This window comes from Rhinolophus ferrumequinum, chromosome 4, assembly GCF_004115265.2.
Source record: "Rhinolophus ferrumequinum isolate MPI-CBG mRhiFer1 chromosome 4, mRhiFer1_v1.p, whole genome shotgun sequence".
Taxonomy (NCBI): Eukaryota; Metazoa; Chordata; class Mammalia; order Chiroptera; family Rhinolophidae; genus Rhinolophus; species Rhinolophus ferrumequinum.
The window spans coordinates 99,128,249-99,416,606 of NC_046287.1; the positions used below are offsets into that span (position 1 = coordinate 99,128,249).

At 42.8% G+C, this 288,358-nt stretch overlaps 2 protein-coding genes, 3 long non-coding RNA genes and 2 other non-coding genes across 11 annotated transcripts; 4 read left to right on the forward strand and 3 right to left on the reverse strand.

Annotated features, from left to right (window-relative positions):
* Window positions 1–26,262: 26,262 nt before the first annotated feature.
* On the forward strand, window positions 26,263–30,685 carry LOC117021732 (uncharacterized). The gene is made up of 3 exons (XR_004422906.1): window positions 26,263–26,465; window positions 29,516–29,585; window positions 30,035–30,685. It is a non-coding gene; the product is annotated as an uncharacterized LOC117021732 (long non-coding RNA).
* Window positions 30,686–42,339: 11,654 nt separating this feature from the next.
* Window positions 42,340–44,159, reverse strand: LOC117021123 (uncharacterized). The gene is made up of 3 exons (XR_004422815.1): window positions 44,039–44,159; window positions 42,794–42,920; window positions 42,340–42,528 (listed from the first exon to the last, which is right to left on the reverse strand). It is a non-coding gene; the product is annotated as an uncharacterized LOC117021123 (long non-coding RNA).
* Window positions 44,160–56,533: 12,374 nt separating this feature from the next.
* On the reverse strand, window positions 56,534–196,877 carry USP12 (ubiquitin specific peptidase 12). Of its 4 annotated transcripts, XM_033104435.1 has the most exons (9): window positions 196,572–196,877; window positions 160,748–160,828; window positions 149,869–150,082; window positions 141,442–141,671; window positions 134,592–134,668; window positions 134,391–134,474; window positions 121,881–122,078; window positions 121,304–121,382; window positions 117,136–119,897 (listed from the first exon to the last, which is right to left on the reverse strand). In XM_033104435.1, the coding sequence occupies exons 1-9, from the start codon at window positions 196,617–196,619 to the stop codon at window positions 119,796–119,798; spliced, it is 1,113 nt and encodes a 370-aa protein (XP_032960326.1). In that variant the 5' UTR covers window positions 196,620–196,877; the 3' UTR covers window positions 117,136–119,795. The 4 variants fall into 4 exon arrangements, with proteins under 4 accessions (XP_032960328.1, XP_032960327.1, XP_032960326.1 ...); XM_033104437.1 differs by lacking the exons at window positions 117,136–119,897; window positions 121,304–121,382; window positions 121,881–122,078 and adding exons at window positions 56,534–56,608; window positions 105,045–105,255 and having other exon boundaries at window positions 196,572–196,825; XM_033104436.1 differs by lacking the exons at window positions 117,136–119,897; window positions 121,304–121,382; window positions 121,881–122,078 and adding exons at window positions 104,316–104,556; window positions 105,045–105,255 and having other exon boundaries at window positions 196,572–196,826.
* Window positions 196,878–229,886: 33,009 nt separating this feature from the next.
* LOC117021497 (uncharacterized) lies at window positions 229,887–255,963 on the reverse strand. Of its 2 annotated transcripts, none has more exons than XR_004422872.1 (4): window positions 255,598–255,963; window positions 254,662–254,688; window positions 234,872–235,028; window positions 229,887–233,286 (listed from the first exon to the last, which is right to left on the reverse strand). It is a non-coding gene; the product is annotated as an uncharacterized LOC117021497 (long non-coding RNA). The 2 variants fall into 2 exon arrangements; XR_004422873.1 differs by having other exon boundaries at window positions 255,433–255,656.
* A 3,053-nt stretch (window positions 255,964–259,016) lies between these two features.
* Window positions 259,017–259,087, forward strand: LOC117021858 (small nucleolar RNA SNORD102). Its single transcript, XR_004422943.1, has one exon. It is a non-coding gene; the product is annotated as a small nucleolar RNA SNORD102 (small nucleolar RNA).
* A 270-nt stretch (window positions 259,088–259,357) lies between these two features.
* LOC117021864 (small nucleolar RNA SNORA27) lies at window positions 259,358–259,484 on the forward strand. Its single transcript, XR_004422949.1, has one exon. It is a non-coding gene; the product is annotated as a small nucleolar RNA SNORA27 (small nucleolar RNA).
* Window positions 259,485–266,705: 7,221 nt separating this feature from the next.
* Window positions 266,706–269,497, forward strand: RASL11A (RAS like family 11 member A). The gene is made up of 4 exons (XM_033103863.1): window positions 266,706–267,022; window positions 267,411–267,467; window positions 267,573–267,652; window positions 268,524–269,497. The coding sequence occupies exons 1-4, from the start codon at window positions 266,914–266,916 to the stop codon at window positions 268,989–268,991; spliced, it is 714 nt and encodes a 237-aa protein (XP_032959754.1). The 5' UTR covers window positions 266,706–266,913; the 3' UTR covers window positions 268,992–269,497.
* The last annotated feature ends 18,861 nt before the right edge of the window (window positions 269,498–288,358 follow it).

The window sequence follows — 288,358 nt, forward strand, 5'->3', positions numbered from 1 at the left end:
GATTCTCTAAGTCCATCATCAACACACAGACCATCAAACGGACTGCAGCTGATATGCACGTAGAGGCAAAAGCCAGGAACTGGTCCTCTAAGAAAGACAAAGGGAAGACTTGCCTGCCCACGTCCCTCTCATCCCGCACCTCAGAACATCTGGCTAGAAGCAGCATTCTGACCATACATGTACTTTTCCACCTGAATCCCCCTGCCCAGCAACATGGCAACTTGGGAGGAAAAGCTAGTGAGGAGGAGGGGACCAGCCAAGCCCATCCCTGCCAGGGAACATTAATTGAATTCTCCTGTGTGCACAGTATACAGAGATGTAAGGACTTGGCCCTCCTGGAACTCACAGCCTGGACAGAGAGGCAGGACAGACGCCTCGAGAGGCACGTCACAGACTCCTACTGTCCTTGACTCTCCGGGCACTGGACTGAATTTAGCACCCTTTACGGGGTTGCCAGGCCAGGGCAATGCAGCTGAGGGTCAGTCACATCAGAGTCAAGAGCTGAGCCAAGGCCCCGGCTGGAGGAATTGTCAGAGCCTGGCTTCCCCGATCTCCCCAAAGCCATGACAGAGGACCCAGAGCAGGCACCCAGACCACAGTGCCCAGCCCACTGGGCCCACCAAGCCAGACCAAGGTGCAAGTTCAGCCTCCATCTTTGTCAACCATGTCCATCCATTGTACTCTCCCTAATTTGTTTCTCGTTGTTCTCTCCCTAATGAGTCCATCAAGCCTGTTAAAGGACCTAAATTATTATTTTACTCTTTCAGGAAAATTGTACACAATTTAATGAGTGTACTGGGGCATGTTCAGCGTTTCTTTGTATTCATAGCATCCCCAGGCTGGAATCTGAACCACTCCAGGTTTGTGTCTGAAACACAGTTACCTTTCAGCTGAGTCTTCAGCAAGGAACGGGGCAGCCACCTGGCCCCCTTGAGTTTTCAACAGCTTGGTCACTGTATTGGTCATGATTTATGGTTGCAAACAACTAAACTCACTCTGGTTAGCTTATGCAGGACAGGAACATATAGAAAGAGTATCAGCTAACTCTCAGAATTGAAGGTAAGTCTCAGAGAGAGGAGCCAGAAGCGGGGGTGGGATGGGCGCTATAAGGACAGCTGAATTCACACATCGGGCAACTCTGGCAGGGTTTCTTCAAAAAAACGTCAATGTCATTTTTAAAAGGGAACAGGGAAGTAAATGTGAGAAGAAGTGTTGTAGATTAAAAGAGACCCTACTGCAGTAATGTGTTCTTGTTTGCATATTGGTCTGGAAAACAAAGAAGCATAAAAGACATTTTGGGAACAACTAGGAAATGTGAATATGGATTGGGTATTGGATGATATTAGAGAATCATGGTTAACTTCGTTTGTTATAATAATGGTATTATGATTATATGGCAAATGTCCTTATTTTATATCTACTCAAGTGTTTAGAGGTGAGTAATGATCATACTTTAAAATACTTCAACCAAGGGGCGGCCGGCTGGCTCAGTTGGTTAGAGCGCTATCTCTGAACAGCAGGGTTGCCGGTTCGATTCCCACATGGGCCTGTGGGCTGTGCCCCCCACAACTAGACTGAAGACAATGAGCTGCTGCTGAGCTTCTGGAGGAGCGGTCGATGGCTCAGCTGGTTAGAGCGCGAGCTCTCAACAACAAGGTTGCTGGTTCAATTCCCGCAGGGGATGGTGGGCTGCACCCCCTGCAACTAAAGATTGAAAACGGCAACTGGACTTGGAGCTGAGCTGCGCCCTCCACAGCTAGATTGAGGGACAGCTCCCGGATGAAACACACTGCCCCCGCAATATTTCTCAATAAAATTTATTAAAAATATAAATAAATACTTCAGCCAAAAACAAGGAGATAAAGCAAATATAGAAAAATGTTAGCAATTGTGAAATCTAGGTAATGGCTCTGTGAGGTATTCCTTCGACACTCCACTTCTCTGTGTATTTACAATTTTCATATTAAGAAAACAAAGGAAATAACAAAGGAAAAAGTGCATAACAGCATTCCCCTAACAGGGCAGTTGTGAGAATTAGAAATAATGCATAAAAAGTGCTTATTCCCGTACCTGATTCATGGTAATTAATTATCGGTCATTAATAATTATGTCTCAATCCGTTTCCCAGGAATATTAACAATGAAGGCATGAAAACTAGACCACAGTTACAGACTTTTAGAATGTGCATAACTAGATAAGGATGGAAGGTCATGTACTGGTAGAGATTTACTTTTCTAAGAGAAAGATCTTGAAACCTTGGTCTCTTCCTGGCTAAGTATGAGTGACGTGAAAAAGTGGCTTTCAGGTACCCTCTAGTGGTGACATGTGGTAACTGTTCTGTACTCCCCTGCTGAGGCTTGAGTAGAAAATGAATCTATTCAAGAAATGTTCAAGGATTGAACTTGGCAGTTACCCCTTCCAGTCTCATCAAATGGCCTTGCATTCCACTACTGCATGAAATACATAAGCATTTTCTCCTTTTCCTCATTTCCCATTTACTCCTTAACCTACACTATCTTTACTCCAGCCCCGACTCCACGAGGATGGGAACTGGTTTCACAAAGGCCCCAGATTCCCAATTTCCCATCTTTCGGGCCTCATTTTTCTTGACTCCTCTCTGCACTTGGTGCCGTGGATTCTTCCTGCCTCCTTAAAACTCTTGTGTTTTGATACCACACTCTTCTGGGTTCCCTCCTATCTCTCCATTCCCCGATGAGGAATCGCTTCCTCAGCCACCACTTTAGATGGTGCCAAGGAAAACCCTGTCCCTAGATCCCTAGACGCCACCATTCTAGAGTGAGCTCTTTGATAATAATAGATTATAACACCGAGCAATAGTGAAACGAAGAAGAATGTCTTAGCCAAGATGAGTGGGGTGAAGGGGCAGACCCAGCTTCAGACAGTTGGTCTTCTGAGGACTCTAGTGCCCATTTCTTCCTAACGTCCTCTATGGATCTTTTTGTCTTAGTGTGTCCTCTGCTTGGAAGGCTTGTAGGAATCTGAATTGTGCCAAAGGGAGGTCCAGACCTTTGGAACCAAGAAGCAAGGCGCCTGGGGCTATGGTCTTCAAGAGAGAAAAAATATTTATATTACCGCTAGTTGTTCAGCTCAGCATAGGAAAGAGGCAGAGACAAAGGAAAAATTCTGTGACCAGGAAAAAGCACTGGTCGTGGGGCCAGACCATCCAGTTCAGTCTCCCTTCATATATAGATCCTAGAGACTGTTTTTTATGAGTGTGATGGAGACCTATTGAGGGTATCGATTTTTGTTTATTTCCTCTTTTCAGTATATTTATGCTCCGCTACTCTTTTCATCTCTCTACTGCCTGCTGTGTGTATGCTGTTCATTTATGAAAATAGTATTTATTGAGTAGCATCTACTGCAGCCACCACCAAGCACAGAACACACAGCAGTGAACAGAACTGACATGGTCCTTTCCTCTCTTCCGTCTCCCACCAAGCCCCACTCCTGACTCCATCTGCTTCCATTTCTAGCCCCCAATCACCCCATCACTCTCCATCCCTGTGCCTAACATGTGCTTTCTACTCACTCGCTCAGTAAATATGATCGCCACTTGTGTGGCAAGCACCATTTGTGGTGCTGGAGAAGAGAAGTGAACAAGACAGATGAGTTCCCATCTTTCAGAGGCCTTACATGCTACTGACTCCGAAGGACCCAAGCAGGCCAGGCCAGATCTCGAAACATATCCAGCACCAAACACAGTTCATTCAATATTCTGATTATTTTGAAAAATAGAGTGAACAGACCTTCAGCTGAAACTGGTCCAGATTTGGAGACTAGAGTAAGCAAAAGGGAAGAGAGAGAGAGAGAGAGAGAGAGAGAGAGAGAGAGAGAGAGAGAGTGTGTGTGTGTGTGTGTGTGAATTTTCTTTCTTGAGAGCCTAGCAAGTCACTAGACTAATAGATTAGGACAAATACTGACATAATGTTTGTGATATTTAGGAAGATATTTAACATTTTATGGAGAGTATTCTTGGTCAAGATGAAGGTATATTAGGATAGTGATACGTGCAGGTGTTTCAATAGCTGTTTCTGCCGTACTCAGACTTTTGACTAAAAGATTGATGTATCTTTAATATCAATAAAGAACAATATTTAGCCATTTGGCCATGGGCCCTGTTCTTGATACTGTTCTGATCCACTCGATTCCCAAAGATGTCACATAACAACAGGTGACACAGCTGGATGAAACCACAGTCAGGCCTCAAGAAAGATTACTTGGCTACTTCTATTCGACATTGTACAGAGGTTATAGCAAGGCAGCTAGACAAGACAATGAAAGCAATGTAGATTTGAGAGGAAGAAGTAAAACTACCTCTATGCACAGATGACATGATCTTATATGTAGAAAATCTTAAGGAATCAATTAAAATCTGTTAGAACTAATAAACATAAAAGTTCAGCAAAGTTGCAGGATATAAGATCAATATGCAAAAATCAGTTGTATATCTATCTATTTGCAGTGAACAATTTAAAATAGAATAATGAAATATTTGTAATAGCAACAAGGAGAATAAAATACTTAGGAATAAATGTTAAAAAAGAAGTGCAAAACTTATATTTTGAAAACTATGAAACATTACTGGAAAACATTTAAGATCTAAATGTATAGAAAAACATTCCACATTTATGAATCAGAAGACTTAATATTGTTAAGATGGCAATATTCCTAAAGTGATCTATAAATCAAATGCAACTCTTATCAAAATCTCAGCTGGCTTCTTTACAAAAATTGACAAGCTGATCCAAAAATCTATATAGAAATTCAAGGGACCCAGACTAGCCAAAACAACTTTGAAAAAGAACTAAGTTGTATAACTCGCACAACTTAGGAAACATATATCAAAACTTATTATATAGCTATAGTAACTAAGATAGTGTGGTACTGACATAAGGATAAACATATAGGTCAATGGAAAAGAATGACCTTCCAGAAATAAATTCTCACAATATGAGCAACTGATTGAGATCAATAGTACAAAACAATTCAAAGGGGGAAAAACAGTATTTTCAACAAATGGTATTGGGACAACTGGATATCCACATGACAAAAATGAAGTTGAACCCCTTCTCCATATTAAACACACACAAAATATAGTTCAAAAGGGATCAAAGACCTAAATCTAAGTGAAAATGAATGATATCAGCATCATGGCAGCATAGAGATCTCTCCTTTTTGGCCCCCCTTAAAAACTAAAATTCAGCATCCATCTATGAACGCAAGTGCCTCTGTGGGAGTTGGATCCAGCATCATGTGCCAAGAGTCCTGTGCATCAGATAATAGGCAGACAGACCTCGACATGAGCTATGCCACCGGCAGGAGCCTATAAACTGGCTTCAGCCCCTCTTGGCTCCAGTCTGGGAGCGACTGGAGAACACTGACTTGGGCAACACCCACACACAGAAGAGCCTTGTAGAAGTCCATGTTTTCCAGAGGAGCCATTCCAGCATTCTGTTGGAGCAAAACAATAAAAGAAAAAGAAAAAAATACAAGTTTGGATACAATGAAGTGGGTAAGAGGAACTTTACCAGTATCATGCGACCCCCAAGGCAACACAGCTGAGAGCTATAGGACTCCAGGGATCTCTCCTGTGGGGAGAGCCATGAGTGACCATCCGGCTTCCCAGCTGTGCAGAGCACTGCTAAAGAAACCCATCTCTGTCCCAGAGTATTAAAAGGAAAGCTCCATGACTGAGGGAAGGAAGGAGATCAGGAAAGAGGCAGATCAGAATATCAGAGAGCACTAAAGGAACACAGATCCTGCTGACTGTGTTCTGGACTCCAGCTGCAAGCCCGTCCATAAGCAGCTGGGAAAACCTCACCTAGCAATCCCCCACCTGGCCTGCAGCCACCCCCCAACATCCTAAGTGCCAAACCCACACCTCCCTCCATGCTGCAGCCAGCTCTTTGTGCCTGAAGGGTGGCAGAGAGAGTGAGCTGGAGTAGACAGGAAGTGCACGCAAGAAACAAGCCAGGGTCTGTGAGCAAGGGAAAAACCACAAACTTGAGCTGTAGTGCCACCTTCTGGAAAACAGAAGAGAGGTTTCCAGCAGCCAGCCTAGTACATTGTATGATTGAAAGGTGACATAAGCTTAAGAATTCTGCCACAAGAGGGAGCAAAAAGCATGGAGCAGGTATATTCAAACAAGGTCAGAGAAAGCCCCAGATATAAGCAGGACCAACAAAAATTACCTCTTATCTGAAGTCAGCTAGTAAAAAATAGAGGAGCCTGCTACTTCAAATGTTAAAACAGCAATGCAAAACTCCTAGGAACATGAAGAATCAAGAAAACACGACATCGCGAAAACATCACAATAATCATCCAGTAAGCAAACTCAAAGACATGATGGTTATGATTTACCTGATAAAGAATTCAAAATACCTGCTTTGTGGAAACTCAATGAGCTCCAAGAAAACACAGAAAGACAACTCAACAAAAACCAGAAAAACAATACACAAACAAAACGAGAAATTTAACAAACAGAAATCATAAAAGAGAACTAAAGAGAAATTCTGGAGCTGCAGAATTCAATAAATGAAATGAAAAGCAATAGAGAGCATCAACATTAGAATAGACCAAACAGAAGATAGAATCAGTGACTTAGAGGATAGGAAATTTAAAGCAATTTCCTATCCTCTAACTCAGTCAGAGGAGAACAAAGGGGGAAAAATGAAAAAGAGTGAAAAAAGCCTATGTGATTTATGGGAAACCATCAAAATAATAAATATTAGAATAATTTGAGTTCCAGAAGGAGTAGAGAGGGAGAAGAGACAGAAAGTTTATTTAAAGAAATAATAGTTGAGAACTTTCCAAACCTGGAGAAAGACTTGGACATCAAAGTTCATAAAGCTAAAAGATTACCCCATTATTTCAACTCAAAATGTCATCTCCTAGACATATTATAATGAAACTGTCAAAAATCAAAGACAGAGAGAGAATCCTAAAAGTAACAACAGGAAGAAAAAACATATATATTGTAACCTGGAAAGGAACCCCCATCAGGCTGTCAACAGTTTTCTCAACAAAAACTTTACAGGCCTTTAGAGAGTGGAACTATGTATTCAAAGTGCTGGAAGACTTTGAATCTGGCAACGGTGTCCTTCAGAAAGGAAGGAGAAATAAAGACTTTCCCAGACAAACAAAAGCTGAGGGAGTTCGATATCATTAGACTTGCCTTGTTAAAAGGAATTCTTTAAGTTCAAGTGAAAAGACACTAATTAGTAACATGAAAACATATGAAAATATACAACACACTGGTAAAGGTAAATATACAGTCCAATTTAGAAAATTCTAATTCTGTTATATGATGGTATATTAACTACTTAACTATAGCATAAAGGTTAAAGGAAAAGAGTATGAAAAATAACTATAGCTACATAATTTTTTGAAGAATAACTATAGCTAATATAATTTGTTAACAAATATACAATGTAAAAAGAGGTAAATTGTGACATCAAAAACATAAAACGGTACAGTTTTTATATGTGATCGAAGTTGCTATTAGCATAAAATGGACAGTTATATCTATAAGAACTTTAAGTAAGCCTCATGGTAACCACAAAGCAAAAACATATGATAGATTCACAAAAGATAGAGAGAAGGGAATCAGAGCATATCATCATGGAAAATTACCAGGTCATGAAGATAGGCAGAAAGAGAGGGGGGAAATGAGCAATGGAACTACAAAACAGGTGGAAAGCAATTAATAAGATAGCATTAGTAAATCCTTCCATATCAATAATTACCCTTAAGGTAAATACATTGACTTCTCCAACCAAAAGGCACAGAGTGGCAGGATGGATAAAAAAAAAAATAAGACCCAACTATAGTCTACATGCAGCAGATTCACTTTAGCTTTAAGGGCAAACACAGGCTCAAAGGGAAGGGACAGAAAAAGATATTCCATGCAAGTGGAAACCAAAATAAAGTGGGGGTAGCTATACTTATATCAGACATAAACAGTCACAAGAGGCAAAGAAGGTCATTATATAATGATAAAGGTCAACTCATCAGAAGATATAACAATTATGAATATACACACACCCAACATGAAAGCACATAAATATATTAAGCAAATACTACCATCTGAAGGGAGTAATAGACAACAATACAATAATAGTAGAGGACTTCAATACCCTGTTTCAAGCAGTAATAGATCATCCACACAGAAAATCAATAATGAAACATTGGACTTGAACCATACTTCAGATCAAATGGACCTCAGACATATATATACAACACTCCGAGAGCTGCAGAACACACATTCTTCTCAAACCCACACAGAACATTCTTCAGGGTAGATCATATGATAGGACAAAGAAACAAGCCCTAGAAAATATAAGAAGATTGAAACCATACAAGTATCTTTCTGACCACAATGGTATGAAACTAGAAATCAACAAGAGCAAAGCTGGAGATTTTACAAACATGTGGAAACTAAACAACACCATCCTGAACAACCAATGGGTAAAAGAAATCAAATGGGTAATCAGAAATATTTCAAAACAAGTAAAAATGAAACACAGCACACCAAAACCTATGGGATGCTGCAAAAGCAGTTCTTATAGAGAAGTTTATAGCAACAAATGCATATATTAAGGAAAAAGGCCCCTACTTTATACAATAAAAAAAAAAAACTGAAATAAACAACCCCACTTTACTCCTAGAGGAACTAGAAAAGGAAAACAAACTTAGTTAAAGTTAGCAAAATAAAGAAAATAACAAAGATCAGAATGGAAATAAATAAAATAGAGATGAGATAAACAATAGAAAAGATCAACAAAATTAAGAGCTGGCTTTTTGAAAAGATAATGAAAAGCAACAAACCTTTAGCTGGACTAAGATAAAAGAAGACTCAAATAAATAAAATCAGAAATGAAAAAGGAGACATTGCTACTGATACCACAGAAATACATAGTATTATAATTATGTATAACATTATATATAATTATATGCCAACAAATTTGGTAACCTAGAAAATACTGGATAAATTCCTAGAAACATACAACCTACCAAGACTGCATCATGAAAAAATAGAAAATCAGAACAGACCAATAATGAATAAAAAAAAAAAAAATGAATCAGTAATCAAAAGTCTCCCAAGATAGGAAAGCCCAGTACTAGATGTTTTTCACTGGTGAATTCTACCAAACATTTAAAGAAGAATTAATGTCAAAACTTCTCAAACTTTTCCAAAAAGTGAAAGAGGAGGAAACACTCCCAAATGCATTTTACAAAGCCAGCATTACCCTGATACCAAAGCCAGGAAAGGACACTACAAGAAAGGAATATTACAGACCAATATACCTGATGAAGAAATATGCAAAAATTCTCAAAAAAAAAAAAAAAAGCAAACTAAATTCTACAACACATTAAAGGAATCCTAGACCATAAATAGGTGGTATTTATCACTGAGATGCAAGAATGGTGCAACATACACAAACCAATAAATGTGATACACCATATTAACAAAAGGAAAGATAAAAACCATAGGATCATCTCAATAGATGCAAAAACGGCATTTGACAAAAGTACAGCATCATTTCGTGCTAAACAAAACAAAACAAAACTCAATAAATTGGATATTAAAGGAACATACCTCAACATAATAAAGTCCATAGACGACAAACTCACAGCTAATATCACATTCAATCATGAAAGGCTAAAAGCTTTTCCTATAAGATCAGGACAAGACAAGGTGCCCACTCTCACCAGTTTTATTCAATAAAGTACGGGAAGCTGTAGACAAAGCAATTAGGCAAAATAAAGAAATAAAAGACATTGAAATCAGAAAGGAAGAAGTAAAATTGTCTCTTTTTTTGCCTATGATTTGATCTTATATCTAGAAAATCCTAAATACTAAACCCAAAAAAACTATTGGAACCAATCAAGAAATTCAGTGAAGCTGTGGGATATAAAATCAACATACAGAAATCAGTTACATTTCTCTACACTAACAATGAAATATCTGAGAGAGAAATAAAGATAGCAATCCCATTCATAATATCACCAAAAACAATAAAATACTTAGGAATAAATTTCACCAAGGAAGTGAAAAATCTGTATAATAAAAGTTACAAGATTTTAAGGAAAGAAATTGAAGAAGGTACAAACAAACGGAAAAATATCCTGTGTTCATGGATTGGAAAAATTAATATTTTAATATTATATATTATATATGTCATATACTTTAGCAAATGTCCATACTACCTGAAGCCATCTGTAGATTCAATGCAATCCTTATCAAATTTTAATGCCATTTTTTACAGAAATAGGTAAAAATAATTCTAAAATTATATGGAACCACAAAAGACCTTAAATAGCCAAAGCAATCCTGAGAAAGTAGAACAAAGTTGGAGGCATCACACTGCGTGATTTCAAACCATAAAACAAAGGTATAATAATCAAAACAGTATGGTACTGGAACAAAAACAGACACATAGACAAATGGAACAGGATAGAGAGCCCAGAAATAAACTCTCATATTCATGGTCAAATAATATTTGACAGGCAGTCAAGAATACTCCATGGGGAAAAGTCTCTTCAATAAATGGTATTGGAAAAACTGAATAACCACATGGGTGCAGAAAAATGAAATTGGACCCCTATCTTATACCACTCACAAAAATTAATGACCCAGCAACCCCACTCCTGGGTATGTATATATACAAAGGAAATGAAACAGGATATAGAAAAGATATTTACGCCACCATGCTTATTGAAGCATTATTCACAATAGCCAAGATATGGAAACAACCCAAGAAATAAAAAATAAAAAAATTGGTATACATATACAATGGGATATTATTCATCCATGAGAAAGAAAGAAATTGTACCATTTGGGATAACATGGATGGACCTTGGGGGCATTATGCTAAGTGAGATGAGTCACAGATAGAAAGACAAATACTGTACAATATCACTCATATGTGGAATCTAAAAAAGCTGTACTCATAGAAACAGAGTAGAACGGTGATTACTAGGGCCTGGGGGCGTGAAGTAATTGGGGTGATATTGGTCAAAGGGTACAAATTTGCAATTAGGAGATAAATAAGTTCTGGGATTCTAAAGCACAGCATTTTGACTACAGTCAACAGTACTGTATTACATACTTCAAAGTTGCTAAGAGACTAGATCTTAAATATTCTCACCACAAAACAAAATGATAATTATGTGACATAATGGAGGAGTTAGCTAATGCAACGTGACATTGGTAATAAGATTGCAATATATAAACATTGATTTTTTTTTTTTTTAGCATGAGAGAGAACTGTAAGCTCTTGAAAAAAACATCCAAGTAAATCTTTATGACTTTGGATTTGGCAAACTTTTCTTAAATATGAGACCTAAAGTATAAGCAACAAAAGAAAAATAGTAAGTTGGACTTCATCAAAATTAAACACTTTTGCACTTCAAGGGACACCTCAAGAAAATGAAAAGACAACCCACTAAATGGGAAAAAAATGTTTGCAAATCACATATCTCATAAGGAAATTGTATCTAAAAATATATAAAGAACATTTACAATTCAACATCAAGAAGACAAACCACCTAAGTTTAAAATGGGCAAAGAACTGAAGCAGACATTTCTCCAAAGAAGATACATAAATGGCCAATAATCACATGAAAAGGTGCTTAACATCCTTGGCCATTAAGGAAATGGGAATCAAAGCATCCATTTCATACCCACTAGGATGGCTAGAGTAAAAATAAAAACAGAGAGACATTAACAAATGTTGGTGATGTGGAAAAATTGAAACATGCATACACTGTTGGTGGCAATGTAAAACGGTGCAGCCACTTTGGAAAACAGTCTGACAGCTCTTCGAAACATTAAACATATTTGACCCAGCAATTTCACTCCAAGGTGAAAGAAATGAAAACATACGTTCACACAAAAAACTTATACCTGAGTGTTCACGGCAGCATTATTCAAAATAGCCAAAAAGCGAAGGGAAAAAACCCTAATGGCTATCAACTAATGAGTGGATAAATTAAATATGGCACATGCAACAAATATGGTTCAGCAACAAAAAGGAATGAATATTAATACATGTTAAAATGGATAAACCTTGAAAACATTGTAAGTGAAAAAAGCTAGGCACAAAAGACCATATAATTCTATTTGTATGAAATGTGCAGAATAAATAAATTCATAGAGAAAGAAATCAAAGGTTGGCAGGGCCTCAGAGAGATGAGAGGATTGGGGGATATGACTAAAGGGTATGGAGTTTCTTTTGGGCGCAATAAGAATGGTCTAAAATTGTACACTCTAAATAGATGAATTGTATGGTATATAAATTGTGTCTCAATAAAGTAGTTACGAAGAAGGAGGAGGAGAAGCAGGACAAGGAGGGGACGGAGGGAGGAAAAGAGACTTCCTGCCTGTTCTAAGCTAAAGACAGTCAGGAAATGCATCCTACGCCCAGATTTTCCCTCCTTGTCCCTGTGGGGAGAGTGAGAGTGTGGTTGCTGGGGGAACTAGCCCTCTCACCAACACCCCAGTGGCTCCCGCCTCAGTTTCCCCGCTGGCAGTAGTTTCGGAGTAGCAAAGGGAATAAGGACTGTACCTGCCATTGCCTCCGTCATCGAGGGGCATGATTCTGACTCTGGCCCTCAATAGTATAAATTACTTTGAGAGAACATGATTTTTTAACCTCCTCTTGACCAGAAATAGATCTACACAGTTCTATGTACAGAATTTGCAGAATCCTAGCTTTAGGGGTAAGTGGCTACAGGTATAAACAGCCACCTTGTAATTTCCCACAAGATGGCACTATCGTCATACTGACATTCTCACACATTGGTACGTACAGAGGTACCAATGAAATGGATTCTAGTTTTCTGCTCCTCTGAAAACACGTGGGCTCCAGTTGTATTTGAATTAATGAGCATAAAATAACTACTAAACTATTACTTAAAGAGAAAGACCTATAATGATTTAGAATTAAACAACTCCTCTATGAAACCTCCTTACTTCCTTTCAAGAATGAAAGACTTCATTTTGATATTGTTTTGAAGTTATATTGACCCCAGGTAAGCTCGAGCTACCTCGTGTCCTTTCACTTATTCTTCCTGAGGTGGAAGGATCCCTAAATGAGATCATCCACCCACGGGCTAAACAGCAAAGTGGCCAAAAGGCCAGGGTCCTGGGGCCCACAGATTGGAATTGAATTCTGGTCCCATCACCTACAAGCTGAGTCATCTTCACCTCTGTGTGCTTCATTTTCTCATCTGTGGGAACCAGAATGGCTTCTACCTCACTGACTTGTTGTGGGGGATAAATGAGTACTTAGGACTGCCTGGGAAATCATACATGATCGAAAAATGATAGCCATTAACTCGGCCATTCTCAGCTCGGGTGCTCACTGGCACCTCCAGGGGAGTTTTTTAAATTATCAATTCCCAGTGCAAATCAAAACCATAATGAGATATCGCCTCACACCCATTAGGATGGTTATTATCAAACAAACAGAAAATAACAAGTATTGGTCAGAAAGCTGGAGAATTAGAATTTGTGTGCATTCCTGGTGGGAATGGAAAGTGGTATAGCTGCCACAGAAAACAGTCTGACGGTGTTTTTCTAAATTAAACATAGAATTTCCATAGGATCCAGCAATTCCACTTTGTAGATGTATGTACACACAAGAGTAAAAAGCAGGGACTCAAAGAGATATTTGTACACACGACTTCATAGCAGCATTATTCACAATAGCCAAAAACCGGAAATAGCCCAAATGTCTATCAACAGATAAACAAATGTGACATATACATAATAATGGAATATTATTCAGTCTTAAAAGGAAGGAAATTCTGACACATGTTACAACATGGATGAACCTTGAAGATTTTATGCTGAGTGAAATAAGCCAGACACTAAAGGACAAATACTGGATGATTCCACTTACATGAGGTCTCTAGAGGAGTCAAATCCATAGAGACAGAAGTAGAACGATGGGTGTCAGGAGCTGGGGGTATGAAAGAGGGGGTGTTATTGCTTAATGGATACAGAGTTCCAGTTTTGCTAGATGAGAAGAACTCAAGAAATGGATGGTGGTGATGCTTACACAACTTTGTCAATGTACTTAATGCCACTGAACTATACACATAATATGGTTAAAATGCAAATTTTATGTTATGTATACTTTACCACAATTTTTAAAAAGCTTACTTTTACAAATTTTCAAAAACACTTAAAGCAAAAAAGTACCAGGACGGAAATCCAAATGTCTGGGGCAGAGCCCAGGCATCGCTATCTTATCAAAGCTCCGCCAGGAATTCTGATGCAGAGTCAGTGTTGAGAAGCCCTCGGTGGGATGGGCACTGCCAGAATGAAGCCGAAGGAAAGCAGTGGAGACACAGACTCAGAATGGCCCCTTCCTGTCCCCAGGGGCCACTCAAGCTCCAGACCCTCGGGTCTCACAGTGCTCTCAGCAGCTAGGATTCAGGGTGAGTCCTGGTGTCACCGAAGTTCAAATTTGGTTAGTGGCTTTGTACAAAAGCCTGCACGTTTCCACGGGGTCTGAATCCCAGAAATGAGCCCGTTTGGTAGGCCTTGTTAACCCCACTGCAAGTCGCACCAATGAAAAGCAGCAGTTACCTGCTCAGGTAACTGGGTGGCCTGGGGGGTGGCCTGGAGGGCACGCATGTCCGCTGAGAGCCTTCATTCATCCCGCAGGATGGTCTGAGCGGGCTTGGGCCCCAGATGGACACGAAGCCCTCATAGGAGTGCCCCCTCTAGTGGTCTCCAAGACCCAGAACCACAGGGTGACCCCTCCAGGCCCAGGGGCCTCCTGAGGCTAAGAAGAAGGGAGGGTAGCCTTGGGGTCAGGGTGACATGTCTCTGCTGCGATTGCAATTGCCCCAGAGCGAGGCCCCAAGGAATGCAAAGCTGAGTGAGGAATCCGGCCCTTCCCGCTCCGGGAGGAGGTGGGCTTAACCTTAGAACAGCAGGTGCAGCCTGCAGGAGGGTGAAATGAGTGGACAGATTCAAAGAAATGTCTAATAATTCAGTGCTGACAGGGGCTATGAGAGGGCTATCCTGGGAGCCGGGAAAGGGGCCCAAACCTCTCCGCTGCCACCACTGGTCTGTGCCCCAGCGCCCAGCCTGTCCTTGGCCAACGAGCCAGGTCACAGATGAGGCTAATACACAGTTAAAAGTCTCTCCCGGATCCACTATCACGTACGCATGCACACACGAGCACATACACACACTCGTGCACATGTACATACACAAGCGTATGCTACACGCCTGAGGAGGTGGCTGCAGCCTCCACGAAACTGATCAAAACTAGCTGTGATAAACGGTCATATTTTTCTCTGGGAACAACAATGATGTCACACCTCCCCAGAAACCCCCAAACAGAAGCCAATCGGTGGCCAGGGGACACCTGAACAGAAAATGCTCTTCTCCGCGTATTTCCAGCCCTGGCTATTGCTAATAAGTAAACACCCAGCACTGGGATTACCAGGGCGCATAGGAGCAGAGGACCAGCATGATAACTGTTCGTGCTGACAGCCCCATTAGTTAATTAAATCGTCCCTTTGCTGAGCCCAAAGTGAGCTGTGCAATGAACCCAAGTATTAGCAGCTTTATGGGGTCTGCGGGCTCTTTACAAGCGTCCTCTGCTCACAAGTGTCAAATTAGGGCTGTACTGACAGATCAAAGAGAAACCACGCTGCTGTGATGGCAGCCCTCGCCTCCGATATCTTTATACGGTGCTATAAAAGCCTATTACGCTTAATTTAAAGAGTGAAAATTATTGACATCTCTTTCAATTGCTAATCTTTAGGAAACCGTGCATGAATATTATTTGAAATGAATAACGTGCTCACTTTATTGGAGAGTAGTAAAAATCTAATAGTTGGCAAAACAAGATGGTGTTTACTCTTCAAGATAGTCAGGTTTATTAACTTAAGCACCCAGAGTGTTTTACAGTCAGCCTCAGCCGGGGTCTTCTTAGTGTTTTACCTGGGCTGTAGCGCCTGAGGTTTTGTTTGTTGTTGTTGTTGTTCCTTTTTTGCTTTGTTCTTTCTTTCTCCCCTCCCCCTACTTGGATCAAAGGTGACACTTTTAAGGAACATAATCTCAAACAGTGGCATATACTCATTTAACTGAAAAATATCCCATGGGAGGAAAAAACAAAATGTTTGTCAGATGCTAAATTTTTACAAGTCATACTTTCCCAAAGTGAGAACTTCCAGGTCAGGAGGAGAGTAGGAGCGCAGAGGTATGACCAGGTCTGGGAGCAAAACTGATGGATCTGTGTGTGTCCATGCTGCTCACATGTGCGTACACACACACACACACACACACACACCACAGCAGTCCTGGAAGAAAGGAGGCTGGCTTGGGGCCTGAGCTCTCTGTGCCATCACATTCAGTAGGCGTGTTCACCTCTGTCTCCTCCACTCCCCTCGGAGCTCCGGGGGCGTGCTGGGCACCGAGGAATTTAGTAAGTACTTGTAGAAGGAGGTGCTAAATGAGTAGGTTTGGAATTGGAGAAACCATTTTCATTATAACATTTTGGGAACAGATTTTTGTTGTGCTAATGACACCCAATTCTTTTTTCTTTAGGCCTCAGCTTGGCTCCCCCCACAGAAGTCGCAGGTCACATCTCCCATGGGGAACCTCTGTGAAGCGGTACGCACCTCAGGCTAGTACGGAACTATCTGTACGAAACTATTTTCATTGCCATGTGCTTACGTCAGAGCAAACCCTCAAATGTCCAAAGCAGGGGAGAACGCCGAGGCAGTTCACTCATTAGACGCGGACCGTGCGTGCGTAACTACAAGCATTTGTTTGTTTACAGAAATAAAGCTCCCTTGCCTTCATCAGCTTCTCAGTAAATGGTTAAGTGTGAGTTTTTTCACTTCTGAGACCAGGGCCCCCATTCTTCATTCACACTACAGGGTCAGGTATCCAGACCTTGGCTGAGAGTCCCCCAACTTGAGTGTATCAATGTCCCTGCACAGTAGCCCTGGGGAGGGTCCCCAGGAAGCAACATGTTTAACCAGCGCACCACAAAATTCCAAGTGCTGGAAAGTACTTCATCCTAACTGAGGCCACCTTTCTCCAGCAGCACCATAAACAGAGGCAGGATTGACGAGTGTGCTGTAATCTCCACTTGGGGTTCTGAGCTCCCTGCGGGCGGGCATTAGGCCCTAGGCCGGCTCTGGAGCCTTGAGGCCTGGCACACAACAGGGCCCTAAATATCTGCTGCCATCCTCTCGAGGGGCTTTAGCGAGTCTTGGAATCAGGAAGAAAAATCACACCACCATGGTACGCTGACGAAGGTGGGGCCCAGGTCCAGTGTCTGCCTCCTCTCTGCTCACTCTCTCATGCTCCCTACCTCTAGAGATTATGAAACAGCAAAGGGGCGTCAGGTCCCAAGTTCAAAAGGTGACGAGGCCTCCCAAGCAAGCCCCTCCCGCTGGGCCTGCTGACCCCTTACGCCAAGAGACGCTGCTTATCTCTTGAACTTTCAGCCTGCTGATTCCAACTAAGGTTCATATCGCTTTGCTTTAGGCAATAAAAAGTGGGGGGAAATGTGTTTATCAGCTTTGGCCAAATGCAGTCTCTCCCAGATGACTCTTCTCTGGGACTATTTCCTTGTTCTCCAAGTCCCAGTTTCTGCAGTCAAGGCCAGCCAAAGAGCAAGTCTCGCCCAGTGGCTTAAGAACCAGGCCAGTCAGAAGGCCCTGACCCCAGTCACCCACAGGCAGTGATTCAGGGTCACCGCCAAGGTCAAGAGTAGGTATGCAGAAGAACATTGGCCCCCAGGCTCTCTTTTCCATAAATAATGGAGTGCTGGTCAACTGAGATTCTGAAGGAATTGAAGATATCTAGGTAAATCCCTTCTTTAGGCCAGACTGAGCCTTTGAGAGATCCAGGAAGACTAACACCTAAAGAAGCCACCCACCTGACTCTGGGTGGTACCTGGGGCCCCAAGGGCGGCAGCCAGACCTGAGTCAGAGACATAGAGTCCACTCCTACTGCAACCTACTCCCCCTCACAACATGCATGTGGTTGGCAGCACTACCATGGAAGGGATTGGTGGCAAGTAGCAGATGTCACTTCTTCCCAATGGCCCCAGAGAGCAGGGACCAGGTGGAGGATGAGGTAGACACCTGTACGACGTGTTTGGGATGTGTGCCCCGATCCGAGTGGATCCCAAGCCCACAGACTTGACCCTGACCTTGGCTCTTTGGTTTTGCTGTTGGCCAAGGCTTAGATCAGCTGGTGCACATGTAGGAAGGGTGGGGTGGGAGTGGGAGTGCCCCACTAGTTATTGCTCAGCATGGTAGCTCCAGAGGCACATCTTCAGACAGGGGTGGCCCCTGTGAGTCCTCTCCTCCATGCCCAGCCGTTTTACCACCCCCACCTCCACGGAGGCAGAAAAGGTTTTATGACCCATCTGTGAAGACCTCCTTGCTATGACCGAGCTGCTCGAACACAATTAGCACGGCGCCAGTTAAGAGTTTGCATTTCAGCTCCCTCCACTGAGTCGTGGTTTGGCAGTTTTCTTTTCTCCAGGAGCAGCATTATTTGGCCAAATGTGACACTGTCTCGGTATAAAGCAGAGGCCCCATAGGAGCTTCTAGAAATGTACCGCATCCAAGAGTACCAGCCATTAAAGGCTCCAGGGCCCACCCCTGAAGAGCCAAAGGACCAGGGGCTGGAGGGTGCCCCTGGTTTATTTGGACCTGCCCCTTGGCAACAGGCAGTGCGTCATGGAGACTCCAATCACAGCTGGACTATGTGACCGAGGAGAGAAGAGCCAGTGCAGGATTTTGGGGCCTATCTTATATGCCTTATTGTCTCCTCACTCAACAGGCAGCAACATCCACTCACGGCGCTGATCCTGCCAGAGCATTAATGATGCTGTAAAATAATAAGGCCGAGACCGCCCGCACGAGAGCAGCACTTGATAAAAGGCAGATTTACAGCCACATCCATCAGTTTAATTATCTTTTACTAGGGTTTAAACTTAGTAGTAATACTAATCTCTATTTAGTACAGTTTACGGAATCTGTGGACACTTTACAATCTTCCTCTATTCACAAGTGTCAAATTATGGCAATATTGATAAAACGGTGGAGTAAATGGGAGGTGAGACAACCCCAGAACCAGCTAATGCGCTTTTTACTGCACTGTAAAAGCCTATTATTACTCTCTGATTTCAGGGCAAAATTTGTGGCCAATAATCTGAGTCAATAGTGTTTTAGAAACAATTTCACAGATAATTAAAGTTGCCTCTTCACCTTCCTTAGCACCCCCACCCCAGCCCCAACCCCAACCCCAAGCCCAGCCCCCTCCATGGACTTGACCATAAAAAGCGAGGCCACGAGCCCAGGTGGAGCCCAGACGCCTCATTCGCAGCCGCTGCTGCCTGCTCTGGGCCTGCCTGCCTGGGGCCCAGGGCAGGTCTAGGAGGACTTTGGCAGCCACTAGAGCAAAGGGAATTGTTCTGCCCATGTGCTGTGCTGCGCAGCTCACTCTTCCTGCCACCTGCACGGGCCTCCTACAAGTAGACAATTTCCCAGAAGCCTTTGCAGGAATCTATACTCTACACTTTTCAGGGAAGAGAAGGAAGGAGTGGCACAAACCATGGGCCCCTGGAACTGCCTCCTGGTACATCTCCAGCCAACTGTGTGGCCACATTGATGGGATCTAGGACACGTGTCGTGCTTCTGAGCCCAACACCCCCAGAGGAAACCGTGGCCTTCACAGAAGTACCTCCCGTTGTTTCTAATCCACTCCCTTTTGCTGTCAGGCCTATCAGTCTTCCTTAGTGCTCTTGGAGTGTGATCAGTCTAGGTTTTCTCTATCTAGAACATGGCGTCAAAACCTTTGGAGCTACGTGACCTGACTTGTTTGGATGGAAATCACCTGCGCCCACCTCTCAGCCCCGGGTCCCATGACACTGAGGCTCCCAGGGACTGGCTCGACCCGCCCTGCCTCAAACACATTGCTTCTGTCTCTAGAACACCTTTTTTCCAGGTAAACTTGGCCCAGTACCCCACACAGGCTTTGATCTAGGCCAGAGCTCAGCCCCAGCAGAAGCACTGGCTCCAGACTCCAAACACTATGCTTCTCAGTGCAGAAGGTTTGGCTTGGAGTTTGTATTCCAGACCCCCCATCTTCCCAGGGCACTTGCCTCCTGAATCTACTTATCTGACTACATCATGATCCAAATAGGGGATCGTGGTCTAGAACACAGGGACAGAAGGAGAGAGGAGAGAAGGAGATGTCCCTGCCCCACGGCACATAGCAATCCCACCAGCCAGCCTGCCGAGGACAGCCCGTGCCCAGAGACAGCTTGCAAGATGCCTTGCGCCCACTGTCACCACACCCACTGTCCTACAGATGCTCTTGAGAGCTGCTGTGGGTGCAAACTTCTTTTACAACCACGAACCTCATCCTTGCAAAACAGGCGCCTTTACCACCACAAATAAGACATTATCCTTGTGAATCACAGATGGCCCAGCGCTGAAAAAATTCGCATTGTGACTGTCCCCACTTCTCTGACTCACAATGTTTTGATTTGCACAATGAATTGACTTGCCCCCTCCAAGAGTCTTTATGAAAATCACATGAGTATGTAATATATACGGAAGCTCTTTGTAAACTGTAAAGTGCGGTAACGACAATAATTGTAACTACACCTAACAGTTACCACTGTGTGCCGGCACTGAGCTAAGCATTTCATATATACGAATTCCTTCAAATACCCCCCAAAACCCTATGAGGGAGGTATTATTATTATCCCCATTGTAATGATGCAAAAACTGAGGCTATACGAGGCTAAGGGACTTGCTTAAGGTCCCATGGCTAGTAAATGACAGAAGTGGCCATGCCCTCATCCATACAGTGCTGCTCATGAGTGTGGGGTGAGGGGCTGTACAACTTGGAAAACTGAAATGTGGGCAGCGTGGCCAATGGGTCTTGTGGTTGCAGGAACTCGGGGTCGGGCTGGCGCACGAAGCCATCGGGGAGGGTTAGAGTCATTGCTTTCCCAACATGGTTTTCCTGATCGAAGTAGACAGACACACCACCCTCCAGATTTGACCCAAGCAAATAACGAGATACTAACCCAGACTCTCGGAATTTTGGATGTGGTGTTAGGATTTGAGGCTGTGGAGGCTGGAGGGTCATATAACCCACCAAGTTGAGGTGACTTGTTCAATGTCACGTTGCAGATAAGAGGCAAATAGGGGACTAGACAAATGGCTCTGCCACCTCCCAGCTCAGGGCTTGTTCATCACATCAGATCAGCCTTTGCAAGGTGCAGACCACCTCCTGTGGCAGAAGCATCTAGGCACCCACGTTCAGATGTGGGGTCACCTCAGCGTGCTGCCGCCCGCCCAGAAGTAAGTCTGCACTTTAAACGGATGCATACGTCTCTGACATGCCACCCCTCCCCCTTGTCCCCAAGGAGATGACGTGAACCAAGTGCTGTCCTTGGAGGCCTCTCTTTGCTACATGGACTGGGGGCAGCAGGGCTGCGCTCCATTTTTTGAGGATTAGTTTTAAATGAGGGACTGGAGGAAAGCCCATGACAGTGAATGAAATCTATCTGCCAGGCATGCACTGCTACTTCTGAACTTCCACACAAGGCTTCAAAACCACCTCTCGTTTCCCCGACCCCCAAATATTTTTCCAAGTGTCTTTTCCTCTGTCTTTCCAGGCCTGGTCCAATCCCAGGCGGGTCCTTCATTCCCTGTGACAATCCCACAGCACCCCTGAGAAGTATTTACAGAACATGGTGTGGGCTGTTAGCCTCCTAAGTGCAACTTGGACGGTGGAGTCCTGGCCCCAGCCAGTGCCCAGAGCTGGGGAAGAGGCGTGTTTTTAAGCCAGGAACCATCACTGCATGTGCCCTGTGCCTGGACCCAGGAGCTAGAGTGGATGGGCAAAGAAATGGCTCAGAAGACAATGGGTTTTCATAGAGTAATGGTCGGATTCATGTGCAGGGTTGGGGGCAGGCGGGGTGATCCCCGACTAACGGTGCAAATACCACCACTACCACTCAATACTCTGCAAGTTTGCAAATTTGAGGGAGGGGAGTAGGTATAAAGAAGGAGAGCTATCTGGTATCCATCTCACCTTAATGGGGATTAGTTTATCCAGTTGCTTTCAAAGAGTCCTCAGGATACACAGCAGGTGCATTTGAAAGAGCCGCATGGAGAAGAGAGCCTGCCTCGCTCCCGAGGGCAGGCTTGTGGGCGAGGGGAGCACCTCAGCAGATAAAAACTGGGGAGCTCAGGGGAAAGCTCAGGATGGGGAGAAGGGAGCTTAGACACACAAAATCAAGGTAAGCAGAGCAGCCTTCACAAGTTTCCTGCTCTACAACCTTTCCAGAGCAACGCGGATTATAAAGCAGTCCCTTAACATTTTGCTGAGGACAGACTCCAGCAGCGGTAATGATCAGCTAGGTGGATGTGTACTTACCGTTTCCTGAACACGTTTCATACCCTCAGAATAAATCCAAAATAGTCAGAGGCCTCTGGGTCCATCTGTCTGGCCCAACACTAACAGGACAGCCTGGATCAGAAGGGCCAGGTGAGTCACGGAGAAGATGAATGGAGGGGATAGTTCTGGAAAATCAGAGAAACTTTTTTGACTCAGGAAAGAATTCTTTCCTCTGTCTCCAAAGGTTTGTAGTGATAGAGGGAAGTTTCCAATTTCCAATAAGAACGAGACAGATTTTAAAAGCATTCTGAAAGATATTCAAGGCAACCACAGTAAAGCGTTGGGAATAAAGTCAATACAATTTCTCTACCTGACGATATTAGTGTTCAAGAGATGATTTGCTGGACCGTAGGTGATTTTCATTATGCTCATTTTTTCTATTTTCCATTGTACATTTTTAAAAATTAGTGTCACTTGGCTGAACAGAGCAGGCAGTGAAGTGCTCAGATAATTTAAAACTTTTAAATATATACTTTTTTTAATTCTAAAATTGTTTAGGAGAAAGAGTCGTTGGCTTTCAGGGACAGGAATCGCTTGGGAGGTCCACTTGTTTCTACAAGGGATGCTAGAAACAAAGCCAGAAACAAAGCCGGCAAGGGAAGCAAAAGGCACCAGATCCAGCCATGCTGTTTACCCCTGGGCATGGAAGCCAGAAGTCAGTCAGTTTGGGATTCGCTCTATCTTATCCACCCAATCTTATCAGGTGGTAAATCTGTCCTTTGATCTTGTCAACAATGTGGAAAGTTGGAGACAGCTGCCACCACCCCTAGTCAGCAGGGCCTCACCATTCCCCCATAAAACATTTATGAAACCTGTAATAAACGGGCCTGATAAGGAAGAGGGCTCAAAATTTCCAAAGTCAGCAGCTCCACAGAAAATGCCCTTCTCTGCCTCCAAGGTTCCTTTATTTGAAGAGCAAACACAAACCATCCATTCCCACTGGCCATAAAGTTTCTGAGCAAAGAGTTTCACCTGAGATTAGCAAAACTTGTTTGGAGTGTTACCCACATTCAAAAACCACCTCCCCCTCCTCCCTTCCCGAAATTCTCCACAGTTATGGGTACAGAGGGGCAGGTAAGACAAAGGGCTGGGCTAGAGCGACAATAAAAATTCAGTCCAGGAGAAATAAAGAGTCGTTTAATACCACAAAGTAAACTAATAGTCTATAATTGAGAAAAGAGAAGAAGGGGTAGCATTTTAGTAGCACATCATAAAGTATTACTTTGGAAATGTTTATTTTAACTTCTGTTTAATTTTCTGGGGGAATTAATGGAGCTGTCTGAGCTTAACAGAAGTAGACACGGTCCTAACGATTGCCCCACCCTGGGGAATTTCATTAGTTGACTTTCTTGGGCAAGTGTCAAATGACTTGAGTTGCTTAAACTTGAGATCTTCAAAGAATCAGAAATAAAGAAAGCCTGAGAAAGAGAGGGAAATGCCAGGAAAGATGCTGTCTCTTGGCATACTCCAGTGAATGAAAGAATGAGTGATGCCACAGGCATTGGAGGGAAGAAAAAACAGTAACCAGAGCTGAGAGAGAAAGAGACGGGAGCAAACTTACTTACCTAGTTCCCCTCTTTCAAGATAAAAGGCAACTGAGCCGGAGGATAATTGAATTGATTGGGGGAAAAGCACCCAGGTCTTTCATCTCTTCTGCCCCAATGAAAAGACCAATTAAAGAGAAAGAAACGTAAATAAAAATAAAATAGAGAACGAGGGAAAGCAGGAGGAGGACCCTCAGGGAGGGGGCCTGCGGAATGAAACCCCCCAGGCTGAGCAACTCCCTGCCTAGAAGCCTCTCGCCTCCAGAATCCTAAACTGGGAGAGATACTTCCTCGTACCGGCCTCCTCAGGGCCCCGCTCTTGGGAAGTTCCGCTCAGCTGTCTTCCTTTTCCCCAGTTACCTCATTGTTTAACATAAAGTAAGTCCTTGCACATCCTTACACATGGCCGCTGAGCAACGGGGGTGTTGTGTGTCCACTGTGTGCTTTCCATTCAATGTTTCTGTGATCAGGATGGGGGAGGCCACCTTGATTAACCTGGCAAGCACCTGCCCCAACCCTGGGCACCTGAAGCTGATGCTTGTGGTCCGGGGGCTGGTGCCCAAGGGTAGCTGCCTGGAGGCCCTCCCATCCCCGGGGTCAGCTTCTGCATGTCTGTGGCGCCTATTTAAAGTTATCCAGAGCAATGCCTGGCAGGTGGGCTCCATGGGCAGGTGGGCTCTGGTGGACATTCGCACTGCAATCACTGGCGATAAGGATGCCTAGGCTGGTGGAAGAAGTAAAGATGGGGCTCAGCTGTAACTGGGTACCAAGGATATGCGGCTGGAAGCATCTAAGCTGCCGCAAAGTGCTGGTCGCCAGCATTGGTCAATAGTGGCATGACCAGAACCCATTCAGGTAGGAGATGAACTGATCACCCTGGAATGCGTAGGACCCCGTTAGTGAATAGGTCATGTTATTTAGTTTCATAGCTGGAGTATCCTGAGAAGCTTCTGGACCCAGGAACCAGGACTGGACTTTCATGGAGAATGCAGCCCTAGTGGCCTCCCAGGAAGCCCCACCAGATGTGTCACTTCCTGTGCATTGTCTCCAGGCCACAGGACTCCGGCCTTGGGGAGAGGAGAATCCTGGCCTGTTGGGGAGGACTGTGTGGGAGTCAGTGATGAGGAGAAAGTCTGCAGTGACCACCCGTAAAACAGGTGCACAGGTGTCCGCAGGACAGGGGGCGGTCCCAGCATTTCCCAGAAGTCAAGAGGCCGGGAAGTGCAGTGGTCAGGGCACAAGCTCTCTGTCACCTGCCCAGGTTCCATGCCGGCTCTCACACTTACTGCTCCTGTGACCTTGAGCCCCTTTGGTCAGTGTTCATGACAAATGTCAAGCGGCGGCAGAGGGTCGGTCGGAATTCCAGCCCCCCTTGCCACCCACCCACGCTCCTGCTGGGGCCCTTAGAGGCAGCTGCTCCTCCATTGCTTCTCAACACCGAGTGCAGTAAACTCAGAGGCCCCATCCTGTGGCGATGAAGTGTATTTCTCCTTCCCCGCTGCCCCCACCCCTGCACTGCCTCCTCCCTCTCGCTCTGGGGCCTCCTGGGGCTCTCAGCTCCCGACCAGCCCCGCCTCAGGCGGTTCTATTATCTGCACAGACTGTTCCCAGGCGATAATGCTAAGGCGGCTTAGGTCAGGCGGAGGGGAGCTTTGTGGACCAGAGGTGCACACTTTTTTCTCAGCTCTTCGCTGCTGTTTGCTCACCTGTCATTTCAGCTTTGTGACAAGGCTGACATGAAAAAGGGAAAAGGGCAAATTTTTGGCAGGAGAGGTAATTTATTAGAAGGCTGCTGGCTATAAACATGCCCATTCGGTTTTCGATTGCAGCCCGGGGCCTGCCACGTGGCCGGGCCCCTGTTAATGCATAACCAGTGAGCGCCCCACTTGGGGCAGGTGCAGAAATGTGGTTTCACCTGGGTCTCTCCTTCCCACTCCTCCACCTTGGGCGACCTCAATCTTTGCTTGGGAATAGACCCACTGAAAAGGGAAGGCCAGGACCCCTGCTCTCAGTTCAGCAGTTATAGCCTCTGCCTGTCCCCAAAAGGGCCGGCTCCTCTGGGCCTTGGTTCTCCAACAGTGGGCAGGAGTGGTCACCAGACACAGGTGTGGCTCAGTGTATGGCCTCCAGGCGTGGTGGCTCCATGTTAAAGAAAGTGCAGGGTGAATATGAAGGAGTGATGGCTGAGAGCTGAACTTGGCCAACTTGCCAGTGATTCCACCTTCAACCCCAAACACATTTCCTGGAGGAAGAGAAGCCATGTACCAGTGCAAACTGGACACGACTGAGGCTGGGGGTGATGAAAGACTCACGTTTTTAGAGGAAATCCACCTTTTAGAGTCTATTAGAAGAAATGTGCAAAGAGTGAGGAACCAAGGAAAGTGAAGCCAGACAGATGTCTGTAAGCCATGTCCAAGGTGCTCAGGGTGAGTGGTGGCAGTGAGAGCTGCAGGAAAGGGAAGATGGGTCTTGGACGCAACCCAGGAGCTCCAGTACTAAGAGTTCTTCCTGGAGGCCCCACCACCGGCTTACAGAGTGAGACCGGCAGGGGGCGGTAGAGAGCCCAAAGGCGGTGGGAGCCGGGGGTGGGGGAGGGGGTGGGGAGGAATGCTCTAGGCTTCCGTGGTGGGAACTTGTCTGTCCTTTCCTCCTGGATTTCGTCCTCTCAATGGCCCACTTTCCCCGTCCCTTTCCTCCTCTTTCTCATTCTTCTGGTCTTCCTTAGAGGTTTGCTGTCAGGGTCAAAGCCAGACCCCCTGAAAACCATGTAGTTAGTCATCACGTCTTGGAAAATTCCTGTCTCCCTGGACTCACTTTACAAATGTGGTGTGATGGGCAGTGACATGGGGTCCCTGAGAGCTTTCTGTAAGCCTCGGGCAAGGCCATGACCTCCTAAGCCTCAGTTTGCTCGCTTTGCAGTGACAGTCAGCCATGGGATGACTGGGATGGCACCACTGGCATGACAGAGCCTGACATGTGGCCAGGATGCACCTCTTGCTGTCTACTGCCTGCCCCTCGGCTCCAAACAATAAAAGAAGAAGGCAAAATCAATGCCTTTCTTGTTAAAGATGCCAGTATTGCTGCAAAGTGCTTTGGAGTAGAATTAGATGGCAGGAAGCTATGAAAAATCGTGACACAGGTTGGAAGCCAGCAGTGGCTGTGTGGATGTCACAGAGCAGTCCTCGGGAACAGCTGAAGAAAGAGGTCATTTAGATGACAAGTAACTGGCTGAAATAACAAGTTCCTAAATGACACCAAATCCAGAGTGAAAATGGTGTTTTCCAGAAAACTTTTTCTTGAAATATTACATACATACAGAAAAACATGCAAATCACAAGTAGACAGCTAGATAAACTCGGACCAGATGAACCTGCCTGGGTAGCCTGTGTTCAGATTAAAGAGTGGAGCATGACCAGCACCCAGAAGTCCCTCGTGCCTCCCAAGGGTAACCACCATCCTGACTTCGAACACCACAGGGTTGTGCCTGCTTTTGAATTTGATGTGAAGGGAATCATACAGTAAGCTCTCTTTTGTGTCTGCCCTCTCTGGTTCAACATGACGCATGTGTGGTTCGTCCATGTGGTGGCCTATAGCTGTCATTCATTCATTCTCATTGTCGAATCGTGTTCCATTGTGTGACAATCCACTGTATCACAATCTATTTCGCCGTTCTACTATTAATGGGCACGAGGGCTATTCACAGTGTGGGCCATTATGAGTAAAATACATGTGTTTGTACGGTTAGTGGGCATAGGTACACATTTCTGTTGGGTACACAAGCAGATGGGGCAGGGGGTCTATAAAGTTGAAAGTTAGGCAAGCCGTGAGTGTGGAAAGGGAATGTTTGTATAGTATTGACTTTTAATGTAACCTGGGAGAGAAAGATAACATGCTACTAAAATGCAGGCCAATGGCTCTTACAACTCTCACAGCTCCCAGCAAGTGGGCCATAAATGTGGCTCGCTGGCAGAAACGCAGTGCGAGAGCATCTGGGCTACAGTGCTGGGGGGGCGGGGGGGTGTGAGTCGGTGTTGGGCAGAACTGCCTGGAGAAGGATGGAGGCATTGGTGTTCCTGGGCTGGGATTGGCTCATTCATTCCCCTAGGACTCCAGCCCCATGGAGGGAGCAGGAAGTGCAGGTGGTATGAGAATGACATCACCACCTCCAGCCCCCACTCCTGGGTGTTGGAGGCTGCAGACACTCATCTGAGCCTCTACCTCTCTGTCTCTGACCTCCCTCACTCTCCTGGGCCACAGGCAGGGCGATTTCCCTTGATACTGTGTCTGATGGGCTCTCCCTCTCTGGCATGTGAAGTGGGACCTTCCCACACCATGGAACATCCCACAAAGAACCTCCTCACTCTCTGTGAATGAAAAAGGAGCAAGTTGCCAGTAGGACGGGTGCCTCTTTTTAAAAATATCCCTGTGAATATCTGGAGTTAGCAGGGATTGGAGGAAGGGGGCAGTGGAAGAAAGGAAAAGGAAACAGGCAGCACTTCACAGATGGAGCCCTGCCTGGCCATATTAAAATCCAGCACTAAGAGAAGCAACCAGGTTATGGGGCGTTCCATGGGGACTTCCATCTGAGCCAGTGACAGCTGCCCGCAGGTGAAGTCAAAGCAGTTAAGGCCACTGTAATATGGTTCCGACGCATGAGACCCATATGCAATTCAAACCTGGCAGCTAAGCAGAGGATGGAAAAAGAGAAAACCAGAGCCATGTTGGGACCCCGGCCAGGGGCCAGCTGCTCCCTCTTCTCAGCAGCTACCACTAGTCCAATAAAGACTCTGCTTGGGCTCCAGCTGCTGGGAAGAAAGGCAGCCATGCTCTTTGCTCTCTCTCCTGAAGGGCCACACAGGGTGGCTGATGGGGCCGGAGCAGGAGGACGGGATGCTGAAGAAAAGACCATTCTGTACCCGTGGAAGGAACGTGATGGGTGCAGGTGGGTTCTGAGGAAAACTGGGGCTCCCCAGGGGGAACAGTTAACCTGACAGTGAGGCGCTGTGCCCCCTTCTCAACCGAATGTGTCTGGATCCTCTCTGGAGACACAAAACGTATGGCATCTCAGGGGATGCGTCTTCCCCTTCAGCTGTATTTGTGAAGTTCGTGGGTCACAGAGAGGCCTGCTCCAGACTCTCGCTGCTGTACAGCACTGGGCCAGCCTGTCACAGCGTATGGACCACCATCCTAAATCTCCAAGGCGGTGCTGATGTATTGACGAGCCCCTGCACTTGTAGCCAGCACTCCCCCTTACTGCAGGGAGCAGAGAAACGTTATCTAACATATCGAAATGGGCCTCCCTGCGATAGTTCACTCCGTTATTATTTTATGAGATTTTTATCACTGGCAGCCATAAGATTAATAAAAATTGACGGTAATAAAAGAAATCACAGAGGAAACTAATGCTGTCAACTATGTAATAAAAGGGAGGAAGCAGGCTTTGTTTGTCATGACAAATTCTCCTTGTCTCACAAAGCTCAGTAACAAGGCCCAGGAGGAAGGGACCACGAGGTGCCTTAGAAGAGAAGACGGCCCACTGGTTCCAGGTAACGACCTCTCAGTGGCACTGGAACTGGAGCGCTCTCCTCCAATGCACCCCGGGGGACAGCAGGGGAAGGGGTCTTCTGGCCTAGTCTGTGTCTAACCCTTCTCACAGCCCCCCCGGAGGAAGGTGCTTCCATCAGTGTCCCCACCCTCTACCTGCTTACAGCGGCCAGCCCAGGACCTGGGAGTGCCTGTTGGACGTCACACACCATGGCTGTGGCACTGCAGGAGGCCAGGTCCTGGGTCCACAGCTGCTCCTCTCTGTACTCACAGCCCCCACCCTGTCTCCTCAAAGAACCCCGTGGGGCGCCCTCCACACACAGTCTGCAAAGCCACCTGGGGAGCAACGCCCCAGCAACCTGCCCTGTCCTCTCAGGTTTCCTGAAGCTTCCTGGGGGGACCTCTCCTTCAGCGTCTCCTAATGGCTCCCTTTTGCCCCTCCCTTCACCAGGTCCACACAGCGGGGCCTAAGAAGGCAGCACTCTGACGTTGGTGAGGCGATGGCCGTGGATGAGGTGTGGGTGTGACGAGAGAGAAGGGAGAGGAGGAAACTCATGCCCAATCCAGCTCTGTTCCCGTCTCCTGCCTTCATATAGCCAGTGCCTGAGCTGACGTTTCCTCCAAGAACTTTCTGCTGAAGGACGTGCGGCTGTGGACGGGCTGTGACGCCGACACTCGGTGCAGCCTCCATGTCCCTGTCACTGCACGTGGGGGGATGGCTTGTAAAACGCACACCGGAGGGGAGAGGAAGTAGATTTCGAATCACTCTTGTTCTCTGGTGCTGTACAAATCCTGACCCCCGTCCTAACCTGATTTCCCAGCCACACAGATGTGGCGGTGAGCCACTGCTGAGCTCAGTGTCACCACTCCGATGTCCCTATATTTTAAAGAGCCCTGAGCTCGGAATGGGGTATATAAAGGAAAGGGGAGCCCAGCCCCAGTCTGAGGGAACTAACTTCAAGGACAATACAGAATCATCTCAGATCAAAGAGAATGTAGAGTGTGCCGTGCAGACCCCACTCTGAGGCTGGTGTGCACCCTTAGGGCAGGCGAGGACAGATGCCACTGTCCTAAAACGGAAGCACGTCTTAGGCCAAGAATAAGGAGGATGGCCTCGATCAGGAGACCAGCTGAAGGGCAGGGTCTAGGACGTGGCCAGTTAGGGGAGGAGGTACAAAAGCAGACTGTGGGGGCCAGAGGCCCTGGGGCTAATGGCCGTGAGACGAGATAGACGAGACAGATGGCTGGAGAGGCACACGGGCACGGCACACCGAGGTATATAGAGTGGCTCTTCCATAAAACCCAATTAGCTCGGTGCAGTCATTTGGGCAGATGACCTTGGTACCCTCCCCAACTTTATTTAATTACTAAGAACTTTCTGATGGTTATCAAGAAAGCTAGGAGATGCTGGTGGGGAAAGTCAACTTGCTTTTAAAATATACATCTCAAACACCCCTGGCTTGTGTCAGCTCCTGCGTGGACAAATAGAGGAGGAAGAAGGGGACCCCACGAAGGAGAAGATCTCAGAACGGGATGCACAGGCAGGCCCCAGGTTTTGGACTCTGAGCAGAGGCCCTGAGGATGATGGCCGTGACTCATCGGCCTCTGTCTCTCCGACTCTGAGGATTCCTTCTCTAGGTCTGGGCTTCCTGGGCCCCGACTTCCTTTCAGAGCTTTCTCCAGGAGGAGCTGTGGGGTGCTCAGCGCCAGGGCCTCTCAGCGGCCTGGGGCGGAGGGTGCTGACCCCGTAGATGGTCCAGTTTCCCAAGAAGGTCCTGACTACAGTATCCTGCGAGGGCTGAGCTGCGGCCGCTGGGCCACCTATCAGCGTGCAATCCAAACACCAGCGAAGGCCCCTTGACCAGTAATAAACCCAGCTGGCTGCAAAACAGGCCAGAAAGCCCGAGGAAACAGCCCTGCCCACGTAATGATTAACTGGCAGCGAGGGGGCCCTGGAGGTCACAGTGATAATGAGAAAGTTTCCCTGAGCTATCTCAAGTGCAGAGGGCCCAGGGAGGGGCCCTGGCTGGCGCCCAGCTCTTGGGCAAACGCTTCCTGCCCCCTCCAGGGCGTGCTCTTTTCAAGGACCAAACACTGCGCCTCCCCACAGGAACGGGGGAACTGACATCACAACCCCAGCAACACGGGCCCTGGCAAAGTCCACGGTAAGGACACCAATAGGGGCGTATTCCCAGGAGGTAGCTTTCCCCCAAATCCGAGCCTGATAAGCCCTTCCAAGAAGATGGAGGATTAGTGCTTATCTTTATTGCCTGGCACGTCCTAAGATATTGAGGGGCACTCTGCTTGAGTGAAACTCAAAAAGAATTTTCAGTGGGACGTTCTGCCCTCCGGTTTTCTTACTAGTATTTTCGCATCTGGCAATGGAACTGTCCAGCAACTCACTTCTGAAATTCCTAAACAACTTCAACTGCAGAACTAACGCCGCCATTTAAACTAAGCCCCTGCTATGAGTTGACCTGTGGTGCTTAGCACAGAGCTCAAAAGAATTCTTTTACTGGGGAGGCAAAGCCAAATAAAAATAATAATAATAATAATAATAATAATAATAATAATAATAAAAGACTATAAGGTGAAAAGTGTCAGTGAAGCCTCTCAGGATTCTAGGAAATCGCAGTGTCAGTTGGGGAGCCATGGGGCCTCCTGATTTGCAGATAGAAGTGAAGGCACAAAGGAGTGACTCACTCAAGGGCACGTGGCTGTCAATGACCAAGATGGCGCCATGAGCTGCTGTCCCAGCTCTGGCTCCTGTACCTTCTACAGAAATACTCAACACGTTGGCGGGGAACTCATCCACCGACAGGATCCTACCTCACAGACATTTTCACACAGTCTTTCACTCCTTCTTCAGCTCCACCTCCAAGGTGGAGTGACCACCTCCACATCCAGGTGACGGTTAGAAGCATCATTTCTACCTAATACTGAAGCCAGGAGGCTCTTCCTGCACTTTTTAAATTCTTCACGTAAACAAGGAGCCATGTATCGTTCCTTGAGAAAGCTGGTACCGATTCCCGTGGACACACCCATCCCATGTTACACAAAGCTGACCCAGGACATGCTCAAATATCGACATCCTGTCCTGCGCGAACAGGTAGCCATGCTGAAGTAAGACCAGCATCCAGTTCCGGAATCTTCTTACTTCCGGAGACCAATCACTGAGCAAGGTTCTTCTTTTATTTGTTACCTAATTCATCAAGTAACTTCTATTAAGACACCACCCAGAGTAAACCATTTCTATTTCTAGTCAGTGTCTAGTAAGTAAGCCAGTTTTCACATTTTTCAGATGTGTCTGATAACCCTGAGCTGCTTTTAAATATGTTACACTTTACAATGTCCACAACAGTGTGTGCTCCTGATGAAAATAACACCACCATCCGCACAGCAAGTATTCTTGACCAAAAAGAAAAAAAAAATCAAGTTTTCAGATCTAACTACTAGTTTACAAGAAATACAGAGTGGAGGGGAGGAACATTAAATGACACCCAGGATTGCAGTCGGCAGAATCTGGAATGTGGGAAACTGTACATCAGTTGATCCCTGTTATACCTGGGTGATGGGTACAGGGGTCATGGTATAATTGGCTCTGCTTTTGTGAATGTGAACTTTTTATAGTAAAGGGTTAAAAATATGTACACATGTTCTGCACATACACATGTACACAAATCCAAAATACCATGTTTCCGAAAATAAGACCTAGCCAGACAATCAGCTCTAATGCGTCTTTTGGAGCAAAAATTAATATAAGATCCAGTCTTATTTTACTATAAGACTGGGAATATAATATAATATAATATAATATAATATAATATAATATAATATAATATAATATAATATAATATAATATAATAGTCTTCTATTAAGTTTTGCTCCAAAAGACGCATTAGAGCTGATGGTCTGGTCAGGTTGTATCTCGGGGAAACATGGTAACATTCAATCGGACACCTCTCCATAATCCATTGTAATGGGAGACAGTGATAACGAAAATCTGAAGAAAGGACCAAAAGTCCACCTCACTCTTTCTCACGCCTCACCTTCCCGCTGGTGTCAATGCAAGCCTTCTAATAAGTGCCTGGTGAGCAGCTTAAAGCTCAGTCTCCAAACCCCCTTCCCTGAGGTCCATGAACTAGCCCCGTTCCTGATCACAAGAGATAAGGTGCATCGAAGGCTTGTGACACCCTCGAACATCACTCTCTGAATCAGAATCGTAACATGGTTCCAGGAAACACTGAGCATGGGTGCAGAGGAAGATGCCAGCCTGCATCCTCAGATCTGGGTTTGAGGTCTGACTCTGCCACTCGCCAGCTGAGTGGTTTGGGACAAATCATTTAACCTCTCTGAGCACTGATGTTTTCCTTTATCAGAAAAGAAGAATCATTCGTTCATCAAACACTGGTGGATGGGAAGGTGAAGTACACAACAACCCCTGCATTCTAAGCGCAAGAAATAAGTGCAAGGAATCTGTCACTCAGGCTGAGGGACAATTAAGGGGTTCCGAGCTGAAAGGATCACTGCTCTGCATATCCGGGAAGGCTCCCTGGAGCAGGTGGCCTTTGAGCAGGATCCTGCCACATAGGATTTCAGCAGGCAGATAGGAAGAGAAGCGTGAGCCAGAGAAGGGAGCCTGAGCCCAGGGCATAAGGAGGAAGTAGTATGGGGTATAAGGAGGGGAACGTAGGGCCCAGCTGGGAGGTATGGATGCAGCCTAGTGTTGGAGCCTGTGTGTACAGCAAGGGGGGACATTAGGAGACTGCAGGAGAGGGAAGGTTTATTCAAGATGGTTCTTTAAGAAGATTTTTATAGAGAGGATGCATTAGGGAAGAAAGACTTGGTTCTATTTACGTCTAGAAAGAGAAACGGCCCCGCTCAGCCTCTCTATGAACAATTTCTGTTAGTAAAAAAGACAAAAGTGCCTGACAATGTAGTAGGCTTCCTTCTCTATGAGTTGTGAGTCATGGGGTTTGGGCAGGAGTCCACAAACCATGTGTGAAAGTACAGCTGGAAAAAGGAAATACATCAACCCCCAAGTGCAGACACAGTTCCGAGTGAGAGCTTGAGACCAGCTAGAAAATGCCTCCTTTTTTCTCCCATTCCAGAGATATCTCTTTGCATCTTGCCCTCGTTCGTTCTGGAACCAAGTTCTCCAAGACCCAGAGGACAGGGGGTTGGTCGCCATTTCTGGGTGGCTCAGACTGACCAGAGGGTCACCTGGGCCCTGCAACCAAAGCCTCCATCCCTGAGGGGGTGGTGGGAAGGAGAGGCCACCCCACCCCTGCAGCCCTGCACACGGCTTCTCTCTGTAGCAACTGACATTGCAAAATTAACGTGCACACAAGTAAAAAAAAAGTAAAAGAAGTTTTATAGGGGTGTGTCAGGCCGTTGACTCATAAGCATGTTCATTCTCTGTTTGTGGTATTTGGCAGCCTGGTAAAATTGGTAATTTGATGAGATTTTTCTCCTTTCATTCTAAGAAAAAAATAACTGCAGTTAACTTGGTATTCTTTTTCTTAAACTCCAGGCCCCCCCAAATCCTCAGAGTAGAGAGCACCCCGAATTTGCATTTCCCCTTGTTCCCAGGGCAAGTGAAGGTGTGGAGCCCCCTGCCCCTGAGGCTCACTGCTCCTGTCCCCCAGCCTAGCTTCCTCTGATGCTCAGAGCTGTGTGACGCCAGGAGGGGAGCTGTGGGCAGCTCTGACACACTGCAGCAACTGTGGGCTGCAGGGCCACATGGACTCACGCCAGGAAACTGGGGTCTGATGGGCACACGCAGTGACCGTGCCCCCTGTGTGCCCCTGCATCTCCCTCAGGCTGCAGGGCTGTTATTCCTGACGGGCAGCCCAGTCCTGGCTCTCCTTCCTGGTGAGGAGGGCCTGTGGCGGTTGGAGCAGGTGTGCCTACTGTAGGGGTGCACCTACTGTAGGGCGCGTCCACTGTAGGGGTGCGTCTACTGTAGGGGTGCGTCTACTGTAGGGGTGCACCTACTGTAGGGGTGCGTCTACTGTAGGGGTGAGTCTACTGTAGGGGTGCGTCTACTGTAGGGGTGCACCTACTGTAGGGGTGCACCCACTGTAGGGGTGCACCCACTGTAGGGGTGCACCCACTGTCGGGTGCGTCTACTGTAGGGGTGCACCTACTGTAGGGGTGCACCCACTGTAGGGGTGCACCCACTGTAGGGGTGCGTCTACTGTAGGGGTGCACCCACTGTAGGGGTGCACCCACTGTAGGGGTGCGTCTACTGTCAGGTGCGTCTACTGTAGGGGTGCACCTACTGTAGGGGTGTGTCTACTGTCGGGTGCGTCTACTGTAGGGGTGCACCTACTGTAGGGGTGCGTCTACTGTAGGGTGTGTCTACTGTAGGGGTGCACCTGTAGCCTCCCTGGCCCCCCACTCGCCCATGGGGCCCATAAGCTCCGATCGGTACTATTTCACACATTTAGTGTAGTGATCTTCACCAGATTACCAAAACCCAGATTTTCTAGCAAAGGTGGTCTTCCTATTTCTAAAACAAACAAACAAAATCCTCTTTGTTTAGAGTAACATTCCTCCAAATAGTAGGATACCCATTGTAAGATGTGAAGAATTACAGGAGCTGGGAAAGGCAAAATGCCTTGTCCTTTTTCTTCACAAAGTTCCAGTAGCAGAAAAGGGCCCGTGATCCAGTGCACTGGCTACAGGAATACAGAGCCCAGGGAGAGGTGGGTGCCCGGGGGAGTCACCGTGCAGCCCTGGCCAGTGTCACTGCACAGCTCTTCTGGGGTCCTCTGTGCCAATCGCACAGGCCCCCCGGGGAACAAGAAGTGAGAGAAGGTGGGTACAAAGGAGCCAGTGGTGGAACAGCGGTGGCCAAGGTGGAAGCCAGCATGCTGAGGGGACCCTGCCTGTTCCCATGCTGCCCCCAGGATGGCAGCTGGCCGCCGAGGACCCCGCAGTGGACTCAGCTCCCTCCCGCCCTCCCAGTCCCCACTTCCGCACTCGCCCTCACATTGCTCTCAGGCCACCTCCTCCCTGTGTAGCTCCTGAGAGACAGGACTGCCCCCACCCGAGCAGAGCCCAGCACTGTGCTTTGCGACAGAGGATGCTCAATAAATATGTGCTAAATGTATTAGCCTTACAAACCAATGACCCATTTGCTTCAGAGCCTGCCCTTGCTTGTTGGTCAGGACCACCGGCTTCAAGCCCTCAGGACATACACATTGACTGTCCTCCAGCCCAGGCGTGGCCTGGAATACAGAAATGACCTCTCCCTCCCAGCAGACGCAGACAAGCCTTCCTTTCAGCCACGTCACACTGCACAAGGGCCTGAGCTCAGGCGCTGCATCTGCACATGGGCATTGCCACGTGTTCACAGAACCAAGCCTGTCATGGGCAGGCCCGGGCCCTGGGCCTCCAGAGAGGCCTCCCGGTTTCAAAGCCGGTGTGAGGACACTTGTCAACTGGGTAATCATTCAGCGGGCACAGCAGAAACTGGCCATTTGCTTTTGTTGGGGCTGCCAGGGAGCAGCTGTTCAAACCTACCCTGGTCCCGCCCCTTCCAACACCCCGTTCCTCATCACTGCCACCCTTCTTATCATCCCTCAAACCCTTTCTGAAGTTCGGATGACAAAGCTGCCTCTGTTGGCCTGTGTTCACAATCCCAGATTCCCACTCTTTGTTTTTTTATTAGGTGTGTCCTCAGAGCCCTCAGGGGTGGCCTGGAGGGCCGATGTGGGACACAATTCCTCTTGGAGCCTCTAGAGCCTGTTGTCAGGCAGGAATCAGGTATTATGGGGTCCAGGAGGCAGGATGCCCAGGGGGACAGAAAGGGACAGCAGGGGCAGTGCTGGCACATTCATCAGACGTAAGGAGGATGAAAAATCTTACAACGCAGTTTCCAGTCCCACAGACCCCATGGCAGCAGCCAAGGAGAGTAAGAGAAAGAGGACATGGACGTGGCAGCAAGATGGTCACTAGATGGGTGATCCCAAGCTGGCCATGAACCTCCTTGGGTCTCGGCTCCTCACCTGTAAAATGGGATAACAATAGTTGCTATCTCGGAGGGTTGTCCTGAGAATTAAATAGAAAGCCCTACGACACTGTAAGTAACATATGACCCTTATGTTTATTTAAGAATATTTCCTAAGCACCCCATCCTGCCAAAGGCATGGGAGGTATGGTTAATTACTGATACCCTGGAATATGCAACAAAACTTCAAACTCATTCTTTGGCTTGGAGGCACTGGGAAGGAAGTCAGCAAAGAAACAATCCTGCCACCCTGGGCAAGGTGCTCCGATCCCTTTGTCTTCCTGCACAGTGCTGCTGCTTGCCCGTGGAAGGACGCCCCTGCCACAGCCATTCTCTTTTTTCTAACAAATTTTTTTTAGATTAATTTTTTATATATATATGTTTTTTTTTCTTCCTATCCATCAATAAAGTCTCAAAACCTATTTAACGTCCATGTCATTTTTATTAAGTGTCTTGGTATAACATACTCGGGACAAAGTGTAAAATTCATTGATTATCTAGAAATTTTCCTTTTGTGGGTGGGGGGAGGAGCAGAGGAAATAGCTCCTAAAATGGGTAGGTGTCTGCTTCTCAGTTCCTTTGATAAAAGTGTGGGTTCAGCTTCTGTGACCAGCTAGGCAGGGGACTATGTCCCGGTTACAGATGGAGAGGTTAAGTCCTTTTCCCGCTATCACATCCTGACCACTTGCATGGGCTCTGGGCTCTGGGCCACCACTGCACCCACTGCATCTGCCACCTCTCTTCCTCCAATTAGTCAGGACTCAGGGAACCCAAGAATATGTCTACCACGCGCAGCACCTTCCCTTCTTGGTTTTGACAATAAGCCTGAGCCTTCTGTCTTCTGCACTCAGCCCTGATGGTCCTGAAGACCTGACAGCATTTCCTTAGCTGGAGAACCTTGTACTCACTTGGCCAAGAACTGGCAAAATCGAGTCCTGTCCCCAAGGAAGCAGGAAAGACCCAGACGCAGCGGCGCTTGATCCTGCGGAGATCCTGTACCCAGAGATGCCCAATCACCCACCTCTGCCTGGAGACTCTCTGCTGAGCCCCAGGGACTCTCAGGGAAACAGTAGGGCTGAGGGTCACTGAGGGTGCCATCATTTTGTTAAGAATCAGAGTCGATATATACAAGGCATACTTAAAAATGGCAGCGTCGAGCATTTGGGGATCCCCACCAAGTCCGGTGGTGTCGTGTGGGGTGTCAGGCGGGATCTCAGGTCCCGCTCCCCACATAAGAACGCAGGACATGGTGAGGCCAAAAAGGAACACCCACGGAGCCATAGGTAGGGGAGTCACACCACTATACTCTCGCTGGCGGCTGGGTTGGAGACACAGGAAACAGGAGCCACACAATTCTCAACCCTCCCTGTGCCGCTTGCAGGCTCAGCCACCATCTTCTTGCTAGCTCCCCCTTTTTCTGCTAGCCTAGCCACGGCAGTTATATTAGTGCCCAATGGCTCACTGGTTACAGCTGACGGCCAACTAGCCACAGCTGATGGCCATTTCATCACAGTCGATGGCCATTTACTACCTGAGCCAGCACCTTTCTATGTGAGGCCGAGAGCCTGGAAACTGCTTTCTGGGGCTCTGTCCCCACAGGTGGATACCGAGAAACACTTCTGGGTTTGCTCGTTTTAAAGTCAGTTTCAGGCTTTGGTCTGTGCGAAGCACAGAAGCCCCACCGCAGCTCACACTGTCCGTGAGTCCTGCTGTCTCCTGATTCCTCCAGACAGCTGCTGCTAGAACTACCTCACCACCCCTAGATGTCTGTCCAAAGGCTCCCACCTCTGCCCTGCTTCTGAACTCCCAGACCAGACCTGAGCCCTGTGCCAGCAGGAAAAGACAGTTGGGAGGCCAAGCTAATGGTTGAATCTGGGTGCCATGTGTAAGGGGGTTCCTTGGACTAGTCACCACGTATGTGCATGCTTGCATTTTGTAGCAAAAAAGATTTTAAAATAAAAAGACCATCGGTGGATCTCCAGGGTTATGGAGCACAGCACAAAGCTGTTAAATGGTTAAAATCATGATTCGTGCTTTTTGGCCACATGACACGGGCTAGGCTGATACTGGGCATTCCACGTGCCTTATTGCGTGTCATTAGCACACCAGACTCACGAGGCAGGCCCCCACCATTCCACACTTTGTACATGGGGAACTCATAAGGAAGTGACAAGACCACATGAGATGCCATTGTCACTGAGCCAGGGACTTCACAGTCACTCCCTGAGGACTCACTATGGGCCAAGCCAAGACAGGTGATCACTGACGCACTATATCGCTATCTTGCCACCACCATGGGGAAGGCACAGTGGCTGTCCCCACGTCACACGAAGGAAGGAAGCCGGGCTCGGGGAAGTGGCTGCCCCGAGGTCACAGGGCCAGGAAGAGGCAGTGCAGCATTGTCATGCGGGGTGGACTGCAGGGTCTCTGGTCCCACTCCCCACATAAGAACGCAGGACATGGTGAGGCCAAAAAGGAACACCCACGGAGCCATAGGTAGGGGAGTCACACCACTATACTCTCGCTGGCGGCTGGGTTGGAGACACAGGAACCAGGAGCCACACAATTCTCAACCCTCACTGCGCCGCTTGCAGGCTCAGCCACCATCTTCTTGCTAGCTCCCCCTTTTTTTCTAGTGTAGCCACAGCAGTTATATTCGTGGCCAATGGCTCACTGGTTACAGCTGACGGCCAACTAGCCACAGTTGATGGCCATTTGATCACAGTCGACGGCCATTTACTACCTGAGCCAGCACCTTTCTATGTGAGGCCGAGAGCCTGGAAACTGCTTTTTGGGGCTCTGTCCCCACAAGCATCCACACCCTCTGTGCCCCCTGCCACCCTGGCTGGCTGCCTCTGCAGTTACCCAGGCACCAGCAGGTCATGGCCTCAGGACGCTGAGGCCTGTGAGGCGAGTGCCACTTGGAGGCCGGCTCCCTCAGCACACACGCAATGCCAAACTCCTGGGTTGGGGTCCAGGAAGCTGTTTCACAAGCTCTCTAGGTGATTCTTAGAAGCACTAAAGTTTGTGAGCTGTAGCAGTTTAAGTTGCGTTTCCCTGGCTGTTTGCTGCTTATCAGACATAAAAATGTGCGTGCGTGGGAAGGAGATGGAGGACAGACTCCCAACATATGCACAAGGGTTATCTCTGGGGGCTGAGCTGATACGTGGCTTTCATGTTAATGGCATTATCTGTTTCTTCTAGGATATTGTTTGGCACTCGAATGACTCAAAAAGAGCCTGAGTCGTTATGCCCTCTCGCTTGCAATGGATGAAGGAAAAGCAGGATGATCACATGGATGAGGGAACAGGATGTGACAGCCAGGGGGACAGTCACTGATTATGACTGGGCACTTTCTGGGTTCACAGGGCCCCACGGACGTGCCAGGAAGGGAACTCCAGTCTTGTTTGGGTGCAACCATGAGAAACTGTTTTGTGGGCACAGAACCTGGTGTGAACACATTTGTTCATCTTGGAAATTTCTAACAATGGAGACTGAAAAATAAGAAGACTGTTGGTGGGACCCCTTGCTCCCCACCGAAAGGCTGAGTTTTGATCCTGAGGACTGTACAGACCGTGAGGGACTCTGTTTTCAATCTTGTCCGGTCCCCGTTTTCAGTCTTCAGTTGTAGAGGGCGCAGCCCACCATCCCATGCGGGAATTGAACCGGCAACCTTGTTGTTGAGAGCTCACGCTCTAACCAGCTGAGCCATCCAGCCGCCCATCCAGCTGCCCAGAAACTCCCCGACTGTTATCTGCCGTGGTTTGAGGGCTCTCTCCCTGGGGGCAGGGAATGGGTGAAATGACCCTTTGAGGATTTTTCCCAGCTTCACATCCACTGCGCCTGCGCAGCTCCCCACCCTGGAACCGGAAGCCAATAGCTTTTGTTCATGAATCCGTGTGACAGACCAGCATGGCCGTGACGCACTGACACACCCGCCATCGGAAGCTTTTCCAAGGCTGTCCCATACGCTGGTCACCGTCCACAGCGGCGGTTGGAGCTGTGATAATGAGGTTGACCGATGACCCGACCGCTCGAGTGATGCTGGCTCTTCTGTGAACGGAGAGTCTCAGCCACCACTTGGTCTGCTGACCTGGCGCGGAGGGGACGGACACAACCGGTCACCGAACCACACTAGTCAGAGTACCCCTTTCAGGACCAGTGACAGTGGTTGGCTCAGACTGAAGTAACCGCTTGGTAAAACTTGGGGCGAAGGTCACCCTGACCACCAGCACTGGGGCATTTGCTCACATGGGGTGAGCAGAGTCAGCCCAGACACCCAGGCCCTGGAGGGAAGTGTGGGCTCCAGGCTCCAGGAGGGCCCTCTCCCCAGCTGTGCCCCGGGCAGCACTGCTCACAGTAGGGACTCCATCAGGGAGCCATAATCCATCGTCCACACTCCCTTGGTTTGTCCATTTTTCCTATGGACAGCCATGTTTCAGTTAGGAAGGCAGCTTTCTACAACTTCCCTGCTCAGCTCCTGCTCTCTTTCTCTTCCATTCCTATTCCCCTCCCACATGCCTCACCCCAGGTGCCAGGGAAGGGGGGCAAACACAGGCAAGAGAAGGCACCTCCAGCACCCTAATCAGCCCTCTAAGTCATCATCAGCTATATTGTCTTGTTGAGAAATCAGAAGGGGAACAGTTGATGAATTTAAAGGGGTGACCAGGCGGACTGTGGACCAAGTCCAGCCACTCCCTCTCCAATCAGGATCCAGCCACTCACCTGCTCCAGTGACCGCTGCTGGCCATTCCCAGGGTCCCGGGTGGCGTGTGGCATCCACACAGACTGCCTCTGTAACCAGGACCCACGGCCCTGCAGTATGGTGGTCTGCAATCAATTTATAATGGGCGTTGTTTCCACAGAGATCTCTTTCTCTCCACCCAACTTATATTTAAATTGTATTCAAGGAAGCAGAGCTGTGTGTTCTAAAGCCCAAAGAGAGTAATAAAATCAAGTAAGATAAAAATCTGGAGGAAAACTGGTTCACTCTGATGTGTTTTTCACCTTACAAACTGCTACATAAACAGAGCACACACGGCCCCAGGAAGTTTTATGGCGCCTCCTGTGTGTGCTTCCCAGAGCTGTGTGTCTGCATAGCTCAGCCTCCACAATTTAGCTGAAACTGCAGAGGGAAAAGGCAGCTGGGCCATCTGTCCCCACATCCACCTGGGAGTCGCGTGGCTGCATTACCTGTGCTTCTGGGAATCATAGCTCTTCAGGGACGGCAAGCAGGTGGCCACGTCACAGGCAGCTCCTGTCTCTGGCTGGTGGGACACGTTGGTCCAGCAACTCAGAGTGCACTGTTTCCATTTTACATCTGTTGGTTTTCACGAAACACATTTCATCCAGTCTTTCAATCTAACAATTGGCATTTCATGTTAGTCTATTTGTTCCCCAGCCATTTTTGTAGGAGTGAAATGATTCTGATCAAATCTGAGAACTTGGTAAGCAATGTCAGCTACGCTTTGGACTCAAAGGTGGTTCCCTCCACCATCTTGAATAAAATGGGAGAACCCAAAAGTGTCCAAATACAATGCTTGAAAGATTGTTGTGGAATTTGGTCTTCCAGTAGGTTTTTACGTGGGTTCCCAAAGTGCCAGAAATACTATCAGGAGACGGTCTAGTGCTGGTGGTATAAAGAGAATGAGGAGGTAGGTTTTACCCACCCACCCAAACAGGTGTGCTAGCTGCCCAGACCCTGTACCCACAGTGGTGGGGAAGGAGAGCAGGGTTTTCAGATGAATCCTTCTGGGAGGGCCGAAAAGAAAGGAATACCGACTGCCTGCAGAGTTCTAATTAGTCTTGTTAAAGACTAATTAAAATAAAAAATGTAAGGTTGTCACGACCTTGTCAGCAGCCTTCATTCAAAGTCCTGCCTGAAGCAAGGCTCCACTCTTTACGAAGAACTGAAGGCGAGAGGTGCCTCCCCAACCTCTCACGCTTCCCAACGGCAAAACTTGCCAGGATTGATCATAGAAGCTGACATTGAAATAAAATGGAGGGACTCTGCAGGAAACTGGATTCTTCAGCTCTGCTCCATATACAACTAGGGACCCACAGTTTTCTTACAGAAAGCCCCAACGTCTACCTACAAAATTCCCTTCCAGTTGAGTTCAGTAGTGCTCAAACTTATGTGTGTCTAAGAATTAGTCTGCAGAGTTAGTTAGCCAAAACCATTTCACTGTGCTTTGTGGGGGTTCAAAAGAATTGCACAGGTAATTTTGGTTGGACACAATTTTTTTTTTTAATGGAGGAACAGTGTGATTTTCCAGGACCCATCAGCTCCAAGTCAAGTCATTGTTTTCAATCTAGTTGTGGAGGGTGCAGCTCACTGCCCCGTGTGGGAATCTAACCGGCAACCTGGATGTTCAAAGCACTGCGTTCTAACCAACTGAGCGAACCGGCCCCACTTGGACACGATTTTTTGAACCTGACCTGCATTTAGGTGCCCCCCAGTGGGGCATTTGGGAAATCGAGAAGTGTGAAGTCCCCACTTGCTCTGTTCTCCCAGGATGCATGTCTCCCCAAAACCTGGACTGTCCATCTTGTGTTTTCTGCTACTTCTGTTGTCATATATAAAGAAAAAAAGCAAGGAAAAGATCAATACATCAATAAGAATCTCATGCCTGTCGATTTAGGGGATTTTTTTTCTTTCCATATCTTGCATAAATATTTTCAGGTCAAAAAATAATACATCATCCTACAATTTAAAAAAAGAAAGAAAGAAAGAACGGAAATCCACAATGCACGAAACATGTGTCAGGCGCCGCTTAGTCTGCGGCCGGCCCAAGTTTATCTCTGACGGTCCCCTGGCAGTTTGAAGCATTACAGCGCACTGATAACCAGGAATGAGTAAGCACTCCAGCCGTTCAGTGTCACCCTGAAGCACCAATAAAAAGCTCATAACTTCTGCGCTGCTATGGCATCGTTCTGTGGCCAGCGTGCTGATGAAGGAAAGTTTACACGTCTTCGGGTCACACATGACTGTTTAATCAGCATTCTCCCGGCCTCGGGCAGGTCCAGCTCCAGGGCATCCCACACTAGCTACAGGGCCTCTCAATTCCTGGAAAATGGAACGCAGTGAACTGAAAATTCCTGGAGACAAGTTCCTCTCAAAACTCAGCCCTTCAGCATGAAATCAGAAGCTAAGCTGTTGGTGTCCCAGAGGATCTGAAGTTCTGAGAGGAGCCTTCTCCAGCCGCTCCTGTTGGAAATGAGGACCAAGGGTCCTGCAGGGAACTGAGAGGCCTCGGGAGATTTGGGCCAGTCAGGGCCGAAGCCCCGGAACCAGGAAGGCAGGCACAGCCTGATCGTCCTGGCTGAGGCAGAGGTGGTTGCCGTTTTTAAAAGCAACGTCTGGGGGAGATATTTTCAATTCATTTTAAAATTAAAGGACTAGGGCCAGCCCGGTGGCTCAGGCGGTTGGAGCTCCATGCTCCTAACTCCGAAGGCTGCCAGTTTGATTCCCACATGGGCCAGTGGGCTCTCAACCACAAGGTTGCCAGTTCAATTCCTTGAGTCCCGCAAGGGATGGTGGGCAGCGCTAAGATTGAACACTGCACCTTGAGCTGAGCTGCCTCCCAGATGGCTCAGTTGATTGGAGCACAGGCTCTCAACCACAAGGTTGCCAGTTCAATTCCTCGAGTCCCACAAGGGATGGTGGGCAGCGCCCCCTGCAACTAAGATTGAACACGGCACCTTGAGCTGAGCTGCCACTGAGCTCCCGGATGGCTCAGTTGGTTGGAGCGCGTCCTCTCAACCACAAGGTTGCCGGTTCCACTCCCGCAAGGGATGGTGGGCTGTGCCCCCTGCAACTAGCAACGGCAACTGGACCTGGAGCTGAGCTGCGCCCTCCACAACTAAGATTGAAAGGACAACAACTTGACTTGGAAAAAAAAAAAGTCCTGGAAGTACACACGGTTCCCCAATAAGGTCCTGTTCCCCTTCCCCAACAAAATCTTAAAAAAAAAAAAAAAAAAAAAAATTAAATTAAAGGAATAGAATGAGATCTCTGGAGCACTCCCTCTGCCCACCACGCACACAAACCCCACCCCTTGGTGCTCACACACTCCAGCTCAGGCCCCAGCACTCTGTACACAGGGGCTGCCCCCCCAGGCCCCCGACAGAGTGGGCTTCTGGACAGCGACAGGTTGCCAGGAGGCTTCTCGGTGATAATCCTGACCGCGTGCTTTTCCTTCTTTATTTCTTTATGGATGAAGAAATAGAGCGTTCCCAGTCCCCTCGGGGTCCCCATGTCCCTTCCCCGTGCCAATCACTACACCCTCCGTGCGCCCAGACTGGAAAGAAACTCTACTCGGACTTCCATCACCATAGATTGGGGCTGTCTGGTTTTGAACTTGGTGTAAATGGAATCACACACCACGTACTCTGTGTGTCTGGATTTTCCCCTCAACCTTATGTCTGTGACATTCATCCATTGGTGCTTTTCATGGATGACTGATTTTTTTTTTTTTTTTTTTTTTTTTTTTTTTTTTTAGTAAATGGTCCTTGTATGGCCCTCATTCCTTGGCTCTTCCTGCTCACCCTTCTCCGCCTCTGTTAGATCCGCATGTGAACTTGTCCTCACCAAGGGATTTGGTAAAGATGGGAGTGCTGGTTACATGCATCCATGTTGCTATAGAGAAAACTGATGTCAAGGCGCCCCCTCCCTACACAGACTTGGATCTCCCTCGGCCTCAAAGGCTCTGGTGGGATCCTTTTCAGATAAGGGCTTAGCCACAGCTCCAGGAATGTGACACCGTGCGGTAAGACGCCTCTCTGGAAATGCCTGCCCTGAAGGAATCTCACAATTGGAGAGGAACCAACTTGGTCCTGGGGTCTGTATTCAGATGTTAGGTGACTGGATTACTACACTCTGTTCTTGGGGTGGCAACCGGCAGACAGAAATGCCATAGCTTGCTGTTGGCTGTGAAATGAGTTGGAGCGTGAACAAGAGGTAATTATGAAAGAAAAAAAAAGTGAAAAGATGCTCCCTGTGGCCAACTGCAAAGTAAGGCCAATGGTAAGTCAGGAGAAGAAAGGAAGAGAGGCAAGGCTTACTAGTTTTTAGGATCTGGGGGAAGAGAATGACTAGACATGAAAGTAGGGTGGTACTGGGGAGAAACCAGATTTTTTAAATTAAAAACAATCACAGATATGGTATATATGAGTTAGGAAAAAAAGTTAAAACGTAAATACAAGGTTGACCAGTAGGTGTCAGACTAAGACAACCTATTGTCTGAAGCAAAAGCAACGGACTAATTACCTCTCTGACCAGAAACCTGTCGAGTGACTTACAGAAAGTGTGACCCACTTGTCAAATAACGCAAATCTCTGTCATTACTTCAACAGCCTAATGAGCCAACAGTCCTGTGGGAATTATAGTTTCTTTTCTTAACTTTTTTCTTTTCCTCTCTTGACCTCAGCTACATTTGAATAGATATTGGAAATCAGGAAAGACATACTACCGTGTTTCTCCGAAAATAAGACCTAACTGAAAAATAAGCTCTAGCATAATTTTTCAGGAGGACATCCCCTGAACATAAGCCCTAATGCGTCTTTTGAAGCAAAACTTAATATAAGACCCGGTCTTATTTTCGGGAAGACACAGCATGTTAGAAAAACAGTATAGTTTGAGATGTGGTATTTTTGATCCTTTTCTTAAATAGCTTAGAAAATTAAATTGTGGGAGAAGGTCTTTGTAACAAGAGATCCCCAAACTCGACGAGGCATCAGATTTGCCCTATCATCAGAAAACATTTATTGAGGCCATTCTGTACGCTGGGGACTGACCCCCAGGGTGTCTACCTTCTAGCTATACATCCCTCACTCCTTCCTTTCCTTGAGCACCTAGACCAAGGAAATTCACTATCGGGTCTCTTGCCGCCAGGACTATGCTTGGCATGTAGAAGGATGTCAACAAATGTGTATTGCTTCAGTTACCTTGTGTTTGAAAACAAGCTAACAAGTAGGGGATGTCACCCCAAATCCAAGGTTACATAATTAGCTGCCAAGTTGTGCCATTCAGACACCAAAGCATATCAGCTTTTCTGTCTCCATTTCCCCAGGCTCCTTGTACAGCTGGAACCAAGATCCAGTGATGTCTATACCACTTCCTGAGCAAGTCCTTTCCCCTGGCCCCCTGAGAAATAGTGTGCACTCTCTTATTTTTCACAATTTGATGGAGCAGTTATTATAATTCTCCCCATTATACAGATTGGAAAAACTGAGGCTTGAAGGGGTTCAACTTTCCCATAGTTACAGAACTATTGAGTTTGTCTTTTAAATAAGGTGATGGCAACAGAGAGTGTCTAACGCTGCATATGGCACAGGGGTCAGCCTGGCCGATGGCCAGAACTGCTCACCTGACAGCACAGCCCTTCTGTTTTAGACGGAGATCCCTGTTTGGTTTGGCAAGTGCAGCCGACTGCAAATGACAGACCGCATCGTGTAGTGGCATACCTTAGACATATAACGTTTGCCCAAGAGCCTGATAGGTGGATTCCTGGATGACAGACCTCCTGGGATGCTTGCTGTTGCCATGGCTACGAGAAGCAGAAGCATCCACTCCAGAATGGACTGTGCTCTGGTTTACCTCAAGGATTCCCAGAGGTGGTTAAGAAAAAAGATAGTATTCAACCAAAATCCTCATAAAAGTAAATAATCAGATCTTAAGTGACACACCTAAGATCTCAGCTCAAGGTTGAAATATTTGTCAAAAAAAAAATGATCCTTTGAAATATGGACATTTTCTCATCTTTTCCTACTCACACCTCCCCCGCCAGCCCTCTCCCTGCTCCCAACCTTTTCTTTCTCTTGTTCCACCTCTTCAGAGCAAATTGTCTTAGCAAACCCCTGGATGTCCCTGGCAGCGACCGTAACACAGAGCTCTTTCTCTGCTTTCTAAGAACTCGTGGTGCTCCGTGCCCAGGTGGTGAAAACAGGCCCTGGGGGCCAGCGGATTTACACAGCAGCTCGTCCAAGTCCATGCTGTCGCAGGGTCTACAAGTCCCGGAGGACTGCATGGGGTCCAGTCTTTCCCCCTCCCTGTGTCCCACCTGGTCTTTGAAATGAGCTTGCCGTTAAAAGACTAGCTCTCTATGGGACAGTCCAGACCACTAAGGCATCAAGTTTACATTTTATCATCAGCCACTGTAACACGGAAAACATAGATTCAAGAGAGAGGCTGTCCTTCTGTGTGATCAACTGAAAGATGTTACAAAGTATTGTAGTTCAGAGCAGGAACTAGAGAGTCAGAATATCTGAGCTTCCCTAGTGGTTCTGCCACTTAAATCTGTGTGGTCTTGGACAAGTCACTCAATCTCTCTGTTTACCTCAGCTTTCTCATAGGTAAAATGGAGAGGAGGAGGAGGATTAGCACACCCTTCTTTTAGAACTGTAAGAGGACTAAAGGATGAGCTAATATTTGTAAAGAGCTTAGAATAGCATAAGACACAATCCACTCATGAATTTTCAACCAACATCAAAACTTATTAAAACAACATAATACAAACTGCTCAGATTCTGCTTTGAACTCATGAACTGTGGCTCCCTGTAGAGTAACTGTTAATGGAAATACATATTTCAGAGCACAGATTGAATATTGAGCTGAACACACTACACTAACTCAGAGAAGTCTTTCTTTCCTTTCCCCCTGCGGAAAGCTTCAGCCTTTTGTCCTCTTGGGACCCTGTCACTTCTGTGATCTCTGCTGCTCCTCAGATATAGGGTCACTTGTTTCCTTGGCCCCATTTCTGATGATCTTTGTATTCTAACTGCTCTTAATTTCTCCCAGTAAACATCTGGCCTCCTATTACAACTTCAATTTAGTTCAAGTCAGCAAATATTTATAAGCACTAAGTCCAAAAGCACTAATCCAAAGCACTAAGAGAAATGCAAAGTTATAAATTCTCCCCATTATACAGATTGGGGAGAGCTCATTGAGTGCACAGCTCATTGAGTTACCACATAAAATGGAGCGAGCGCCCTGGCTGAGACCCAAAGTGCTGCAGTCAAAGTCATGCTGGGGACAGAATAGGAGGTGGCGTCCCAGAGAAGGTGAACTTTGATCTCAGTCTTAAGTGGTGAGGTTTCAATAAAGAGAGGCACAGGCTCCAAGCTTAGGAAATACAAGGTGTTTATTCACCCAACAAACATTTATTGAGTGCTGGCCAGGTGCCAGGTACTGGGTTTGAATCCCTGCTCAGCCACCTACTAGCTATCTGACCTTGGATGGTTTTAATCTCTGTGTGCCCCAGTCTTCTCATGTATAAAATGGGGAACATAATAATATCTATCTCATAATAATATCTATCTCTAGACTCAAGTTCTCTTAGAACAGTCCCTGCTACATATTAAGTACTCAGTGAAGGCTTGCTAATATTGTTGTTATTAAAAATTGAACCAATAGCTGCCTTAAATACATTATCTGCCATCAAGAAGCTCACAAATATTGCTAGAGTAGCAGACATACAAACAAATAACTATACTCTCTGTAATCTCCTGGAAGATATGTCCAGTGATTTTCTATGACAACCCCCTCTCAAATGCTCGCAAATGAAAATGTCTTTATATGTTCCTGGCTTTCTCATAAATAATATTAATGACATTATTGAGCCTTCCAGAGGCAGCCAGGTGGCCTGCCTATTGAATTCCCCAGGTCCAAGTACAAGCATAGATGCCACCACATATGTAAAAAACAAAACAAAACAAGGACAGAGGACAGAAGGTAGGAGACAGATCTGAAAAGCAATTATAATAGAGAATGGTAAAAATGGAGGTGAGAACATTTAGTAAAAGATGAAAAAGCAGTGAACTGTTGGCGTGCAGCTCTGCATGGGGAGCGTATTGTGCAGACATCGCTCACGTATTCTAGAAATAAATGTTGGACCCCGCCCTAGACCCTCGTCTCCTGTGTTCTACTGACCTCCATCTGACCTTGTACGTTCCCACATCACTTCAGTGATAATAACTGAAATTTGCATCTCCAGTCCAGACTCATCTGTGAAGGCACCTCCATGGGAATGTTAAGGTCACCTCAAACGCCACATGTCCCAAGTGAACTCATGGTTTTGCCCTCGCCCAAGCCAGAAACCCAAACGTCCTCCTGGCCTCGACCCCCACCGCCCCCAGGGGCCAGCCAGCACCGCCTCCGCTCTGTGCTGCCTCCCCACCATCCCTGAGCTCTTTCCACATCCCCCGGCCCCACTCATAACACCCACATCTCACCTTCTCCACAGAGTCAATCAAATGCCTTTTCCTGCTCCTATTTTCCCTTCACTCCAATTTTCTTATGTATTTATTTTTTTGTCCTGTCGTTATATATTTCTGCCATTCACTTTGGGGGCTCTAAATAAACACATCAGAGTGTACATTTATTATGGACCTTGCTCTTCACAGCCATCCTGTGAGATGATAGGGCAGGTGGTATTAGCATCATTCTACAGATGAGAAAACTGAGGCAGGCAGGTTCCCATCGATGGTTGGGACAGCAACACAGGCTGCCTGGCTTGTCACCTCCCAGGGCCTCCCGGCACCGTATCCCACCACTGTGCCCTGGCCTTCCAGGGACACATTGCCCTGTCCTCAACTTTATAACCTGTGGGGTCAAAAACAACAGAAGTCCACTCCCTTTTCTGGTGATGTAGGCAGGGCCCGAGTGAACGAGGCAAAAATAATAATAATAATAATAATAATAATAATAATAATAATAATAATAATAACAACACATAGAATAAAATTCAAAAGGGCCCCGGCCAGGCAGCCCCCTCTCCTCCCCAGTTCTTCCATAGTGGGGAGTTTATGCGAACAATGACTCTCCCCGACCTTGAGCCTTGATTCTAGTCTAGTTTCAACATTTCCTCTGAAGTCATTCCCCTTTGTGATAGATGAGAAAGTTAGAGTGAGAGGAAAGAAGCCAGGGCCAGTGTTTAACAAGGCCCAGCCCGGGCAGGCAGCCAGACTTCCATAAAGCAAGACCTGAAGCAGACCCGCCAGGGCCTCCTTCTCTGTGCCTTCTGCGAGCAGGTCCACCCCAGGCCCTCTCCTGCCCTGACTCCATCCAGCTGACAAGGGCCATCCCCGATGGCAGGGACTCCTCACTCGGGGAAAGGCCCTGAGGTCTGCGGACAGAGTCAAGACGTCCATGGACTTGGATGGAGGCAAAAATTACATCTTTATTTTCACTCATCTGTAACTGCAACTTAACATTTTCTTAAATTATAAGAGGAACCAATGCCAGACACAAACCACAGCTGTCACAGCAGTGGCTGGGATGCTGTCATCAATAGAAACCAGGTATTTTCATGTCACACAATAATTGTTGCAGACAGCTCCAAACAGCATTCACACTCAGCATTTTTTCAAAACTATGGTCACTCTTAGACCCACTGCTAGAGCATGACATTAAATGCATTAATAAAGAAGCACAATGCATTGCTATTTTATGAATTCATTTAAAACACATTTTTATAACTGCGTTTGAATATAATTAGTTTCCTTGGTAAAGCTGTGCACAAGGAAACACATTATTCCAGAAGGGTCCGTGGGGTGTCACCTGGCTGCCAAACAGGCCGGTGGCACAAGCAGGGACCCCCACCTGGCATCCCACAGCCCTGCTGAAAGAAGCCTTCTTTATGTTCAACTTTATTCCATCCTGCCTTGATCTGTTTGCTCTTAAACTGCCATCGTGGGGGCGATAAATTAACCTTTCAGAAGCCGGGGCTCCTCATTCTGGTGTACAACATGGCCAGGGACCCCTGGGAGAACCCCATTTTTTAATTCTGCATGAGGTGTTTTGGGTGGCATGTTGAAGCTGAGTCCTGGGGAAACTGCCACCTAGTGGAAACTCAGGAACCCTCAGGGAGATTTGGGGTCACACAGGACGCTGAAAGCCTCTGGCATCAGTGAAACTGCAGATGGTGTTAACCGGCTCCTCAGGCCTGTACCAGCCCCACGTGTCGCCCTCATCCTGTAGGACACTGTGCTCCCTGGGGAGGAGGAAGGCATTCATACCTCTAGCTGGTTCGCAGGGGCTGAGGAGTTGGGACAAACAGGCTCCAGTTCCAGCAGGCATGCCTTCCCCTCCCCTGCCCTCGCCATGCAAGCCACATCCAACTATCTGAGACTCCTAGCCAGCAGCAAAGACACTACGCCAGAGTCTCACCCTATGGGCACACCAGAAACAGAGGCCTGGGTGGCCTGGGACTCCCAAAAGGAGTGCCCGACACGTGAGAGGAAGAGCCAGAGGCGGCAGGTGTGTGTGGCCACCCTTCTCTTGGCGGCCTTGGCTGCCTGGCCTTCATCGGACATCCCAAGATGCTACTTCTAGCAGGTCCTCAGGGCCGGGTCTCCACCCAGCTGTGCTTTCCTAACAGACTCAAGTTCAGTTCATAAAAATGATCTAGACAAGCAAAAGGATTCTCAGTATGCTTGGGTATTATTTGTCCGTTCTAACACACGGCCAAGGGTGTGCAGATGGCACAGCTCTTCATCACTCCTTTGACAATCTCACAAGTACCTAGAGCTCTGATTAGATATCTGGGCACACCAAGGCCCAGTCAGGTTGGCACATAAAATTAACCATCACGCCATTAAACACCAGCTCCCCAGCCCCCTGCCCCCAGCCCCTGGCAACCACCATTCTATTTCCCGTCTCTGAATTTGACTACTCTGCGCACCTCATGTAAGTGGAATCATACAGAGTGTGTCCTTCTGTCACTGGCTTAGTTCACGTAGCATAATATCTTTAAGTTTCCTTCAGGTTGTTGGAATCTCCTTCTCTTTTAAGGCTGAGTAGTATTCCATGCTGTGTATATGCCACATTTTACTTACACATTCATTGACACTTGGGTTCCTTCCACCTTTTAACTATTGTGAATAATGCTTCTATAACCATGGGTGTACAAATATCTTTCAAGAACCTGCTCAATTCTTTTTTTTTTTTTTAAGATTTTTATTGGGGAAGGGGAACAGGACTTTTTATTGAGGAACAGTGTGTACTTCCAGGATTTTTTCCAAGTCAAGTTGTTGTCCTTTCAATCTTAGTTGTGGAGGGCGCAGCTCAGCTCCAGGTCCAGTTGCCGTTGCTAGTTGCAGGGGGCACAGCCCACTATCCCTTGGGGGAGTCAAACCAGCAACCTTGTGGTTGAGAGCCTGCGCTCCAACCAGCTGAGCCATCCGGGAGCTCAGCAGCAGCTCAGCTCAAGGTGCCGTGTTCAATCTTAGTTGCAGGGGGCAGAGCCCACCATCCCTTGCGGGAGTCAAGGAATCAAACTGGCAACCTTGTGTTTGAGAGCCCACTGGCCCATGTGGGAATCGAACTAGCAGCCTTCGGAGTTAGGAGCATGGAGCTCCAACCACCTGAGCCACCGGGTTGGCCCCTGCTCAATTCTTTTTGATATATATCCAGGAGTGGAATTGATGAATCTTATGGTAATCCTACATTTAATTTTGAGGAATTACCAAATTGTTTTCCACAGTGGCTGTAATGCATTCCTGCCAACAGGGCACAGGGTTCCAATTTCTCCACATGCTCACCCATACTTGTTATTTCCTGGAGCGGGAGGGGGATTGTTTTGTTTGTGTTGATTGCCATCCTAACAGGTGTGAGGTGGTACCTCACTGTGGTTTTGATTCACATTTCCATCCTAATTCGTGATGTCGAGCATCTTTTCATGTGTTTAACAGCCAACTGTATGTCATCTTTAGAGAAATGTCTGTTCAAGTCCTTTGCCCATTTATGAACCAGGTTGTTCATTTTTTATTGTTGAGTTTTAGGAGTTCTCTGTATATTCAGAGTATTAATCCTTTATCAGCTATATGATTTGCAAATATTTTCTCCCATTCTGTGGGTTACCTTATTACTCTATTGACAGTGTCTTTTGATGCAAGAAAGTTTTTAATTTTCATGTGAATGTTTTTTTATATTGTTGCCTATGCTTTTGGTGTCATATCCAAGAAATCACTGCCAAATCCAAAGCCATGAACCTTTTGTCCTGTGCTTTCTTCTAAGAGTTTTATCGTTTTAGCTTTCACGTTTAGGTCCTTGACCCAGTTTTGTAAATGGCGTTAGGTAAAGGCCCAGCTTCATTCTTTTCCTTGTGGATATCCAGTTTTCCCAGCACCGTTTGTTGAAAAGACTGTTTTCCCCCCATTGAGTGCCTCTGGCATCCTTGTTGAAAATCATTTGGCCATATATGAATGAGTTTATTTCTGGGCTTTCTATTCTATTCCATTGCCCTATTCTATTCCATTGTACGAATTTATCTTTATCCCAGGACCACATTGTTTGGATTATTGGAGCTTTGTAGTAAGTTTTGAAATCAGAAAGTGTGAGTCCTCTGACTTTGTTCTGCTTTTCCAAGACTGTTTTGGCTGTGTAATATCTTAAGACTTAACTTCACCACCTGTAAAATGGGATGATACATGCATCTGCCTCACTGGATCGTGTGTGTGTTTGTGTTTGTGTATATGTGTGCGTTAGATGAGGTAAGGTGTGTAAAGCACTTAGCACGGAATACAGTAAGTTATACATTAAAAATGTCCATTAATACAAAATGATATAAAAATCCTTTAATGAGTTATTGCCTCTTCTAAATTAACAACTATGAAAAGCAAAGCTACATATATAGGAAAGCTACATATCTTTCATGTGTAGCCCACATCTTTATGAAGACTAAGTCAGTCTTCTAGTGTTTACTGGCCCTGTCTCAGCATAAACCACTATAGAGCAAACTGTGTTCAAACTGCAGCTCTGCCACATAATAGCTGTGTGACCTAGGGTGAGACACTCAACTTCTCTGTGCTTTTGGCTTTTTTATATTTGAAGTGGGCATACTAATACCTCCTTCAGAGTCTCTTGGATAGGGGGGATACATTTAAATAATGTGTGTGGAACCCCTAGTTCCATCCACTACACATAGTAAGCACTGAAAAAATTCTTTATTCCTCCCTCCCCATTTCTCCTTCCCCCATTTCATTCCTGCTCTAGACCGCTTGTTTCCTTGCTTTTCTGCTTTTCCTATGAAAAAGATACATGTCATGGTCTCTGACACAAGATAATTAATTATCTCTTTAAAGAAATAAGAAACATTTGTTGGCCCAAGACAGGGTCAAACAATGCACAATCCCACCCTTGAGAAAGCAGTGGGTGCATGAGGGCCTGAGGCACTACCGTTAGTCGGAGGGTCCCCACGGCGTGGCTCTGCCAGTCATGGAGACCACAGGCAGGTACAGCACAAGCCAGGAGTTCACTTATGTGCTTTTGTATTTGTTTGTTCATCCGGATATGTTTATTGAAGGTCTGCCACGCAGGCTTGCACCCGCCAGAACGCCCCATCTCATAGAAAGACCCCATCTCATGACCCCGACTGTGGAGTCAGCCAGGAGATGGGTCAGCAGACGGTTTCCTCCTTCCAGACGTTAGACAAGAAAAATGCCATCATAAAGTGCCAATAAACTTCAAAATCCAGGGTCAAGTTCAAGGTCCTTTGTGTTTCCTCCTCACTTACTCCACTTACGTCTTCATCTCTGTGAAATAATGTGCAATTGTTCTTGGAAATACATCTCCTGATTCTGACATAAAAGGACGTGTTTCGCACTTTGCTTCACTTCAAAGGTGAAGCCAATCAACATGGGTGATGTAGCGATCCTGGGTGCTCCCCCATGTAAGCCCCTTTCTTGTAACTGAGTACATTTTGTGCTGTACCTTGAAAGGTGAACAGAGTTACTCTGTTAAATTCACGAATAAATTGTCCTAAGGATAGATTCAATAGATTATCTTATATAACCCTAATCAATAGATTATCTTATATAACATCCTCTAGTACAAGACAGTAAAATCATTTTATAAAATGACCTCAAAGTGCAGCTTTCCTCTCCACAGGGATTTGTTTTCCTGATGCTGGATGCTGACATCCTTGTTTACCTGCTGTGTACTGAGAGTCATCAGTCCCTGGAAATGTGGCATGAGGTCCTCTCTGCACAAGCCCTCACCCAGACAGGAGGCTGAAAACAGAGCAGCAAAAGGTTCGTGCGGGAAAATCAGTCTTGAAATATTTATTAAAACCTGGAGCTTCATGTTATTCCAAATTTGAGGGGGGAAAGCTATTTGCAGTTTCTACTGGAACCCTGACTGTTCATCAGATACCTCAAAGGATAATTCTGATGTATTAGATGTATTGATGAATCAATATACTTAAAGATACATTTGTTTTTACTCACCAAACAGAAAAAAACAATGTCTAAAAATCATTCAGAAATTTCGAAAACATGTAAAAACTATGGGTTTACAACACAATGTGGAGATGGAAATTTACTAAATTGTTAGTAAAACACACACATATGCAGATACACACACACACACACACACACACACACACACACACACAGCCTACACCCCACACCCCATACCATCACCATGCCACTGAAAAGACATTTAATCTATATTCTTCACCATATGACACAGTTTCACATACTTGGTCACAGCTGAGAATGATGGTGAAATAACTCCACTAGGCTCTGGAAGCTTTAGAGAATTCTGCAATGTGGTGGGATTTTTAACTCCAGGAAGCACAGGACAGCCTTAGTTCTGGTTTTTTTGCTACTTACATAGCATCTTCCACCCACAGAGGATTCCACATATGGTTCAGCCAATCACACCAGCACATATGGTAGTGACGTTGGTGTTCAGGGCCAAGAAAAGCAATGAGCCACAGAGTATGAACCAACCTGGGCATCTGGACCTTGACCTTTCTGCCCTCGGGAAGATGATGGGTCAGCTTCCTGTATCTGGGGTTACTTTCCTCAGGCCCAGTATGAGTCTGAGACCTACCTCGGATTAAAAGAACCAGAGTGGTGCATGAAAACTGACATGAAACAATGACCAAGAAATGTCTTAAAATGAAACGATTTGTACACCATCATGTAGTGTGGGCTCATTTCTGCAAAATGCTTGTGTATATTCATGTATACATATGTGTATATTAAGAGTAAACTGGAAGAACATTACCAAAGTGGAATTAATGGCTATTGTCTTGAAGCAGAAGTTTAGGATACTTTAAGTTTCTATTTTACTTTGATATTTAATTTATTTGACAATGAGCATGTATTAATTCTGAAATCAGAAAAAGAGACGTTTTTTAAAATGTTTAAAGAATATGTAAAATAAATTCAAAACCATTATTTTTACATATTATCAGACATGGTTTTATTAATGGCAGAATGAGTGACAAAGTAAGATTATCTCAGCCCAAAAAGGTACAAACAAGGCCCTATTTATTTCCTCATTTCCTCACTTTTTATGCCCAAAAGAATATAAGATAGAAAAAGAAAACTAATTTTTAAAGGTGCTAATAATTGTTTAGCCTTGACATGAAGGCACTGAATGAATGAATCAGAAGAGTTAAATAAATTCAACGTGGAAAATTATAAACTTGATCAGTTTATAACCGGACTTTCACATATTGTGAGATTCAATGCCGGACTCTACCTCATTTTCCTCTTTTTTTTTCAAATAATAGTTCAAATAAACAGTTATTAGTTTGATGCAAAAGTAATTGTGGTTTAAAAGGTTAAAAATAAATGCAAAACCCGCAATTACTTTTGCATCAACCTAATATATTGTGCCATGTCATTCAGTGACAAACCATAAGCATTTCCCCACATTGTGAAAAATTCTTCAGAAACAGACTTTAATAGTGGAGCAATAAACAAAGTATAATAGCCGTGTAGCAAACAACTGTGTGTTGGTTGATTGGACTACTTGTCTATCATGGGCCTTATAGGTCTTACGTTAGCTATTAGAAATAATCTCTCTTTATTCATCAGTTCATTCATTTACCAGTTGGATGAATCTTTTTTGTGTACTTGCTGTGCACAGAAAGAGCGAGGAGACAGTCTCCCCAAATGGCGGAGCTTACAGTCTGGTGCAAGACAGACATCAACCAGCCAAATGCCCGGGTGGTCACACAGTGTGCTGACCATTTTGACAAAGAAATAGTTTGCTGGCAGGCTATCATTGGAGACCCAAATTCTATGGGCTGAACTGTACCCCCCCCAAAAAAAATGCGTATGTTGAAGCCCCAACTCCAAGTACCTCGGAATGGAATTGAAATTTGGGTATAGGGTCACTGCAGATGTAATTAGTTAAGATGAGGTTATTAGAGCGGGCCCTAATCCAATATGACGCGTTTGCTTATACAAAGGGGACATTTGGACACAGAGCCACCCGCGGGGAGAACACCACCGTGAACATGAAGACGGCCACCTACAAGCCAACAGAGAGAGAATCCTAACACATCCTCCCGCAGTCCTCCGGAGGAGCCAAGGCTCCTGGTTCCTTGATTTTGAACGTCCAGCCTCCAGAACTTGACAGAATAAATTTCTATTGTTTAAGCCCCCGAGGCTGAGGTACTTTGTTACAGTGGTCACAGAGGGGGCTTCTCGGAGGAAGTGACACTGGGTTGCCACCTGACAGATAAGGACTCGTCGGGAGCAGGGAAGAGGACAGCGGAATGTGCCCAAATGAAGATGAGGGGACCACATCATCGGGGCCTTATAAGCATGAGAAGGATGAGGGGTTTAGTCTCTGGTCAGTGGGTGAGATGATCAGGGAAGCCCTTTTGTATTCAGGGCTCAGTAGAAGATGACAGAAACCACTCTCACTTTTTTAAGCAAAAAGAAATCTAACACAGGGAATCACCTATCTACAGATTGGTGGGCAGCAGTCAGGAGGGTGAGGCCCCAGGACACACCATGAAGGCAGCAGGCCTGAGTCCACAGGCCGCAGCCACACTGCACCTGCTGGAGCCACACCTGTAAAGGTGAATGCCCTGGGCCACGCCGCCCCTGTCCCTGCCTCACACTGCACTGGCTCATGTCATCCACAGGCACATCAGACTTACGCAGAGCCTAAACTGCCTCTGGAACCCAAGCTGCATGGAGTCTGGGAAATAGGAGCTTCAGCTTTCCAGCCTCTGCAGGAGACAAAGGTACACTGGGAGGAGGTAGAAGCAGACGTTGGATACGCCAAAGGACTGCATCCTCTTTAAGAGATCACTCGGGTTGTTAAGTGGAACGCGGGTCGGCGAGGCAAAGGTGGAGAGGAAGACCAGGTAGAAGACTATTGCCATAGTCCAGGTGAGACATGGTTGGTCAGATTTAGGGGCAGAGGTGAGATGGAGGCAAGAGGGTTAAGCGTACATTTTGAAGTTAACATTCACAGTCCCTGCTCTGTTCTACTAGGCTCTATGAGACCCTGCTCCTACCTTCTTCTCTGGCCTCATTTCACTCTTGCCCTTGATCTCTCTGCTCCAGCCACCTCCACCCTCTTCCGGTTCCTTGAACAGCACCAGCTTGTTCCTACCTTAAAGCCTTTGCACAGACTGTTTCCCCCACCGGGGCTGCACTGCCTTGAAATTTTGCATGACTGATTCCTTCTTATCAAATCCCAGATAAAATATTACATCCTCAGCAATGCTTCTTCTGATCACCCAATTTAAAGTAAACTCCAGCCAGTCTACACGTCACATCGCCTGGATTTTCAAAGGGCATCAATAGCGAAGTGATATTTTCTTGTTTGTTTGTCCTCTGAGCAGAGACCCCTATGTCTGTTCATCTCCGTGTCGTCTGTGTCTGGAACAGTGGCCAGCACACAGGTGACACTCAGTAAATATTCACAGATGCCTACAGAATATAGGAGGTGAGAGAGTGAAGAGCCAGGGGTGATACATTGCTGGACTGGACAACTGTGTGGGTGATGATACCACAGAGATTTGAAGCCAAATGGGGACAGTGTTTGGGAGAAGAAGAATACAGAATTTAAGTTTTTGACATGTCAAGTTTGAAGTGCACATGAGGCAGACAGAATCGTGGCCCCTCAATGATGTCTACATCCTAATTCTCAGCACCTATAACCATGTGACCTCCTTATATGGCAAAAGAGACTTTTCAGATGCAATTAAGTTCAAGACCTTGGATGGAGATATTATCCTGGATTATTATCCGGGTGGGCCCGATGTCGTCACAAGGGTCTTTATAAGAGGGAGGCAGAGGCAGATTTGGCGAGAGAAGATGTGATGAGTATAGAAGCAAGAGGTTGGAGTGGTGGGAGAAAGGGCAGGAGCCAAGGAACCAGGCAGCCTTTAGAAGCTGGAAAGGCAAGGAGATGGACTCACCCCTGAAGCCCCAGAAGAAACATGCAGCCCTGCTGACACCTTGATTTTAGATTTCTGAGCTCCAGAGCTGGAAGAAAAAAATTTGTGTTATTGCAAGCCACTGTTTGTGATAAGTCATTACAGTAGCACAGATAAATTAATATAGCCCATAAAGCACTATCTATGTGGAGATATCAAGTAGACAGTTAATAAATCTTTGTTTGCATCTCTGATTATATTTAAGGGGAGAATAGTGAATCAAACAGTAAGTACTTTAAAAAAGCAACTCATATATATCATTAAATTGCTTTATAGGTGCATTGTACCAAAAGCTCTCCCACAGGGATGTCCATAAGAAAGTCATCTCACCACATGTACATCATTATGTTTGCAAATTGGATAATCAAATAATGATATCATCGCTCTAGTCTGCATTTCCTTTAACTGCTAGTGAGGCAAAACCTCGCTCGTATCTTTATTACCCGATTATAATTTCCTTCTCTGAAAATTATCTTTTTCATCTTTTATCAGTTAGGATGACTTCATCCCAAGTAACAGAATACCTACCTAAAACTGGTTTAAACAACAGACATTTATGAATAACTCTCACAACCCAGACAGCCCAGAGGTAGGCTGTTGGAGGCTTGGTTCAGAGCACCAAGCAGGTCAAGGCTATAGTCAGATTCTCTGTGATTTTCTTTGTGATACCCTCATGGTCACAGCCTGCTGTGGCTCCCCAAACATCAGACCCCCAACACAGCCCTCTTCACAGGCAGAAGGACAGAGGGCGGGGTTTCCCATTGCACCACTCTCTCCTGTATTTTCCCCAAAGCCTCAGAATCTGTCTCGTCTTATTGGTCAGAGGTGGGTCACGTGTATCGTAGCTGCAAGGGAAGCTGGGAATGTGAGTTCCTGGCATTTCTCAGCCTCTGTTTGGGAATGGGCTTTCCCAGCAGGGAAAAGGCATTCCCACCCATCCTGTGCACATGGGTCTGTGGCAGTCTCATTATTTTTCTTACCCATTTGCATGGAGCTTTATACAGTAAGGACATTAATCCTTCATCTGTCATTGTGTGGCCAGTATTGTTCCATAATTTGCCTTTTCATTTTGTTTACGGTAATTTTTGTCTTTTCTGTTTTTAAGGTAGTAAAAGGACTCAGTGATTCCTCCAGACACTAAAAAGTTTGTGTGCTGCCCTTCTCCTCTCTGAAAGCACTGAGAGGAATACATTTCAACTGGCCATGGTATAGGCGTCTGCAACATAGGTACAATACTCCACGCTACAGGTGCAGGACCTTATAGTAACAGCTGCTACTCTTCAGGCTCCCAAGGGGCCCGAACTCATGGGAGGCAGGAGACCCACCCTCAGCTCTTGAGACCCTACCTGGGGAAGAAAAGGGGTGCTGAAATGGCCAGATTCCCCTCTGAGAAGAATGTGAGAGTACACAAAGAAGATGGCATGCTTCACTTCAAAGTTCACCACTTTCTGTAGTTTCCTCTGGACCATCCGTGGGATCTGCTCCCACTTCACATTGCTTTGGCCCTCACAACTATGGCAGCTCCTTCACACTCGTGGTTATTCTGCCTCAGAAATATCTGAAGGTCCTTCACCTACGTCCGGGCACCTCCACTAACCTGGAAGCACATTGAGTATGAGGAATAGCAGTTACAATAAAATCTCCTTATCGACCCCAACATACACTCACACACATTTTTTTTTAATCTTTCAGGCCAACTGCGGAGCTCCCCCCAAGCTGCCAGGACCTAAAGGTAGACTCCCAGCGTCCCATATCGCACCTAATCCCCATGCCAGAGCCGGAGGATTCCTAAGGCCCTTTCAGATCTGGTCCCCAGCAGGAAGCTGCCATGCGTGTCCGTCATGGCTCCCTCGTGCTCAGCCAGCACACAGATGTTTTCTCCTCTTCGCCAGTCATGTTTGGCCTGTCTGACCTTTGAATGTTTGCGATTCCAGAATATTGGATGCCTGCCCGATCAATCTCAGATTTTAAATTGGAACGCTCTGCCTCGTTGCAGTGGCTCCACTCCTAAACAGACGCTTTCCCAGGTCCTTTGACATGGCTGGTGGTAATTTTTTTAAGGGATGGTGGACAAAGAACATCTTCAACTTCCCTAAGTAGAACAAATAAAGGGGCTTTGTTCTTTATCACCTGGTTTTTGCAGTTCCAGGGAGCAGAGTGTGGGAACACACAAAATTCCTTCAGTTAGGTCTTCTGTTAAACGTTTGTGAGAAATGTTGAACCCCAGCCAATTACAGAAGATAAATGAGTTTAACATTGTTATTTAAAAAAAAAAAAAAAAACAAGCCTCAGATATAACCTTAACCCCCGATTTTAATCGCCTCCCCTGAGCTCTGAATCCAAAGACCCAACAGTTTAAGGCTCCCACCATTGGGTGTTCTGAGGTGGGTCAGAAGGAACTCCTGGCTTGGTATGGAGTCACCACCAATGCATTCACCTGCCAACACCCAGGTCCCCCGTCTTACTCTACCTCCTCATCAAACCAGTCCCCAAACTCTGGCCCCTGCGTCTCCTCCACGGCTCTCAGGTCTCTCCCCTCCACTCCATTCCCACCAATATGGCCCCAGCTAAGTCTCCCTTCTTGTCTCACCAGGATGACTACAAGGAGTCCCCATCTCTCTCTCTTTCTTCTGACCATTCTCTGGCGCCTGACGGAGGGATTGCGATATAGCACATGTCTGTCCCCACCCTCCACAGCACCTTCAGGATGGAAGACTGGCTTCTCAGCACAGCCACAAGCCTTTGCCCATCCTCCCAGGCCCCCATACTCCTGGGCTCCAACCCTGCAAATCGCTCATGGCAGAGAGAGAGGCAACTCTCTCTGCCTGTGTTTTAAATATTGGTCTTATTATTATTCAGGTATGATGAGCCCACAGAGCAGAAGACAACTGTCGTTGATAAAATAGTTTGTTATTCCCAGTTCCCAAGAGGAGGGGCCTGCCATGCCACACAGAGCTAGACAGGGAAGCAGCTGGTCATTCGGGAGGCAGAGGGTGAGGGCAAATGTGGGCAAGAGTCTTTATTGTGGTTTCTGTGGGAAGGAACAGGTGAGCCAGGGCAAACAGGCTTAGGATTGTCTTGTTTGCATAATTTCAGCAGGGTCTGGGGCCTAGGAGCTGTGCCTAGTGGTCTGGTACGTGGCTCTGGGTAATTAGGCGGGGGAATGGTGGCCTGGAGTGAGAGAGCTCCACAGAGAAGGTGGCGGGGATGTGGCCTGTGGACTGGTTAGTTTGCATGTGAAAGGTGAGCTCCTGGGCCAGTTGTTTGCTTTCTCTAGAAGTCAGCTAACCCCAGGAGGAGTGGTCCCTCTCTGGTCAGCAAAACCCCACATGTCAAAACATCAAGTACAGAAACCAGAAAACGTGGTTAATACAGACTGGAATGACCGTCCGTTCATCCCTGCCATGACAGATGGGCAGGCCACATGTCAGGGCACAAGGCCCTAGAGGTTCCCATGTGACCTCGGGTCGGCCAGGGAGCCTCTCTGAGCCTTACTCCCCATCTGGAGGGGTCACGGGACAAGATGTGGCCAGCACCGTGCTGCACGCCATGAGCACTGGGTGGATGTCAGTTTCCTCCTCTTCCTAGTTGTCCTTCCGAGAAACACTCAGGGGTTCCTTCCCTGGGACGTCCTCTAACCCCTTGGTCTGGGTGACTTGTCCCCTCATGCCCTGTGGCTGCCGCTACCTCAGCATCACCACACGAGGTTGGATGTGTCTGCCGGTCTCCCCTGCCGGACAGGGGGCTCTCTGGTGGCAGGCACAGGTCTTCCAGATCTGAGTCCCACGGGCCCACCGCAGACCCTGGCTCCTTGCCACAGGGGCTTGCTCAGCAAACATTTGCAAAGTACCAACTGATTGTGACTTTGCCATTCCCACTGCCTCCCAAAGCAACATTCCATGCGGGTCCCTCGGGACAGACACTCATGCCTCCTCACCTTGAGTCCTCTGTACTTTCCTCTGCTTGAAGTCAGACTAAGCCATTAGCACATCTGCACCTGGGCCCAAACAGGCGTCAGCGGGAGGGTACATCTCAGCTCAGGAGTTGACTACCCAAGCCTGCCCTCACACACGTGCCCGCCAGATATGGCAGGAGTGCTCCCGCTGATGAGGGAAAGGCACCCCGCCTCAGCCCGCGGGACTCGAGCAGCACAGTCTCCCCTCTTCCCAACAGAGTCCCAGGCTCCAGCCTGCACAGCTGGCTCACACGTCCGCCCCTGGGAGCCCTGCTCCTAGCCACAGCCCCACACGTATCCCAGATTAAAGCCACGTTGCTTTTGCCAAAAACGTCAGTGCATAAAAACGGATGGCACTGCATCTAGCAAGGGAGAAATACCACATTTTAAATCATTTCTTAATAAGAAAGTGTCCTGAAACACACTTAGGCTCTCACAGTGTAACTGCTAAAGTGCCGTCATGGCCACGTCCTCGTTAAGTCTTATTGCCACTCCACTTGGCTCCTAAAATGACAGCCAGAGTCTGCGCTGCTTAGTGCCCTTCCCAGACTGGCTCCAGTTCAGGGAGCACGCAGGAGACGCGCTTTCAGATCCAGGAGCTCATATTTGTGGGGTCTTTTCTTTGCCCAAACATTGCTTCCTCAGCTGTCAGTTGCTTTGTGACATTTGTTCCTGGGAAAGAAAGAGAGAGGAGAGAGGTGGAGGGAGAGGTATCCCCCATCCTACATACACACAGACACACAGACACACAGACACACACACGCACGCGCACATGCAGCTGCTTCTGATACAGTGCTCTCTGGAGGGCAAGAGGGCGGGATGGGAGGGAGAGACAGCTGCTGGGCCAGCAGGCTGCCGAATCCCCTAATCCCACCCCTGGCATCCTGCCCCACCAGGGCCTCAGCTCCCGGAGCCCTTGTGGAGTAGGATGTGGCAGCAAAGGGAACGTGGGCAAAGCCCCTTTCATTCCATCTTCTAACAGCCACACGTACTTGGCTGTTAGAATGTGCCAGACGGTGGAGAGCAGGGGAGAGCACAAAGCATAAAAATAGGTTTCTCTCAAGGCACTCGGGTTCCAGCTGAACAACTTAGAAAAGATGCAAATAAAAGGTGACACAGTAAGTGCTATCGGAAGGGTTCCTGATTCAAGCTGGAGGGAGTCAGGTGGGCTTTCTGGTGGAGGTGATGCCTTAGCTGAACCTAGGAAGTGTTAGCCACATGAAAAAGTGGGAGGAAGGGAGAGGGATCAGACTGTAGAAAGGAACAAGCCAGAGAGAAGGGGCACTGCATGGTCAGAAAATCACATAAGCCAAATATTCGCAAACCTGTCTGTAGAGCTAAATGAGGGCACACCAGTTATGTTAGGGTGTGCTCAGATACAAGAGAAATAACACCCAGCCAGAAGTCCTCACGCCAGCACTTTCCAAACTTCAGGCTGCATACAAATCAGCCAGGGATCTAGTTTAAATGAAGTAATTTTTAGTGAGGTAAAAGCTGGCATGGGGCTACATTAAGAAATGAAGTTGGCATGGTTTGCAGGGGCCAGATTATTCACTCACTCAGTCATTCAACAAATATTTATTGAGCACCAACTATACCCCAGGTACTTTGCTGGACACTGGGACTACAGTGAGACAGCCGTACCCCCGACTCTCAGGAAGTTCACAACATAGATCAGAGTTCTCCTAGATACGACTAAGGAATTTGGAGTTACCCACAAGACCACAGGGAACCGAGTGATAGAGGATTTAGTCTGGGAAATGGCATAGCATGACTTGCATCTTTAGAAGTTCCCTCTAGGATGCATGTGGAGAACGACGCAGAAATTTAGTTGAGAAGTTACCAAGGTCTGAGCCACAGAAGCGGTCATGTGGTGGGGGAAGGGATAAGTAGGAAACATAATACAGGAGGCTGAGCAGGATTTCCTGATTTCATGAATGATTTGACATGGGAGTGGTGAAGGAGAAGGGAGAGTCAATGGAGACCCCTCAAGACAGGAATGGCAGGAGAGATACCAGGTTCCAGGAAATACCTGTCACACTTGGTTTTCATCACATTGAATTTAGATCATCTATGGGACATTTAGCCAGGCCCATCCATGATTATATTACAGTCTTACAGTCCAGAAAGAAATTTAGGCTGGACAAACTACAGCATCAGGAGTCATCATCAGATAGTTTAACTTATTTGAGGGATGAGATTCCTAGGGACAGAGAAACAATGTACTTTGAGGACAGAAACCGAGATGCGATTATTTCAGGGCAGGTAGAGAGGAAGGAGTCTGGGAGGGCATAGAAAATCAAGAGACCGTAAGCATATCAAGAAGGAAGTAGGCAGTTCATTCAGCACATGTTTTCTGTGTATCTACGATGGGGCAGGCCCTGGCAGTGAGGGACCAGGCCAACATGCACTGCGCCTCCAGGAAGCTGGCCGTCTAGAGGAGAAGGCAGGCATTCACCAAGAAAGTGGGGCTGCTGGCCCCTTCTCCAAGTGTAACCTTGGAGAGGCCAACGATCTAGAGGAAAACGTATGGATTTAAAGAACTAAAGTAAAGCGTGACAAACCCCTAGGGAAAGGCGGGGGCTGTTGACCTGGTGTGGAGTGCAGGGGGGGTTGGGGGGGGGCCGGGGTGCGGCCATAGCAGCACCACTGGGGAAGAGGCCAATCTGTGCTCGTGTCTCCTCCAGAGGACCTGGGTGGTTGTTGTCTGCCTCATAGCACCTGTGATGGGAAAACACCACAGTGAATTTGTGGCAGTAACAGAGACCAGCGCGATGAAGGGGTGAATAGATGAGACCAGCGCGATGAAGGGGTGAATAGATGAGACCAGCGCGGTGAAGGGGTGAATAGATGAGACCAGCGCGGTGAAGGGGTGAATAGATGAGACCAGCGCGGTGAAGGGGTGAATAGATGAGACCAGCGCGGTGAAGGGGTGAATAGATGAGACCAGCGCGGTGAAGGGGTGAATAGATGAGACCAGCGCGGTGAAGGGGTGAATAGATGAGACCAGCGCGGTGAAGGGGTGAATAGATGAGACCAGCGCGGTGAAGGGGTGAATAGATGAGACCAGCGCGGTGAAGGGGTGAATAGATGAGACCAGCGCGGTGAAGGGGTGAATAGATGAGACCAGCGCGGTGAAGGGGTGAATAGATGAGACCAGCGCGGTGAAGGGGTGAATAGATGAGACCAGCGCGGTGAAGGGGTGAATAGATGAGACCAGCGCGGTGAAGGGGTGAATAGATGAGACCCAGGGAAAACTGATTAGTCCTGACCTTTCCCTCCTCCTCTGCCCTTGATTGCCCCCCACCAACTACACCTCAAAGACTGGTAACTATAACAAGAAAGATAATTGCTCAGAAGGCCAGGGGAGCTGCTTAGAGAAGAATCCCTTTGAGACCAGGCCATCTTGCTAGGGGCACTAAATGGGTGCCCTCCAGAACTGAGCGTGGTCCCACGAGGTCTCTGTCCTAAGGCACACATTACCGCCATAAGCCAGGAGGTTGATCACCAGAAGCACACGAACGGGGGCAGTTCCTAAAACACCAACAACAATCCCCATATTATCTAAAACATTTGGTTTTCAACCAAAAATAATTACATGCAAAGAAACAGGAAATGCAGCCTGTACTCAAAGAAAAAAATTCAGGCAATAGGAATTGAATCTGAGTGGAACCAGATGTTGGATTCAGTAAACAAAAATTTCAAAGTGGCTATTACAGATATGTTCAAAGATGTCAAGAAAATTATGTCAAATAATTAACAGAAAATATTGTCAATGACTATGATGGACTGAATGTTTGTGTTCCCCCTAAAATTCACGTTTGAAGCCCTAACTCCCACTGTGACTGTATTTGGAGACAGTGACTGTGAGAAGGTGCTAAAGGTTAAATAAGGTCATAAGCATGGGGCCCTAAATCCATAGGTCGGTGCTGATAACGGCGTAGCAAGAAAACAGCCGTTTGCAAGCCAGGAAGAGAGTTCTCACCAGGAATCAACCTTGATCCGGGACATGCAGCCTTGGGAACTGTGAAAACGATTTGCTGTTTAAGCCGCCTCGTCTCTGGTATTCAAGTGGGAATTTTATACTTAAAAATACAATCACTGAAATTTAAAATGTGATTCCTCTAGAAGGCTCAGTGGAAGATTAGAGGTGGCCGAACAACCAGTGAAATTGAAGATCGGTCAATAGAAATTATCTAATCTGAGGAACAGAGAGAAAAAAATGGTTGAAGAAAAATGAACAGAGACTCAGAAACCAAGGAAGGACCAAGTAATACCAACATATAGGCAATAGGAGTCTCAGAAAAAGAGGAAAAGAAGAGAAAAGACAGAGAAGCTATTTGAAAAAATCACGCAAGGGCAACTCTGTGGCAAAATGATTCAAAGAAGAAAAAGAGAGTTCTGGTCAAGATGGCGCAGTAGGGAAATGCTGCACTTATCTCCTCTCACGACCACCTCAAAATTACAACTAAACTACAAAATAACTGTCATTGAGAGTCGCCTAAAATCTTGCTGAACTGAAGCCCTACAACTAAGGACTTGCAGAAGAAGCCACCTTGAGAGTGGTAGGAGGGGCAGAGATGCAGAGTGGTTTGGTCCTACACTCACGTGTGACCATTAAAATTCAGGAGGGATATCTCGGCTGTGAAGGTCCTCCCCCACCTCCCAGAGGAGCGAGAGGTCCCAGCCCCACCCCAGGGTTCCAGTAACACAGAGAGAAGTCCCCATAATTTCTGGTTATGAAAACCAGCAGAGATTGTGACTGAGTGAAACAGAGGGCAGCTGGAGTCCCAGCCACTTCTCTTAAAGGGACCACACAAGGACTTACTCTGAGCTCCAGTGCTGGGGCAGCAGCTGGAAAGGCGGCAGGGACATATAGTGGGGAACTGAGTTGTCTGGAGTGGTATGGGCTGGAGAGGCTGCTTTCTCCTGGACGGAGGAGCCGGTGGAGGCCACTGTTTCTTTGTTGAGTCTTCCCTCTTCCCAGTGTGCGGACACAGGTAGCTGCCATATCTTATTCTCCACTTAGTTGGGCCAAACCCAACTTTCAGGCACACCGAAGCCACTTCCACTGGCTTTTTCATACAAACCGCCTGCCTTAGCTCATGCTGCAGATTTTCCTAGGGTCTCGCAACGGTTCGTGGAACCCAGACAAGCAGCATCTGGCTTGAGCATGTCCTGTACCTCTGGCTGAGGAGCCCTAAGCCTGGCACAAGTGGCAGCCAGCCTTGGTTCGCAGTTTGGACTCTTGAAGCACTTCCAAGCAGGGCATGGGTGGCAGCCATCTGTGGATTTCTTTGTGGCTTCTGCCAGGTGGCTCTGGGTGGGGCCTGGGCTGTGTCTGAACTTGACCTGCAATGGAGCCCCTCCAAGGTGGTCCTGGGGCTGGTGTCCCAGCAGCCTGCTTTGAAATGAGCTGGAGCATCACTCAGCCGCCTCCAAGAACGACACACCCAACAGGCAGATTGGGCAGACACCAGAGTCCTGCTGAAGCAGATCCTGCTCCATAGGGTCAGCCCCTGCATCACAACTCCTCCACTGTAGTCATGGCCAGTCCTCACAACCAATGAGCCCGAGGAGCAATCCTTCCCACTGATATGCAAATAGCAACCAAGGCTCAACAATAGGATGGCACATACAACCCACACAAAGGACACACCTGGAGTGAATGGCTCAAGTAACCAAGGAGGCTGCACCACTGAGCCCCACAGCACACCTGCTATATAAGACTGCTCTACTAAGAACAGGAGACATAGCAGCCCTACCTAATACATAGAAACAAACATAGAAAGGCAGCCAAAATAGGGAGACAAAGAAACATGTCCCAAATAAAAGAACGGAACAAAGCTCAAGAAAAAGAACTAAACAAAATGGAGAAAGCAATCTACTCTGATTGGTAAATTATAAGGTTATAAGGATTATCAATGATATCAGGGAGAAGTAAACAAAGAAACAGGAAATATAAAAATGGAGATAGAAAACATGAACTGAACCAGTCAGAAATAATGAACACAATAATGGAAATGAAGAATACATTACAGGGAATCAATAGTAGATTAGATGAAGCAGAGGATCAAACCAGTGATGTAGAAGATAAAGTAGCAGAACAAAGAAAAAAATAGCAAAAAGAAAAAAGAATCCAGAATTTAAGAGGCCTCTGGGACAACATCAAACATACCAACATTTGCATTATAGGGGTACCACAACAAGAAGAAGAGAGAGTAAGGAATCGAAAACCTATTTGAAGAAATAATGACGGAAAACTTCACTAACTTGGCAAAGGAAACAGATACACACGCACAGGAAGTGCAGAGAGTCCCAAACAAGATGAACCAAAGAGGCCAACACCAAGACACGTCATAATTAAAATGCCAAAGGTTAAAGACAAAGAGAGAATCTTAAAAGCAGCAAGAGAAAAGCAGTTAGTTACCTATAAGTGAGCCTCCATAAGACTGTCAGCTGATTTCTCAACAGAAACTTTGCAGGCCAGAAGGGATTGGCAGGAAATAGTGATGAAAAGCAAGGACCTACAACCAAGATTACTCTACCCAGCAAAGCTATCATTTAGAATTGAAGGCCAGATAAAAAGCTTTCCAGACAAGAAAAAGCTGAAGGAGTTCATCACCACCAAACCAGCATTATAAGAAATCTTAGAGGGACTTCTTTAAGGTGAAAAAAAAAAAAATCAAAGATATGAATAATAAAATGGCAATAACTACATACCTATCAACAATTACTTTCAATGTAAATGGATTAAATGCTCCAATCAAAAGACAGGGTGGGCTGCTGAATGGATAAGAAAACAAGACCCTTACATATGCTGCTTACAAGAGACTCACTTTAGATCGAAAGACACACACAGACAAAAAGTAAAGGAATGGAAAAAGACATTTCATGAAAATGGAAACAAACAAACAAAAACCTAGGGTAGCAATACTTATACCAGACAAAATAGACTTTAAAACAAAGAGTGTAACAAGAGACAAAGAAGGACCTCGTAATCTCACTTTTGGGTATTTATCAGAACAAACATAAATGCTACTTCGAGGGGACGTGCTCATCCATATGTTTGTTGCAGCATTATTTACAATAGCCAAGATATGAAGGCAACTTGGGTGTCCCTGAGTGGATGAATGGATAAAGAAGAGGTGGTATATATATGTATACAATGGAATATTACTCAGCCATAAAAAAGAAGGAAACCTTGCCATCTGCAACAACATGGATGGACCTAGAGGATATTGTGCTGAATATAATAAGCCAGACAACAAAAGATAAATGCCATATGATTTCACTTATAAGTGGAATCTAAAGAACAAAATAAACAAACTAAACAAACTCATAGATACAGAGAATATTTTGATGGTTGCCAGATGGGAGTGGGGTTGGGGGTGGGTGAAAAGGGGAAGAGATTAAGAAGTGCAAATTGGTTGTTACACAGTAATCATGTGGATGTAGGGTACAGCATAAGGAATATAGTCAGTAATATTGTAATAACTGTATATGGCGTCAGATGCATACTAGATCTATCGGGGTGATAGATGGGAGATGGATTGGGGGCAGGGTGAAAAAGGTGAAAGGATTAAGAAGTACAAATTGGTAGTTACAAAACAGTCATGGGATGTAAAGTATAGGGAATATAATCAATAACTATATATAGTGCCAGGTGGTACTAGTCAAGGGGATCACTTCCAAAATTAAATAAACACACTTGAAACTGATATAAAACAATATTGAATGTCAACTCTAATTGAAAAATTTTTAAATGGGGGGAAGAACGATAATATTGTGATAGCATGGTACGGTGTCAGATGGTTGCTGGACTTATCATGGTGATCACTTCTTTAGCATAGGGAATAAAATTAATAATGTGGTAATAACTATGTATAGTGCTAGGTGGGTACTGTTGAATAACTATGATGTATACCTGAAACTAATATAATATTGTATATTAGCTATATTTTAATAAAAATCTTTTTAAAAATGCATTCAACTTTGTCAAAACTAAAACCTCTGCTCTTAGAGAAACATTATTAAGAGAACCAAAAAAAACAAGCCACGAAGTAGGAGAAAATATTTGAAAATCATATACCTGATAAAGAATTTGTATCTAGAATATGTATATATTTAATCAGTTTTTTCTTTCAGCTTTATTGAGATAAATAAAACCGAAAAATATAATATTGAGATATTTGAAAATATTATTAAAAAACATTGTGATAAGCACTGCTTAAGTTTAAGGTATACAACCTACATACAACTTACATATATTGTGTAATGATTACTGCAGTAAGTTAAGTTAACATCCATCATCTCATATAGATATACGAGTATGGGAAAAAAATATTTTTTTCCTTATGCTGAGAACTTTTAGGATCTACTATCCTAGCAAATTTCAAATATACCACACAGCAGTGTTAACTATAGTCATCGTGTAGTACATTACATCCCCAGGGCTTATCTTAAAACTGGAAGTTTGTGCATTTTGACCACCTTCATCCAATTTCCCCATCCCTCACCCCTGCCTGTGGGAACCTCAAATATGATCTCTTTTTCTCAGTGTTGTTTTCTTTTCTTTTCTTTTAGATTCCACATGTAAGCGATGTCACTTATTTCACTTAGCATAATGTCCTCAAAGGTCCATCTATCATGTTGCAGTATTTTTTTAAAACCCTCAAAATTCGAGAATAAGAAGACAAACTAATTTTTTAAATGGGCAAAAGATACACAGATAGCAAATAAACACACAAAAAAATGCTCAACATCATTAGTCATTGTGGGAAAACAAGATTAAAACCTCCAGTACAATTATACATCTATTAGAATGGCTAAAATTAAAAAAACTGACCATACCAAGTGCAGCAAAGATATGGAGCAACTGGGACTCTCACTTGGAAAATAGTTTTGGAGTCTCTTAAAAAAATTAAACATATTACATCTGAAATCATTATGAAATAATTTTGAATATCAACTGTAATAGAATAATTAGAAAAAATAATAATAAAGTTAAACATAAACTTATCATCTGCTTCAACAATTCTACTCCTAGGTCTTTACCCAAGAGAAATGAAAGTAGCTGGCCATACAAAGACATGTATGTGAATGTCCAGAGTAACTCTATTTGTAATAGCTACAAACTGGAAACCCAAATGCCTGCCCACCAACATTTGAATGGAAAAACAAACTGTGATATATCCATATTTTTTCATGGAATTAAACGGAGTAAACTTTTTTCCTTTTTTTTTTCAGTTTCACTTGTACAAAAACAATACAATAGGTAGACATTTCAACTCTCACAAAGTGATAAGCCCCTGCCCCAATCTATTGCCCCTCTGACATCTTATATAAAGGGAATAAACTTTTGACTCATGAAACGACATGAATGAATCTCAAAATAATTCTGCTGAGTGTAAGCAGCTAGACAAAAAAGCATAAAAATTTATTTAAATTTCTATAAAATGAAACTACCTTTTCCTTATGCTTTCGAAACAGTGACAGAAAGCACATCAATGAGATGGGGGAGGGGGTGGGAAGGAGAGACTAAAAAGGGGCACAGTGGAACTTCTGTTCATTCTCCTGATAGCGGTGATGGTTTCGGGGTATATTACATACGCGTATGTCAAAACGTATCAAATTGTGTGCTTTAAATATATGCACTGTATTGTCTGTCAACTTGACCTCAACAAAGACATTTAACAATTTTCAAGTTAAACGTGCTTGGCAAGAATATTTCCAAGATGATCCGTGGACTTCACATTGCCTCATGTCAGCAGTACCTAATATCAGATTGTCCCTAAGTGGCGACTGCCCAATCTCTCCATTAGAAAGTACTTTTTTTTTTGCAATTAGTGAGTCATATAAAGAGTGATACATTAGCACCATGCAAATAACCCTCTTCCCCAACTCCCTTTCACCAAATAGTTCATAGTAGCAGGAGTCAGCAAGTATTTTTGTAAATTTCCAGATACTAAATAATTTAGGGGTTGTGGATCATATTGTCTCTCTCTCAATTACTCAAATCTGCCATTGTGGCACAAACACAGTAAAGGCAATATGTGGCTGAATGGCTGTGTTCCAACGAAACCTTATTGATGCACACTGAAATGTGAATTTATATAAATTTCACGTGTCAAGAAATATTGTTCTCTTTTGGATTTTTATTTTTTATCGAAACATATCTAAAATGTTCTTAGATGGTGGGATATTCAAAATCTGGCGGTCGCTTGGACCTGACTGGTGGACTGTAGTGTGCTCAACCCTGGTTTCTAGGATCCATTACTGCCCGAATCAATTATTTCATTGAGGTTTGCAAAATGATAATTTTCTAATTCAGGGGTGTCCAAACTTTTTTCAACATTTTTCACCAAGGGCCATATTCAGTAAAATACACAAACAGTTGGGCCACTCACTCGAGGTGAAATACGTATTGCCTCACCTGGTTTATTTAAGTAAACTAAATATATTTTTGGAATTTGCTGCGGGCCAATAAAAAATGGATTGCGGGCCGCAGTTGGCCTGCGGGCCGCAGTTTGGACACCCCTGTTCTAATTCAATCATTTTTCCCACATATATTAGCTGCCATTCTTCTGTAAAGAACTGCTTCTCATCAATTAGGAATGAAATGCACTTTCTCCTCAACAGGCAGGATAAATGCTTGATTCTTTCCCTTTCAATAGAAATTTTCAAAGAGAAAAATCAGTGCAGCTATCATAACCCTGGTGCCAAATGATTTCCCCTCTCTCTTTCTCTGTAAAACTCTGGAGCCATCAGTGCTTATTTGGTCACTTACTAATAAAAGATTTATTTATTTATTTATAATCAATCTTAGTCCTTTTTACCCTGATGCTCAAATTGTCTCAAATTTGGCCCTTCAGGTATGTTTTTGGGATAACCCGCTCATCTTTGGCAGCTTCCTTACTTTTTGGCACATGACATGCCAGCCTGGCTCACCTTATACTTCTTTTGCCCAGATCTGGAATCCACCAGTTCTCCACATGCGCTAATGATTAATTATACAAAAATGTCAATTTCACAGGTTTCAACCTAATCCCAAGAAACCAAGTTTAGGACCTTAATTGTGCGCATTTCTACTGTGGTGTCACTGTTTCTAGGCCTTTCAGTGGACAGAGCTATGAAATACTTTTTTCTTTTCTTTTTTTTTTTTTTTTAAGATTTTTTTATTGGGGAAGGGGAACAGAACTTTATTGGGGAACAGTGTGTACTTCCAGGACTTTTTTCCAAGTCAAGTTGTTGTCCTTTCTGTCTTAGTTGTGGAGGGCGCAGCTCAGCTCCGGGTCCAGGTGCCGTTGCTAGTTGCAGGGGGCGCAGCCCACCATCCCTTGCGGGAGTCAAACGGACAACCTTGTGGTTGAGAGGATGCGCTCCAACCAACTGAGCCATCCGGGAGCTCAGCAGCAGCTCAGCTCAAAGTGCCGTGTTCAATCTTAGTTGCAGGAGGCGCTGCCCACCATCCCTGCGGGACTCGAGGAATTGAACCGGCAACCTAGTGGTTGAGAGCCCACTGGCCCATGTGGGAATCGAACCGGCAGCCTTCGGAGTTAGGCGCATGGAGCTCCAACCACCTGAGCCACTAGGCCGGCCTACTTTATTTTTTAAATCATGAATTCCTATCAGTGTTACCAATTCAAAATTCACACAGGTTTCTTTCCTTAACTTTAATTTTATATTTCTATTTCTTTTTTCTCACCTTGAAAATCTTGATTCATTACATTAACAAATTTACCTAGTATTTAATCCTAAAATATACATTAGTTTCAAAATTACTATAGCAACATGACTACAGATACTAGAACAATGAAATTTAAGATTTCTCTGGTTTTTTTTAATCTTAGAATATATCCCACAGTCGCAGATATGCCACATTTCTACGGAATCAGACATGCAACGAGGTCTCAGCAATGAAAACCAGTTCTCTGTGGCACAGAACACACAACGGAACAAAAGGAACAAGAGCCGTAAACTCCCAGAAAAAGCATGTGTGTAGGATTATAACCAAAGACCAATTTTATTGTCATGGCGTCCCAGCTGAGGCCCCGTAACTGAGACTAATAGGTGACAAGTACCCACATATTCTAGAGAGGTTGGACCATCTACGTCCCTATTGCTTAGAGGTGTCCCCAGACACATTCTCCATCTGAGAGAGAAGGGGGGTTGGGAAGAGAATGGATGGAGGTCAGTAGTAGGAAGAACTTCTTAGCAGAGACTTCCCAGGGCTGTGGGGTCACGCTCACGGAGGAGAGGTGGTGCTCCCCCCACCACCTCCAAACAAGCAATGGGACTCCAGCCTCAAGACCAGAGAAGGAAGCCATGCCAGAGGCTGAGGTCAGACGCTGAGGGACGGGAGGAGGCTCTGAGTGGCTGAGAAGGGATTATTGCCTTGGCTTCTCCCCAGTCCCCAGCAGCTGAACAGCCAGTGAGCTATGTGAGACCCGAGAGGCTGGGTAGGATCCCATCCGGCCTCTCCAGTGGCCTCCTCTGGGATAAACCCGGGCGGGGGTCAGGTTACCAGGCTCCCATCCACCTCTTTCTGTCCTCCCAGCCTCGCCCAGCCGCTCTCTAATTTTTAATCCTGGGTCCCTAGTGAAATCAGGAGGCTGGTGTCAACCAAGTAAGCCACTACGAAATGAGTCACACTCTCTCTGCTCCTCCCAGTTACGGATTTGGTGGCTTTCATTGGGGCAGTTCTCATAAATGTCAGTGCATTCACTCTGGCTGAACAGACCAAGAGAGAGCAGCCGTGTGCCTGTATACTGCTCACTGACTGTCAGAGGCGGATTGTCAAGAGATGAGAGTACCATGGACACAGCCAAACACTGGATATCAGGAGCCCAGATGAGTTACTGGTCTTATGCAGAAGTGATGTTTGGTCACTTCCTTCTCATGCCCAGGCCTGGCTTGCAACCCACCTCTCACCTTCCTCAGGTCCCCCTTCTCTGATGGAGCCAGCTCAGACATCTAGCTCACATCTCTGACCCTGCTGCCCTTAGCCGAGAGTCCGCCCAAAACACTCTGCGTGTGTTTTTTCGATTGTCAGCAGGTCCCACTTTCCTAGATGGGTTTTTGATGCTTGCTCTGGTGTCTTTTCCTAACTCTGCCAGTTCCAGGGCTCTCTTACATGAGAAGCTCCAGGTAGACGTCTTTCAACATTTAAAAAAGAAGGAACGTTTGTATTTGCTTGGAAAACCACAGAATAACGAGTAAATAAATAAACGTGAGGCTCCTCAGAATATTAACACAGGCTCGAACCCCACTCCCAGCCCTCCCTCATACCTCATGAGTCACACAAGGCCATGTGGCAAGCTTACTAAGCCTGATTAAGTAATGCAGCTAACAAACCATTTCCAAATACACTTCGTTGCACTTTAAGTTGACGCATGTGTTCCTAAAAGAATCACTGCACTATGAAAAATCACTCGATGAACAGCACAGGGTTTAATGGGAGTAAATGGAGTTGAGGAACAACTCTAAATGTCACCAGTGACACAGTCAGAAAACAAGATAGGACCCTATAATGGTTAATAACTTTTAAAATATTACAATGAATATGGCACTTTACGTTGAAAATGACATGAAGCTTGCTTGTGGAGAGGGATGCGAAGGGTCACAGCTTGTGCATTACTGTCCGTGGTGGAGGTCGCACAATTCACGTCACGCTCAAAGTGTTCCATTGTATCAATGGCTTTGGAACAAATTCACAAGAGTTAGAGCAGAACTGGCTGTAAGAGAAAATTGTCGTTTTCACAGGTGTGTCCTTTCTACTGAACAGCCATCTCTTTCTCTGCAACATCTTAATTGATTTTGATGTACTTTATTTCATAAGCTTATCACACTCCCGAGTATAGCAGACGGTGGATGCGGCCAGATTGTGGCCTTTTTCCCATGAGGACCTTTATCCTTTTTCCTCCTGCTGACTCGGTTTCTATAACAAGCCCCATTCATAAGCTGCTTCCGAGCTGTAAATCAAATTAGGCCAGTTCTACACTCTGCCCGTTCAAGGACCGAGAAAAAACACGGCTTAGATGAATTGGTTTCCAGAACCCCCATGATGGTCACGAATCCAGGAGCTGGCGGGACAGCAGCAGGACGGGGTGTGAGACACAAAGAGTAGCCCTGACATCACAAGCGTATCAGAGACAGTGTGGGAGGCAGAGACCCCACGGGGGGTGGGGGCAGTCAGAGGGAAAAGGGACGTCCCCTGAGTGCCTTCTGCACGCAGGCGTGATGGTGAGCATGGACCAGCTGCATCCGCCTCTCACAGGCCCAGCACCCTGGCCTCACCCGGCACCAGGCACACAGAGGAGAGGAAGGGATTCCTGTACCTCAGGTCAGAGCAGCCAAGCAAGAAGTGAGTGGAAAACCCCCTTCCTGCCCTGGCCACCCGCACAGCGAGACTTCTGAGAGGATTTGAAGGTGGGGGCGAGGTGGGCCTCTCCCTGGCTGCTCTGCAACTCTGTCTTTCAATCCCCAGAATTCCCAGAGCTGCCTGCTCCTTGCCAGCTCACAGGGGATCATTTTGTTGGTCACCACAGAGGTCCTGGGTGGTGTGGCAGCCCGAGAACTCCAGGATGGGTGGGAGAGAACCAGGGAGAGGCGATGGGTGAGGCAAAGTGCCTGGGGGATAGATGGGGGCGGGGGGCATTCAACAGTGAGGAATGGTAACAGCCAACCGAGGCCCAGCCACACATTTAAATATTGTGCAGTGGTTTGAAAGAAGATACTTTGAGAGCTTCTATATATCAGGGAAGAATTTTACAATATAGTATTAAGCAAGTCAAAAAAGAAAATGATTAGAGTCACACAAATTTACACATAAATAAGTCAACATAAATATAGGAAAAGTGGTTTTCTTCGTGTGGTGATTTTTTAAAAATTTGTGTGTTCTATAATTAACGTGATCTGTATGATAAATAATTTTAATCTCTAGGTATACATATCAACTATATTAAAATATATACTAGAAAGAAATATATCAAAATGTAAACAGTGGCTGCCTCTGGCTGGTGGACTGAAAGGTATTTTTCATTTTCTTCTTTATAATTTTTCAAATGTTCTAAAATAATAGTAACGGCCACTTCTTACTGAACACTTACTCTGTGCGCTGAGCCCTTGACGTATAATAGCTCATTTTAACCTCAGTCTCTGGGAAAAGTTATGTACAGTTAGTGTCCCCTAATTCCACAATTGAGGAAACAGAGGTCCAGAAAAGTGACGTCACTTGGCAGCCCCACAGACGTGTAAGGGGCTGAACCCATTCCCACAGGGGTGAGGGGCTGGACATTCGATGTGACGCCAGCTCTGGGCCCCCTGGGCTGCTTTGCTCCACACACATTGGATGGGTGGCCTTGGGCAAGTTACCCAACCTGACACCATTCTGTCATCTGTAAAATCACAACACTGATACCACCCCCACCCGGGTTACGCAGATCACATGAGACAGAGGAAGCTCTTCTCCCAGCGCCTGTTCCAAAGTGAATGGCGGGCGGCTATTGGGGGTTCCTGGTGGCACGGTTGTATCACCATTACTTCTGGTAGGTACAACCATAACGGGGGTTCAGGGAGTGTGTGATGTTCACAGTGGCAGATGATCCTGTACAGCTATGGTCCCACAGAGCAGGAGTTGGCCAACTCCTGGGTCAAATCTGTCTGCGGTTTGTTTTTCTGAGTACAATCTGACCAGAGCACAACCACACCCGTTCGTGTGGGCATCTGCTCTGGCTGCATCCAGCAGTGGTGACAGATCATACGGCCACAATGTTTCCTATGAAATGTTTCCTTCCTGGTCCTTTAGAGAAAATATCCTCCAACCCTGCCATAGAGAGCAGGCAGAAACAGGCTTCATCCGAGAGACCAGGGAGGTTAGCATTCCACGGGCCATTCCAAAAAAGGCTGCTTGCCTACATCCAGGAAATGTCCCCCTCCCCCACTCATCCCCTCCATGGCCCTTCTGGCTGCCTGGGGTGCACCGGGACCCTCCTTTCTTCCAGACTCCAGCTCAAGAGTCTTTTCGTTGCCAAGGTTTTCTGAGCACACCCTCAAATTACACAGCCTTCCATCTACCCCACTCCCCAAATTCTCCAGGTACCACTCCTACCCACTTTCCTGACACACACACCCAGTAGCTCACAGACCTGAACAAACAGAAAGGACCCGCCCCCCATGAGCAGCCGTGGTATACCTGTGTACACCTGTTCACACCTGAAGGCCAAGGAGGTGTGAGGACCTCGCCAAGCAGGAAACCAGAAGTGCTACTGGCTGTCCTGGCCAAAGGTTTCTGGCACAGAAGTGACAGGAAAGGAAGGTGGAGAGAAAAGAGAAGAACAGAGTAAGGATCAAACCATGTCAGAGAGAGAGAGAGAGAAAGGGAGCGGCCTGGCAGATGTGACCAAGATGGGAAGGAAGCAAGGAGAGCCAGAGGGGGGGCAGAGAGCAGGACGCTAACAGTGCTGAGAAGGGCCAGTGGGGAAGGGGGTGGGGGGGGGGGGCACTGGTGCAGGGAGATGAAGCCAGGCCAGCCAGGAAGGAGGGCAGCCGGGCCTCCGTGCAGGGCAAACAGGCCGTCGGGAAGAATTTGGAGGAGGATACAGTAGCAGCAGGGTAAAAGGGCTATTTGTACTCTCTTGAATAGCTCAAAGGCTTTGATAAAAACGTTTACTGTCATTTAAAGTAAATTGAGGACACACACTTCCTCTCTCAGGAATACCTCCTCCTTTCCTGGGTCTGCCTGGTGCCGCTGGCTTAAGAGTCCTCTGGGAACCTCACTGACCCTCCCTAGTGGCGTCTCCACACCCCATCCCAGCACTGACCACAGCTGCTCAATGACTTGCTTTGTGTTTTCCTCCCCCAGCGACTAACGGCTACCTCTCAAGGATCCCACATCCTTCTTCTCAGTCAGACTGTGACAGGTGCTTGCCCCGTGAAGAAGCTGAGGCTCAGAGAGGGTGACTGACATACCCATGGTCACCCAGCTAGGAACTACTGGGGTGGGATTAGGGGCCAGGTTTGCTATGATTCCAGACCTGGAGCTTACTGCATTCGTTTGTGCTGCTACCAAAAGATGTTTTTAAAAAGCGCTTAGTAAACGCTGGTGAATAAATAAATGAATGGATGGGTAGGTGGGTGGATGAAGCACATACAAGAATCTTTGTAAAGCTATTCTTTGTTCATTATCAGGAGGCCATGTGGTTAGTGGAAGGGACCCAGCCATCCCATCACTTATTATCCTGCTAAACTTACTATGGCCTCCTGAACTTTCTTCATCTGCAAGAAGAGCAAAAACACCTATCTCACAGGCCTGCGGTGAAGGCCAGGTATGGTAATTTAAGCAACAGTGTTATACAAACCTATAAAATGCAAGATAAACACATGGTTCTATTAAGGCTAATTATGACTGTGACTTCTTTCCTTGACATTTGAATCATTCATTCATTCACTCACTCATTCATTCATTCATTATTGAGCATCTATTAGGTACTAGGTACCAGGGACACAAGAAAAACAGTTTCTGCACTCAAGGAGTTCCCATTCTCATGGGAGAGACAGGAAAGAAAACAGGCAATTATAATACAGCCGGTACACCGCTGACAGGAACAGGAGAAGGATGAGGCCTTAAAATTTTAGATTTATGAAAACATAAGCGCTTCCTTTTGCCAAACTCAAGTCGTCTAGTTTGCACTCGTAGGTGCTCCGCCCAATGCTCACGTCTGACTCTGGTCACCTCAGGCCAGGCCAAAGGTCCTGGGACATTTGGGCATCTGGGAGCTGAGAGGAAGCCCCAGCCGGCTCTGCAAACAGCCTCTGCAGGGGTGAGTCAACCAGCAGCATCTCCTCACAGCTGCTGCGTGGGCAGCCGGCTCTGCCCACGTCACTGGGAAGGCGGGGTGCTGACAGGCTTTATTCTGGCAGCTAGAGCCCCAGCTGGGGAGGGGCCTACACGTGCATGACAATGGGCGTGTCCTCTAACGTCCTGTTTACACTCTCATGCTGTTCTGAACGGGCCCTCCCCAGCTCTCTCAGGAGGAGTTAGTGTGTTTGCATATCCGCAGACATGTTTTCGTTTTAGACGTTTCCCAGCAGAGCCAGTCTCTGTGCTCTGCCGCGTCCCACACGCTGACTGTAACTACATCGATGCTGCTTTCAGAAGGGTGACTATTCCTGGTAATAATAATAATGGCAGCCACCTTGTTTTGAGCACATCCTATGTGTGAGGGTCGGAGATAAAGCTTTGATGTACATTATTGCATTTTATACTTACCAAAACCCTAAGTGCCAATATACTATTATCCCAATTGCACAGACAGTAAACATAGACTCAGAAACATTAAATTACTTGCCCAAAGACACACAGTTAATAGGCAATAGAGCTGGGTTTTAACTTGGGTCTGATTCCATAACTAGTGAGTCTAATCCACCTTCTAGGTCAATGCCAGACCAAGTCCCTTAGGAGCTAAAGAGTCACAAGGACATTCCTACTGCTTGCTGCTCCCTCTGCCTAGAACACCCTCACAACTTCCTCTGCTACCCTGAGACGGCACCTCTTTCTCCATCTTTCCTATTGCTTCCTCTGCTTAGTTTTTGTTCATAGAACTTACCCTTACCTGACATCATATCATACATCTACTATGTTTGTTGTCAGTCCCTCCATTAGACTATAAAGCGCTTTGTTCTGTTCACTGTGCTTAGTCTCCAACACCTAAAGGAGACTCTAGGCCACAGAAGATACTCCAAAAGGATGTGTTGAATGAATGTATTTCATGCTAACTCAAATTATGCAAAGCTGAAATGGTGCCACGCAAAATATTAATGAAGCCTCACTTGGTTTGCAGAATTTGAAGTGATTCAAATGTTTCCAAATTTTAAGACTTCATCATGATTCACACAGTTTCAGAGCTAGGAGAGGGAAATTATAAATTGTTTATGCTGTTAACCATGGTTAAAAGAAAAGCCTCTGCTTCTGTACTACTAACACTTCTGACCAAATGTGTGGGGTTTTTCCACACCAAGCAATTCTCCAGTTCTCGGGGACACCGACTGGTTCTGACACTAACTGCCCGAGTTAGCCCAAATGCCACAGGTCGCGGGCTCAGTCCCACAGACTGGCCCCAGGTTATCCACAACTTCTGTTACACTTGGCTACAAGTCGGAGGTTCCCATGAGCCCCTCCTCAACTTCAATAATTTGCTAGAACAGCCCAGAGAATCCAGGAAAACCGTTTACTTACTATGACCAGTTTATTAGGAAGGATTCAACAGGGGAGCAGCCAAACGTTAGAGACGCACAGGCAAGGTGTGTCGGAAAGGACCCGGGGCTTCCAGGTGTGCCACCTCCAGCACCTCCTCGCATTTACCTACCTGGAAGCTCTCCAAACCCCTTCGGGGAGGGTTTTGATGGAGGCTTCATTACCTGAGCCTGACTGAGTAAATCATCAGCCATTGGTGATTAACACAACCTCCAGCCACTCTCCGCTCCCCAGGGGTCCATGGGTGGAGCTGAAAGTTCCAACCCTTTAGTCACAGGGTTGGTTCCTTTGGCAACCAGCCCCCACCCTCCAAGAGTCACATCTTAGCATAAACCAGGCCTGCTTGAAAGGTGCTTGCTGTGAATAACAAAAGTGCTCCAATCACCTCTGTCACTCAGGAAATCCCAAGTCCCTAGGAGATCTGCGCCAGGAACCAGGGACAAAGACCACACATATATTTTTTATTATATACAGTATCACAATGGTGGCACCATGTTGGCTGGAAACTCTGGATTCAGTACCCCCTGAGCCAGGCTGTTCTTGAGCACTGGAAATCCTATGAGTGATTTTGATGACTAGTGTGCTATTAGTTTGTCATGTGCTACCATTATAAAGTATTTTTGGTGACAAAAAAAAAAAGTCATCCGAGTATTCACCATGTGCATGTGGTGAAAAATTTGGCTGAGATTCATTAACTTTGGAGAAGACGTTAAATGGGACAAAACGTGCTGTAAAGAAGCCCAGACTGCCCCTCACACCCCATCCTGTTAATTTAGAGGAGAGAATTCTGCTAAAGATGGGAGCCAAGCCTGAGAAAATTTAAAGCAACTCTAAGGCAAAATAAATAATAATAGAGACTTGCAATTTAAGACGCTGTCTTGCTACTTTGTGTTGATGTCTGGCAAAGCAGTTCTTGAATTCTTCCAGTCCACAGCCACCCTTTGCCTAAAATGTGCCCCACCCGCCATGACAGGGTCCCTTGTTTGCAGCTCCTGACTCTTCATGAGACGCCCAGAGCTGCATTTCTCCACCTGAAGTGTTTGTTGAAAGAGAGCAAACCTGGCCATCCAGTCACCAGGATGGTTCTCCAAGGCTCAGGCCCTTGGGGGCTGTTCCTCACTGTCCATGGCCAGCCCCTTAGCTTACCTTTCTTTTCACCTTGATTGCAGGGGCCCAAACCAGCTGCCCAGACTAAGCTGTGCAGGCTTCCCGTGCAAAGCCCTTTGCCTGTGCCGATAAATGGCTACCCTATGCAACAAAAGCCTACATCAGGCCCTAACTGATGAATAGGCCATTTCTTCCTCCTTTGTTCTGAAAATGCCTCTCATTGGCTCATGGTACACTTCAGCCACCTCTTTCAAACACAGAATAAACTGTCAACCAATATATAACAGAAGCTAAGGCAAATGCTAACTTGCCATACCGTCTGGGGCCTCGGTACAGGTCTGCATGGGGAAACCAGTTACGTTTGAAACCTGGAGATGGATTAGTTCCTCGGTGCTTTGTGTATCTGCCTTAGGCCTTCCCTGCACCGCCTGGGCTCCCATTCACTGACCCAGACTCCCGCGGCTGTCCCCGACCTGGGCCTGTCCATCGTGCCTCTGACGCTCTCCGTCCATGGGAAGCCCCCTACCCCCTCAGCCTCGTTATTAAAGAAGGCCTCATCGATTTCCTGGACTTTACTTACGTGTTATCTTAGCTTCCAACCCTTTCCCCACCTTTGCTTTTAAAAAGCACTTCTAAACGCCTATCCTCCACCCTTGCTTAGAAAAACAAAAGCCTGCCACGGTGAGGTTCACGTGTTTATGGAAGGCCATGGTTCCCTGAGCCTGTTCTTCCGCCTCCCGCATGTGATCCTGCTGCGATCCTGGCAGGTGGCATCCACCGTCCACTCAAGAGGCAGGGCTCAGAGCACCTAAGCGCCTCTAGGCCACTGGCATCTAGGACCCTGCATTGTCATCCCCACCTTGACACTCTCCCTGGTTACTCAGCAGTTCTGAAACTTTAAACACTGTCATTCCAGCGGCAGCCACCACCCTTGCCCTTTGACAATGAGATGGCCAGTCCTGCAGTCGATCTGTGCTTTTCCCCATGTTCCTTCCTGCCTGGGTAGACTCTCAACTCCCAATCCCCCTGTCCTCCTTGCAAACACACCTTGCAAAATTCCAACTCTGGATAAAGTCAGCTCTCTGCCTTATGTATACACACACATACACACACGCACACACACAGGCTGCTTAAACGATCAGAGAAGGTCAGAGAACATGTCTCTCTAGCATGAATTTGGTGCCACTACAAATCTGCCTGGCAGCTCTTCTCTGTCTCCAGTCACCTCTAACTCTTTCCGAAGTGATTTCATACTGTCTAATCTTCCTGTGAGCCTTTCCCACCACTTCTCCCACCAAATTCCCCGGCCCCCACTTCCTTTACGAACTGTCTGCACTCACAGCCATCCTTGCCTCTTCCTCCTCCCACAGTGAGGGAGCATCTTGCCGCTCCCACCTCAGAGCTCCCACCTGCAGGCTGGACCCCCTCACCCCCTCCCATGCTGCAACAACAGTTATCTGTCTGTCCGCTGGATAACATAGCAAGTCCCAATCCCTGGAGCATGTGAATGTGATCTTATTTGGAAAAGGGTTTTAGCAGATGTGATTAAGTTAAGGACTTTGAGATGAGGAGATTATGCTGAATTATCAGGTGGACCCTAAATGTTGTCGTACATGCCCTTATAAGGGGGAGAATGAAGGACATTTCACAGAGAGAAAAGAGGAGGCGATGTGACCAGAGAGGCAGAGTTTGGAGAGAAGCAGCCACAAGCCAAGGAACAGCTGGAATCCCTAGGAGCTGGAAGAGGCAAAGAACAGATTCCCTTCTAGAGCCGTCGTTGGGAGTGGGCCCTGCCGACACCTTGATTTCAGACTTCAGAGCTCTGAAAGAACACAGTTCTGCTGTTAAAGGCAGAACCGAGTTTGCGAGAATTTGTTCCAGCAGCCCCAGGAGACACAGATAGTAACTTCATTCCTTCTCCCCTGTACGTCACATCTTTTCCCTCTGGGAGGAAAAGGTACCTTCAAAGATCAAAGTATATATGCCAGCCTGAGAGAGTGTGGCATGTTGGAGAAGGCCAGGGAGGTGGCAGTTGGGGACAGTCAGGACACTGGGATGTGGGAAGAAGGGCTAGCAGGACTAGTGGGAAGCGAGGAAGGAGGGAGGCACTGTCCACGATGAACACTCGACGTATTCCAGCTGAGGCTCGGCCTTGGAATGCAAGGATGCGTAAGACACAGGCTGCCGGCCTGCAGCCCACAGCCTGAGGCGTGCGCTTACGCGCAGAAGGAGTCGAGAACGATCAGAAGCCCCCAAGGCCTCTCCGAGTGCCAGGGCACTTGGCAGGTGTTCGGGCTTTCCAGGACTGTCTGAGTGTCCCTTTAAGTAAGCAAGAGTCTCTTCTCAGTAGCTGCTCTGGAGAGCCGGAAAAGAGCAAGTGAGTGGAATAGACAAAAGCAGTCATGGAAAAGGTGCTGGGTGGGGGATGGCAGATCACAAGCCATAGGGCCAGAAACACGAGGGTTTAACTCTCAGCTCTGTTGGTAACTAGCTAGGGCTTGTGGCAGAATTCTTCAGGCTCAGATTTTCTTAGCCATGAAAGGATCTGGCTTTGACTAGGAATAAATGTAATGTGCGCAGGGCCTGACCCCGAGGAGAGTCATTGAGAGGCAGCTGTTACTATTACGGAATCACAAAGACCTTCAGCACTGCTGAATACGGGTGTGAACACTCCAAGAGGTCATCAACTTCCAACTTAAAAGTAACTGATTTCAGTGTCGCTTGGAGTTACCCCCAACGACGACAAGCGGAACACGGTCCACCATGTTGGTGAGAACGCAGAAGAAATCCCAGGCACAGTGGTGGGCTCCTTTCGTACCACTGGACTGGGGGCATTTTCACTTTGATCCCTAAAGGTGTCTTCAAAAGTAAGGTAGAATTTCAGTTTTCTACAAGCTCCACGGAGTCATGTTACTGTGATTAACACCAATATTCACCCGTGATTTTCAATATGAAAATTCAGCCATGGTCAGTGCCTCAATAATGTTTGGGAGGAAAGGAAGGTATCCTTCACATGCTATACTTTGGAAACAGATGGATGTTAAAGCCGAATAATGTTTGGGAGGAAAGGAAGGTATCCTTCACATGCTATACTTTGGAAACAGATGGATGTTAAAGCCGGTGCTCCTCCATCTTTTAAAAAGAAGGAGCTGCTGCAGCCCTTTCCCAGATTATGAGGCAGGGTGACCGTCCTGAAGCACTGGCATGTCCTCTCTGTCCCCTCACACTCCACATTGGGTCCCAGGTGAAGCACACGACCGGTGGAAGAGAACGTGGTTCCGTATCACCGGGAAAAACACACAAAGAATGAGATGAAACTTTCTACTTAATTGGCCTACACACTCTCACAACCTGTTTTTCTGCTCTCTTCTGTTTTACAAGCGTCTGTCAAAACTTTCTCCTGCTGTCACCACCAGCAGCCCTCAGGCCTGGACATGCCTGCTAACATGGATACTGCTCTATTCGCACAGGTTCCTGCAGACTGGTCTTGGCTCATCTGAAAAATCGAAAACAGGTTGTTGTTTTATGTCAACCGAGAGGAGTCCAGGTACTTCATCTACAAATGCAAGACAGAGTAAGACGCGGGGCTAAATGTTAACCTGCCAAAAATCTCTCGCTATAGAAAAGCGGCGTGTAGCCTTATTCTCTTCAGTAATTCCACCCCTCATATATCCCTGTGACAGGAAGGGGAGTGATGAGGAGGGAGGGAGGGAACGAGGGGCATGGGGGAGAGAGAGAGAGAAATGTAACACCCCATGCACAGTGAACGAGTATCTGGGTGTCTGGGTGGAGATGTGGTTTTCAAATTGTTTCTGTAAGCTCAGGAAGAAAAATCTCTGTTTACTCCTTTCTTTCCCAAGGATTGTTTACCAAAATTCCGACAAGAATGCCTGGCCATTGAGACCAAAGCACAGAGGGCCTGACTGAAGTAGTGCATTTGGGGGTTTTAGGCTCCATAATAGATTTCGGATCCATGAAGATAAAAACCCTGGCACTTCCCAGTAAGAGTAAGACAGTGTTGGCTGATCCCATAATAAGCAAATGTATTACCTATAGGGGAACAACAATTCAAATGACTGTGGATTTCTCCTAAAAAACGGGAGCAAGAAGAGAAGTGTACATCTTCAAAGTGCTTAAAGAAAAGAACTATCAGTCTAACATTCATATTCAGTGAAGATGAAATTAAGACATTCTCAGATGAAGAAATAAAAGGAGTACTCATTGCCAGCAGACATGTTTTAAAACAATTGCTAACAGGAGTTTATCCAACAGGAGAGAAATGATACCAGGAGGAAACGTGGAATGTCAGGATGAAGGAAGAGCAATAGAAACGGTAAATATCTGGGTAAATAGAATAAACTATTATTTTCCTTTTGAGTTATTTAAGTTATGCTTGACAGGTGAAAGCCAAAATTATAGCATTGTCTCATGGGGTTTTTTAATGTACATATACAAGACAAGAATGATAAGAAGGTAACAATATTGTGGTAAGGATCTATATTCAGTTCAGGTGGTAAAATATTGATTTTAAGTAGACTGTTAAAAATTAAGTATTTATATGATAACCTCTAGAGCAATAAGTAAAAACTATACAAAGAAATATACTCAATAATTAAAAGAGAATGCTGAAAAATAGTCAAATAACCTAAAAAAGGCAGGAAAAGGGAAACATAAGAATGAAAAATGAAACAAACAGAAAACAATAAAATGTTAGGTCTAAATCTAAAAATATCACTAATTACATTAAATAACTGGTCTAAATACACTAATGAAAAGACAGAAATTAGAAAAATGAATTTAAAAAGACTCAACTATATACTGCCACTTAAAATATGATGATATAGATAAAAGTAAAAGAATAGAAAGAGACACGCCACGCAAACATGGATCAAAGAAAGCTAGAGTGTCAACAATAATAACAGACAAACTAGACTTCAGAACAAAGAAAATTACCAGAGATAAAGAAGGACATTATATAATGACAAAAGGATCAATTAACCAAGAAGACGTAATAATCCTAAAAACAGAGCTTCAAAATACAGGGAGCAAAAACTGACAGAACTGAAAGGAGAAATAAACAAGTCCACATATATAGTTGCGGTATTCAATTCCTCTCTCATTAACAAATAGAACTAGTAGAAAATCAGCAATAATATAGATGAACTGAACAATACCAGGTGTATCCAACTGACATTTATAGAACAGTATACAAAATAACAGATTATACATACTTTTTAAGTGCACATGGAACATTCTCCAAGATAGACTATATACTGGGTCATAAAACAAATCTTAGCAAAAGCAAAAGAAATCATATGAAGTATGGACTATAATGGAATTAAGCTCTAAACAAATAACACAAAGTTAACAGGATAATCTATAAACACTTGGAAATGAAGCAACACAGTTCTAAATAATGGGTGAAAGAAGACATCTCAAAGAAATTGGGAAATATTTTTAATTGAACAAATGTGAAAATAGGGTATATCAAAAATTTGTGGGATGTTGCTAAAGTAGCACTAAGAGGGAAATTTTGTATCACTACATGCTTATATTAGGATAAAAGAAAGTTCTCAACTAGAGAGTCTATGCTTTACCCTTAAGAAACTAGAAAAAGAGCAAAATAAATCTAAAGCAAGCAAAAGGGAGGAAATAATAAATATAAGAGCAGAAATCAATAAAATTGAAAATGGGAAAAACAGAGAAAATAAAAATCTAGTTATTTGAAAATAAAATTGATAAACTTCTATCTAGACTGACAAAGAAAAAAAGTAAGAAGACACAAATTACCTATTTCAGGAACAAAGGAGGGCATATCAATTACTACAGGCCCTACAGACACTTAAAGGAAAATAAGGGAATACTGTATATAATGCTCCACGAATAAAATTTAAATTTAGATAAAATGGACAGATTACTCAAAAATCACAAATTAAATAAGTCACTCAGAATGAAGCAGATAATCTGAATATTCTACAACTATAGAAGATATTGAATTAATGATTTAAAACCTTCCTAAAAGACATTTCTAGGACCAGATGGTCTCACTGCTGAATTCCATCTAACATTGAAAGAAGAAATAAAACCAATTCTACACAATCTCTTCCATAAAATAGAAGATGAGGGAATAATTCCCAATTCATTCCATGAATCCAACATGGATTCTGATATAAAACTAGACAAAAACAGTACAACAAAACAAAAAAACTCATGGACGAATATCCCACGTGAACACTGACATAAAAATTCACACCAAACTATTAGCAAATCAAATTCGGCAATATACAGAGGGTGCCAAAAAAATGTATACACATTTTAAGAAAGGAAGAAATTGTATTAATTGTAATACTCAATATATACCAATAACAAAAGACGAACACAAGTCACATTTGACTTTTGCAGTTACAAGAGGTGCTCAAAGTGGTTCCCATCAGCGTCCAGACACTTCTGATTACGGCGAACTACTGCTTCAGCATAGATAACATCTCTTAAAATGTGTATAAATTTTTTTGGCACCTCTTGTATAATAGGAATAATACACTACTACCATGTAGAGTTTATCTTGAGAATGCAAGGCTCACTCAATATCCAAAATTCAATTAATGTAATCTACCATATTAACATCTAATAAGAAAAAATATGATCATAAATGCAGAAAAAACATCTGACAATATTCAACGTCTATTCATGATAACAACTCTCAGCAAAGTAGGAAAACAAGATAACTGCCTCAACCTGTTAAAGAGCACCTACGAAAAACCTACAACTAACCTCTATAATGGTGAAAAACTCTGTGCTCGCCCACTAAGCTGGGAAACAAGGTAAGAATGTTTTTCTCACTACTCCAATTCGACACCATGCTAGAAGTCCTGGTCCAATAACACGCAAAAAAAAAAAAAAAAAAAAAAGGAAGAAATAAAAACTGACCCTATTCACAAACAACATGAAAATCCCAAGTAAAACAAAAATAAGACTCCTGGAACTAATACCATAAGTAAGTTTAGCAAGGTCACGAGATACATGGTGAACACATAAAAATCAAGCATATTTCCACATACTAGCAATGAGCAATTGAAAACCAAATTTTTTAAAAATACCACTTGTCATAGTTTCCCCCCAAAATGAAATAAATAAGTTAAGGTTATCAGATGTAGTAATTTAAAATATGGATTTTTGTTATTTATAGAATAAACTTTTAGTATAAACATGTCCCAAGTGTTGCATGGACATACTTATACTAAAAAGTCATTCCTTCTTTATCTGAAATTCAGATTAACTAGACAACTTGCATTTTATCTGGCAACACTAAATTAGGAATATATCTAACAAAACACATGCAGGACTTAGAATCTAAAAACTATACATCGCTGATGATGAAATCAAACAGGATCTAAAGAAAGGACAGACATGATGTGCTCACAAACTGGACAAAGACACAACATAGTGAAGTTGTCAGTTCTCCCCAAATTGACTTATACAATTCCAATAAAAATTCCAGCAGGATTTTTTTTGTAGATAATAGAGAAGTTAATCTTAAAATTTAATAGAAAATCAAAGGAACTAGAATAGCTACAACAATTTTGAACAAGAATGCCGTTGGAAGAATCACACCGCCTGATATAAAGACTTATTATAAAGCTGCAGTAAGTACGACAGTATGATACCGCTGAAGGGACAGACACATAGATCGATGACAGAACAGAGAGTTCAGAAAAAGATCTCCACAAATATGGCCAACTGACTTTTGACAAAGATGTAAAAGCAATTCAATGGAGAAAGAACAGTTTTTGCAGCAAATGGTGCTGGAAAAATTAGACATTCATATGCAAAATAAGTGAACCTTGACATACCTTATACCGTATACAAAATCATACCGTATACAAAAATCATCTTATATAAAAAATAACTAAAACATGGGAGGTACCATTCTATAAGGGACCATTCTATAAGAACCAATCCATGGAGACCATGGGGATAATTCTATAGGGACCATTCCATGGGGATCATTAGTTTTTACCAATTAGAATAACTTTATATTATCTGGATTTCTTAAATTTAAATTCATATGTGATCTAGGATTCAAGTGTTGATGCAATGGCGGGGTCATATGAATGAAAGTTTGCTATGTGTATGTGACGGCCACATCACGTGGGGCAGAAAGGCATGAAAATCTTTGAACTGCCTGGAAGAGGTTTTACATTACTCCCCTAAAGTGTTATTAGGGACACCTTGCCTCGCTTCTATAAGAAAAAGAAGGGGAGACGGGAAAGAGGAGAATACACTGTCCCTGAAAGGACAGTTTTCCTACAGTCGACTTGCCATGAGGCCCTGCTCACCTAGACTTCTGAGAAGAGAGCACAGAGGGGCTTTGACACCACAGGGTCACCAAGACCTCAGTCAGAGAGCTTAGAGAAATTAGATAGCTCATTCTTATCCAGGGCAGAACATCAAAAACAGTAACAGCAACAAAAGCAAATATTCATGCAACAATACTTATTCAGTAAATATGCATCCAGTGCCTACTGTGGGCCAAGCTGTGTCCTAGGGACATTGGCCGGAGTGAGTAGGACAAAGTGTGGATCTGAAGGAGTTCACCTTCTGGAGTGGAGGCAGCAGAGCAGCCCAGAGACATCAGACAGACAAGTAGGCACATGAATTAATAAAGGAAATAAACAGGTGGTGAGGTGGCAAGGGACCGCGGCAGGAGGCAGGGAGGGGCGACTTCACGTGGTCTTGTCGCGGAAGGCCTCTGGCAGGTAACAGAGGACTCAGGTCCTGAGGCTCTGAGGGCGAAGCCCTGGGCTTGGTGGCTCGAAGCCACAGGAGAATCTCTGCAAGCCTGGGGGTCTGGGACCCGTTGGCCAAAAGGAGAAGAAAGTGCAAAGAAAGAAAAGAAATGCCAGTTTGCGCAGCCTGGCTGGGACAGCGTGGGGGCCTGAGGCCAGCACAGACCCAGATTCCTGCAACGGGGAACTAACAGGTAAGAAAGATTGGGTGCTGGCCTTTCTGAGCAGGGAGCGGAGACTCCACTTCGGCCATGCAATATAACGCAGAGACAACAACGCATTGAAGATTCATGTTTGAAAAAGTAACCCTAGTGGTTAGGGCAAGAAAAGCCTTACTGTTAGGGTCAGAGGGCATCCGAGGAACCCAGGCAACGCCCCCTGTGGCGGGCAGCCCCGAGGATGCGGGCAGAGGACAAGGCGAGGGATCTGCAGCCCCTGGCCTGGGTGACAGTCCCCATTGCTAACATGAGCGCCTGGACGTTAGATGAGCGTCACCTGTGTTTACACATATTGTACTTGGTTTTATGTGTGTCTGAGGTCACAGTTTGTTCATTCATTCAACTAACATTTTCTGAGCGCTTACTATGTGTTAGGTAGATGAGTTAGATGTAACCTGTGTCCTTGAGGAGCTCATTGGGCTACAACAATGTGAAACACATTCTGTTAGTACAGACATAGTGGTACGGGAGCAAGGAGAAGGGCAGAGTGCTCAGGGACACCAGTCCTTTGTTGGGGTGCTCCAGAGAAATAGAACCAATAGGAGATGTAGAAAGGTGGGTGGGTGGGTGGGTGGGTGGGTGGGAGAGTGGGTGGGTGGGTGGATGGGTAGGTGAATGGATGGATGGATGGATGGGTGGGTGGGTGGGTGGGTGGGTGGGTGGATGGGTGGGTAGGTGAATGGAAGGATGGATGGATGGGTGGGAGAGTGGGTGGGTGGGTGGATGGGTAGGTGGATGGATGGATGGATGGGTGGGTGGGTGGGTGGGTAGATGGATAGATAGGGATATTTTTATTATAAGTAATGGGCTCACGTGATTATGGAGGCTGAGAAGTATCAAAATCTGAAGTCGGCAAGCTGAATACTCAGGAGAGCTGATGGTGTAAATTCCAATTTGAGTCCAAGTCTGAAGGCAGGAAAAGACCGACGTCCCAGCTTGAAGACAGTCAGGCAGAGAGAGCAAACTCTGTCTTACTCAGCTTCTTCGTCTATTCAGGCCTTCAGTGGGTTAGACAAGGCCCACCCACACTGGGGAGGCCCATCTGCTTTACTCAGCTTACTGATTCAAATACTCATCTCGTCCAGATATATCCCCACAGAATAACGTTTGACCGAATATCTGGGCGCCCTGTGGCCCAGTCAAGCTGACACATAAAATTAACCATCACAGAAGGGAAGAAAGAGCAGAGGCCACAGAACAGACTGAGAAGGAGTGGCCAGAGGAGTAGGAGGAAATCCAGAGAGGGTGGTATGGGGGACATCTCAGCGAGGGGGCATTTCAACAAGATGGACAGAGATGGACACTGGGCTAGTGACAAGGTTCCTAGCGGGCTTGAAAAGGGGATGGGGCAAAGGCAGCAGGTCTGGAGTGAAAGGGACGGACGTGGGCACAGAGACCCAGGACAAATTCTTTCTGGATGGTTAGTGATGGGAGGAGGAAACAGAGAGAAGGTGGAAGGGAGTGGGCTCAAGGTAGGGGGTTTCGTTTCTGTTTCTTTTTCATGGGGGACTCGGGCACATTGCGTTCTGACGGGAAGGATCCAATAGGGTGGAAGGGAAAAGCTGAAGTCAGAGCTGGGAGACTGGTCCTTCAGGGCGACCAAGCCCTGGGTAGGCAGAGCCACCTCTTCCTTTTTCACTAATGAGAGAGGGGAGAAGCAGAGGGGAAGTCGGGGTCTTTGGTGGTGGGAGCCCAAGGACTTTCCTGTCTGACCCATCATCATTGTCCTTGTGTCCTGCAGGCCATGGAGGCTGTGGTCTCACTGAGGCCACTTCCAGCAGTGGGACATCAGGCAAGCCTCCCTGTGCCTGACTTCCCATCCGAAATGTGGGCCAGTGACCCCAACCACAGCGAGTTATTGTGGTTTCATTGAAACACTGCACGTGAGCATGTTCAGTAAATGTTTGCTGCTGTGCGCTGTAATTATCACTCTCAATTATAAAGTCTATTCCCCGAGGCCTTCCTTTTTCTTTTTTAGAAACAAAAAGGCACATAAAATCTTTTCCTGTTGCCATTCCCAAGGCCCGGCGGCGGGTCAGGTGGCGCCCATTCTTCTCCATAGCCACACCCTTTCCTGCAGACATTTCTCCTCCCAAAGCGGAGGACACTGCATCTCACATCGGGACTGCTTCGGGCAGATTTATCAGTTCGATGGAGAGTCGAGCAGAGCGGAAGGCTTTCAAGTGTGAAGTGTACTCACGTGGTCTATCTCATGGCTTTCAGGCAACGCAAGGCAGACATTAGCAAGGGGGGCGGTGGGGGTCCTAGTCCTGCTTTGGCTTTGGTGCCCACTGTGACACCGCACACACTTGGAAGCTGTGACATGCTGGGCTGTGCCAGCTCCATTCCAGCCCTGCAATTCAGTCCAAATGCCAGAGTCCACCGCCGCCACTCTGGTCTGGCTAGGAGCCTTGGCTGAAGGGCTCACAGTAAACCCCCCCCAAGTCCCACACAGGTCCCGGAATGCCAGCCCATGCCCAGCTACAGAGCACACACAGCCAGTGACAGCTCTGTCACTCTACTGTCACAAATGCTTTCTCATTTTCAAATATCGTCTTCTAAAAATGCTGTCAATAACCACATAACGGCATGGAAACAAGACAGTAGCCTTAGGAACTGAATCTCAGCGCTTGGAACGTCCCCTAAATCATATTTTGGCAAAACAGCTACGAAGCGCAAACACATTCTTGACCTTCTAGGAAAACGGCCGTGTGGACAGGTCTCTGTTTTGACCCCACTGACTAAAAAGGGACGTCCTCCCTCCTTCCTGTATGTCTTCAAACAACCCTTAAGATTCCTCCCTGGGAGCTAGTTCCTCCTGGGAGCTTTGCACGCACCTCTTCAACGTCCTTCTTTGCCCCGAGGTCCAGAGTGCTTTATAAAGTGGCCCGACCCAGCAGTGTTTCAGGATGTTCTCCTGGTTATATGTTCTAGAAAGAGGGGCAGACGTGCCTGGGAAATATTCCTGTTGGTCAGTGTGAGTTCTGGGTCATGTCCCGAGAAGGCAGAGGAGGACCATTTTTCATGGTAGATTATTTCTGGAAAGCTCCACTCTAGAGAGGGTGGCCGTACGTCTCAGGGTGCCCGTACGTATCAGGGTGCCCCAGGCCGCCTTGGTTTAGGGCTATTGTTCTTATGTGTATATTAACAGCACCCCCTTCATGCTAAAAAGCGGCCACAGTCCTCCTTGGCCTACATGACGGCGGCCACACCTTTTGGCTTCTTGAGCTTCCCTGGTGATTGTCTGCCGGGGACATTGGGGTGTGGGAGGAGCCTAATGAAGAGCCTTGTCAGCTTGGGGAGAAAGAATATGGGACACTTGACAGCACACTCCTCATGTATGTCACCCTTGAACTGTAGACCCCGGTCAGTTTCAAGGGCACTTCCCTGTCCCCAGCCTTTCAGTTCTCAGGACCAGAGAACTGCTCCAGAGTGGGAAACGTCCCTATCAGAGGTTTCTGACTGACAAGATCAGGAGTCGAGGGATGGGAAGGCCAAAGCCTTCCCGGTGGTCACAGGACCCCAGAGAGTGCCTCAGGCCTTTCAAGGACTGTGCCCATAAAACAGTGACCAGGAAGCTCAGAGAGAAGAGGCTGAACGGGCCCAGTGCCTGCACGTGGTGGGTGCTCACAGAGTATTTGTTGACTGAGCTCAGTGTTTGTTGACTCAGCTCAGTGTTTGTTGATGGACTAAACACATACTCGAAGAATGGAAGGACAAAGGACAAATACCGGGAGCTCTGCTCTGAGCTGGGGGAAAATGCAGCATCCTCACACAGCACCTGAGAACATTAACCCTGCCCTCCCACTCCGCAGACAGCAATGCAGGACAGGGGGTCACCGGCCGCCGCCCGCCTGCAGCCGTGGGGTGATCACGTGGAGAAGACACTCATGCACACAGCTGAGTCTCCCACGCGCTGAGCCCAGATCCAGCAGGTGTTCTGATAGGAAGCGGCTGCCCCCCAGGCTCTGCTCCTCCTCCCCTGCCTTATCCCAGGCCCCCAGGGGGTGCAAACTGAGACCCCTCTACTTCCCTGAGTGCTGAGAGGCCAGCTTCTCCCTCTCCCACCCTCTCTGGCCCACTCTTAGCAACTGCACTCTCTCTTGGGCTCTTTCTCCAGGGATCCTGGAGGAAACAAGGTCAGAAACACAAAATAGACTGAAGCAAAAAGCATGAGCAGAAATAATGAAGGGTCACTTCACAGTGATAAAATGATAACATTTGGACAGTTTCTCACTTGGGGCTGCTGTTTGGCGGGGTTGGCAGTGCATCCTGCTCTCATAAACAGTTTTGAATATGAGTCAAAATTGTTTTGGATATGATCAATTCCCCAATAAGATATAATAATTTTATATATTTTATAACATAGCCTCAAATATATAAAGAAAAAAAATGATATAAGTAAAATCCACAAACATAACAGGAGTTTTTGACATACTTCTGTCTGTAATTAACAAACAGATAAAAACCAGCAAGGATATAGATTTGGACAACACAGTTCATATCCTTGGAAAACAGTTTGGCATAACCTGTAAAATGATAGCTATGCAAACCCAGAACCTCCAATTCTGGGCACAGACAGCAGAGATGCTTCAGCACGTGTGCGCCATGACTCAGATTCAAAACCATGTGTCACAGTACTGCCGTTGCCAACGGCACTGAACAACGGCCAATTTCCCAGCGACAGTGAGATGAGAGAGTGACTGTGGTACATTCACACGAGAGAATCCCGTAGCACAGAGAAAGTCAGAGAGTGAAGGCTGCATGTAACGTAGCAGCGTGGTGACTCAGGTCTTCAGGGAAAGAAGCGAGATACAACACATGCACTGTGATTCCACTCCTATAGTTTAAAAACAGTCAAAGCTAAAGTTGATTGTTGAAGACACATATGTAAGGAATCACACACTAAATGAAAGAGATTGTTATCACAAAAGTGAGCTTGGTGGTCCCTGGGGGTGGGGGTCACCAGGGAGGCACACACAGGTAAGGAAGGATCTATTCTACTTCCTGTCTAAACAGTGATGACGCAGGTATTCCCTGTATCGTGTTGTACTTAAAACCATACATATAGTTTTATGCAAGTTTATGTATATTGGTTGTATTTACCAATGAAACAAATTATTTTCAAAAACGTAATAAAGGCTGGCCTAGCGCCCCCCGGGAGCTGTCCTGCCCAGAGAAGCTGTCTTCTCTCTTGGCTCCCTCCACACCTGTCTTCCTCCCACCTCTCCACCCGCCCCCGCCCCGAGCTGGACTACAGGCTACAGGTCCCGGGGTGAAAGCTCCTGGCTCTGGCCTCCCCCTAGTGCAGTGTCACACAGGAAGGCCTGTTTCCTCACAGGGGAAAATCCCGGTTGGGCTCGGAGGACACGCGCACTCAGTCTGCTTGGGTTCTGGGCCCCGGACCTGCCCCCAGACCTGCAGGAAGGAGGGCCTCTCCACAGGGTCCACACTAGTTTGTTAGGATCCACATGGGGCTTTGTTGTCCTGAAAAGCATACGTTTGTCTCCTTCACCTTCCTGTCTTGGGCACATCCAGGAGGAGGGAGCACTGCATTGGGACAGAATTCAAAGATTTAGGGGCTTCAACCCTTTGGCATCGTCTGTTCCCAAAGGTCATTCGTGAGAGGTGGAGGAGGAAATCGTGGAAACTTAAAGCTGGGCCTTTGCGGTAGAATCTCTGAATAATGCTCCTTCCATTCCTCAGCCAGAAATATCTCATACCCCCAAGTGACCTGATGCCAGGATATGTCCCATCCACGCTAGGGTCCCAGCCAGGTCCCTAGGCTTCCAGGAACCAGTTTTTTCTCTGGTTAGATGGCTAACACCTATATGTAAAATAGATTCCCATAAACAGACATTTTTCAAAAGCTTTCAACCACAAAGAGTCGACCTGAAGCCTGAGACATTTTAGCCTTGAGCTCAGTTTTCCTCCGACGTGGGAATCCTGCCAACAGCATTCCCCACAGCAGCTGCCCCCAAACAGGCAGGAATCGCCCCAACGGGCACCGGGCCACCTCCCCTGACACTCTGCAGGACCCACCACAGCCGCCAGGGCCCCCCAGGAGGTCTGCTGCAAAGACAAACAAAACGCAAGCTTTCTATCCTCTCCTTGCTCTTTCCTCCTTGCTGGAAGGAAAGAAAGCAGGAAGAGCAGAAGACAATATGGATAGCTCCCAAGTCAGGAGCCTCCACTAGCCAAGGAAATCAAGTTCTCCCTGTTCTCTCACACACAAGGCCACCTCCTCTCTAAGCCACAGGAAATTCCACATCCCTGCAAAAGTCACGGTGGGCCGTAGGGCACCTTTGTCCCTCCTGCCCATTCCATTCCAGCTATTTGAAAGGGGGACAGACCTGTCTCTCTTCCCCTGCTCCCACGTTCTCCCACCCTGTCCCTCTGAGGTAGCTCCCCAGGGGCCTGGCCAGTCCTCCAGGGTACCTTCGTCCTTCCATGGCACTGGATGCTTCTCTCGCTTGGCTTTCTGGGAGCTCCTCTCGCTGGTCCCCCTCGGACATCTCTGCCTGTTCCCTGCCTGTCCCATTTGTGACTTTTTGCTTCCACTCTTGCCCCCTTATAGTCACTTCTCCACACAGCAGCCAGCGAAGCAGAAATCAGACCTGGCCAGTGTCCTTCTCAAAACCCCCCAGTGGCCACCCCTCGCTTAGAGGGTAAGATGCAAAGCCCCTCGCAGGGTCGCCACGCCCTTGATGAGCTGGCCCTGTGTCTCCCCTAACCCCTCAGCTCTCGCCTTCCAACTCGCTCCTCTGGCTGACCAGCCTTCTCACTCCTTACGCACCTCCAGCTCAGGCCCTGCATGGGGACTTGCCTCGGTCCCCCTGCCCCAGATCCTGCTCCCGCAGGTCTTCACGTGGCTGCCCGCTCCCCACGTGATTTCCTTGTCTGTTCTAGCCTTTCCTACCTCTGCCTCTCCACCCGTCACTCCATCTGCTCCCCTCCGCCCGAGTTCACATATGAGCAGGACGTATAATTACACACTTGTTTACTGCGGTCTCCTTCACTATGTCCATTCCAAGGGCAGAGACTTTGTTGTCTTATCATATCTACATTCCCCAAACCAAGCAGACTGACACACCGTAGGCACTCAGCAAAGAGGTGCGAATGGACGAACCAATGATCAAAAATTCTATAAATACTTTAGACACTCCAGCTTAACTTAAAACATATACATGGTCACTCATTTGCCAAGATGTTGACAAAGGGCCAAAGCCTTTTCTTTATTAATATGGTGCCCTCATTGGGGATCCTTGCTGTCTTGTTCTTTCTTTCTTTTTTTTTTTTTTTTTGCATAAATCACACCTATATTATCCACAATTTCAAATTTCAATTTCTTTAAAGCAGCATGAGATCTTAAAAACGCTTGAAAAGCAGTTTCACTACAGAATCCTTCCATAAGTGTATTATTTTCCCCATCTCCCCTACACCTAATTTAAAGCAAATCTTTATGCCACCTTGCCAGTTTTGAGTCTTTCCAAATCATTCAACTTCGTTTTCAAAGAAGTAACTCTTCCTTTTTACATTCATTATTAGTTTACATAATATTTAATTGGTCTACACAGCATGTAATTAAATTACTTACGTACAATGGCAGGTACTGTGGGTATAAACACCACTCAACTCAAGGGTGTGAAGGTGAACTGCAGAGCCACCCACATTCACTGCCACCTGCCAGCGAGCTTGCTCTGGTGAGTCAGCTTAGAGGAAGGCAGAAAATAGAGCTTCTGCAGTACAGTAATTCCCCTTATCTGAGAGGGATATGTGCCAACACCTCCAGTGGATATTACCGAGCCCTCTATATACTATGTTTTTTCCTATGCACACATAACTCCTTACTTATACGAAGCACTTTATGGCTTCTCTTGTCACATCCGAATTGCCAGCATCTCTACTCTTGCCCATGGGGCCATCATTAAGTAAAATAAGGGGGACTTGAACACAAGCACTGCGATACCCAACAGTCGATTTGACCACCCAGGGGGCTACCAGGTGAGTACCGGGCGGAGAGCGGCTGCAGTATGGGGACACTGGACACAGGGAGGATTCACGTCCCAGGCAGGATGAAGCGGGACTGCACAAAATTTCATCAGGCTACTCAGAATGGTGCACAAATTAAAACTTAGGAATGTTTATTTCTGGAATTTTCCATTTAATATTTTCAAACTGTGTCGACTGCCAGTAACTGACACTGTGGAAAGTGAGCCCACAGATAAGCAGGGACCACTATGATGTACACATCCCTGACACAAACACACGCCCGTTCTGGTGGGAACCACACGGACCCCACAGAAGATAACAGAAAAGGCAAAATTAGGTCAGCTAAATGCAACAAGGATCCAAACAGAATCTAGGCCAAAAATGTCCTTCTGCTCCTCCTGGCCAAGGAAATAGCCTCCATAAGAAGGGACTAAAGTTAGTGTAAGAGCCATAAAAAATGTTGGGTTTTGAGAAACAGAATTATCCTACGTCGTTAGTTAGTAAACTAGACTTAGTTCTCATTCTCTAGTAAGAATGACTGAACAGTCATTCTCCATTCTTTCATGGTCCTTTACATCCTAAGTAAATTAATTCCTTCTGATATTTTTAAAGACAGATATCTGAACCCAGAGTGAAACTTTTAACTCTTGCATTCCTCACTTGGTAACATTTGATACCACCCAGATGTCTCAATCACCCTTGTCTTCTGCTCATCTGTCACCTGAGTGCTGATGGAGGGAGACCTTTGGCCTCGGCTATGGGTCTTGTCCCAACAATGCTCTCCATCCTGTCACTGACTGAGACCCTCTTCCGAATGGCCCCAGTGCTGGGTCTTGGCATGAGGGGTGACTCACACACACTGGTCACAGCATATTATCGTCCTCCCTCCTTCTCAGGCGTACGGGCTTCAGAAGCCCAGCCACTTCTCTGCTGAGCTCTGGTCCACCATGCTGCACCTCAGTCTGGACAAGCTAGACAACTGAGGGATGGGTGGCGAGCTCTAAAAGCAAAATTAAATGCTTATGATCTTACAGGGAAGTGTTCATGGCCCTACAGCTTCCAGGCAGCTTTCAAATCCTCCTTTGGAATGAGAAGGATGAAGGTCAAGACTGAGATCCTTTCCTGCTGGGCATCCACAAGGATGTTTATAACACTTGCTTTCATCCAACCAGAGCTAAGGTTCAAACCCTCCCTGTCCTATGCACTGGCGAGTCCTTTTGTTAGATGCAGATGTGAGCTAGTTCTACTGCTTTGACTCACATTATGGAGTCCATTTCTGAATTATCTGACCATGGTGACATGCAAGGGAAACGCTGATACTCACAGGAAGGGTTGCTCTAGTGCGAACCCTAAACATGCCATGGAGACTCTGTTCACAGGTGACCAGGGACTCGGGTAGGAGGATCGGTGCATCCCAGCTACCTGACGGCACATGCCCTTCCTGAGCTCAGACCAGATTTCAAGCGACATCCAAACCATGTAACCACGTCCTCTGTCCTGAGTCGTTGCTCATTATTTAGCTTCCTTTGGACTTTGCTTAACGGGAGACTGTGCCATTCAGGCCAGTGTCCATACTGGGTTGATTCATCAGGTACGTTTTTCATTACAAATTAATGAGATGACACTCAGGCCTCTCCGTTCCTCTCTCAGCATGTAACCGTCTCTCTGAGGTCATTCAAGTCGAGGTTTCTGATGAGATAGTTTTTGAATTTGAGAGGCTAAAGGCCAGACCCCAGACTAAACAGTCTGCAAGTCTTCCCGACATCTGTCCTCCCATCCCAGCTGGGGACACAGAGCAGCGGTTCCCAGCCTGAGCACTGCATGGCATCTGTGTCTAAAAGAACATGGACACCAGCTGAAGCCCAGGTCAGTTAAAAGCAGAATCTTTGGAAGGGAGGCTGGGACGGTGGTTATTCTAAAAAGTTCTCCAGGAGATTCTAATGAGCCACTGGGGCTGAGAACACTGGCATTGTATATCTCTCTTTCCAAGATGAAGACGGAGCCCTCGCATTCTGGAACCCATGTGAATAGTCTTCTGAGTTGTACTGAACTCAGCATTTGTAACAGTACTGGTTACCATATACTGAGGGCCGCATATGCGTCAAGCACTAGATGATATAATTTTACATAGAGTCTGAAAACCTAAAAACAACCCCTGTAACGTAGATATTGCTATTCCCATTTTAAAATGTTTTATTTCATAGCTAAGAAAAAGACTCAGAAAGCTTCAGTAACTAGACCCAAACCCACACAACTGGTTACGTAAAGAAGCCACATCTTGCTCCACATCTATCTGATTCCAAAGTCCAAGCTTTCCCCATGGTGCCACGTTGTCTCTGAGCCATGAATGAATGTAGGAACCAGCATTCGAATGTTCGAGTTAATAATGCTTTTTTCCAAAATTCCGTCCATAGAAAATCCGAGCTGGGAAGACTGCTCCTCCAGATGCTGCTGAAACGAGGGTGACTGTCTGTGTTCAGGAGGCTCAACTCGTTTATTACCATAATCTAATTTTGCAGAACAAACTAGAGGGTAATTTTGAGCTAAACTACATTTGTGTGCTTAATCAAGAGGCCAACATTATTGATTCTGTAATAACCGTCTTCTGTTGATTTTATTTCTTGAGAAAACAATCACTTCCCCCATTAAACTCACTCCGACCCTGATTCTGGAGACTGACTGCAGTGCCTGAATCTGACAAGATTTTTGCGTGGCACGGTGGAATTAGGTGCATAAAATATCCAAGTGGACATTTCCTCTCATTGTAGAAGTCAGTCCTGGGGTATAAAGACCCCAGGGCATTACCCTAAAAGCGCACACCCCAGATGGATGACCCTCTTACTGAGTCATCAGAGGGTCGGCCCACCAGCTCCCGGCTCCATGACAGCTGCTGGGAAACCACAGAGCTGGGCTGAGTTATGCAAACACCGCCATACCCGGGCCTCTGATGAACTCACATGGGGCCTGTGAAGGTAATGCCGTTTTATAAACTGGAGCATGAGGGTCAACACTGAACCCTGCGCTGGCGGATGATATCCGGTGTGGGTGCAGGGAGGATCCTCATACATCACAGACACTTCATTCAGCTCGACACGTTTGTGACGACCTCTCCATCTTGGTGCTCTTGGGGTACTCCCAGCCTGAACCCTGAAATACCATTCCATAGAAACCACTGATACAGACAATGTTTAGCACAGTGCCTTACGTTTCGTGGGCGGTTCATAACTATTTGCTGAGTAAATGAGGGAGGTGGGAGCAGGGGTGGCACGTCCTCAGGACTTTTTATACATTTATTGCATTATAGCAATCTCAAGGGAAGACACTGAGCTCCAGAGAGCACACAGCTAACAAGTGGTGGAACCAATTTTCACGCCCATTCTATCTGCTCTGAAGCCTCATACTCTGTTCTCTGTACCACTTACTAAGAGTCGCTCAAAAGAGGTCCCCGTCTGCCCAGAATGGGGGCTCCTGTCTTTGCCTGACTGTTCTCCCCGCATAAGTTCTTGGGTTTGGCCCCTAGAGAGTCAGCTCAATACATTCAATAAATACCCCCGCTGTCTGCAGGGCACAGGCCCCGTGCTGCCAGGGAGGCGCCAGCTGTGGCCCCGGCCCTGAGGGAGGTTGAAATCTGGTAGGCCGGCTAGGCCAAGTGCACAGCTACCAAGCACAGCAAGGCCAGGGGAGATGAAAGCAAGCGACAGTACACCAACAGCAATCTGTAAGGCTTCCTGCAGTGGCCGGCGTTTCAGGTGGGCCTTGAAGGAGGCAGGAGAAATGAGGGCAGAGGAAAGGCAGAAAATCTCAACACCCAGGGTGTGCCGGATGTGCCGGCTATGACCTTCCAGCCCAGGTTCTCCAGGGTCCAAATTCCAGGCTCGCCACTTTGTTAGCAGTGCGACTTTGCCAGCGAGTGAGTTGACTAACCCTCCCCCTCTCCATTTCCTCCCCTGTAAAGTGAGACTCGATCCGTCCAACTTCAAGCTTCCTACGCTTTTTCCCACAGCACCGAGGAACAAGCTAGAGTTCCCATAGGAGGGAACTGCCCAGTGACGGGAGGGTAGAATGGGACCATGCGTGCCAAGTGCTAAGCCTGGCTGCTGCGCAGAGAAGTGCTCCATAAATATTAGCTGTGCTTTTATTATCTGGGACACGGCAAGCAATCCAATTTGAGTGGAGCAGAGGATTGTGGGCAGAAGTAGCTTCTCATCCTCGGCACAGAGCACGTCGCTTGGTACGTTTTAGACCCTCATTATAACAGTCCCTGAACCTCTCCGACCCAGGAAAACAGAGCTCATAATACCTACTCCAAGAGCAGAGGTGAGGATTAATGAGATGATATATCTAAAAGCATGGGCACACTGCCTGGCACATGGGAGGTGCTCAGTAAACGAGACGGGGGTCTCAGTTCCCCCAGGGTCAACACCAGACCTTCTAGTGCTGCCAGAAGCAACATGGTACAAGTTTACTATTTCTCAAGCTGAAATCTGGGGGCCGCGTGGGTTCCACAGGATGCTAATACTGTTCTGAGAAGGAAAAATCAATGCCTATACACTCCTTTCTGACGTGCATGAGAACAGTCAGACAAGAAAAACGGCAAACACTCCTGTATGGTTGTATTATTTTTCACTTCAGGTGAGGCTACTGCATGGACCACAATGATTAAAACAATAGTCCTGGGCAGGCCGATCAATGAAACCAGAGGCCCCTCAAGAGCGACAGGGTCATATGGGGTGTCAGCACATGGGAGAGACGGCACCTTGAGCTCAACAAGTTCAAAATCAAACATTATCACTCCCCCAAATTAATTCCTCCTCCGTCTTGTAAGTGGGGGTGCCATTAGCCACCTAACTAGCCACCCAAGCCAGATATTAGGAAGGCCATTCATCCACTTAGTCATTCCTTCGCTATTCATTAGGGACCTGTGAAAAAGATGGGACACATCTCCCAGGCGAGGAGGGTGGTGGTGTGGGGGGGGCCGTCAGCTGGTAGACAGGTACACCAGCAGTTACCTTCCAATGTGGACATGCTGTAATGCAGGAAGTTCTGGGGGCTATGGAAACACTTGGGAGGGGAAGGAAACCTGACTTTGGAAGGGCAGGAACGACGTCCTTGAGGTGGTGACGTAAATTGAGACCTGACGGACGGTTGTGAGTTTTCAAGATAAAGTTGGCGAGCGGGGTAGGAGTCTTACAGGCAGGCGAAACAGCACGTGCAAATGCTTGGAGTAGAAAGAGACTCAAAGGGTATGTTCTAGGGAGTAATTTAGATGGGAGGAGCCTAAATTGTGGAGGGGGGTGAGTGTGTGCGTGTGTGTGTGTGTGTGTGTGTGTGTGTGTGTGTGTAGATAGAAGGTGGTGGCAACAATAAGATAAAGGTGTGGTAAGAGCCAAATTATCAGAGACCTTGTTAAAGACATTGGATTTTATCCTGAGGAACACGGACTCATTGAAGTGTTTTAAGCAGGTGAGTTCTTTGGCATTCATTCAATAAATGTGTGCACTTTAGAAAGAGTCTTCAGATTTCATTGTGGAGAATGGACTTCCGCAGGCTAAGACTGGAGGCCGAAAGGCTGACAGGAAGTACCAGGTGACGGCAGCTGACCAGGGCCATGGACTAGATATCAAAAAGGAGACAGGCTCAGGAGAGCGTCAGTCCTAGTACCTGGTGTCTGAATGCACGTGCAGGATGAGGATAAAGGAATGGAGCACTACTGGCAGCTTCCGATTGTGCACACGGGTCAAGGATGGCGTCACGACGGAGTCAGGGAGCACTGCAGGAAGGGCTCAGCAATTTGGTTTAAGGTGTCTGTGTAACCTCTGGGTGGAGCTGCCCAGGAGACACAGCTGGCTATAAGGGACGGGAACTCAAGGCCTCTGGGCTAGAGGTAAAGCCCTGGCAGTCACTGGCATCGGAAGACGGAAGCTGTGGGAGTGGACGTGGTGGTCCCCAGAAGAGTGGAGAGGAGAGTGTACGTGGCCTGGAAGAGAACCCTGAAGAACACCAACATCTGGGGGCAGAGTGGAGTCCTTCCTCCTGCTGACTTCTGTAGCTAATTCTTACATCGAGTCCTGTAGAATCTACCTCAGTATCTTGCATCCCAAGCCCTCCTCCCTCCATCACCTTGTCTGGGCTCTTACACCTTCTCCACTGGATTACCACACTCTTCTCATTGGGCTTCCTCTTCCAGGCAGGAGGAATACACTTCCATACTGCTATCAAGCATCATTCTGAGAAATTAGTCATCCGCTTAAATCCCATCAAAAATTCCCTATGCTCATTCCAGGAAAATCCAAGCTCCTTAGCTTGATCAATTAGTCCTCTTGGAATTAGCTAGCGCCTTACCTACCTTTCTTGCCTCATGTTGCAAATGTACTCTTTGCTCTAGCCACCAACCTGTACACCTCCAAATGTGTAATGCTCTTCTGTGTCACTGCCTTCTCACATACCCTTTATACCTGGAAGGCTCATCTCATCCCTTTCCTTGATCTAAGTAACCCTAACCTCTCCTTGAAAGCTCTGCTCAAATGCTATTTCCTCTGAGGGGCCTTCCCCGCACAGCAACGATTTAGATGCTCTTCCTCTGTTCCCACATTATCTTATTAGTTCCCATCACGGCTCTCAACATTCTGTATCATTGCAACTGATTATTGATTTGTCTGTTTCCTTCACTGAACTGCACATGTGAGGTCTTATTCATTCTTGTGTTCTTGGTAACCAGTACACAGTTGGCACTCATTACCTACGAACTAAATATATAACGGCTAACATCACCTGCGATGGGAAGGTGGTCGGCCTCTAGAGACTGCACTCCTAACACGGGTTCCTCCAAGAACGCCTTCTGAACCCAAAGAACATTATTCACACTTTGCCTTGGTTTTTGTTTTTTAAAAATGAGCATTTCTACATTGTAAGCTCCATGAGAACAGCAATCTCCTTAGTCATCTTTACATCCCCTGCAACAACCGCTATGATGCTGTTCGCTATAATGGCATGCTATCCAACAGGTATCAAATAATACCTATCCAATGAATATCTGGGAAAGGAGCGTTGGGTTTCAGCCTGTTTCGGGACACTATTTGAGGAACTGCTACCACCAACTGACTGTACTAGGCGTATCTTACATGCACCTCAATTCAGCTCCACAACATTCCTACAAGATGGTGCCACTTTTGCCATTTTCTAAATGGGGAACGTGGGCCTTACAGGGACTTACGGGGGCCACGCAACTCGCTCAAGGTCCCGAGGCTGTGAAGGGCCAGCTCACTGTCTACTTACAGTGTGTATGACTAGCTTGACAAAGGAGAAAGCAATAAGCATTATGGTCCCCAAGTGATCCCGTTCTGATCTAGAATGGTGCTGGGAGAGCCGCCTAGAGACCTCTATCAGAAATGCGACATTGCCGAGATCTCCAACAAGGCAACCCCGCTGGAGAGTAACTGATACCCATGAGCCACCACCCACCCGCGGGACTGAAAGGCTGCACTGGAGTGATTGTACCTCCTCTGTGACTGTAACTTCTGCATCTAACAGAAGAGCAGCCTCCAGATTTGGGAACATTTTCATCAGATTTCGTCAGACTGGGCTTTAATCTCTCTAGCAATAAATTTCCTTCACAAAACTTCTCTCCAAAAACTTTCAAGTTGCCAGTCAACTGCAATTCTTTTTAATCTTAAAGCCTCCCAACGTCCTTAAAAGTCATCACTGTTCCATAGATGAAAGGACATTTTGTTTCAAAGCAAACGATGCCGATACAATTCATTTCCAGTAGAAACTTCCAAAAGGTACCCGACATTCTTCAACATGAGGCTGCTAATTTTATCAGTCTGTCCTCAGCTGTTAAATGCCTCCAAGTCACTGCAGACTTTGTTAACACATCTGTGAGTTTGCCACAGTAATTCTCTCAGAAGCACAACAGCCATTTCAACTCTACACAAGCACAAGTACTAAGTCCAAGTTTTGCACTTGGGGCACGTGGGAGAGGCTGATAGGTATACCCCGAGCATGCGCATTCCAATTATTCACGTGCCATCATGGCTAGACCGCCCCAAAAGGCCCGGCAATGTCTGTTTAAATGCAAACGTTTGTAAACCATCTCTGGTACATTAAACCATGGAAGACTATGATCGAACCCCCAAACCTGAATCTCTTCCTGGGTTCTCAGCAAAATGCTTCTCTGCCCCTAACTGTGCAAGCCAGAGAAACCCAGGGACCCTCCTGCACACCCCTTCTCTTGTCCCCCGCAGATAGTCCACTGCCAAGTCTTGTGATCCTGAGGTCTCATCACACCCACTCTGGCCCCTCTAAACCCCACTCCACACCACAGCCCAGGATTAGCTTCTAAAAGTACAAATCTCCACAGCCCTGCCTGCTTCGGCACAGGATCATAAAGCTTATTTCAGTTTGTAACTATATTCAGTAGGATAAATTCATGTAATTCCAAACCAGTTGTAATCAATAGTTTAATATACAGTAAAAAATAGACTACATATAATGTGCAGAAATCCTGACACTACATTGACTTTGTGTCCACGAGAAATTTTTAAAATGCATCTGCTGAACAGAGAGCAACAATTGATATGACTTTTGGAATGACAAATATATGTACTACTGGAGAGATGGGTAAGATGCTTACCTGTAGTTTTATTTTCCAAAGCTTCCATTATTACATCTAATAATCCAATCCACTGACATGCAGTTTTATAAGTCCACCTTCCTCATCATTCTATCACTTTTTTTTTCCCTTAAAATAAGTGCAAAATTCTGGCAGGTTATGAAAAACTAGCCAGTAAGTACAACCAAGAAAACACTCGTTTTTGTAGCCTAAAATGTATAAAATGGTTTCTACCTGAAGGTACTAGCAAACAAGTTTCAACAAATAGGTTGAAAACAAAACGAATCACTGCCTTTATCATCCCCAAAATGTGCAGATCGTATGGCACAACTGTCTTGCTCTGGGCCTTGCAGGGAATGGACAGGCTTCGTAATGACATGGCTGAGCACCGTAAAATCAGAATTGTTTTATTCTTCGCAATCTTACTCATAAATGACTCAACATGCACTTCCCAGGATCCACTGGGAGTGTTACAAACAGCACAAACATGCCAGTTGAGTGGGTTATCTCCTAGTTACTTTTTAATGTTTCCTATTAAGTTTGGCCACAGTTCAGAGGTTCCTAAGTTGAAAGAACCTGAATGTTCTTCAAAGCAAAGTGTTTCTGAACAATGGTGGAAAGTGCTTTATTTACATAGGGTATATTCACCTAAGGCCATCTCGCCTACTCAAATTCAAGGCAATAGAAACTCAATTTCTGCCACTTGCGGGATCTTGACTGGTGTGTTTTGTCAACTCACCTCCAAAGTCAGGGACTGGTGATGACCTAATGACAATTTCAAACCTTCCCATAGTAAACGACAGCACTTTATGCTCAACTATTTTAAAGGACGAAGGGCAGTGGGATGTAGAAGTATGGGTCCTGGAATAGAAAATATGGCTTGACAGATACCAGTTTTGCTGTCTACACTCAGTCTTCACTGCCTCATCTGGGAAAAAGCTCAGGCTTGTCTAGCACACCCTCCTAGCTGGTCTATGCACCCCACCTACAAACGGTCAAATGGCATCGGCTTGACAGTTCATCCTTAGCATGTCAGCCTCTCTCACTGCTGAACCAGAAAGCTTTTCCTCGCACTTACCATGGCCGCTGTGCCCTTTCCCCATCTCCATCCCAATTCAACCCTAGAAGCAAAACATGCTCTAGATGGCAACCCTTCCAATGCTCTATGTAAAGACAAGTTTTCTATCCCCCACCCCCCGCCCTAAGTTTCCCAGGACCATTCCTTAAATAACTTGGTTTTGGGACAACGCTCACATCAGGTCAACTCCACATTAGCAGGGACCTTATAGAAAAACAATACTATAAAACTTCAGGTAAATTTTAACCCAGTGAATCAAAATCTTTGGGGATGAATCTCAGGAATCTGAACATTTGTAGAATCTCCCCTGTGATTTTGCTAATCATCCAGATTGGGGAATGACTCAGCCAATTAGTATAGTGGGACTATATGTCTTGATCTTAAGAGTTTTGCTTCTTTGAAAACAATTAAGAGGTATGAAGTTTTAATTGTTACATCAGACTTTAATTATAGGGCAATGTATTGACAACAGGTGAGGACATTTAAGAAAGGAACCAATTATTAAGGTGAATTATAAGTCATATCTGATGCAGAACGGAGTGAGCTCATCTCCTCAGGAATCAAGGGTTCACAGTGGCTGCTTCAGTGAGAATTCCTGAGAGTAATACAGAGCCTTTCCTTAGGGACACAAGGGGGAAAAATAAATCCTTTGAAGCCAATTTAGAAATTCTATTATCAAACACTATCGTAAGTGAACGTTCTTCAATTCCTATTTTCCTTAGTATTGCCAGTCCCTTTGACTGTTTTTGACTTCTTTGGGCCGAGTAATCTGACTGCATCTCTGTGGATGTCAACAACATATTTCTCTCCCTAATCTGTAGAGTTACGAGTATGTATGTGTTTAAGTATACAGCTGATTTTCCTAGCACCCTGTTTCCTGTAACTCCTCTTAGAAGATAAATCCCTCCGGAACAAAGACTATGCCTTCAACTTCCTTAATAATGACTTACAGTGAGCACGCAAGTATTGATTATTTGTAAAAATCTTTTGATAATCTCAAACTCTTCCAAAAAGTTGCAAAGGAGGGAACACCTCCTAACTCATTCTATAAGGCCAAAGACACTACAACAAAACTACATATCAGTATCTCTTATTAATATTCATGTAAAAAATCAACAAAATACTAACAAATCAAATTCAGCAGCATATTAAAGGATTATACACCATAACCAAATGGGATTGCCAGAATGCAAGGATGGTTCAACATATGAAAAGCAATCATAATATACCCCACTAATAAAATGAAGCAAAAAACTGATTGTTTCAAATATACGGAAAAAACATTTGACAAAATCTAGCACCTTTTCTTGACAAAAACACTCTAACTAGAGGGAAACTTCTACAACATAATAAAGGTCATACACAAAAACCCCACAGCTCCCTGGTGAAAAATTGAAAGCTTTCCCTCTCAGAGAAGAAACAACGCAAGGATACCTGATTTCACCACTTTTATTCAGTGCAGTATTGGAAGTTCTAGCCAGAGCAATGAAGCACGAAAAAGAAATAAAAGTCATCCAAATTTGGAAAAGGTAGAAGTAAAATTAGCTCTCTTTGTAAATGACATACTCTTATGTGTACAAAAATCCTAAGGATTCCACCAAAAACTGCTAGAATAAACAACTTCGGCAAAGATGCAGGATGCAAAATCAATATACAAAAATCAGTTCTGCTTCTATACACTAACAAAGAACAAGCCAAAAAAGAAAATGAAGAAAACAATCCCATTTACAATAGTATTAAAAAAAATAAAATATTTAGGAATAAACTTAACCAAGAAGAAGAAAGATTTGTGTACTGAAAAGTATTAGAACATTGCTGAAATAAATGAAAGATAATACAAACATATGAAAAGACATCCTGTGGTTATGGATCGGAAGACTTAATATTGTTAAGATGGTAATATAACCCAAAGTCATCCACAGATTCAATGCAATCCCTATCAAAATTCCAACAGTAACTTTTGCATAAACTAAAAAACCAATTCTAAAATTCGTATGAAATCTCAAGGGACCATCAATAGCCAAAATAGTCTTGAAATAGAACAAAAATTTGCAGGCTTCACACTTCCTGATTTCAAAATTTATTACAAAGATACAGTCATAAAAACAGTGTGGTACTAGCATAAGGACAGACATATAACCAATGGAACAGAATACAGCCCAGAAATAAAGCCTTCGTACATACGGCCAATTGATTTTTGGTAAGGATGCCACGAATATTCAATGGGGAAAGAACAGTCTTACAAATGACGCTGGGAAAACTGGATACCCACATACAAAATCATGACGTTGGACTCCTACCTACACCACAGACAAAAATTAACTCAAAATGGATCAAAGACCTAAGTGTAAGAGCTAAAACTATAAAATTTAGAAGAACATAGAAGGAAAGCTTCATGATATTGGATTTGATTATTTCTTGGATATGACACCAAAAGCATAGACAACAAAATGAAAAATAGGTAAACTGGACTGCACCAAAATTAAAAACTTTTGTGCATCAAAGGATAATATCCATAAAAGAGTAAAAAGACAACTCCCAGAACGGGAGAAAGTATTTGCAAATCATGTACCTTTCGAAAAGGGATGTATAAAGAACCCCTACAATTCAACAACAAATAAACCCAACTTTTAAAAATGGACGAAGGACTTAAGACAGTTCTCCAAAGAATATATACAAATGGCCAATAAGCACATGAAAGGATGCTCGACAAACTAATCATCAGGAAATGCAAACCAGAACCACAATGAAACACCCTCTTACCAGTCAGGATAGCCACTACCCCCTCCCCCTGCCCACCACCAAAAATCCCCCACCAACAACAAAAACACCCACAGAAAATAAAAAGTGTTGACAAGGACATGCAGAAACTGGAACCCTGGTGCATGGCTGGTGCAAATGTAAAATGGTGCAGCTTTAGTGGAAAACAGTATGGCAGTTCCTCAAAGAGTTAAACAGAATTACCATATGATCTAGCAATTCCTAGTATATACCTAAAAGAATTGAAATCAGGGACTCAAACCGACACTTGCACACCCAAGTTCACCGCAGCATTACTCACAATAGCCAAAAGGTGGAAGCAACCCAAGTGTCCATCAAGAGACGAATGGACAAAATGTGGTCTATACACACAATGGGACATTATCTGTCTTAAGAAGGAAATTCTAACATAGGCTATAACATGGATCCACCTTGAAAACATTAAGTGAAATAAGCCAGACACAAGAGGACACACATTGTATAATTCCATGTATATGAGGTCAAATTCATAAAGATAGCAAGTAGAGGGGCCAACCTGGTGGCTCAGGTGGTTGGAGCTCTGTGCTCCTAACTCCGAAGGCTGCCGGTTAGATTCCCACATGGGCCAGTGGGCTCTGAACCACACGGTTGCAGGTTCGACTCCTTGACTCCAGCAAGGGATGGTGGGCTCCGCCCCCTACAACTAAGATTGAATACGGCATCTTGAACTGAGCTGCAGCAGAGTTCCCGGATGGCTGTTGGTTGGAGCGCATCCACTCAACCACAAGGTTGCCAGTTCGACTCCCGCAAGGGATGGTGGGCTGCGCCCCTTGTAACTAAGAACGGCAACTGGACCTGGAGCTGAGCTGCACCCTCCACAACTAAGATGGAAAGGACAACAACTTGACTTGGAAAAAGACCTGGAACTACACAGTTCCCCAATAAGGTTCTGTTCCCCTTCCCCCCACACAAAATAAAAGATAGCAAGTAGAAAGGGGGTAACTAGAAGATGGGGGAGGGGGAAGAGGGAGGAATGGGATTTATTGTTTGATGGGTATACAGTTTGGGAAGATAATTCAGCATCACTTAATTACACGTTTAAAAATGGTTAAAATGGTACATTTTATGTTATTTTTCACAATAAAAAGAGTCTTTTGATAATGACAGCCATGGTTAGGCACTTGGCAATGAGCTCATATCTATTTTGAAACCTGATCTGCTGCTTTCCAGCTGAGTGACTTTGGGGAAATTACTTAACCTCTGAAGAGCTTTAGTTTCCTCATTTGTAAAATGAGGGTATCACTACCTCATAGAGATGGCTGTCAAAATTAACATTTTTTTAAAAAGTGAAATGCTAAGTATAGGGCCTATTGCACTGTCAACTCAAGAATGATGGGTTATTTTAGCAGCTCTGAGATAAAGGTAGTAGGTTATCTTAAAAAAAAACATAAATGAAGAGCGGTGGAAAAGTTTTAAAATACATACACAGGTATCAGATAACAAGGGAACTTGAAAAAACAAGAGGCCAGCTTTTCAACAGTTCGTGAAAAACTCTCTTGAACATAGAAAATTCCGTTCATAAAAGTTCAGTATGAAGTGTGTAATACAGATGCTTAGAAAAGAAAATGCAATCTTAGGTCCCCACTGACTAGTCCAGTTCACCTGCTACTATGTTGATTCTAAGAACACTCTTTCAAACATATGGATAACCAAGAGTGCTTCCAGAAGAGGGTTCCCAAGAGATGAAGGATGGATTACATAGAATGGTGACACAAATAACCATTCAAGTTCCTCGATAATGGGACAGGTGACAAGTACTCAAGCACAGGTTGAAATAATCATGTTACAGATTTTATAGGATCAATTACTACACTGGAAAGAAGGGGTGCCAGGAATAGTGACTTTTAAGGTATCTCCCCCTTCTATGATTCTAAATTTAAATGTTTAAACTTGGGATCTTTGGAAAGACGATTCTACTCCATAAAAACAAATGCCAGGCATGTCCTGATTAAATACGAGTACATATAAATGCTGTCTTACAGTCATGGAATGCTGTTCTAGGGAAATCCCTCTGGATAACAAAAGTAATGACTTTGGAGCAAAAGCAGTTAGACAATTTCCAAAGTGTGTACTTCTAATTGGCAAATACATTTTAGGCAAAAAGGAAAAAAACACACTTAAAACCCATAGGCACAAATAAACCAACTTTAATAGATATTATTTTGTATTTAGATAGCGCCTTCTTCAAGAATCTTAGATGCTTTACAGACATTATATCTAATTAATCCCCACAACAACCCTGTGAGGTAGGTATTACTCCCATTTTACACGATAGGGAGACTGAAGCACAGAGAGGTTAAGTGACTTGCCCAAGGTCACACAGTTAAATTCACTGAAGAGCCAGGACCTGAGCGCCTTAGCCTCCCAGCTCCCAGTTAAATACCTCATGAGAGAATCTTTAATGAAAAGTATCTCTAAAGAAAGTATCAAGAGTAGTATGTTATGAAAATGAGGTCTTTCTACTGCCATCAAGGAAAGAAAAAACCCTATACTGATGGTTAGAGGCAACAAGACCCATATATTACACATGTCCTTTTTTCCCTTTTCTTGAAGTCGCACGGCTCCTGTCTTAAGAATTCTTCTAAAGGTAAAGTTTCTAAGACAGAAGTCATATGACTCAGAAGTGAGACTTAATTTAGAATATTTACTTTTAGTTATGATAATTTATAGAAATTTTTATTCCAATATACAAAATATGGGACAGCCATCCCAACAAACATGTACATAGATAGCAATCAGCCATCATTTACAACTTAAACCCGCCCCTCATTTCAACCCCAGCCATCCAACAGCCAGCTTCACAATGCTTTCTGCATGGGTCCCTCTTACTATGTCCGCATTCTCCCCCCAAGCCTAACCCGACGTGTTTTTAAAGTAGATTGTTTCTGATAAGCTTCCAAACATTGTACTTAGCTGCAGCTGCACTCAGTACATGTAAATTGAGAACCAGCACCCCCGAGTCCCTCCCCTGACCAACCATACTATTAAACATGGTGTAGATGTGAACAGTGTGTGACTACCATGGAACTCAATAAAAATGCTACAGCTTGCTCTACTATGAAATGTATCCTGGGCTTTTACTGTGGTTTTAAAATGCACAATGTAATAACAAACACAACATAGTATTCCAACGCTGTACCTTTATGCAAATGACTTCATCTATCTTTCTTATACATGCTGTGGCCTGACTCATGTAAAAACTGACTCAGCTTCACTTTTCTCTCCTCTGTACTGAAAGCTACAGAAATACAGCTTTAAATTCCAAGACAATTTGGTTTAAGCCCTCAAAATAAAAAATGTATCCAGGTCCACTGCTATGACCTTCCCACATTCTTGGTTGTGATTCTCTGTGCAATGTTGGTAGATCAGGCAGGCTATGTAATTTGTACAAAACAATTCCAACCAGGTTACCCTGATTTTAGAAACTATACCTTAAAAAGCAATTTGTCAAAATACATCATGATTTTCTCCCAGCACATCTGTTAAACACCCCAGTTAGCTAAATGACCCTGTTAAAGATATGGTCATGGAACGAATAGGTGAAGTCATTTCCTGAGCTAAAAGATACAAATAATAAATGTTAAGAATAGCAGCAGACAAAAACATTCTTTTTTGTTGTTTTCATCTTCAACAGTATTAGTAAAATAAGTTTAGAAAATTACAGCAATTAAAAAAAAGACTACTGCCTGAAAAGACTTTGATAAAGAATATCCACAGCCTGATTGCTATTATTCTGTATATTCAATTATTTTCTGCAAGTGACTTTCGGCCACTGTCAGAGAACTTACTGATACATGGAAAAGTGTCAACTGTGATAATTTACACACATTACATGACATACATTACTTCTTAAAACTCCCAACAGGAGTCTTAACAAACAAAGTTTAATTTCCAAACACTCTTCCAGCAAGATTTGTAAAGGTGGGGGAGGGAGGGAAAAGGACCTGCTTGTATATTCCTGGTCTACTTCATTAAAATTTGATCTTCAAAGGGCTTGTTAGTGAGCTACCCAGGCTGCTGGGGTTACGATGAACGATGACTTCTTTCCAAGGTAAAGAATGACACTTGAAAATAACATAATCGCTATGACATAAATTTTCCAAATATGGCCTCAACTTGAAATATTAGAGTATTTAAGAATTCTAAAGACTGGTATACCAGCACCACACCAGAATTTCTTTGATCATTCCAACAACCATAGGGAATTTTTAATAGTTTCTTATTTTACTGAAATTAAAGCTGAATGAAATAACTGATTTATGAGCTATAACAAAAGGACAAATATTTAGCCAGAGATATCAGTTCCTCCTGAAAAAGAATATTTACCTCCTCTCATAGCAATTTTTCTTAAGGTATCTTACTGATTTAAAATAGTTTAAAATTCACCTTAAAAATAGAAACAAACAAAAGGACTAGTTAAACTGACAAAAAGTGGTAAAAATATGCTCCAATTTACTGACAGAATCATGGGCACTTCATACAATACTTAGACTCGAAAAGTTTTAAGTAAAATAAATAAGGAAAAAAATTATAATTACAAAGCCAGTCTTTCCCCTCGGGGAAACAAAAAGCCACCTTTGACCAATTGTTCCCTACATATACATATACTGTATATTATTATAAGCTTCTTCAGAGAAGCAAAACATATTTGTCTTCCTGGCACTGGATTCTAGCATCTGTTAGTTTTTATTCATCAGGAAGGCAACTGCAAGTGTTGGGCCCAAAAGTATTTCTGGTTTATGCTTGAAAAGACCACCAAATATTCTTTCTATACATAATTCAACCCGGGCAAATTGACGCAGTGTGTTCACTGTCATCTCCTTAAATTATCAACACCACCCAGCACAGATTCCTCTTCTTTCTGCTGCACCCCCAGGAGTTCAAATCATTATTGGTGCCATTAATAAAGAGCAAATGCATGTCAATTACTGGAAGGCTGTTTTACAAGAGGAGCTGCTATCTCTGATTTCACTTCCTTGTTGTGTAGAACTGCACAGACAGCATGATACCTGAGCAAATAAATCAACTACCATGATAGGAAGAGCTTGTTAATCCACAGTCTTTGCTTTATTGTGTGCAAAGTGTGCTACTGCCCCCTGAGCTTCCTGCATTTCTCTTTTCTTGAAAAATCAGTGCTTGATCCTTTCCAAAATAACCAGAGAAGAAATGAGGCAGAAATCTCTTCATCACGGTTCCCCCTCAGTCCCGAGACTGATAGAAAAGGATGTAACCAGACTCAGAGTTCTTTGAGATATCTGATGTCAACCCGTAGAATTCTTCAATAGCTTGTGCATCTATTTTCTGTGAGGCAAAATGTAAACATTAGTACATATATGAGTTCCTTGAACTGCTTAAATCCAGTAAAATCTTCAACTTTTCTTAGAAACATGCCCTTCATTTTCTAATTTATAAAACAGCTCTGCACAACCAGAATGATTTAAATTAAAAAACTGATAATACCAAGTGCTGTTGAGAATATGGAGCTCTCATATGTAGCTGGGGGAATGTAAAAGGGTACAGACACATTGGGAAAACGTTTAGCATTATCTTCTAAAGCTGAGCATACAGCTACCCTTTGATCCAGCAATTCTATTCCTAGGTATCGGCTGAAATATATGAAACCACTAATTGGCAACTACTTGGGATCTACCGTGTTTCCCCAAAAATAAGACCGAGCCGGACAATCAGCTCTAATGCGTCTTTTGGAGCAAAAATTAATATAAGACCCGGTCTTATATTATGTAAGACTCGATCTTATATTATAGTAAAATAAGACTGGGTCTTATGTTAATTTTTGCTCCAAAAGACGCATTAGAGCTGATTGTCCGGCTAGGTCTCATTTTCAGGGAAATATAGTATGAAAATGGCAACTTCATATGGTCCAACCTAATATACACCCAAGAAAATGAGTGCGTATGTCCAGCAAGACTTGTACAAGGATTATCAAGACAGTTTTATTCATAATAGTCAACAAGAGACAAAGAGCCAAGTTTCTAACTTGATATATTCATGCAATGGAAAAATTACACCACAATAAAGACCTACGACTACTACAGGCCACAAGAGCGAATCTCACAGATACAATGATGAGTGAAAAAAGCAGACACAAAAGAAGTCATACTTGATGAGTCCATTTATACTCAAACATAGGCAGTATTAATCATAAGGATAAATACAAGTCAACAGAGTGGGATCCAGGGGATGGTGGGCAGAGGGGAGGAAAGCTGTGGGTTCTGACCAAGGAGAGGAATAAGGTGCTTGCCGGGGTGCTGAAAATGTACTGTATCTGGATCTGAGTGCCGGTGTGCGTGCATGCCTATGTGGGTGCGTGCCTGTGTGCGTGCGTGCCGATGTGTGCATGTGTGCCCATGTAAAGTTCGAGTGCCTGCTTAAGATTCATGTAATTTACTAAAGGTATGTTGTAGCTTGACAAATTACTTCTTCAATAATGAAATATTATTTAAAAACTAGTTGTCATCGAAGCTTTCTCTTGTTTTATTCTAAACATTGTAAACGTTAGTTGACAATTCAAGCACTGGGACTGGATGTTAGGGAGTATGAAGTGGGAATTAGATTCCAATCTGAAGACCTAGACATTTGTGTAATAGTCATCGCCTGTCATCTATGAATGAGAAGCTGGAAGGAAAAAGTGAAGAGTAAAACACACACAACTTTGAAGAAAAATAAGAAATGAAGAAACTACTTACTTCTACAATATCATCATCAAACAACAACCAAAAATCATGACTCTTAACTATTGCAATATAATGGCCTCGATTGGGACCACTGAAACAAAAAGAAAGAAAAGTTAATTTCATAAACTGTTTATTGGTATTACTCTTCTATGCCCTAAATTTCATGTGCTATAAAGTAGAAAAACCAAAACAGATAAAAATACTCCTTATTCTTTACCCCCCAAAATCAAGATACATTGATTTCAACTGGCATTCAATTTTAAAATCAAACAATTAGTACTCTACTTTGAGATACAACCAGTATTCTATTTATATAAAGGTAAGCTATTAAAATTCTTTATTGTCTTTGTAATAATTTTTAATTATTATTTTTTAAAATAATTTTCAAATTTGCTTCTATGAAAGATGTAAATAAAAATTTCTAGCATTTTTGGTAGGGGGCGGGATCACGTATTTTGCAATAAACGGACTTAAGCTCTGGATTCAACCCTCTGAGATCTACATTAGGTTGCACAGGAACACGCCGCATGCGCACTGATCACTAACCCGACTCTCACCACCAGGCCCCCTGGCCCCCGGTGGCCATTACCTTCCACAGTGAACCACAACAGCAACAAGGTCGTACATTCTATCAGGATTGGTTGCATCGCCTGAAGTGTTAAAGAGACGAAGTTCTAAAGGAAAGACTACCCGGTAAGAAAGTTTTGTGTATCGATGAAGTTGATCCATATATTTAAATCTCTTCAGATGTAGAGCTAGAATCATGGGCAGTTTTTTAACTTTCATCCTATTAAAATAAACATGAAAACAAAATTTCATAAAAGACATTCACCGAGTCTTTAAAAAAATGATCAAACTTTATGATTCAATTACCAAGCGGTTAATGGTCAGTTTTAATAGCCCAGCACTACCCACTTTTACATATTTCTTCCAATTATTTTTATACTGGCAAAGCCATATTCTGAATGTCTTAAGACTACCTCACCCCACCCATCATTACCAAACCACATAATTTGACTCAGCATTTGACACGGCTCCAAGACTAACGGAATGAATGGCATTGGTCTTGGTCAAGAAATCTTTAGTTTTGAAATATGACACGGCTAAATGTATGTGATGCCTATGACTGGTGGAGGAAAAACCAGTTCCTTAAAGCTGCCAGTTCCTTTGGATGTAAGTGGAGACGGAAATCATTGGTTCTATCAATCTATGTAATTAATAACAGATTGAGAACAGGAGACAATAAGAAGAGCATTGAAGACCATTCTTCTACTAATGGTGTTTGCCAGAGAAGAAATCACTCCATATGAAGAATAATAACTACATGTATCCTAGAAGGCGAACAAAATAATTGGGAAATTTAGGAGTTAAGTTTTTAATAGTGAAACACAGGCTACGCTTAACATTCTAAATAATGTTTATTATGCCCTTCCATGCTATTTCTCCCTGAGGTTACCTCTGCTCTCCTACTTCACATAACGACTGTCTACTCTGTTAAAGGCTCAGCTCAAATGTTACACCCACTGGTACAAATAACTGCTCTCTTCAATTCTCCATCAGCGCGCTACAGATTCCCCTTATAGAAGTACCGTTTATTACACTATAAAGTATTTAGATGATTATGGGTCTTTCTCTTCTTCTAGGATCTGAACTCTTGGCAGGTCGTAATCATTTTTTCCATTTTTTTATATTTCTCCTCTAGCTAGCAAAATGCTTGGCACACGATAGATACTTGACAAATGTTGCAGAACTGAACTCTGTGTGTGCAGTGAAGCAAAACACTTTTCATAATTAAAAAATGAAATTTATTATGCCATTGCCTCTAATGAAGTGAAGAAAATCATTTTATAGCATTATACTAAATCTGCATTTTACAGATCTTAAATGTGGTGGGAATATTCTGGAAATATTTACTATTCCACTAACCTGGCCTTTGAAAAACATTTGTGAAAATAAATATAAACAATCATTCCTGGAAAGCAATCTAGCAATATGAATTAAGAGCCTTTATGGCCTGTACCTCAAGTAATCTCATTTCTAGAAATTAAATATATCTCAAATACAAGACTTACGAGAAAAATTTCCTTCTCAAGTTATTTTATATCGTGAAACATTGGGAAAATCCCCAGTATTCAACAATAGGAAATGCTGAAATAAATTACAGTGCAAATATAACAGGATATTAAACAACTTCAAACAATGGTGATGGTGAAAGTTTCTAAATGGCATGGGAAAATACTTGTGGAAAGTAAAAAAGTAAAGATATAAAATTATATAACCAATAATCCAATTTTATATACACCAGATAGTTGATTAAACCCACGTAGTTTCCAAAACAAATTCTTTCAAAATAACAAAAACAAAGTATCCTTTGAAAATTTTCAGTGGAGTATATAGATCCAAAAGAATACTCTCAGCATTACACGAGTATTAGTGAACTAGATGGCCGTCAGTTCAAATTAGGAAGAGGAGATAGACGTGGCCTGGTGGTTAGGAAAAATGTGCTTTTAGAAATGAAGCAAGAGCAGAGGGGAAAAAAGTCCAAATGGAGAAAAAACATCTAAAGGCTAGCTTATAAAATATGTTCGATCAGACAACACATGAAGAATGAGTCCTACTGGCAGAGTTTAATCCCAGAGGAAATGTCAGCTACCACAAAGAAACCAAATGCTTGTGGGGGAAAACATGACAAAGTCAAACAAAAACATTGTGGAGCCGTATTTTAAAGATGATGATGAGACTACCTTACAAAATTTTCCTCATATTAAAACGGTTCAGGAAGAAGAAAATTGCTTGGACACCCATGTAAGGAGTAAGAAACTCATTGTGTAGATTTTACAGCAGCAGCAGCAGCAAAAAAAAAAAGTTGATTTCCTACTCAAAACACCAATTACATCAATATACCAAAGAATGTGTAGGATTCTGATTTTTCTTCCATTCACAATTGTGTGGAGAGGTAACATTAGGGAGCTCTTGAGCTCTGTCGTTTTTTAAAGTTGTCTTAAGATGTAATGTTTTTACAAAAAACAAATTATGTTGCAAAAAAAAAGAACAGAGAATATTTTTTCCTTATAAAGTTTGATCTAAACATTGATTTTATCTTCTGTAATCTAACTTATAAATCAATTTTCTATTAAAATTTTTAAATGGCATTTACCCCACTACACAGTGATCAAAATCTGGATGAATCTGTTATACATACATTTTCTTGCTTTTACATCTTTAAAACAATAAGGTGTGTTCATTTTGCACTCTAACTTAAGAAGTGTTTACCTTTCTTGATAATATCTATTGTAATTTAAAATTATTTTAAAAAGTAGGAGGATGGAAAAAGACAAACAGTAAGTCAGCTGGCTTTGGCTGATACTAATTTCAGACGCAACAGACTTCAAGATAAGGAATGTTACTAGCGATAAAGAGGGATAGTTAATCAAGAGGACATAATCTTAAAAGTATAATGCTCCAAATATCAAAGCTTCAAAATTTGACAGAATTAAATAAACAGATGAATGTATAATCAGAGTTGCAGTCTTCTCTCACTAACAAGAAATGAGTAAGCATAAGGAGGATATGAACAACCAAATTATGGATCTAAATGACATTTATGGAACACTCCATCTCAAACCACAGAATATACATTCTTTTCAGGTACAACTGGGACATTCACCAACGTACTAGACAATGGAAGAAGTTTCAATAAATTCCAAAAGACTGAAATCATAAAATATGCTGACAAAAAGCAAAATACCTAGAAAATTCCCAGAGTATGCAAACTAAGCAACAAACTTCTAAATATCCATGGGACAAAGAGAAAATTATAAGGGAAATTAGAATAGATTTTTGAAATGGATGACAATGCAAATACAACATGTCAAAATTTGTGAGAATACAGCCGAAGCAGCATTTAGAGGGAAATTTATAGCTTTAAATATTTACATTAGAAAAGAAAAAGGGTTTAAAACTGAAAATCTAAGTTTCCACCTAAAGGAGCTAGAAAAAATGGCGAATAAAACCCAAAGCAAGCGCAAATAGAAAAGAACAGAAATCAATGAAATAGAAAACAAAACAATAGAGATTCAAATAAGCAGTAAAATTCCAGCAAGGTTAACCACGGGGGAAAAAAAGAAAACAAAATGGCCAATATCAGAAATCACAGGCAGGCTATCACTATAGATTCTAGAGATACTGAGAGCATAAGAAAGTACCATGGAAGACTATTCAGCAATAAAAAGGAATGAACCACTGATACATGTAACCACTTGAGTAAATCTCAGGGAATTATGCTGAGTGAAGAAAGCCAATCTCAAAAGGTCACATACTGCCTGATTCTATTTATATAACATTCTCAAAATGACAAAATTACAGAGATGGAGGCGAGACTAGTGGGCCCAGGAGTTAGGAGTGGGGCCAGCGGGGATGGGGTGGGGGTGTGGTGTGCGACCACAGGTGAGATCAAGCACAGAGGAGACGGGGCAGTTCTGTATCTTGACTGCTGTGGTGATTACATGAATCCACACGTGATACAAGTGCACAGAACTGCACACACACGTAAACAAATGAGCACGTGTAAAGCTAGTCAAATCTCACTAAGGTCAATGCTGACTGTACTACAGTTATGCAACAGGTTCCCCTTACGGGATGCCGAATGGAGGTGGTGCGTGGGGCCTCTCCTTACTATCTCTGTGCTGTGCTTACAATTTCCTGTGAACCTATAATCATTTCAAAATACGAAGTTAAAAAAAAAAGATAAGGGAATAATATTATGGATAACATGATATTAGGTAACTTCAATGAAAAGGACACATTTCTTAAAAAAAAACACAATTTACTAAAACTGAAAATAAGAAATAATAGGAAATCTAAATGGTCCTGTGTTTGGAATCAAAGACTTTCCTCCTTCTTCAAAAGAAACAATAGGACCAATGAGCAGCACTGGTGAATTCTATCCAACATTTAAGGAAGAAATAAAACCTATCTTATACAAACTGTTCCATAAAAGAGGAGGAGGGAATGATGTCCAACTCATTTCTGAGGCCAGTATAAACCCAATGCCAAACCCTGACAAAGGTACTACAAGAAAATAGAATTACACAAATGTGAAGTATTTCACAGAAAGTCATCAACAAAACATTGCAAACTGAATCTAGCAACAAACACATAAACCCCACTTGGTGATGATATAATAGACTAACTGAATTGATGATTTTTTCCTTAAGTTCTTTCTAAAAATCAGTAACTGTAAAAATAAAATACACAGACTCCTTTATATTCCTAAATTAACAAAGTAATAATAAATATGTAAGGAGCATTTAAAAATTAACATAGCATATTTCTCCTCCAAAAGCGAAACATCCTCACCCCAGCCTAAATTGTCCAGAAATTTTAGATCTCTACAGAAAACGTGCTGATCAATAATGTAAATTCTAAAAACAAGCACATCCTCTTCCAACCTAATCAAAGTACTTTCACGTGAGACTGAGAATGAATAGACTACAGTATTACTTTCTTAGCAAAAAAGTTACTGCACATATTACTATCAGGTAGCAAACTCAAATAACGCCAGCAGCCACTGTAACAGGAGGTGGTGGGGCTGTGGTGATGAGAGAGCACGGCCTCCCTATTTGGGGTGCTGTTCCCCAGAAGCAGACTCTGTGACAAGAAGTCATATGCCCAGATTTGTCCAGGGGGAGCTCCTGGGTGGAGTGAGAGAAGCAGGGAGGGAAAGAAGCCAGGTAAGGGGTCCACCGAAGGCCAAAACCCAGGGGCCAGTGTCCCCCGACTCCCCCAGGGAACCCCTGGGCTGTGAATGTCATTGCAGACTGCTCTTGACCCCAGCAAGGGCAGCTGAGCTTTCAGACTCTTGTCCACCTGTCAGTCAGAGGTGAAAGAAATTCCCGGAAGTGTCCTTCTGCGGTAGTCAAGGGGAGCCCTCCAAAGAAGGGCCAGAAGTGAAAGCATTCCACAGGAGTGGGGGCAGGGGGAGGCTGAACTGTCTGCACCCGCGTCCTAACGGGAGCACCCACGACTCCGCTGCAGGACACCATGGAGTGCAGGCCTTCCTGCTGGTCGCTGGTTTTTTTCCCCCAAGAATAGCCAAAAATCATTTTTGAAACGAAAAACTCCCATTTGTATAAACTGTGTGAGCCAAGCAAAGAGGTCTATAGATTGAATTTGGTCCAGGGGCACTAGTTTGCAAACTGAAACTGAATACCCCAGCACAAGCCCATACGAACTTACTGAAGTCTGTGAGAAGTCTTGGCTACACAGAAAAGCTTAATAATTGTACAAACATAAAATTCCACACTCTCACATATTGTAACGTCAATAAGGACTGAGGCAAACCACACTGAGGGATGAGAAGGGAACAGAAAGCTATGACTAGACGTGAGGAGGACACTAGGAGACAGCGACGTATCACTGAGGACAGCTCCACAAGATGACAGAACCTGACTCTGGCACGTGTTACAAACGCAGGCCAGGCCAGTGGATGGGTGAGGCCAGGAATGCCCCAATCACGGATGGAACAGGGCACCGAGCGCCATCAGGAGACACTGCCAGGTATGCAGCATCCACCGGTCAAAAGACAGAAGGACCCAGATAACTGGAAACACAGGTGGATTCCGGAGGATTCTAATAGGTGTGTGTGTGTGTGGTGGGAGGTTGCTATGGTTTGAATGTTTGTACCTGCCCGCCCAATTCACATGTCGAAATCCAAATGCCCAGTGTGATGGTATTAGTGAGTGGGGCTTCTGGGAGGTGCTAGGTCATGAGGGTGGAGCCCTTAGGAAGGGGGTTCATATTAAAAGAAACACCAGAGCTTGCAAGCGCCCTTCCAGCACGTGAGGGCGCAGTGAGAAGGCTCTGGCTAAGAGCCAGGAAGAGGGTCCTCATCAGAACACGACCATGCAGGAGCCTTGGCCTTGGACTTCCCAGCTCCCGAACTGTGAGAAACTTGTCTGTTGTTTATGACCCACCAGTCTTGGGTGGTTTGTTATAGGAGCCGGAGTGGACTGAGATGGGGGTGTGAGCCAGGGTGGTTGGCACGTTGGCCACGGTAAGGCAAATGCTTACTGCTGCAAAGATCCTGACGTGATATGTACCATACAGGTAACCATGACCAGCAGCGGGGTACAGAGGAATAAGATATGGACCCAATTATGAAAATGGATCAAAAGGGAAGGACTTGATCTCAGGAAGACAAAGGATCTCAACTGCGAGATCGAGGGCAGACAGATGGACATGTGGCCATGACAGCTCGACACTGAGTAGCCTGGGCACCACAGGAGTCTCCTTCAAGCCTCATAAGGACAGGTCTAGGCCTAGAAGTGGGCCAAGCCGAATATGGAACAAAGGGAGAGTACAGCAAATAGAGAGGAAGGATGTGTAGGCGAGGAGCCAGTCAGGCTGGCGTGGCTCCCAGTCCATGGTCACTCATCATCGGATCCCACTCTAAGTGAGAAAGGAGTGACAGAAATATTGCTCCTTAAAATCTCGGCACCATTCCCCCCTGAAGGCCCAGAGGACAGGGGAACACCGCCTAAAAGAAAGCTACCAAGTCCTTTCTCATTCCAGTTCCCCAGGGACCTCCCTCCACTTCACCCATTTGCTCTGTCCTCCCGCTGCATACAAGTCTATGGCTGGTATTTTGCCTGGACTGTGCTATACACAGTTTAGTAGCTATGCTGTATTAAAGAAGTCTCTGTGCAAATACTGGGAAAAGCTAGATAAAAGATCAATTTCTTCTATTCCGTAGCTCCTCTCAGAGTCTACAATATGAAGCATGAATAAGTAACTATGAATGAGGAAATATTATTATACAGCAAACCCATTTGATCACAGACTCCTTATCTTATGGCATATTAATAACATTTCCAGAAATCGTTCATCAGTTTTCCAGACTGAAACTTTTTAAAGACGCTGTCTTATAGTAATTCAAACAGATATATCATGAATGAAAGTCAAACTTCACATGTGGTTTTTTTATTATTGTGGTAAAAAACCCGTAACAAACGCGACCACCTTACTCCTTGTAAGCGTGCAGTAGTGTCAGCTCCATGCACGCTGCAAAACACATCTCCACACCTTTTTCTTCTTGCAAACTAAGTGAACAATTCCCCTTTTCCTCTCCCCCAGACCCTGGCAACCACCATTTCACTTCCTGTTTCTAAGAACTTGACTACTTTAGATTCCTCATAAAACTGAAATAATACAGAATTTGTCTTTTTGTGACTTGGCTTATTTCATTTAGCATAATGCACTCGAGGTCCATCCTTTGCCTATTTTTGCTTTGTTGCTTATGCTTTTGGTATCATATTCAAGAAATCACTGTCAAATTCAATGTCACGAAGCTTTTCCCATTTTTTAAAATTTTTTTTCCCTCTAGGAGTTTTATACTTTCTTATGTTTAGGTCTGTAACTCATTTTGACTTAACTTTTGTATATAGTATTAGATAAGGGTCCAGGTTCATTCTTTGCATGTGGATATCCAGTTTTCCCAGCACGATTTGCTGAAGAGACTATCCATTCCCTACTGTGTTGCTTTGGCACATTTGTTGAAGATCATCTGACCAGATAAGTGAGGATGTATTTCGAGGCTCTTCGATTCCATTGGTCTGTATGTCTTGATGTTAGTACCACACTGCTTTGATTACTGTAGCTTTGTAACATGTTTTGAAGTCAGGAGGTATGAGGCCTCCAGCCTTTTTTCTTCCTTACAATTGTTTGGCTATTCTGTGTCCTTTAAGATTCCTCACACGAATTCTGAGGGTTTTTTTTCTGTCTCTTAGAAAAACGCCATTGCGATTTTGATAGGGATGGCACTGAATCTGTTAGATTTGCTTTGGGCAGTATGGCCATTTTAATAATATTACGTCTTTAATATGATTCAGTCTCCCAATCCATGAATACAGGATACCTTTCTGTTTATTTGTATGTATCTTCTTTAATTTCTTGCAACAATATTTTACAGTTCTTAGTGTACAAGGCTTTCGCCTCTGTTTAAATTTATTCCTAAGTATTTTATTCTTTTTGATGCTTTTGTAAATGGGGTTATTTTCTTGATTTCTTTTCAGATTGTTCACTGCTAATGTACAGAACTGCAACTGATTTTTGTGTGTAGATTTTGTATCCTGCATCTTTGTTGAATTTGTTTATTAGTTCTAATGGGGTTTTTTTTGTTTGTTTGTTTAATCTTAGTGTTTAAGACCATGCCATCTATAAACAGAGATAATTTTACTTCTTTTCTGATTTGGAAGCCTTTAATTTCTTTTTCTAGCCTAACTGCTCTGGCTAGGACTTCCAATACTATGCTGAATAAAGATGGCAAGAGTAGATACCCCTATTTTGTTATTGATCTTGGAGGAAAAGCTTTCAGTTTTTCATTGCTGAGTATGATGTTGGTTGTAGGCTTTTCACATATGGCCTTCACGATGTAGAGGTATTCCTTCTACTCCGAGCTTATAGAGTGTTTTTGTCATGAAACGGTGTTGAATTTTGTCAAATGCTTTTTCTGCATCCACTAAGATGATTATACGGTTTTGATCCTTCACCCAGATTGAAACCTTAAGTCAAACTGACTTTTATTTCTTTAATAAGAACTATGATCCGTATATCCAACACAAATCCTATTCCGAGACCAGAAACTACAGACTTTTAGCGATGACAGGGACCTTAGAAGTTGACTAGTCCAAGTGAGACCCCAACATATTACATGGCCCAGTATCACACTGCAAGTTAACAAGAGGGTTGATGCTACATCCTAGTGGAAAATATGTAATTTCTGTATTGGTGTCTTTCCATGACCTTACATAGTTTACCCTACAATAATACTGCAAAGTCTGAAAATATGTGGGTGGGGGGTGTGCATACATACAAAACATGTTCATCAAAGCACCATAACAGTGAAAAAATGGGAACAATCTGAATTGTTGCATTTAGAGAATTGGTAGATTTAGATTGGTATGTCCATACAAAAACAAAAAACAAAAAACAAAACACTATGTAGCACCTCTTGAGACTGACGTAAAAGTGTATTTTCATTGACATGGTTGTAATTCAGTAAGTGGAAAAAGTTACACAACTGTATATAAAGTTTGGTTCCATTTCAAGAATTATGTGTGTACATACACATGTACTTAAAACATCTAGGATTTATATAAAAATGTTAACAGTGCTTTCTTAAGTGATTTATACTTAACATGTATTTTCTAATTTCTGTACAGAGAACATACATTCCTCATGTAATTTAATAAAAGGTCTAATATTAAATAATATATAAAATCTCATGTATATCTTCAAAACAAACAGCTTGACTTTGCAGACAATTCCTAATTACTCATGTATGGTCACCTGTCATCCTCTGTGACCAGCTTATGCTCACAGATGGGCCTTCCTCCATCTAACCAATAAAGTTTCTGTTACATTCCTCTTGCCTACATTTAGTTCTTGACTCTATCTTCCTTACCCAACAGCGTGAGGCACTTTCTACAACATTTTCAGGATTAATCTAGTACATTGGCCCCCATGCCTCTAATCAAACTTATTAGAGGTGCTCCAATCATATGTACTAATGGAAGGGAATCCGGAGTAACCTGTTTTGATTACCTTGTCCATTACCAAAATACCTCCCTTCCCAGTAGATGTGTATGTGGCCAAAACAAAAACAAAAAAACATAATCATTTAAAAATCGAAGTTCTTTCCCTTCCCTTCATGCACATTTCAGTTCAACCATGGGGTCATGCAAAGTAGACACCTGTGTAGGCAGGCGAGAGGGGACGCCCAAGCAGAGTAAGCAACACGTCTGTCTGAGAGAATTGTGTGTGTGTGTACATGAGGCTAAGACTGCTCACCTACCAGGGCACTGACCAAGTAAGTAAATACATCAGGATAATGGGAGCCAACTTTTATTGTCAGAGAAGGGAACCACAAACATTAAAAAGGAGAAAGCTAGGATGAACCCTATGGCGCTGGCTGATATGCGAGATAATCATTGTGAATTCATGGTTTTTCAATATAGACAGACAGACAATAGATAAGTACAGTGCAGGTGTGTATGTGTGTTTGTGCAAACGTAAGTATAAACGTACGCACAGCCACACCCGTTCTCTAACTCTGTTCACTAAGGGGACTCATGAACAGTGACAGCCTCACAGCAACGAGCATACCTGTCCAAGGTCCTGGTTTCTCACCATCACTCCCCTCCCCAGAAGGAATCAGGGCTCCTTGGAGCAATGGCTAGTGTCAGGGTCGGGGAAAGGAAAGTGTAAGATGAGCATGGAAAATCTTACGGTGCCAGAAAGTAAAGAAGTGCTCAAGAATGATGCGTCGTGCCCAAAAGACACAGGAGCCAGCTTCAAGCAGCTCCTGCTAGCCAAACCGGGGATAATTTCAACACAAAAATAAGTTAGAATGGTAATGGATCATAACGCACTGAATGAAACAGGAATCCTTGAATCCACACTGAGATTTTTTTAAATGAAGAAAAATCTGATGAGGAATGGGGATATTTAGAATCTCAAAATACCTCCACACAAAATCCTTATGAATTACAAATGGAGAAAAGCACAGCTTACAGTGGAGAATTCTGGAGACATCCCCTTAATCAAGTGTTCAAAGACGAACAGCATCAGTGATGGGATGTGAAGAAAACAGTTAACGTAGCACGCCTCACACAATCCTTAGAAAGGCCTGCTTGCAAGGATGGTCCCGGGTGACTACTGGGAATCGGATTTAGAGAGCAGTGCCACCATTCCCTGAATGAGAAGGGTGTCTCAAGGTGCCTCACTATTTGACACCCAGTATGCTGTATGCGGAACACCTTTCCTCTGGGAGTCAGGGGTTTGGATATGTGCCAGGGAGAGGGGGCCTACGTGACCAGCCCCTAGTAAAACCCTTGGGCACTGAGTCTCCAGGGAGCTTCCCGGGCAGACACATTTCTCCCCCAGGCTGTCACATTTGATGCTGGCGGAATGAAGTGTGTCCTGTGCGACTCCACTGGGCCAGCACTCCTGGAAGCTCGCCTGGCTTTCCCTTTGCTGACTGTGCCTTCTCCCCGTCCCCGGTAACGAATCTTAGCTGTGCACAGGACTACCTCGCTGAATCCTGCCAGTCCTTCTAGCCAATCACCAAACCTGGCAGCTGCCTTGGGGAACCCCGACACGAGACAAACCACAACCACGTGCCACTGAAGAGGCTACAATAAGATTACAGCCATCACTTTGGTGAGATTCCCATCCAAAATATATAACCTGAATCTAATATGAGAAAACATGAGATGAACCCAAAGAGGGACATTCTACAAAATAACAAATGTAATTTTGAAAGTGTCAAGATTATTAAAGTCAAGCAAAGACTGAGGAACTGTTCCAAATGTAAAAGACTAAACATAATGTGTGATTTTGGACGGGACCCTCTTTTCTAAAAAGGTCATCATTGGGACATCTGGTGACAGATACTAAAGTCAGGTCTGCGATAACAACCCCATGTCAGTGTTACTTTCCTGACTGGGATGGACATGGCACGTAGGAAAACTCCCCTGTGGGGAGGACATAGCTACTAAAGTGTCCAGATCATGGGACATCATACCGGGACCGCACTTTCAAATGGTTTAGGGTAAAGAAGCACTACTGGTGCTGTTCCTGCAACTCTTCTCTGAGTCTGAGACTGTTTCAAAATACAAAGTAAAATAACAAGGATGATGATGACGACGAATGCATTCCTTGGTACCAAACTCGCATCTGTATCTACTAAGAGAAGGCACAAAATCCTGTGTAAGAACAGAAGAAACTCGGGTGGACTCAGAAAAGTCCCTTTTCCCTCACCAAGGAAAAAGTTTACATAATCAAGAAAGCTTCAAAGCCAAATATTTAACCTGTACTGCTTTATGATTATTAAACAATCACTACATGCAGAATATCACCTGAGGGTGCAGAGTTGAATATAGTTTATCTAGTAATTACTTAATAAGCCTTAACTTGTCGGTAATAAAATTAAGAATTTTTACTCAGTGTAAATTTTCACAGATCACTTTCAGCTAGAAAAGCCCGTCTACAACATCCATTGCCAAAGAACCACTAAAAAATTCCAAAGACACTAAATTACCGTTTGTGTGCTTCCTGTTTGCTGCGACATTCTTCACAGTAGTATTTGTATTCACTGCACAGAGTTTCTGTGTTGCTAAAACCCCTGTGTAAAATTCAAAATAAATTTATTTTGTCCACACCAGAAAATCATGTCCTCATTTAGAAATATTCTAAACCAAAGATATTCATTAACTTTCACAATAAATAACTCTACACTTACCTTAAGCAGTGAGTAATTGATGTGTTTTGTTCCACGTCAACAGAAAGGTCTAAAAAATCTTCATCTTTGCTGCTTATCTGTAAAAATAGGGAATTACTTTTGAAATCTTCAAATATCAGTAAACCACTGTTCAAAAATGACAGAATTAAATACACTGTAATATTAGTACTAAGTGTATGAAGAATTCTTTTTCCCCAAGTTCAAAAGAAAATGACTTGATCTGGATTATTCAAAAGAACACTGAATAAGTAACTCTCATAATACGTACAGGCAAAACCCCAAGTACACCTGTGGCAGATTCTCTTACTGGCAAAGGCCAGTACAATGTGAAACTCCATTACTTTGCAAAATCTTGGTGTTACTGTAAAGCAGGAAATAAATGGTACCACATACACCAATTCTTAAAAAACGTACGCCAAGATTAAATGACAATGCTTGGCAAAGGACATGACACCTCTATTGTTTTATCTTTTAAGAAAATAATTTAGACCAAAATGCCAAATCACAACCTTTATTTATGACCTTTTATTTCTCAGGAAAAATCTAATATGAAATTCTGTTTGACTTACGGGCAAATCACCTTATAAAAAATGGTTATTACTGATTCATTTGAATTGGATTAGAACAGAACTTTAGACACCGATTTTCCTTGCTGTTCCCTTCACTGACTGTATGTCCAAGGTGAGCAGAGCGTGCAACAGAAGACAAGTCTGACTCAGCCCCCCTCGCACCCAGTGACAACACAGCCATCAGAGTGAGTGCTTTCCCGTTTCCACACTGCATCAGTCATACACTCCGTTTCACCAGCCTCTGATCGATTATGTGGCTAGACGTACATTAGCTGCTTATGCAAATCTGGGTAAACAGGAGACCGTGCACACAAGGTACAGTGACACTACAAGACAACTCCTCTGGGTCTCCGAACATTCAGTAAGAAACAAGGGCGGAAGACAAGGAACAGGGGAAGGGAACACAATGTGCTTAAGGAAAAACAATTAGGCCGGTGCTTTAAGGAAGTGTGGGGAGTGTGACAAGAGGCAGTGTGGGAGAGGCAGGCTAAAGCCAGCTCAGGCAGTCTTCGTATCAGATCACACAGGATCTGTTTCTCAGCATGAGGTCTGTGATTCTCAGACACTGCCTCGGAGCTCTGCGTTTCAAATTCTCCTTTTTACGGGAACATAAAAAGCTTGATGTAAAGACGTTCTGGATCTTCCGGATGTATCTGAGTTACTACGTTTATGTTCACAACTGTGGTGGTGCCAGGTGATCACCAAGTGGAGCAGTATTTAACTTGCAGAAGTGTTTGTAAACATGTCTGATTGTTATTGGACTGCTGGGTCCCAATGTGAGGTCACACCCAGCACCTGGGAGATAACAGGTCTAAAATTCACGGACAAGTCTCGGCTGGAGAGCTGGACTGGGGAATCAGCAGCCCAGGTGGTAATGAAAATGGCACATGACCCCCCGCTTCCCCCAGGGCAGAGTGAGAGGCAGCCCAAAATGAAACCCTAGAGGGTACCTACCTTTAAAGGACAAATGGAAGAAGAAAAGCCAAGGAATGAGACCCAGAAGGAAGCATCACAGAACAGAGAACACCAGAAGGGGGTGCTGTTACAGAAGCCAGCCTCCTACCAAAAGGGGTAGTAACAACTGCATTACTAACATCTGCCATACAAAGCACTGTCTCCTCCAGGAAGCCCATCCGGAACCTTGGCAAACGCCCACGCCCACCTGGGCTGGGTCTACCGTCCTCAGGCTCCATGGCATCTTGTGCTTGCCTGGACCATACACACTGTACTGGAACCGCCCGACTAGTTGTGGATGGGTCTTTACCTCCCTGTGAGCATCCTGAGATGACAAATGGTATCTATTCATCTTCTATCAACCTCTACTCACCTTCTGCCTGACGTAACTGGTAAACAAATATTTGTACAAAACTAAATGAAGAAATGATACATAACTGACCCTTGTGAAATTCTGAATTTCATCTCTCAAGCTTAGTTTAATAAAGCTAGATCATTAGGTTGGTACAATAATCATCTCCTAAATAAATGGCTGCTTAGATTTTGAGAGAATAGCCTCAATTCACACCCTTAATTCTAGGGAGACTACCTGCAAATATATATTGCAGGCCACAGGAGGACCTAGTGAAGAATGGGTGGACAGATCCCTATTGGTAGGGTTACTACAAATCAAATTAATAAATATTTGAACACTAACAAGGATGGCTGATAGAACTCTCGCCTTCAAAAACATTTAATTCCCAATGATCACACCCCCAGTCTACAAAGTAAACTCCAACAGCACAGCACCCCAAAGACCTCCACACAGGGTCCCAAATCTACCCTGCCAGCTTCACCTATTACTGCATTTCTCACCATGCTCATAAGCAAATCCAACTATTTTCTGTTTCATTGAAAGCTGAATTATACACATCTTCTAACACAGACCAAATTTCATTACCCGAAACAATAAGCAACTGCCAAATTCTCTGATTTACACCTACTATTCCAATAGAAATACTGCTTCAATAATTGGGTAGCGTTTCCTAAAGCTTAGAATTCAGTTATGATAAAAAAGTTTTTTTATAAGACATATCAAAAAACTCATGTTAAAATGACTGAAGCTGATTAGACTGAATAAAGATGAGTATTGAGTTCCCAATATCAAACATTCCCAATATCAAACATTGACCAGTCAAAGCCGTGACAGCAATTAACTGGGGGTTGCAGCAATGAACAAAGCCCACACCAAAGATATCCTCCTGAATCTAACCCCAAACATCTGCACAGGTGGTTAGTGTACTTAAGCTTATACCTCTCACTTGATCTGAAAGAGGCTCACCAATAAAAATTTATTTAGAAAAGAGAATTTTATTTATTTACTACTGTGTCCATTAATTAAAATTACACTATTGACAATGACTGTTCTGCAAATACCAGGTTACAGTTAAAAAGATCAAGCCCTAATCAATAGTCAATAGATCACTCATTGTTGTGGGTTATGGTTTCTATTTAAAGACCCTACTTTTATAATGGGGGGAGGAGGGAGTGAACCAAAAGTATCACCATTTGCTTTAAAAAAAAAAAAAAAAAGGAACAATGCTATTTACATGAACACACACATAAAAAAGAAATACTTAAGTGTAAATCTAACAAAATATGTACAAGATGGATATGAGGAAACCACAAAACTCTAATAAAAGAAACAAAAGATGTAAATAAATATACAGTCCATGTTATGTGGATACAAAGAATACTATCAAGATGCCAGTTCTTCCCAACTTAATCTGTAGATTTGATTCAATCCCTATCAAAATCTCAGCACATTATTTTGTGGATAATAAAACAGTTTCTAAAGTTTACATGGAGAGGCAAAAACCCAGAATACCCAACACAATATTAAAGAAGAACAAAGTCAGAGGACTGATACCCAACTTCAAGACTTACTATAAAACTATGGCAATCAAAACAGTGTGGTATTGGTGAAAGAACAGACAAATAGATCAATGGAATAGAACAGAGAGCCTAGAAATACACCCACACAAATATAGTTATCTTTGACAAAGGAGCAAAGACAATTCAGTGCGAAAGGAATCTTTTTAACAAACGGTGTTAGAACAACTGGACATTCACATAGGGAAAAAAGAAAAAGAATCTAGACATACACCTTACACCTTTCAAAAAATTAACTCAAAATGAATTACAGTCCTAAATATAAAATGCAAACTATAAAACTCCAAGATGATTAACATAGGAGAAAATCTAGATGACCTTGGGTTTGGCGATGACTTTTTAGACACAACACCAAAAGCATTTAAAGAACACCAACAGCATTTCCATGAGGCAAAAAACCGGACTTTACTAAACTTAAATCTCAAAATGAAAACATTAAAAACTTCTGATCTTTCCAAAGACACTATTAAGAAAATGAGAAGTCAGACCACAGGCTGGGAGGAAATATTTGCAAAAGACATGTCTAATAAAGGAGTAGTATCCAAAATACACAAAGAACTCTTAAAACTCAACAACAGGAAAACAACCTGTACAGACACCTCACCAAAGATACACAGACGGCAAATAAGCACATGAAAAGATGCTCCACATACATGTCATTGGGGAACTGCGAGTTAAAACGACATATACTACACCCCTGACGGAATGGCGAAAATCCAAAACACTGACAAAACCAAATGCTGACAAAGACACGGAGCAACAGGAACCTGCATTCATGGCTGGTGGGAATCCAAAGTGACATAGCCACTTTGGGAGACAGTTTGGCGGGTTTCTTACAAAAATAAACATACTCTTACCATATGATCCAGCAATTGCTTTCCTGCGTATTTATTACCCAAAGGAGTTGAAAGTTATGTTTACACAAAAACTTGCACATGGATGTTTACAGCAGCTTTATTCATAATTATCAAAATTTGGAAGCAACCTAGATGTCATTCAACAAGTCAATGGGAAAACTGTGGTGTATCCATACAATGGAATATAATTCAGCCACAGAAAGAAATGAGCTATCAAACTATGAAAAGACATTAAATACCTTAAGTGCATATTGCTAAGTGCAAGACGCCAATCTGAAAAGGCTGAGTATTCTATGACTCCACCTATATGACATTCTGGGAAAGGCAAAACTATGGAGACAGCAAAAAGGCCAGTCAGGGGTTGCCAGAGGGAGCGAGGGATGAGTACTTTTAGGACAGTTAACTACTCTGTATGCTATTATACGTTTGTCAAAACAAATAGAACCATAGCACAGACAGCACCAAGAGTGAACCTTAATGTAAACTATGGATTTTAGTTAATAATAGATCACTATTGGTTCATCAATTGCAACAAGTGTACCTCACTACCGCAGTACATTAACAATACGAGGAAGCAAAGGGGGGATATTTGGGGACTTTCTGTGCGTTCCACTCAATTTTTTTGATGTCCATTTATTAAGAAAAAAAGACAGTAAGTAAAGACAGTTCCTTATTTGTCTCCGCCAGAGTAAGTTTGTCTGATTTAGTCAACCAAGTGGACTGTTATTCTTCCAAACAGCCATAAAACATTTCTTTTGCTTTTCTTGCTTCTGGATTCTCTTTCCCAATGAACCATGGTACTTTCTTTCTTACGCTATTAAAAACTAGTAGTACAACCATCATAGTAAAGATTGCATCGGGCAAAAATCATCAATGGATGCTAAATCTTGGGGAGACTTTGATGAGCAACAAGATATTTGTGTCACCCCAGACTGTCTACTATTTACAAGGGCAATAAAGTAGTGAGAATGAACAACATCTTAAATGTAGATCAAAATTAATAGCACCAGTGAGGGGGACACGAATGCTACGTGCCTAGATGTGACATCCTGAGGACACATTACCTATGAATTATTCCAGACTAAAATGCATAACCTGCATCTAATTAGAAGGAAACACGAGACAAACTAAATATGAGGAAAACTCGATTAAACTGGGTGTGGGGGGGACACTTTCTTTAAAAATGTAAATGTCATAAAAGACAAAAAGACTACAAAAATGTTTCAAATTAAAGAAGGTGAAAGAAAAAACTGTAAATATATGCAATGCCCAACTCTAAACTGGATTCTGCACTGAAGGGGAGGAAATGCTATAAAGGACATTATTGGCTCAACTGGCAAAATTGGAAAACGGAGGCTTAAGTAAGAGTAAGCTTTCATTCACGTGAGAAATTAGGTAACAAGATAACACTACAACCAGGAGCGCTGGTTTATCTGATCCTATGTGTAACCAATTTCTAAGCTTCTTCCCTATTTCCCTCATCTTAACAGTACAGTAGTGCCCTCTTATCCATGGTTTTGCTTTCCATGGTTTCAGTTACCCACAGTCAGTCACGGTCCAGAAATATTAAGTGGAAAATTCCAAAAACAAACAATTCCTAACTTTAAAATTGCGCACCACTCTGAGCAGCGTGATGAAACCTTGCTCTGTCCCGCCCAGGACGTGGACCCTCCCTGTGCCCAGCGTTTCCACTGCACACGCTCCCCGCCCCTCAGTCACTTAGTAGCCGCCTCAGTTATCAGCTCGACTGTCACAGCTCACACTGCTTGTGTGCAAGGGACACTTATTTTACTTAGGAAGGGCCCCAGAGCACAGGAGTAGTGATGCTGGCAATTCGGATACTCCAACAGAAGCCGTGAAGTGCTTCCTTTAAGTGAGAAGGTGAGTACAGTAGAATTAAGATATTTGAGAAACCATACTGACATAATTCTTATTACAGTATATAGTTGTTCTAGTTGATTATTAGTTGTTGTTAATCTCTTACTTTGCTTAATTTAGAAATTGAAGTTCATCATATGTATGTATAGGAAAAAACATAGAATATATAGGGTTTGGTACTTACTATCCGAGGTTTCGGGCACCTACTGGGCATCATGGAGCGTATGCCCCACAGAGAAGGGAGGACACTGCAGCCGGGAAGTGGGCATTTCCCCCCCTTTGAGTGTACACAGTATGCTGTAGTTTGTATTCTAACCATAAACAATAAACATAATTGTAGGAAAGTAAAAACAAATTAATGTACCTCCCTGACCTGTAAGTTTCTTAGGAGCTTAACTGAGACACACTTTCTAGAACAGGGCTCTATCGGCTCCTAGGTTGAAACAAAATCAAATAGCTCAAACTGCAGTAAGTATTTCTGTCACCTCAGGCAGTCACATCAGCAGCATTATGAAAATGTAGAGAGACTTTCAACAGACGAGTACATCTTTAACTACACCTAAGAATTACAACTTTCAAGTTTATCTCACACTTATCCTCCAAGAACTTTTACAATAATGAATTAAGTTTCTTATATACAAAATGTTATGATATACTTACAGTTTCACAAGTAAGACATCTGGTTTCATTAGTTAATGTTCCCTGAAAAATCTCATGAACCCAAGTTGGGTCTGGTGTGCTGTTGTTATTTTCACTGTCAATGTTACCATTAGGTAAACGGCCATTTTGTTTTTCCTGCTTTCTCTCTTCTTGTAAAATATCAGCAATTGTATTTAGTAGGTAATTTAAGAATTCATGGGCATCTTGCTGCATGTAGTTGTCAAAAAGCTCTAAAAATAAAAATATATTAGAGATTTCAGAATTAATAACTTCATTAAAAAACTTAATTAAAAAAAGAGTATCTCCTATTTCATCAGAACTAAGTACGAATGTTTGGCGGTGTTAGTAATATACAAGAAATAAATACCTTTCACATCTAAAAATTATAATACTAATTGATCCATGAGGAAAGGGCCAAACCTATCCTCATATACAGTATATGTCTATATACTGTACTGGGAAGACAAGCAATTGCTTTTTATTAGCTCATCTAATCTATTATTCCACAAATATTACAACATGGCTACTTTTTAAGCAGAAGCTGGACAACCCCTGTCAAACCAAATACTTAAGAACCACACAGAAAGTCTGTCAAAATTACAAATGACAAGGCCACATAGCTCAGGGATTCCGATTTGGTAAGTCAGAGGTGAGGTCTGCAACCTTGGGCTTTTCCAAGCTCCTCCAGGGGACTCTGATGTGTAGTCAGGTCTAAGAAATAATAGTATCAGAAATTATCTACTGAATCTAGATAATCTCTAAAGCCCCCTCCAAATGTGAGATTTTGTAACTCCAGGAAATAGCCCCTGCAGTTATACAAATGAATTATTATCATGGAAATACTGACAGTTGTTAACAATAAGTGTTTTACTCTGTGCCTGGCATTATAAACCCTAAAATTAAAGAACAACGACTTCAGAGGCAGACTCTCATTTGATCCTAACAACGCTTTGCTATTGTTTTCGAATGTTATTTTACAAATAAGGAAATGGGATCAGAGGGGGTAAAGTGACACTGCCGGAAACGGCAGAGCCAGGACCCAGCCCAGGCGGTCCGAGTCCACCAAGCAGGCACTGTGGCCGGGCGCACACCACCACCTACGGCTCGGTCAACACAAAGCACCGAGAAGTTTCCTAGTTAGGAAATTCCTCCATTGGATCCTCGATGAACATTTAATAAATTCCAGAAAGATTACAGTTTACATTTTTTAAGTGAAAGAATACAAATTTGGAAGAAAATTTAGGGCAAGTCTAAGATGAAAGGAATAAAAAATGACATTTCAGAACAGCTACAGATAGCTATGACTGCATAAAATTAAGTTCTATGCATTAGAAATCATTTAAAAGTTAAAAAAACCAGTGAAACCTAAAAATTATTAACATTTTCAACATATAAAGAGCTTATACAAAAGAAAAGTCAAATGGGCAAAGGACTTGAAATCAACAATTTATAGAAACAAACTTCAAAGGATTTAGAAACATGAGAAAACGTTCAACCGCACAGTAATCAAAAGTCTTGATTTTCCTATCGGAAAAATGAAATACCATCTTCCTTTCACAAGGTTATTGTAAAATAAAAATGGAAACAAGTGAAAATATTTCTTCAGGAAGTGTATTAAGAGAAACTAAAGCACGAGTTTAATTTAAGTTGGTATCAAAAAGACCTTTAAAAAATTTAAGGTGCAGCTGCTAGAGCAAGACTGTCTGGATTCCTATCATGGGTCTACCTCTAATCATACACATCATAGGCAATTTACTTATTAACCTCTCTGTTAGATCGCAAATCAAACACGGTAATATTAAGAACGCAGTTGCAGCCATACTTGATTTCTCTGCTATAAATTTGTCCTGAGGGATTTGATTAGCCGTAAACAAACTCCCTATGTTATTTTTAAGAACAATAAAAGCCCCGAGTTCTATGAGTTACTGCTTGAGCTTCCACGGACTTAACATCTGTCTGACCTTTAATTTGGCATACGGTGTATCCACTGGTTTTGCCCATGAACGACAATAACCCAAAAGCACTGTGGCACCCTCCCCCACCCCCTGCTCACCGCAGAGGTCACTGCACTACCCCCGACCCCGAGACAGCTTGCACCTCTGCAAACATCCTGGCCACCCACACCCTCTCTCTGAGACCCAGCCAAGTCGTGCCTGGAACCCTCCAAGGGTTCCGCCACTGGATCAGCCAAGGCCAAGGCTGAGATAACAGACGGCAGTCACCTGTAACCTTGTCTCTCAATCTGCACCCCTGACATTCTACCCCACCCCTCAACCCCAGGCTCCTGGCCTCTACTCCTCTCGCTCGGTCACTGTACCTCCTCTCCCCTCATCCTGGGGACTTTCTTCTTGCCTCATCCTTTCTGTTGTTCCTTCTAGGAACCGCCTCTGTTCAAAACTGCCTTATCTCTTCAACCTTTGCCATTTTCTAGCTCCCTCCTGCCACTTCTAAACCATCACACTTCCACTCACATATAAAACCTCGCCCTCAATCAAAACTGCTCTGAAGATCTGGCCAGGCTACCCTTCAGCCTACCTTGTAGTCACCTGCCATCCTACCCCACTCACCCACTCGTAGTTCCTCTGTCCACCCCAACTCCTGCAGCTTCCTTATGTGCACATGAACCCCTTAAAAATCAAGAGCTTTCCTCCGTCACTCATTTTTCCACCCCAGGTCACATATCTGGAATCAGCCACCTTAAGAGGTCCATTAAGACAAGGATTGGAAGGAAGTCATGGTAGAGCTGATTCGGGGGTTTAAGAAAAGTGGGAACCAATGAAGAAAAGTCACAGAGAATCTAAAAAGAAGGATTATGGGCGCGGACCAGTAAAAGATGTTTATAAACACTGCCTAGTCAAGGGGGCCTAATTCACTATGCTGGGTATTTCTCTACCTACATGAGGGCTCAATGCCACTGTCTAAAGTGTCTCATTTTACCTTGGTTTCAGCATATATGCGTGTTTTTCAAAATAATTACTTTTTATGTAAAGCAAAACTGTGCAAATGTTTTTGTGTCTTAAAAACTTGAATCACCTTTTTTTGGATGTTCTTTTAATAGAGAACAACGACTTCATATTCACAGAAATACCTCAACTGACTTGAAAGTACCAGAAATGAGATGCAAAGGAAACCAGAAATTACTCTTTAAGTATTTTGTTGAAATATTTAAAATAATATATAGTGTATTTTCTATAAATATAGTACCATGTTTCCTGGAAAATAAGACCTAGCCAGACAATCAGCTCTAATGCATCTTTTGGAGCAAAAATTAATACAGTTATTAATTTTGGGGTGTGTTTGTTGAGTTGTATTATACTGTATTATATTATTCCCGGTCTTACTGGGTCTTACATTAATTTTTGCTCCAAAAGATACACTAGAGCTGATTGTCCGGCTAGGTCTTATTTTCGGGGAAACATGGTATACTGAATGTGCCAGAATCTTGCACTGCCAGAGAACAGCTACTACAGCTTTAAAAACAACAACCAGGACTGCATAAACACCAAAACTACATCAACTAAATGGCCTTAGGACAATCCCTGTAAACTGTATTACATTTAGTTTTTAAAATCTTGGTTTTCTTATGGTTTGCTTTTTCTGCTATAAGTAGCATAATGGAAAACGTGGACTTCAAACTTGCTTTGGAAAATTAAATAAATAAATAAATAAAAAAATAAATAAAGTCACTCATTCGTCAAATAGTTAGTAAGCACCTACTATGTGCCAGGAACTGGATTATGTGCTGGGAATACAATGGTAAGCAAAAACAAATGGGTTCCCTCCATCATGGAACCGACAGTCTAATGGGAGAGACAGACAATTTCATTGTTAAATAAATGTATATGAAATGTAGAAACTATTATAGTCCTGACATAGATGCAACATTAATGCAAAGAAATATGAAAACCAAATCATTGTGTAAAAATAAGTTATATTTTCTTCATAATTTGGAAACAGCTATAGCTTTCATGACACAAAATATCTCTCAGACTCTTTTGGAGGAAAAAGACTGAAATAAATATGGGAAATTACTCCAATCTGTTTAATAAGTATTATTTGTGAACAACTAACATTTGCTCACTTGAGGAAGACCAACACCTACATATATATTTACATTTACTTCTCTCCACTGCACCTGAAACACTGCTATGTACATATAGGCTCCTGCAGAACAAGGACCCTTTCTATGCCACTCAGGTTGCTTCCCCGCACTCAGAACAGTGCCTGCCACACAGTAGGTGGACTTGACATATTTTGAATGAATGAACGAACAAACTAACGAACAGAGGAAAATAGAGGTTGAAACAGCTAAGAGCACACAAGAAGAGTAAATATGGCCCAAAGCAACAACTTGAATTATGTATCACCCATTGCTAAGATTCCAGGAGTCGGGGCACAGAGCTCAGAGGCCAGCTGATCTGATGCTCCAGCCCACCTTCAATGATCCCAAGCTCTGCAGCTGAGTGAACTCCAGCTAACATAAGCAGATCACCGACCAACCTGTGTACTTCTTCCAAAGGAACAGAGAGCCTCGAGGAAGTTAGTCATTGTAAGCACATGACTTCATTTCTTCTTACCTAGATCACTGCAACAGTCTCCTGGCTGGTCTCCCTGCTTCTATTCTCGCGGCCCATCCCTCCCACCCATGGTCTGCCACCCAGCAGCCCAGGGGGTCTTTCCTTACTGCAGATCAGAACACCTCACCGGCCTATCTGCTCACAGCCCTACAATGGCTTCCGAAAGCTTTCACAACAAAATCCAAGCTCCAAACCCCGCCTTTCTCCTTTTTATTTTCCTCGGACTCCACTCTTGCCACACTAACTTTCTTGCTGCCTTCAAACACTCAGGGCAACTGCAATTTCTGCTCCCTCCTTCTCTAGCCACCTTTTCCTGATTTACTTTTCATCACAGCTATGACACATTATGTTACATAATTGTTTGTTTTCCTCCCTAGAATGTCAGCCCCCTGAAGGCAGAGTCTGTCTTATTTCTATACCCCTAGTTCTGCACAGTGCCTGGCACACAGGAGGAACTAAATATACACTAATTAACTCATTCAAACATTCAGCTAGTGGCCCACCATCCAAGGTAACATGTATGGAGCATGTGATCACTGCATGTAGGGGCACTTTACCACAGCCCTCTTACACTGTGACTGGTAACACAAGTTAAAAATTTAAAAACAATAATTCATTACTGAAATTAAAATAGATTCTTTCCAAGGGATACCAAAATGATTAGTTATATAAAGCAACAGTAGTTAAAAATATGGAGCTGATAGCTACTGAGAATATAAAACATGAAGATTTTAACATAACATGGAAGGAAACTGATTTAAGAACAGTCCAACAGCGAAAGTTAGTGAAATACTGCAACGGGCAAAATATTTTCCAGAGATTTAAAAGAAACCAACAAACAAAATCTCAGGAGAGTTATGCAATAGATCACCTCTTAAATCCTCCTTGATTTGTATGCTTTTCTAATTATTGGGGAGAAATTCAAAAGCCAAAAATATATTTCAAAACATACTCAAAATGCCAACATCAGCAAAATAATTAAAATGCCTTCTATTAAATACTGTTTCTGAAGTATAGAAAAATGAAACAAAACTTAGGCGAAGATGGGTCTGGAACATTCATTCTGGAATCAGTTTCACTCAACAAAGTATTTGTCTATTATGCATCAGTTTGCTCTGCCTACACACACACACACACACACACACACACATACACACACAAAATATTAAACAAAAATTATAAACACTGTTATTTATCCCAGTTTTTGACAAGCAAACATACAAAGTCATAGGTATTTAACCACACAGAACTTTCCAAACACAGTAACTTGAACTCTGTGTTCAAAGTGAGAGTCCATCTACATTTTGAAAACGTCACTGTCCACTGGAAGGGCGTGTGCTGGAGCACGCACGTGCCACGCTCCATTCGTAAACTGAAATCCTAATCCCTGGCACGATACTATTTGGAAATGGGGCTTTTGGGAGGTCATTTGGTCTTCAGAGTTGAGATTAGTGCTTTTAGAAGGAGAGACACGAGAGCTTGCTTCTCTTTCTCTACCATGTGACAATACAGCAAGGTGACCAGTTAGTTGTCTGCAAACCAGGAAGAGTGGGCCCTCATCAGACACTGAATCTGCCGGCACCTTAATCCTGGACTGTGGTCACACAGCAGCCTAGCCGTTTGTCCCCCCCAACCTTTCCCTAAGGAAAGAAGAATCTGTGGGGCTGGGCCTCTCTGGGATGGAGTTTGTAATATCCTGAGTCTCTCCATCTGGTCTTTAAGAGAAGGGTCTGCGGTCAACGACGAGTAAGATTCCTCACGGGAGGGACAACTCAAGCCAGACGGGACCCCGTTGGGACCCCGATGAGCTGTTATAAGAAATAATAGGGGGCAGCCTTGCCCCTCCTTCCTCTTGTGCTTGTGGGAAGCTGCGGCTTGCCGCTGCGGCTCCCTCTCACCTTATTGTGAGACAGGCCCATTAGAACGATAAGATCAAGCTCTTTCTGCTCAGCTCATGGGACAGTTTCACCCCGAGAGACTCTCTCCCCCAGGGTGGTGCATACCGCACCTTAGTCATCTTGGGACGATATGCTTCGGCTGCTTTGGGACAAATAATTGGGTATTGAAATCATTTTTCTGAAATGGTGTAAGAGTTTCACAGACCCTGCCTCTAATCATGTGATGTTCATTGTTTGTAATCAATAAATACTGTCAGTGACCCGATTCGGGGCTCCAGTCTCTTGAGGCTGCGAGTCCCTTTCTTTTCCTCTGTGATGTAACTGTATATGAGTCTCTGTCTCTTTATTATAGTTCAACCCTCGTCGCCTCCCTCGCCTTCCCACGGCTTGTGTTGTGCAGGTCGCAACACTGGACTCCCAAGCCTCCAGAACTGTGAGAAGTAACTGTTCTATTGTTTAAGCCACCTAGAGTATTTTTGTTATAGCAGCTCAGACTAAGACAGAGCACGTGCAATACATTAAACAATAAGGTCAAGAAAAATGTACTATAAAATGAAAGGGAAAATAATGTGTGCTCTGTGTGAGTTTCACGTTTCTCATGTTGAACCTCTCTAAAATACTAACAAACTCACTGAGATTTTGGATGGCATGTTCAATTATCACGTGCATGAATTTTCTACCAGGACGAAACTCTTCAAGTTGTACACTGATCCAGACAAAAAGTCTGCAAAGACTGGAATCTCTCAGTCCACATTCTAACAGTTATATTGGCTTTCTTAAAAACAGAAGACACTCTACTGATCTGTAATCTAAGAAAGTAACCATGTTTAGCTTTCAGCAGGGAAACACAAAAGAGATGAATTTTTGTGAGCAATAAATCAACTGCTCTATATTTGCATCTGGAGAAAATGAACAAAATTTCTAACATGCGTATCATATGCCATCACCTACAGCCATAGTATTTCAGAACCTGCTTCTGCTTTAGAAAACTAGATATGACCCAGGCTTTTCTCAATTCATGTGATAATGAACTGTCACCTGAGTCAAGGGCAGGACTGAATAACCAACCTTCAAGATTTCTCAAATCTTATTTCTGTGGGGAGCTTTCTCTTTGATAGGTAACAAATCAAACTAAAAATACCACTCAATTTTATTTCTACAATGATGGAAATGCCTAGAACTCTACATGTTATTTAAATCCCATTTGAATTTTTTGAGGCAGCATACTATACTACATAGAACACTGGGCTTCAATGTCAGGGAGAAGTGTGGGACCCGGACAAGTTACCTTAACTTCGCTGAGGTTCAGTTCTCTCACGAAAAATAAAATAATGTCTAACTTATGGACTTGCTGTAAAAAATTAAGAATATTTTAAGAGAGAAAAGCGAAGTGGGCTTTAATCAGTAACATTTTTAAAAGGGGTGGGGAGACTAAAACTACCTACCCTAAGCCAGAAAGTTTGATTTATTTTTCTAGCTCTTTCCTTTCCCTGGCATGTGACTCCTGGTAAGGCTTTTTAGCCTGTTTCTTTCATGGTTAAAATAGATACATAACATGCTCTCAACATCAAGTTATTGGAAGGCTCAAATGAGTTAAATACATATCAATATTATGAAAACAACAAATGAATGATCATGAAAAAAACTTCATTCTGGATAGAACAGCTACGCACGCAAAAAAGAGAAATTATGGTTTCTCGTGTCCTCGCATGGAGAATTTGATTTTGTATGACACATTTCAAACATCAATCACTGCTCATCTTAATTACTGTCTGACTACCTCCTCACTCAACTAGCCCTTCCTCCACGATGGGAACATCATCTTTGGTTTGGCGATGGCGAACCTATCACCAGGCATAAGGGAGACGTTCAGGTAATGCTGGCTGAACTGTAGTATGCTATATTTAACCTTCCTGGTAGGTAAGCAACACATTAAAAAGCAGAAGGATTACCATTTTCTTTCCGTAATCTTGTTATGAACTTCTTGGGAGGTATTACTCCAACCTTTTTCTTCTGAGTGGCTATGCTATGGAACAGATCTGCTAAGCATGTAAGAAGGTTCTCCTTCTTCCTAGGTTGACTCTTGTATGCTAGAACTTTTTCCCGAAATGGACGACAAAAATAAAGTGCTTGAAGAACTGAATTGCAGTAGCAGGTATTCCCAAACTAGAATAGAAAAAAAAAAAAAAATGGGGGGTTAAATTTAGGGCAACACATTTTCAAAACAGAATTTCCATGTGTATAGTTGAGAAAACAGAAAGAAAAGACAGGGAATTTATGATCGTCATAACTGAATGGTACATGAGAGTAGAAATAATTATTCTGACTGCAAATTAGCTATTTTAACATGAAATAGATACTGTAGGAATCTGTCTCAAGTTCAAATTGAAGGAAAACATATGCAATAAATTTGGCTTTTCTGAAAACTGATTTAAAGAACTACACAGTTTGAATAGCAAGATTAGTTAAGGTTTCAGATGCTGGATAATTTTTTTCTTTTTAAATTCCCCTCGTTATTATACTATTGGTTGTACACTAAGCATTTTATATATTGTGCATTTAAAAATATAACTCAAAAATTCTTTAAAAAAAACATAAAAGTGAGGTTATCTATCAGGTTCTTCAGTACCATCCAAAAAGGAAACAAAAAACAAGGAAAAACAAGATCCTTTGAAATGGCAGATTAAAAATCAATGTGACAGCCTAACAACCACTGAAATGCTAGGTCACTTATTCTTGCTCGTCAAAGAAACGTGAACTTGAGCTCCAGTGTTACAATCTAAACGATGGACCCCTCTCTTACTGGCCACGTGAGCATCACACCTCAGTGAACTTCAATTTCCTCCTCTTTAATAACGGGGAAACATAATCCTGCCCTACAGAGAAAATGAGACATAGTTTGACAAATATTTATTGCCTTCTTTTTCCCTTCCCACTAATAGACACTGGCTCCCAAAGTCAGCTGATGAAACACCCAAAAGTGAATGAACGAGGATTTGGGGAGTACTCCGTCTGCAAAAAAGGAATGAGGCCAATTCCCGTAGTAGTGCTCGGGGTGACATCACACATATGTTAACTTAAAAGGCGAGGCAAAGAAGAGTGTTTCAGAATGGACAATTTCAAATGTATGTCCACGGACGCATACATTTCCTTATATTTAAAAAGTAAGGGGGATAAATGAAAAGCTAATCAAAATATTTATAGAAAAAGATGGAAGAGTGGAGAGAAATGAAAGTGAGATTCCTGTGAATGTACGTTGTTATAAAAAGTTTGTACCCAATTTTTAAAAACTAAAGAAAAAAAGAAATTCCTAAAATTGAAAATAGAAATAAATGAAACCTAAATGTAAATCCAGTTGGTGGTAAAACTACAAACAGAAAAGAATTACTTGAAGCGACTTTGAAACACAGAATTCTCACTATACATGCCTACTGAAATACAATCTAAGAATAAAAAGAACAACAAAAAAATCTTAAACAGCATTTTGGTATTGTTATTTTGAAACTAGTACAGATATAGTATAGGACAAAGCAAGCAAGGAATTATGTTAATATCCTTAGAAATCAATTTTTTTAATGTAAAGGAAAAAAGACAGTAATACAAACCGAAGAGTAAAAACCCTGTAAACTTAAATTAGAATTCGAAATATCAGTATAAACTTATGCCTCTTTGTAAATGTACGTGTGTGTGTTCAAGTTCTGTCTACAGAAAAGGTCTAGCAGCAAATAAGCTTCCCATACACCAACTGTGCCCTCTAAAAACCTTTTTCCCACAGAGGAACTAGACACTGCAGACAGGGCTATGCGAGGTCTGGGACAGGAAATGTGCAATGTACAAGGTTAGCCTCGAGTATCTTTCAGTGGGGATACAAAAGCCAACTTTCATCGAAAAGAATTACTACAATGAATAAAAAGCACATCAGCTACATAAAAAGCTATGAATTAATAATAACATTTAAAAAACACCTTCATTAGTCTCCAGTGGAGGTTGTAAACTGTATCATAAAAGGAAAGCAAGTTCTATCTTGCCTTTCTTATGAGAACCTTATTTCAGGGACACCAAACAGCTGATGGAGGAGTTCCTGTTTACAGAATAACTCCAGCTAATAAATTCAGAGGAAATGGTTGTAAATATTGGATTGGCACAAATTACCAATGGATGTTAAAAGTTGATAAGGAACGTTACAGTGGAGGGCTCAGCCCTGAACCTCCAATGCATTCCAGCATCATTAAAAATGAACCACTACACTTTTATGTCTCGTGATGTCACGCACCAAGAAATATACAGCACTTCCTGTAAAGTATTCTTGTCTGAAAAAACAAAACAAAACCACTAAGCTTTCCTCAAGTGTCTAGATCTAATTACCAATTTACAAGATATTCAGGGAACAGAGGAACAAATTAAACAATACCACAAAAAAGGGGTGGGCAGGAGGCCCAGGATGTATGACCTCTCCATTCATATTGCTAATCAGAGCCAAGAACTGATTTCATAAAGAAAGATGCTTTAAAGGCTTTCCAGAGAAATGCTGAAAGAAGTACACGGTAATGATGCATTAATATTATTGACCATAAATATATAACTATGGATATACTTCAATAAAGCCTATCCAGGGGTTAAGGGAACCTGCAGTAGAATCTACACTATTACTAAAATTAGCTTACTGATTCTTCAGTATTAATTAGTCTAAAAATACTAGTATTTGTACCAGTCTAGTGACTCTAATGACCAACAAACTACGGCTCTGTCAATTGAAGAGAAGGTGTGATCTTCACAATTTGGACATTTTTATTAAAGAATAAGCAACAGGGGACTCGAACAACTTCCACACAGTAGGTAGATAAAAACAAGACAGCATCTCACAGTGTATTAGAAACATTTATGATAATTATAAAAAATACAAGCAGCAAATGGGACAGGCCAAGGAACTAGAGGGAGTCTACATTTTGTACAGAATGCTGGAAGTCAGCCTCTTGCTCATCTTCTGAATATAAAGCAACAGGTAACATTATAATCAATTCTTTGAGGTCTTCTGTTATGGTCTTCTTTTACTTACGTTCATCAACCCCATTAAAGAAACCCTGAAGGTTGAAACTACTACTATTTCTCCAGAATAAGCTAATTTTCAATCTCATTCATAAGTTTGCAACTTTTCCTTCGTTTTTACTGATTTTTAATAGTAACTTTCATTAAGTTAATAGTAACTTCATTAGGTTTTTTGCTAAAACCTAAAATCATATCCTTCAAGCATATATATTTCCTGCAAAAAAGTATCTGGGATGAAATCATCCAGATACTTTCCTCCGTACTCTTGTATGCTCATTTTCTTAAAAAGACATTCTTTAGGATAGAAACCTATCCTGTGTTTTTTTCAGCTGGTTCTCAAGATCAAAGGTATAACTAGGTTTAAAATTAGGGGAAACCAATTTTCACAGTTGCCACGCTCCTGAAGGCCAGACCACTGATTTTTCAACTGCTTACTGAGCACAATGACCTATCCTTGCTTTCTCTGATGGCTTTTTCTCTACATCTTTAAAAATGTCCCCTCCACAAACATTTATCATATCCCTATCAATAAGATCATTTAGGCATATGCATATATATCCCTAATATATGCGTATTTTAAAATTATATGTATTACATTGTGTACGTTAAAAATATAACAAATGTGACTAAGACGAAGTGAACGTTTAACATTTGTCTTAAATAACCAAGGCGATAGAAACCTAAGGGATATGTAAACTCAGTATGAAATAAAACAATTTGATCAATTAGTGATTTATTATAGTAAGATTTACAGTTAACTTTTATCTAGTTCATGGTAAATTCTTCCTGAGTCCCTAATAAATGTTTTTGGCATTTCTCGAAAAAAAAAAAATTGTCTTAAATACTAATTTTTTTGTTTTCCCTAAAAATTCTAGTATTTCAATGAGACTTGAGCATGCTTTTTTTGGTAAACTGTGGGTTATAGATCTTAATACAGTGAATTGGTAGTCTGGGCTTTTGTGTCGTTATTTGGATACGCAGTTTGAATGGCTATCAAAGTTGAAAAACGTTATCTTACAAAGATATATACATAAATAGGATCCAGTGGAAAAGAGTTTCCCTGATGGCCTTCACTTTCTAAATTATGGTATTAGATTTCCAACCCTTATCTACCAAATTTATTTGAGTTCATTCAGTAACTATCTGCCTGGAGAGCAGCACAGCCTGGTGGTAACCAAGCACACAGGATCCGAAGCCAAACTGTAGAGGTTTGAGTTTGGTTCTGCTACCTGACTTTGGGAAATTACTGAATCGCTCCGTTCTTCAGTTTCCTCATCTGTAAAATGGGGCTTATGACAGCACCTATCTCTTAGAATCTTGTAAAGAATTCAATGAACAGTCTGCACAAAGCACTCAGAACAATTCCTGGCACCTCATCACTACACAGTTATTTTTGAAACAACCTTTTAAAACCATTTGTCCATTCGAAGAATTAGATGAACTGAAATTAAATCACATAATCGCTAAATCTACATTTAAATTATAATAGATCGCAACTGAATAAATGAGTAAGAAAGGATGATACTGCCATCTCCTTGGTACTATGGGACTTAAAGTAACACAGGGCCATCTCACACAGGGATAGAGTATGGCTGCTAGCATCATCCATTTACTAAGAATGAGTAAAGCTTAATCTACCTTTCATTTTTAGATAAAAACCAACAATAGAAATCCTGATATTTCCTTCCCATACCCCAATGGATCATCATACATATTACATTTGCAAACTACTGGTTTTTACCAGCATTACGTCAACAGTATTACCTTTAAGAAATGTTTTTGAATGTTTAAATGCTGCACTGTCCCTCATGCTGGAGGCTGGCGATGGTGTTTGGCCTGCGAACATCCCCTGTAAGAAAAGGCCCTCTGCCCTCAGCTACAGTTCCGTTTCGGTGGCCCTGTCTAAACTCTGTACCTCTCGGTCCCCCAACCCATCACCCTCACTACAGCCAAGTGTGGACATCTGCTCTGTACCCCACACATGTTCTTACTCCCCTGCCCCACGCTTCCTTCCAGGACTGACTGCTCTGTGCGATTTCTGTAGGGTTCTCAATCACAAGTCCTTCCATAGGTGGGCACTTAGCAGGCGTGGGCAGTTGACCAATCTAGCCAGAGTCCCACAGTTTTTTGTCAGGTTTGAAATGGACGTTCCATGTAAACCTCAAGCAGGCCATCAGGTGGACAAAAACTAAACGAGAATGAAACGGATGTAAAAGAAAACAGAACAAAAAGACATCTGCCTAATCAACTTTGTAACCCACAGATGGAAAGAAAGTTTCATTTTATTTCTCTCTCTCCTCCATAATGGCCCCTGTTCCTTGAATCCAGAATTCCACTTTAATGACTATTAGCAATTAGCCTTTTATAAGATGGTCTAGGAACATACTTTTAAATTTATAACAAAGATTTTGGGGAAAAGCACATTCCACGGTAGCATCACAAATAGATTTATTGAGCCCAACCTACTTGTGTGTTAGGGCCTACTGCATTAGAAAATTAATATAGAACCATACAAAACAATGAAAACAGGCTATTAAAAATGTATCAGGGGCGGCCGGATGGCTCAGCTGGTTAGAGCACGAGGTCTGAACAACAGGGTTGCCGGTTCGATTCCCACATGGGCCAGTGAGCTGCGCCCTCCACAACTAGATTGAAGGACAACGACTTGGAGCTGTTGGGCCCTGGAGAAACACACTGTTCCCCAGTAAAATTTTAAAAATACTTAAAAAATAAAATAAAAAATGTATCAATTCACAAAAAGTGGGAAAGAGACACTACTAGTTTAAATCACTCTCCATTACTATCAACTTTACCAAAATAAGTACTCATCAGCCACAAGATATAAGGGGAGAAAAGTCAATCTGGTTTATTAGAGTAAAACAATCTGTTTTCAAAGAATTTAGCTGGCTATATAAAGAGCTGACAAATAAGTGGGATGTTTTACAGCAAGAGAAAGCTTCCAGGACTGCTCTGCCTTCTCAGGATGGTTTCTGACCTCTAGGCCACACCAGTATTTCTCCTCACTGACTTCTAATAGTCAGGAATATTAATTTTAATGTATCCACAGGAGATAAAGCAACAGAAAACCCCAATTCTATGAATCATGCAAATAAATTATAGTGACAGACATCAGAATTTCATTAAGAGTAAACAGACATAAAAGCTATCATTTGTAAAAACAGTTCTCCAAAATAAAAGTATGTGTAACTGAAAATAATGGAAAACAGGTTGGCATGAACTATGTTAAAGTAACCACACTGTTCAATTTCCTGCTAGGTTAAACTATGGTTATTTTTCTGCTCTCCATTTAAAAAAAAAAAAAAAAGTCTACTTTTCTAACTGCCCAAATACATGTATACTATTTCCCAAAGGCAAGTACGTACTAATGGGTGATTCTACTACTATTCACTGGCTGCAAAAACAGCTCCAGTCACGCATGTCAAACAGGAACTCTTTTCAGTATATGCTTTTTGTAAAAGCAATTAAGACAAACCTGTAAATACACATTTAACTGAGAACAGACTGCTGAAATTATATGTGTGCCTCTTTTTAACAAAATCCAACTGTTAGAAAAGAGTAACTACAAAGTTTCTGAAAGCAACTACATTCCAGTGTTGTTTGCAACACTAACTACTTGGCAGACAAGTTGAGGGGCAGGAAAAAAAAAAAAGTTGAAATGCTGATCTCTGAATTAACTAAGCCACCCTTCCCTAACCCCCAAAACCCTAATCTTAATTTTTAAGGGACTCCTATAATGTGATAACTACAAATAAAAAAGGGGGAAGGGGAACAACAGAGAAACAAAAGTGATGATAATTTCAGGCCTGAAAAATAGGACGTATACAAGTGCCAAAGAGCCTGGAAAAGTTATCACTATACTAGCTCTGCTGCGTCTACTCTGACCACCAACTTATTTCTGAGTCTAATTCAAGGTGTTCATCCACCTTTCATAGTTGGAGCCCTAGCGACCTAGAGATCTCAATTCTTCATCATCATCACCAGGCACAGAGATCAGGAACTGTATTTCTACTCATGAATGAATCTCTAGAGGGAGTAAGACAAAGCTTTCTCTGATGGTCTCTTACTAACTTCATTCCCCTCTGCTTCTCTCAATTTCATTGAACTGCAATTACTCAGCTTTAGGGAAAAGCACCTTCTGAATTTAGACTGATCCACAGGGAGTGATAAAAATGACACCTTCTTAGAAACCCCTTTTTACACAATCAACACTGGAATTTTGATACTGATATATTAAATTAAAAACAATGTAACAGAAGAAACAGTATTATAGAGCTTCAGAATTCATTTTGTGATTTTTATCTAAAATATTGTTTCACTTGCTCCGAGACTATTTGCAAAAAAAAGTCAGACACAAGGTGGAGAGGTTGAAATACATATACTGGTGAAGGCTAAAGGTAAAACAACTTTCAATATATAAAATACTAGTGTTCTAAAGCAAATGGTTGTTCTAGGACACTGTCAATGTGACAACTTCATTACAATTCAAGACACATATTAGCATTGGAGTCTGAACCAAGTAAGGGTGATAGTCACAGAAAAGTAGGAATGAGATTGAAGAAAGCGGGGTTTTGCCATCCCGGATTTAAATACTGAGGCTTTTGTTTACTAGACAACTCAGTAGGTAAGCATGATTTGGGTACTAGAAGTGGAGGCCAGACTTCTCGTGAAACAAGGGAAATTAAATATTTTCCTTTAACTCTATTCCCCATGAAACCCTAATAAAATGACAATAAAATAGATTAGGGAAAAACTGAAAAGGCCCAAGAAGACAACCATAGAGTAGAGATGTCAGAAAATTTATAGAAGAGAGAAGGCAGATGGAGAAAACGTCGGAGCCCAAGTGCCTGTAAGGGACAGAGAAATGAAAAACAAACTGATTCAAACTTCAAGGCTCAGGGATTTTTATCTTTATTTTTTTAGAGGGTGGGGGGGTGTCTAAAACACAAGTCTGGTTATAAGTCCGTAAAAGGGCCATTTCGACTGCCGGGTACATAACCTTTCTTTCAACTGCAGGTTTAGGCTCCAAAGAAATAGACCAGGAGACTCTGGGTTCAAGAACCTTGACGATATCAGTGAGACACTGAACAGAAGACAGTTTTAAATAAAGGCCACTCCTGGGCAGAAACTGGCGTCCTCCAGCGGAAAATAAATGGCCTGAGAGAAAAGGCTCTAGCCACTGAACGGGGGGTGGGAGGGGTGGGGGGGTGGGGGGGGTGGGGGTGGGAAGCAGAAGGCATGGACAGGGAGCTATTTTTTTTAAAGCCTGCTTGACAGGGGGTCACTCTAGAGTGAAACCCAGGGTAGACAAGCTCCATCCATGATACACAAAGCCCCGAACAGCTTTTTGGAATTTCACTTTTGTATATTAATGAAATTTAAGGAATGCTTTTAATAGGAAAAACAGAGGTTAAAACGGGGGGAGGAGGTGATGAATTCAGGTCTCAGAAACAACCTGGTAAGCATAAGAAAACCTCAACAACAACAACAAACACTATAAATACTATCCTGAGAAAAATAACAGAAAGTATTGCCTCCATGAAACAAGACCAAACAATGAAAGTAACATTCTAAGAAATAAAAAGTGTAATGAACTAGACAAAAAAAGTCAAAGAAATAGTCTAAAATGTAGAATAAAAAATGATCAAAAATGGGAAAAAAAAAGAAATACAGTCAGTCTAAGAGTTTCAATATGCAACTAACAGTGTATCAAAAAAGGCAGAACAGAGAATTACACTGATAGGAAAGGAATTATCCAAATAACAGTATCAGAACTGATGGAATGTTCTAGAACTGAGGAAAATGAGTCAGCAGTCTGCACAGGTGCAGAAATACCGGACGCCGTGAAGGGGGAGGAGACCGAGCCACACGAAACCTCAGAACGCTGTGGACAGTGGATAGAGAACATCCTAAAAGCCACCCCCTCATTTGTTCTTAAACGAAAGAAAAGCGACGTACAGAAGCAGTCAAGAATCAGAACGGCATCAGCCCTCTTCACAGCACCAACAGAAGCCAGAACAGAATAATCCCTTAAATATCCCGAAGGAAGGTTATCACCTAGGAGATGGATGTAGCTATTACAACAACCAAAACTTTTAAAATACACAAGATCTCAAAGTTTATCTCCCATGTATGCTTCCTAAAGAGCTACTACAGAAAGTGTTCCACAAAGCAAGGGAGAAAACCAGGAAAGACGCTAGGATCTAGAGAAGGCGAGCCAAGAACGCAACGCCCAGGTGACAAGGTGATGGGAAAGGAAAGGAAAGGCTGGCACAGGCCAGCAGCAGGGCGGACGGCTCCAGGGGGCCCTCACCGGGCAGTTTACCTGAAGGGGAGGACTCAGTGGAAACCATACTGAGAAGTTCTTTTTGTTTGTTTTTAGTTCTGATAAAGACTTTGGGAAGAATACATGGAAATTAAGGACATGGAAAAATAAAGCAATGGTTAATTGCACATTGGGAGCATGGGAAAAAGTGACAATGGGCAAGGATGGTGACAGAAGTAGAGAGCTAAATTTCTCATCTACCATAGAGGAAGTCAATAGATTTTTTAAAATAGGATTTTAAAAATAGCAGGATAAGCCCTTTATTTAGAATCTAAGCATAAATTCCAGAAATAGCAGTAGGAGTAATAAGCAGCTTCCTCTGGGGAGGAGCAGGGGGCTGGGGACTTCTGGTTTTTTGTTATAAGCTTTACACTTACGGACATGATTCCCAAAGCAGGTGAAACATACATGTCACCAACTGCTTTCCACAAATCACACAAGAAATCTATCTCATACATCACAATTACATACTAGTATTCAGTGACATACCAATTTGTTCGATTTAATTTACTTTGTTACCTGTATTATCATACATACACACATACCCCTGGGGTCGGGGGGGGGGGTGCCAAAAAAATGTATACAAATGGACACTTTGGTCAGCGTTGCTCAAGCAGTAGTTCACCGTAATCAGAAGTGTCTGGACGCTGATGGGAACCACTTTGAGCACCTCTTGTCATTGCAGAAGTCAAACGTTACTTGTATTCATCTTTTGTTATCAGTGTACATTGAGTATTACAGTTTTAAGACAGTTTTTTGCTTTCTTAAAACGTGTATACATTTTCTGGCACCTCTGTGTATATATTAGCACTCACCATGGATCCACCCAGCAGTATAATAAAACAGCATAAACTACCACAACAATTACATAACACAGGTTTGTGGTGTTTTCTGATGATTCAGAAAAGAGTTAAAAATTCTAAAGAAGGTTCTTCCCAAGTTTTAATAATGCATAATTACTAGAAGTCCCCTGCACAAGGACGGGGATGCATTTTTTCCATGCCACGTACCTTTGTAGCTACATTACTAGAAAAATGCCAGAAGTACATTGACCAAGACCCTATAGATACATGGATGCATTTATAAAACTGTATTAATGTCTGTATAATTGAACCACTTACATGTAGATATTTAAAAAATTCTCAAAGAATCAAGAGATCACTTGGTCTAAGCCACATGAAATTTTGGTTATGAGAAAAATTTTGACACAGAATAGGAAAAATCAGGCTGACCAGTTAGAAACTATGCTACTCTGAGACTATGAAGACATCAAGCAACTTTGTTGCCTTAAAGATAATTTTAAAATTCCAAATCAAGTTTCTTGGCATTAAGTCTACAGATACAAATGAACAAGTTTTCTTTAATAAAGTATGAAATGCATTCATCCTTTGTAAAACGACTTCCTGCCGTAAGCTGCAGGCTAAGTACCAATGGATACTTACGTTGACTAATCCAAAATAGTGCTCATTGACTGGAAACTGTTCTGGACCAATCTCTTTCTCTAATGCCGAGGCATTGGCGCCCTGCAAAATGGAAAACACACAACTCAGTATTTAGAGTATTTCATAACATTCCCACAATCATTTAGGCATTATGGAGACAGCCTTTAAAAAACTATGTTCCCTATAACTACCTGACATTATTGAAAGAAAATAAAGGAGAATAGTGAAGAATAAAGGCTTTCAATAACACGACTAAAAATTAGTCTGCAGAAACTTCGTCATGGAACCAACAACTGGATTAAGGAGTTATATTCCTCATTTGTTCCTTGCTTCTAAATAATGAATCCCTGTAATATCATGTATTCTACCAGGAGTGTAAGCTGACAGCAGTCAGATGACTGAGATCAGAGAGCTGAAATTTTGTGAAATTAAATATGCATTTTTCGGGGTCTAAAAATTCTTCAGAAGTGTGTACAGCTGAGCAGGTCTCACACAGAACTAAAGGTGACAAGACTGTTTACTAAAGCATCACTGATGATTGCACAGCTGACAGCAATCTAGATGGTCTATAAAATATGAGAGCGTACTATGTAGAGTCAGAATAAACTACATTTACAAACAAAAATACGATACTTCTCAAAACCATAATGTTAAATTTAAAAAACAGCACAACCACTGATGGCTCAGGTGGTTGGAGCTCTGTGCTCCTAACATCGAAGGCTGCTGGTTCGATTCCCACATGGCCAGTGCCAGATGGCTCAGTTGGTTGGAGTGCATCCTCTCAACCACAAGGTTGCCGGTTCAACGCCCGCAAGGGATGGTGGGCTGCGCCCCCTGCAACTAAAAACGGCATCTGGACCTGGAGCTGAGCTGCGCCCTCCACAACTAAGACAGAAAGGACAACAACTTGACTTGGAAAAAATCCTGGAAGGACACACTGTTCTCCAATAAAGTCCTGTTCCCCATCCCCAACAAAATTAAAAAAAAAAAAAAAAAAAAAACCAGCAAAACTGAGATGAACACGTAACAAAAACACAATACTTCTCAAAACCATAACGTTAAAGAAAATCAAAACAGATTAACACGCAACTCCACGATACACACATATACACGCAACAGCACACACACTGTCTCGTCAAGGACACGGGCACGTGGTTACCAGCACGTCAGTGAGCAAAGCCCACCCGTCCTGTGCCGACAGGTCCTTTCCTGAACCTGGGGAGCCCAGACCTTTGTGAAACCACGTCTTCAACTCCCTGATGGGTCATGCGTGAAAGTAAGTACGGACAGCTTACAGGGACCCACTGAGTCAGTGGTTAGTTCTCCCAAAACAAGATTACCACTTCCTCTAGTATCTTCCAGCCATCCAGGGTGTGTGTGTGTTACTTTTAGGCTTTATATAAAATTGTGACACAATTACTTGTTTAGATCACTTATTTCTGAATTTGACTATCAATTAACTGTTTATAACAACATCAAATTCAATTATTACAGCAACGTCAAGACCCAATGACAAAAATGGTCTTGGTGGGAATGCTGCAAGCCCCACTCTCCTTCCCTGGCAGCTCAAGTCATCGTCACAGAATTTCCTCACCTCTGTTAAAAACTATCATTAAGCTCAGATGTTTACCACCTACTGTAAAAATTCAAACAGAAATTGTTTTTGTTTTTTGTTTTCAAATGAGTATAACCTTTTCCCCACAAAAAAAGAAGGCAAGGTGCTATTATCCAAAATACAACCTCATCATCTATCTATGGGGAATGATAAATGTCCGTATGCACTTTTTGATAATCATGATGTTAATGTAGGTTCATCAACTGTCATAAATGTACCACCCTGGTTCGGGATGTTGATAATGGGGGAGGCTGTGCCTTCCCTCAATTTTGATGTGAACTTAAAACGGCTCTAAAAATAGAAAAGCCTTGATAAAATAAATAAAATCAGGGAGGATACAGAGAAACACAATGGTTGTGATTAAGTAACAAGGTTAATATTGGGTAATATCTTTTAGCCAATATTTCTGACAGTACAATGCTACTAATTGAAACTAAAGTTTTATTAAAAATAGGAAATCTTGTGGGTTTCTAATTTTATTGAGATATAATTCACATACATGTATAACATTACATTAGTTTCAGTTGTATAACATGATGACTTGATATATGTATATTGCAAAATGATCACCACAATAAATCTGGTTAATATTCATTACCACACAGTTACAAATTTTTTTCCTTGAGATGAGAACTTCTAAGATATACTCTCTTAGCAACTTCCAACCATACAGTACAGTATGATTAACTATAGTCGGTATGCCGTACATTGTATCACCCGGGCCTACTGTTTTTATAACTGGAAGTTTGCACACCTTTTGGCCAACATGAAATGTTTAAAGCTGTAAATAGACCACAGTGTACTAAAAAACAGCACTGACCTAGCAAAGCTCAGACTTGAGTCTAGTCCTGGCCATGCTAGTAACTATTTGTATAACAGGAGACAAAATGCTTCCCAAATTTGATGAAAGACCTGAACCTGCACATTTAAGAAGTTCAGTAACAACCAAACAGGAAAACCTAAATGCGATCCACACATTAGTCATATTATCAAAGACAAAGAGAGAATTGAAATCTTAAAAGAAGCGACTCATCACATGTAAGGGATCTGCAGCAAGATTAAGAGCTGATTTTTCATCAGAAACCACAGATGCCAGAAGGCAAAGGATGACATATTTAAAGTGCTGGGAGAAAAGAATTGTCAGCCAATTCTATAAATGGCAAAACTATCCTTCACGAGTGAAAGAGAAATTAAGATATTCCAAGATAAACCTAAAGGGATTCATTACTACATCTGCCCTACAAGAAATACTAAAGGGAGTATTTCCAGCTAAACTGAAAAGACACTGGGCAGTAACTCAAAGCCATGTAAAGAAACAAAGAACACAGGTAAATGTAACAGCCAGTATGGTTGTACTTTTGGGGATTTTTTCCCCCCGTTTTCTTCAGAAATAATTGATAGTATCACTGTATAAGTTTAAGGTGTACAGCAAGATTTGATTTACATATATTGTGAAATGAGTACCATAGTAGGTTCACCTGACATCCATCTTCTCATTACATCCTTGGGACTTATTTATCTTACAACTGTACTTCTGTTTTATAACACCCCCTTTCTTCATATATGATTTAAGAGGAAAACACATTAAACAATAATTATAAATCTGTGTTAATGGGTACACAATGTATATACCAGGGGAGCCAAAAAAATGCATACAAGTGGACACTTTGGTCAACGTTGTCCAAGCAGTAGTTCACCGTAATCAGAAGTGTCTGGACGCTGATGGTAACCACTTTGAGTACCTCTTGTAATTGCACAAGTCAAACGTGACTTGCATTCATCTTTTGTTATCGGTATATATTATTAGAATTTTAATAGTTTTCCTTTCTTAAAATGTGTATATATATTTTTTGGCAACCTCTGTATATAATCAGTGACAATATACAAAGTGCAAGGATTGAGATGTTATAGAAGCAGTGTGTTTGTATACTACTAGAACTGAGTTGGTAATTAATTCAAAATAGGTTATAATTTAAGATGCTAATTGTAATCCCCAAGAAACACCACTAAGAAAACTAAAAAATATACAGAAAAGGAAAGAGGGCAATCAAAGTGGTATATTACAAAAAATCAAGTAAATAGAAAAAAGGTACTAATGGAGGAATTAAGGAACAAAAAATATGTAAGACACACAGAAAAGAGCTAGATACAGAAGTCTTTCCTTAGAAATTACTTGAAAGTAAATGAATTCAGCTCTCCAATTAAAAGGTAGAGACTGGCAGAATGGACAATAAAACATGACCCAACTACATAATGTCTACAATAGATTCATTTTCGATACAGAGGCACAAAGAGGTCTAAAGTAAAAGGATGTAAAAAGATATTCCAAGCAAAGAGTGACTAAAAGAGAGCTGGAGAGTAAGGAGCTATATTATCATCAGACAAGATATATTATTAAGTCAAAAGTTCTATCAATACAGTATTATATACTTGAAAGTTGTTGAGAGTAGATTTTAAATGTTAACACACACACACACACACACACACACACACACACACCACATGTAATATTGTGAGGAGATGAAGGTATTAACAACCTTATGGTGGAAATCATTTTGCAACAGATACATGTATGAAATCATCACATTGTATATCCTAAACTTGTGTATGTCATATGTCAATAATACCTCAGTAAGTTATGAGACAAAGAAGAATATCTTATACTAATAAAAGGTTTACTCCATCAAGATGACATAACAATTATAAACATACATGCACCAACCAACAGAACCTCAAAATGTATCAGTCAAAAACTGACAAAACTGAAGAGACAAAGGGACACTTCTACAACAGTTGGGAACTGTAATCTCCACTTTTGATAATGGGCAAATCAACCAGACAGAAGCTCGAAAAAGAAGGAGAGGTCTTAACAACACTGTAAACCAGACAGATGTAACAGACCAACAGAACACTCCTCCCAACAACAGAATACATATTCTTCCCAAATGCAAGTGGAACATTCTCCGGGGTAGATCACGTTAGAGCACAAAACAAGTCTGAATGAATGTTAAAAGGATGAAACAAGCTATCTTTTGTGACCACACTATAATGAAACTACAAATTGATTTTTTTTAAAAAAGGAAAACTGGAAAACTCACATATATGTGTAAATTAAACAATGTTAACAACCAATAAAACTACAAGGAAAATTAGAAAATACAGTACCTTAAGATGCATGCAAACAAAACCATAACATCAAAATATATGGGACACAGCGAAGGCAATGGTCAGAGGGAACTTTATAACTGCAGACACCTACGCTAAAAGTGAAGATCTCAAACCAATAATCTAACTGGACACCTTAAGGAATCAGAAAAAGAACAATCTAATCCAAAGCTAGCAGAAAAAACGAAATAATAAAGATTCGAGTGGAGATAAATGTAACAGAGGTTAGGGAAATAGAGGAAATAAAAAAAAACCCAAAATGTTTCTTTTGAAAGACAACAAATTTGACAACTCTTTAGCTAGATTAATGAAAAAGAAGAGAGAGAAAAATGCAAATAAAATCAGAAAAGGAGGTTACATTACTACCAAGTTTACAGAAGTAAAAAGGATTATGAGACTACTACAAACAACTCTGTCAACAAGCTGGAAATCTACATAAAATGGACAAATTCTTATAAACACAAACCATAAACTGACTCATGAAGAAAAAGAAAATCTGTAGATGTAAAATAAGGAGATTAAATTAATAACTGAAAACCTCCCAACAAAGAAAAGGCCTAGGACCAGATAGTTTCACTGGAGAATTCTATCATTTAAAGAATTAACATTTAAAGAATTAACACCAATCTGTCTCAAACTCTTCCAAACAACTGGAGAGGAATGAACACTTCTTAACCCGTTTTATGAGGCCAGCGTTAGCCTGATACTGAAGCCAGACTATGATATCTCCATAAGAAACCTGTAGACTGATATTCCTATGACTATAGTTGCAAAAATTCTCAACAAAATACTAGCAAACCAAATTCAGAAACATATTAAAAGGATTATTGACCAGGACCAATATTCTGGATTAATATCCGAATATATGAAGAACTCCTACAACTCAAAAACAAAAAGACAATCCAATTAAAAAACAAGAAAAAACTGGGAAAAATGACTCCAAAGAAGATATACATATGGAAAATTACATGAAAAAATACTCAGTATCATTACCCATTAGGGAAATACAGATAAAAATTGCAAGGTAACACTTCACAACCATCAGGATGGCTTGAATCAAAAAAAAAAGGGGGTAAGGATAACAAGTGCTGGTAAGGATGTGAAGAAATTTAGTGGTTCCTCAGAAAGTTAACCATGACTTACCATATAGCTCAACAATTTCACTCCTAGGAATATATCCAAAAGACTTAAAAACAGGAAGTCAATCGGATACTTGTATGTCAATGTTCATAGCAGCATTATTCATTGTAGCCAAAGGTGGAAACAGTCCAAATTTCTATCAAGAGATGAATGGATAAACAAAATGTGGAGTAACATTCATCCATAAAAAGGAATGAAGTGCTTATTCATGCCACAACATGGATAAATCTTGAAAACACTATTAGAAGCATCAGTCACTTAAATATATCTAAGTGACCATTTTACCAAACTAAGTGACAATGGAAAATTCCAGAAGACAGTCAAAGTACTTTAAGTGTACTTTGTTTTGAAAGATACTGTGTAGGCAGAAGAAAAATATGGCAGTCTTTAATCTATTCAAAAGTCTGAAGTTACCTCCTTACGTACAGCTGTTGGAAATACTAGAGAAAGCATCAAATCCTTTTGTATGTCTTTGTATAAAACTTTATTTAATAAATATTTAATATCCATAATCTAAAAATAAGGCAAACGGTAAAAGTATTTATCACTCCCTTCCTTTAGGTGCCTTTCCCTGGAGGCAACCAAGGCTAACAGTTTGGTTTGGGGTCATTGTTATCATACCTTTAAATACTATAAGCTTCAGTCAACAGCTTTTAAATCTGTGCTATGCAAGATGAGAAACTGGCACACACACTACCCCCCAAGTCTCCTTCCCCAGGTCACCTCCTAGCTTTCATCACGTATTGTTGGATATAATATTGTTTCAGGGCTTCTAACGGTTCTACATTTCAATCTCTCGCTAGGTTTACTCTTTAATAAATTATCTGCTATGAAACAAAAGGAAACAAGCATTTTCCTTTCCTTCCATCTCTCCTCCACCTCCCAATTCCTTCTTTATATATTTAGGAATCATAACACTTACTTTTGCTTCTAAATCTGCCATACTTTAGTAAAAACAATGACTGGAAGGAGAGGTTATGAAGGGTAGCTAATACCCGAAGGAGCTTGACTTGTGCAGGAGAGAGGGGAGGACAGAGAAACCGGTAACTTCAGATGTAAGAAAATTTTAGCTCTACATGCTACAAAGTTTATAGGCAACTAGTAAAAAATAAAAAATTTAAAAAATCACCCCAACAAGAAGAAATATAGGAAAGCAGAAAAAGAAAGAAGCAAAGGAACAGAAATGGGGGCTTTCGTCACTAGTTACCTACTGCCACTCAAAGGAGAAACTTTCAAGTTTCTGGTTCTCATTCCCGCTCTTGGTTTTCCTCACATGACTGGAAACTCCTGGTTGCTTGTTCAGATTTGTGATGCAAGACCACGAGCATGGGCTTCCCCTGGTTTGTCCCGAAAGGGTCCCAAGTTCCACAGAAGGGGCGAGTGAGGAACAGGCAGGCAGGTCAATCAGGGGAGCAGTGCTGCAGGGTGGGGCTGCAGCCCGGGCCAGCTCCGCGGGAAACCAGCTACCACAGCCCCGCTCCGCTCCGCGCTCCAGCCCCAATGGCCTGCCTGCCTTCCTCGGGTAAAAGCTCACTCACTTTCCGCAAAGACCACGTCTCTGGCTTTATCCAGAAGGTAAAACCCAGGCAGGCCTGCGACTCTGTTTAAACAGGACAAGAAAGAAGGCTCCACTGAGCCAGCTACTCCAAAGGAACTACTCTAATTAATTACCATGGTAACTCGCACAGTCACACTCCAGCTACCAACTGCAGAATCCAAACTCAAGCTTCCATGGCCAGTTGTTCTGTTTAGTGGTTCTTCTCCTTCCTGCGGCAACTTTTCCTACTCGCTGCTGTCTCCTTAATCCTACCTCCTTCCAATCCCCAGGAATTCCTCAGAACTACCTGGTCCGTTGGTAGCACCATGTACGCTGAACACCACACACTCACCACACTCACGCAGACAACACATCTTTCTATTATTTCCATAGAAACTTTAGAAGTAGATGGACATGCATTCAGACTGGCCTGAGGTTCCTTTATAACGTATTTCTTATAAGAGTTTTTATTTTAACAAGTATATTACTTCCAAGTAATCTATTCTCCCCAGAATATAAATAAGTCTAAATCACAGAAAAAACTTTGCTAATAAACATCTACAATACTGGAAGGACTATCTCTGATGCTAAATCATTCTCATCAGAAACTGTCAGCCCAAACCAAAGCCGGCTTCATTCAGACCACTGTCCTACCGTGTTTCCCCGAAAATAAGACCTAGCCGGACGATCAGCTCTAATGCGTCTTTTGGAGCAAAAATTAATAGAAGACCCAGTCTTATTATATTAATATAATATAATATTAATATAATATAAAACAATACAATATAATACCGGGTCTTCTATTAATTTTTGCTCCAAAAGACGCAGTAGAGCTGATGGTCTGGCTAGGTCTTATTTTCGGGGAAACAGGGTCAGCAATAATCTCCAACAATGTTTTCTTCAACAGTACATGTAGAAATGTGAATACAATTTATAGATCAATTATCTATTTTGGAAAATAGGTATCTTTTCCAAATTGTATTCTAATTACAAAAATCATGTATTAGTCATACGTTATGACTGAAAGGTGTCACCGCACTCTCTTCAGGATTACTAACGGCCACAGGACACAGCAGAGAGCAGCAAGCACTCAGGGAAGTGCTTCCAGCAAAAGCAACTCCATTTCTAAAATGCATCACATCTGGCTTGCCATCTAGGCTCATCCGGTTCTATTCTGAAAACTGACAAAAACAAGGGGGGAGACTAAATCCCGCCCAGTCAATCAGGGGGGGAGTAAGAGTTCGATGAGTTCAAGGTGAGTATACATATAACGCACAAATAGGGTGAAATCTCTTCCACATCTCTCAGAAAAGAGGGAGTTACTTTCTATCTAGGTCCCCCAAAGGCTCTCAGATTACAAAAACATACTCTCCCCATTACCTCCTTTTGCACAACAAAGGGTTATCTGAGGAAGTATCTAGACCTGAAACAACCTCAATAATGGTAGTTGTAGGTGCCCGTAGAGAAGAACTTCAGCACATTTATAATTCTGCCTGGAGATATGATCTCATTATTGTACACTACGGATGTGAAATAAAAGGCCTTTTAAACCACTTTTACGAAGGACAGAATAGGTCAGCAATTAGTGACATATTATATGGGGATATCAGCAAGCAAGCAAACAAAAATCCAACTGTCAATATTATATATATAGAACTATTATTCCAAGCCACAATATCCACTGATGCCATCAAAAATGAATGTACACGTGCTGTGTACATGAAAATAAAAGATGGTATGCTCTGACAAACTAGCCAGATGTCACAAAAAATAACTCGAGATGAACGTTGATGTTAATGAAACTTATAAACAATCAGAATATGAATAAAATAGTATCATAAAATGAATGAAAACATTTTCAATTTTTTAATTTCAAATCTCTGTAACCACGTGAATCCCTAACCATTCAGAATTCAAATATTTAAATATTAAGGTCTATGAAATATATAAATCATTAGATACCCGCTGTTATATATACAGGCATATAACCATATGTAAACATTTCCTGCCAGAAGCAAACATGAGAAGGGGTAGGGTGTCACAAAGGAAAACATGCTTTGCTCCACTTCCCAAGCTGGGTAAGAATATCCCATCTGAACACATATGAACTTTGCTTTCATAAGGCTCATTTAGTCTAGAATTTAGGCAGCAACAGCCCCTTTCACCGCCCACTCTTCCCGCTGGCACCTGAGTTACTGCCAAGTTAGGTTATCCAAGGACTGTTTCCCCAACACAGGTCAACTGTGAAAAGTAACTAGGAAGAGGGGTCAAGCCCCCAGTGCTGCAGGGTTCTAGAATGATTCCTGCCCTGAGATGAGAATATTATTCATGCAGAACCTTAATTTTCTGTCATTCTGCCGAGGGTGGGAGAGTTAGGGTGGCTATAATAAAACATATTGTTTTCCATGTTCTATCTGACCTATTGCCTTCATTTGAAGAAACTATGATTTATTTGCTTGAGAAGCACCAAAAAGTTCAAGGCTCCAAAGTCCAAGTCTTAGGAATAACTGGAACAAAACACTTAATAAAGACCCTCTGGGTAGTTTTATAAGGTGAAATTCTTCTTCAAGGAAGAGAATAAAGTAGGTAACTTATCCTAGGTTACTTCAATTTAAATTAATTAGAGAACACAGAACTCCCTGATTTCTGTGTGTGTGTGTATGTGCGTGTGTGTATGCGTAGCTTTTCAAATATGTACTGACTACCCACAATGCACCACTACGACAAAAATATACGGAATATATGGTCCATATCCTCAGGGAACATACAATATACAAGAGGAGAACCTAGATCAAACACATAAAAAGTTGTATCACACAATATTTACGTAATAAAATGGGATTTGCCTCAAAACAATCCGGGAAGGTTTAAAGTAGGTGGGAACAAAAAAGACACAAGGCAGGCTGGTCAGGAGATGCTTTTGCTGTAGCTGTGGACAGGTAAGTGGTGGTACATAAGACTACCTTGTCTATCTTAATACACATTTACGTTTTTCTATAATAAAAAAGATTAGGCTTGGTTAAAGCAAAATGCAATACATGATTAATAAGTGACACAGAGAGTACCTGCATGAGTTCGGAGAGACATTCCCTCACATAAAATAGTCACCAGTACGGTATTTACCACCCAAGGTGGGAATTAAACCTCAGTCAGACTGGGACTTCTCACTGACAAGCTACTGTGAACACATCAATGTGGTGGAAATTAAAGGGCTCTCCTCGAATGTGGGCGGGACCGGAGACGTGCTTCTAACCAATGGAAATGACAGAGGGGATGGGCCGTCACTTCTGTGATCGTGACATTACAGAAAACTCTGTCCTGCTCCAGGGCGGCTCCAGGGCGGCTTTGAGGAAGCAAACTGCCACGCTGTGAAGAGCCTGCTTTCAATACTGGGAGATTCAAAACACTGCTGTGTGAATAAGTACAGGCAGGTCTCTGTGCAGTAGATGATAATAATTTCCTAATAATTTATAATAAACTATTTATTTATTTTATGGTCCTAAAATAGAAGATACAGCTTATGGAGAGGGCCACATGGCCATATGCAGCAGTCCCTCCGAGCTGAAGGCGGAGCCTCCAACCCTCACTCAGTCTGACGACAAATTCTACAACATGCTGAAGGAGCTTGGAAACAGCTCCATGGCTAGACGAGCCTCTAGATGACAGCTGAGCTCTGGCTAACACACCTGGGCTACAGCTTGCAGAGGGCACAGCAAACACACAGAAGCTATTATGTAATAAATGTGTTGGCTTAAGCTGCTAAATATGTGACAATCTGTTGTATGGCATAGAAAATAATACAACTTTTCCCTCCCATTCTCAAAATTCGAAAGCTCCACGTTTGCCATGTTTTGTATAGTTTGCCCCTTTAGTTATGCTATTACTTCTTTTTGAGTTTAAAGAAATATTAATCCTAGAACTGTACGGTATGACAGAGAATCCATGTTCACCCTGTAACAGGAGACCCAATGCCCCAGTTTGCCTAGTAAGTGTGCCAGTTGTCATGACACAATTAACAGCAGCACACCTTTTCACGTCCAAAGTGCCCCACTTTAGACGATAAGTGACCATTCAGGCTTATAATCACCTTCTATATATTAATCATTATGTTTCCAGGCAAGATAGCTTATTCTTTTCAATTTGCTCCGACTGCATACATTTCATCTCTAATTGTTACAATGAACATTTTTGTTGGACTTTTCCTGGATTGGTGGTTTCTATGGCAAAGACATTCAGCAAACAGATCCAAATACAATACTTACGATGCAGACACTTCCTAGGGCTTGCTTCACCCTACACCTGAAGGGAGCATTAGTAGTTCCTACAACGTAGACATACTCTATATTCCTACAACTATGGTCACTTTCCTACAGCTTATGCTACATCCTTGTATAAAATTACTTCAAAAAGTCATTAACATAAACTGGCAATACCTGAAATTTCTCTAGAAAGAGAGCTCTCCTACTGCAATTTCTTACATGTAAATCCCACCTTAAGTATTTTATGTAGGCAGAATACAAATAAACGTAGGGGAAGCCATATGTAAGTACTAACCTATATTAATTCATATGTTTATTTTAAAGACATTTTCTTCTGCGGCTTATGTGTACTAGGTACCATGCTAAGATAGAGGGTACAAAGTCAGCTTACCTCTCCAGAAAAGGAAACTGAGGCTCCACCTTTGTTGTTCACAGACTATTAACAAGTGATAGTGAGAAAGACATTCTAACATTCCTGTCCCTCAAAAAGGTTCTACAGCTTACCCTGTAATAAGGTAAAAAAACAAATTAAAAGCTTACTTCCTTCCTACTTGCAAATTACTAGTGTGCGTGCATTAAAAATTGCAATATGCAATATAAAATGCTACTTACAAAGCCCACTTAAAGTTTCTCATCTAATACAATTCTAATCTCAAAAACTGAGTTCTTTTAATACATACATTGTTTTGGGTGGGGCAGAACAGAGGAAAAAGAGCAAAATTCACGAACTGCCCCTTAAGAGAAGACGGTGGGTTGTGACTGAGAAGGAATACGATGGTGGCTTCAGAAGCGCTGACAGTATTGTTTCTCAATGGAAGCTGGTTATGTAGGCGTATTTAGTCTGAAAATTTACTGACGTTTACACTTATGTGTTCAGCAAAACAGTATAGTTGTAAACACACACAGAAAGTAAAAAGTTTTGTAATATGAAATCTTAGATCTACATAAACAAGCACTATTAGTCAAATAATTTGTTAATGCTTATTATGTCCCTATAGGCAAAACAGGGCACAATAACACTGATATAATAATAGGTACCACTTAGTATCATTTAGAATAGATACCATTTTATAAATAGGCACCATTTAGAATAGATACATTCAGTATCAATATAGGCCCAGGACAAGACTAGGTACTTTACATACATGATCTAGTTTATCTTCAGAACAACCCTTTTAGATAGATATCCTACTTTTACAGATAACAATATTAGCACTTTGAATCCTTAAAAGACTGGAAATTTGATTAATGCTATTCTTTCTTCATATGTAAATAAAGCAATATCTATATCTAATAAAGTCATTTTAAAAGATCTTAACTTGAAATCAAAATTTTTTTAATTGCACAATGTTCACTTGTTCTAACAAGGTATCAGTAGATGTCAAAATCATTTCCAAGTCAGCTGATGGGGAATATTCGGCCAAAACAACGCACTAAAACTGCAGATTACTACAGAACTTCAGAAACACCACACAAGATTTTCTCTAAAGCCTTCTGTAGCTATTTGAATTAAAAAGGAAGAACTTAAGATTCAAAGAAGAAAAGAAAAACTGTTACATTTGATTTGAAAATACCAATGTGAAGCCATTTTTTAACAATTTCCTTGCTATGTCCACTAGGACGGCCTCCAACCATGACACCCCAGTAGCAATGAGCACACCTAGAGCCCGTATGGTGGTTTTTAAATACCATTCTTCAATAAAAGCAACCAAAACACTTTAGAGAAATGGCTGGTTGCAGGGTTGTGGAAAGGAAAGTACAATATGAATCGAGAATATCTTATGCCAAAAAGTTAGAAAGTGTTCAAAGAATGATGAAGCCATGACAAGGGAAAGAGGAGCCAGCTTGAAATCCACTGGCCATGTAAGGGACAATTTGAGCATCAAAATCAATGATAATGGGTCATAATCTTAAAGTCCATACTGCTATTAACAAATAAACAGAAGGGAGGGAAACCTCTTTGTTGCAGCAGAATGCCAACAAATACATATACTAGGACTGACAGTCCTAAAACTAGTGCAATTTCGTGCGGAGCACTATATTTACTCAGTATGAAAAGTACCTCCCCAAAATTAATTACAAAGTAAAGCACAGTTAAATTGACAGTGGAGAAACTTGGTGGAAAACCATAACCAAATAATCAAAGCTAACACCACCAATATTTGAACAAGCAGTATCATCATATGCCTCCTGAATAGGACACATCACTTCTGTGATACTCCTGCTAAAAAATGTGTAACTTAAATCCAATCATGAAGAAATATCAGCCAAACCCAAATTGAGAGACAGTATACAAAATAATTGGCTAGTACTCCTCAAAAATATCAACTTCAATAAAGACAAAGAAAGGCTGAGAAACCATTATTAAACAATAAAAAATGACAAATACACCATATGATAATTTTATTTTGGACATTATTGAGACAGTTGACTAAATTTTAAAAATGGACTATGGATTAGAAATAGCACTGATTTTTTAAAATTATGCTGTGTTTATAAAAGAAAATATCTTTGTTCTTGGAAAATGCACGTTGAAGTATTCCAGAGTGAAGTGGCCCAATTCTCTGACTTATCCTCAGACGGTTCAGATGAAATCGTGTGTGAGAGTGTGTGTGACTGAACATTTGCCTAGCAAATTTAACAACATGTAAATAATTGGTGAACTTGAGTAAAAGCTATTCGGGAGTTCCTTGTACTATCCTTGCAACTTTTCTGTAAATTCAAAAATATATCAAGGAGTCATAATAGAAGCCCGTGACGGGCTCTCATTGGCAAAATCTAGAATAATTTGAGCATTAAAAAGAATGACTGTCGCTTCTCGGCCTTTTGGCTAAGATCAAGTGTAAAAAGAATGACTGTAATTATCAAGCCAACTGTAACTGATTATAAAACACTCAATAAATAAAAATCCACCGTGATATTCAAAAAAGGAAAGAGTAAAGGAATGATAAGGGAGGAAAAACTCATTCACAGCATTGGTGGAGAGTGTCACGCTGAATCCCTATTCAAACAACTGATTATGGGAGACTTTAGTATTTACTCTGCCTTTTTCTTCACCTACTGAGAGAAACTCTTCATAGAGGAATGCCTGCTAATAAATAAACATGGAAGGAATAACAGAATTAGAAAAATACTATTTTGCAAAACCCCAAGCAGTAATTCAAACCACCCTCATCCCCAGTAGGTGCACTGGGGAAGAGGAGATGGCAAAGCACCCTTACCTCAGATGACCTGGTGACTGCAAAGGAAAACGTTTCACTTAAAATGAAGAGACCTGGTGGCCTCCACTTTATTGGGTCATCAAACTCAGTATTACCAACAGTGGCACAACTGCCACCACGTTTCACAGGACACGCTGTAGTATGAAATACATGACATCGCTTATGAAGTACTCCTGTCAAAAACTGTTGAACCTCGCTCTAACCAAGGCGTACGACCTAATTTCTGCTTTCTAGGAAACACAAGGGCCAGAGAAGCAAATTAAGAGATACCACAAAGAAATGGTCAGGCAAATCCAAAAAGGGTCATTACATGAGACAACCTGTCTTGTCTGTTCAAAACATCAGTGTCACAGAGAAAAAAAACGAACCTCGGAGACTGTTCTAGATTTTAAGAGACTATACAGACATAATATCAATGTAAAGTATGAACCTTGATTGGACTGTTGTTCAAATAAAACAAAACAAAAAATCAGAGAAGACATTTTTAAAACAACTGGGGAACTGGAATATGGTCTAAACATTAGAAAATATTAGCAAATTACCAATACTTTTCTCAGGTGAGAAAATGGAGTTGTTAGGCAGAAGTATGCCCTTATTTTTCAATGATCCATCAGGGTCTGCCTATTTAATCATTCCTTGAAATTCAATTCCTTCCTCAAATATGCCTATAACTTTTAACCTAAAGGTTAAATTTTCACTAGAACCTATATCGAGGAAGAGATAAGTATAATTCAGGACAAAGAAAAGACTGTCAGTCCCCAGGGAGAGAAGCGCTCCGACATGTCGGGGTTTCCCGTCCGATTACCCCTGACACCGAGTGACCCCACCACTGTGCTGCCCAGACCTTTCCCAGTGAGTGTTCCGTCCCCCTCCACTCACTCTGAAACAGCCCTCAAGTGTGACTGGGGATTTTCTCCTGCAGTAAGGAGGGAACATGTATAGAGGTGCCAGGTCACTGAAACTTACTTGGCTGGTACAGGGAATTCACACTTTGTGATTATGAGTTCACTTCACGAAAACACAGGGCTCCTGGCAGACACTTAAAGAGCTGAAGAAGGGAACTAACATTTACTGAACTGGACACCTGACTCTCTTCTTTACGCCTCCCAATAACCCTTAAAGCAGTATTTTTGGACAAGCAGCTGAGTATGACACACTCTGAACAAACACTCTGAATCCAGATTTCAGGGACCTGAATTCCAGCTCTACCCATATAATTACCATGAGACATGAGGAAAATTCCTTCAGCTATTAATATTTGTGCCTCAATTTTCTTATCCATAAAAGATAACAACAGCTCCAACCTCACAGAGTTGTTATAGAAACTAAGTTAATCGAGTTAATAGTGTATAGAGCTTACAATGTCAGGCACACAGCTAAGTATAACCGATTGTGACATGTATTATTTTTGGCCTGTATTATAGACAGAAGGAACTCAAGAGTTTAAAGTAATTTGCCTACAGTTGTAACTAATAAATGGCAGTGGGGAAACGTGAACACAGGTCTGTGTCAAATGCAGAACTCCCACTCTTCACTTCTCCCTTCCTCCCCAAATGTCAAGTTCTCCTCAAATAACTGTAAAAGGGTAAGATATTCCCAGTGAGTTGCCTTCTTGAAGAATGAAAATTCCAAGCGTCGCTTTTCTCCACGTAGCAACAGGAGCCCCTATAAATGAACTATTTGCCATAATGTTGCTGAATTACAATCAGTGCTAAAATACACCTTGTCCACTTGGCCAAGGAACGAATTTATGGGAAAATGAATAACGAGCTCCAATCAACTGGCTTAAAAAAAAAAATCTCTGGAAATTAATCTGTTAGTTGATGTCTTCCTGCACAACCATTTTCTTCCAATGCTTGTTATTCCAGTTTGGTAGGTTTTCCAGAAGGAAAGACAAATTAATACTAACGTAAACTAGCTCCCACATAACTTCAATCTAAATTACTATGTTGAAGGAGTTCATTTGGAATCTGCTCATCACTGTGAAATATCACAATTTCAGATTAGTTCCCCTGCAGCACCTGTCACTATAAAGGGCTAGTTATCTTAAGGTCCCTTGTAACTCCTAAATGATAAATCTGTACCACCACACTTTGGTTGTCAACAGAGAAAATGAGAAACAATGAAAATAAATGTGTTGGCCTCTAAGAGGTTACAGAATAGCAGATGGGAGGGGAAAAAAATCTGATTTGAGAGCCCTAGCATTCATAATTATTTCTATTACTCACAGGACAGTTAAAAAGATATTTAATAATCCAAATTGTGTTTTAAAAATCAAGCTTGCATGTATTTTAAAGACCAGGATAACACACATAATGTAATTGATTGCTGCATTATAAGTGACTTTTAGCTTCTTCTTTATACATTTCTGTCCATCACATTTATTCCTTTTATAATCAGTACAACAACAAAATTTCTTAAGCATTCATGTACTAAGAAAAATTTTGCATAGCTGTGAAAGGCTGGAGGATGGAAAGGAGGGGACAGAGCAGTTACAGGGGGTGGGGGTCGGGGGAAGAGCAATTAGTTAACTACATCCACTTCCAGAAAACGTCAGCCATTTGCAAACCAATGCAAAATTAAGCATCAATTCCACAACTGTGGAGCCCCATTGCTGGCCTATAAGTGAGATTAGAGGTATTTAAACTCGTTAGTTTAAAATATACCTAAACTAACCAATTGCTACTCCTCTGAAAAAAAAAATACAGTACCCACGAGTCACACAGACATAGCAATCCGTATGTTTTAGTAGGAAAGTATCACTGCATGCCCCCACGAACAGACTGTCCCTGCATCCATGCCTACGAGGGGACAGGTGCTTCCCTTCCAAAACACCCTCCAAAAGTACAGTAGTACGTTAAGTCCCTAGTAAAGTAAGACTGGGTCTTATATTAATTTTTGCTCCAAAAGACACATTAGAGCTGATGGTCGGGCTAGGTCTTATTTTCGGGGAAACACGGTAATTTAGACCCAGAGGGAAATGTGAACAGACACAGACCGGCCAGCCATCTACAAGCCAGGAGTGCCTGAGGCTATCAGAGCTAGGAGAGGCCTGGGGCAGATCTTTCTCTAGCACCCTCCAAGGAGGCGTAACCCTACCAACGCCTTGAATGAGGACTTCTGGCCTCCAGAACGGTAGGACAGTAAGTTTCCCTTGTTCGAAGCCACGCAGTTTGTAGTACTTCTTCCAGGTGCCGTAGGAAATGAAAACACTAGCCTACAACCTCCATGCAGCTAAGCACCCTCATCCACTGCTGTTTTCAAGAGCTACCTCGCAGTGAACAATTTCGTTTGTAGAATAAATATACAGTTGACCCCAGAATAATGTGGGGGTTGGGGCACTGAATGCCCCCCTCACACAGTCAAAAATCCACTATATCTTCTGAGTCCCCAAAAACTTAACCTACAGTCGCCGCTCAGCGTCTGCGGGGGATCGATTCCAGGATACCCCTCGGATACCAACATCCACGGATGCTCACGTCCCCTATAAAATACAGAAAGCATACAGCTGGCCCTCCACATCGCAGATTCCCAACCACGAACCGAGAATACTGTTTTTGATCCGCAGTTGGTTGAATTTGCAGATGCAAAACCCAGGGATACGGAGGGCTGCTGGTATATTTACTGAAAAAAAAATCTGCGTCTCAGTGGGACCACAAACCCCTGTCGTTCAAGGGAGACGTGTACAGTGACATTCATCTATGGGCACAGCAGTATACAACTCAGGAAAGGAATTCAGGCTGTTATTTCATTTTAGTTTGCTTCCAATTTTCTTAGGAATGGCTTCTATGAGAATGTTTGTAACATTTAACTATAGTAATATATTCTCAGTTGAAACAAATCTGAATTCATGTAATCATTCTAACCAAGTTGATATATTATAACTGCACTATCAAAATAAAATAAAATAAAATAAACAGTACTTCCAACTGAAAGGTACAGGCATCTAACATAAACCAGAATTTAAGTATACGTCAAAAACAAAGAGACCCACAAAGAGACACATGATAATAAAAACGTTGAAAGTCAAAAACAAAGATAAAACCTTGAAAGTAACAGGAGAAAAGGGACAAGTCACTTACTTACTGGAACAACAAAAAGACAATTGACTTCTCGGCAGAGACAATGGCAGTGAGAGGCAGTGGGGTAACATATTCAAAGTGCTCAAAGAAAAAACTGTCAACCAAGAATCCTAAATCCGTCAAAGCTTTCAAACTGTATGAAACACTTTCCCAGACCAAACCCCCTTCCCCACCCCCGCAAAAAAAAAAAAAAAAAAACCCACAATTTTTTGCTAGCAGACCTACCTTACAAGAAATACTAAAGGAGGTTGTTCAGGCTGCAAGCAAGTGACCTCAGACAGTAATTCAAGTCCACATGAACCATAAAGAGGACCTTATTATTTCACTACAAACAACACTATCAATACTTTTTCCCCTCTTTTCTTAACCGATTTAAAAGGCAACTGTATAACATAATAGGGATGTATATATAAAGTATTGCTTTATATACAAATGTAACATACATATAATATATTTACCAGTAAAAGGAAGGACAAAAGAGGTGGGTGGGAGCAAAGCTGTAAGGGGCTTATTATAAAAAACAGATGGTCAAGTACTAATTATAACAATGTATTGCTGAGTTTATAACATTAACAGATGTAATATGTATAAAATGCCACAAAAAGGAGAAAAAGCTTATAGCATGCAAAACTCAAATTCACTTTTACAGTCTCCAATATAAATGTACAGTTGTTTAGCTTAAATGGATATAGATGCATGTAAATATGTATCAAGTGAAAGAATATAAGTATCTTCTCGTTTCAAATAGTAAGTTCTATAAAAATCTAGTAACAATAAACTACTCCAAAAAATGGAAAGGGCAAGAATGAATATTTCACTTCTAAAACAGCAAAAAGTGGTGCTACAATCTTTTCATTGCTACATGAGTTACAGATCTTGTTAATGTTTGAGAATCCAACGTTCAACACATCCCCTTCCAGACCACTCTCGCAGATTTCATATGCCCGCTTTTCTGATATTTTTCTCTAATATGTGAATTTAAGTCTCATCTCCCCAAGAAGACCGTATCTCTCTCAAGAAAGTACTCGTGTCCCCACCCATTCACCTAGCACAGCACTGGACATATTGACTGGTTCTTTGTTTTTCTCATCTTGAACACGTCTCAATCTTTCCCGCTCTCTTGATTTTCCTCTCAACTCATGAGCAAAATGTGAAAAATAAAGTCCCTAAATGTTCAGGTTTTCTGTTTCAATCTATTTCTCTTAAGTTTACTGAGATATCGAATCTAATCATGACAGTTGTTTAATAACTGCAAAACAAAAATCTTTTGAGATCCGGCAATCTTCAACTTAAGAGTTTATTCTAATATTATTTTTAAGTGTGAAAAATCTATCTCACATATATTACAAGAATCGCCATCTTTTTCCAGCTTACGTGAGAAAAATTCCCACATACCCTTCCCCATCCTTTCTTCCTGAGGAGGCACACAGCCTGTTCTAAAAGTCTTCTCTCTAAAGCCCAAAGATTATCTTTTAATCAAACCCGACCATCATTTGAATTATTATAAATGTAAAAGGTTTTGATCTGTTCTTAAAGTCTACACACCCCGTGTTGAGCAATGCCACACAGTACATAGGTTTCATCCACTGTATCCATTTCCGTGATCTCTCACGCTACAAGGCGGTATTTACTAACTTACCAAAAGCTGTAAAGGTATTGCTAGCTAATTTTCCTTGATGCCCTGTTGTGTCTTTAAGTCTCTCCTGCGGAGACTGCTGGTGTGCTGTGCTAACAGCTCTTGAAGTGAAAAAAGCACGTTTTGCTACTCCTACGCTTAAAAAAGACAATAACCACCTCTTAACATCCACTTAGCACAAAAGGCATGTTTACCAATCCACTGAAACTTCTTTCCAATACTTCACCCAGCCCAAAATTCATTACAAGCCTCTTAGGAACCAATTTTCTGCATTTAATAGAAGGCTGGCTGGTTTTTTGTTAAAAATGTCTACGTACTGTGGTAGCAGACTAGTACTAGCCTACACCCAAAAATGTCTACATCCTGATCCTGGGAACCTGAGAACATGTTAGGTTCCACGACGGACAGGTAGCTAAGGTTGTTCATCAACGGCCCTTGAGCAGGGAGCTTGTCCTGGATCGTCGGGAGGGGCCCGGGGTAACACTGACAGACGAGGCCGGACAGGCAGTGTCAGAGGGATGCGACGCGAGGAAGACTGACAGCCCCTTCCTCCCCTCCCCCCCTCCACTGTGTAAAACAGAGGCGGGGCCACCGGCCCGTCCAGGAGCAGGAACAGCTAGGAAACAGACTCGCTCCTAGAGCTTCCAGAAAGGAACGCAGCTCTACAGACACCTTGATCTTAGCCCACTTCAAACTTCTCACCTCCAGGATAATAAACTTAGGTCGCTTAAAGCCACTGCATTTGTGGTAACTTGTTATTAGCATCCACAGGAAATTAATACACACACATAAATTTTCAGGTGATTTTAAACACTACAAATAGAAATAAATGCACTCTAACAGCCCTAAACTTTGCAAGGTAAAGTCACTCTATCTGGCAACTTCATGTTGTTTCCGAATCATATGCTTAAGAACTGGAAGTCGCTTTAATTGTAAGAGTAGTAAATACGTGACTTCAAAGCGGAAAAGAAAAGCTCACCTGGCCCGTGGAGCCTCAGCGCACTACCACCAGGCAAGGCTCACTCCAGGGCAGAGGCCAGAGTGCTCCGGGGGCCCGTGTGCTTCTGCGCTCGTAACACCACAAAACTACGTGTAGGTATAAAAAGTTACACTTTATGTGAAAGCTTAGCCTGACTAAATGTCTTATTTTGGGAGTACACTTAGGAAAATATTCTGCATATTCCATCTATCTGGCCTTAAATACGCTATAAAGACTAGATCTACATTCTAAATGTTTTTTGGAGTATTTCTTTAAAATAAAATAAAAACCGTATAGAAGCAGTTACAACCATTCTGCAACCCTGACCCGATGCTGGATCTACGCAATGATGATCAACAGCTGCTCAAAACCATTAGGTGGAAAGCTGCAGGGGAACTGCAGCATGGAAGACTCGCTGACCACTGGGTACCAGCACCTTATGTCACGCAGACAAGGCCCCGGTGCCTCCTCACGTGAGGGGACAGGAAACACGCATCACCTAGGGCACCTTTTCTTCCCCACCACCCACTGCCCACCGTTCTGGGCCTGCAAAAACGAAAGAAAACAAGGAATGTGGACCGACCGAGCCTCTCCATTACCAGCACACAAGTGCACAGGAGGGACATATGCTAACACCACGAAGGCGCGCAATCAGCAAACGCAGAAAACGGGAAAAGCTAAGGGGCAACCTCACTTCAACAAGACACGCACGGGTACGAGACCCTTACTTCAAAGACAGAACAACCAAATGCAATGTGTGAACCCAACTGTATAAAACCATGAGACAACTGGGCAACTCGACAATGATTAGATTGAGGGTTTAAGAAATTGGGGGTAGGGGTGGTGCACAGAGTAAAGGATATTGTGCTTGTATGGCAGGCGGTGGGGGGTTTGGGGGGACGACGACACTACATTTACATCAGCAGCAGTACGGTCCAGTGGCCAAGCGCTAGATGGAACATAGCGCGATCTTAGGCAGAATCCTCATCTCAAATCACTGACTGCACAACTGCAGGCGGAAGCAATCTATCTATCCATTCGTCCATTTCCTGATCTGTGAAACAATACTACTGCCTGGTGGCCCATTTCATAAATTTTACAGCTGTTCAGAAAAAAATCAATAATAAAGTGGTCTGAAATGTAAATAATATTGGTGAGGTTTCTTTACAGCAGGAATTGCCACAAAAATATGTTCTGCATAACTTATTTTTACTACTGACCCACAGTAATCCTGTTTTGTTGACTTTTTTCCAAGAAATTTTCTATGAAACCACTTCCTCTGATCCCTTGTCATTTGATAAGCTTCACACACAATAAGCTAAAAACCAGTAGAAGTGCCATAGTTGAAATGGGCCTAAGATTTTACAGACTTTTTTTCTGTCACTACTATGGGAACAAAAAAAGTGCATTCTATTTCTGATCTGTCTCACTTCCTTCACCTACTGGATCAAAAGCACGTCTTTTCATTAATTCATTTGGGTTCACAAATGAGATCGACAGGCTACAGTGTGATTATGAACACACATTCCTTTTTTCAAACTACCAGACCGCCTTCACACATGTTCGCCTAACCCAGTACAAACCTCAATGCATTTAACAAGTTTGAGGACAAGAATCCTGAAACATCAAACTACTTAAGCAATTTTAACCACTAAACTCGTTTGTTAGCTGTTTCATTCATTCTCATCTTCTCTCTACGCCCTTTTCCCTTCCTCATTTTTCTTCAAATTCCTGTTCAGAGCTCACCCCGCTCCCCTCTGCACCGCTCCCGCTCCCCAAACCTCCTCCAGGGGTCCAGGCTCCAGTCCAACACCAGGGCACTTCCACTGAAGCAGCACTAGCCCTTCGCTGTCAAGTCCATGCCACTAGTCAGTCACCTTGAGTCCGGTCTGCACAACTAGAGACTGTAAGCCCTGTGAGGACACACACCCAAACAGCCTGCGTATCTTGTGTCTAGTACATGACTCTACTTACGGAGCATCCATTGATATTGATTGTGACAATGGACCTGATTTGATTGCTCGAATGATGTTATGGGATGAATTGTGGCCCCTAATGAAGACATTTGAAGTCCTAAACCCCAGAACCTCAGAACATGACCTGTGTGGAAAGTCTTTACAGGGGTAGTCGCAGAGGTTAAAAGGCCATGGTGGGCCCTAAACCAATGTGACTGGTGCCCCTATAATAAGGGGGAAATTGGGCACGGAGACAGACATGCACAGAGGAAGACAGTGAGAACAGAGACGCACAGAAGCAGAGGATGGAGCGACACAGCTAACCGCCTAAGACGGCCAGCAAACCACCAGAAGCCAGGAACAGAGAACAGACTCTCCTCACAACCCTCAAAGGGACAAACTCAGCGGACTCCTTGATTTTGGACTTCCGGCCTCTCAAACTGTGAGACAATAAACTTCTGTTATTTTAAACCACAGTTTTCAGTGCTTTGTTTTGGCAGCCCTAGAAAACTAATACAATTGATATTTAAGAAAATGAAAACAGTATTATATAACCAAACCTTTCTAATACAACAGGACATTGAAGATAATGGAGAAAACGAGCATAGTTTTGACCCAGAATGAAGAAACATAAGGGCAAAGGAAAATGTCCATTACACATTAGGCGAAAAGAGTAAGTTGCAAATAAATCTCCAGATTTATTTGGAGGGAGGGAAATGACACAAAAACACAATACCATGTTTGTATACGCACAGAAGATGGCTAATCACACAAATGCACACAAACTCTTACATGCAATTCATTCTTGAAAATTCTTTGTAGGAGAATTCTTTTTTTTAACTTCACACAATTTTGTACTTTTTAAAGTAATAAATGTTTTTTAACTTTTTTACAATGTAGAAAAGAAACTACTGTTTCTAAAAGGTCATATTGTTCTTTAACAATGCAGTTAAACTTGAGTGATTCAATTCACTTTTAAATTTCTCGTTTTGATAGGTCAAAACAATTCATTAATAATTGGACTACGGAGGCGTATCTACCACTCCATTTCTAACAGTGACCATGTCATGTTATATTTCAGAGGCAGTATTAAACATAGATTGCAAAAATGACAGAAGGAAAAGAAGATAACATTTACTACTGACTATTTCATGTCTACCAGGCATCTACGTGTGGAAGTTTTACAAATGTTCTATCATCAAACTCCATTTCTCCACTGGGCCACACCTATTCAGTCCAGCCTCCTCCGTTACAGGACCAAGTAACATACTACAGAGCACCTTGTTAACGTCCATGTCAACCAAAAATGTACTTGGATATCCTAACTCTTTTTAAGAATCCACTTCAGATTTAGCACCTATAAATTTTCCTAAATCCAAACCCTTCTCCACCTTTGAGATTTCAATTTGTGAAATACCTACTAGTAACAGCACCACAAAGCAGCCACTCAGTAAACATCAGATCTCTATATAAGTTCCTCGGGAAAGGTGAAAAGTTATAGAAGTCATATTCAACTGTGCAAAGTCTGCTAAGACGGCCCGAGTCATGGTTAACAGAAAAGGGCAAGAACATGACAAGAAAGCCAGGCTCTTAGCCCTGAAATGGTATAACCTACCACCCAGTTAGTTCCAGGAGTGGTGGGGAATTCAAGCAACTAACGTCAGGGGTGAAAAAGTACAACACAGGAAGGCTTTAAGGACACAAAGAAGTGAACAACACTCAGACGGCACGGCCACGCAGAGCTTGGAAGGAGCGTAACCTGAGCAAAGGCAACCAGCAGTCTTCAAAGAACCAATGCGATAAACTACAGCCAACAAAAAAGGTGACAGATCACACTCGTGTCATTTTAGTTAAAAAGAGCAACCCATGACGTCTTCAAATAAGAAGACAATTGTGCAAACATGCAAGTGTGGTTATCGGCTAAGGCTTGATTTTTTATAGGAAAAAAACACAATCAGAAGTTGAAAGTTACTTCCTCTCAGCTTTCTATTTACAAAGCGGATTGTCAAAGTCAAGGCACCTGCTTCAATCAGGCACAGGAACACATCAGGTCTTTGTTAAGCTGGGTTCACTAGGAGGCAGATGTAAACCTCCTCAAATTAAAAATAAGCACAAATGAAACAAGTTGCCAAAGAAACTAATAAAAAAAAGTGAACTGTCTTTTTAAAGAAACATGCAAATAATGACAACAAAAGTAATTAACAAATCTGCCAAGCAGAATCAAAGCGCAGTATATTTTGGGGTTTGTTTTTGATCAATTATATCTAATTCTGAGGCTCTGACATTTCAAAATTGTTCCAACTTTGGTTCACTTTTAAATAAATAACTCTGATTACCATCAGTCTGCGGAAACCATCAGTGTTACACCCTTAAGTCCATCAAATAATGAATGATGAAAACACTTATTTCCGTTCCTCATCTATTCCTAAATGAACCAAGGCTCCCTCATTCAAAGTCTGAAACCCTCTAAACATTATATCCTGTTTTGTAGAAAGAACGCCCTTCCTCTGTTATTTCAAAACGCATCTTCCTCACACAATCTTCAAAGGACCAACTGGTACCCCCAGGGTACCACCTTAATCATCCAGTATATGAGTATCTTTTTTTTTTTTTTAATTCATTGGGGTGACAATTGTTAGTAAAATTACATAGATTTCAGGTGTACAATTCTGTATTACATCATCCATAAATCGCATTGTGTGTTCACCACCCGGAGTCAGTTCTCCTTCCATCACCATATATTTGACCCCCTTACCCTCATCTCCCACCCATGAGTATCTTTATAAAGCAAATTAAACACCAGGGAAATCTTTCTGACATCAGGAAAAAAAAAAAGGAACAAAATTCTAGAGAAAAAAAAAATTTCTTCAAAGATATAATGGCTAGATTTTTTAGACACAAATCATCACAAAGCAGAAGAAATGTTTTTATCTACAGCATTTCCCATTATAAACACATTTTGCATTCCAAAGAACAGATGCCTTTTATTTATTCTCTCCTTGCCCCTAGGACTGACTCAATGTGAACTTGTGGCCAGATGAGCTCTTTCTATGATCCTATTTTGAAAGATTACAAAGGTTCTCTTTTCAGGGATCCCTGGAAAACCAGATAGACCAATATTGTAGAAATGAACACAATCTACTCACTATAATTTTAGACCGTTAAAAAACATATTATTGAAAGGGAATTACAGGAAGTTTGCTGACATCAGAAGTCAACTGCTGCCTCATGGCCAAATAATTTGGCCAAGAATTGTATGTCAGTAAGAGAACCAAACCCACAGATACATTAGGAAAAAAGTAAAAGTTCGATGAACCATAAATTCCTAACACATTAGAATAAGCCAAAACTTGGCTTCGTCAATTTCCTGAGCATCCTAAGACCAGGATCATTAAAATACTCATTTTCAAACTTTGAAATGATTCCACTCTGTCAAAGGTGACTTGTGAGCCCTGTTGTAGCCCCCACGGTCCGGGGTGTCTCAAGGCGCCATCTGTCCTTCCCAATGAGGACAGGAGTCCTACCAACAGTGATCACGTAAGAATGATTACAATTTATATTTACAGTACAAAGGACGTCACATGTATCCTCTCATTTCATCTAATGGGGAAATTATTATTCCATTTCACAGTAGAAATCAGGGACATGGCCTATCGAAGCACAAATAATTCAGTAAGTAAAGTGGGACTCAAGGCCACACACACAGAGAAAGCTTAGAAGTTAGGGACAAAACATCCAAAATTCTTGTTTAAAAACGAAGGGAAAATAATTTTGTCTCAACCATAAAATCTGCTACCTATTGGCTTGTAGATACGGTCATGGATTGGGGAGCCATGCAATCTGGACCTCATCCCTAGTGGATGTGGGGTGACTTGGAGTTTGTTTTTCTGATCTGTGGAAGTGGGGCTAACATCAACCGAGCTCTCCTAGCTCTAAATGGATCTTCAAGATAACAGAAATGAGAAAAAGAGTATGAGACTAACAAAAACAGGACTGCATGAGTTTGAAACACCTCAAAAATCTCTACGTGTACAGTACTGTTCGTTTTCTTAGGTGTGAAAACAGTATTGTGCTGTTGTTACATACAGTGTCCTTCTGTTTTTGGCAGGTGTCTCATGAAGGAATTTTTTTTTAATGCAATCTGATAGTTCCACAAATATAACAGAGATAAATTTGATCCATTTAGATTTATTATAATTAATGAAACAGAGTTTATTTCTTCCATTTTATTTTGGTTTTCTATTTATCATTCTTTTTTTAATCTTGTTTCTCCTATTTTCCTGCCCTCAGAGTTTGAATGATAACATTTAAGTTTCTGCGGGTTTGCAAGCAAGGAAATTCATTTCTTGTGTGGTTGTGTACTTATCCTCAGTTTTTAACATGCATGTATAATTTTAAATTTTCTCAATTGGGGTTTCTTGGGAACAAGACTTTTAACAGGTTTCAAATACTCTATGAATAGTCCTCTACCCGACCCCATCTCGTTATTGTCATCATTTTAGCTTTAAAAACCAAATACAAGTAACTTTGACAATCAATAGAATGAAATTTACCAACATATTTTTATCAAGTCCATTGTTTCTTTATCCCACAACTTTCCTCTGAACTTAAATTTCCTACAGCTAAATACATATTTTATTGGTATTTTTATGACAGTTAATAGTTGGTAAATTTTCTTGGTACTTCTTGATCTGGCCCCTTCGTCCTCTCCAGCCTTATTTCTCCCAAGCCCCCTTCCATGCCAAACCTACAGAACCTAAAAGTAGCACCTTCTCCCATGACTCTACACCTTCGCTCACATCTGGAATGCCACCTCTGCCTATCCATAAAATAGATGACTTCATTTCACGGTTTAAATCTCATCTATGAAGTTTCTTCCCTGGAAGCCCTCTTCGCTCTCCCAGAGAGAAATAACCACTTTCTATTCCACACACTCGTACTACGTACACTAACAGGAAAAGCGTCTCATCATACTCACTTGTTTTACATGTCTATCCTTTCCCCACCTCTTTCTCATCATGGCACACACAGAAAATAGTATGTGTAGAGCCCACAAAACTTTACAGATAAGACTCTTCTCACCTAGATGTGACCGGTCAGGGGTGTCTGGTCCATCCAGACAGCTCCTGGCTGCCCAGGGGGCAAAAGGCTGCATTCTCTGCACAACTGGAATCCACGCGGGACACACGAGATAGGAAGCCTGTAAGACCAGGGCTGATCATAGTCGCCTCTGTATTCTCAGCACCCACACACACCCTAATATAAAGCAGGGCTCCACTAACACTTCCTGAAAGTACTTAACTGAAGAAAAGGCGTTCGTTACTGTCCCCGTCCCCCCACCCCCAAAAGCATCAGTATCAGCTTAAGAAAAAAATCCTCCCCTCCTCCAACGAAAAACACTTATTCACTATCAGGCAGAAGGTTCATTAGGTCACTAAAACAAAAAGCACAAAAAAATAAAATCAAAGGCTACAATACTCAGGCAGACTTCACTGAAAAATACTATAACTTAAACCACTATTCACAGGTAGGAAATGCATGGATGGTTCCTGGACCTATGAAACATTTCTGTAAGAACAGCTGTCAGTTATCACTGAAATAAACATAACTTCTTGTTTTAAGCTGGAATACATTTTTATCACCATGCAGCTTTAGACATGTGCATTACTACAGATGGCGATCCCAAGCAAGCTTATACATCACTCTGTAGACACTACACAATTTTTAGAAAAAGCTAATGGTCTTTCTTACAGAGAAGCAACAGAAAAGCATAAGCCAGTGAACACATAGGATTATGATGCGTTACAGAATCTCACTCAATCACGTTCTACATTAAATACCTCGTACTTCACACTATCACAGAATTCTTGAGTACTTCTGTGAAAGTCGTCAAAGACTTAATAGTTTTTTCTCCAAAATAAATGTATACAAATTGTCTCTCATCTCTTTCTAATACAAATTTTGTGCATAAGATTTTAAATGATCAAGATTATATATAGGTATTTTCAACAACACTGGGTCTAACTGCGTTTTCAACTCAGCAATCCATAACTCTTCATAATATCTAGCATTTACCCTTTTCTTCCAACACCTCGAAGGACTTCAGATGGGGAGAGAACAGGTTTTAGACATGATGTCTCAAGCAGGTTGGGGAACCGCACTGCAGGCCAACAAGAGTAACAGGACAGAGGCAAAAGGGAATGAAGTGCAATAATAGGGCCCCAGTAAACAATAGGAAATTCTGAAAGGAAATATGCTTAAAGCTGACTTTACCACACACACCTCGCCCTAACGACAAAAAGTTATCATGCGTTTTTTTGCTTAGTATAAAAAATACGGTAAGATTTTCTTCTAAAAGTAGCACTCCCAAGTTATCTAAAGTTGTAAAACATGCTTGAGAATGTCACAAATTAGACCATTTTTATTCCTAGACAAAAGGAATGACATCTCTTCCTACAAACTATTCAAAACAGAGAAGACAATCTACATTCTTAGTTGGTATATCACAATCTAATTCACTTAACTTCAAAATCAATGTGTGTTTTCTCTGAGGCATATACTAATAAAACCAGTATTTCTTATGATGAAAATGAACGGAAATAACTGTATTTCATAAAACAAATTTCAGTGTTGTTATAGTGTTTGTTGAGCTAACATGAATGAGTACAGGTGAGCCCTTCTTACGCTGAGGGTAGCACATCACTTCAGAAGGGTAACAACAGCCATAACAGCCCGTTACAGAGTGATTCCCACGGGCCAGGCAGGGATCACTCGACAACCCTACGAACGAGATATTATTTTATCCCCATTTTACAGATAAGAAATCGTGGCACAGAGAAGTTGTCCAAGGGCATACTCACAGCTAGAGAAATGTGGCATGTCAAACAAGGGAACCAATTCAAATCTTTTTTAAATGGCATTGAAAAAGCAAAAAAAAAAAAAAATGTCAACAATAAGTCAACAGCTATGTGAATTAGCTTATTAATGAATAAAACGGTGATATCACTAACCTTCACTAAATGCTTTTAAAGGAAAAAATATACATTCACTTTGGACTGTAACTTTCCATAAATTCAGTAACACTAAAAAGAAAAACTGGGAAATTGCGCATGATTCATATTTAACTATGTCTAATTCCGTGCTCTTCATATTATCTAAAACATGATTAGCACTCGCAAAATGATGATATCAATAATCACTTGTAAACTCTCAGAGGATCAGAGAGCACTGAGTTTTAGATCTAGATGGAAACACATAAGGAATAATTATCCAATCCCTTTATTTTTTTACATATGAGAAAAATCAACTCAGAAAGTTTTACGAGACTTCCTCATATAGATCTAAACGTCAAAATCTGCACTAGAATTTACTTTCTGATCCAACTGTCCTTTTTAGTGCATCATGCTGGAGGATACATAACAAAATACTATATAAAATTTCTGAAATTGACCTACTGAAAAAGAAACCAAAACAAAATTAGATTATTTAAATCTGAAAAATGAAGGTTTCTGGAAAGGAATTAATGCTAAGTAAACAAATGCTTAAATAATCTGAGACAGTAAAAGTTTCAGGAGAGCCACAATAAATATGACTTTTATGGAAGAAAGAACTTGTAAGTGACAAAAAGGGGGTGGACTCAATGCCTATGGGGCTTGGTCAAAAGCCTAGAATCGAACAAGACAAGAAGACGTGATAAAGTCTTGCTGACACTGGCCTCATCGCATGGTGGTTCATGGTAGGGTAGATAATTAACCTATTTTGAGATCTATTATAAAACGATTAGCCATAGGTAGGTGGAGAAAACCACCAGAAGGTAAGCAAAGCCATATGATATAAAATAAGACCAGAGTATTTATACACATTGCAGCACATAAGTGATTATGGTATTTAAAACTAAGCTTTTTAAGTATATTTAAGTTTCAAATCCCAATGGTCTTACCTTTATTTGCAATAACTAATAAGTGCCTACGATTAGAATAGCCCATCGTCCCTTATAACTACATAACTTTATCCTCTAATAATCATTATAACCTGCCAAGGACTCAGTAGCTTATCACTGTGCCTTACTGGGTTCAAGTCTTGCTATTATCATCATTTTAAAGCATTCAACTCTCCATGCTTCTCTGAAATAGTACAAATTTTAAACCTAACAAAACAATCCATCATTCATGGGGCAAATTAAATGTAAAATTTTATCTAGGGTATAAGCTCAATTAAGGGTTTTTTTAAAAAGACAAAATATGCTCTGGAAGTTCAAAATATTTTCTTTTTGCTTTCTTAAGAGGTTCCAAACTCTGTTTTATACAGTATTTTCCAAATTTTCTATAATAAGAACGTGTAATTTTTAATGTCCAAAACGTATTCTAACCAAATTCAAAAGATCAGCAGGCTTAAATAAAAATTCATAACACTTATGCTCAATGTTCTCTACTAAGCCTCCTCAAATACGTGCTACACATTCCTTGTCAGCATTTAACCAACATTTATCCCTGATAGAAGACTCCTTATTTCTGAAGTTTTCATCCCTCTTAAATTAACACTCTCAGTAAAAACAGCAAAAATTAATAAAACAATGGCAGCTCACTTTGAATGTGCCTATCATAGAGACACTATTTGACTAATAAAGTATCAGTAAGAATCAATTACATATTTTACTTACACAAAAATTTCATCCCCCGTATTTCTTGAGATAGAACCAGGAATTTTATTACTTAACACAATATTCTGACTACTTGAAGAGGAGACTATCAAACCACCCCCCTCAACAAGGCAAGGGCTTTGAGCTGTTTGCTCCCTTACCTTTCTTTCTGGAGTGCTTTGACAGACCCACATCTAACTGGTAGTGAGTGACTGATGCCAGTGAAAAAGAAGACAAATAGCCAGCTTCACCTGTGACTTTCCTCCCATAAGTAGATGCAAGTTTACCAGGCACAGGGTGCTGTGCTAGGTACAGGCTTGTTCAGGCAAACCTGTCAGATGTCAGACCCCCCTGGCAGCTAACTTGTGGCCTTGGCCGCACTGCCACCTTGTTCTATCTCACCCTGTGACTGGGGATGGGCAAGTAGCAGCCAGGCCAGTGCCACCTATCCCTGCAACAACCTCTGCTCTGTCCTATCCCCTCCCCAAGCCACACAGTAAGAGAGTGTAATTATCACAGTGGGAGCTAGCTGACAATTAAGGAGCCCTCCTGCCGGGAGTACCGACCTCCATGCAACAGCCATGGCCCGTGTCACTGTCCGGTCCCAGACCACCAAAAACTGCTCCATAACTTCCACCTCAGTTTCAAAACATAGGCCTCTCTATACGAGTATGTTTTCGGCCACTTTTCCCATTATTTCACAATTATTAAGCATAATATTAAATATTAGGTAACTACTCTGTGCCAGGCCCTGAAGTTCGAAGCCACTTCAGAGGCAAAACAAACACTGTGCAATACTGACAATGTATTTTTTCACGGACAAATAAGAGGCATTTTTAGAGATACCTTTGCAAATGAATTCATTGCAATCTAAACAATCACTCGTTTGGGTCAGGCTAATTTAGGAAAAACAAACTTTACTAATATTCACATGTAGCAGAACAAGAGTGATCTAGAGTAACACATATCTGAAGATTTGCTGTTAACAGAAAAAGTTACCCAACCCTGGTAGTGCCACTTTGCCCAGGTACCTTACATTGCCTAATGAAAACTTTATAAACTTTATTATTTACGGAATAAAATCTCAATTCATCATAAATGTTTTCACAGCTACTGATTCTGAGAACTATCTTTAGGTGCAGCCCCTCCACCACTCCACACACATCCCAATCTCGTCCTCACTTACTGGTAGGAAAAGAGGGAGTGGGGAAACTGTTTTATTGTATGCAGAAGTTAGTGCTCCACCAAAGGGCAGAAATAAATGGTAGTCCTTCCCCTTGAGGCTTTCACAATCCAAAAAGCAAAGGAGAGAAAAATTTACAACATAGTACATACGAGGCTATTGAGATTACAAAAAGCAGTGAAATTACAAAAGGAAGACAGGACAGGGATTGCCAGGGGAAGGATTATTCAAGTAATGTCAACTGCCTGACAGTCAGGTATGAACTCACTGACAAAGGGGGAAGGGGGAAGTGTTCAAAGCCTAGCAAAATAGCATCTACAAAGGCAGAGAGCCAAATATCTTTGCTTTTCTTGATTGTCAATTTTGTAATTCTCAGGAGGTGGGTTACAGTTTTCTTTAAAGAATAACATTGCAGATTACTTTCAGATATTTGCATTACTTTAGAAACACATCAGAATTTATTCAAATATAAATATAGATGCAATTTTAACACTACTTTTGGAACAATCTCATTTGGCCAGGCACTGGTTGGTGTTTCTGTATTCGCCAACCATACACACCCACCACATGCAATGCCCCAGAGCGGAAACCCTAAAAAGAGCTTTGGAGTCTGACATTGAGATCAGAATCCCACTTACTCATGTTTCCTAATCTGATTATAGCATGCGTTATTAATCTGTTCATTTGAATACTGTCCGCCTCAACTAGAATGTAAACACCATGAAAGCAGGGACTGTCTTGATCACCGCTGCATCCCCAGCACTCAGCACTGAGTCTCTACCACTAAGTAGGTGCCAAATGTGTACCTGATATACTGTGTGAATGAATGGTTAGGAAAGAGTAGTAACACATCATTCCAGAAGTACTAGACTTTGACAATGAACTATGACCTGACAATCCGTGTAGCTCAGCAATCTGGCAAGATTATCACTTTCAAAGACTTAATTATCACATTCCTTTTGAAATATGGTAAGATAATCACCAGCATATCTAAAAATAATTAATCCAAATGACCCTCAGAAATCCTTTCAATACAGTTCCTTTAATATCAGTGCTTCCTAAAATATAAATTGTGAAGGGAAAAAAATCTATTTCAGAAAACGCATTCTCCAATGATTCATGCAATGTGATTTCTTTAATCCTGCAGATTTTAACCCCACCTGATTTCGGCCATTTTTTACACTGTTCATCAACATCTAAAGCAGTGTAGAATCTGCTTCTAGAGTACCTTTTGGATCTGACTCACCACTCCTTTAAAAAAGATACATAAAAATGCCTCACCCTTCAATGGAAGACTGTTTGGGGACCTCCTATAGACAGAAGGAAAGATTTCAGAAGTCTTCAGTAACATGATCACCAGGCCCACGTTGCAAAGAATAACTTTTTCTGCAACGGCTCCTAATTATGATCCCTAGATGTAGCCTCACAGAACTAATGAAACGAATTTGCCCCATCGTGTGGAAAATTGTGCTTCTGCCTAAGCACAAAAACACCGAGATTTACACGCACCCACGTTTTGCTTCATTCGGGACTTTTCCACAGGCATTAGCACTTCGCTGTCAGAGTCTATTTAAAAACTCCGATAAAACACACACAATAACGCTCGCAGTCAGTCCCTGCACAGAACTACTTCGAGCCACACACAGATGTGCCCGGTGTATCAAGTAAACAAATGACAGGAAAGCTTAAGCTGTTTTCAATATTATCGTGGATTCCCAAAGACAAGACTGCCACCTGGACACACGGTTGGAAAAAGGAGAGCTCGTCGCTCTCAGAGTAGAAATGGGGAAATTTTCCACAGCACTTATTTAAAGTTTCCACCTTCATACACACCCCCTTCTCCAGAGCACCGGGTGGGGGACTCGGCCTCGCCCGCGCCGCGGGAAGGAAATCTGCACTTGACTTCCGTCCTTTCTCCCGCAGGAACGAGACCCTGCCTTCCTGCCGGCGGACCCCCACCCGCGCCCAGGGCCACCTCCCCGCTCCGCGCACCGCCAGACGGAAACGGCGCGCGCCGCTCCGCGTCCTTCCACCTCCGACCCCAGCCGGGACCGCGCTCCAGCTCGCGCGCCCACAGCCCGGCGCTCCCCGCCGCTCGGCCCCGGCGCCGCGGGAAGACTTCAGCAGTTGAGCGCCGGGGCGCTGGAGACCAGTGCCCGCTCCCCGCTACGTCCAGCACCGGTGTCCCCTCGCTGGTCACCCTCGAGCCGCCCAGGCTCGCCCGCCGCCTCCCCCTCCCGGGGGGCCGCTAATACCCGCGCCCCCTGCCCGCCGGAGTCCAACCGCCCCCGCCCGCCTGCCGCCTCACGACCCGGCTCCGCGGACCACCCGGGTGAGTGGCGGGGACCAGGGCCGCACCGCCCGCCCGCCCCAGGGATCCCGGGTCGCCCCGGCTGCCCTCCCGCCGCACCTACCATGGTACAGATGGAGGCGAATTTGGAGACTGTCATTAGGATTTCCATCCGCCCAGCGCCATCTTCCACCCAATCACAGTGGCGGCGGCGGCGGCAGCGGGCGGGGGAGGAAGGGAGCCCGGCCGCCCGCTCACACTACGGCCCGCGGGCGGACCCCGAGCCGCCGCGGACCCACGCACGGAGCCTGCTCTGCCGCCGCTGCCGTCGTCGCCGCGGGCGCTCCGGCACTCCCCGCCTCGGGCCCCAGCCCCCGCCTGCCGGCCGCCCGCCCCCGGCTCCTCCCCGGCGCAGGGCGCAGCCGCTGCCTCCGGGCCCGCGCCTGCCAGCGAAGCCACCCGCCGCACACCCCGCCCAGCGCGCTGAGGAGCGGGCTCCGCTGAGGCCCTAATGCCCGGTCTGCCCCGCAGCTGCGCTGCCCAGCGGCGCGCCCCCCCCACCCGCCGCGTACGGGGACCGCCCCACGCGGAACCCCGCCCACTCCGCGCGCCAGGACCGCCCTGCGCGCGGCCCCGCCCACTCCCCCGGCGCACGACTCTCCCGCCTGAGGTGCGCCTGCGGGGGACTCTGGAGCCGGCCCCGCCCGGCTCTCGGCCAGGCACCGCCTCCTGCCCGCGTCGCGGTCCTAGAGCCTGCGCGGCAGCCCTAACCCTGGCTGGGAGGAGCTACCCGGGGAGGTGCGGGTCGCCTCGGAGGCCACCTGTGTAAATCCTGGAAGGGGCTGATCGCAGGCTCCAACAAGGGCGACCCGACAGGTATTCCGCACTGCTGAAACAAATAACGGGGGCGGTGATCTGGTAATTCTGAGTGGGATGGGAGGAAACTTGCTTCTGCACAGTTAAAATAACCCAGGAAACCCAACGTCCCAAGCACTTACCAGTGGTTTGTATCTTTTTATATTAATATATAGTAGGTGAATTACCGGGGTCAAAATCCCCTAACTTATGGGTCAAAAATCCCTAACTTAGCAAGACTAAATAGAAAATGAAAGAGGCAAGCAAAGAAGAAACTATGTTTAGCTCTTTGAATGAAGAAGAAAGGTAAGTAATGGGAGGGGGGGTGGAGGGTGGAGGGCAAAGCTGCCTCTTTGCCTGCCTGTTGGCCATAAATTTAGAGTATGTTTATAAATATAGTTTCTAAATATATTCATTCAGAAAATTGAGTTGCAAAATAGGGAAGATCTCAACCCAGCAGTGATAATGATGTTACCGAGACATGAAGTCTAGCAAGTGAGAAAAATGCCCGGTGAGAAATATTTAAGTAGCGTTAGCTAGTGGTATAGTTCCTCTTTTCTACTTTCATAAAATTGATCATTGCACCCTTTTCTTCGTATCAAGCAACTCAGCTTTATTTCTTCCTATTTGAGAAAGTAGTTCAAGTTAATAGAATAACTTTATAAATTAGAAAGCTTGTGATATTTTTCGATTGGTGAAATACAGTGATGGGGTGCTTTTCTGGGTTCCCCCATTTCAGTGGGGCTGAGCTTCTGATAGAATTGAATTCAGACAAACTTCTAAAATCAGATATGCTTTACCTCATTCAAAAAAGCATTCAAAGAACAAAACAAAACATTCGAACAAAAATCTAGGTGAAAAATAGATTTCTGATGCATGAATAGTGTTTCCATAGTGATTTCCATTATAAGCTTGCTTGGGGGGAAAATGCAAATAGAACATAGCTCAATCCCATAGTAGCTGGCCTGGTTCTCCAGGCACCTGCCTCCATGGACGCTGGGGCACTCCCTCTTTGCCTGATACCCAAAGCCAGTGACGAGGACCTTGTTTGTCACTCCAGGCATTCAGGTATGCGGCTGTTTCCTGCCTAGACTTGGAAGTCTGTCTTGTGTTCCATCCTGCTTAGGCCTCCAGGACCTGCCTGGGCCTCCCCCCAGTGTCACCATGCCCTGGGACCCTGTCTCGCCTATTTGGATAAATGTCTATTGTCCTCCCTACTTGTTCCAGCAAACAGGTCTAAAGTGCCAGAATTTGAGCCCCCGCCTCCCTCTACGCTGCCCACTACCATGCCTCCATGTTCGTGAATCCTAAAATGTCACAGGAACAGAGGCCACCAGCTTTATACATAAGCTTCTGATAGAATTATCTGGAGTGGTGCTTAGTTGATGTTACAGCCATCTATATTTGCAGGAGATACCATAACACCTAACTGCAGAACCTCACAGTGCCTTGTCTCTCCAGCCTAAGGTTAATGGGAGAGGCACAAACAGAGAGTCTTTTGTGTGCTGGGCTTTCCTTGGGTGTTTTCACCATTACATTACCATATGTAATGCAGTTGAAGGTAAGATTTGGCTGAAACGCCACACTTTGGCACCCAGAGCTTGGAGACGGTCATCTGGGCTTAGAACACAGGTTTTACCTGCAGCTATATAAGTTTTACAGAGAGCTTCATTGTGTCTAGAGAAAGATGAGCTTGTATACAAACGATTTCTTTTGGTCCTTCCTGAGAGTGTAAGCTACAAAATAGACCCAGATAACCTCAGGGATCAAGCAAGTAAACAAACTAGAGACCAGCTTAATCCATTTGGTCAGCACATTTTTAAAAATTGTTTCATTTGAATACTTTTACACAACCCTCTGCTGTCCAGTTCCTTGCAAACCACCAAATATTTCTGTTACTCATCCTGTCTCCCCGCTAACCACATGTCGCTTCATATATTTCGCCATCTCTCTTCTGCCTGACGGTGCTAACATACATGACATGCTGCCTGTGATGGAGTGGGGAAGGAAGTGGTGGGAGAGGGTAGAGAGAGTGTGTAAGGCACCCATAATGACAGGCAGTGCTTATCTTTACACCTAGCATTTTATCAAATCTTCATAACAACACAGGGAAGTAGATGCTGTTATTATCGTCATCCCCATTTTCTAGATAAGGAAACTAAGGCACAGAGATACCTTTCCCAAGTGAGTGGGAGCACAATATGCCATCCCCAAATATACCACTTTGGCATATTGATTATTTTGAATTAAAGTTACTTGCAGCCAGTCCAAGAAAGATACCCTGAGCCCCCTGAGTCCTTGAAAGCAGGAGATACATCTCCCATGTGCAAGGTCTCCCGGTACCAGGACGTAGAGAGACACCCTTATCACCAGACATGGGAACTCAAGGCCAGAATGCTACATAAACAAAACTTGGTACTTCTCCACTCAACAGCTACCCCAAGCCCAAACCCGTTTGTTTTGTCAATTCTTCACACGTATTTTTCTTTGTCTAAAAAAGGTGTATAAACTGCCTGCTTTGGTCACTTCTTTGAGTCTCATATTTCTATGAGCTCCTCTACGTACAAATTAAATTGTTTTTCCTCCTGTTAATCTGGCTTATGTCAATTTATTAGACCAGCCAAAGAACCTAGAAGGGAAGAAGGGAAAAGTTTTCTTCTCCTGCACAAGATGACACAACTCGTGGGAGAACTGAACCTGGCTCCAGAGGCCACACTTGTATCAGCTCTGCTACGCCAGCTCATGTGATGCTAGTAGAATAAGCGTGAGAGACACTGACTCCTTTGGGACTGGTGTGAAGGTTTTAGCTACAAAATATACTCAAATAGATATTTCTTTGTCTCGCTTTCCTCATCTAGAAAATAAGAGTAACGATTATGGCCACCTCCGAGGATAAAGCATGGAGCATGTTTAGAATAGGGCCTGGCCCGCAGCACAAACTGGAGAGCTCTGAATGGCCATTCAGAGTCAACATTTTAAAAGTCAAGGGGGGCAAATACAGCCCCTCAGGCTGCCAGATTACTCCCTCAGACGTAATGAGGCTCTGCTATATGCCAGGCACCTAATTAGTACTTAAGATGCATTTTCTAATGTAACCCCTCCAACGCCCTTGAGCTCAATCACTTCCTGCTCCTTTTAGCACAGTCACCACGGTGCAGCCCAGCCAGGGCAGAACGGGGGTCCACTCCCAGACACTCTGACTTGAAAATGCCGGATCTCTCCCCTGCTCTACCCTCCCCATTCACAGTTGAATGAATCAGCTTTCTAGGTGACATACATGAACATCATCCAGCTGTCCAAAGGTAGATGTTAATCAAAACAGTGATGTTCTTTTGTTGTTTGAATCAACAAACCAGCCACTTACTTTTCAAAGCTGACTTCTAATCAGATGAGCAAAGCTGAGTCATCTGCATAATGGATATGTGACTGATTTGCTGGGCAGGATGGCATATAGCGGATATACCCCAAAACTGTCATTACTGAAATCTAGGCTTAAAAGAAAAGGGCCGAAGACACAGCCCTGTTAAACTCTATTTAAAACTGAAATGTGAATTCATTCATTAAAACAAATACGTGTTGATCATCTTCTGATGAATAAGAGAAATTTTCACCCTCAAGAAGCGCACAGCCCATTGTGGTGAACAGATAATTTTTATGGAAAAGGAGCTGAGAAAATGAACCAAGTGCTGTCAGCTCCCAGGGGGGTGGGATTAGCTCAGTCTACAGGAGGGATAAACTGAGGTCAACTTCGAATCAGGAAGAATGGGATGAACAGTGTGTGGGGGTTGGGGCGGGTAGGCAGTGGTCTTCCAAGCAGAGGACAAGTTGTGTGCAGGGACCTTGAAAGAGTGTGGGATGTGCCTCAGGCTGTGACATGGGGTGTGTTGCAGGGGGTTTGTAGACATGGGTGGAATGTTAAGGGGACGAGCTGACCCACAGTGCCACCAGCAAAGCTTATGGTCTCTGGGATCTCTACTGTCATATCCATCGACAATAACTGGTACAATCAGCCTACTTTAAACCCTCTTCCTGCTTCATAATATCAGTTTAGATTCCCAGTCCTGCAATTTGTTGCCACTAAACATGGCAGAGAATTTCAAGAAGACATAAAACAAACAGGTCTGTAACTGGGGAGAAAACCTTGACTTCTGGTGAGTACAGAAGTAAACCAGAGTATCTTCTTTGTGTACTTAGCTCCTCATTAAGCAGGGCCTGACTGGAGGCGACTACCCAGACGCTGGGAAGGATGATGCAAGCTTTCTAGCTGTTTAGAGAAAGTTCAGAAGTTCCTGAGCTTAATTTGAGGAGACACCGTTCCCAATGCTTTCATGATCCACCCCTTTTGTCTGTGAAAAGAGGACAGAGAGATACAGCCACAAAGTGTAGAACACACGCTGACAACCTCGCATACACACATGATCCATTCTGGTCACGCAATCATTCAGAAATGTATATGTGGCTTGCATGTTTTGAGTCAATACATACCTGTTGAGTACCTCCTACTGGTGAAGGATTATGGTAGACACGTAAGGAGCAAGAGTCCTGCCTTCAGAAAGTCTGCCCTCTGATTGAGAAGATGTGTACACAGACAACTTTAAATTAGACAAGTGCCCATTATGTGATTTACACGATTATAAGGGTTCAGAGGAAAGAGTGATTGTTTCTTCGTTAGGTATCAAATATGCTACCACATACTAGAAGGTCACCTGACCCAAAGGGAAAGCTGGAAAGTCTTAAAGAGTAACAGAATTATATCTTTTAAGAACAGATATATCTGTTGTCTCCTCTCCCTCCTCTTCCTCCTTCCTGTCTTTTCTGCTTCATCACGTCCTCTTCCCCCTTCATCGATTATGTTCCTATCACACTTGCCTCCACTTTGTTTCTTAAACACCAACGAGTTCCATGCCCCCTCTGAGCGTTTGCACTGGCCATTCCTCTCCCTGGAACAAATGGTAAGCCTCGGCTACATGTCACCTCCCCAAGGAGGCCTGCCCTGATTTCTGAGCCCCTCTTCTCAGTGTAAGCTCTGTGAGAACTGGAGCCCTGTCTATTTGTAGAGCTCCATCCCCAACAACTGAGAGAGAATAGTAAGTGCTCAATAAATACTTGTTACTGAATAAACTCAAACTGATAAACATCAACACTTTAAGTATGTCCAACTCCAGAGCAAATAAAAAGAATTCTGGTACATAGAAGTGTTTTACCTTGACTACATCAACACAATAAATTTGAAGGTTCCTAAAGCACTAACAAATACTCTGCTGCTTCTCAGACCGTTCTCACCTCAGCGTTTGATCAGCTCTTGAGAAAGTTCATCAGGGGAAAAAAAAAAAGTATTATAACACCCTCTGGATTCCAAAAAGTCTCCAGCACCTATGTCTAACTTCCACAAAGATAACTCCGATTTTCTTCATTGTGTTTTTAGGTTTTTTCCACTGTAGAGACAACTTCTTCCTTCATCCTTCCCTCTCCGTATTACCTACTCCTAAAATGTTTCAGGATGGGTTTTCTATATGCGTCACAAGAATTTAACCACGTTTGGGTTAAATTTGACTCTCACTTGTGATTTTACTGTCAAATTTGCATCTTAGCACCCATCAGGCTTCCTGGCCACTTGACCTTAATTTGCCTACCTTGGGCACACAGTGATGGGCAGCGTACCACCTGGGGCTTTCCTGAAACATTCAAGTGTGTCATCAGTTACGGGGAAAGGGCCTGGCTTCCACTTCTTCATTTAAAACAATACTCTATTAAAATAGCGAAGCACAGTGATGTTAAACAAAAGCAAAAATTCCAAACTATATTTCGCATAAACTCCTGTCAGATATACAAGAAACTGTGAATGGTGATTTCCTGGGGTTAAGGAAATGGGAATGAGTAAATTGGGGAAAAGATGAAAGAGAGAAATTTTTACTGTATACTTTTTGAGTTTTGAACCGTGCAAATGTTTAACTATTTGAAAAATTAAGTAAATTGAATATTTTTAAACCTGAAATAAAAGACATTTAAGTGACAATACTTTTAAATTCCTAGGCACATTCTAAAGTGTTTTCTTTTTAAAAGTAACTTCTCAGTGTGAGCCTAGTTTAATTCTGGTCTCTCTCTCCCTAAGTAGAACATGTACTTGAACTCTGACACTTCCTTAGGACTCTCTTAGAGCTCTTATCTTCTGCCTTCATTGACTCAGACTCTCCTAGTAAAGAAAGCCAACAGTCTCTTTACACATGAATTAAAGGGCAAGCTTTTATTTGCCTGTTTCAAGAGGGCTCTCCATGGGTTGTTTTTCCTGCTTAGTCAAAAGGAAGAAGCTGTGGGGGAAGTGAGAAATAAGAAAGGAAATAAGAACAAGAAATTCCTGTCTGTTCTCACGTTCCTGGCTCGTCCCTGGCACTCCATCCACCAGGCCCAAACAGAAAAGAGGTGCGGTGCTCACACTCCATCACGTGATCAGATGAGCACATGATCAGATGCTCAACACCTGTTCTCAGAGCTGCCCTGTCGCTGGCTTTTCCCCAGCATAGAAGAGCCCTCATCTTCCTAGGCATTTCTGCATCTTAACCTTTCTGGGGTTTTTGGTAGAGTTTGTGTCTTGTTTTACGGGGTTTTTGTTTTTTGTCTTTGCTTTAGCCTGTCCCAATTCCCTCTAGTCAATTCTACCAGGCATGGTGTGCAATGAAATTTACTTTTTTTTTTTTTAACAATTATGCACAGGAGTAGATATGTCTGCTTTCTGGCACAAACCTTGAGGATACACAAATGACAGATTATACCAGAATTTCTTTTAAAGGTCTTCCAAATAACGGAAATGCACACCTGTCTCTCCATAGCTCAAGCCCTGGGCTGCTTCCCCTGACAACCTGGCACACAAGGTCCCCGAAGCCCCTTCCCCCTCTCCTTCACTGCCTGTAAGCAGCAAAGAGTTGTTTTATTTTATTTTAAGGAGTTTATTGTTAATCATTGCATGGCAAATAGAAAATAGACAAAAATAATGAATACGGGAAAGTCAAATTTTATAAAGCTCTATAGTAGTGGTTGGCCCCTGAAATATTTGAGGGTCTCAAGTGAAGAATTAGGGCGTCAGAAGGTTTGTGTCATGCAGGGTGTCATGCGGGGTCTCTGGTCCCACTCTCCACATAAGAATGCACGACATGGTGAGGCCAAAAAGGAGCACCCACGGAGCCATAGATGGGGGAATCATACCACTATATTCTCGTTGGGTTGGAGACACAGGAAGCAAATATCCGCCAGTCCCCCAACAAGGGGTCTTCCTGCACCCCAGTCTCTCTGGAGGCCAGGCGAGACACAGAATGTAGGATCCACACGATCCGCAATCCGCCGTCCACTTTTCTGCCTGCCAACTAACCTTACTTGCTAACTGCAATCCGCTCTTGCTAGCTCAGCCACGACAGTTATGGCTAATGGCTAACTGGTTAGAGCTGACGGCCAACTAGCCACAGCTGACGGCCATCTACTACCCGAACCAGCACCTTTCCACGGGAGGCCAAGAGCCTGGAAACTGCTTTCTGGGACTCTGTCCCCACAGCTTGGTTGAATGCCCCTCCTACCCTCCCCCACTCCCCACCCCCACCCCCAGGATGTCCAATGTGTGATCCTGAACAGCTCTTAACCCTCTAAGGTTCAGTTTCCTCATTATACAAAGGCAAACACCAGGGCTGTTGTGGGGAGGATTAAATGAGAGACTGTGGGTAAGTACTCAGAACCTCAGTGGGCCCACAGAATGAATGAGTAAGAGGGATGCAGGGTTTTTCACCTGGGATCTTTCATCTCCTCAACAGGATAATCCAGTCCAAACAGTGTGTGCTTGCCTGATTCAAAAAGTGATGAATTCACAGTAGTCAAATGTGGAAGCAACCCAAGTGTCCATCAACAGATGAATGGACAGACAAAATAAGGTAAACACACACAGTGGAATATTATACAGCCTGAAAAAGGAAGGAAATTCTGACACGGGCCACAGCGTGGATGAAACTTGAACACATTACGCTCAGTGACACAAGATAGTCACAAAGGGTCTACGCGACAAGCGTCTTCCGCGAGGGGCCCTGTGCGAGGAGCCTCGAGGTGAATGCTATTTCCTGGATACAGCCAAGCTCTCTGGTCACAGCCAGGGTTTCTCAGAGCACCACCAGTACTTCTGGGCACAGCCAGACTTCCTGGGCTTCTTAGGGTACCACTAGTCTCCCCGGGCACAGCTAGGGCCTCTCAGGGCATTGCCACTCTCTCTGGGCACAGCCAGACTTCCTGGACTCAGCCAGGGCTCTCAGGGCACTGCCACTCTCTCTGGGCACAGCCAGACCTCCTGGACTCAGCCAGGGCTCTCAGGGCACTGCCACTCTCTCTGGACACAGCCAGACTTCCTGGACACAGCCAGAGCTCTCAGGGCACTGCCACTCTCTCTGGACACAGCCAGACTTCCTGGACACAGCCAGGGCTCTCAGGGCACTGCCACTCTCTCTGGGCCTCTCAGGGTACCGTGCTGGAACAACAGCGGCTCACAGTCAAGGTGCTTACATATTCTCGATGGCGGCCGGTCAAGACACAAAAGCAAACATCCACCAGTTCCACTACATTGTGGTATGTTCCCAAACAGTCAAGCGGTCCATTAAATTAGGGATGGAAGGCAATTCCCCATAGTCCATAGTCATTCGCCAGGGCTGTCCTGGGGGTGAGGGAGGACTCAGCAAGCCTTTCGTCCTGGGACTACAAGTCCCGCATCTGGGCTGTCTCAGCAAGCACTTCCTAGCCCACAGGGCCGCAAGGAGCTTCACTTTCTCCGGCCTCTGCTGGTTGGGGAACCGTCCGCATCTTCCCACCTCTCCACGGGGGTCCAGCTCTCAGGCAGCTGCTCCTCCTGGTCTTCCTGAGACTGAGTGTTCGTACGCACAAACTGCTCCACCGCCCTTCGGAGAGCTTTGGCCGACACCGTACCCTGCTCGCTGCGTCATTTGTCATGCAGGAGACCCTGCTCGCTGGACCAGTTGTCACGCGGGGTGGCCTGAGGGTCTCTGGTCCCACTCCCCACACAAGAACGCAGGACATGGTGAGGCCAAAAAGGAACACCCACGGCATAGGTGCCATAGGTAGGGGAGTCACACCACTATACTCTCACTGGCGGCTAGGTTGGAGACACAGGAACCAGGAGCCACACAATTCTCAACCCTCACTGCTCCACTTGCAGGCTCAGCCACCATCGTCTTGCTAGCTCCCCCTTTTTTTCTAGTGTAGCCACGGCAGTTATATTAGTGGCCAATGGCTCACTGGTTACAGCTGACGGCCAACTAGCCACAGCTGATGGCCATTTGATCACAGTCGACGGCCATTTACTACCTGAGCCAGCACCTTTCTATGTGAGGCCGAGAGCCTGGAAACTGCTTTTTGGGGCTCTGTCCCCACAAAGGGCAAATACTGTATGATTTCATTTATATGAGATACTTAGAGCAGTGAAATTCATAGAGACATGAAGTAGAATAGTGATTGCCAGGGGCTGGGGGGAGGGGACGGGGGAGTTAGTTTAACGGGGACAGAGTTTCTGTTGAGGGTCATCAAAAAGTTTGGGGTACACATGGTGATGATGGTTGTACAACAATGTGAATGTACTTAATGCCATTGAACTGTACCTTTAAACGTGGTGCAAATGGTCAATTTTGTTATGTCTATGTTACAATTAAAAAAATAATGTTTTAAAAAACTTACCATGGACTTGTCGGCAAAACGGACTGCCAGTTTATTCATTGATGCTGAGCTTCTCCCTCCGCAGGGGTCCCAGAGCACCAATCACTTCCGTACATTGACTTGCCTCGTTCTGTCACCTCGTTCACCTCGTCTGTCACCCAGTCTACTCCATCCTTAGGGGACGTGTCCTACTTGGGCTTCCATGGGTCGGCCCGGGGGTCTCTGCTGCAGTCTAACCGTGACCAGGGAGGGCAGAGGATACACACGCACAGGGCACGCCTGTGGCACAACCAAACCCAGGCCTCAGGTCCCTGCTTCGATGCTTTTGCTTCATGGGTGTCCCTGATCCCCAGGAGACACTCCGACTCCTTCTTTACCATCTTCTTCGGCCCCTTTGGATTTAATGACTCAGCTTTTGGACTGGCCCCTTGGCTCTGCACTTGACAAGAGTCAGCTTCTTGTATCTGCTCCCTGTCAGCTCTCAGAGTCTGCCAAGCAGCTGAGGTCATTCTCTGCTTGTCGCCACCGTACGGAAAGAGAGCAGAAGCCACCATCACCCATTTTCTGGAAACTAGCATCATCCATTTCTTGTTTTCCCTCATCTCCTGCCCCCCTCTGCAGCCCAGTCAATTCCACATCAAGCTGCCTGGTGTATGCATTGCCTTCTGAACCCACCCTTACATACTGCTTAAGATTAGGGGCCCATCATCCCCTAAGGAGCTGCGGCACCAGCCTCCTGTCTGGTCTCTCTCCTCTAGTCTCTGCCCCTCCAGTCCTTTCTCTACGTGCCACGCCAAAGCTATTGCCCCCAATGCAAATTCTGCTGAGAACGCTCCACAGGTGCCCAGTGCTGGAGGACCAAGTTGAAGTTCTTTGCTTGCTCACACTCCGACCCCCACGCACTCCACCCCAACCCCTCCTTCAGCTGTGCCTCACGCCTTACTCCAACACACAGAGGTCCTGGCCTTTGCCCACGTGCTGCCACCATCCTCTGTCCTCACCCACACTGCTCCTTCTGACAAGAGTGACCGTGTGGCCTGCTTTGCCCAAACAGTCTCTGTTTACACCTGTTGTTCGGTGTGATTATTAACAACCTCCCTTTCACTCTCCAAAGTGTCCTGGTTTGGGCAATGAGCTATGTGGTCACGTCAGATTTGCCCTAAGGCTGTACCTGGCAAATCTGCTCATCTTCCACGAACTGCTCGGTGTCAGTGTGGGGAGCCCAACCCAAGTCCTGCAGGGAAAATGGGTGGCTCCTTCAGTGCCCCCTGCACCTTTTATGTGTAACTCCATGACAGTGTTTACCATGGTGTGTTGTTAGGAAATTGTTGACATGTCTGTCTTCCCTGCCAGATTTCTTGCGTCCTCTTGCATCTTCATCCCTCAGAAGAGTCCCTGACATGTAGTAGGTGTTCAATTAAAGTTTGCTAAAGAGGAATGAAAAACCGAGTTCATTAAATATCTATTAAGTAAGAACTATGTGCCAGGCACTGTTTTAGGCTCCTGGCAAACAGATGACCATCCACATTCTGATGGACTTTACATTTAAGTGGAGAAAACACACACAAGTGAATTTCTGAACAAATCACTGGTGAAAATATAGGTATGGGATTTCCCTTGACAAGGCAGGCTCACTCCTGGAGCCGGGCCTGGGGGTCAGCTCCCCTGAGGCATGAGGCTGTCTGAGGGATGAGGGCCACCCTGGCCAAAACAAGCATTCTGTCAGAAGGGAAGAAGCAAAATGGGATGAAAGCAGGGTCAGAGAGATGCTACGATGCTGGTTTTGCAGGTGGAGGAGGGTGCCACAGCCAAGGAGTGTGGGTGGCCTCTCGGAGCTGAAAAAGGCCAGGACATGACTCTCTTCCTAGAGTCTCCAGGAAGGAATGCAGCCCTGTCGCTGCCTTGATTTTAGCCTAGCTAATCGCCAGGGCATTGGTAGTGAATGAGGTAAACATAGCTCCCGCCCTCAGGGAGATTATGGCATCCTCCCCTCTATACCTGTTGGAGCCCCCATGCGCTTCATGGTCAAGTCCAAACGTCATTTCTCCTCTGTGAAGTCTGTCCTGATCTCTGCAGGCAGAGATATTCTCTTAATCCTTAAAACTACTGCTTTGCTTCATTTGCACTGCTCCTAGAGTATATACCACATACAGAATGTGAACATAAGACGTGTGGAGATAGTACTTTCAACATCTAATGGGAACACAGTGAATGAATGAATGAATGAATGAATGAATATGTTAAGAGCAGTTATCAAAAAAAAAAAAAGAAAATCACCCACCAATTGCCAAACCTGAACCAACTGTTTAAGAAAGCTATATTTGAGACATTGTCAACTCAGTGGAAGTGATTTCAATGCCTTGAGAAAGAACACTTGGGATTGGGGTTGGGGTGGGGGGGAGTTCATTTATAAAGCAACTGGGAATTGGCCTAGAGATTAAAAGGATAGATCTTGAAGTCTTTTCCATGTTTTAGTTATCTTGTTCCATTATGGTATGTTTCTGAACTTGGCACATGGAATGAAAGCGCTGCTTTTCTACAGTCCCAAATTCTTAAAAGCACTCCTCTGCCATTATAAACATTTGAAAACATACAAAGGCATAAAGATGGAGATTAGATTCGCCCATAATCCGCCACTCAGACAAAAATCACTGTTAACAGTTGGGCATGTTTTCTTCCAGTCCTTTATTTTTTTTTTTCCCCTCTGCAAATACAGCCTGCTCTGGAGTTCTGGGTTTTACAATGGTGCTGGGGATGGATGGACTCACAGAAAGAGAACATTTTGTTTTCCATATTAAAGGAGTGTAATCGTTTGTCTTCTCTCTGGTCTGCCTGACTGATGACATGGTCCTTTTCCTTTTCTTGTATTTTGTCCTCACCCTTCTCCCACTGAACCTTGAGTTCTGGACTTGTGCCCCTAATTTGAGTCTTCACTCTAATCTTTGGTCCCCACATCATGTCCCTAATCAGGATCTCTGAGCAATATCACTTCGAATCCATTCACCGCGCCTCCTAGACTCTGTAACCAACTTTCTGGACCAGAGATCTGATTTCTACTCTACTTTTTTAAAAAATAAGCATTTCCCCATGACAGTAAAAAATGCTTTGTGAATTGAAACTGAATGGTTGTATATTATTCTCTTTTATATTTGAGCATATTTATCTTAACCATTCTCCTAATATTGACCTTGTGTTAGTTTCAATTGGTCATTATTACCAATAACATTTTGATGAATATCTTCATAAATAAATCTTTAACCATATATCAGATTAATTTCTTAAGTCACATACATAGAAATAAACGTATTGGTATAAAATGGTTGACACATATTGCAAACTTCTAGAGAGTGTGCAAATTTACACTATAGTGTCTGTCTTGTTGCATTGTTGCCAACATTGTGCATTATTGTTAAAATAAAGACAAAAGGGAATGTAGGAATAGAAAGGAGCTTGCTCAATGGGATCGAGGGCATCTATGAAAAATGTACAACTAACATCATACTTAATGGCGACAAACTGAATGCTGCCCCCTAAGATCAAGAACAAAGCAAGGATGTCCATTCCCACTGCTTCTTTTCAACGGTGTATTACTTTTAAATATCTGTTAATATGAGATATTTTAAACCACGGTACATTTTAATTTGCATATCTTTGTATTCTTTTCTTATGTTTGTTAGCAATTTGCATTTCCTCTTTGGTGAATTATATATCTGTAGTCTTCACCCATGCTTCTGTTGGTGGCCTGGCACTTTTTAAGTTATTGTTATGAGTCTTCTATATTTATTCCTACAAATTTGTAGTTTGCTGTTTCGTTTTGAATGCCATATTTTTGCCATAGCGTAGTTGACACTGTTTTATTTTTTGTGATCAAAACGATTGAGTTTGTTTCTTTTAAATTGCTTTTATGCCAAACCATTTCTTCGTATAGTTCTGCATGGTACTATAGAAACTATTAATATATTGCTTCTATATTTAAGAACTACTTGAGTAGTTCATGGTCCTATTATTTCCATAACCAATTTCCTATGAAGAGTAGTTCTTATATCCTGCTACTGGTGTTATTTGTGTCATTACAGTGCATCAGCAGGGAAAAAAACGGCTCAGAGAATTAATGTGCAATATTGGTCCAAAGTTATAATGTGTTGAATTGACACTCAGTTCTGAATTTTCATCTATTAAACTCAATTAAAAGGATGGTGAAGTTGATAGTCAAGAATCATATGAGCATAAAAATTCATAACAGAATTTCACAAAGAAGGGTAGTTTACTTTGGACTGAAAGTTCACCTTACTAATTGTTCAAAATGGAAATGGAGAAGTTTCTTCTCAGTTCAAGAGTAGCTAAAGAGTAAGGAGAACAAATGAGAAGAACAGTTATTTTCATGGGCCATTTAACCAATAGTGTTCATTGAGTATTAAATTTTCCATAGGTTGTATAAAAGGGGATGATTTTTAATGTTAGTCTGTTAGTTTACAAAAGTGACACAAAAGAAACTTTTATTTGACTTTATTTGTAGCTTAATCCATGTATAAGTATCTGCAAGTTAATGGCTTTGATAAATTACTACATTTTTATTATACCTAACATTTTTTTTTGTCTCATAATGAGTATGGGTGAGAATCAATAAGACAAGATGTACCTCAGAGTAACTATTTTCCAGAATTATTATAAGCATATGATGAGTCAGATTTTTATGATACCAAAAATTCTCAACATAAAACAAAGCGAAAGTCCAGATGAAGCAATTTAAGAGAATAATTTAGACAAAAGTACAGAAAAAAGAGTCTTGGATTACTGAACTTCAAAAAGAATTCATCCATCAATCACAATTTCAAAATACATCAGTGGAAACAGAAGAAAATTACACTAAACAGCATCGCTGAAAAGTGCTCAGAACATGTGAAGGCCACAGCACAATTTGGGCCCCCAGACCTGGCTTACTCCGCTTCTCCTACGCCCAGTTCAGTCCTTTCTAGAATTTGCTTTCCGAACCAGCACAGTGCCTGCACATAGTAGGGACTCAGTAAATGGTAGCTACTAGAAACACCTTTCTGATAGGTCCTGGGGAAATAGAATCGACATTCAAAAAGTATCAAGAGGGTGGGCTCTGGGGCGAGGCTGTCCCGATGCAAATCCTGCATCCACTATTGACCTAATGCGTGTCCTTGAACGTGGATACTTGACCTCTGAGTGTCCATTTATTCTCATTTAAAAATGGAAATAATAGTAACATCATAAATTTCTATCTGGATTAAATGAGACCAGGCATAAAAACATCCGGTAAATAGTAAGCATTTGGTATACGTGAGCTACCCATGCACAGAGGAAAGCACAACCAGCTGGATATTTCCTCTCTATATCATCCCATGCAAGTAAAACAACATACATATAAACACATCCTGAGGGCCACTGAATCTGTTAGCATTAGGTTTAGATGCATGAAATAAATAAATAACATTCCCCCCCCTCACACACACACACAAAGCAGCACCTTAGAAAAATAGAAACTAATTTTCCTAACACACAAATAAGCCAGAAGGTGGGCAGCGCAGGCTGCTCTAATGGATACATGATTATCTGGGTCTGGTTGGCACTGCTCCACCCTCTTACCGAGCTGTCTCCCAGTCCAGTCCGGGAAGGCTGCCTGACCCCTACCACCTGATCTCCTCTTCCAGGCAGTGGGGAGGAGAAAAGGGGGAAGTGGCCATGCCCTTAGCCTTTAGAAATATTTATCAGTTGTATCCAACACTTCCATTAACATTCCAATGGCCAGAACTTGGTCTCCAAGTCACACAGAGCCACAGAGGAGCCTCGGAAATACATTCTGAGTGGTGCTGTGCCAAGCCAATAATTGGGGGTTCTAGTATGGGCATTGGGGAGGAAAACAGGGTTCCCTGCCACAGCCTACTGGAAAACAAAGTGGCTCTGAGCGAGAAACTGCTAATATTCAAGGGAAATGGGGGCAACCCCCAGGTTTATGTATTGGTTGTTCTGTCGGGGCACAGCTGTCAGTGGTTTACTTTATGGTTCAATTCTAAAAGTCATCAAAAGGATTATATTCTCAGCACCTCTGGAGATGCTTCCCCGAGTATCCTTCCTGTTCTGACACTCCAGGCTTAAAGGAGAGAGAAAGCACTTGGGGAGGATTTCAAAGAAAAGCCACCAGGAGGACTAACAGCTCAAAACAACAAGACCTACCAGGAATGTGCATGAGTCAGCCAGGGAAAGAAATGGCTAGAGGGTGACTAAATAATGACGTCCTGTTACGTAAAGGACGCTGACAGGGAGGAGGAGGAGGAGAGGATGATCAGGAAGATGGCCAGCTGCTCGTCTCCACAAAGGGCTGCAGAGGAGGGAAAAGGGAAGCAGAAGTGACTTAAGATGACCCCTAAGGACGAATGTGCTGACAGGGGACGGCTATTAAAATAACTGCATGTGGCGATGACACATCGACATCTCTGATCGCTGAGATATTTGAATTTGCTCCTCCTGAGGGCAGTGCGTGGGGACAGAAGGGGCAGGTGAAGGACTTGAACATTTACAGTTTCCTGTCCCGTGCCTCAGTTTCCCTCATGGAATAACGATGTTTTGGAGTTCAGAAAAAGGATGCTATGTTGATGTGAAAGTTTGCACGTGTATAAAAAATAGTGACTACACAACATCAGTATATTGCAGACCAGATCCTACAAGAAGAGAGGAATGAATTTTCTGTTTTACGATTTCAGGTTTTAAATTGTGAACGTGGTACTATGGCTGTCCTGTCAAGATGGTACAGTAAGATGCATTTCATCCGCTGCAAACATGAAGCAATGCCAAACAAAATATGCAAGGAGAAAACAAAAAAAGATATAGCATGTCTCAGAAACAAGATAATTACTTACAAGGACCAGAAGCACAGAGAGAGAAAACAGTAAGAGCTAAGGAAGGCGGAATCTGGGACCTGTGGCCATGGGTCTCAAGGTGGCAGTGGCAGCTGAGAATCTGGCTTCTCTAAAGTGCTTTCTTGAGACTAAAGACCAAAACCACCCTCACTGCTGAAGCCAGAGGCGGGGGTATAAGATTTCCTTCCTCTGTTTTCCCTTTTCATTCTCCAAATCCCACTCCCGGGAGTAACAACTTTTCCTTTTGAGCTGTCCTGGTAAGGACATTAAACTATCAGCAGGCCTTTCTGCTTCTCTTCCCCTTTCCTTGTTTCTGTTCACATCTGCCATTGTTCTTACACTTTCATTCTGTTCTAGAGCTATAATGAAGTCTTTTGTGCTGTGTATATAGTTTCACTGCAAAAACAACGTGACTGAACCCATAGAAAAGTATCTTATGTCAGTAAACCTGTGTCATGATCAAATTCTGTATCTAGCTGAGAATCGTGTCATGTTTTAATTAGCTTCCTCTTTGGATCATGACTTCCTAATACAGCATTTGTTTTCCCCAAAGTTTCTAATTTCTCTCTGTGAGTGTGTGTGTGTGTGTGTGTGTATTTATATGTAGCTATTGAAATGTCTTCACTTTACCATTAAGTACTTCCAGGTTCTTAAATACTCAATGTGTATACTGAAATCGATTTTCTTTTTAAAGATATTCTTGGAGCCCTTTCACTTCCTATTTTAATTTGCACTGAGAGCTTTCCAGGACTGTTACACAAATAACTCCCTATGGTTTCTTTTCAGTGTTCTCCTGGGCGAGTCCACTCGGTTCTTGGGGTTCTTGGATTCGTGTATCCCTCTTTCTTGGATTCCTTCTCTGTGTAGGAAGAATACATCCTCAGTTTTATATTTTTGCTTTTTTTTTTTCAGAATGGTATATGGAGAGATAAACTTCATGAGTGCTTAACATTTTTATTTTACCTTCCCTTTATTCATTTGATTGGATATAGGATTCTAGGTTGAAAGAATTTTTCGTGGTAAGTTCTAAGTCATAGCTCCACTGTATTTTAGCTGCCAGTTAGTTGCTCTACATAGATGTGATGCCAATTTATTCCTTATTTCCACATGAGAAACTTCTTTTCTTGCTACAAGATTTCAGGGTTTTTCCTTTTAATAAATTTGGCATCCTGAACTTTCACCAGAATGCGTCTAAGTGTTGATTGAGATATATGTATATACTCGTATGTCACCTTCCATCCACCCTCACGAGAACACGACGTGGGTAAGACGTTTTCATCAATCTGAACATTTGAGTTTTTCTTCAGTTCAGGGAAATTAGCCCCCCCTTATCCTCAAGGGATGTGTGCCAAGACCCCCAGTGGATCTCTGAAACAGGATAGTACTGAACCTTATATAGCGAGGGTGCCAACAAAATGTACACAAGTGGACACTTTGGTCAACGTTGCTCAAGCATTAGTTCGCTGTAATCAGAAGTGTCTGGACACTGATGGTAACCACTTTGAGCACCTCTTGTAATTCCGTGTTTCTCCCCCAAAAATAAGACCTAACCGGAAAATAAGCCCTAGCATGATTTTTTAGGATGACATCCCCTGAACATAAGCCCTAATGCGTCTTTTGGAGCAAAAATTAATATATGACCTCGTCTTATTTTCAGGAAAACATGGTTGCAGAAGTCAAACATGACTTGTATTCATCTTTTGTTATCGGTATATACTGAGTATTACAATTGTAATAGTTTTCTTTTTGTAAAATGTGCATACATTTTTTTTGGCACCCTCACTATACTATGCTTTTCCCTATAGATACATACCTATGATAGAGTTTCATTCATAAATTAGGCACAGTAAGAGATTAACAATAACTAACAAAATAGAAATACTATAACAATATACTGGGGTAAAAGTTAAGGGAATGTGGTCTCTCTTTGATAACTGATTCGATAACCGAGAGGGTCACTAAGTGATTGACATGCAGGGAGCATCTGCAGCGTGGAAGCTCTGGACGAAGGGATGGTTCACATCCTGCGCAGGACAGAGTGACAGTGCGAGATTTCACCACGCCACTCAGAACAATTTCTAAGCATGCAATTTATAATTTACGAATTATTTCTGGAATTTTCCATGTAATATTTTTGGGTTGACTGCAGGTGACTGAAACCCCAGAAGGCGAAAGCATGGATAACGAGGGACTGCTGTATCTTCTGTTATTTCTTTAAATACTTTCTCTTCATTCACTACTCTCTCCTCCTGGAATTCCTAAGAGATAGGTGTCATATCCTCTGTGTTTCTTAACTGCCCCTCACTAGTGCTCCATAGTTTGGAATATCTTTGTCCGTATCTTCCAGATCACTATTTGATCTTTTACTTCATTCAGTTCTTCTATTTTGAGTTTTCATTTTAGCACTCAGGTTTTTAACTTTTGAGAATTTTTCATTTTCTGAGTGCTCTTTTTTCATGGCCATCTGGTTCTATTCCTCCCCCACCCCCGCAATAGATAAATGATACGTCTTTTGGAGCATAGATTAGAAAGGTTTTTTTAAAGTTCTATTTCTTGCGCTATCTGTTCTCCCACTCTCTGAAGTGATGTGTTCTATTTGTTCACACTGGTCTTTCACAGCATTTCTTACTTTTAAATGTCTTACAGTTTTGATGGATGTAGCTTATGAATGATGGGATATATTGATTTTTACAGGTGACTTACCTGAGTTTCCTTTGCAAATGGGTAGGCCTATTCACCCAAAAGTCTTCCTCACCCCACTCTCACCCTCACCCCGCAGAATAGAAGGTGAGAAGTCTCTGTAAATGGGTGTGTCCTCCCCACAGGCAGAATTCTCAGAATTGCCAGAATAAATAAGAATCGCCTCTGAGAATGGATTCTTGGCCTGCGGCTTCTTGAGAGGCCCCGAGCCTCTCAGCACCTGACCCACCTAATCTGTAGCCCCCACACCTTCACCAGGAGATCACCCCAGACATAGCTTTTACTTTGTTGTGGGAAGGGTTCAAAGGATTGCAGCAGGTCTGGCTCCTGCCAAATCTGGCAGCTGATCAACACTAAGACCCTGAAATGGCACTGTTCCCCAAGGGGACCAGCCAGAGACTTGGTTGCGGGTAGATGACACTGGACCCTTTCCATCAGGGAGGGGCAAGAATTAGCCTCAGATTGGTATCTGCTCCAAGAGTGGATCTGCCTTCCCTGCCCGCAGCACTTCAGCCAGCTCCAACATTCACAGACTTACAGAATGTCCTATCTGTCCCTCTGCTGCTACAACTCAACATCTCCTCCCAAAGGAGGTAGCATAATAGAACTGGGGAATGGCTGGTGGAAGACACAGATACAGCGACCGCTGGGAGGCATATCTGGCAAGGTGAGGTCCTTTCCTACAGGATGCAGTAAATTCCTCAAACCAGCAGCCAGCACCTCCCCCAGAGTCAGACTGCATCAGACTGGGAACAAGGGGTGGAGGTAGGAGTGACCCTCTCACTACGACACCAAATAACCACTGAAAGCATTCTTGCTTCCTGTTTGACCTTGGGCTTAATAATGGCCTAGGAGGAACGTTTCTGTCAGGGAACGCGCAGTTCCAATCGGGGGCTTCTCCTGCTACTTAAGTCAGACAAAGAAATCGTGCTGGCTGGTCCCACTTACTAACGGGAAGCTGAGATGCTGTTGCACAAAAGAGGAACCCCAACATTCACTGAGGCACCTCTTGTTCTAGTAGTCAATGGAAAACGGTGGCAATCCAAAAGAGGTTCACCAAGGATCCAGCGCCTAAACAAACGAACGTTTGGGCCACCCTACCAAGTAGCAAACCCCTCTCTGCCGGGCAGAAGGTAAGATGACTGTGGAATGGGTGGTGGAAGGAGGACGCAATGGTTATCAATTTGGGCTTTGTGACTTGCTCCAGGAACAGGTTCATGGCAGTTATGTCTCATGTTGATTACTTTAATTGTTCCCCGTCCTTCCCGCTTTCTCCTACCCTCCTCCATACCTTGTATGGAGGCCACTGGCAATGGCTAACATTTTCCATTGCAGGTCAGACTGTGACTGAATTGAAATCACTGCGCAATGATGGAACAGTTGGTAGAACTTACGAGACAGCCTCTGCTGGGACAGGATAAGAGTGGATGCTGAGGGCTCCTGTACTATGTCTCTTCTATTTGTCCCCCACAGCTCTGTGCAGACTTGGGGGGCTGACCTGTATAGCTTGCAGCAATGGGCTCTTGTGACCTCTAGGTTCTGGTTAGCTTTGGCCAATGGGAGACAGGAAAAGGAGATCAAAGGGTGGGAGAAAAGTGAAGTTGGGCTAGTTATTCTCCTGATTCCCGCCTTGCTGGGTCCCTATGGATTGGCTGTGTCCTTTCATTACAAGCTCCACACAACCCTCTCCCTGAGTTTTGGTAACCAATCCCTCCCTTTGCCCCTTCATCAAGCCCTGTTGTTATTAATTCCGGGATGCTGCACCATTCTTTGTCATTTTCACTAAACCTTGCCTGGACCTTTGTAACAGTCTCTTTGTTAAACTGTCCTCAAGTGCCCGTTTTGAGGGTCCCTCTGTTTCCTGCCACGAACTTGACTAATACTACCAGGCTCTGTGCACAGCACCAACGTTACTAAAATAAAGAACACATAGTTCTTGACCTCAAGGAACTCATGTGTCTTACAGAGGAAAGGATTAGGTAGAAAGACACTTGAAATTATATGTAACGAAAAAGCATAATACAGTGGTACCTCGGTTTTCGAACATCTGCGTTGACGAATATTTTGGTTTACGAATGCCGTAAATTTTATGGATCTATGGTATCATTAGATAGTAAAATTCATGCTAAATTTGCAGTTTTAGGGGTTGATTTTGAAGGACTGGAATGGATTAATCCACTTTGCATTACTTTCTATGGGGAAACCGGGCCTCAGTTTTCAAACATTTCAGAACTCGAACGGTCTTCCGGAACGGATTACATTCGAAAATCGAGGTACCCCTGTAGGGGCATACGTGAGGTACACTGTCGCCACCAAGGAGAGAATGATCGACTATGCTTCCAGATGGGGGTTGGAGTGGGGGAACCTGAAATATTGCTCCCAGATGAAAGATTTCCACTGGGTCTTAAAGGATGAGTGGAACGTTAGGACTATCTCCTTTTTACTCCCGCACAGATTAGGAGGTTCTTTGATTCTCCCAGGTGCCAAAAATGTGTCCAGCAGATGTGACTAAAGAGGAGGGAGTCCGGAGAAGAGAAATGCACCGTGCACTCTAAGAGACGAAGGGGGCATCGGGAATAGAGGTTGTGAGGAGGTGAAGCAAAGAGCAGCTCCCATTCCACGCCGAGAGTTTTCTTCTGCACTGCCCTGCCCCGCAGCAATTAATGCAACCGCACGGTTTAACCTAGTTCTAAGCAGAACTGGGTAACTGCAACAGGTTGACAGAAGCACCACTCTAACTGGTCTACCAAAGAAGTGCAATACAATGGGCTATTAACATTTAATAAGTTTGTTTATTAAATCTTTATCAATCTAACAAGCTACAGGAAATAGGACAGAGGATCATATTAAACAACATCATGAAGTTAACAACCAGCAAAATCCAAACTGTGGAACACTCTATAGGACAAACAGGTTTAGGTCACAAATAAATTGCAAGAGGAGAAAAGGATTTTGAAGAAATTGATAGATTGAAAGAGATCTAATGTGGGATATAAAACTGAAAGCAAAAAATGAACAAGACAAACAAATAAGCAAAAACTTAGACACAGACAACAGCTTAGTGGTTACCAGAGGGTATGGGGGGCGGTCGAGGGGAGTGGCAGACAAGGTTAAAGGGGGTCAGAGGTGACGGAAGGAGATTTGACTTTGGGTGGTAAACACACAACGCAATATATAAATGATGTATTACAGAATTGTACACTTGAAACCTATATAATTTTAGTAACCAATGTCTCACCCCAAAAAATTTAATGAAAAATCTAAATGACATATCAAAACTATCATAAGTGATCCTTACGTGAATCTTCATCCAAACTATTTAAAAATTATGAGACAATTGGGGAAAATGTGATCAGTAACTGGATCCTGATGATATTAAGAGATTGTTAATTATTCAAAGTGTCATAATGGCATTTGGGTTATTTCTTTTAGAGATGCATATTGAAATATTTATAGATGAAATAAGCTGATGACTAAGATTTGCTTCAGAATAATTTAGAAGACAAGGAAGTGGGTTTTGACATGGATAAAAAAAGATTAGCTATGATTTGGTAACTATTGATGCTGGGTCATTTGTACATAATGGGTCATTATACTGGTCTGTTTTCTATGTTTCAGTTTGTATAATAAAATTTGTAAAAGATCTTTAGCAAGCACTGTAAACGTATGAAGCATGAGAGCTTGATGTGGGGTTCAAAGAAGTCTTCTCAGGACGGGTGAGGTTATCTGAGCAGACAGCGGGATGATTGTGACTTCACACTTTTGATCAGGGTTAGATTGGAGATACAGACTTTGCCCATTGGGAGGTGGAATGTCTATCATTTATTTTTTTAAATTGAGATATAATTGACATATAACATTATATTAATTTCAGGTGTACATGATTTGATATATGTATGTATTGTAAAATGATCATCAAAATAAGTCTAGTTAACATCCATCACCACAGTTACACTTTTTTTTTCTTCTGATGCGAACCTTTAAGACTTACTCTTTTATCAAGTTTCAAATATACAACACAGTATTATTACCATAGTCAACATACTGCACATTATGTTCCCATAATTTACTTTTATAACTGAAAGTTTGTACCTGTTGACCCCCTTCATTCATTTTCTCCCACCCCCATCCCTCACCTCTGGTAACCACCAATCTGTTCTATCAACAAGCTTTTCTGTTTTTAGATTCCTCATATGAGTCATATCATGGTATTTGTCTTTCTCTGACTTATTTTAACATAATGCCCTAAAAGTCCATCCACAGTCATAAGTGGCAGCATTTCCTTCTTTCTGTGCCTGAATAATATTCTGCTGTGTATTTCTTTATCCATTAATCCATCGATGGACACTTAGGTTATTTCCATGTCTTGGCTGTTGTGAATAAAGCTGCAATGAACAGGGGGGTGCAGGTATCTTTTTTTAGCATTTTTGTTTCCTTTGGCTAAGTACCCAGAAGTGGAATTGCTGGATTATATAGTAGCTCTATTTTAATTTTTTGAGGAACCTCCATACTGTTTTCCATAGTGGCTGTGCCAATTTACATTCCCACCAAAAGTGCACAAGTGTTCCCTTTTCTTCATGTCCTTCCCAACTTGCTATTTCTTGTCTTTTTTATAAGAGCCATGCTAACTGGTATGCGGTGATATCTCATAGTGGTTTTGATTTGTATTTCCCTGTTGATTAGTGACATTGAGCACCTTTTCATGTACCTGTGCGTTCAACTGTTTCTTTATGATTGGATTTACCAAAATGGTGATCGAGCTGCTTCGAGGTTACAGTGGGAACAAGAATCTTAAAGAGAAAGACCGGTCCCTAATATCCTCATCCAAGATGTAGCAAAATGGTATGGTATGCAGGATGAAAAGTAATTATGACTGCCCAGAGCTTCCCAAACTTCAATTATGTTACACATCATCATCTGGGATCTCTGTTAAACTTCAGTCTCTGATTCAGTAGATCTGGTGGGTGAGATTCTGAATTCTATCAAGATCCCAGGTGATGTTGTTCTTGGACCCCAATTTGAGTACAAGGCATAGCTCTGTGGTTCACCAAATTGTTACAGTTTAGAATCACCTGCGGGCTTTTAAGAACTACTAATGGCTAAGTCCCTCTCCTAGAGATTCTGATTTAATTTAACTGGGGCTTGGTTATCATTTTTTAAAAGTCTTCCATATAATAATAATGATTCCTTAGAGGAATATATTTAGGACAAAATGACAGTCGATTATTTCCAATTCATTAATGATGCATTTTGAATCAACTATTCATTCAATCATTCATTCATTTATTCAATTTCCAAACTCTGATTGAATGTTCTATTTTAAAGAAATTATGTCTGTGAATTTTTCATTTTTCAGAGAGTTTTTAGCATCTTCTAGAAATATCTACATGCTTCCTGCTGCATTTTCACTGGGTTCCTACCTATGAGATTAGACTGAAGAGCATCCTTCCCACAAATTTCACACCAATCTGCTACTTTTGATCTAGACAATAGCAAAGAGAACAAAATTAAGTCGTCTAGACAAAGAAGAAAAACTATTTTCAGTTTATATTTTATTAGCAGTGACTCCCCAGTGAGAGGATATGTTAAAATTATTCAGGGAAAAAAATGAGTTTTATGGAAATCATCTTTGTTCGTTTCCTGAGGAATTATGCACTTAACTAAAATTATAGATAACTTCAGCAGTGGGCCAGAGATGTAGGCCTTTGCATCTGCCGACCCCTAGTAAGAAGATAACTACCAAGAAGTCTCTTGGTGGCTAACCAGGCTCAAATGGGAGCCTCGGCAGCTATTTCTAAATAGGGGCCTCTCATATAAGCCATACTTCGGGGAGAAGCCTGCACTGTGTTCCTACTGTCTGAGCCAACCCATGTAAAGGAGTTCCTGGAATCCTATTTCAACCAATAGGACTGAGACTTTCCACATCCAATCGGAGCTGTGTGGCTATATGCTCATTAGCATCTTCACTGACCAATCAGAGCAGCTCCATTCTGACCAATCAGGACAGTGATTTTTGGACCAATCAAACTGTGGGGATTTGGAGTCCTCATTTGCATGAGGAAGGACCAATTGGGAACCAGGGGCAGAGACTTCTCTCTAAACTAGTCCAGCTCCCCATTCACTGGGAGAGCATACTTTCCCTTTCCACGGAAGATGAAGACTGCATTTCCCTGGCTGGAGCTAAAACACCAAAGATGTCTCACCAGAGCCGAGTGGAGAAAAGCAGGCAAGCAGAGCAGAGAGGAGTGGAGTGGAGCTCTCTATCCAGAGAGGGGCCTCGCCCCAGGGCCATCTTGCAGCCATGCTGTTTCTCAGCCCCATTATCTCATAATTGAGCAATAATGCTACTGAGCGTTTCCACAGCCGTGCTGTATCACAACTGAGCTGTCTGCACTGAATAAATTTTCCTTTTTCACTGCACCCCAAATTGGGGATTCTTGTTGGTGTTGAATTTGCACCAACAAACATCAGCTGACAGGTTTATCCAATGTTTTCAGAAAAGACAGTAGGAATATGAAGTTTCAGTCTTTCTATGAATGTCCTTATAGATGTCTCCTTATGTGCATGTGCAAAAGTTGTTGTAAGGGTATATTCCAGTGGAATTGCTGTGTTATAAGGTGTGTGAATGTTCAACTATTAAGATATTTCCAAGTTGTCTCCAAAGTGCTTCTATATATTTCTCGTCCCAACAGCAGTAAGAGTTTCTATTGATCTTTGAGACTTGTGATTACAAAACTGCTCTATTGCCAAAATGACAGAGCACTTCACAGACAGCAGCCAGGAAAAAAAGTAAAGTACTTTGCACTTTGAGATAAACGAAAAGTAACAGGGGCACCCTAACTGGTTTGGGTCTCCAAGATATTCAAATATCCTATAAGCCAGGATTTCTGAAAACAATTTTATTCTTGATTTTGCTATGTTGATATCTGAAAATATGTCTATTGTCACCATTAACAAACTAACATAAATTTGGGAACCATGATAACTTTGTTGGTTTATTTGATTAAACATTGGTCAGGTTCTCTATTTGGGGAGTGAATCCTTATGAAGTTTGACTTCCTTGTTCTCTTGCAACTACCTTCCCTTTCAAAATCTTCTGTCTCTGAGTCTTTCTTTGCGCAAAGAAGTAAAGAACACCAGTAAAGGTAATAACATTGGTAAAAGTCAGTATTATTGTATTTTTGGTTTTTAACTCCTTGTTTTTTTCCAATATGATTGAAAAGACAAATGTATAAACAAATTATACATCTATGTTAATCAACACAGTGTAAAAATATGTAATTTGTGACAACATAAAAGGGGGGACCATAACATATATGGAATTACATAGGAGCAAAGTTTTGTATGCTACTAAAACTAACTTCAAACTATTAAATTCAAACTATTAATAGATTGTTAAAAATAACAATATTAATTGTAATCCCCAGAACAATCAATGAGAAGAGAATCAAAACAGCACAATGAAAAAAATTAAATACAAAAGAAGGCACGAATGAGGGAGAAATAAAAAGGATGTAAGATACATAAAAAGCAAACAGCTAAATGGCTAGAGTAAGTCCTTCTTTATCAATAATTACATTAAGTGGGGGCCTGCCTGGTGGCTTAGGCGGTTAGAGCTCCATGCTCCTAACTCCGAAGGCTGCCGGTTCGATTCCCACATGGGCCAGTGGGCTCTCAACCACAAGGTTGCCAGTTCAATCCCTCGAGTCTCGCAAGGGATGATGGGCTCTGCCCCCTGCAACTAGCAACAGCAACTGGACCTGGAGCTGAGCTGTGCCCTCCACAACTAAGACTGAAAGGACAACAACTTGAAGCTGAACGGCACCCTCCACAACTAAGATTGAAAGGACAACAACTTGACTTGGAAAAAAATAAAAAGTCCTGGAAGTACACACTGTTCCCCAATAAAGTCTTGTTCCCCTTCCCCAATAAAATCTTTAAAAAATAATAATAATAATTACATTAAGTGAAAATGCATTAAACTCTCCAATGAGAAGGCAGAGACTGCCATAACACATTAAAAAACATCTAACTATATGCCATCTACAGGAGGTTCATTTTAGATCCAAAGACATAAATAGGTTGAAAATGAAAAGATGAAAAAAGATTTTATTGCAAATAATAAATAAAAGAAATCTGGGTGTCTATACTAATATCAGATAAAATAAACTTTAAGAAAAAAATTGTTATAAGACACAAAGACATTATACATTGATAAAAGTGTCAAACCATCAAGAAGTTATAGCAATTACATCTAATAAAGGAACTCCAAATAAAAGAACTTCAAAATATACAAGAAGCTCCAAATATAAAACCTAATAAAATAGTTCCAAAATACACGAAGCACCTAATTAAAACATCTAACAGAAGAGTTCTAAAATATATGAAGCAAAACCAGACAAAATTAAATGGAGAAATAGACAACACTACAATAATAGTTGGAGATTTCAATACACTATTTTCAATAATGGATAGACCAACTAGACAAAAGATCACCAAGGAAACAGAGGACTTGAACAACACTAAACCAACTAGAACTGATATATGCAGAATACTCCATCCAAAATAGCAGAATATACATTCTTCTTAAGCAGAATATACATTCTTCTTAAGCGCACATGGAACATTCTCCAGAACAGACTATATGTTAAGCTACAAAACAAGTCTTAATACATTTTAAAAGACTGAGATTAAACAAAATATCTTATCTGGTCATAATGGAATGAAACTAGAAATCAATAAAAGAAGAAAATCTGGAAATTTTTAAAATGTATGAAAATTAAACAACACATTCTTAAACAACAATTGTTGTCAATGAAGAAATCACAAGATAAATTTTTCCTAATTTGAGGCAAATGAAAGTAAAAATACAACATACCAAAACCTATGGGATGCAGCTAACCAGTGCTCAGAGGGAAATTTATAGTTGTAAATGACTACATTAAAAAAGAAAAAAAAAAAGAAAGAAAAAAAAAGAAATAAATAAAAAAGAAAAAAGACCTATAACCTAATTTTATACCTTAAGAAACTAGACAAATAAGAGCAAACTAAATCCAAAGCAGAAGAAGGAAAAAAAAATGATTAAAGTGGAGATAACCAAAATAGATAATAGAAAACTAATAGGAAAAATCAAGGAAACCAAAAGTTGGTTCTTTGCATAGATTGACAAAATTGACAAACCTTTTGACCAAGAAAAAAAAGGAGCACACTCAGATTACTAAAACCAGAAAACAAACTGGGGACATTACTACTGACATTACAGAAATAAACAGTATTATTTAAAAAAACACTACGAACAATTAAACTCCAACAAAATAGAGAACCTAGAGGAAATGCAGAAGTTTCTTGAAACAACCAAAGTGCCAAAACTGACTCAAGAAAAAAATAGAAAAATCTTAACAAATCTATAACAAGTGAAGAGATTCAATCAGTGTTCAAAAAAGTGCCAACAAAAAAACAGGGACAGATGGTTTCACTGGTGAATTCTATCAAATATTTAAAGAAAAATTGACACCAATCCTTCTGAAAGTCATCCAAACAACAGTACAGAAGGGAACACTTCCTATACCCTTTTATGAAGTTAGCATTACCATAATATTAAACCCAAACAAAGACATCACAAGAAAAGGAAACTTCACACCAGTACCACTTATGAATATAGATACAAAAATCCTTAATAAAACACTAGCAAACAGAACCCTGGATTTCATCCCAGTATCGCAAGGGTGGTTCAACATTCGAAAATCAATAAAAATACAGCACATTAATATAATGAAGGGGGGGACACATGATCATCTCAGATGATGAAGAAAAAGCCTTTAACACAATTCAACACCCTTTCATGATAAAAGCACTCAACAAACTAAGAATAGAAGACAACTTCCTCAATATGGTAAAGGGTATGTTAGAAAACCCGCAGCAAACATTATACTTAATGGCCTGAAAGCTTTTCCCATGTAATGAGGAGAAAGAAAAAAAAAAAAAGCCCATTTTCACTTACCTTCTAGTCAACATTGTACTGAAGGTCCTAGCTAGAGCAATTAGGCAAGGAAAAAAATAAATAAAAAGCATCCAAATAGGAAAAGAGCAAGTAAATTTACTCATAGAGGATATGACCTTACATATAGTATCTCCTAAAGAATCCACAAGAAAAGTTTAGAGCTATTAAATAGCTGCAACAAACTTACGGGATACAATGTCAACATACAAACATTAGATGCATTTCTATACATTAACAATGAACAATCCAAAAAGTAAGGAAACAATACCATTTATTAAAAACCATAAAAAAGAATAAAATCCTTAGGAACAAATTGCACCAAAGAGGTTCAAGACTTGCACACTACAAAACTACAAAAACACTGTTGAAATAAAAGACGAAGTAAATACACAGAAAGAAGTCTTGTGTTCATGGATTGGAAGACTTAATATTAATATGGCAATTATCCCCAAAGTGATAGATTCGGTGCAATCTTTATCAAATTCCAACTGTCTTTTTATTTTCCCAGAAGTGGACAAGCTGATCCTAAAATTTATGTGGAATTTCAAGGAACTCTAAATAACCAAAGAAATCTTGAAAAGGGGTCAAAATTGGAGAACTCACATCTTCCTATTTTAAAACTTACTACAAAGCCACAGTGATCAAAAACAGTGTGGTACTTGTGTAAAGCTAGAGATATACATCAATGGAAAAGAATTGAGGATCCAAAGATAAACCCATAAATCTATAGTCAACTGAACGTTTAAATGAATGCCAAGATCAGTTAGTAGGGAAAAAAATCGTATTTTCAACAAATAGTGCTGGAAAATTGGATATCCATATGTAAAAGAATCAACCTGGACACTTACCTCACACATGTGCGTATACAAAAAACATCCCTAAATACGAGGTGTGATAAAAAAAATATATATATGGTGAATGGTGCTGCCGAGTGCCATCCAACAGAAAGGCAGGAATCTTCAATACGGGCGGCAGTGCATGGAACCTTAGTAACAGTGTGTGACAAATTTCAACTTGTTCGGTGCAGATAGTCAAGTGGGAGCTATGGTTGAGAGGTGTGTTTTAAAGTGTGCCCTAAATCATCCTCCATCATGACAACGCTCTCTGTCACACATTGTTTCTGGTATACAGCAATTTCTGTCAAATAAAAACATTACGGTGTGTCCTCATCCACCTTAATCACCAGATCTGGCACTGTGCAACTTCTGGCCTTTCCCCAAGGTCAAAATGATTCAGGACATCGAGGCAGCCATGACAGCACAACTCACAAAAGAAGACTTCAGAACTGCTTCAGAAAGTAGCAAGAACGATGGGATAAGTGAGTTTGAAGCGAGGGGGAGTATTTTGAGGGGGATTAATGGCAATGTGTCTTTTACTGTAATAATTTTAATTTAAACACTCACTGTATTGTTTGATCACACCTCATATATTAAAGTCCTAAATGTCCTAAATGTAGTTAAAATTATAAAATTCTTAGAAAACATGAGATAAACATTCATGACCTTGGATTTGGCAATGGTTTCTTAGATATGAAACAAAAAGCACAAGCAACGAAAGAATAAACAGATAAATTGGATTTCATCCAAATTAAAACTTTTGAGCCTCTACGGACACCATTAAGAAAGTGAAGAAAACCAATGGAATAGAAGAAAATGTTTGTAAATCATGTATGTGATAAGGATCTAGTATCCAGAGTATATAAAGAACTCTTACCATGCAACAACAAATAGCAACACAAATTAAAAGCGAGCAAAGGACTTGAATAGCTATTTCTCCAAATAAGACAGAAAAAAAGCCAATACAACACATCAACATCATTAGTCTTTGGGGAAATGCAAGCCAAAGTGAAAAATAACAATTGTTGGCAAGGATATAGAAAATTGGAACACTTGTACATTGCTTGTGAGAATGTAAAACAATGCAGCTGCTGTGGAGAACAGTTTGGTGGTTCCTCAAGAAGTTAAACAAAGAATTAACAGATGCCCCAGCAATTCCACTCTTAAGTGGAATTCCCAAAAGATCTGAAAACAGAAACTTGAACAGATACTTGTATGTAAATTTTCATTGCAGCATTATTCAAAATAGCCAAAAGGCGCAAACCCAAATGTCCATCAACTGATGAACAGATAAACAAAAAGTATATCCATACAATGGAATATTTAGCCATAAAAAGAATTGAAATTCTTACTGATAATTCAACATGATATTCATGATTACATTACATGATATTCAACATGGATAGACCTCGAAAAACACTATGCTAAATGAAAGTCCTTAAGTTCTTTAGATGGGAGCTAAAGACAGAATTTTTTGATCACTAAAATAAAATGCCACCCACTCAAAATTCTAGAACAGAAAATTCTTTTCCTTTGAAATGTGGATAAGGGGGAAAAAAGAAATCAAAGAAACAAAGGAATGGGGATAAGATAGACACTGCTAAAAATTCTATGCCTCTTCTAAGCTTTTCATGAGAATTAATTAAAATATTTGAGGGGTGGGGAAAAGGCAATGCTGAAATCCATTATCCTACTATCACAATATTCAATGTGTTTTGTGCCTAGTTTCTTTCATTGAGCATAATGTTTTTGAGGTTCATTCATGTTGTGACATGTATCAGTATTTCATTCCTTTTCCCTGTCAAATAGTATTCTATTATATGGATATACTACATTTTGTTTATCCATTCACCAGTTGATGGACATTTGAGTTGTTTCCACTTTTTGACAATTTTGAGTACTGCTATTCTGAATATTCAACATAAAAATCTTTATGTGAACATGTTTTCATTTCTCTATGGGAGATACCTACGCGTAGAATTGCTGGATCGTGCGGTTCCTCTATACTGAACCTTCTGAGGAACTGCCAAACTATTTTCCAAAGTGGCTGCACTATTTTACATTCTCATCAGCAGTGTATGAGGGTTTTATTTTCTCCACATCCTCGCCACCACTTGTTCATGTCTTTTTTATTATAGCCAGTACAGTGGGTGTAAAGCAGTATCCCACTGTGCTGTTGATTTGCATTTTCTTAGTTACTGCTACTATTAAGCATCTTTTCAGCTATTGACCATTTGTGTATCTACTTTTTACAAATGTCTGTTCAAACCCTTTGCCCATTTGAAATAAACCAGGTCTTTTTGCGTTGTTAGGGTTCTTTATGTTAGAGATAAGTCCCTTATTGAATATATAATTCACGAATATTTCTCCCATTCTGCAGGCCTTTTCACTTTCTGGAAAGTGTTTTTTGAAATGCAAAAGTTTTAATTCCGAAAAGTCTTAATTTATTATATTTTACCACTGTGCTTTCTGATATTTCATTGCCTAACCCAAAGTCACAAAGTCCATGTTTTGTCCTAAAGTTTACAGTTTTAGCTGTTACACTCAGATCTGTGATCCATTTTGAGTGAATTTTAGGGTGTGGTGTGAGGTTGGGGTCTAAATTATTATTATTATTAGTAGTAGTATTATATTATTTTGCATGTGTGCATGTCCAACTGTCCCAGAACTGTTTTTTTTAAAGTTTATTGGGGTAACAATAGTTAGTGAAGTGACACAGGTTTCAAGTGTACAATTCTGTAATACATCATCTATATATCACACTGTGTGTTCACCACCCAGAGTTCCAGAACCATTTTTAAAGACTCCTTTTTCTCCATTGGGTTTTCTTGGTGCCTTTGCCAAAAATCAACTGACCATAAATGTAAGGTTTTGTGGATTTAATTCTATTCCTTTGATCTATAGTCTATCTTTATGACAGTACTACACTGTCTTGATTATTGCAGCTTTGTATTAAATTCTGAAATCAGAAAGTGTAGGTCCTTAAACTTGACTCTTCTTTTTCAAGATTGTTGGGCCTATTCTGGGTCATTTGCGTTTCCATAAAAATTTTAGCTTGTCAATTTCTGCCCTTGTCCCTCCCCCCAAAAAACCCAGAGATTTTAATAGGTTTTGCATTGAATATCCAGACCATGTGGTTTGAGGGGTTTTTGGTTTTGGTTTGTTTGTTTTTGCTATCTAAAAATACTGTCTTTTAATCTATGAAAATAGGATGTTGTTCCATTAATTTAGGTCTTCTTTAATTTCTTTCAGCAATAATTTATAATTTAAATATAGAAGTCTTACACTTTTGCAACATTTATTCCAAAGTATGTCATTCTCTTTTATGCTATTGTGAACAGAATGGCTTTCTTAATGTTATTTTTGGACTATTAATTGCAGTGCATAGAAATACAATTGGTTTTTGTATATTGATTTTGTATCCTGTAATTTGGTTGAACTAGTGTATTATTTCTTGTAGATTATAGTGGGTTCCTCAGGATTTCCTATCTACAAGATTGTGTGTCACCTGGAAATACAGATAGTTTTGCTTCCTTCTTTCCAAGCTGGATGCCTTTGTTTCCTTGCCTAAACACTCAAGCTAGAACCTCCATTGAATAGAAGTGGGGAGAGTGGACATCTTGTCTTGTTTCTGATTTTAAGGGAAAATCTTTTAGTCTTTTGCTATTTATTAATAGTATGATGTTAGCTGTAGAATTTTCACAGATGCTCTTTATCATGTAGAGGAAGTTCCTTTCCAGTCCTAGTTTGTTGAAAGTTTGTATCACCAATAGGTACTGGGTTTTTCAAATGCTTTTCTGTGTCTATTGTAATCATGTGGTTTTTGCCCTTTATATTATTCATATGTTACAGTAATTTATCTTCAGATGTCAAACTAGCCTTGAATTCTTGCGATAAATTTCATTTGGTCAAGATGTATAATCCTTTGTATATGTTGTTGGATTCAGTTTGCTAGTATTTTAAAGACTTTTTTTGTTTGTTTCTTTGCATCTGTATGAATGGAGAATATTGGTTTGTAGTTTTCCCATAATATCTTTGGTCTTGGAATCAGGTGCTACTACCTCATAGAATCAGTTGGAAAGTTTTCTCTCTTCTTCTGTCTTCTGGGAAAGTTTGTGAAGGATTTGTAATTAATTTTTTATTAAATGTTAAGTAGAATTCTTCAGTGAAATCCTCTGGGCCTAGACTTTGTGGGAAAATTTTAAATGATTGATTCAATCACTTTACTTGTAATGAGTCTATTCACATTTTCTATTTTTTGAGTCAGTTTCAGGAGTCTTTCTACCAATTTGTCCATTTAATGTAAGTTGTCTAATTTGTTGACATACAGTTGTTTATGGTGTTCCTTTATAATCCTTGTAATTTCTGTAGTCAGTAGTGATGCCCCTCTTTCATTCCTGGTTTTAATAATTTGAGTTTTCACTTTTTTTTTCTTGGTCAGTGTAGCGAAAATTTGTTAATTTTGTTGATCTTTTCAAAACACCAACTTGTTTTCATTTATTTCCTCTGTTGTTTTTCTGTTTTCTATTGAATTTGTTTCCTCTCTATTCTTTACTATGCTTTGGGTTTTGTTTCTTTTTTACATTCTAAACTTAAGTTACTTATTTGAGATATTTTTCCTAATATAAGATTTACAGGGGGTGGTGGGTGAGCAAAATGGGTAAAAAGGGTGAAAAGGTACAAAATTCCAGTTATAAAACAAATCGTGGAGATGTAATGTACATCATGGTGACTACAGTTAATTATATTGCATTGCATATTTGAAAGCTGCTAACAGAGCACATCTTAAAAGTTGTCATCACAAGAAAAATATTTCATAACTATGTATGGTGACAGACATTAAAGAGACTTATTGTGGTCTATCATTTCACATATACAAATATCGAATCACGTTGTACACCTGAAACTAATATAATGTCAATTATACCTCAATACAAAAATTTACACAATAAATTTCCCTGTAAGCTCTGCTTCACTGCATCCCATGAATTTTGATATGTTTTATATTCATTCATCTCAAAGTATTTTCTAATTTCAATTATGATTTCTTCTTTGGTCCATTGGTAACTTACAGTGTTCCCTGTAATTTCCACAAGGTTGTGATTTCCAAAATTTTCCTTATGTTTCCATTGTGGTGTGACAACATACTCTGAATCAATTCAATTATTTTAAAGTTTTTGAGACTTGTTTTATGGCCTGGATATGTTCCATCCTAGAGAATATTCCATAAGCACTTAAGAAGCTTTCTATTCTGTTATTGTTGTTTGAATGTTCTATGGATGTCAGTTAGTCTAGCTGGTTGATAGCATTGTTTGAGTGTTCTCTATTCTTGCTAACTTTCTGTCTGGTTGTTCTATCCACTATAGAGATGGGGTATGGAAGTCTCCAACCATTATTTTTGAATTTTCTACTTCTCCCTTCAATTAGCTTGTTTAATTGTAAAACTAACCTCAGAGTAATCTTTTATAAAAATAAGTCAGATTATGTCACTCTTTAAAATCCTCTGATGCCACCCCACCGCGCTCAGAATACAAACCAAAGTCCATACAATGCCTGAAGGTCCAACAGATGAGTCCCCCATTAGCTCTTACTGCATCCCACACTATCTCCTCCTTTTTCCTCTTCGATCCAGCCATTGCCAACACCCCACCCCCAAGGCTGCTTAAACATGTCAGGCACTCTTTATCCACAGGGTCTTGGCACTTGCTGTTCTGTTTGCTTGAAATGCTCTTCTCTCAGGTATGTGCATGACTTCCTTCAGATCTTCAAATATCCTTCTCAGTGAGGTCTTCTCTGGTCACTCTATTTTAAATTGTAATGTCTTCTCATTCCCTTTCCTGCTTCATTTTTCTTCTCCATAGCACTGGTCTCCATCTGTCATAATGTATAAATTGTAACATAATAATGCACATAGTATATTATTTATTATCTGTCATTTCCCACTAAAATGTAAACTTCAAGAGCACAGGGATTTCTGTCTGTTTTATTTATTCCCCTGTACCTCCAGCACTAGATCAATGCCTGTTACGTAATAGGTGTTCAATAAACATATGTTCTATGAATGAATGAGTGCTCTGAGCATTGTTTAAGGAAAACAGTCAGCAGGGCAGCAGATTAACTTGGATTCACTGTCAATCTCAAGTGGACCCTAAATACAGACTCGTTCTGTTACCAAAGATTCTGCAACTGTGAACAACCACTTTTTTTAAAATTCTACTAAAAGTACTCAAATTAACACTGATCCAATTGGGCCAGCTCATAGCTCCCTTCCATTTCCATCTTTCCCATCTCTGTTTCCAATTATTTTCTGAGCATTTACTATATGGTAAGCACTGGATATAAAGTAGTATATCTGTAGTGACAAAGTCATTACCTTTAAGAAGCTTACATTATAATTTTCTGAAATGCACTGTGCAAAAGTAATCAGACCACTAGCCCTAGAAGCTCCCTATCCAGTTTACTCTTCAGTTTCAAGTATCTTCTCTGAGATCAACTAAAATTAAGAATTCTAGTAAATGTTTTAAACTGAACTTTACCAATTTCATGCACACAAATCAGCTTTCAAATACTACAGAAACCAAGTTTTAAGCACCACAGATGTTTAAAAACTAGTTTGAAGAAAACAGTTGGCAGTGGAATTGCATCTATACAATTTGAAAGCTTAGTGCAAATTAGCAGTAGTCTGACAAAGGTTCTTCACATAACATTTTATGCTTCAGCTACAAATCCCAGTGCTGAAACTTTTAAAAGCATTTTGTATCAATTATTTTGCAGGAATATATTGATGTCATTGTGGTTCATTATGATGGTTAAAGTTATTGTCAGTTTTCCAAAAAAAAAGTCTATTTTAACAATTCCTGGCATATATGAAATGGTAGCCAGAGTAATTTTTCTAATGGCTAAAAAGGTTTTAGTCTTTTGTCAGCAAGTACTGTAGTTAGAATATTTCAACCACAGATTCTTCTTATTTCATCAGAGTACAGCCAAGTCCTGAATGAGACTCAGAGGCAGACAGGACACGGTGCCAGTCAGCAGAAAATTTTGAATCTACTCATAGCACATTAAGCCTAATTGCTCACCTATTTCATTTGACAACCAGAAAGACTATTCTGAGAAAACTTTGGTGGGTTTATTTTTAAAGCGTCTCCAAGATACATTTTTAACAAGCATAACCAAGAGCTAGTTCCCTATCTGTCCCACAAAATTTGACCTGACTCCTAAGGAGCTTCACCAGAAATCTAAGGACATGATAGAATAACACTGAAGCAAAATCAGCCTAATTACAGGATAAATTAAAAACTGAAAACCTTCAAGTTCAAAGCAATTCAGCAGAGTTGTGTTGAGACTTGTCCAGAATTCACAAAGCAAAATGGAAATAACCCCACGTGTCCACGTTCCTGAATAACTTTGCAGAAGCAAGATCACTATGGAAACATGCATATTTTGACATGGGACTCACCCAAACTGCAGAGTAGTCCAAGTTTGCTACAAATGGAGATTACTTCAGGAACTTGCAGTGACGTCCCCGGCTCTCCTCTGGGAGTCAAAGCACACTCAGCAGAAGTAGGAGACGAGGACAGTGCTCTTAAACTTTTTGGTCTCAGACCCCTTTACTTCTGAAAAATTATTGGAGATTGCTCAGAACTTTTGTTTATGTGGGTTTTATCTATCCTTATTTATATGTTAAAAATGTAAATGAAGAAATTTTAGAAACATTCATTAATTTATATAAAAATAATAAAACCCCCACTATGTTAACATAAATAGCATCTTTTTATAATAACTATATTTCCCGCCCCCTCCCACCCCAAAAAAACAACACAGTGAGAAGTGTGGCATTGTTTTACATTTTTGCAATGTCCTTAAGGTCTAGCTCAATTAAAGACAGCAGGACACTCACATCTGCTTCTGCATTGAATCCACTGCCAAAGGCTATTTGGTTGAAGTACATAAAGAAAACCCAGGCACATGCAAATGAGTTATAAAAGTATTTTAATAACTTTTTTCAGGTAATTGTAGCTATTCTTATTTGATACTAGAACAACACTCAACCAGTGGCAGATTTTTAAAAATAGTTGCAGTGTGAAATCTGAAAGGCTATCAGTGAAGTTTTCATATTGTTACATTAAAACTTATTGGTCTATCTTACACTTCAAATGATCTTTTCCTATTCCTTATTTTGTAACATTATGTGTTGGTCATTTGAAAATATGATTCACTCACACAGATAATCCAAATGTTGACACATTTAATTATACAATATAAAACACTGGTTCGTATCACCAATGATCTCATCAAAAAAATATGTAAACTGTAGGAAGCTGTCAAGCTCATAATGGTGGATACAAGTTTTCCAAAAATCTAATTTTTACTTAAAAGCTCAAATTTTCATTGGCAACAAACATTACCAGTTGTTCTTCTTGAAGTAACAGTAGTCTGGTTTAATTTATTTTTCAGAAAATCTCTGCCAAATACTCAACACTGAATAACCACAATTTGATGTCTGTTGTTCTTTCAAGTAATAGTGTTCAATGGGAAAAAGTCCAGCTTTCACCTCAAACAACAGAATAGATGCTTTTCCTCCAAACAACCATCATACTGATTATGTAGCACAAGTGTCCATTTGTCACACACAATCAATTTAAAAGATGTACACTCAGTAAAATTAATGACTTCTACTGCCCTCATCTAGAATATCTGTAAGTGAACTGGCTGTTTTATAACTGTGAGTACGGTCTGTTGCCACTGCCTTGACTCATGGTAAGGCACTGTGGCGTCCAGCGCAACACAGGCTGTGGGGAGTCGAGAAGAGGCGGCTTTGGGTTTAGCTATGAGAAAGAAGCAAAGACTCAATACAGTTAAATCTCAGAGGGCCAAGGGTCTCGCAGCCTCAAAAGACTGGCGCCCCGAATCGGGCTGACTGACGGTATTTATTGATTACACACTAGGAAGTTACATTGTTTAAGACACGGTCTGTGAAACTCATCTACTACACCAAAAAATGACTTCAAACCAAAATTATTTGTCCCAAAACAGCGGAAGCATATAGTTCCATGATGACTAAGGTGCTGTATGCACCTCCCTGGGGGAGAGAGTCTCTCAAGGTAAAACAATGCCAAGAGCTGAGCAGAAAGAGCTTGATCTTATCACTCTAAAGACTTCTCTCACAATTAGGTGAGAGGGAGCAGCAAGAGTCAGCAGCAGCTTTTCTCAAGCATGGGGGAAGGGCAGGCAAGGCTCCTTCCCAAATCTTCCAAGACAGCTCATCAGGGGTTTGAATGGGGTTCCGTCTGGCTTGAGTTGTTCCCCCCGTGGGGAATCTTACTCGTCTTTGACTGCAAACCCTTCTTTTGAAGACCAGAGAGACACAAGGTATAACAAACTCAGTCCCAGAGAAACACAGCCCCACAGACTCTTCTTTTTGTAAGGAAAGGTGTGGGGGGTCAAACGGCTAGGCTGTTGTGTGACCACAAGGCACGAGGTTGTTTTTCCCATTACTGCTTTTGTACCATCAGAGAAATGTCCACACAGGGAAAAAGGCAAATAATGTCTTGGCATTACTATAAAAATAGTTTTGACCTCACACATCCCTTGCAAAGGTCTCAAGATACCCACAGGTTCTCAAAGCAGACTTTGAGAGCACCCAGACTCTGAGAAGAGAAGCTGTGAAGGAAAGCAGGAGAGACGGCATGCTGCCACCAGTACAGTACAGCTAGCTTTGATTTGGGGACCCCTCTTGGGGAGTACCCACCCCCAGGATAAGCCATAACCCCCATGCTGTCTCCTAGCCTGTTTCTGTACCTTTGCCTCTGTCAGTGAAATCACTTTTCTTACAACCGGTTATCTCAATCAGAGGTGACAAAAATATGGCATGTAGAGGTCTTTTCCCGCCAGTGAGTGCCCACCAGGCAATAATACTCTTTATTTAATTTTCAGTCAGCCTGGAATTGGCCTAAGAAACTACTTAATCCACGTGCAGGTAGCCACAATCAATCAATCCATCCATCAATGCTAACAACAGACATGAAATTTGTCAGGCCTCATTTAAATCATTATGAAGTGTGTGGAATCGAAGGTAAACCTCTTTCTTTCTTCTTGCAAATACAAAAAGTTTGCCAAAAAGAGATGTGGACAGCTCCAAGTGATGGCGTTACCTAGGAAAACTACTGACCTCAACTGACCAACGGGTCTCCTTGAATTTATTACAAGTCCAATAGTCTACTTACATGCTTCCTTACAGACCACAGAACTCTACATTGTACCTGTTTGCACATTTCCAAATTGTGCTTTACTGTCTCAACATAATTAGGCCTCCACAAATCACTACAATGGCTTCCCCAACTCTCACTTCAATACTATCCCCGTCTGGCTCAGCTCCCGGATGGCTCAGTTGGTTGGAGCGCGTCCTCTCAACCACAAGGTTGTCAGTTCGACTCCCGCAAGGGATGGTGGGCTGTGTCCCCTGCAACTGACTACAGCAACTAGACCTGGAGCTGAGCGGCACCCTCCACAGCTAAGATTGAAAGGACAACAACTTGACCTGGAAAAAGTCCTGGAAGTACACATTATTTCCCAATGAGGTCCTGTTCCCCTTCCCCAATAAAATCTTAAAAAAAAATAAAAAAAAAAATACTATTCCCGTCTGAGCACTTCCGATACTTGACCAGGTTCTTCCACATGTTGCACTGACCTTCAAGTCTATGGCAGTTGAAGATATTTTAGTAGGTAGAGCAAAAAGCAGAACTCGGGAAAAGAAAAATCAGGATGCAGACAGTGAAGGGTTAGGGGGTTGAGATTCAATTTGAATGTCCAATCACATGATCACCAGTCTGTTTATTATGCCTCATTGTTTTCAGGTAGAGAATCAAATTCTGGAAGAGTGCAATCTTTGCCTTGCTCATAAAGAAATAGATCTTTTCTTGTTTATTTTTTTTCTACTTTTCAAGGTCTCAAATGAAAATTTTGATGAAAAAATATTATTTTATGTAATTATTCTTCACCATATGTTTTTCAATTATTCATATATTTCTACCCTCTCACTTTAGATAGCATTACAGTGACATTTCCTGGAGACAAGAATTCTCATTATATACTTTCTACACTAGAAACTCCTAATCAGTTTTTATTTAAAATTGTTCTCCTGCCAATCTCCAAAGACAAAGTACAAACCAAATGGAGTTCCCAGCTAGAGCCTCACACGCAGAAGACAGATTCATGTTTCCTCCTGGCTTGGAAAATTTGTCCTGCTGGAGTGAAATGGCCAGTATCTAAAGGCCAAAATAAAACAACAAATATTCTTTGTTAAAATCCCTTCATGGGAGAAAAACACACAAATGGAAATAAAGATGTGACTTTAGCTTAATGCCCAAATATTACGGGTTTCATTTAGTATTTTACTCAAGCCTGGTGCAAAATTATAAATTTGCTTCACTTTGGTAAGTCACATTCCTGTTCATTTGTTGACCTTATTCTCTAAAGCTACGGGATGACTCTCACTTCTCTGAGTTTTTAAAGCTGTTACACATCACTATGCCTTTACCGAAGCTAAAATACTTTCTGCCTGCAATACCCTTCCTACTTGTTCTCTGGTCAAAGTGTGACTTTTTCATTGAGTTCAACTCCTCTGTGACCGTCCTCTGTGCGTTGGTTCTTCTCTCCCCCACCCCCCTGCTCTAATCTACTTGCAGTGCCCTCGTCACCCAGGGAACTCTCATGCTGCTCGTACTCAGTGACTTTAGAACACTGTACTCACCTTTCTCTTCCACCAAACTCTGTGGGGACCTGGAGAGCACGAATCATGTGTCACTCATTTTTATAGTCTCATCACTCAGTGCAGTACCTGATTTAATCTAGACACCAGTGATAAATATTAAATGAATTTTTAGTTTTACTACTTTCTACATTTACTTCACATTTCTTTCTACATTTCAAAGTTTTTCTTATTCTCTTTACATTACTGATCTCGAAGTGGAAACAAAGTGACCATCAGAGACTCGGGAAACCACTTTGGTTTTCAGATCTGTATGACGGAACTAGTGATGCGAATCTATTTTAAAAGCCTGTAGTAAAAATAAATGCCTTACTCTCTTCAGGGGAAAATGCTAAATAAATAAAATAGAGGTTCACTTTGGAAAACTATTTGGGAATTTTTTATGAAGTTAGACATTGTCGACTGCAAACAGAAAAATGGCAGGTATTCCTTCAGCAAAAAGTACTTATCTGGGAAAAAGAAGTGAATGCAATCCTGTGCATGTAGCCATGCTGAGCCACATACAAGAAGAAGGTGAAACAAAGAGGAAAAAGCTGTTTTATAGAAGGGAAGAGAAGTTAGGGGAGGGGCTGTTACAGTGATTCTCATTCTCTCTCTCTCTCCACATACACACACACACACACACACACACACACACACCCCAAACCGGGGTTTAATTTACATTAAGTCAAGAATGATGTACAAAGTTTAAAATGGCGGGCCACAGCAAGAACACATTTAATTTTGGAATTTATATAAGTGTACTATTATTTTTATTTTCTTAATTATGCTTTTCTTAGGATAACAGTATATCATTTTGGTTACACTTAGCCTGGATCAACTGATGAGTGAGGTAAACAACAGAATATGCTAAAAAACAGAAAAATTGACTCAGAATTCAATTTTTCCTATGACGGATTTTTTAAAAGTTAACTAAAATACAAGTAATTGTAAATATTTTGATCACAGTCATTTGGTTTGCTCTATAATTGAAACATCTTACTAAATCCTAGTTATTTGGATGTACACAGCAATACTATCCATATTTAGGAAGCACGATTGAGAAAGGATGATCCATTTGGAAGGCAAAGGGAACAGCATGCATAAAGCCCCCAAGGCTGTAAAGAGCTTGGTACTGGAACTAAAGACTACAGAGGGAGCTACAAGGAACTGAGTGAGGGAGGAACCAAGTGAACCTGGAAAAAAACAAACTGGTTTATGCAGGACCTTGTAAAGAAAAGTAAGGAGCTAGGTTTCATTGAACAGCGATAGGAAGCCTTCCCAGGGCTTTGAGCTAGGACCTGATATAATCAGGTTTACGGTTTTAAAAGAGCACTCTGACTACTCTGTAAAAAGTGGATAAAGCAGAGGTAAAAGAGAAAAAATTGACCTTAATGGGGCCATTACCAGTCCAGGTGACAGATTACAGTAGTAATGGTACAGATGGACAGAGGCAGGCCATCTGGAGATATATTTTGCAAGCGGAATGTGGACAAAATTTGCCAATGGATTGGATACAGAGGAAGGAAGGGAAAATGTAAAGATGAAACCAAGGGCTTTGGCTTATGCCATTTACTGACATGAGAAATACTGGAGCAAAACCAGGCTCAGGAGTGGAAATCAAACGTTTTATTTATTTATGTTTTCCCCCTTCTTCCGGCTCCCCCCAGCCCCACTCTGGTTCAAGCCGTTGTTGCTCAGTCTAGTTGTGTAGGACACAGCTCCCTGGCCCATGCTGGTATTCTGAGCCTTACGCTCCCCACGGCTGAGGCAGCTGGTCGCTAGTCGTCAGTCTCGGCCCCTCACAGTATACGGCACCCGCTGCAGCACTCAGCAGCCCACGGCAGCCCCACTGGTCACAATCTTAGCTGTAGAGGGCGCAGCTCACTGGCCCATGTGGCAATCGTACTGGCGGCCTCAGTGTTAGGAGCACGACGCTCCAACCACCTGAGCTATCCGGGCGGCCCCGAAATCAAATGTTTTATGTTGGACATGTTACCTTTGAGATGCTAGATGGTATCCAAGAATAGATGTCAGACTGAATAGGAGTTTTAAGGAAAGGCCTCAATTAAATAAATCTGGTAGTAGGCAGGATAGAGATGAAATTTAAAATTATGGGTTTAAATGGAATTGCCTAGGAAGAGAGCACAGAAAGAGAAGAGCAGGGGAAGCACAGGCATGCACCACATAAGACGTTTTGGGCAAAGATGGACTGCATATATAACAGCAGTCCCACAGATTATAATGGAGCTGAAATTTCCTGCTGCCTCGTGATGTCATAGCTGTCATAACGTCATAGCATAATGCATTACTCATGTGCCTGTGGTGATGCTGGTGTAAACAGACCTAACTGCGCTGCCCATGGTATAAAAGTACAGCACATACAGTTATGGTGGTGGGCTCTACCATCTAGATCTGTGTAAGTGCACTCTGTGATACTCCCACAACGATGAAATCATTTAACGACATATCTGTCAAAATGTGCCCCATTCCTCAGGCAGCACATGACTGGAATTCCAAGTCCTGAGGAAGTGCATTAGTTAGCGGCCAGGAAGAGAAGGGAAAACCAGCAAAATAGCCTGTGGAGTGTTCAAAAAGGATCGTGTTTCAAGGAGCAAGGAGTAGCCAACAGTCCAAAGCTTCCAAGAGATTAAGAAAGACAAGAACAGGGAATATCTTTTGGTTTGGGCAACACGAAAGCAGTTGATCACTGACAAGAGCAGTTTTAGTGGCATGATTGGGGCAGAAATCAGATTAAACTAACAGAACTGGGGATAAGGAAGAGATAAGTTTCCATGTACGGGGTCTAACAAATAAGTTCGTGAACTTGTTGTAATGTGGTCACACAGCAGCCTAGCCGTTTGTCCCCCCCAACCTTTCCCTAAGGAAAGAAGAATCTGTGGGGCTGGGCCTCTCTGGGATGGAGTTTATAATATCCTGAGTCTCTCCATCTGGTCTTCAAGAGAAGGGTCTGTGGTCAACGATGAGTAAGATTCCTCGCGGGAGGGACAACTCAAGCCAGACGGGACCCCGTTGGGACCCCAGTGAGCTGTTATAAGAAATAACAGGAGGGAGCCTTGCCCCTCCTTCCTCTTGTGCTTGTGGGAAGCTGCGGCTTGCCGCTGCTGCTCCCTCTCACCTTATTGTGAGAGAGGCCCATTAGAGCAATAAGATCGAGCTCTTTCTGCTCAGCTCATGGGACAGTTTCACCCCGAGAGACTCTCTCCCCCAGGGTGGTGCATACCGCACCTTAGTCATCTTGGGACGATATGCTTCGGCTGCTTTGGGACAAATAATTGGGTATTGAAATCATTTTTCTAAAATGGTGTAAGATTTCACAGACCCTGCCTCTAATCATGTGATGTTCATTGTTTGTAATCAATAAATACTGTCAGTGACCCGATTCGGGGCCCCAGTCTCTTGAGGCTGCGAGTCCCTTGGTCCTCTGTGATTTAACTGTGTATGAGTCTCTGTCTCTTTATTACAGTTTAACCCTCGCCGCCTCCCTCGCCTTCCCACGGCTTGTGTTGTGCAGGTCACAACATTGCAACAATGTTTTTTGATATCAGAGGAATTATTCATTATGAATTTGTATCAACTGGACAAACAATTAACCAAGTTTACCTTTTGGAAGTGCTGAAAAGGCTGCGAGAAAAAGTTAAACGAAAACGACCTGAACTGTTCACCAACAATGCATGGCTCTTGCATCACTACAATGCACCAGCTCACACAGCACTGTCTCTGAGGGAGTTTTTAGCCAGTAAACAAATAACCGTTTTGGAACACCCTTCCTACTCACCTGATCTGGCCCCCAATGACTTCTTTCTTTACCCAAAGAGAATATTGAAAGGAAGACATTTTGATGACATTCAGGACACAAGTAATACGACGACAGCTCTGATGGCCATTCCAGAAAAAAATTCCAAAACTGCTTTGAAGGGTGGACTAGGTGCTGGCATCAGCACATAGCTTCCCAAGGGAAGTACTTCGAAGGTGACCGTAGTGATATTCAGCAATGAGGTATGTAGCACTTTTTCTAGGATGAGTTTGCGAACTTAATTGTCCAACCTCATATTCAGTAAAACCACACTGCTAAAATCTGATGGCTTTTGATGTACAAAAACAGTAATTTCATATTTTTTTTAAAAAAAGCTTGATGGAAGAAAATAGGGTGCAGCAGATAAAAGGGAAAATGACGTCAATTAGGGCTGAGAAGGAGAAGGTGGTAGGCTTTAGATGGAAAGAACAGAACATGTTTGCACACTTATAAAAATTAGGCAGTCATCAGCTGAAAGAAAGGAGGACAGAAGGGATTGGAGATTTGATAATCGAAGAAAAAAATGCGAAATAGCTTTTATAGAGAATAAGTAAGCAAACTAACTCTGGAATTGCTGTGGGGATGCTAGCACTACTGAGTACACATTTGAGAACTGTTGATCACAAACTTTTGGCAGAGGCTAAAACTCAAATGCCTATGGGGCAAGGCAGGTAAATGACAAGCAGGCTGAATGGACATGACACTCAAGAATGCATGCCCAAGGCGGCCGGATGGCTCGGTTGGTTAGAGTGCGAGCTCTTAACGACAGGGTTGCCGGTTCGATTACCACATGGGCCAGTGAGCTGCACCCTCCACAACTAGATTGACAATAAGGAGCTGCTTCTGAGCTGCCAGTGGGGAGGCCAGATGGCTCAGATGGTTAGAACATGAGCTCTTAACAACAAGTTTGCCAGTTTGATTCCCACATGGGATGGTGGGCTGTGCCCCCTGCAACTAAGATTGAAAATGACGCCTGGACCTGGAGCTGAACTGCGCCCTCCACAACTAAATTGACTGATGGGTCCTGGAAAAACACACTATTCCCCAGCATTCCCCAATAAAAATTAAAAAAACAAAAAAGAATCCATGTCCAATCTGAAGGAGGTAGCCACTGGATTGCTACCACCAGGTCTGTCAGCCCTATGCTGCTAAATCTTCCGATTTTTCAAAAGAAGCAGAAATCTTGATTTTTATGTAACATATTTTAATTTAAAAAACACTGTATGTGAAAAAATAAAGCCCACAGATGACTGGTTTACAGTCACACCAGTTGGCCTGTTTGGAAGATCTTCCACAATGCTCAGCTGTGAGGACACTCACAGAGAAGGCAGAGGTTGAATTTATCCAAATAGTGACATGAAAGGAAGAATGACTCCAGGTAGTTGAAAGGGTGTGATTGTAATGATGAACTACTGAAAATTAAGTTGGATAAAGAAGAACACAGAAGTTAAAGGGGGCTGATGGGTACAGTGAAGGTGGAAAAGTCAACGTATTAAAGGAATTGGTGAAGACTGAATCCTTATTCTTCCTCAAGTTCTTGAGCAAGTAAACTTAAGGGCTAGAGACTATGGTCAAAGCATGTACAAATTCAAAATTTTGGATCCTACCCAGTTTCTGGAAACTACAAGTCCCAGATGCATTAGGGGAGTAAGTCAAAGAAATGCAAATTTCAAAACCAATAAGAGAACATTATTTAAATTCAAACAAGTTAAGGATTTTGTTGCTTAGCTGATTTTTAGAAAATCCATTATAAAAATAATACATACAGGGAGACTTCCAGTCAAAATTTCAGAGTAAGTAAACTGTGTTCGTGTTCTCCCACAATCACATCAAAATTACAACTAAATTATAAAACAACCACTTTGAGAAGCTGAACAGAACTCCTATAACTAAGGATACAAAGAAAAAGCTACATGGAGACTGGTAGGAGGCATGGAGATGAGAAATGGCCTGTCCCACTGCCATGGTATGGTGATTAAGAATCAGGATAGCTCATGGATGGAAGTACCCCCTGAGGAGTGAGGGGTCCCAGCCCCACACTGGCCTCCCCAGCCAGGGGCACCAGTGCCAGGAAGAGGAGTCCCCATAACATCTGGCTATGAAAACCAGCAGGGATTGCATCTGAGAAAGACAAAGGGCTGCAAGAGACTAAAGCACTGCTCTTAAAGGGCCCGTGCATGGACTTGCTTGTTCACAAACTCATTAACTCTAGGCTCCAGCACAGGAGCAGCAGCTTGAAAAATGTAGGGATATATGGGGAAGAACTAAAATGACTAACTTCAGGGCAAGGGTTGGAGGGGCAGGGGTCAGGACAACTCTCCATGGGGACAGAAGTGCTGGCAGGCGCCAATGTCCCTTTGTTAAGCATTCTTCCCCCCCAGCTGGCCAGGCACAAGCAGGCACCAAATCTGTACTCTCAATTAACCTAGCTAACACCATTCGCCCCACCCTGGTGATTCCCTGAAACTCTGTCCCACCCAATTCGATCGCCCAGGAAGAACTTCTTCCAGTGGCTGCTCTACACAAGCGGCCTGCCTCAGCTCATGCTGCAGACTCACTCAAAGGACTGCAAACCTCACATTAGTAGTGGCTGCCCTAGGATTGCACTGCAGATTTTCTCAAAGGTCAGCAAATACTACACAAGTGGCAGCTTCCCTTAGCTGTCGCTATAGACTCTCTCAAAGGTCCATAAACTACAAACAAGGAGTACCTGGCCTCAGTGTGGATTGTAGCTCCTGCCAAGCGGCCCCAAGCCCTGCACAAGCAGTGACCAATCTCAATTTGCACTGTTAACTCCCCTCAGGTGGCCCCAAGCCTGGAATAAGTGGCTACAATCTTTGCTTGTAATGAAGCTCCAACAAAATGACCACAAGCCCAGCACAAGAGGCAGCGTGCCTCACTTGCATCGTAGTGCCCACTAAAGGGTCCTAAGCCTGACACCAGTGGCAGCCAGCCTCAGTTCATAGTGCAGCCTCTCTGAAGTGCCTCCAAGCCCAGCAAAAGCAGCAACCAACTGCAGAAAATTTGTAATTCCTACCAAGCAGCCACAAACCTGGCAAAAGTGGGAGCTCACTTTGGCCTATACTGGAACCCCTTCAAGAGACTCTAGACCCAACACTCTTAGTGGCCAGCTTCAGACCACACCACAGCCCCACCCAACCAGCTCCACAACCAACAAATCTCAAGGGTGGCCTCAGCTGGCACCGGCTCCACACAACAGCTCATCCACTGTAGTCGTGGCCAGTCCTAACAGCCAGTCAGCATGCTGGTCAACACCACCAACTGAAGTTCCAGCAGCAATGAAGGCCCAATCACAAGGGGGCCCACACAATAGGGGACATTCCCGGAGTAACTGGCTCAGATGACCAGGGAGGCTGTGCCACTGGGACCCACTGGACATCTACTACATAAGGCCACTCTTTCAAGATTGGAAGACACAGCAGAACTACCTACCATATGAAAACAAACAAAGGTAGTCAGCCAAAATGAGGAGACAAAGAAACATGTCCCAAAGGAAAAGAACAGGACAAAACTGCAGAACAAGAACTCAACAAAATGTAAACAAGCAATCTATCAGATACAGAGTTCAAAACACTGGTTATGAAAATACTCAGTGAACAGAGGAGAAGAATAGATGAACTCAGTGAGAACTTCAACAAAGAGATAGGAAACATAAAGAAGGAGACAGAGAACACTTACAAAAATCCAATCAGAACTGAAGAATACAACACCTGAAACGAAGCATACTCTAGAGGAAATCAACAGATTATATGAAGCAGAGGATCAAACCAGCAATCTGGAAGACTAGGTAGTAGAAAACACCTAATCTGAACAGCAAAAAGAAAAAATAATTCTTTAAAAATGAGGATAGTTTAAGGAACCTCTGGGACAACTTCAAGCGTGCAAGCATTCGCATCATAGGGTTCCCAGAAGGAGAGAGAGAAAAATAATGAAAACCTATTTGAAGAAATAATGATTGGGGGGGAGAGGGGTTGAGGGATGTGTGAGAAAGGTGAAGGGATTAGGAAGTACAAATTGGTAGTCACAAAATAGTCATGGGGATGTGAAATACAGTATGGGAAATATAATCAATAATGTTGTAAAGACTATGTAGGGTGTCAAATGGGTACTGGACTTGGGATGGGGGATCACTTCATAGATTGATTATATATAAGTGCATGACCCCTGTGCTATACACCTGAAACTAATGTAAAATAATATTTAATGTCAACTAAATATATGTGTGTGTGTGTGTGTGTGTGTGTATGTACATGTATATATATACACACACATACATATACAGTATGTAGTCACGGGATGTAAAGTACGGCACAGGAAATATAGTTAATGGTATTGGAATAGCTACGTATGATGTCAGATGGGTAGTAGACTTGGTAGGGTTATCACTTTGTGAGGGGTGTAAATGTCTAATCAGTATATTGTTTTATACACCTGAAACTAATGAATGAATGATCGAATGAATGAATGAACGAATGAATAAATAAATAAATGTGGAAAACTTCCCTAACCTTGCAAAGGAAATAGACATACAAGTCCAGGAAGCACAGAAAGATCCAAACAAGACGAACCCAAAGAGGCCAACATCAAGACACATCATAATTAAATGTCAAAAGTTCAAGACAAAGAGAAAACCTTAAAAACAGCAAGAGAGGGGCCGGCCCGGTGGCTCAGGCCGTTGGAGCTCCGTGATCCTAACTCTGAAGGCTGCCAGTTCGATTCCCACATGGGCCAGTGGGTTCTCAACCATATGGTTGTCCGTTCAAACTCCTCGAGTCCTGCAAGGGATGGTGGGCTCCACCCCCTGCAACTAAGATTGAACAGGGCACCTTGAGCTCAGCTGCCTCCCGGGATGGCTCAGTTGGTTGGAGTGCGGGCTCTCAAACACAAGGTTGTCAGTTCGATTCCTTGAGTCCCGCAAGGGATGGTGGGCTGCGCCCCCTGCAACTAGCAATGGCAACTGGACCTGGAGCTGAGCTGCGCCCTCCACAACTAAGACTGAAAGGACAACAACTTGACTTGGGAAAAAGTCCTGGAAGTACACACTGTTCCCCAATAAAGTCCTGTTCCCCTTTCCCAATAAAAATCTTTAAAAAAAAAATACCAAGAGAAAAGTAGTTACTCACATACAAGGGAGCTCCCATAAGTATGAGGAAAAATACTCAGATAATTTTTCAACAGAAACTTTGCAGGCCAGAAAAAAAATGGCAAATAATCCAAAAGGATGAAAGGCAAAAAACTACAATCAAGATCCCTCTACCCAGTAAGGCTACCATTTAGAATCAAAGTTGAGATACAGTTTTCCAGACAAGAAAAACCAAAAGGAGTTTATCTCCTTTAAACCAGTATTACAGAAATGATAATGGAACTTCTTTAAGTGGAAAAGATCAAAAATAAGAAAATATAGGAAAGAAACAAATCTCACTCACAAAAGCAAACAGTAATAGCACTGGATCATCCAATTATAAAGCTAGTACAAAGGTTAAAAGACAAAAAGTAGGAAGATCATGTGTAATTACAATAAAATACAGGAGACACATACACAAAAGAAACAAAACATACTGACAAAAACATAAACGTGGAATAAAAATTGTAGTGACTTTACAATGTGTTCAAACTTAAGTGACCATCAATTTAAAATAGACTACTATTAACGTAGCTTGGTATATATGAACCACAAGGTAACCACAAGCCAAACATCTATAAGAGATATACAAGAAATAGACAGAAAGGAATCCAAACACAACACCATGGGAAGTTGTTAATAAACAAGAGAAGAGAGCAAGAGAATAAGGAACAGAGAACTACAAAAACAATGACAAAGCAATTAATAAAATGGCAATAAGTACATACCTATCAATAATTACTTCAAATGTGAATGGACTAAATGCTCCAACCAAAAGACACAGGGTGGCTCAATGGATAAAAAACAAGACCTGTACATATGCTGCCTACAAGGAATCCACTTCAGATCGAAAGACACACAGACTGAAAGGTACGGAAAAAGATTATTTCATGCAAATGGAAATGAAAACAAACAAACAAACAAACAAAAAACCTGGGATAGTAATACTTATATCAGACGAAACAGACTTTAAAACAAGGGCTGTAATAAGAGACAAAGGAGGATTTTTCATAATGATAAAGGGATCAATCCAACAAGAGGATATAACTCTTGTAAACATTTATACACCCAACGTTGAAGCACCTAAATATATACAGCAAATACTGATGGATATAACGGGAGAGACAGACAGTAATACAGTAATTGTAGAGGACTTTCTACCCCATTGACATCAATGGATAGATCATCCAAATAGAAAATCAACAAGGAAACAGTAACCTTAAACGACACACTAGGACAGATGAAGTTGGTATTTTTAGGGCATTTCACTTAAAAGCAGCAGAATTTGCCTGACCACTGCAGTGTACACCCAAACCTGAACCTGAATAATAATGAACGTCAACTGTAATTTTATATATATGTATGTATATGTGTGTACATATATGTGTATATAATTACAGGAAGCAGAGTACAGCATAAAGAATAGACAGTGGAAATGTTAACAGTTGTGTGCAATGTCAGAGGGATAGAGATTGGGGAGGAGGGTTATCACTTTGTGAGGGGTATAAATGTCTAACTATTACATTGTTTTGTACACCTGAAACTAATAAAAAAATAAAAAAGTAAAAGCAGCAGAATATACATTCTTTCCAAATGCATATGGAACATTTTCCAGAATAGACCACATGTTAGGCTACAAATCAAGTCTCAAAAACTTTAAGAAGACTGAAATCCTATCACGCATGCTCGCTGATCACAATGGTATGAAACTAGAAATCAATTACAAAAAGAAAACTGAATAACACACAAAGACATGGAGGCTAAATAACATGTTACTAAATAATGAACAGGTTAACAATGAGATCAAAGAGGAAATCAAGAGATACCTTAAGACAAGTGAAAATGAAAACACAATGAGCCCAAATGTGTTAGACACAGCCAAAGCAGTTCTAAGAGGGAAATTCAAAGCAATAGAGGCTTACCTCAAGAAAAAAGAAAAATCATACATAAACAATCTAACCTTACACCTAAAGGAACTAGAAAAAGAAGAAAGCCCAAAATGAGTAGAAAGAAGGAAATAATAAAGCTCAGAGTGCAAATAAATGAAACGGAGACTAAAAAAACAAAAGATCAATGAAACCAAGACCTGGTTCTTTGAAAAGATAAATCTTTAGCCAGACTCATCAAGAAAACAAAGAGAGAAGACACAAATAAATAAAACAAAAAATGAGAGAAGTGACAACAGATACCACAGATACAAAGGACTGTAAGAAAATGCTATGAACAATTATATGCCCACAAATTGGACAACCTGGAACAAATGGATAAATTCCTAGAAACATGCTATCTTCTAAGAATGAATCAGGAAGAAACAGAAAATCTGAACAGACCAATAACTGCCAGCGAAATAGAATCAGTAATCAAAAAACTCCCAACAAACAAAAATCCTGGACCAGATGGCTTCACAGGTGAATTCTACCAAACAATCAAAGAAGAATTAATACCTATCCTTCACAAACTGTTCCAAGAAAATGAAGAGGAGGGAAGGTTCCCTAACTCATGTCACGAAGCCAGCATTATCCTGATAACAAAACCAGACAAGGATACTACAAAAAAAAGAAAATTATAGCCCAGTATCCCTGATGAACATAGTTGTAAAAATCCTCAACAAAAGATTAGCAAACTGAATTCTGCAATACATTAAAAAGATCATTCACCATGATCAAGTCGGATTTATTCCTGGATGCAAGGTTGGTTCAATATCCACAAATCAATTAAAATGACACACCACATAAACAAAATAAAAATCATAATTATATCAATAGATGCAGAAGCATTTGACAAAAACCCCACATTCATTTATAACAGAAACCTCTCAGCAAAGTGGGGATGAAGGCAACATACCTGAAAATAATAAAAGCCATATCTGACAAACCCACAGCTAACATCATACCCGATGGTAAAAACTTTCAGCTCTTTCTTTAAGGAACAAGACAAGGATGTCTACTTTCACAATTTTTATTCAACATAGTACTGGAAGTCCTAGTGATATCAATCAGATAAGAAAAAGAAATAAAAGGCATCCAAACTGGAAAGGAAGAAGTCAAACTGTCATTATTTGCAGGTGACATGATACTATATAGAGAAAACACTAAAGATTCCACCAAAAAAACTATTAGAGCTAATAAATGAATTCAGTAAAGTAGCAGAATACAAAATTAATATTCAGAAGTTTGTTGCATTTTTATACACCACTAAATAAACTATCAGAAAGAGAAATTAAGAAAACAATCCTATTTAAATTGAATCAAAAAGAAAAAAATAACTAGGAATAAATTCAACCAAAGAAGTACAAGATCTGTACTCAGAAAACTATAAGACACTGAAGAAAGAAATTGAAGAGGACACAAATAAATGGAAGGATATACCGTGCTCATTGACTAGGTGTAACACTGTTAAAATGACCATACTACCCAAAACAATCTACAGATTCAATGCAATCTCTATCACAATACCAATGGCATTTTTCACAGAACTAGAATAATCCTAAAATGTATATGGAACCACAAAAATACCCCACATAGCCGAAGCAATATTGACAAAGAACAAAGACGGAGGTTATCATGATACCTGATATTAAACTATACTACAAGCCTATAGTAATCAAAACAGCATGGTACTAACTTAAAAACAGACACATATGGGGTCTGACAATTAAGTTTGCGAACTCATCCTAGAAAAATTACTACATACCTCATTGAAGAATATCACTATGGTCACCTTTAAAGTACGGCCCTTGGGAAGCTACGCACTGACGCCAGTGCCTAGTCCACCATTCAAAGCAATTTTGGAACTCTTTTTCTGGAATGGCCATCAGAATGGTCGTCGTATTACGCTTGATGTCCTGAATGTCATCAAAATGTCTTCCTTTCAATATTCTTTATCTTTGGGTAAAGAAAGAAGTCACTGGGGGCCAGATCAGGTGAGTAGGGAGGTTTTTCCAATACAGTTATTTGTTTACTGGCTAAAAACTCCCTCACAGACAGTGCCACGTGAGCTGGTGCATTGTCGTGACGCAAGAGCTATGAATTGTTAGCGAAAAGTTCAGGTCGTTTTCATCTAACTTTTTCATGCAGTCTCTTCAGCACTCCCAAATAGTAAACTTGGTTAACTGTTTGTCCTGTTGGTACAAATTCATCATGAATAATCCCTCTGATATCAAAAAAGGTGAGCAACATCGTTCTGACTCTTGATTTGGACTGACGGAACATTTTTGGTCGTGGAGAACTGGCTGACTTCCATTGTGCACTTTGACACTGTGTTTCAGGGTTGCACTGGTACACCCATGTTTCATCATCACCAGTGATAACACGGCCCAAAACACTATCTTGCCTCTCCAAAAGCTCTTGGCAAACTTTGACTCTCCTTTGCTTTTGTTCATTGGTGAGCTCCTTCAGGACCATTTTTACACACACCTTTCTCATGTCAAAATTCTCAGTTAAGATTTTCCTAACTGTTTCTCTATCGATGTTCACTTGGTCTGTTATGCTTCTCACAGTTAGTCAACAATTTTGACGGACAATTTGACGAATTTTGCTATGTTTATCAGTTCTGCTGGTTACTTGCCGTGCTGACCTCTCTTCATCAGTGACGTATTCTCTCCCCTCAGAAAAACATTTCATCCATTTGTACACTGCGGTTTTCTTCATGGCATTATCCCCATAAACTTGGACTAACATGTCCCTGATTTCACTTCCACTCTTGCCAAGTTTAACAAGAAACTGAATGTTTGTTCGTTGCTCTAATTCAAGCTCAGACACTCTTGCGACGGCACACAAAAACACTCAACAATAATGAATGACATTCAGCAAGACACGACCACATACTGACACGAACACAGCTGTGAGACACTGATATACCAAGATTATGAAACTTTACTGAGCTGTTTGTACACTGCTGCCAATATAAGTGCATGGTGGCAAGTTTGCGAACTTAATTGCCAGACCTCGTAGATCAATAAACAGAATAGATCCCAGAAATAAATCCATGCTTATCTGGTCAATTAACTATGACAAAGGAGTCAAGAATATACAAAGACAGTCTCTCCAGTAAATGGTATTGGGAAAACTGAACAGATGCATGCAAATAAATGAAACTAAATTACTTTCGTACACCATATACAAAAATAAACTCAAAATTGGTTAGAGACTTAAATGTAAGACCTGAAACTATAAAACTCCTAGGAAAAAAAAAGGGCAATAAACTCTGACATTGGTCTCAGCAATGTTTTTTTGGATACGTCTCCTAGGGCAAAGACAACAAAAGCAAAATAAAGAAATGGGACTACATTAAACCAAAAAACTTTTGCACCACAAAGGAAACCATCAACAAAACAAAGCAACCTACTGAATAGGAGAGGTTATCTGCAAGATGTATCTGCTAAGGGATTAACATCCAAAATATATAAAGAACTCATACAACTCAATATCAAAAGAACAAACAATCCAATTTAAAAATGAGCAGAGGACCTGAATAAGCATTTCTCCAAAAAGGACATACAGATGGCCAACAGACATATGACAAGATGCTCAACATCAGGGAAATGCAAATTAAAACCACAATGAGATACTACCTCACACCAGTCAGAAAGGCTATCATCAATAAATCAACAAACAAGTGAAGTGTTGGTGAGGATGTGGAGAAAAGGGAACCCTTGTGCATTGTTGGTGAGATAACAAATTGGTGCAGCCACTATGTTAAATACTATAGAGGTTCCTCAAAAAATTAAAAATGGAACTACCATATGACCTAGCAATTCCACTCCTAGGTATTTACCAAAGAAATCCAAAACATTAATTCAAAAAGATATATGCACCCTTATGTTCATTGCAGTGTTATTTACAATAACTAAGATATGGAAGCAACATAAGTGTCTATCAACAGACAAATGGATAAAGAGGCAAAACATATATACAATGAAATATTACTCAGTTATAAAAAAGAATGAAATGTTGCCATTTGCAACATGGATAGACCTAGAGAGTATTATGCTAAATGAAATAAGTCAGACAGACAAAGACAAATATACGACATCACTTATATGTGGAAACTAAAAAAACAAATGAAGAAATAGAGCAGAAATAAACTCATAGATACGGAGAATAAACTGATGGTTGCCAGATGGTAGGGGGGTTTAAGAGAGATGGATGAAAAAGGTGAAGGGACTAAGACGTGCAAATTGCCAGTTATAAAAATAGTCACGGGGATGTAAAGTACAGCGTTTAAGGAAAATAGTCAATAATACTGTAATAACTATATATGGTGTCAGATGGACACTAGACTTGTGGTGCTCATTTCGTAAGGCATATAAATGTCTAACCACTATGTTGTACACCGGAAACTAATATATTATTGCATGTCAACTGTAATCAAAAAATAAACTTAAAAAATAATACATACAGTTATGAGAAAACCATCATACAAATTCCTTATTATGGCATTCTACAAAATACCTGACCAGTACTCCTCAAAACTGTCAATGTCATCAAAAGCATGGAAAGTTTGAGAAACTGCCACAGCATAAGGAGACATGATAAATACCTGAAATGTGGTATCCTGGATGGGATCCTGGAACAGAAAAAGGATACTATAAAGTTAAGGAAATCTGAATGAACATCGAACTTTAGTTAGCAATAATATACAATACTGGCTCATTAATTTTTACAAATATATCATACTAATTTTAACAGGTTAATAAAAGATTAGGTGTCAAGTATGATACCTCTGTACTACTTTCTCAAATTTTAACAAATAAATCTAAAGCTACTCTTAAAAAAATTCTATTAATACGTATTAAATATTATAACACAATGACCTCTGTATATTCAATATCCAGCTTTAAAATTATCAACAGTTAAAGCCTTTCTTATATGTATACTCTTTTATAGTTCCCTATCAGACATTACCACTTTTCTAAATTTGATTTTTATCCCCTTGTATTTCTTGACTACTTGCACTACATATGCATATATACCTAAACAATATATAATGTTTTAAAATTGTATGCACATAAATTGTCATAAGTGCATATATTCTACACCATCCTCTTTTGCCTCGTCCTCTTTCTAGGTTCAGTCTTAACTTACTGGCATGTAATATTCCATCCTAGATATCCCATAACGTGTTTACTCTCCTATTGATGGATATTTCCAACTGTTTGATGCTACTCACAGTGCCATCATTGTCTATATATCAGTTTCTATAAAATATATACTTTGGACGGAACGCTGGGATTTAATATTTGAACATTTTCAGTTTCACTAGATTTTGCCCAACTGCTTTCCTAAGTGGTTGCAACATTTAGGCACCTACCAGCAGTTGCGTAGTATGTTCTGCCGCATTTGGGGGTGGGGAGGGCTTTTGAAAGACATACAAATTTGATAATATTCTTGCCCTAACTGTAGTTTGAATTTTGTGGCCATGTAGTCATTTCTACCACCAACCAACCAGCAGCTACGAGCACCGTAAAACACTCACACGCTGCAGGACAAACCACTCCTTGGTGCCCAGAGACGCAGACACACGCTCGCTTCCGGCGTAACCTCTAACGCAGGGGCGGACGTCCGCACGCTCAGGACGTAAGCGTTTTGTTGTCGCTTTTGAAAGCCCTTTTCCGGGCTGTCTGGCAAAATCCAAGTATCAGCTTATATTGGTCCATCGCCTATTTTTCGTAAGAAAGGAAAATATTCTGACAGGCTCTCCTTGTTCTCAGGTACATTCCCTCACCCCAGGAGAGACGCTTTCGGTTGGCGTTTCTTTCAGGCACTGCCGCGGGCAGCCCGCAGGCCCTTGTAAGGCGCGCGCCGCGGCCCCACCTCCTCCTTTTCGGCCGGGACCGCCATCTTCCAGGTAGGCCATGCGCGTGGCTCTCCGCAGCTCTCGTTGCACGGCCTTGGGTTCTAACCCTTTGGCCGCTAAGACCATGCACTGGGGCTCTAACGGGAATGTGTAGACTGTCTGGGACCCAGTGGCTTAGGTGGTGGGGTTATGGCCATTCAGACTAGGAGTGGCGTGCTCCGGGCCTGGGCTGTGGCTGTGAACCAGATTCTTATTCCACGGCCCTGCAGGGGCCAGGCTCGAGAAAAACGAGGCCGAATCATCGGGGTGTGGTGACTCGGGTCAGTCGGGACAGGAATTCGTCTTAACTGTGTCTCTGCCCCGCTATCTTGGGTCCTCTCGGAAGGACAGACTCGTCTGATGCCTTTCGAATTCCTTTCAATGTGGCATTTTCACCCGTAACTTAAACCCTACACTTGAAATACTGTCGGTTTGGGACGTCAGGGCAGTGGGAAAGGTTTAAAGTGAGGCGTCGGTTTTAATCTCTGGTGAGGCCTAGTTGTGTATGTGAAAGCCTGGACTCGACGTCGGAAAACGGAATAGGTGCCCACTGTGTGGACCTGGATAATGGGCCCAGACCTCTCGTCGTTGGTGCATGAAATGATTCCCAGTTTTAATTTTGGCCCCGATCTCAATTGGAGAACGGAAAAATACTAGGTTTGCCACACGCAAATACTGTTTTGTGAGTGCTAGCGCAGCTTGTGTTGAATGAATGGATTCCCGAATAGCTTTGAGTCTGATTTAGAAGTTCAGGGGGAAAGTTATTGAGTAACCACTTAATCGTTGTTTCTCTTCTTTTTTGTCGAGTTTGTAGATCGTAGCCACCAGCTACCAGAGTTAAGCAAACTGCAGGTTGTACCCCATAATGGGTCCTACGTTTGGAAATAATCGAATCTAAAGTATCATCGCTTTGCATTGATACTTAAGTACCTTAACTCGATTGAGTTTTACGGGATGTGAAATGAATTTCTTACTCGGGAAGATGGGTCTGGTACAGGAGCTGAGGCCCTGGGGTCAGAAATGACTCCCATTACTGATTCTGCCACTTTCTGACATGAAGTGAGTTGGACCTGCAGAGTATCTCTCCTTGTTCATGAACTTTACACAGTGTATTTGAACTTAATAGAGAATGTGAAGATTGAAATGTTCCTGGCACTTAATAGACCTTAGCTGCCTTTTAAAAGGAAAGGGTGCATTCCTTATGAGAATGGTTTGGCTTTATTGGAGTAGATGGAACATTCTTGTCTCCTCGCCATACTTGTTACATGGAAAGGGTACTTTGGAGTCAGTTTCCTTTAAGGTTAAGGACTGTTAATACATTGATAGTAATTTATGTTACAACACTGTCAGCAGGTTAAGCCTGACTTTAGTATATTGCCTTGTGGTAGGAGTAATTGCCAGCAATGGTAGTTCTGTCCTTGGATGATCCGAAGCAATTGGAACCATTATTTTGACCTTTTGAGAAACCAAGTGAAAGGTTCCATTCTAAATGCCTGTAGGTGAATTCTTAGGCAATGATAAGTTACCATTTACTAGTAGGCACTTTGTGTGAGCATGAGCTGGGAATTGCTGAGTGCTTTGTACACATGACCTCAGTTCATTATAAAAGTATGAATCCCATTTTACAGGTGATGATCAGGAATAAATGTAGGTCTCCCAGCAAGTAAGTGGCAGAACCTATGTCAAAATTAGGTCAGTGGTTATAAAACTTGGTTTTTCCCCCCTCTACACTATACATTACCTAATAAAGAATTGTGTAAACAATTAGAAATATGAAGAGTTGGAGATTTTGACAGTTAATAGATTCTGTATAAGGTATACTGTCATTAACTTTGTAAGAAAGGGAGTTTGTTTAACCCACCACGTCAAAATGCAGTGCTGAGTTTTGTAAGGCTTTCCAACAATGAGTTCCAACGCCAACAATAAAACCCAGTGCCCGTGGCATTCTAGCCTAGGTTCTACAGATAGTGTGGTAGAGGTCCTGTTGTGTTTTTATATTCTAATAGGGAAAGTACTGTTTTGCGTTCTAAACTCCACTTCTGCTACTGAGGAGTTTTAATGTTATAGAACTTAGGCAGTTTTGGCAAAGATTTTGCTGAAATGATGGTTTTCTACCCTTCATAAGAAATACTGGTTGGTGAGCCAGCTTTATGGATTGTTTCCTTATTCTGACATTGCTGCTGGAATGCATCCATTTGAAATTACGGTATTTTTGGTTAAAGAGGTAAATAATCAATTTTGTGGTTGTATTTGATTGTTACACTTTCTGGTTTCAGTAATTCGTCAAAATGACCAACACAAAGGGAAAGAGGAGAGGCACCCGCTATATGTTCTCTAGGCCTTTTAGAAAACATGGTGAGTAGATTTACCCTCTGAGAGAAATCATGGCATATATTTGTGTTTTATTAATAATATTTGTATTGCATTTCATATACTGTGTTCTTAATGATATAAATTAACTAGTACCTATTTTATAATAAGCATGTATTTTATATAGTACTTAAATTGTCAACTAGCAAGATTTTAAAATGTACATAACTGTCAAAGATGGTGTGTGTTGAAAACTAGTAAGGTTGTATATTTTGATTCTTGACTTCTTAATCTTGATACTACTTGTTTGGTTTTTATTTTTTTAGGAGTTGTTCCTTTGGCCACATACATGCGAATCTACAAGAAAGGTGATATTGTAGACATCAAGGTAAATTATAAAACGGGAAGGGAAGTAGCAAGTTAGAAAAGTTAGACTTAATTTAATATTGGAGCTAATATACTAGTGTATATGTCACCTGTTGGCTCCTTTTTATCCACCTAAATGGGAAAAATCCGTTCCCTGACTAAGCTCATGTAAGAGTATTGAATTTAATTTTACTAATTTAAGTTTACTTTCAAAACCAGTTTTAACAGCCAATGGAAAAATTAGGGGAAATAATCATGAGTTTGTTGAGATGAAAAGGAATACTTTAGTGCAAAATTTAATTATTAATAGAGATAACTAATTTAAAAACAGCAAAAGCTATGTTCTCCTGTGACCAATATTTAAATGTGTCCTGGCACTCTAAAGCTTAATGATGATTGTCTTTTTGATTGCATAAAGCAATGTGAAAAATGCATTTCACCGGCTCTGAAAGCTTTTGAGTTGCCATTTAAAAGAGAAAAATCTTAGAGTGTCTTGGATACTTGAATAAAAGTCAGGGTTTAAAAGAAAGGGAAATTGCTGGCATAACATTGATCTCCTTTAAACAGGGAATGGGCACTGTTCAAAAAGGAATGCCCCACAAATGTTACCATGGCAAAACGGGAAGGGTCTACAATGTTACTCAGCATGCAGTTGGCATTGTTGTAAACAAACAAGTCAAGTAAGTAATGTCATTGTTCTTTGTGGCTACTTAGCATTCCCTCATACCCCCTTTTCACTTTGCCAATTGGACTTATGTCTTTATTGGTCATTCAAGTGGGGCAAAGGAAATATCCTTTTAAAACTCAAGCAAACTGGGTGTTTGTCTTGTATCCTGTCAGAGGAAACAAATTGAAATAGGCTTACTGGAGAAAGTCTTAACGGGGTTTGGTATTAGTCCTAGTTTTCAGAGTATAAAAAGTTTAATACGTTGTAAATTTTATTAGTGATCTGGTTTTGGTTAAATTTTCTAGTATTTCAGTGTCTGACGCCTTAACCTATCTGGATAAAATATTCATGGTTTATTTAATAAACGAAAATACCAAAAGAGTTTTGAATTTTGGTTATATTTTGTACAAAGCATTTATAAGAAATTCTGCTTTCACTAGGGGCAAGATTCTTGCCAAGAGAATTAATGTTCGTATTGAGCATATTAAGCACTCTAAGAGCCGAGATAGCTTCCTGAAACGGGTGAAGGAAAATGATCAGAAAAAGAAGGAAGCCAAAGAGAAAGGTACCTGGGTTCAACTGAAACGCCAGGTAAGTACTTGACAAAGGGTTTCCTGGTTGGTCTCGGGAATTTTAAAACTTGCTCAGTGATAAGTTTCTTTTATATGAAAGTTAGTGATGTGAAGGAATTGAATACAAACGTTAATTTCATTTGGTTCTGACAGCACTTTGTAACTGAGTTACAGTACTTTACATAATTATTCCCTTGTCTTTTTAATAGCCTGCCCCACCCAGAGAAGCACACTTTGTGAGAACCAATGGAAAGGAGCCTGAGCTGCTGGAACCCATTCCCTATGAATTCATGGCATAAGTGTAAAAAAATAAAAGACCTCTGTAAAAATATTTCTCTTAATTGAGGAGTGTGGCGGCCCCTCCCCCAAAGAAATATTTAAAGAAAACTTTTGTGTCGTAATTCATTGGGTGATGTCTTTCCTATTCTAATGTAGTGTTCTTGCTGAAAGATGTGAAGTGGTTTATCGTGTGACAAAATATACTCCGTTGGTTAGGAAACTGCATGTGTTGCATTACAGTGAGCTGAGGGAAAGTTGATTACTCATAATTGCATGATAAATAGCTTATTTTAAGGATCAGGAACTTGCCTTTGAAGCCTGTTACTTAAAAATAGATTGTTCAAAGCACCCTGTTCTTTGTGAGTTACATACTAGTTGTCAGTTGCTTCCACCTTTCATGGAACAGGACTCAGAAAATTACAGTGTTTGTAATTTGGAACTAGAATACCTTTTTTATTTTAACCAAGGCTAGACATTTATATAGCAGTTAGTATATTGTGTGGCATTCTAAGCACTTTCCATAATTTACTCAAAAATCTTGTAAGTACTGTTTTGCCCATCTTACGTAAGAGGAAGCTAAGACAGTTAACTTGCCCAAGGTTACAGGTGCAAAGTGTCAGGCAAAGATTCAAACCCAGGTGATCTGGCTCCATAATCAGGTCTCAATCACTAGTGTTGTATTGCCTCATTATTGGGAACACTGTAAGGCTGCTTTGTATAGTTGGATCATATTTAGGTTATTCTGTGTCCCAGATGTCTACTGCGATGTGGCAGACATCTCCAGTTCCACATACCCATCCTGGCTGCTTGCAGCTTTCTCTGATGGCCGTACCAATACAGTCTCTGTTTAAAATGGAAACCTTGCCTTTTCATATTCTCTTCCGCACTAATAGACTCAAGGACAAGAACCTGTTCATTTTTCACAACTTCAGTCAGTGCTGTGAATGGGTAAAAACCTAGTGTTGATGGCCTTCAATTCTCCAGTGAAGTGTGATGGTAATAGGTCTGCTTTGGAATCCAGCAAACCTGGTTGAGAAACTTGGTAAATGCCTAACATAACTCAAATGGTGGTTAACTGCCCTTAAAGGTTCACATCTGGTGGTAGAGTTGTGTTTGAACGTACTTAATATTGGTCAACAGAATCTACCAGTACCACAGAACACAAGGAAATCTTACCCGTTACATCAGGTGGCATTCCTGTTCTGTGTTTATCAGTCTTAGTTGATGACACCACCATGGGTCCTGTTGGAGTCATTTTAAACTCACATGTCCCTCAATTTGCATATTTTAAAATTCTATTTACTGAATATGTTTTGTAGCCATTTCTTCCTAGTCCCATCTCTTTAGTAGGCACTTTCTCCCTTTGTAATATTACAACTTTAGAGCCCTAATGTTTTGTCACCTGAATCTCCTCAAATTTTACTCGAGGCTGTCTCTTAGCATTCTATAAAAATAAGCTTATTCTCTGTCCTTTTTTGTTTATAGTACTTATCACTCACTACCTGGTATGTTTTGTTGGGGGATCTGAATTTATCAACTTGTATCAATAGATTGTTACTAAATTAGGAAATGCTGTTAACCTATTCTGCGAGGGAAAGGAAGTTAAGAAGAAAACCATTAACAAGGTTCCCGTCCAGGAGGAGCAGTAAGATCTCAAGCCCTGTAATAAAACAAGGCATGAGTATAAAAGGACAGCCAAGGGGGCGAGTGTTTGGCAGGGAGGGCTCTTTTTGCACTGATTGTTCTGGGTCTTGTGTTCTTGCCCTTCCCACTTGCTACTTCCTTGACTTCAATTCAGCCTTACTAAAACCAGCAAATTAAATGAGCAACTTTTCAAGTGCCTGCCTTCCTTTCATAGTTTAATTCCCCAGTCTCTGAATACTTGCTAATTAAATTTAAACTTTAATTTTACTTTATCTCCCCAAATAGTTGACAGAACCAGCAATTTATTTCTCTTCCAGAGGCTTGTGCCATCAAACTTGACTCAGTTCTACCTGGCTCCCCTCATTCTAGTTCCACCTTAATGTTCCCCATCTGCCACTGTAAGTTCTTTGTGGGTGATCTAAGTCAGTGGTTCACAAAATGCAGTTTCCCTGTTGGCAGCATCAACATCTGGAAACATTAAACACGAAGACCTACCCAGAACGACTGAATCAAACTTGGGGTGGGGCCCAGCACTGTTTTAACAAGCTCTGGGTGATTAAGATGCATGTTCAAGTTTGAGAACCACCAATTTATGTCTTAGTAATTTCAAAGACGCTTGAGATTCAAATTTCAGAGCCTAGTTTCTCTGAAGCTCTAGGTCTGTATTTCCAGCTCCCTGTTGGGCAACTCCATCTGGATGTCTCGCAGATACAGATTAGCAAGGTTCTGTGAGCGGAAGGATGAACCAATTGAAATCCCTGAGCTCTTGAGTAATGCAAGTGCATATTATGTGCTTGCCTTGAAATGTAGGTCCTTTTAAATGACAGTCACAGATTGTGAATTTATAAATTCCTTGCTATACAATTTTCTTAAACTTGATGAGAACAAAGAAAAGTATTATAACTAGAACTTTTCACCCTGGTCTTAATAAGAGCCATGATCGTAAATGAGGTCATGACCTCTTGGACTGTTAATTCTCTTGATCTAGCCAGGTATGTTTTAAAAGGTCTGTTTTTAGTTGAACCCAATCCCAAGGGTTGAATAAAACTCACACTCTGAAGTTGTCCTCTGAATGTTGCAAAAAAACATCTATGTTCCCACTAATGTGGGTTAGTGTTTCTCTGCTAGCATGAGAAATGCCAAAATGTAGACAATTGCTAAAGTACAAACAAGGTGAGTCTAATTTATTGAGTAAAATAAATAATTGAAAATTGAATTTGGTTTATTGGAGTAAGTGTTTATTGCATACTTCTTCATCCCAGCCCCACTTAAAGGCAAAAAAACGTATTCATGCAAACACCGTCACAACATCTTTTAGACAAGTCACTTGGTTATGAGTAATAACTGAGGGAGCACCTGCAGCTGTTACTGCTGAGGTGGAACGAGTACCACGGAGTGGATAAGCTGCCCGCTCAAGGTTCTGTGTTGTGATTCAAACAATGAAAGTGCCTGGTGAGTGAGTGGCAGGCCATCTCACAAAGCTCCAGATGGAAGTGACACAGAAAATGTTCTCTCACACTTTCCTGGCAAGATGAGAATTGATGGAAGTTTGGATTGGAAGAAATGCAATGGGGGTACCCTACTGTCTAGAAAATGAGGTGATGGCTTAGGTGAAGTGAAGATATGGTTGCATTTTTTTAACTCCTGAGCTAAGAGGTTTCGATGAATTGCTCATGGGAAATAAGTCAACAGTTTGCTTTGTCATTCCGTTGACCTGACCAGTGCTTGCCATCCTGCTTTCCACACCAGCGGACAGCGCCGAGTAACTGCTATGGGGCGAGAAACTGCTATGGGGCACCTGTGAAGGCAGGTGGGAGGGTCTCACATTTTGCCGCCCTCTTAGCAAATGTTTGATACTAGAACGCTGTCCTTTGCGTTCTGTACCAGCACTTGACAGAGCCTTCCAGAGAGAAGATTTGAAGTGATTTTGACTGTTAAAGTACAGGGGGGAGCTGATAGAGGGCAGAAGGGTAATTCCTATTCCAGGGAAAGGACCGAAAAGCCGTTGGAGTCTCCACTAAGAGCGATAGCAAGGATTTAGGACACACAGGAAAGGTAACTGATACTGGGGGATATGGTGATGGGAAGGACGTTGAACTAAAGGACCCTTGGCAAAGTTTTGCTGCAGGGCTAGAAATCACGCTTACCTGGTTGGTAAAGGGTTAATAACTTCCCAAGCCTCATGATGTTTGCATATTATCAAATTGTGTCCTTCACACTCACTCTAAAACACCCACAGATACCCATAACTGTGCCTACGCATTTCCATTATCTTTCTAAAACGACTTGAGTATGCTTGATAGGTTGATGGCACCAGTTTTACATAACTGGACACAAAGAGATGCAAGTAGAAGACAAGCAGCAACAATTTATGCAAGGCTATAATTCCACTGTTTGGTAGTATATTGCCTGCATTAAAAGGTCATGGATTATCTTGTGTATTTGCAAATGCAAAAAGCTTTCCAAGGAGAATGGAATAAAATTTTTGAGCTCTCAGCAAAGGCTCAGTATAAATGCAAGATTCTGCCAAGAAAGGTCTCTCTTCCCTTGAAAATTAGGCATTTAAACCCCAGGGAAGAAGGGTTTTTGTGGCACATCCTATTGACAGCTGCTCAAGAAATCTCTTTTCTAGCCCCTGATTTTTAACGTGGTAACAATGTGTCTGTTCAGGCTAGATTTGCTAATCCCAGTCGTTTTTGCTAGATGCTTGGGTGAACTCTCCAGCTTCTCAGTTCTGGCTGTTGAGATGTAAGAGAAAGTTGGACGGAGTTCTGCTGAGAATTATTTTATTTCATAATAAAAAGGGACAAAGGAAGCAAATCCCTCTCTCCCCTCTTGCTTGGATGAGGATCTGGTATTTGGTGAAGCAGGAACCATTTTGTGTCCAAGGTGAGGCCAGGAGAATGTGAAACAACCCCGACCCCATCACTGAACTGCTCAGGGACCCTGGAAGCTAATCGTTTCAAGGATGTTTCATAAATATTAACTGTCTCTATGGTGCCATCTCCCCGGTCAGGGAAGGCCTTGGTGCTTTGCTTCACATCTTTCAGGTTAACTGAGGAGGCTGCCTTGTGAACAGCTAAAAGTCAGTGTAACTGAAATATGGCGGTTCAGCTCAGGACATGTCCTGGGACACTTGCTCCTGAAAGCAGGTTGCTCTCTAAACCAGAGTATTGGGATACTGGTTACACACGTGATTTCTGTCTTCCATTTCACACAGTGGAGACCCCATTCATTTGTTCATTCAGAAAGGGAACATTTGTTCAGGATCTTGCTAAGTCCCAAGTACCACTATGTGCTGGGTACTAAAGACACATGCTGCCCTCCCGGAGACATGTGAAACAAACGTTCCATCAGAAAGTAGTGACAGGTGAGTGCTGCCAGCGGTGCCCTGAGTGAGTAACTGGGAGAAGGTGTGGATGGCAGCAGTGGTCAGAGGAAGCTTCCAAGGAAGGAACAAGTCAACTAGTCACCATCTATTCCTTCAGGATTATTCAGGATCCTTCCATTGAGAAGTGAACAGTAGGGGTGGAGAGGAGGAGACACGGAGAAACGCAGGCAGTAGAAATGACGGCACTTGGCAGTGCAAGCTTGGAGTCGAGGATGACTGAGCTCGCTGGGGTACTGGGTGGGTGGAGGCACATCAACCCTTGTGGTCAATTTAACAGCGGACCCCATCCTCTACCCCTTTCTGCATCCCAGCCCTCACCATGTCTGCAGCTCCCTCCACCAAGGAGGGAGTGTACTTCCCCACCCCTTGAATTTGGGCTTATGGTGTGATTTGCTTTGGCCCCACTGCCAACAGGGCTAATAGGTTCCACCTCTTAGCCTAAGTCTCAAGAGGCCTTTTCCACTTCCAGTCACTCTCTTGGAACCCTTCTCGGCCCCCAAAGAACAAACGTTGGCCAGCCTGCTGGGTGAATGGACACATATGACTCAGTCACTGTCCCTCCCCCTCACAGCCACCTGCCAGCTCTGCAGGTGCATGACAAAGACCACAGAGCCTGGCCTAGACTAGGAAGACCCCCACTGTCCTTCAGACTTGAAAGCAAATGTGAGGCATCGCTGTTTTAAGCCAATTGGTTCTGTGCAGTTTGTCATGCAGCAAAGCTAACTGATTCAACCGGGACAGAGGAAGGGGTGGGTGAGTAAGGGTGGGGCTGACTGACAGGCGATTGGACAAGAGGCTGGAACGCAGGAAGTCTTCTAACCTGCAAGGATAACATCCCAGTCTGCCTTGCCATGGTGGGCCTTGAAACCCAGACCTAAACTCCACTTGTCACCTGGAAGTCAGTACTTGACTAGTGAAGCACATGCAGGACTCAGGTACACAGGTCAGTACCAGTGATGGAGATTTAGTCCAGAGCCACAGCTCCCAGCCCAGGGAAGGCTTCTTATTGAGTGGCCACTAATGAGTCAACAAGTGCCAGCTGTGCTGCAAACAGCTCCTGCCTGGGGGCCTCCACAGAGCTGGAGGCAGATCTCAGAGACTGCGGTTACCTTATGCTGGTACGAACTCTGGGCTCGTGGGCCCTCCTTCCCTCCCTTTTCCTCTATTAATGTCACCCCTCAGCCCTCTTTGAAAATATAAAGGGCAACATTGGACAGGAATTCTTCCTCCCATTGTTGCAGAACCATCCAACTCATTTCACTTTTTCCTTCCTTTCGTTCCCCAGCTCCTAACTCTGATCTCAGGTTCACCCACTAGTCTAGTGACCCAGGGTCGCCTCTGCGGGTGGAGGGGGTCGCCGGGGCTCTGCAGGCACAGCTCAGCGGGAGGCCTCCCCTGCGCCCTCGGGACGGTGGCCGCATTTCCAGGGCCCGGGAACCCGGAGCCACGCAGATCCCCCGGCAGAGAGCGTCAGGTGGCGAGGTGGTGCACCCGCCCACGGTGACTGTCCCCCGCTTTCCTGCTCCCGCCCCCGCTCGCCGCTGGCGGGAGGGCGGGGAAGAGGAGGAGCCAGAGGCAGTTGCCGAGGCCCGCCCCGCGCGCCGAGCCCTTTAAAAGCCACCAGCGGTGACAGCTCGGCGGTCCGCCGCGTTCCCAGCTCTGCAGCGGCTCCCGCTCGGCCGAGGCCCGGGTGGCTAGGCTTGCACTCTCCGCAGCGGCCGCCCAGCATGTCCGGGCACTTTCTGCTCGCGCCCATCCCCGAGTCCTCCTCCGACTACCTCCTGCCCAGGGACATCAAACTGGCCGTGCTGGGCGCCAGCCGCGTGGGCAAGAGTGGTGAGTGCCTAAGGGACCGCGCGGGGGGCCGCCCACCCCACGCCAGGCCGGGACCCCTGGAAGCTGGGGAAGAGCCGAGCTCGCGGGTTTGGGAGGAGGGCAGGGCACAGGGAGGAGCCCGGAGGACACCACGCGCCCGGTTTCCCGGCCGCTTCCAGAGCATCCACCGTGGGCTGTCGCCGAGGTTGGCACCTGTTGGAGAACGGCGGCCGCTGCGGCAGGTCGAGTACCTGCAGTCTTCCCGGCCACCAAAGGCGCGGAGGCTACGACGGCCGCCCGCTGGGTTTTGCGGAGTCCGCGGCCCATCCCTCCATCCTTGTTCCCAAGAGGGTCCGGGTTTGACGGTCTTGTCCGAGTCCTTCAGCTGATTTTCCTATTTCCTTTTCAGCAATGATCGTGCGCTTCCTGACCAAGAGATTCATTGGCGATTATGAACCGAATACAGGTTAGAATAATTCCGTGTCCCCCGCTTTTGTGGCTGCATGCTCCGATTTCCTTTTTTCCGTCGAGACTGTAAGAATTTAAAAGCACACTCTCCTTCATTCTCCAGGCAAGTTGTATTCACGGCTTGTCTCTGTCGAGGGAGACCAGCTCTCCTTGCAGATCCAGGACACTCCCGGAGGAATCCAGGTAAGGACTGGCGAGCCCCGGGGGGGACATGTCTAAACACGCATGCTGTGCATTTAGATGGAGGAGTGGGCTGTCCCGGCCAGTCAGTGGGGTGCTAGAAACCCTCCAAAGGGGACGCGGAGGCTGGGCAGCTTCCTCCTGTGCTCTTTGCTTCGTTTCTAGCCGTTAGGGCATCACTACTGGAGGGGTCTCCCCACTTGTTTCAGAGCTCGGCCATGGAACCCTTAACAAGACTGTTGGGGTGGGATGGAGGGTCTTCTCTTCCGGCAAGGACTGCAAAAGCGCTTCTGTTATAAGCTCTTCCCTCAAGTCAGTAATTGCAGTCAGACCATCTCTTGGCCACTGGTCAGGAATGTAACTTGACTAACAAGTTACTAATTGCTCTCCCTTCTAGGGAGGAAAAGGTCTTGTGGAAGAACAGAAAGAAAGAATTTGTTTCTGTAACATTCTCAAGAAGGACATGCTAAAAATATTTTTATGGGTTTTGGGAACAGATATTTATCTTGGCTTATTTTCAAAGTTTTGTTTATTCTGAGTTAGTTCCCTAAAAATTGCGACATTCTGATTTAAAAGTTCTCATTGAAGTCATTCTTCCGTCAGCCACTGTTTATCACCAACTACCGGCTAAGCAAGGGGGTTCAAAGTAATGCCCTGGTGACAACTAAGAGAATCATCCAGGTAGGGAACGAGCCTGAGCACTGAGCCTGAGCACTGATCGCTGTATCAAAAGCCTCCTTCTGCAGAAGCTGGGCAGAATCTAAGAACTATATTTAGTGATTTCTTGTTCAAAGGTTTTCCAAGGGCTACTCTGATGTTATTTTGGGTCCTTCCTCTAAGGCTTCCTTGATCCAGACTCCCTTTGCTCTCTCAGGTCCAAGATAACCTCACCCAAGTGGTCGACTGCCTGTCCAAATGTGTGCAGTGGGCAGAGGGCTTTCTGCTGGTCTACTCCATCACAGACTACGACAGCTTCCTGTCCATCCGCTCCCTTTACCAGCATATCCGGAAGGTCCACCCTGACGCGAAGGTCCCTGTCATCATCGTGGGCAACAAGGGGGACCTTCTGCATGCCAGGCAGGTGCAGACGGATGACGGCATTCATCTAGCCAACGAGCTGGGCAGCCTATTCCTTGAAATTTCCACCAGTGAAAACTACCAGGACGTCTGTGATGTGTTTCAGCATCTCTGCAAAGAAGTGAGCAAGCTGCACAGCCTCAGTGGGGAGAGAAGAAGGGCCTCCATCATTCCTCGGCCGCGTTCTCCCAACATGCAAGACCTGAAGAGGCGTTTCAAGCAGGCTCTGTCTCCCAAAGCCAAAGCCCCCTCTGCACTGGGGTAAAGCCATCTCAGACAGACTGGCTCCTTTCTAGTATGCATTTGTGCAGCTGAGAGGACTGGGGGTCTCCCTTTTTAATCACACATTCAGAGTTTATTTTTATACAGACTATGGGTTTGTAAGTATGTGTGTGAATTCAGTGATTGCCTAGAAGTTGGTTTTCTTAATAAAATATTTTTTTTTGTACTGTAACTGCTAGCCACTTTTCCATTAAAGGCAAAAAGGCAACATTGCGCCTTCTTTCTTAAATGTCTTTTTATAGAAATCATACTTGCACCAGAGCCCAGAACGGCTCCATGTTTGCCCTCAGTCTGAACTCTGATTGGTGTCTCAGGTCGGGAGGGGTTTAAGTAGAGGGAATCTGTGGTGGGAGAAAAGAAAGTATGTGGGGGAGGAAAGAGATCTGAATAACTGCAGGATGTCTTTAATTAGAGCTCTTTGCCACAGGCATGAAATTGACATCATGTGATTTTCTAGGAAAGGAGTTCATTGCGCACTGAGCTAAACAATTACGAACACAAAAAAATTATTATTTATTGGTGCAAATGGAAGTTTATCCTCTCCACCCTTATTAAAAGAAACAGAAAACCCTTTTCCTGTATTCCTTATGTCAGTAAGTGCACTTTACCACACAGGAGTTGCCTGAAAATTCTCCTTTTCTCTGCCTCCCTGAGCGTCACATTCAGTAGGCTATCTGACCTGTCAATTTTCTTTCTGATTTTTCTCTAAAGCATCACTCTGCCTTACTTTAGTCCTTTGCAGCTCTTGCCTAGACGGGCAAGCAAGAGTCTAGGCCAGACTGGTGTCTTGGCTTCTGGAATGACACCTCTCTTCATAGCAGAACAACTGCTAAAACCCACCCTAACCATTTTATTTCCATGGTTGAAAAATTGCAGCTGGTTTCACCTTATTTACTGGATAAGATATAAATGAGACATGACATCAAATTAGTCTTCACCACCTCTCCAGCCTCATCATCATCTTCTGCCAAAACCCCCCCACACACATACACACACACACCTGACAGTCTGCCTTTCTCAGTATATACGAGGCTCTTTCATGCCTCCCTGCCTTGGCACGAACTATTCCCTCTGCCTTGAATATGTTTCCCTCTTCTCCACCTAAAGGATGGCTAACTAATCTTCCAAGACCCAAGCCACACGCTGCATTCAGCTTCTGGGTGCATTCTCTGAGTTTTCCTCTATTCCTGTAGCATTTGTGTTATAACCCAACCATGTCATGTAGCTATTCGTCACCCGCTTTGGAAGGAGCAGTAATTGAGGGCAGTAACTGCATCCTATGGCTTCGTGTGCCAAGCCGCTAGCCCAGTGCTTACACATGGAGCGGTAGGTTTTCACTAAATATTTGATGAATAAATGAGTGAATACATTATTTATTGGTGTCAAGGGACAATGATGGGAGATTACAATGACACAAATTGTCACTTCTGCAGAACAAGGACAGAAGATATTCTGAGTAAAGATTGTTAGCAGTCACAGAAAGTGACACATGCAGCTTCTGGCCTTTGCAGACCATTACCCTTTCTTCCAAGGACACCTCTGTCCAGACCTGTGAGGGTCATACCATTCTTCCCTATGGTTGAGGGACATCTACCTATGCAAAATGGCATGAAAGGTTAAGAAAACTGGAAAATTTGTGTCTAAAGGAGTGGCCCAATATCTAAGGAAAAATATTATTTTAAATTCCGTGATTTTTTAAAAAAGTGCCTGATTCTCCTTGCTCATTTGCTTACATTCAGAACAAGAGTTCTTTCTATCATTGTCCATCCATGCTTCCTACCACACATCTTAACATTGTAGGTGTGGACACAAGAAGAACAACCAGTCCTCTTAGTTGTGGTCGTGTCCCAGCTTGCCCAGGTCTCCTCTGCCTTAAAGGAGCAGAGATCAAATATCCCATGGACAAAGGCGAAACAGTAATGTGACTGCTAAAGAACAATACAAGAGATATCCCAAGGCTGCCTGTAATGGATTTCCAAGTGAGGACAGGAAGTACCCTCAAGCTCTCCCAAAGGAGAGTAGCTGTGGGCCAGAGGGGTCAGATGAGTCACAGCGCACTTCCAAAGGGAGTGACAGCATCTAGGGACCCAGGCCGGCTACTCCACACGGTAGTTTTCCTGTCCTCAGCTGCACAGATAACTGCCCTCTGGGGCCTCATAGCTTCCTCTATCCTTTGATCCCCAGAACTGGCCCAGCTTCTTGGTCTCAGAGGGACCTCAAGCCTGTTGTCTCTTTCCAGGGCCTCCGGCTGATGGCAGTGGGATCTCATGGGAGACAGGTGCTTGGGAAACATCTGGAAGGCTCCTGCGATAGTAGCCGTGGAGATGGAAGAGGAAGGCAGGGAAATATCAGGAGGCGATTAGGGCGGGAAGTTGTTGGATTTGTGTGTGGGGAAGAGGATCTGAGCATTTGGGCCAGGAGGCCCTTACAGGGGAATTTGTGCCCGGAGCTCATCTTCCTTCCCCTGGGGAATGAGGAGAGCAGGGCTGTCGGAGACATGGGGTCATTCTGTTGCCAGTGGAGGCAGAATTCCTGAAACACTGGGCCGAACAGTGAAAACTTGGGTGGGTGTGAAAAGGCCAGTGTCTACACCTTTTCACCTAGTAGTTTTGCCTTACCTCTGAGTGTCATCAGTAGAGTGCCGTGTCCGCCTTGCTAGTGAGGGAGGTGGAGCTACAGCGTCCCTGCTCCCTCTTCACGTCCACTCCCCCATCTTTGAAATCCCCAGGTCTCCACTGGTCACTCCTCTTCTGGTCGAGGCTCGGTCTCATTCAGCTCTAAAACTGCAGAATGATCTCATTCACGAGCAGATCAGTGTGGTCCTGGGGAAATGGATGGGATCCAAGGGCTAAATTGTACATCCTACAAATATTCTGTCTTCACCCTCGACTCATGAAAAGCAGATGTGAATAAGGCAAAAAGAAATCAGTTCTGACAAGAAAATAAATCTGTTTGCTTATGTTGAGCTCAAGGGCTCAACAGAAGTTCTAAAGTTGATTAATATCTGTTGGAGAAATGGATTAAAATAAATAGCCATGGAAGGCGGCAGTGAACGAAAGAGCAAATAGGAAAGACAAGAGGATGACTTTGGGGCTCAAATAGCATTATTTTCCCTTGTATGTATTGTAATTTCAACTTCTCAGTATGCAAAATCACCAATTTAAATTTATACTGCAAAGATATTTCGTATGGTTAATAATTTATTCTTACCGCTTCGTCTGTCTCCAAAAGGTGGAGTATTTTGAGAGACTTTGTGAAAATTAGTCTTAAACGGCATTGACACTCAATAAGAAAGATGTGACAAAGGGAAAAAAACCCAGATGATTCTTTTCCAAACATTGTTAAGTTCGCTAGGGCTCTAGGGCTAATTAATCGATATAGATGATTCGTTTGCAGTGACAGAACCAGTCTCAGCGTACAGAGTAGAAATTTGCCCATCCTAGAAAAAAACGTGGTCAGCCCTCATGCATTTTCTCTGTCCAGGGGGATAATCAGCTCCTATAATCAGCAGGGTGGGTCTCATTCTTCTTAGCTCCACAGTACCTGTTAGAATGTCTGGTACAAAACAGGATCCTCAAAACTATTTGCTAAGCTGAACCCCTAGAGAAATTCAGGAGTCCCTGGTGTCACTTTTGTAGAGCATAGGAGCCCAGTGCTGTATACCCGTATGCTGGGTTCCCTCTGCCAAACGGTTGGAGATGGCCATTCTCCAGAGCAGGACTGCTTAAACAACAGATAACGTAGTGTTCGATTCCCTCACTTCTTTGTAAAGACCTCTACAATAGTGATTTGCATGATTTCAAATCACGTTTACAGAGAACCTGCTTCACACAAAGCCTTGTGTTTTATGTTGTTGTGAACAAGATAGCATTCCTTGTCTAGGAGTTCTGCGGGACCTGCCTTGAGGGCATAGCTCTGTGGTTTGAAAGGTGAACTAAGACGCTGATCCAAATCTGAGGGTGCTGACAAAATTAGTTGAGGCTGCAAATCAGAGAAGAGCGGGGAGCGGAGGCAACTACCCCAAGAACGCGAAAGCACCCTGTGGGGGCAGAGCCAGGAGTGCAGTTTCCAGGCTCTCGGCCTCACGTGGAAAGGTGCTGGCTCAGGTAGTAAATGGCCATCACTGTAATTGGATGGCCATCAGCTGTGGCTAGTTGACCGTCAGCTGTAACCAGGGAGCCACTGGCCACTAATATAACTGCCGTGGCTACGCTAGCAGCAAATGGGGGCTAGCAAGAAGATGGGGGCTGAGCCTGCAAGCGCGGATTGCAGCTAGAAGGTGGGGTCGGCAGAAAAGATCTGCAGGTTGCAGGTAGTGTGGCTCCCGCTTTCTGTGTCTCCAACCCAGCGAGACTATAGTGGTGTGACTCCCCTATCTATGGCTCCGTGGTGTTCTTTTTTGGCCTCACCATCTCCTGCGTTCTTATGTGGGGAGCGGGAGCTGAGACCCCACATGTCGCCCTGCATGACACACCCTTACTAAGAAAATGACGTTTCTTGCTTTACAAGTTGTAAAGCATTACTGCCTTTGAGCATGATTATGTTCAGCTGAGAATTAATGAGTTACATTTGTGAAATATTTCCTGCCATTTCTTACTGTCCTTCTCTATGTAAGTTAGAAGCTTGTGAACGGCAAGGCTTGCTTATGTAAACAGGTTTTGCCTGGAAATACTGACCTGGACTTTTAACTCTGGAAAAATAAGGAAGTTTCAGGAACTCTCGCTCGTGAATAGTTACTAGCCAGCTTTAAGAAGGCAGCATCGCATGGTTTCCAGAGTGAAATCAGGTTCAAACCCCACGCTGCCAGTGATGGGTGTGTGACTTTGGGCACGGTGCACTGTAAGTTTCCTTGTCGTAAAATGGAGATGATATTACCCTCTGGGCAGAATTGTTGGCAGAGCCTGACACCTAGGAGGTGCTCCGTGCGTTGTAGTCTTATTATTTTGTTAAAGGTACACTGGTAAACTATAAAGCGGTTTTTGGAAAAAGAGTGCTTCTTGAGCTTGCTTGTATACTCTAAAAGGTATAGTAGTTGCTTTGAAAGATGTGACTTTTGCTATTTCACATCTGAGAAAAAGAAAGTTTGCAGGGGAGCAGTTATTCCTTCAGTAATATTAATACCTAACATTACTGATCCTTCACTATGTACTGTACACTTTGTCTCAATAGTCCTTTAAGGTTGAACTATTATTGCCACTCTCATCTTTCAAATAAGGAAACTAAGGCTCAGAGAGGTCACCTAATGGCCGAAACGTACACAATCCAGGGAACCAGGAGGCCTGGCTTCAAGGACAAGAATTCCCTTCAGCTCAGGGCTGTTCCCATGGCCAGGCATATTGCACCAGCATCTTTTGGGGGAACTTATGAAAAATGAAGACTGTTGCCATATACAAGATGTGATAAAAAGATACAGTGAATGTTTAAATTAAAAAAAATTATTACAGTAAAAGACACATTGCCATTAATTCCCCTCAAAATACTCCCCCTCGCTTCAAACACTCTTATCCCCTCGTTCTTGCCACTTTCGGAAGCAGTTCTGAAAGTCCTCTTTCGTGAGTGTCTTTAGTTGCACTGTTGTGGCTGCCTCGATGTCCTGAATGATTTTGACTCTGGGGAAGAGGCAGAAGTTACACAGTGCCAGATCTGGTGAATAAGGTGGATGAGGACACACTGTAATGTTTTTATTTGACAGAAATTGCCATATACCAGAAGTGATGTGTGGCACCAACCGTTCACGATGGAGGATGAAGTAAAGACACTCACAAAAGAGGACTTCCAGAACTGCTTCAGAAAGTGGCAAGAACGATGGGATAAGTGTGTTCGAAGCGAGGGGGAGTATTTTGAGGAGGATTAATGGCAAAGTGTCTTACTGTAATAAATTTGTTCATTTAAACATGCACTGTACTTTTTGATCACACCTCATATTTGAGCCATGGAGGAGAAATCCGTCCTTGAAGGAACTCCCTGAGTAGTACTGAGGCAGGATGTCTCATGTTTGGAGATTTTGCTTCCTGTCCAGACTTGCTTCCTGTTGACCCCGGGGGAGTCAGACTTGCAGGGAGAAACAGAAACGGTGCACAAGGGGGCATTTGGGAGCCCCTGCATTTGGCCTGCTGCTGTTTCTGATGAGACTGGGTGTGGGGTGGGTTGGCCTCCCTGAGCTTCCTCAGCACCACCTGGCAGAGCCACATCCTTCTCTAGGGTGGCATCTTTCCCAGAGTCACCACTTTGAAAGCCATGATAGGTTTGGGGGCCATGGACAGGAGACGGGGGTGGAGGGCATTGTCAAAGTCTGAGTGCCCCAGGGACACCCTCCCACTGGCTGTCTCTCCTCAGCCTCTTCTCTGACCGGTGTCCTGAGAAGCAGCCTGCACTCAGCCCCCAGGGTTCAGGCCTATTCTTTTCTTCTGGAGCCAGGAGCTTAGCACCTTGTTGGGGGAGATGCAGAGTGGCTGAATGTCAGGGGTCGGAGGTGAGGGCTGAGGGAGTGAATTATTTACTATCGAGTGGAAAGATGCCAGAAGCATCTCGGGTGGGAACTAAAAGTGCCTCCCCACCCACCTCAGTCTGGTCCAGGATGGCAATGAGTGTGTGTGTGTGTCCATGTGTACTAGGAGGGACAAGAGACAGGGAACAGGTTCAGGGTTGAAAAGGAAAGGCCGATGAATTTCCCCAGATGGGGAAAATATGAGGATGCTGCAGCAACGTGTGAGGGGCGATTGGCGGGGGACTGCGTGCTAGTCACACTGTGTGTAGCACAATAATCAAACTAACAACAACTAGCTATGATTACTGAGTATGCACTATTGTGTGGCAGTGTAGCAGTCACGGTTCTCCAGAGAAGTAAAACCAACAGGATATATTTCTATATGAAGAGATTTATTGTAAAGAATTGGCTCATGTGATTATGGAGGCTGAGAAGTCCCACAATCTGCAGTTGACATGTTGGACCTAGAAGAGCCGACGGTGCAGTTCCAGTCCAAAAGCTGGCATGCTGGAGACCCAGGAAGAGCCGATGTTTCTGCTGGACTCCAAAGCCAGCACGAGACCAATGTGCCAACTCAAGGCAGTAAGGCTGGAGGAGCTCCCTCACACGAGGAGGGTCAGCCTTTCTCTTCTATTCAGTCCTTTAACTGACTGGACGAGGCCCACCCACCCGAGGGAGAGCAATCTGCTTTATTTGCTCAATTTATGAATTCAAATGTTTGTCTCATGCAGAAACCCAGAAGAATGTTTGACCAGCACAAATCACAGCAAGGTCCTCTGCTTTAGAGGGACGTGGTTAGACTGAAGAACCATCCGATGGTCAAGGCCATCCTTATTTGTGAACTTGAGGAGCTTGCAATGGAGCAAATGAAAGCAGTGGCGATTTATGGACTTTGGTCCTCTCACTGCTGGCATAAAAGGAAATGGGTGTAGTGGCCAATACTGGGTTTCCTGTCTGTGCCAGTTCCATGGGCTCTGGTCCCCTCTGGGCTGCCCATGCGGTAAAAGACCGTTGAGTGGGGAAGGCATCTGAAAATCAAACTCGTTCGGCCCTGCTTGAGCTTGTTCAAGTCCATGAATGATTAAAGGTGGACTAGGTAGTGGATTATGCGATTCCTTTTCGAACTTGGCCTCAAGTTCCTCATTTATAAAACAAGAGATTTAGGTTACATGAGTGGTCCACAAAACCTAGTGTGCAGTAGAATCATCTGGGGGGTACTTTACAATGCAAACTCCTGGCCCACTCCTGGTCCTATGAGTAACAGTATATCCATCCAGTGCTTGTCATGTGCTGGACACCATTCTAAAGAGATTTTTGTGGGTTAACTCATTTTATCTGGCCATGATCCTGTGAGGTATGTAGTATTATTATCCCCAATGTACAGATGAGCAGACTGAGGCACACAGCAGCCGAGAAACGTGCCCCAGGTCACGAAGTTGGGGAGAGGCACAGCTGAGACCCAGGCCAGGCCTTGGCCACAGATCCCATGCTCTCAACTACTGTTTTGACAAGAGGCTGTCATAAACTACAAGCCAGCTGCTCTGCTGGCTGCTTAAGTAAACAGTTGCCCCTAAGGAACTTGCACTTTAGTCAAGAAGCAAAGACCCACATCACAGAGTACTAGGCGAACTTGGACAGGAGCCACGTGACAGCAACGAGCATGTGCTCTGGGAGCAGAGTGGGTGGTCAGAGAGGGGATTCTGGCCTTTCTATCAGGCGGGATTAAGAGAAGCATCAGAGAGAAGGAGGGAACTCAAGTGAGGAGCTTCTCAACAGAGTAGGGAGGCGGGAGCGTCCAGTCCGAGGAAGGCGACTGAGCACAGAGTTCTAAGTGCTGACGTGACAGCCCTCTTCAAGGAGCAGGTCCTTTGGTTTGGCTGGTGTGTCGGGGAGCAAGAAGGGTCCAAGGGGAGGTGAGGCAAATCTGTGAGCAAGTGGATTGTGAAGAGCCCGATGGCCTGGTAAGACAGGGAGGGAACGGCTCCATTCTGCAGGCGGTGGGAGCCCTCTGAGGGAGCTGAGGGAGCACAGGAGCAAGCTGGACTCCAGGAGCCTGCGGCCATGTCCACAGTCCCTGGGACAGGGCAGCATCAGGGGGAATGGACGGGAGGTGGAGGGGACAGGAGGAACGGCTCAAACGCAGAGCCCACAGGAAAGAAGGGGCCTGGGGTTTAGAGTGAAGCAGACACAAGTATCGAAGGTGACCCTTTTAGTGTGGAACAACAGGAAGAAAAGAAGTGTTCTTTACAGGGAACCCCAACAGAGGGCTGGGTGGAGGAGGAAGTTGAATTAAGGAAATATGAAGATGCCCTCAAGTCAGAAGATAACTCAGGGCGAGAAGAGTACAACCTACCTGAACAGCATTACTAGATCTTTCTAATGAGGTAGTGCCTCACCCATTCCTTTGGGACAAAGCAGACTACTCCTTTTGTCGTACTCCAAAAGGAAAACAACACATATAACAAGTTTTCCTTTACCGTTTCTTGGGTGAACGGAAAACTCAGAATTCCATAAGCAAACAAGAAGTTCTTGATTGACACTTTTGGACGGGAAGGCCCTTGCTTACTCAAATGACCCAGCTTCGAATAGTTAGGACTGGCCGTCTGGACCCTGTCGGTCTTCTCAAACTCCCCATAGAAGGGACAGTTCAGGATGGCACAGGTTTCTCTCTATTGTCCCCACCCCCAGCATACTTTAGGAAGCCAGCGTGTTCACTTGTGATTCTATTCCAGGGGCACTTGGCGGGGGGTCTTGCCATAGGCACTAACTGGTCTCAGAGGCCAATCAGGGGCCCCAGCATAGGCTTCTCTTGGCTCCCTCCCATCCTGCTTTGACAGGAAGTATCTGCATGAGAATAACACTCACCCTGTGAGTGGTATACCAACATCATTCAACCGGTGACAGATTTAGATGCTCAAAAATAGGCAGTCAAGTCATTTTTCCCACACTGACATGCAGAGCTGAACGCCCACTGGAATGGTCAGAACCCAGAGCTACAGTACATTCCAAGTGGAAGAATACACATGTCGTTTATAGTCAGAGCACGTTCGTCATCACTGTGTCCTTCCTCTTGCCACCCTTCCCCACAAGGAAGAATGATCTGCCTTCCTCCGGTTTTGCTGCCCCTTCTCCTTGATCTCTGAAGGTTGTCTTCAACCCTAAATATGCTTAGTTTTTCCTGTTTCCTGGCCATTATCCATGTGTTCCTTCTACCTGGAATTCCTTCTGCCCATCAAGATCTCAGCCCGTCTGCAAGGGAAACGCAAATGCCGCTTTCTCCGTGCAGACTCCTCTCACGTCCGCACCCCTCCACCCTGAGTGCCCCGCTTATAGTAGATGCTCAATCAATATTTGTTGAGTGAGTAAGTGAAAGAAGGCAACAACGAGACATTCGTTGCTTCTCTTGTTCTTCGTGACACTGATTAGAGTCATTAGACTATTTGAGCATAAGTGGTCTTGGTGGACATCCGGTCCACAGGACAGCTGATGGTTGATAGAGGTCGGACTAAATTGAGTTTTACTTGCTGTGATTCTGTCTGTGCTAGGAAACTGGAGACCAAGATAGGCTACGTAAGGCCACTTGTCCTTGAGTTTTCTGTTTTATGCGGACAAGGCTGTGGTCTTGCTGACGTCGCGTTTGTTCAGGAAACAGAAGTCTGATGTTTGTAAATATTCCTTTAAATGGAAGCAGTAAGTGTAGAGGTTGTTTGCATAAGTTCTTCCTGAAGAGCTTTGAGAGTCCAAGTGTAACATGACTATGGCAGAGGGCAAACCCAAGCTTCTCAGGTCCAGGAAGACCTACCTTACATGGTCCAAGTCACCAGCAGCCGTGCCTCCCTCCTGTCTCCATCCTCCAGTCCCCTAGCTGAGCCACCACGCTGCTTTGGAGGGCTGAGGGAAGCTGTGCTGCTTCAGGCCCTCCATTGTGCTAAGTTTCTATGGCTGTGGGTGATTATATCGGCCACTTACAGTGGTGTCTGTGTGTTCACCAGAAATGATGTACTCTCTGTTATAGGCTGGATCGTGTCCTCCTCAGATTCATATGTTGAAGTCTTAACCCCCAGCACCTCAGAATGTGACTATTTGAAGATAGGGTCCTAAAGAGGGAATTAAGTGAGATGAGATCATATGGCTGGGTCCTAATCCAATCTTATAAGAAGAGGAAAGTTGGACACAAACATACACAGAGGGAAGACAGTGTGAAAACGGGGAAAACAGCCACCTACAAGTCAAGGAGAGAGGCTGCAGAAGAAACTAACCCTGCCGAAACCTTGATCTCATACTTCTGGCCTCTAGAACTGTCAGAAAATGTCTGTTGTTTAAGCCCCCCAGTCTGTGGTACTTTGTTACAGTGGCCCAAGCAGATTCATGCTACTTCTATTAGGTTTATTGTGGAGAGTCGCACGCATGCCTTCTCTTCAGTAAGACCGGCAGCAGGCATTCTATCTTCCCATGCCTCAGGAGCATAATCTGGAAGATCCCCTGAGAGTGAAAACACCCTGTTAGCTGTGAAGAGTCTAACAAACCCAAGTCACACACCTGTGAAGATCAGGAACTATGTCTACACTTCTTTGGAATACCCTTAGCACCTCCTAGAGGGTGAGGCTCTGGAAGGTGCCTGGTAAATTCTAGCTGGTCAACTGAAAAGCAATAACAGTAAGTGGGATGTTCATCACTAATTTTTTTGTATTGCCTCAGGTGTTTGAGTTGTGTGAGACACTCCCCCTCCTTCCTGGGTGGGGCCAATAGACACGGTCTTTAGCTGGGTATCATTCCTGTCTCCAGTCTAGCTAGACAGAGAACTGCGTCTTCACTGATCCATGTCATAGCTCCAGCAGAGCATGGGGAGGATATGCATGGCCCCTCAGTCACTGCATTTCTGTGGACAAATCACCCAACCTGGCTGCTTTCTGTTTCCTCACCTGCAAATGAGGATGTTGGATTAGATGGTCTCCAAAATGTCTTTTGGCTCTAGAATTTATGATTCTCCCCTTGTATCAAATACCACACAGTGGGCTAAAAACTGGATTTCAACTGCCTTTGAGAATAGAAACACTTATAATCTCACATAATAGCAAGCCCAGAGGGTCCTTCCATTCCTTCACTCTGTCCTTGATGTCAACTGCATTCTTAGGCTGGTTCTCTTCTTGGTTGCAAGATGGCGGCCCAAGGCTATTGGGGCTTCATGTCAATCAAGAAAGAGTGAAAAATCTTTCCCACACCATGGAATGTATGTTTCCTCAGTGTGCTTGGGCCAACTGAGGACACATAGCCATCCCTTCATCCATATTAAATGTCAAGGGGTGCCTGTGCTCATTGATTTGACCAAGCGTCTGGGACGGAATGAATGTTGGGGGGCAGGAGCCGACCACAGTGCTCACCACTGCTTTTCCTGCCTCCCTGGGCACAGACATTATAGCTCTCAGTTCATAGTCTGAGGAAGCAAAGTTAGCTCTTCCCTTCCAGTGAGAGTAAGTCAGGGCTGAGGACAAAAGAAAAGACCTGGTGTCATGTCCCGTAGAATGAGGCTCCCAGACATGGAGGAAGGGCATGTGAGCACACGCCACTCCCTCTTTCAGCAGCCCATAGGTGTAGAACCCTAGAGCCATTAAGCAGAGTCCACGCCCAAGCTCAGGTGGGCCCCAGCTCACCAGGCTGTAACACAGCCTTGTGGTGTCATCTTGTGAAGAAGGCCTGGCGCCGACTTTGTCTCTTGCTACTCTCCTCTCCATCCATGCATGTCCGTGTCCTCCTTGCTGTTCCTGGCATATGCCAGACACACTCGTAGCTCAGAGCCTTGGCCTTAGCTGTTCCCTTGTCCTCAATGCTCTTCTTGGCAATCTCCTTTATGAACTCTTGAACCTCACCTTCTCAGTGAGGCCCACCCAGACCACTGTGTTTACCAGGGTAACCTTTTCCCCCGGGCATTCCTGCTACCCCCACTTCTGCTTTACATTTTATTTTCCACAGCACTTTTGCCTTCTATCATGCTATAAAATTCACTCACTGATATGTTCATTGCTTATTGTCTGCCCTGTAGAATCTAGGTCTTTCTATTCTCTGACATAATCCAAGTGTCTAACAGTACTTGACCTAGAGTAAGTATTGAGTAAATATCTGCTGAAAGAATGAATGAAGGTATGCAAAGGGGACGTGGTGGCTACATTCTTTCCTTATGGGAAGACTGCATGTGTTCGGCCCAAAGGACTGCTTGTGTCTGAAACACATAGGATGTGGTAGAACAGATACCAGAGCCTTCTCTTAATTACACACCTATGCTCTCTCCGCCCGCCCCATCATCCTGCCTTGTGAAAACATTAAGAACTTTGTGCCATCAGCTACTCTGTCACCAGCATTAAATTGGCTTATCCGGTGACATAATTTGATAGCAACTATGGCACTATCGCATGTTTGCTATACTTACATGGAGTATGCATATATGTTCTATAGAACTAGGTACTGTTTGCAGTAATGCTTTATATGAATTAACACTTCACATCCATATGAGGTAAGTCCTCTTATTATCACCCCCATTTTACAGATGAGAAGACCGAGGTACAGAGAAGTTCAATAACTTGCCCAAGGTCACATGACTGGTAAGAGGCAGACAGAATTCATGCCTACACTGTCTGGCTCCAGATTCTACTCTCTTAGCTGCCAAGCCATACCACCCCTTGTGCCTGTGGTCAGGGACATATGCAGGCCAGCACAGTCACTACTTGCCACTCTTCTCTACTTGTGGGAGGGGAAGAGAGCATTACAGGGCCTTGGGGAAGGAGGGAGTGCTCCGTGACCAGAATCAGGCACTGGAATTCCTTGGCTGTCATCCCTCCCACTAGGATCGGCTGTTCTTGTGTCCCACCATCTGGTGTGGCATAGTGTTCTCAACACAATGGGTGCTTGGTTTGCGACAGCTGGTGGCCCGAGCTTCCGGTGTCCTCTTTGCTCCCTGAGCAGTCTGGTCTGCTGTTGAGAACAGGATCTTCCAACGCTGCTGAAAGGCTCAGCTGACAAAGGCAGTGATTCAGGCTGATTTCCTTGAGGTTTAGAACAGGCTGAGTACATCTTAATGGTTCTGCCTGCTCCTTCTTTCTGTGTGTCAGAGGCTGTTAATCAGCTGGAGAGGTTTTATCAAGCTCACAGAAACGGTTGTTAGCAGAGCGCCAGTTGTTCTCAGAACAGACTTGCACTCACCAGAGGGTACAAGGCTCTGGGGACGGGGGTCTGAGGAGGCATGTGGGAACCTGCGGTATGCCTGAGTGCTTCCTTGAAACCAATGGCCATCGGTGGAAGCAACAGCAGAGATGTTGGATGTAGAATGAAACAGGCGTGTTTCAAACCCTTGGTCTTCACCAGCTATATGACCCTCATCAGTAGTAACAACAATAGCATTTATGGGCCACTCATTACGGGTCAAAGCCCTGTGCCGAGAATTTTACATATCTCATCTCATTCAGTCCTCACAACCTTGAGGGGGTGCTTCCTTTTACAGATGAGGACATTGAGGCTTAGAGGCAGGGAAGCTGTGTCATCTGCCCAAGGTCATACATTTAGGAAATAGCTGAGTTTTGAGTCAAGGTTGTTTCTTTCTGTGTTCTTTCTATGCCCTCTCTCTTTCTCTCCCTTCCTCCTTCTCTTTCTTCTACTCAACAAATAGATAGGTGTTAGGCACTATGTAAGCTGTGGGAGGACAGTGGTGAACACAACACATTGACTCTGCCTTAATCTAACGCATGATCTAGTGTCTACCCAGTCATGGAAGCCTGGCCCAGCACAGCCCCTCATGGAGACAGCTTCCTCCCTGTGGCCCCAAAAGTCTTCCCTGGGCTTTTAGAAGCATTCTGAGGTTGGCACATAGTGAATGAGTAGCCTGCCAGGCATACGAGCTGAGATATTGGGGCACTTGGGTACACCTTTTGAAGCTTGGGGAGAGACTTGGCAGTGAATGCATTTGTCCAAAATGAGGTGTGCAGTGGGAGCACAAGAGGGGTGACAACCAAGGATGGAGTCAGGGTTGATGAAAGAGCTGTGGGAGTTAACGGGTGGGCAAAGAAGAGAGGCCCACGACAGGGCCAAGTAGGAACATCAGAGAGGTAGGGGGAGAGCCAAGGAGTGCACTGTCCTGGAAGTCAAGGAAGGCTCGATAGCCAAGTCATAGGGTATGGTCGCAGTGTACTTGTCAGTGGTACTTCAGCCATTCTTTGGCAACATTTATTCTTTCTTTGTTTGGTTGTTGTTTTTTGCGAGTACACATACTTCCTCTTCCTAGTTCTCTTTTGATACAAACTGAAAGTTACATCTCTCTCCTAGGTCTGACTTTCTAGCTACTTGGACCCATTCTCCAGAAGTCACAACCTTTTACTTGTTCCTTGTGTCTCTTTCCAGAGGTATTTTCTCCAGTTAATTTTTTTTTTAAAGCAAAACTGTCAACTTATGAACGAATTCACCTGAATAATACAATTGTGTTCAAATTCCAGTAACACAAAATACCCCAAATTCTGTTTTTTGTGATTTTTGCATCACTCTTTACATACTGCTTTAAATGTTGCAAGTTTCTTATTATTTTCAACCCAGAGTAGGATGAGTAGTTTGAAACCATATGTTCCTTTCCAACCTTGATAACTGCCAATAAATTCCTATTCTTGTTCTGGGACAGCCCTGGTTCATAGTCCAGCTGCAGAATTAGAGATCAACACATGTGAAAATCGATGCACAATCTAGATAATGTCCTCTTCCTGACATTTACAAGGACCACTCATTCAGATTCCTTCTCCAGGAAAGAGTTCTTTTTATGATGGCAGCTTTCAACATTTAAACAGAGTTTAAACACATGAACATTTTAACAGGCATGAGTGCCATCCGAGAAAGCAGTGTGTAGTTTAGCGGATCCTCACGTCACGGCAGGTACTGGGTTCTGCCATTTCCACCTCCGGGACATCTCCTCCCAGGTCATCACAGCCAGCCTCCGGCTGTCACTCTCCCTCCCTCACTGGGACCCTTCACAGAAACTTTCTGCATGGAAGGCAAGAGCCACTGTACCTGAGGTAGCACAGTTTTCAAGTTTAATTTTGGGGATATGTATATTTTCATATGATTCATAATTTTTTTTAAATATAAAAAGTCATAAAGTGAAAATCTTTACTTCCTTCTGTCTCATCCACCCTGTTTGCAGTTCCTTCCTCCTCCCCTCACTGTACCCCAAGGTAACCACTTGCACTAGTTTCCAGTTATTTCAAATGTATTACATTCGGACCATGCTTGATTTGAGTCTCCCAACCTCCACCCCTCCGCTCCCCTATAATATGGATTCATTTGTCAAATAGTTTAGCGAGTTTAGTGAGAAAAACACACCTGCTATATTTTGACTTTGAATTCAAACCAAGGATCTTATTGAAACCCTGTCAGCGTATTTTTTGTATAGTTACAGAGTGGGGTTCCTCTTTTTACTCTGGTGGGAAAGTAGTTCCAAAATGTCCAAGTGTTTACTATGTTCAAACAGCCTTTCGAACAAACTAGATTCACCCAAACAATAGTCATACCTCTTGAATCAGTACCATGAAGACTTTGACCCAGTAGGTAATCTTCCTATTGGGTTACGATTCATCTTTTGCCAAAGGGTATTGAATGGCGCATGTTAGGATTCAATAAAGGGCAGAATGAAATACTGTGCATCAGCTCCCAGCTGGTTTGAGCCAGGGTGTCACTGTTCCGGGGCAAAACCAAGTAACAGGACACACAGTGATAATAAGGGCTAGTGGCAAATGCCTTCCTAAGCCCCAGATCGATGTCTGTGGCAGGAGCAATTCTAATAATTTAATTGGTGATATAGTTGATATAGGAGGCATTACTCTTAAGTTACTGGCTTTCTTTTTGAAGCAAACAGGACTCCTATATCTGATTGAGTTTCCACCTTCAAAGTAGTTCCCAAGAAATAATACACTTTTCCCAAAGATGCTAGATTTCTCTAAAGTGTTTCTGAAACTTTTCTTTTATAGTTGCTCTGTGAACCCATTTACAAACTGTGTAATCAAACCAGTCTCATTATATTTATGCCAGATTTACAAGTCTTGTCCCTAAATGGTATCTGTCCTTACCAGAAGCAGTGAAGACAGACACAGATGACAATGGCATGAAATCTCAAAGTGGCACAAGTGGCATTCCACTTGAGTTATTTAAAGAACTCTTCGTTGCTATTGGAACACTTTGAAACATCCTGCAGAGAGAGAAAAAGAGACAAAATGGAAAGAAATTTTAAAATGAATGAGAACTGAATTACAAGGTGACATAGCAATAGTTCTAACTGTCAAATTAGCCACTCTACCCAAGATTTTCCTTTACAAAATTATTTCCTTTTTATCACTCCAAGTTGTCATTTTTATCATCCACTGTTCATCTTAAACACAGGCTGGGCAGGAGGTTCTGTCTTTTCCCATTTACCACTCATGTCAAGCTACATTTTATACTGTCTTTTGGAGGTTTACATGATTACATGATAACACCAATTTAGGACAGTTATCCCAGGCAATCGTTGGGCAAGGATATTGTTCATCTTGGATGATTTAAACAAATGAACTTTTACCGGTTCATCGACTTAAACATTATTTTGATTGACTTTATTTTTTAGAGCAGTCATAGGTTCACTGCAAAGTTAAGCAGAAAGTGCAGAGTTCCCATATACTTCCTGCCCCATATACAGCCTGCCACTGTCAACATCTTGCACAGAGTGGTCCTTTTGCTACCACTGACGAACCTACATTTACAGGGTCGTTACCACCCAAAGCCCATACTTTACATTAGGGTTCACTCTTGCTGTTGTACATTCTGTGGGTTCCGACCAATGGTTAATGACAGGTATCCACATCATAGTATCCTACAGTGAAAAGGAGTGGCTCCTTGATATAAAAGACATCTTCTCTTTGGAAGAGGCCAAAATTTCTGAAGACCGACTCCAGACTGTTAGGCCAGGAGCAGAAAACGCCTTAGGCCTGGAGAAACTGCCCAGTACGTATTGAATAGAAACTGCATTGAATAGAAACCATCTTATCTTAGAAGCCATCTTGCCTTGTTCCCTGCTTGCTTGTACCGACTGGCTTGTATTTTTCTCATAGCAGCCCATGATCAACAGACCTGAACACTGAAGAAGAACATCTTTGTTTATCCTGAAACATTGAAGAGGAGCAGCCCTGTTTACCTCCCCTTGTAAAACTCCATACCCCTCTTGCTCAGGGAGGTTATGGTCTTTTCTAGCCTGACCTCCCACAGCTCAAACACGCCAAATAAATTCTAATAGACCAATTTTGATCTCCCGAGACTCATTCCTCTGCTGTACCTAAGACAAATCATCACCACTCAACTGGCATTCACCATTTTCAATATTTTCATGATTAAAAATGTCAAAAGTACGGAATGGTTGAAAGACTAGTATAATGAATATTTGTACTCTCTCCGCCTAGAGTCGATTGTTGTTAATTTTTTGCTATATTTGCTTTGTTTTTCTCCATAGTCATATATATCTTTTGGTATACCAATTAAGTTACAGACATCATGACACTTCTCTCAAATATCTCAGCAGGCAGCTTCTAACAATAACATTGTCCTGCATAACCATAAGAACATTTTAAAAATTCCTTAATGTGATCTAATGTCCAATTCATGTTTAAGTTCTCCCAGTTTTCCTCAAAATGTCTTTTTCAGTTGTTTATTTTTTTTTCAAGCCCTGATCTAACCAAATTTCTCTTATCATATCTGTTGATAATAGCTCTTAGTCTATTTAAATATGAACAGATTTTTGGGTGTCACTGGTATTTTGTTTTTGTTTTAAAAGTCAGCTGGGTTGAAGTGTAATTTAAATATAACAAAATGCAGTCATTTTAAGTATACTGTTCATAAGTTTTGACAAATATATATTCCAGGGTAACCATCACCCCAATCAAGATAAAGATCTCTATCACCCTGAAAAGCTCCTTTGTGCCCCTCTGCAGTCACCCCCCTCTGCTCCTGGTCTCAGGCAACCATTGATCTGCTTTCCATTATCATATTGATTTTCTGAAGAGACTAGACCAGTTTGTCTTGTAGAATGTCCCGTGTGTCTAATTGTTTCCTTGTAGTGTCATTACCTTGATACCCTAGGTATTGAATTTCCCATACCCTGAAAGTTAGGTCTCAAGGCTTGGTTAAATGCAGGTTAAACTGATCAAGAAAAAATACTTCATAGGGGATGCTGAATACTTCCTCTTGGCTCACGCTGGGAGGTACAACACAAGGGTGTGCATTTGGTAGGAATGCTAAGTCTGCTCTTTTGGCTGAGCTATTGACCACCTGGGTTTTCTTTGTACAAGCTGATCTTTCTCTTAAAATGGGCAAATCATCAATGGGGTGATACTTTAGTGATGACCACAAGATCTTATCTTCCCACAACCTTTTCCTCAATGGTTGTAGCATTCTTTGATGGTTCTTGCCTGCATCAGTTATTTCATGGGGTGTTGAAAAATGGTGATTTCCCAATTCTATTATTTTTTCTGCTTTTATTAAATGGCATTCTTTGGTAAAGAAGACCTTTCTTTTGTGAACTGAAGAGGAACTGTAGCTCCTAAAAAGGCAGAGTAAGTGTTGATTTCTTTACCCTTAATTACAATTAGGGAAAATTCAAACATCCAAAAAAAGCAAGCAAGCAAGCCATAACTGAACGTAAAATACTGAACAAACAAAATACTGATCAAACAAAATACTGAACAAATAAAAACTCTTCCTGATTTAATTTTATTTTTGGATATGCACTAAAGGCATGATAGATGGTTTAATACAATGTGTTATGAATTGTACTAATAACTCTTTTGTCAGGCTGTGTGTTATTTAACTCTTCA

Bases quoted from the DNA above. Each gene is read 5' to 3' on its own strand.
- USP12 (XM_033104435.1), bottom strand. From the start codon at position 196,619: ATGGAAATCCTAATGACAGTCTCCAAATTCGCCTCCATCTGTACCATG. The intron at 150,083-160,747 runs GTAAGTATCCAT...TTTCTATTCTAG, and splicing joins ACTATTTTGGATTAGTCAAC to TTTGGGAATACCTGCTACTG. The intron at 119,898-121,303 runs GTAAGTAGTTTC...TTTGCCTCACAG, and splicing joins TTGATGATGATATTGTAGAA to AAAATAGATGCACAAGCTAT.
- RASL11A (XM_033103863.1), top strand. From the start codon at position 266,914: ATGTCCGGGCACTTTCTGCTCGCGCCCATCCCCGAGTCCTCCTCCGAC. The intron at 267,023-267,410 runs GTGAGTGCCTAA...TTTCCTTTTCAG, and splicing joins CAGCCGCGTGGGCAAGAGTG to CAATGATCGTGCGCTTCCTG. The intron at 267,468-267,572 runs GTTAGAATAATT...TTCATTCTCCAG, and splicing joins CGATTATGAACCGAATACAG to GCAAGTTGTATTCACGGCTT.